The 224,631-nt window shown below is 41.0% G+C and overlaps 10 protein-coding genes across 18 annotated transcripts in view; 4 read left to right on the top strand and 6 right to left on the bottom strand.

Moving 5' to 3' along the window:
• Positions 1-926: 926 nt before the first annotated feature.
• On the bottom strand, positions 927-10,986 carry atxn1l (ataxin 1-like). The gene is made up of 3 exons (XM_072380553.1): positions 10,870-10,986; positions 7,997-9,165; positions 927-6,662 (listed from the first exon to the last, which is right to left on the bottom strand). The coding sequence occupies exons 2-3, from the start codon at positions 9,041-9,043 to the stop codon at positions 5,214-5,216; spliced, it is 2,496 nt and encodes an 831-aa protein (XP_072236654.1). The 5' UTR covers positions 9,044-9,165; positions 10,870-10,986; the 3' UTR covers positions 927-5,213.
• Positions 10,987-13,489: 2,503 nt separating this feature from the next.
• On the bottom strand, positions 13,490-29,939 carry mtmr10 (myotubularin related protein 10). 3 transcript variants are annotated; one of them, XM_072380551.1, is made up of 17 exons: positions 29,851-29,939; positions 29,386-29,673; positions 27,436-27,496; positions 24,905-25,041; positions 24,355-24,427; positions 22,990-23,132; positions 21,100-21,193; positions 20,772-20,919; positions 20,346-20,433; positions 20,058-20,146; positions 19,565-19,695; positions 19,325-19,394; positions 18,507-18,577; positions 18,220-18,392; positions 17,951-18,121; positions 17,235-17,417; positions 13,490-16,482 (listed from the first exon to the last, which is right to left on the bottom strand). In XM_072380551.1, exons 2-17 carry the CDS (start codon positions 29,440-29,442, stop codon positions 15,874-15,876), a joined length of 2,298 nt encoding a protein of 765 aa, XP_072236652.1. In that variant the 5' UTR covers positions 29,443-29,673; positions 29,851-29,939; the 3' UTR covers positions 13,490-15,873. The 3 variants fall into 3 exon arrangements, with proteins under 3 accessions (XP_072236652.1, XP_072236651.1, XP_072236653.1); XM_072380550.1 differs by having other exon boundaries at positions 29,386-29,939; XM_072380552.1 differs by having other exon boundaries at positions 13,490-16,479; positions 29,386-29,939.
• Positions 29,940-32,482: 2,543 nt separating this feature from the next.
• On the top strand, positions 32,483-82,786 carry myo1ea (myosin IEa). 2 transcript variants are annotated; one of them, XM_072380544.1, is made up of 29 exons: positions 32,483-32,804; positions 47,203-47,346; positions 48,341-48,430; positions 49,345-49,439; positions 54,462-54,549; positions 58,001-58,090; positions 58,932-59,063; positions 59,632-59,766; positions 60,010-60,142; positions 63,439-63,635; positions 63,727-63,807; positions 64,343-64,429; positions 64,531-64,614; positions 65,849-66,016; positions 66,873-66,958; positions 69,801-69,882; positions 70,141-70,247; positions 71,694-71,792; positions 71,969-72,113; positions 74,832-74,946; positions 75,031-75,200; positions 75,296-75,441; positions 77,699-77,845; positions 78,049-78,206; positions 78,362-78,451; positions 78,537-78,744; positions 79,579-79,614; positions 81,021-81,190; positions 81,280-82,786. In XM_072380544.1, exons 1-29 carry the CDS (start codon positions 32,802-32,804, stop codon positions 81,354-81,356), a joined length of 3,363 nt encoding a protein of 1,120 aa, XP_072236645.1. In that variant the 5' UTR covers positions 32,483-32,801; the 3' UTR covers positions 81,357-82,786. The 2 variants fall into 2 exon arrangements, with proteins under 2 accessions (XP_072236645.1, XP_072236646.1); XM_072380545.1 differs by lacking the exon at positions 79,579-79,614.
• Positions 82,787-84,698: 1,912 nt separating this feature from the next.
• Positions 84,699-110,684, bottom strand: rnf111 (ring finger protein 111). Of its 4 annotated transcripts, XM_072380548.1 has the most exons (16): positions 110,602-110,657; positions 109,352-109,432; positions 105,944-106,897; positions 100,833-100,965; positions 94,413-94,567; positions 92,926-93,120; positions 92,412-92,770; positions 91,920-92,166; positions 90,685-91,042; positions 90,487-90,612; positions 90,204-90,321; positions 89,529-89,609; positions 88,305-88,400; positions 87,940-88,026; positions 87,398-87,501; positions 84,699-86,406 (listed from the first exon to the last, which is right to left on the bottom strand). In XM_072380548.1, exons 3-16 carry the CDS (start codon positions 106,812-106,814, stop codon positions 86,289-86,291), a joined length of 3,048 nt encoding a protein of 1,015 aa, XP_072236649.1. In that variant the 5' UTR covers positions 106,815-106,897; positions 109,352-109,432; positions 110,602-110,657; the 3' UTR covers positions 84,699-86,288. The 4 variants fall into 4 exon arrangements, with proteins under 4 accessions (XP_072236649.1, XP_072236648.1, XP_072236647.1 ...); XM_072380547.1 differs by lacking the exon at positions 109,352-109,432 and having other exon boundaries at positions 110,207-110,684; XM_072380546.1 differs by lacking the exon at positions 109,352-109,432 and having other exon boundaries at positions 110,602-110,684.
• A 1,307-nt stretch (positions 110,685-111,991) lies between these two features.
• On the top strand, positions 111,992-123,466 carry sltm (SAFB-like, transcription modulator). Of its 2 annotated transcripts, none has more exons than XM_072380543.1 (20): positions 111,992-112,133; positions 113,822-113,909; positions 113,992-114,047; positions 114,654-114,681; positions 115,963-116,563; positions 117,183-117,226; positions 117,346-117,449; positions 117,556-117,705; positions 117,835-117,947; positions 118,046-118,206; positions 118,301-118,401; positions 118,500-118,556; positions 118,650-118,804; positions 118,937-119,132; positions 119,563-119,687; positions 119,865-120,038; positions 120,420-120,728; positions 120,823-120,961; positions 121,975-122,129; positions 122,221-123,466. In XM_072380543.1, exons 1-20 carry the CDS (start codon positions 111,999-112,001, stop codon positions 122,330-122,332), a joined length of 3,003 nt encoding a protein of 1,000 aa, XP_072236644.1. In that variant the 5' UTR covers positions 111,992-111,998; the 3' UTR covers positions 122,333-123,466. The 2 variants fall into 2 exon arrangements, with proteins under 2 accessions (XP_072236644.1, XP_072236643.1); XM_072380542.1 differs by having other exon boundaries at positions 117,343-117,449.
• A 1,412-nt stretch (positions 123,467-124,878) lies between these two features.
• Positions 124,879-148,982, bottom strand: mindy2 (MINDY lysine 48 deubiquitinase 2). Its single transcript, XM_072380538.1, has 9 exons — positions 147,972-148,982; positions 147,567-147,624; positions 145,419-145,483; positions 137,937-138,095; positions 136,608-136,710; positions 133,749-133,891; positions 132,508-132,681; positions 130,382-130,561; positions 124,879-129,776 (listed from the first exon to the last, which is right to left on the bottom strand). Exons 1-9 carry the CDS (start codon positions 148,881-148,883, stop codon positions 129,588-129,590), a joined length of 1,983 nt encoding a protein of 660 aa, XP_072236639.1. The 5' UTR covers positions 148,884-148,982; the 3' UTR covers positions 124,879-129,587.
• Positions 148,983-150,862: 1,880 nt separating this feature from the next.
• adam10a (ADAM metallopeptidase domain 10a) lies at positions 150,863-172,633 on the top strand. The gene is made up of 16 exons (XM_072380537.1): positions 150,863-151,147; positions 154,334-154,484; positions 160,839-160,957; positions 161,831-161,989; positions 163,650-163,750; positions 164,040-164,198; positions 164,857-164,949; positions 165,546-165,729; positions 167,832-167,995; positions 168,110-168,293; positions 168,393-168,543; positions 168,657-168,840; positions 168,964-169,075; positions 169,262-169,482; positions 169,601-169,727; positions 170,088-172,633. The coding sequence occupies exons 1-16, from the start codon at positions 151,096-151,098 to the stop codon at positions 170,186-170,188; spliced, it is 2,262 nt and encodes a 753-aa protein (XP_072236638.1). The 5' UTR covers positions 150,863-151,095; the 3' UTR covers positions 170,189-172,633.
• A 430-nt stretch (positions 172,634-173,063) lies between these two features.
• lipca (lipase, hepatic a) lies at positions 173,064-182,816 on the bottom strand. Of its 2 annotated transcripts, none has more exons than XM_072380539.1 (9): positions 182,509-182,816; positions 180,391-180,575; positions 179,892-180,071; positions 179,622-179,739; positions 178,768-179,001; positions 177,231-177,473; positions 175,563-175,677; positions 174,921-175,139; positions 173,064-173,686 (listed from the first exon to the last, which is right to left on the bottom strand). In XM_072380539.1, the coding sequence occupies exons 1-9, from the start codon at positions 182,588-182,590 to the stop codon at positions 173,572-173,574; spliced, it is 1,491 nt and encodes a 496-aa protein (XP_072236640.1). In that variant the 5' UTR covers positions 182,591-182,816; the 3' UTR covers positions 173,064-173,571. The 2 variants fall into 2 exon arrangements, with proteins under 2 accessions (XP_072236640.1, XP_072236642.1); XM_072380541.1 differs by having other exon boundaries at positions 180,391-180,572; positions 182,509-182,814.
• A 2,434-nt stretch (positions 182,817-185,250) lies between these two features.
• Positions 185,251-197,518, bottom strand: aqp9b (aquaporin 9b). The gene is made up of 6 exons (XM_072380536.1): positions 197,355-197,518; positions 196,419-196,545; positions 193,827-193,964; positions 193,065-193,183; positions 191,387-191,604; positions 185,251-187,166 (listed from the first exon to the last, which is right to left on the bottom strand). The coding sequence occupies exons 1-6, from the start codon at positions 197,454-197,456 to the stop codon at positions 187,004-187,006; spliced, it is 867 nt and encodes a 288-aa protein (XP_072236637.1). The 5' UTR covers positions 197,457-197,518; the 3' UTR covers positions 185,251-187,003.
• Positions 197,519-200,511: 2,993 nt separating this feature from the next.
• The window catches only part of aldh1a2 (aldehyde dehydrogenase 1 family, member A2), a 26,055-nt gene continuing 1,935 nt past the window's right edge, over positions 200,512-224,631 (top strand). The window contains exons 1-11 of the mRNA XM_072380535.1: positions 200,512-200,774; positions 208,383-208,487; positions 209,070-209,210; positions 209,621-209,750; positions 213,939-214,000; positions 214,658-214,786; positions 216,339-216,452; positions 221,110-221,212; positions 221,849-222,033; positions 222,162-222,326; positions 224,294-224,451. Coding sequence (XP_072236636.1) covers positions 200,658-200,774; positions 208,383-208,487; positions 209,070-209,210; positions 209,621-209,750; positions 213,939-214,000; positions 214,658-214,786; positions 216,339-216,452; positions 221,110-221,212; positions 221,849-222,033; positions 222,162-222,326; positions 224,294-224,451 — 1,409 coding nt within the window. The 5' untranslated portion in view covers positions 200,512-200,657. The remainder of the gene's footprint in view (positions 200,775-208,382; positions 208,488-209,069; positions 209,211-209,620; positions 209,751-213,938; positions 214,001-214,657; positions 214,787-216,338; positions 216,453-221,109; positions 221,213-221,848; positions 222,034-222,161; positions 222,327-224,293; positions 224,452-224,631) is intronic.

The raw sequence follows: 224,631 nt of genomic DNA, 5'->3' as shown, positions 1-224,631 counted from the left end.
GAAGTATCTATTGAGTGTGTTGTCCCTCAATTTTCCTCAGGGCATTTGAAGGGTCGTCCTATTCGCTGCTTCAGACAGAAGACTCCACAAGTCAAAAGTAAATTCAACGTGCCCAAAATGTTTGTTCAGTTCAAAATGTACCAAGTGCAATTGCTGTTAAATTGGTTTTCATTTTTAACTTTAATTAAACATAAATTTAATTCATACCTTTGAGTATCAGTTTCATTTTCCACCCGAATTAGTAAAACTTATTAAAAAAAAAAAAAAGACTGAATATGACAGAAAAGGTAATTTCATAAGGTAATGAGGTGTCAGTGAGATATTTCAGTGTCATGTACCCTGACATTCTAAATAAATTCGAGGTTTGTACAGTTGCTTTAGCCGGCGACACAAGCTTACGAGAGCCTCGTCCCATTTGTGAAACACGGAGGTGGCGGTATCATGGTTTGGGCCTATGTTGCAGCAGTTTGCGCGACACTCATCACCTTCGTGCTGAACTGAGACAAAAATAAAGTCGAGCAACAAAACGGTAAAACGTGCGGGTCGTTTGTCAAATGAATAAAGTGGAAGTTCAGACTTTCATCCGATAGAAATGCTGTGAAAGAACCTGAAGTGAGGCGATCGTTCCAAGAAAACTACGTCGCAGACTGTCAATTCTGCTCCGAATCTCTGCAAAAAGCGACAGAAGAAACTGCACACAGGTTGGATTATGGTTTATATTTGTATATATATTTATATATATATATATATATATTATATTGTTTACTTAACAAACATGATAAATGCAATGTCTCCAAGTTAGCATGTAACAATAAAAATACAATATCTTTGTGTCCTTAAAGTACATAGAATTAAAACAGCAAAACAACAACAAAAAAAAACAAAAAACAAAAACGCCCTAAGTAGTTCACAGAGAGGTACAAATATACAGTACAAATCTATTTTATTCAAAAAAAGGGTACAAATAAAAATGCAACAAAATAGAGATATTAATGCTTTGTTAAAGTCAGGTAGGTGGGGTATCCTAAGGGAGCACTTTGGGTCAACAACTCTAAGGCTTCTGATAGAGATCAATACATATTGGTACGGCCATACGATATTAAACCCCACTATACAAAGTTCATACAACCTGGATTATACTTGAGGATTGAATGTTACATTTACATAATTGCATATATTTTGCAGATTTAGGCATTTAAAAAAAAACAAAAAAACAAAACAGATGCTGTTTTTTTTTTTGTGTTGTTTTTAGGATAGTTACACGTCACATGGAAAGCTGTGTCACCTTGTGCAGAAAAAGATTACAATTTCAAATCGGAAAATACACAGACTTCCTTAAAACTTTTAACCATTCTCATTCTGCTGATCGGAATTGACATCAGCAACACAGACACACACACAAACACACACTCAAAAAGTCCTATTTTCACCTTTGCAGTTCAAAAATGGATTGACAGGACATAGTTTGCGCCAATGATGTCACTAGAAATAATATCAAACTCTCACATTACCACCAATGGAAAGCTATACGATTTGTGCAGCCCGTCTGTCTCCTTTTATCCAAACGCACCTTCTGTCGTTCAGAGACGTGTGGACTGAGCACAAAACACCAAACACAATCCATTCATTTAAAAAAAAAGAAAAAAAAAAAGAAGAAGAAGACAGATCTTGTGCAAAAAAACAACTAAACCCCCCCCCCCAGATCTGTGCATGTCTAATGTTGGTTGTGTGGAGTTAACGGTCCGCCCTCCACTGCAGACACACTCGGAATCGTCCTGTAAGAAAAGTGCTGAGAAAAGCCTCCGTTTCTTTTACTTTGACACACTGAAAACCCGCTAATCAAAAAGGCTAAGAGTAGAAAGAACATACTGGAAATAAAACTGGGAGCGAACAAAAAAAAAAAAAGAAAAAAAAAAGAAGAATGGACACCAAAAAGTTGCTCATTTCATGGGGGAATTCAATGTCGCTGTAATTTCTGCTAATCAACTCGAAAAATTCTGATTCGCTTGTGTACAACCTGAAAAGGGGAACACCAAGTCTTAACAGAAGCATTACTCCATTATTTCAGTTTCACACATTGTACAAAGCAAAACTTAAGGCATTATCAACAAGCATTATAATGGCTATCTACACGGAAAAAAAAAAAACAACCCAACAACTTCGATCTACAGAAACACAAAACCTAAGATTTCTCCATGATTTTGTGTGCTTTACATTTGAAAGTCTTCAATTTACCAACAGATTTCATTTCAAAAACACTGTGAAGGAGACATATAGTGCAATTACTTACAAGAGACCATAAGTGATGTGGCTAAAACTCATCAGACATCTTGGTTTAAGTAGAACGTTCCTGCATAACGTGGAAAAACGGCTCTCGAAGCGAAGGGCGAAAACAAAGGAGGCAGCACAGGATGGTCTTTCTGTGAGGTAAAGTCACAGGTGGCACTGCTCGCATCAAATGCTCCTTGACCTGAAGTACAACACTGAGGTGGCTGGCAAATGTGCCAAACTAACTAAAAGTTAAGAGTGACACTTGCTTTCGAGGAATTTGGCTCCGACTGTGTGGCATCATTGGAGGAATATTAAAAAGTTTACTATCGGTCGCTGACAACTGAGACACAGGAGGATCACTGAGCATAAAACGCACAACACTGCTTTTAAGGGTGTTTTCTAAGTCGAAATCCCAAAAACCAGACATCAGCATAGAACGAGCGCCACAGAACTGAGACTACTGCATAGAAAATGCCAATACTACTCAAAACGTTTTCAGTTCCAATACATATTGCTTACAGAATGAAAAAAAACAACGTGGTGAGCGCCTAATGACAAGATCGACAACTGCATTCAAAATGAGAAATTAGAAGAAAAAAAAACTACACCAGCAACTGCGCCACATGCGTGTTGATGAGATCGTTCCTCCTGCCTGTACCGACAGTACAGAGATACCTTCGGGATTTCCTTTTAAGTGATGGCATCGATTTAAAAACAACTAAAGAAAACAATCTACATACAATTCTACTGAAGATAACATAAGGACTCAGCAGTCTGAGACAATTCACCTGGGTGACCTCCAGAAGTTCCTCTGTTTTCTCACACAGCTCTTCCTTGCCGAGCCGCAGGGAACAAACAGGAGGCAGTAACTGCAGCTCTGGGACATGCTTGATTTTTTTCGAGCTGTGTATTGCGGTGCCTCGCACTCTCTTCCATTACTGCACCGAGAGAAGACTACAGTAGCGTGAGGAAGGCAGATCTTACAGCCACACGGGCCAAAAGGATTAGCTGCGGCCAACGGTGACTCTTTATGTGCATGAGAGAACTGTGGAAGCGTGTAAGTAAGTCAGACTGAGGAAAAACACAGACCTGTTTTAAAGCTTCTCGCAGTGAAACAACCAGAGAACGACGACCGCGTCAGCGGCTTTCTGAACGTGTCCGAAGACGGACAGCAGACCAGAGGCGAGTCCGACGATCTGCGGCAGAAAGAGGAGGAAACTGGCACCGAGTCATCTGCACTGTCTGATGGGAATGTCTGCATGAGGAATGTTGCTCGATTAGAAACCTTTGAATGATGTGTGGTCTAATTGCACTTATTTTCACTCACATCCTTTTAGATCCCCCCCCCCCTCCAAGATAAAAAAAAAAAACAATATTTATATGTCAGAAGGAAGAAACTGCAGCATTCGTCTTGGCTAATTTGTAAACAGTTAGAAATACAAGTCAGTTTTTTTCCCCCCTTTTGCCACAACACCACTTCAAACATATTCCCTTCATATAAAAAAAAAAAAACAACCAACAAACAGACAAACAAGTGATTCCTATTTTAAAGTCAGTGTGAAATCAGAGGGTGACATCTGTGCAGCACAAGACAATCTTAAGACCCACTGGATAAAAAGGTACCCAAGTACAAAAGCAAAGGACGACTTTTAAACAAAAAAAACATGAAGAAAATTCAGCTGACAATGACCACAACATAAGTAGCATCAGGCCTCTTCAGCACATGCACTTCAGTAAATTCATACACCATAAATTATGAGATGGAGAACCGATGATTTCTTTACAAATTTGCCAAAGCAAATGCTTGGCTTGTGTAGAACTGTAGGGACTATTGCTTTCATTTGGTAACGGAGAAAAGACCAACTCCAGCTTAGAGCAAAGCCTGACCGCGTCACTCCCTCGCTTTCCTTAAGGGAAACTACTAAACCCCCCCCCCCCCCCCCTTGGGTCTGAGGGGTTCAGGGGGGCCAGTGATGGAACGGGTTTCCCCACAGGTGGCTTTGGTGAGAACCAGCCAGCGCCTTCTTCGTTCATGACACCGTTCAAAACTGCAGGGAAGTTGGCCGGCCTGGTTGTGAAGGTTCTGAGGTACAGCGAGGAGGAAGGGAGGCGCTCCACAGGAAAATAAACTCTCCACGTGGAAAAACCAATTAAAACTCTAAATTATGTCTTCGCTAATGTTACTGGAATGCAAGATTTTGCTTATTATATAGAACAAGGCATCATTTCGATTTCGGACATTTCTGTTAGTGCATGCATTATGGCCTTCAAGCCGAAACCACGGAAGAAGAAATCGATTGCTGAACAAACTGATTGATTTATCATTATTTGATTGTAAGACAAGTGAGGAAAGGTCGCACTTGGCCTGAGGATCCCAGCCTTCGCAGACCGGCCTACAGAGAAGGAACGAGTGGAGGAAGCATCTCGGATGACAGCAGATGTTTTAGACTCCTTCTGGACCTTTTTTTTGGGTACATGCTTTTGATGGAAACAGGGTTTTTTTTGTTGTTTTTTTGGGAGTGTTGGAGACAAAAGATCACCGGCTGTGAGCTTTTCTATTCATCAGAGTAGGTGGCTTCACTGTTCTGCTACACACGTTTGTAGTCTGTGGACAAAGGAGGGAGGGAGGGAGGAGGAGAAAAGCAGTGTGGAAGGACTATGGCAGGCATTTTGTCAGCTACATACTTTCTCGTCAGCTTTTCCTGTCCCCGTCAGACCACAGCAGGCTGGGAAACTAAAGGTCTGTATCCGCTGACTGACAACCAAACCACAACTTCTCACCAGATAGACAATGATTATGTGTCTTTGTATATTTTAGGTGTGCAAAAACTCAAACATTCTGACGCTACATTCACACTCCTTTTTTCCCCCCCTCTTTCTCTCCTTGTCAGACTCATTCTTACTCGCGGCAGTCTCTCCAATCGTTGCTACCAAATGTGATGCTACTTCCCTGCATTAGAGCGCCCCTCGATGGACAGTTTGACCTCCTGGGGGATAAAAGAAGGCCTTGTGTGGCTGGAGGTGATTATCTGGGGACGCGGCCCTTCATCTCCTTTCATACTGAATCTTTGGAGGCCAGGTGAGGACCAGCGCCTCTGAGAGGCACCTAGTGCTGCTTGCATCGCTCCGATGCTGGCTTCTGCAAAAGCAGAACCCTCTGTGTGCAAGTGGTAACTGCTCTGACTCCTTGGGTGCTCTGACGAGGTCCTACTCGGTCTGATAGGTGATTCGGTGTGTCCAGCAACCCCCAAGTGAGTGGCTTCCTCCTTATCAACCGCGTCTCTGTCGCCGTCCCTCTGTCTCTCTCTGTAGATGCGGTCCATCCTGAGAGCCCGTGACTGTTGTGGAGCAGGAGGCCCCATGAGCTGGTAACCAGGTCCTGGTGTGGCATTGGTTTTGCTCAAAGTTCTAGATAAATTCTGCTGTTGATGCTGCTGTGAATTATGGTGCTGCGGTTGTTTCTGCTGCTGTGATTGAAGCTGCTGTTGCAGGGTGATGGACACGCACATGTCCCCGACTTGTAGATGATGGCAAGCCAAGCCATAGAGCTGGGCTGTACGTTCTGGGCTGCAAGACGACCACCCCTGACCAAACACAAAGAAGGGGTGCTCTGGGGGCACGTCGATGGTCACTTTGCTCTGCTGCTCCCCCACTGTGAAATGAAGTGATACAAGACCCGGTCTCTGCTGGCTGGCACGGATGTCCATCACCAAGCTGGAGTCAATCTTAAGCCCCCCACTCACCTCGGCACTTCGCACAAAATCCTGAGTTTGCAGGTCCTCCACACGCTTCAGCTCCCCAGTGGCCAGCTGAATAATTGCCCCCTTCATGAAGTGCGATGGGTTACAAGGAGCCGGGGCAGAACTGAGGCTTGACGCCATGGCCTGAGTCACATCTGCTGTAGGCTGGACCAGCTGCTGCAGAGGAAGCTGCGGTGGCTGCGGAGCTGTGGCCAGCTCCGCCCTTACGGGGAGGCACACTCTGGCTGAAGAATCGGAGGCTTTAAAGCTTGGGTTAGAGGAGGCTGTGGTGGCAGAGGCATGGCTGGCAGAAGTGTTGTTAGCCTGTCCTGGGCAGTGCTGCTGTGGTGCTTGGGCCTGATGCTGCGGATGATACTCGAGGGGAATAAGAACTTGTTGCCCATTGGAGAGCACGACAGCATGGCCTGGTTGCCCAGTTTGCTGCTGGAAACCAGTCCCTTTGTGATCACTGTAACTCGACGGCTGAGCAGAGTACACAGTCCTGTCAGACACTGCACCTATGCTCTCTCCGTGAACACCCCTGGCTCTCTGACCACCCTGAGAGAGATTCAGTGGAGCAAATGAGACTTCTTTCCGTACGACACTACTGCTTTGGCTTGAGGAAACCAAATGCCCAACCACCTGCTGCACCTGAAATTTGAAAGAAAGACATCAAGTGTTGAAAATAGAAGTTTTGTTTTATTTAAAGCAGCAAAAATATAACATGTAAGTAAGAAAATAAGTACCGTATTTTCTGTACAATAAGGCGCACCTAAAAGCCTTAAATATTCACAACAAACGGCCGTGCGCCATATAATCCGCTGCGCCTGGATTCCAAAACCTGTCACGGATACCGCCATTTTGAATTCATCGCGGGGAGCGCCGAGCATTCATCGGAGCATTAATCCCCCTCCCATCACTCACCGCTCTCCCTTCGCGCCGCTCACCGCCACGTTCACTTTCGCCGCGCCTCTTCGCTCTCGTACATTGGAAAAGAATGGCAACGGGCCACTTCCGTGGCTCGCTTTGCGTTGGGTGTGAATCCAGGGTCAGACGGATCCCAGCCATTCACTCTGAATGGGGCGAAGATTGTATGGAGCTCGTACTTAGCGATTGAATCGTGTCATCATTAATGCTTTTGTCCATGTCCCAGTCAGTGCCTGTTCTTCAGTGTGAGATGGGTGATGCAGACCGATGTGCACTTTATAAGTTTATAATTGTAAAAACGACAGATGATGTTGTCCTTCACCGTCGGACCTTTTCCCGCTGACACAGGAACTAATACATACACTACGTGTGCTGGCAGCGAGAAACCAATCAGAGAACATTAGGTAATACGTACTTCTAATCAGGTGCGCCTTATGTATGGGTTAAGTACAGAAATGGACCCCATAATTGAGGGTGCGCTTTATAATCAGGTGAGCCTTATAGTGCGCAAAATACAGTATGTGGATGTTAAAATAAGAAACTTTTCTAATCACAAGCCTAAAACTCTCCAGCACACAACGTCAATGACAACTCACTGAAAGAGCACAAATGTTATTCGAAAACTGCCATCAGGAGAAGGAGACATGACCGAACGATTGAAGCCGGCAAAACGAGCCTTTAACTATATTTAACTTCGAAATCCAAATTCAACGTATTCATTCAACATGCATTTCGTGTGGAAGCCAAGACGTGGAGCATCGCTGTGTACAGTTTTTTGGCTGCGAGTGATTGCCATTTCGGTCCGGACACGCAGAAAACAACAATGGAAGGACGTAGAGTTTAACAAAGCAGTGAAAAGACACAGCAATACTAGATATTTCATTTAGTGATGTCAACAGGATAAAGTCAGTCTAATTATTTTCAGTGTGAAGCTGTCATTTTGACCATATCTGTACCCCTGTAAATATGAACGTTTTAACAATATCTTAATACTTAATCAACAAGAGCATTCAGTTCAAACAAGTGGGACCCTTTAGTAATCCATCAGTGTGTCTTACCTCCAGATCACTGTCTGGAGTGCTGCGCTGACCAGGTGAGTTCCTGCCTTCCAGCCTCCGGTTTTGAAAGACTCTCTCTTGGCTGTGCTCCTGTGCAGCAGAGCTGGATGCTCCCTGTGGCAGATGTGCATTTCTGGCTGTGTAGGCAGAGTCCGGTGCGACCTCCCTGGTTCCATGCTCTTTATCCCCTCCATTCATTTCTGCTTCATTTTCCTGCTGGGAACTGTGGCAATCTCTGGTGGCAGAGGCAGCCCTGCTGCCCTGGGGGTGGTAGAAGAGAGGCATCCCTCGGGGGGTGAGCTCTGCTGCGGGTAGAACGCCAACAGTACCAAGGTGCTGCTGGGCAGCTTGCTCTGAGGGCAGCATCAGCGGGACGCCACTTGAAGCTGCAACTTTGGCAAAGGCATGAGCAGCTACCTGAGCCTGTGGAGGTGGGGAAACAACGCCTTCCTGTATCACAGATGAATAGGGAACTAGGTGGGATACAGCATGGGGCTGAGGGATGGTGCCTGAGGGGGAGATCAATGATCCTGGGATAAACCCAGGGGGTAGAGCGTAGGGCACAGCAGCATAAGGGGAGCCAACAAACTGGAGAGACGAATGAGGGATCTGTGCATAACCGAGAGGAGGATAAGAAAGGCCTGGATGCTGCAGGAGGGGAGAGTGTACAGTATAGGCTTGTGGAATGTGGCTTAACACTGGCTGAAGACTGGTAGGTGAGTAGGTAACAGATGGAACAGCCACTTTGTAAAGCATACTATACTGGTCAACGGGCACTGCTGATATGCTGTCTGTATTATCCACTCCGTAATGAAGCCCCTGTTGAGATCGCAGCCACTCTCCAGAGGGGGTCCCTCCATGACTGTCACTGTTGGCTGCAGAGTTCTGGACAGAAACCACATCATCATCTCCAATAGCACCTCCAGCAGTATTGCCACCACCTCCAGCAGCTCCACTTCCCCCTGTCCCTCCACTGTTGTTACTAATGGGGAGGTCCCTCTTCTTTGGAGGCAGGCACTCCTGGTTGCGCTCCTGAGCTGGTTTCATTGCAATCCTTTCACCAAGCGAGCCGCTTTACTGTACTGTACAGGAAGTGAAACATGCAAGCCAGTCAGCCCCCACAGGAACCAGTTCTGAAATTAGCTGGCTGACCTTGTCTGTATATTCACCTAAAAAAAAGGAAAAAAAGAAAAGGAAAAATAAAAAAAAAAAGACAAATGCATGATACAAAACAACACGTTTTAAGGTTATGCAAGCCAAACTAGATGATAATTAGATAGAACTTAAAATATAACTTGAGCTTTATTCTATAAGAGAATATTCTGGACCACAGATGAGAACCATTAAAATGTTCTATTGCACTGATCTGTTATAACAGAGACAGGAATAAACAGCAAAAGTTTATTTGTAGCAGAAAAAATTATCATAAATCTGCCCAAAGGCAAACTATAAGATGGCTGATTTATTTATTTTTTATAAGCAGGTTACTCATTGCTCTATTATATTTGTAATTTATTCATAGTTGTCTATAAGACTGTAAAACGAGAGTATCTGAAATCTGACTTATTGCTGATCTTTATTTTTGAACTTCTGTGTGCGGTTAGCATGTCAACTTTCTTTGACAGATGCAGAATATGCACAACGGTGCCGGTTTAACTGAGGGAAACATAATCAGTGGAGCATCACAATCCTGAATTCACACACTCTATTCCCTTAACCTCCAGCTTCATCTTCTTCCTGTGACAGCTCTCACATTTGGGAAAAAGAAAAAAAATTGCTTTCCACCTAACAGTACACAGAAGGCCAAACAGGCCCACCGAACACCACCCTTGGCCCCAAAGAATCACTGGCCTTTGGTCCATCACCTTTGTTGGAAGTCACTCAACAATTCATGTTAATCTATTACTCCATTACAGAGAGATAAACTTTTGTAAAACAATTACAATTAATCCAAAGTAACCATAAAGAGGGTCTAAACAACAAGACAGACTCATTACAAATTGGTTTAAGGAGGAAAAAAAAATCTTCCAACTGGTTCTCAACTTTCAGACAACAAACTATACTCAAAATGACAAGATAATAAAGGACGATAAAGGGAGACTTAAAATGACGTCCATCACATTTGTTCCTGTTTTGATTCCATTTCAATCCACCTCGAGTGCTTCTTGTTAGGATAGCAGGAGCTTTTCTTTACATGCAAGAGCACATAGAAACATACTTTCTACAAGTCTTTAATGAAACTAAAAGATAAATAAAGGCGTGTTAATAAACCAGCGATAATGCGAACAGAGATTTATTTTTAAGGTCTTCTTAAATCAGATATACTTATAAATTAAACAAGGTGGAGCCCCTTTCCTTTGATACCAGTCAATTATCCAGAAAGGAGTTTTAGCTAAGACAAGCACGGAAAACACGTTTCCTCCAAAGGGACCTCTGAAAAAAATAGCTGCTTTAATGAAAGAATAAAATATATTCAGCAACATGAGTTTTCCTCCAGTTACACTCCAAGTCAGTGTTTACCGTTAGCTTTCTGGCTGACTTGGCTAACGTTGGCTAGCTGCTTGGAGTTAGTTTCCCAGCAGACGCATATAAACGACAGTATGACACTTAGTACACCACCGCTTAATGCACCCGGTGCATCCATGTGGTAGAAGATATCAGATGAGGCTATGTGGTCACCATTATAATTGTTATATTTACCGGGCACTACTCTTAGCCCTAGCACCATAGATTCGTGCTAGTGAGCAGCTACACGGCTAGCACAGCTACATATAGCTATATGTGCCCAGCTCGACTTACGTCTGCTCACTTCTGTCAAGTATGTACAAGGCCCGTTAGATATGCCTCTGCATTGCCTCCTTATGTACACTTACCCCCAAATGTCATCGCGGACCGCCGTTTCTGTATGGAAAGAAATTAATGAAGTTGATATGCAGAGGGACAGTTAAAGAAATCAAGGCTAACGAGTCAAGCCCATTTCGAAGGCCAGCGGAGGCGCTCACCAATGACGTCACTACTTTTACTCAATTTCCTGTTTTTCTAAGCGAGCACGTTTGACCAACATGCACACACTAAAGAGCAGAGAACTAAGGTTAAAACTTTCTTTTGGATGAGATTTGCCAGTCTACTTACAAATGTAATTGACTTACCAGCAGAGTAAAAAAAAATAATTGAGTAGAAATTCTATGCCTAAGTAGGTGAATCGTCAAATTCTGTCACCATGGACCAAAACAGTTAGGGAGCTGCTTCTATGTGACATAAGGGAAACACAAGGCAACCAAAACAAGACACAGATCTGACATTGAGAGGAGAGGAGAAAAGAAGAGAGAGATGGTAAAGAGCTGCAACTGACAAGAAAATGACAAAGTAGGCTACACATAATACTACAAAACCAAAGTGGAAACTGGAATCTCTCCAAAGATAAGCAAACTGAGAGAAGTGTGGCAAAAAAAACAAACAAAAAAAAAAACTATGTGCACACATTAGATAAAAGTCAGAAGCAGTTGCTAAAGTATAAAACCACAAGCAGGGGCAACACAATTGTAAAAACCTGCACCCATACTAAATCTATCTGTAGGAAATGCATTTTTTTTTGATAACTATTAATACTGCAATGTAATTTCCCTTTCCCTTCACAGACACAAAATGAGCAGAGATATAAAAGATATTTCACAGATGTTGTAAGATATAAGTGGTGGTCATCAAATTTTGATAGATATAATAATGGAGTTATTTTCAAAGCCTTGAGGACTGTCAACCGTCCACAATTTTTCATATTTTCTAGGGTTATAGAATCCGAGGGGTTAACAAATGACAAATTTGTGGTCCTATAAATAGTACCACCATGTTTAGAATCAAGTGTGAAAGTAAGTGCAAAAAGTAGTTGAAACTCCTACTCAGTTTACAGGTACAGATTGGGAGAATGTGACTCACTTTTCTCGCCAATACTAGATAAATAAATTAAGTCATTTTTACCAATCCACATAGAATAAAATGAAACCAATAAAATAAAGCAAAATAAATAATTGGAGTTTGCTTAAATGCGTGAGATGCACATTATGAAGAGTCATGCAGCAGGGGGAGCTGGATGAATGGGCACTGGAGAGGTTTCCTGTCGAGCTGCATCACTGGATTCAGTTTTTACTGGTGGTTACAGAAACCTCTTCACTGACACAGACCAGCGTTTGATACAGGCAGCCTCTTCTCCTATGGCTACTAACATCGTGTAATTCAGTTGTAGTAAACGTGTGGTTTCAGAGAGGTCTTTAAGTCACAAAGGTTTCCTAGTTAATCTTTGCTCGAGTAAAAGAGGAAAAAACAAAAACCCAAAGTCATTTGCTCTGCGACGAGGTGGCGATCAATCATTACTGTACCCGTGCTGTAAGAGTTACATGACAGCTGTAGCTTTAAAACATCCGTTAAATCACATGTATGAGAGTGGTCGAAAAATCATCTGAAGCTGGAAGATCTCCAGCAGGCCTCTTTGTGTGAGACTTGCAGTGAAACTCAAGGAGACCAAAAAGAAAGACCTACTTATCATCAGAAAAATGTGGATTTCTCGACCTTTAAGTGAGGTGAAACTGTTCTGCCGAACTTATCCTTTACATCAGTCCAGTCAAAACAAATGAATGTTAGATTTACCCTTTGTACCGGCGTTCAGCTATTACTTCCACAACGAAACTTTACTCCAGCAGGTCAGACTTCATTTTACAACCAACAATTGTTGGCTTGTCATGGGCTACTGTGACGTTTGCAGGTTCCACTGACAGTCTGCCAACTTTACAGCCACTCAAGAGACACTCGTGTGGCATTTCGAGCTTTATCATTCTTTAAATATCCTCTTACCTTCTGCGCATTTTATCTATAGATACATTTCCACGCAGCAGCCGCAGCCTGATATGAAGTCTGAAAAAAAGCGTTGGCTTTTGTGTAGACTGCTGTCAGGAAAAGCCTTCCCAAAGCAGCATCCATGCAAACCTTTTTCTTCGTCTCAACAACGCCGACTGTGTTTTTTGGCCAAGACTCCCAAGATGTGACAGAGGCCCTTAACATCAGCACAACCTCAGATTACATCTTAATAACCGGAAACTTCAACAGCAATTTTTGTTTAAGATTTATTCTTCTTTTCTTTTTTTCTTTAAATGGCGATCGTTATCATTGGTTTTTAAAGTCAGAGAAGTGTAATGTTGGACTCCAAACATGCAAAGTTAAAAATAAATCTGAGCTGTGCATTTTTCCCCCGCAGCTTTCACAATTTGGTAAAAACATCTGGAGCTTCTACTTCTTCTGGCAGTATTCTTAACTCGCTGTTCGACACGTATAACATGGCAGGAGGCGACAGACGTACCCCAAAGCAACACTTCAGGTGAACTGAAATATTTCTGAGGTTGAAACGGAACATCTCAATGAAACAAATCTCGCTTAATATCCAGTGTAGTCGTACATTTTCCATTTTGAGCCCCATCTCGGCTAAAATAAAAACAAGAAAGCAGGTTCATTTGAAAACTAATGTATTGACTTGTTACTGGTATACATGGTTAAATCAAATTTTCTCTTGGGGGGGGGGGGGGGACCGTTTCAGTGCAGTTCTCCTCAATTTAACTGGATGCACAGAATTGGTGCAAAAAAAAAAAAAAAAAAAAAATCATCAGTTTTTAGTAAACATAAGCAAGTCAACAGATTTAGAATATAGTTACAAAAAACAGGTCAATCGTCCCAGAAAGGCCCCAGAGGAGGTGCAGCGGCCACCACACCCCTCTTGGAGAACATTTGCATAACTGAATAAATACATCTGCTGATCTTCAATATCAAACTGTGCCACAGAGGAAGCCAGTCATCATACAATTCCAGCAGAGTGCAACATTGGGAATTAGTGGGAGGGAGGGGGCGAAACACAGCATATAAATACATCTCCATAAAATATAAAGACTTGATCAAGGATAAAAGCTATTTAGTACCATTAATCAAAAATATTGAAAGATTTCAAGCATATACAGTATTTATAGTATTTGCAAAAATTATATTAAACAACTGCCTTAAAATAATCTATCCTATATTCTGGGTAAATTGTGCAATTAATAGCATTTGGGAGAGCAGGTTTGCGCTCACATTATACTCTATACTAAGAAACACCCGAACCGGTTATTACCAAAGACTTGTGAGATTGCCGTATGTTGCTGGGAACAGCTCAGTCTTAACACCCCCTTTCTAACCTAACAGATACAAAGTGTGGTAAGTGGTTTTTGTATGCAGTTTTATAAAGGGCGGGGTAATAAATGCTGACATGCACATTACACAGTGACGGTTTCTTACCAGCTTTAAAAAGGGCACTGGATGACTGATAAGCCTCCCCCAAATGTGTCTCCGACAGTTCCTTGTTCATTTAGCAGTAAAGAGTCGTGTTTATGGTGTCCATACAAGGGAAAAGAAATCTCTAACTGCCACATGAATAGCTTAGAAGCATCTTTGCACATGAAGCTCACCATTGTTCTTTCTGAAAGTACAGTAACTTCAACTTCTTGTTTCCCCATCACGACCATCATAATGATCTTAGATGCAGAACTATCAAGAAAAATCAAGGTAATATAAAAGATTTTAAACAGTGTATGCAGTTAATGCTGATAAGACTTTTCAACACGCAACGCCTGCTGTCTTATAATGTTGACACACACAAATTTTTTTTTTTTTTATGAGACTTAGTATTCAGATGCCTTATTGCTAATGTGCTGCCTCAAAAACCGTGTCATCCTCATCAGATCAGCCTGGAATCCAACTGACTACACCAGGATGTGGTTTGAGTCAAGGCATTCGTCCGTCCCTTAACTTTCAAATATTTACCCATTCAGCTACTGTTCACGTCTCTCCCTGGGGGCCTTACCAGAAGGCCCCCAGAGAAAAGTTCAATACAACCCCTTCAAAAAGAGAAGAGGAAATAACTACCAGAGTTCTCACGGCTCCGCTTCCCCTCATCATCTATTGCTGTGTTATACTACATATATATAAGGCCCTTATGACTGCTTCAAATATAGAGAACATCTGAAGAGTTAAACCCTGATATTACATCATTTGCTACTTACTGTAAAACTTACTTACTCCACATGAGCGTTAAGAATATAGATGCTTGTAGCCATCCGCAATAAGTCTGTGAAAGAAGAGATCCTATTACATTCAACCAGGCCAGATACAGTCCGTCTCAACCGCACGGTAAAATGCTCGTTAGCTGTGTTATTTCAAGTTCCTCTTTCTGAAATATCAATTTTTAAAAAAATAACACGTACAACATTACGATTTCGGTATCTTGGAAGGCAAAAAAACAAATGGGAGTTCCTGAAAATCAGTGTTCAATGAAGTGAATCACTGCAATAAGAAGAGGCGTTTCAAAAATGTCAAAGATGATTAATTCACTTCAGGGGAGAAGTCTTCCTGTACTGTAGCCGCACTAGCTGTAGCTTTAAAACATCCGTTAAATCACATGTACATTTACGAGAGAGTGGTCGAGAAAAATCATCTGAAGCTGGAAGATCTCCAGCAGCCCTCTTTGTGTGAGACTTGCAGTGAAACTCAAGGAGACCAAAAACAAAGACCTACTTCTCATCAGAAAAATGTGGATTTCTCGACCTTTAAGTATCAACTCACTGGTCAGTAAATGGACGATCTGTATTCTATAATGATTCAGACCTACAGATGATACTTTGAACTAGGAATTTCTGGCTTTTCTGAATTCAAACTCCAGCTTATAAATAATTTCAAAGATATGTCCAAAAAGTCAAATTCAAATTGCGAGTTTTTTATGTTGATATTTCGGAAAGAGGAAATCCAAAAAGAAAGAGGGTTAATTGTTATAAAATCTGTTAAAAGAGCCCTTAAACCCAACATCTTCAGACAGTGTCATTAGCAAGAGTCTCTGTCGAGAGCCAGATCCTCGCCCCATTCAGAAATTTACTAATAGGAGTTCCATGGAGACTTCGCCGGCACAGGTTTCCCACCGGGGTGAAAGGAAAGGAGGAAGTAAGGAAGTCTGGAGGTGTAGAGGGGTCATCTGGAGAACTGGCCTTAAAATACATTCTTCTTTGGTCTGAAGGAGGTCCACTTGGGCTTGGTAGTGGCGTGCTCCTGGGACTGGGTCCTTTGTACTGCCGGAGCTGGTTCTGTAGGATCTCGATTTCATCGACCAGCTGGGAGAGCTTGTGATAGGCAGTGATGGAGCCTCCTTTGGGAATGCAGGCCTCGGGAACCCAGCGTAGAAAGAAGAGCTTCCAGAGAGCTACGTGTGAGGGCATGAGCAGCGGAATCAGGAGGCCTTGCTGGTCAACGGGTCGAGAAAACCAGTCCCTGAAGAAACGCTCTGATGGGCTTTCATCTTTAACTGGTGAGAAATCGGGCTTTAGCTCCGAGGCCAAAGAGCCCCGCCGGGGAAACACGTCCTCTTCAACCTTCAGTCCGTTACGCTGCAGCGTGAGCATGCCTCGCACTGTGTAGGATTTCTGCTGGAGGAAGCACAAAGAATTATTCTAACCTGATATAAACTCATTCAGTCGCAGGCATCAGGGGAGAGGTGCAGGTCAACGGGTCATGCTCACAGGTCTCCAGACAGCTGAGATCCTAAAAGATCCAACTTTGGAATAAGTTGTTGGATGTAGTGGATGTTAGTCTGATGTAGTGAGGACTGATGAGTGGTGTGGCCTCAAAGGGACAAAGTACCTGCACAGTTGCACTAGTTCTAATTTGACCTTTAAAAAATTAATTAAGAAGAAATTAAGTGTTTTTTAAGTGAGGTTGACCTGGACTTTTAGATCGGGCACAGGAGGGGAATCGAGTTAAAAGCATGTCCACTGCGACACTGATGAGGAAATGGCCCCTTTCAGCTTGTTGGGCTCTTTCCAGTTAATTTGTCACACCAGGGACCAAAACAACTCAGCAGGCAGAAAATTTTTATTTTTTCTACCAAGTTGAAGGAGGAATTGGACCGCTTTACAGCTCTGTACATTTACGAGGTGCTGTACACATTATCGTCTTACAAATGGTGCTTGTTCTTTGTCTGTGTAGCGGCTCCTTTTGTTATCTCCGGGTCAAAGCTCAGTACAGGAACTGCTGAAGATGCAGAGTACCTGAACCAATTCGAGTAGGACTGAACACACACACGCATTTCATGTCGTACGATTTCACATCTAAACTTAAGCTGTTGACTTGTGATGGGATACCCCTGCTCATCCCCGGGCGTAAACAGCCTCTTTCATACCTTTGTGCGTCTGAAGGTTTTTACTTCTCCATTCTGAACACAGGCGGCTCCTTTGCCGACATACATGGGGTTGTTAAAGAGGGTTTGATCTTTGATTGAGAACTGCTGTGACCACTCCCAAACAGGAGGGAAAAACGCAGTCTGGTCTTCTCCCTGAGGGATGGCTTTGTTCTTGGCAAAGTCCTACAGAGGAAGGAGTAAAGAGAAGGTAATTACAAAACATATCATAACCACTCATATGCGCGGTAAAGAACAGATGAAACAAAAAAGAAGAGAGTTAAGCTTAAATGACTTAAATAGCTTTATGTTGTTATTTGATCTCAGTTATCTGGTTCACACAGGTGGAAAACTTTAAATGATACCACTAAAAATGGTTAAAAGAAATAGATAAATAACACTTCGTACAGTAACGACCATCACAGGAGTTCTCCAAACTTAGCGGCAGCTACTCTGACCGAGCAAATGTGGCGGCTGACTACATGACCTCAGTCTGTTCAGTGAGCAGCAGGAGGAACGAGGAGCAGCAGCACAGCTGACAAGGATGCGATTGTGACTGAGAGAGAGGAAAACACAGCCGTCCTGTTGCTTCCAGTTTAATAACAATAAGTCAAGTACAACCCGCAGCTCCTGAGCCACCATATCAAGCATTATCAAGCACCTCGAACCGTAAATACAGAAAACATAGCTAGAAACAAAGATGATGAAAGATTTCTCACGTTCAAGAATTGTGTGCGCTGTTTGGGAGAAGTGAAGAGGAAAGTACTGAAGAGCGGGTTCCACATGCTGTCACTCAGTATTGTCAGATAGGCCTCTGTGAACTCAAAAGCTGCTGGGTACTGGTTCATCATCTGCCACACGCAGTCCAGGAACAACGTGAACAGCGGGGACTTGATCCACACAAACGGAGACAAACACATGGCAATAAGCAAGGGAAGACTCAGAGAATTCACGAGGTCATCTCTATGACAAACCGGAGCACAAATACCTCCTCTTTGTCACTCTTCTTTAGGTGGTTGCATCGGTCCAAGAAGCGATGGCCAGCCATCACCCACTCCTTCTGCACCAAACTCTGGAAGCCGATCAGGCTGCGATAGTGAGGGTCCAACATGAGCTGCACCAACGACGACACGACACAGTTGAGATCTCTGTCCTCTTCCTCTGCGCAAGTGTCAAAACGAAGGAGGTCACAATTATTTCACTTTGCACAACGAAAGGATGGAAAACCACAGAATCCTGTGGCTCAATCAGTGAAGAAAAAGAGAGAGAATTTACCTTGAAGTATGACGGAGGCATTTTTTCCATCCAAGAGGTACACCATCTCTGCAGACTGTTTTAGGAAGGCCCTTGGGTCAAAGAAAGAACATAGATTTTAACTTGAGGACACATTTTCTCCATTTTACTATTCTTATATAACGTAGGTTTAGTTCCTCAACAGTTCAAGGCCTCCTTTGTTTTTTTAATGGATGACAGGGCTGAACTGCACCCACTTTGGTACCAAAGCTCATGGAGAAGATCAGGATCTCTTTCCTCTGTGCAGCCTCGCCACAACTGACATATACATGAAATCTAAACGGTTACATGTCCGATCACCTTTTATGTCGTCTGGGAGCAATTTTTCTGTAGGACATGAAGCATTTGCAGCTCCCAGCACATATTGTGGCTACATCTGGCAAAGCGTATGGCATTGTTTAGGATGGGAAACACGTGTTGCTATATACAGATGAATCCAAATGGACTCAAACATCAAGCTAAAAATGTCATTGTCGTGCTACACAACTGCTTTTTTTAAAAGTTTCAGCATCAGATATGTTATCTTTATAGCTCATGTTTTCAATCAATATGAAAGGGTTTATACGATAAGACAGTCACTGCATGTTGTTTTTGCTGGCTGACTCCGTTGGGTCATAATTACTGGCTTAGGGAGTCCAAAACAGTCTGTCACATCGGTCAGGAGCGATACAAAATGTTCGTGCAGGTTACATTCAGGAAGAACGAAGGCAACACAAACATCCGGATGACTTTGATGACATTTTAACGCGATACTTTGAAACATAAAAGGAGTTCGAAAGACTGTCGGCTTGTCTACGTACCGTATGTATTCCAGCCATCGGGAGTTTTCAATGGTGGAAAGCCACCTCTCCTCTGACTCCTCAAAATGATCTGCACAGTCAAACAAACACCGTTACATCTATAAAACCCTGCACACCCGTGTCAAAACATCCAAATTAATTCCACGACAAAGAAATGAACACTGCAAAACCAAGCTGAACACTTGCAATGTCAATTTTATTCATTTATTTATTCTTATTTTTTTAAACTAAAGGCCTTACCTAAGACACAGATCTGCCTGATTTTAACAAAGGCACTTTGGATGTCTTGGATATGAGGCAAGCACTTGTCAAGATCCGACTTGATGACCTCGCTGCACTGTGGGTGGCTTTTAGTTATGGCGGTGAAGATCCTACAACAACACAAAGCCGATGATGGTAAGAGATCCAGTTCATTACCAGAAACAGCTCAAGTATCGAAAATACACGTCTAGAGTTAAATCACATTACATTATACTTCAGTGGCTGCTGCAGCTGGCTTCGAGTGCTTAAGATTACAGACATAATGCCAACGACACATTTAATACCTCCGCAAAGGTAAGAGACAAGGACGGAGGAATGTAATCAGTGCCGTCTGTCTATCAGAAAGATGGAGCAAAAACTATCAAGCCCATTGTCAGAGAAACTTGTAGAAAGACTAGGAAAATGGCTCGAGTTACTGTGAATTAATGCGCTGACTCGGCAGATAATAAACTGACCGACAGAGTTTGATTACCTTTGATCAATCTTTTTCTGTTGCGATGGATCGAGTAAGCTGGCCGTGCGAACGAGAGCACTCCCATTAGAGTGGTTCCAGCACCACAGCTGCAAGGGGAAATATACACAAATTAAATCACCGAACAGTCTATATTCCCATATCAATTATATTGGCTCCAACTTGGAATTGGCAGTTAATGATGAGAGCCAACACCATCAGTGGTCCTTAAATGTGCCAATAAAATGACATTATAGGATTAATCACAACAAAAGCAAATATTTCATAAAGATAAGATAAGATACTCACGGGGATGCGCCCGTCAGTGAAGTATGAAGAGTACTGCTTTAGATCTAGATCTGCCAGAGAAACCGGGACCACAATGTGCTCTGGAAGACTAAGAGGGAGTTTAAAGAAAGACAGGTGTTACACATGAACCCAGTCCAACATCAGCTTTTACGTCATGAAAAACAACGCCAAGAGCAGACAAGGAACATTTAAAAGCACCTGCCTGATGTACGGTACAGAACTCGTTAGCACTTAGCTAACAGTCAAAGCCTTTCAACAGTGATAAGGAGGAAAATGTATCAGAGTGGTAACATTAAAGTGTCCTTTTTTTTTAACAAATACCTTCTTAAATTAGACAGAAGAAGAGTTTGTCGTCTAAGACTGTTTGAAAATGTGTCATATAGCTACGGCATGCTTTGCCAACAGCAAACAACGTGAGTTGGAGACCTTGCTGAGATGGCATAACCCTCATTGATGGAGCAAACCCTCCACTCTGAAGCCCCCGTTCTCTTGATCTCCCGATCCCAGTCAGACGGACGGTCAAAAATAGGGGTCCGCAATCCTCCTCTTGGAGTTGAGCCATTGACTCGCTCCCCTGAAAAAAAAAAAAAGGCCAACTTTGATTTTTTTTGTTCTGCATAACACAAATAAATGCAGAGAAACAAGTTTGACATTCAAACTTCTTAAGTTTGTAATTACAGAACAGATTACAGTTCCAAATAAAAAGGTTTGCCATTTGTAAACAATGAAAAAAGTTGCCAAGTTATTGGAGTACCTTTAGATTCATGGTATCGCCGTCCTTGATACTCAAAGCCAAACAACAGCTGAAGATCAGCTGGATGGGAATAGTGGGCGATAGCAAGGCAAACCTACGACAAAAATACAGAAAAGTGCCATCAGTACCACACCAGTAGTACAATTAAATGGTGGAATCAGTGTATTCATGGCAGCTTTGGTTTCAACAGAGCCACCCAGCTCCAGAAGCAATGTTCATTCAGAGTGCTAAAATAAACTCGGAGGCATGTGGTTTAATCATACCAACACAGACACAAGTGAAACCTGGAACAGCAAATGTCTGACAGGCAGCCGACTGCTCTGGTTTTACAGGACTGAATCTCTGTGGCTCCACTGGAGTCTAACAAAGCCGTCTATTCAGAAGTAAAGCTGTGAAAAACACCAGAGGACACAGAAAGTGTGTGTGCGTGTGTGTAGAAAAGGCCGCTGCCAGCACTGTAATTTCCTATGGCAACTATTGAAATTCAGTGTGTTAAAGAGGAAATAAAAAGACTGAGTCCAGTTTTAGGTTCACACTGTAATTACATACATGGCATCCATGAATAAACTCCAAGAAGAGCTAGAGAGGGCAGATGCATTCTATTTTAGTGTCCTATATATCAGAACAACGTATCATATTCTGTTATATGTTGTAGAGTGCACCAAATAAAGTGTTAACAACTTAATGTCCAACCTAAGCCTTATATAGCCACATGCGTTTCCTGTCCAGAACGGCAACATATACTTTGGGAAATGTGGCGCAGGCGTATACTGGGGGGGCTGCAAAAGCATCCCGACCGACCCGAAAATTGCTCCCAGTTTCACATAAGAGGAGACCAGACATGTAAGCGTTCAGATTCATGTGCAGGTCAGTGGCACTCTGCCAAGCCTGAGGGGGGATATACAACACCCTCAGGCTGTGGTGAGGCTGCACAGACTGGAGAGATCATGATCTCCTTCAACTGCTGAGTTAACAGTTTGGCATCCCAGCTTGCATGGCAGAGCATGACTGCAGGTGTGACATAATAATTATAATATAATAATAATAATAATAAAGTTTTCTTTCCGTCTATACGACTTTTTACGACTGTCATTATTCTTTCTTAAAGAAACACTGAACTTTCAGGTATGGCTACTATAAAGTTTACTGCCTAAACCCAACACCAGCATCAGAAATTAAACATCTGTTCGTCCAAGCTCTACGGAGCAGATGAGTCTGACTAAGACTGCCGGTTGTTCCAACAGTCAGGGTTCAGAGTCTGCTTCCTCCATGAATGGGGATTGTTCTCAATGTCCCTTTGTTGTTTGGCTAATGAACATGCTTCCTGAGAAGTTCGTCATTTCTTCTCACATGGACGGTGACACAGCTGCACATAAAAACGTGTCCCTAAGGTACGGGTCAGAGCAGTGACGGTGAATGTGTGTATGGAGTGAGTTCACACACCGTAGAAGAGAAAAGGAAAAGTTTGCTCATCAAAATCCAACAATTAAATGGGTGAGAGAAATGAAGAAACGGAGACTGTTACTTCTGTTTCGGTTATCATGAGGTGGTGTGACATAAAAAACAAAAAAAGGTTACGTTTTCTTGAGCTCTACGAATATTCGACCCCTTAAGACACTGATTTAGTTGAGTCAGCATTTGGTTTTCAATGGTGCAAAATATTTCCTTAAATCGTCAGAGTTGGACCCATATTGCCGTTTATTTCCTGAGACTGTGGTGAGATTATTACTACATTTTATGTATAAATCACTCAATCACCCAACATTTCTCAAGCGAAAGTCCTCACCATTAACTTCCTCATTATATTCACTCAAAGCAAATAAATAAAGCAGTCCAGTTATTTGAACTGAAATCAAAGAAGACTGGCAAATGCCTCTGGTTTACTCTCACCTTTTTAGCACTCTCAGGCCCGGCCTCATCAAAGCAGAACCTCACGATGCGCAAGTCTTTGCAGTACAGAATGAGCTCCGTTGGGTTGAACTTGAGCTTCTGGTTTAAGCCCAAAACTTTCTTCTTTCCTTTTGTATCATTAACTGAGAGGAGCACAGACAAAATAGGAAAAGTAAACGCGTGTGTACAGATTCATCATTCAACAAAAGCGAGCACTCTTCTGTATCAGCACCCTTGAGTATACTTTTACTACATATCATCCACAGGGACCTTTTGAATCAGTCTGGGGTTGGGCGACAACAACAGAACTGAACTGCAAGGTAATCCCAAAGAGAAGTTCTCTGCATTGAAGTAAAAGTGCCTTACAAAAGGCTCAATTTATTGTGGAACCAAACACCAACACAGAAAGTGAGTATCCTTTCACATGTGTCTAGCTGCACTTCCTCTGTCAAGCGCGGCGTGCCGTGTGACCTCGTCACTGGCATCTTCAAAATGTCTAATTCATCCGCACACGCTGGTTTTGTCTCTAATCTGAGACTCACTTAAAAAACTAAGCAGTCACACGCGACGGTGGCAACAGCAGATCGTTTCTTTTTTGTTCAGCATATTTATCTGAACCAGAGTTCAAAGATGAGAAGATAAACCTAATGGAAAATGAGACGCAGAGAGGAAGTGGAAAGACAACTGGGCCTGCAGCCTACCTCGGTAAGCTGCTCATGGTGCTGCTGAACCAGGAGGAAAACTATTGTTCAGAAAGCCTGAACTCATTTAAAGCATTATGATCTTTATTCTTGATGCAACCATATTTGTCCACCGTTGTTGCACAACTCAAACAGGTCGAAAACAAGCTGAGTGACACAGAACCTCATGCTTCATCACTGAAACACAACAAATGTTGTGCTGGCCGGTCGCCTTTGCAGTGTCAGCAGTCGGCATCAATGACATACAAAAAGGGAAACTAAGCCGGTCTGCACTGCCCTCGCTGTGACATCACGTTATCCGAATGCTGTCAGGGAAAAAAAAAACAGCAATCGACACCAGTCGCCAAAGCTATCAAAGATTAATGAGAAGAGGACTGGATCGATCTTTACTTCCAATTATAGATCACTCCTGTAAAATGACTGCATTAGGGTGGTGGAGGAGGTTTCTACTGAAACTGTTATTCAACCAAAGAAATAGGCGTAATGAGCTGTTTTTGCATCCTGAAATTAAAAAGAACAATTCAGCTTGATCAACGGGCTTTTCACACGTGGAGGTCAGCAAATTAATGTGTGCAGCGACAATAAGGAACCAGGAAAAATGGAAGAAAGTCTACAATCTGGGTTAAAAAAAACGTTACGCTATAAACACTGGCACCAGGTGTACCTGTTACGACTTGATCCAGACAGGTGAGGGGGATGTCATGCTCTCCAAGCAGCAGGTGGGACAACTGGGATTTCTACAGTGAAGGCAAAAAAAAAAGTAGGTCACCATCTTGCAGGCACCATCATTCCAATAACTCAGAAACAACTTGTGTCAAATCATTGTTGCTGTGGCGAGTTGAGCTCCTCAGACTGAGGAAGAAGCAAGTTCCATTTTATTATCGAGCCGACAATCAAGCACTGGTGGAAATGACGTGTTCTCTCACTTCTTGTGCGATACCACTGACAAAGAAGTTTTCCTTCCTCTTTGCCTAATGCACTTAAGGTCCAAACAAAACTTTGCGTATGCTGGTGGTGACATAGATTACACACAAAGAAGAGTGAAATGTCTAGTTCTGCCTTTTAATCTTTGGTAACGACTGCAAAACAAAGAATCTCTTATGACCATTTATATATATATATAAAAACATACATATTGTAATATAATTTAACCAGCTGTATTAAGACAGCCATATTTATCAGTTTGCTTACTACCAAGAAGTCCATACAAATACCTGCTTAAGTGGGGCATCTTGAGGAATGAAGGAGACCTTAAAGTTGGTGCATATCAACTTCCCCCACAGGTCATCCTGGCTGCTTTCAGTGCTGATGCATTTCCTCACAAAGTTCGCTTCGTTCACTACGATCTCTCCTGGGAACAACCAGATGAGAAAAAGCTGAGCATCAAACCTGGGGTCTGTTGTTATTCAAAGAGGCTTTCAGAAATTCAAGATAAGAATGCCACAGTACTGAAAACAACATCAGTACAAGCAGGGTGCAACTTATTTCGAGGCCTCCTGATGCCATGACTTGCTGAATACCTGAACCAAACCAAGTTTCTTCTTCGTGTATAAACTGGTGTATCTACCTAGGATTCTGCCGAATAGACTGTGATGTGTAAAAGTTTTAAGCCCTGCTGAAGACAGTTTGTCAGGTACAACAATACTCACCATACCTTGATACAAGTGACCCAAACACAACTTTAAAATGAATCCCGACATATTACTGTGGAGTCTTTTGGCACAAAACAATGTGTACATAAACGACTTGCAGAGAAAAGTTGCTTACTGGTGCCTTTTGTCAGCCCAGCGTCACCAGAAAAGATGCACAAACGCCAGTTAATCTGGAACTTTTTGGTCAATTTTTAATTTACCTGCAGGCACAGACCAACATGCCTCTGGAATTAACTGGATGAAACTACAATGAGTAACAAAGCGCTAAGTGATGACATGCCTCTATGCAGTCTCGTATCAAACCCGTCCCATGTTAAATAAATAGTTTTAATAGGTCCGTCCACCGCAAGGCGTTTGTAAATCTGCTGGAGCAGGAAGGACAGATCCATTCTGCCAGAGCAAACGACACATGTGCAGACAGAACCATATGGTTCCCAGGCTCGCCAGAGGGAAATTTCTACATGTCCTCACGTGCCTTTGCATCAAAATTAGTGACAGAAAAACAAGTACAACCCAGTCAAACAGATTTCTACTTCTCAAGTATGCATTTCTATGTTGTATTTCACATCAAGATTTCACAACTCTTTCCTTTTATCGGATGGGGAATTAAGCCCAGCAAAACATAACGGGCATGTTCACAGTATTGGGCAATCCCATCATGCAACAGGCAAACATCGTTTTCTTCATACAGTGTACAAGCAGATGTGCAACACAGCAGGAGTCATGTCACTTAGATGTTTTGTCTTTAATTGAAAATGCCGGAGTCGTGAAAAGATAAAAAAAAACCAAAGCTAAAAGCCTTAATGCTTCACACAAGATCCAAATATTTGTAAAAGGGGGTGAAACAGCATAAGCCTCCTTCACTTCTAACAGAAGCAGGTCACACTATGCTGTTTACTTCAGTTAACAGGCAGCTTTTAATATACCAGCAACATGACCTTTGCCCCTTCACATGATCACAAAAGGATCCGGCTGTAGTCAAGACTCCAGCTATAAAAAAGTAGCCCCACAAATTTCTACACGAAGAGAACGAGGACAGCAGGGTGGAGTCCTGCAGAAAGTAACTTCAAAGCTTTGCCTCGGAGGAGCCCAACAAGGCTTGACAGCTAAAAATGAGGAAGCTCTTCGTGAAAACCGGTTTGTCCGGCTGCCTCACAAATCTGTACGACAAAGAAGCAACAACCGTAAAATGACCTTAACCCCACGCGCCCGCAGATGTGGACGGTCAATTAAAACTGCACTAAAACAAGTTTTATTCAGGTCTCAGGCAGCGAGACAGAGGGTTTGCAAACTAAGAGCTCTTTGAAGAGAGACACCTAAGAAGCGTACAAAGGCGGAAAACTGACAACCAAAATAAATAACAGTTTGCTCTTTAAAAGGAGGACACACAGCAAGGCCAGAGACGGGGACCTTTAGGAGAATATGCGCAGCCTTGTTTGGATTAAAAACACTCACTCGTGGTTGCAAATGCAAACTTTATAAAAGTACGTAACACATCCTTATGCTTAATGTCACCGAGCCATTCCAGTTACTATAGATTAGTGAATGAATGAGACCAACTGCTTTAAAGAGATGTTTGTGATAGCCACACCCCGAGAGAGCTTCCTGTTTTAAACCATGTTTACCAAAAAAAAAAAAAGGAGACTTTTAAGATGAAGCAATAAATCTGGATACATGAGTAACAAGATCATTTATATTATACCCTATTATTAGCTATTCTGTGGCCTGAGCATCAGGCCTAATTGACATTTTCATTGTGAAATAAACTGTTTATTGGAATCAGTGAGAGGACGACTGAAGGGTTGGGGTTAATAATGAGGGTCTGGAACGTGGCTGAGGACACTTCTTTGCAGTTAAAGGCAAACGGGCCTTTTTGCCACGGTCTGCAGCATACTGAGTCATGTTTATGTGCAACGAGTGAACATACAGATAATGTTCTATGCAGACAAACGCCGTCTGTAATCTGATTGTTTACATAATGTTCTTGACATGTTAATATGCCAACATGTCGAGCCTGCCTTTGATCAAACAGCTGTTCGTAGCTCGGTTAAACGTGGGACCAAATCGTACGATAAGACAAGGAACAAACTCACCTGGAAGTAACTTGGGCTCCAACTTTTTAATTGGTGTTTCAATGGTTTTCGTCACATCAGTCTAGAATAAAAAACAAAAAAAACATCCGTTAGTTATGTGCTGACTCTTCAGATGGTTACTCAGTAACAGCAGGAAAGTGCCATTACAAAGTAAGGTTGTAGGACATTAACAGTTAAAAGTGTCCTTGTGTTGAAAGCAAAGCACAAAAATGCAAACTGCTTGTGACAGCGAAAAAAAGATTTAACTGTGGCGACCTCAGAATCTGACTGCAGTGAGATTTGTTTTGGAGAATTTATTCTGCATGAAACACTTAACCATAAACAACATAAGCCTAGTAGAGACAGTACATTTTGTAAGGCTCTGTTTACATAGATAAGTATCAAGCAAACATAGCAGCCACTAAATGTCCTTAAACGCATCTTTCAGCTCGACTGACAACCTGTTCAATTGGGCCAGCTGTGTGTTAACCCTTCAGTTCCCAGAGCTGACGTGAACCCGTGACTGTGAGGTTCAAGTGTTGCCTTTCAGCAGCTGTTGGCTGTAAGAGTTTTGGCAACAAGTGTTCTCATCATCGTTCCTTTTTATTACCAAGACCAGTATACATCCATGATGAAATCGTGCCGATTCCAAACTGTATACATTGAACGCCAATGTGCAAAAATATGTTATCAAGACACACAAAAAGAAAAACGCACTAACAAGACAACCCTCATCCCTAGCCAGACAAACAATGGTTTTATTTGGGTTGTTCCACCAGCGTCTGTCAACAAATCCTTTCTCTGTCTTGAGAACTCATACCTGCAGGCAAAACAGGGCAAATAGGACTGTCCTCACTCAAGGATTAATGCATTTTGAGCTTTTATCTCTCCAAATTGTCCAGGAATAAATGGGAAACTACTGTTTGATTTAATCTGACAATAACTATGAATATGGAAAGCAAAAATTATTTGATGAGATGCTTCGTTCTATGGCAGTTTTGCACAAAACCTATAAATCTGCGAAGGGTTTGGTGAGTCTGACAATGATCTCCTGGAATATGAAGAAGGTTGCATTTATATGCATGCTTCAGTAAATATTGATGCATCCATTTGCACTATTTACTTATAAGATTGCAACCAAGTGTGCAGCTCTAATGGTGGAAGAAGTATTCAGTTTGCGTGGTTAGGTACTTAATGCAGCTGTATAAAAAACACATGACGACAAGTGCAGCATATCAGAAAAACCTACTCGTGTAAAAAAACCCACACCAGCTGCAATTAAGTAAGAAATATTACAGTAAGTTTATTGATTATCACCGTCTCAGGTTATCAATACTACTATATCAGCGTTGGAGCTGCTTCTTTACGCACTTTTGCCCATAGAAAACACCAGATAAATCTGAGGGGTTATGAGATTATTAAAGGGAGTGAAAAGTGCAAAAACTAAATGATGATATATCAGTCTCGTTTCAGTGTTAAGATACCAAATATCCTTCTTTGTTGGTTCACTTTCTCCAGTTATTTTATTTTTGGGTGAGCATTTTGATCTCTTGATGTCAATTATTGACATGAAGTTAGTAGCAACTGCAGCATGTAATATGCCAGTTATATCATCAATTGTGCAACAACTTCACCATAACGAGAAGTAACGAAAGCTGTCAAAATAAGAGCAGTAGTGTGAAATGTAATGTAACGGAGAGGTAACGGGGTGGAAGTATAGATACGCTATTATTATAGAATATAGTCATTAATTATTTCACAATGATTATAATAGATTTAGTGAAGGACAAGTAGATTGAAATGGTCTTCAAGCTCAGTGTAAAATTAACCTGACACCACTGACAACTACTTAAACAACAGATCAGTTGCAGGTTAAAATGGTTTAAATCCTCTTTTTTAACACTGTATCCACAGCTTAAACCGTGAAGAATTTACTCCATTGTTACCCCTGATACGTAAATATAAACATACCTGCGCAGAAGGAAGGTAACACTTGAAGGTTGGTTTCGTGGCTTTGCCAGAAAACATCGTTTCTGTCCGCCCTGTAGCTGATGTTCATACAGTAAACGGGCGCCTAATCAGCGCTTCACTGCTGCCAGTGGGGAAAAAAAAAGAAATCCAAAAGAAAGCCTTCGGGAAACTTTTAGCCACCCCTTAGCTGGGTTAATCCAAGACGTCCGTCTGTTTTAATATTCATCGACACACTCTGGACGAGCGACGACACCCCTCCATTTCGATAAGCAGTCAGTAGCTCGGTGGCTGAAAAAAAAAGTTGACAGAAGTTAACGTTGGGACGTTAGCTCGCTTAGCTAGCTAGCATAAAGTACTAAATGAAGTTGATCAATGTTGTTCCCGCAGAGAGACAAAACTATTAAAAGAATACAGGTGTCGGTTAATGGTCTACATTTTCTTTACACCTGTTACTGCATTAGTTACCCCCAGTGACTTCCTCAAAGTCCAACTAATTCAGCCGACGCAGTAACCTGACGCTGCAAAGGACTTAACGGCCATGTTTATACAGAACCGAGGTCCCGCCCTACTTCCGGGCTCCACTGCTCAGCTCTCCACCGACACTTTCTGACACCAAGTTTGATTAGTTGACACAAAACGCAAGGGACTCTGCCCTTTTTATGAGTCACATTGGCATCTACAACCGTACGTGAATGTAAACATTGATCAACGTCTCATTTCAAAGATACCGCTAAATTAGTTAACGTTCATCAAGTACACCACCCAGGGACTACAACTCCCATGACGCACTGACAGGATTACCTTAGAACCTTGCGACCTTGTTTTCTTTCTTTTTTCTTACTGCATGTTTTCGTTGTAGCTTAACTTTATTACAAAGTGCGTGAAAAACTAAGTTAAACCTAAAACATAATCATGGAAGCTTTTCACTTCATCTCTCTGTTTACCTCTGCATATTCAAGCAACAGATCAGTCCAACAACTGGGCAAAATGTGCACACTTTTAGCTTTGATCTGAAGATATTCAGAAAGAAGGATTTGATAAATGCAGCTTGCTTCAAATTTATTTTGACATTTGACCAAAATGTTTGATTGTTTGGTGTGGGTTTGTCCATCATTATATCCTATTATTATTATATTACATTATATCATAACAGTTAAGCGGATGCTCAAAAAAGTTTTGAGATGATTTCAAGAAAAGATGCTTCTTTGAACGTGTAACATATATAAGAGGTTTTAGTCCAAGGAACCAACTGTTCTGTATAGGGTCTATATCTTGTACAGTGTTTTTTGTTTGTTTTTTATCAACACAACAGCTGACTCGGATGAAGTCCCAAATCGAGAACAGACTTAAGTAAAAAAAAGCCTTTAAATCAGGTTTAAGCCGTATTTACAGTCAGCAACTTGATCATCACTGTACAAAGTGGCACAACCAGCAGTCTGTGAGAGCGGCGATGGGCCATATGAAAGGGAGAGTGCTTGGAGGATTGAAGGGAAATGGACATTGACACTTCTTGAAGCAGTAACAAATAGTATTGCTTGCGGCCAGCAGACTAAACCGAGTTCTATATCACATTTGTAATTTCTATTCAGCTACACCCAACATCTATCTTTGCGTGCTTGTGTTATTGCGTTATATCTTAATTAATTTGGTGCAATGTCCTTAAATGTCCACGGGGTGGCGACAAAACACCATACTCACCACATCTGTACCTTTCAGTCAAATATCAAATCTTTAGGAATCAGATAAGAAAAAAAGCGAATCTGGAAAGAAACAATCACTTTTCCGATTGCATGTTAATGTATGACTTAAATCTGATTTCGACATGTACACATACAGACACACAAACACACAAACACACACACACACACACACCACACTGAAACATAGAGAGGCAGCCTAATAGATGGGTTACACCCAAACACTCGAACATCACCACCCAACATCATTTGAAGGCAAGCCTCTGCCTGGCTGAAGACAGACTTTAAGAGGTGGATACCAGTTTCACCTAAAAACATCAAAGAGATTTCCTAAAGTGCCATTTGAGGTGCATATTTACATGTCTGAAACACCAAATTGGGCTGTATTTTCTGTTGAGAACACACAGCTGAGCATTACTGCGGGAGCTGCTCAACAAAGGACCATTACAATTTAAAAATCCCCTGTCTGTGTAAGAAGCACCGGTCATTCTTTCAGATGAACGTTTAAAGGCTGCCCCATGTGTTATGTGTTAAATGTATTGAAATGGATTCTATAGAGAAGAAAGAAAGAAAGAAAGAAAGAAAGAAAGAAAGAAAGAAAGAAAGAAAGAAAGAAAGGGGAAAACAGCTCAACAGATTAAATGTAAGGCTTATCTAGAAAGCAAAGTTTATGATGGTCACAAACAAAAAGGGAAAAGTTTTGTAAGTAAAGGCTTTAAAACGACACAGTTTTGTTGTTTGCATTGATCTGCTGTTTTGTTTGATCTATTTGATCACTGAAACAGTTTTTTTCCCGTGGTTTTTTACCACTACTTCACCTGTGCATTTCCAAGCACTGCTACTTTGTCCTGATATGTCCAGTTAATCCCTTTAGTTACCAATGAATTTGCTGATTGAAATGACAGATGAGAACCCAGTCAGTGAAACAGGTTACGGTCAAATTAGAACAGGTAAAAGTAAAATAAGATTCCTGACTAATGAATGAAATGACTTTTGCTTGCAAGTTCACAGGATGTCACAAAAAACTATAACTGGTACAAAAGTTACTCCCTTTAATGCATGGGTATCACAACAGGCTATACTTGGACACTGGAATATTTAGTACTTGTTTGCATTTGATACTACTACTGTGGTGTTTTTACTTAAGCTTTAAAAAAAGAAAGTACATAATTCCTACACTGTAACAGCGCTTTGTACTTGAAAGATGTAATCTCACCTGACCATGTAATCTTAGACTGTTTCAGTGTGTGGAGGGTGACGCGTTTCTGCGGTGTGGCTGTGCTAAAGGAGCGCGCATGCCCAGTTGCTTCGGTCCCGGAATCTAATGAATATTTAAGCATATTCTGCACTCAGCGCCCTTTTGATTGGATGGTCTGGCTCGGTTTCCTGTGTTATGTTTCAGAGCTGATGTTTGAGGGCACTGCTCCTCTCGCAGCTCGCTGTTAGAGCACTGCTCCGCTTCTGTCAGTGTGGGACTAATTTCCGACTTCATTATGGAAAGAGGACACCGCTGAGAAGCCGCATCCATGCTGTCCGGGATTAGTCGGGAATATCATCTGTGAACTCGGATTTTCTCTTTTGTTTTTAAATTGAACCAGTGGACTTTAAAAAACAAAGAAAAGAAAAGAAAAAGGAAAAAGCTTGGCGAACTTAATTGAGGTTCGCACAAAGTGGATCGTGGGAATACAGAGAGGACTGCGACTGTCGTGAAGGCGGAGGATGGTGAGTGATGTTTACACTGGTTGATATATCCTGGCACCACTTGTTTGTCGTAGTTAGTCATTATAGACTGGATGGTTTCTCCAGAGCCGACATTACTGGAGAGGAAAGGAGGAAAGAGAGGAAAAATAAAAGAATAAAAACAAAAACAAATGCACAATTAATGTTATTGTCAAAGAAATCAGCAGTATAAATGATTTCAAGTTTGTCCTTTTGTACTTTTATCATCATTAAACCGACGATTAAATCAGACCTCCAAGTTTAGTTGAGGTTACAGATTTACAGATTGCTTTACTGTAGCCTTCATATGGAAAAATGATCAAACTTATCAGCTACTCTGTTAACCTGAGATTCATTCGTGTTGGTATGACCACACCATTAGAAACAGGCGTCTGCTTTTCTCTCCCTCCCTCCATCCTCTCAGTTTTTCTGACACTCACACACTTTTTATGGGCTCTGCTGAGTTTGAAAGTACTGAGCTGCTGCAAATGATTTGTCTGAGTGACACCCAGTGAAATCTAACGTCACGCCAGAGAAAGCATGAGTCCCGTGCATCGGTCCTCCCTTAAAAAACAGGTTAGGGAGCCTATGTCAGGTGGAGTGTGTACAGTATGTGCAACAGATGGTTGTGTGTCAGTACATCACCTAAAGACAGGTTTTTCCTGGTTGCTGAATGCCATCCCTGCAGCAGACACGCCTCGAGAAGGAGGCTGCATGGTCTCACCATTGTGTTTTGGCAACAAGTCTCTTCTGTGGAAGAATTCCCACATTGGCTGTTGAACCCAATGCAGCTGTGGAGCAGACTTTTAGCACATTGTTGCTTATCTTTGGTAATATGCATTCTCCAGTTTTGTTAGAAAAAAAATGTTTAACTTAAGGTGCTGTGAACTGGCTTAAGGACACAAAATATAAATTGTTAGAGCTCATATGAAGGCACATCCAATTCCTGGACATCCAGTGTCTCAACAGCACATTTCGAACTTTGGGAATTTCTTTAAACCTGTTGCTTTCCTCATGCAAGCGCAGACGGTGCATATTTATGTAGAACTGAAACCTGTTTCATTCTCCCACTTTAGATGTTATGTTGAACCTGAAGGTCAGGTTGCCCAGAGGAGAGACAATAGGACAAAGCTTGCTTAATACACAGTCAACCAAGCAGAGTTTTGCACTTGAACTGCAAATAAAAGCGAAAAAACAACAACAACAAATGAGAAATCTACATATTTCTGCAACATCATTACTTTAATACTGCTTTTGTGTGTTAGAATGGATGATCTGCAACAGAAAATACTTGTTAAAGGTACAGTGGGACATAACTTGACACTGGAACATTAAAAAACATGACATTTGAAGACTTTTAGAGGAAAAAGCTGTTGTTGGTTCCGTCTTTATTGAAAAAAAAAAAAGAGTTGAAGGAGACTAACAGCTCATTTAGACGATACAAGAGAGAGAAAATAGCCTGATTGTCATCACAAGTGTCTGGAACTGCAGACACCAGCATCGCTCATTGCTTCCTTTTCTGCCAGATGCTGAATAGCAAGTTGGTAAGACAGCAGATGGTTTGCATTAGTTTCTCCAACAGGGAGGCGCATACAAGCAACCCCTCTGCCTTCCCTCTTTAACCCAGAGCTTGCGCTCCACTTTCAAAACCATGACCGCTGTAAAGATTTGCTGTGGAATTCAAGCTTTGTCTCTGAAAACAGGACGAGCCCATTCTGCGGACCTGGGGAACTCGTTAGGCTTGTCGCTGCGGTTCAGAACGCTCACTCTCCTCTTGATCAACTCCATGCGTGTTCATTAACAGTCGCTTTGTTCTCACTGCTTTGCCATTTGTGATGACGGACTTCAAGAGTGTTTACTTTCTCATACGAGTGCTCGCTGTAAATTACAGATAGAAGCTCATAAATCGCTTCTGAATGTTTTAAACGAGTTGCAAATTCAACTCAGTCAGCATCCATCACGTTTGCTGACGGTTTCACTTTGTATCAGTGTGCACTGAGCAAACATGGAACATTTTCCTTAGTGTTTACCTAAACATCTGCCTGTATCAATTCATCTTTGGCTTTATTACAAATAGATGTGGTGTTTTTTTATATTGGGCTCCACATCTGCAAATCTAGCAATGAAACGTTCACATTACTCAAAAAAAAAAAACAACAAACTTTCTACACAATGGATGTCTCTCATTCAATAAATAACTTCACCGGAGAGGTGATGAGTGTTGTCTCTCAAGTGAAAGCATGTTTTTATGTTATTTTTGTCAGTAAGTTATGTAGTGAGGCCTCTAAGCGTATTCAGAACCTCGCAAGTGGTGAGATGACAGCCACTTATAGTGTTCTTTGTGTTTTCTTTCATTGTGGCTCACATTGTTTACCATGTCAGATTGTTCTAACCCTCTCATGCTCATGAGTCTCCCGTGGGCCGCCCTTTGGGCTCTGTATCTACTGTATGTCCATTTGAATGTGAAGAAGGGGCACCAGCTTAATCAGATCCCCCGAAGCTCCAGAGTGTTGAGTGTTCTGTTTTCTGGGAGATTGGTTGGACCGATGTTATGAAGGGATTTTAAATTTTTTTTAAAGGTCAGAAGAAGAGTACTAACTATTTGTTGTACCCTTGAGATATGGGCACGGGCAAAGTCATGTGTTGCATGAGCTCTGAAAAAGTCAAATCTCCATAGTGACCAGAGTGTGAAGACTCATGACTCCTGTAGGTGATCCTGTCGTTTTACTGTTTGCGCTAACTTTAACTTGCCATGATATTTGGAGCATTTATTCCTCGGCCTCACAGTAAAATGGAATAATTTTGATCTCCGCTCAGCACCGCTTCTTTTTCTTTTGAATAGTCCTATCTAAATGAACTCTGTTGTAGATGCTCTTATCTGTGTCAGCATTTGTTTTAATGACCCTCAACGGTTTGTTTATTTTGTGCTTATTTTCTTGCTCTTAGATCATGAACCGAGCAGTGTGCTGCCACAGCAGCTAATTTGCATGTATGACTTCCCTCGTTGTGGACAGGGAATGAAGTCACGCCGCTGCAGCTCTGCTCTGGTTATCTCTTTTGATAGTTTCCCATCGTCACACAGGAGCCGGTGTCCAGCCTCTTAGTTAATGACTGACCTTTAACTCTGTCCAGCAGAAACCTCGGTTGTCTCGACGCCGTCATTTGCAGTGGGTTTGTCTTACCAATTGCTGTCGTTAAACTTCACTTCCTCTCTGAGAATCTCCTATTCGTGAATTAAAATGTCATCCTTATCATAAAAGTCAGGTGTGGGATTTTCATGGCTGAACTTACAAGAAGCTGGATCCTCACACTGATCGATGCTTGTTGTAGTTGTAATGTCACCCTAACTGGACCATCCTGTACTAAGTCTGGCTGCGTTTTTATGATAATAGAAACGGAGATCTTTAAAAACACTATTTCCATGGCAAAAATGGATGTAGCCTTAGAAATACTTCCATTTCTGTTGCATTAATCTGGGATGTCTGTTGTTGAGAATTTTTTCCGACTTTACTCTGGTGCTCTTGGACTTTTCAGAAAAGATCCCGAAGAGGTTAAACAAAGGGCTTTTAGACTAAATGGGACCTTTGTTTGGTAACCCATCTTGAGCGAGTTAAAAAGAAGCCACAAGCGACACGAAATTCCTATGAGTGTATTTTCCAAATAAGTTGCAAATGTATATTTTTAGTTTGATATATGTGAGGGGAAATTCACAAAAATGAGGAACAGGAATTGAGTCAAAGCTTTATAAAGACTTTTTCGGCTGTTATATAAAGAAAATGAGCAAAATGACTGGAAACAAAGTCAAAATTAGCTGGTTTGAGTCTCTTCTGGCACGAGGGGGGATTGAGTCATTGTATTTCACCTAAGCTGCAGTTACGTGGAAGGACATTTTTGTCTGAAGTGCTCCAGCTTCAACTCGCCTGTTTACTTGAATGCTAAATGAATTGATCCAGTAAGGTTTTATGTAATCAGAGTTGTACCTTTTTGACAAAAGTGCAGGAAATCTTACAGTTCACCCCAAACCCCCATTCAGTCATGCAATTCGTTCAATGAAGACAGATGTCCAAACTTGACCTACATCAAGTCCTGGTGCCTTATTACTGCGTTTGCTGTTAATTAAGCACCAGTCTCAGCAGCATATCTTGCCATCTTGAAACAGGTGAGATATTTCGCAAGTATATTTATGGCTCACTAAGGGAAGAGTAGACTTTATAGGTACATCACAAACTGTGCTATCTTAAGATGACACTAAAACAATAATCTATTTCAGGGCTATTACAGAATTGGTCGGTTTAGATTCCCGATATTCAAATACTAGTAGCCTCCATAGTAACCAGCTGCATGAGCTGTTCAGTATTTAGCAAACAATAGGTTACAGGCTAACTTGTAACTACCTTTTAGAAATTCAATGTAACTCAAAGGCAAAATCAAGGTTTGACTTGGATATGATCAATTAAGAGCCAGGTTCCTCATATTAATGAAACAGGGTCACTGCAGAGTTAAATGGATTAAATTAAAGGAAAGGAGTGGGTCAAATGACCTTTATATCTCTACGATTTTCTACATCTTATTAATGTAGTGTATCAAATACATTTTTTCTGTATTTTTAATCAGGGAAACATGTTCAGTGTGTTTAGAGAAATGAACGAGGGCAGGTTGGTGCTCTGTTTTGAGCAGTCTGTGCACGATTTAGGCTGCTAAGTTATTCACTTCGCCCGTCTACATTATGACTGCGTACGCTTTTGTGTAGTTGATTGTCAGCATGATTAAACTTGGATATGGATGCGCCACACCCAGCAAGTCTGCAGTAGAGAACACTAATGGATCTTGTGACAGCCCTCAATACACAGTCCAAAGCACAGTTTCAGTTACGTAAATAACAGCTAACATGGGTCTGTTCTAGTTTTTGAACAATCGTCGTGTCAGAAAAGCATTGTTGTTCTTTGATGGGGGGGGGCACCTTGTCTGAGCTGAGTGACTTTTCACGCAGTAACATGAAGCTTTTCAGTCTGTTGCAACATGAACTGCACTCAATATCTGAACCGCTTTGCGAAGCATTCACAGAATTCCTGTGCTTTGGTGTGTTGTTCAGATATTTACTCACAGTTTTAAGTGTTTAGGTCTACAAAAAGTGGAAGCACCATATCTTTGATACAAAATTATTCATGTTCAGCTCTCTTTGAGACCTTGACTTTCTTTAATTTCTTATCACATGGTAGTTGTTTGATAAAGTGAGTTGCAACTGTAACTTCTGGAGGAGATTTCTGTCTATGCTCCATTATGAAGTGCTGAGGGTATTATCATGAAGTCAGAAATGAGCTGCGCCACACACAGAATCGAGGCCATGTTTGGCGATCTGCTGTAATAAATCTGTAAACAAGATTTCCCCACTAAATTATTAGATCATTTAAATTTGGTGAGTCTCCTGTTGTCTTTTCAGAAGCGAAGGATTCTTTAAAATGATTAATTGGTTGCAGGAATTGGCAGGCTCCACCGGGTTTTACGGCACCTTTGTTGTCGCACATGATTCACTGTGTCCATCGTCTCCTCCTTCTCACGTTTTAAATTAAAAGAGAATGAACCCAGTGTTTAAACCTATATTTCTCCGTACTGAGTTTCCAGGCGTAGATGTGCGGGTTGGGTTTTATTGATTGAAACTTGAGACCCTGCAGTGGTACCGGGCACGGCTATGAATTAGTTTCCACTGGAGATTGTTAATTTACTTCCAACCACTGCTGAGGCTGCTTTAAAAAGGCATGGCAGCAGTTTGCAACATGTCCCTTGTCTAGGATTTCAGCTGAGCTCCACCCTAAACCACACTGTCTTTGATATTATATTTTATTGGCAGCCTTTTGTATTCAAGAGACTGATTCAGTTTGAGATGTTTAAAATCAGCAGTTCTGAAGTTTCCATAGTTGTGCCAATAAGTCGTGCCAATTAAGAGTTCAGGCATTGTGTAGTTCAGTTAGAGAAGTGTTAAAGTTATACGGTATGTGTTAACGCTTGAATATTCTATCTTCTTTCTTTGTGAGGTGCTGTGTTTCAGCCCTGCCCTGCAGGCGCAGCATCCTACCGTGCAGCCAGTCGGTGCTCATGTTTCCAAGGCCCTACAGAATGAAATATTTCTTCTTCTTTTTCTTTCTTTTTTTTTTGTTCCTTGTGTGTGACCTGAGGCAGCTGAGATCTAGAACAGTGTAAGGTGTAAACACGAACACTCAGGGCAGGGCTGCTGGTTACATTTTTCATGGTGGTGCCCAAATGACTGCGGTCATCATTTGAGTTGTGAAAGTGTCACGAGAACTCGCAGTGAGGAAAGTATACAGTTAAAAAGAGGCGTTTTCCCTAAGCCTTTGATTTCATCGGGACTCATCATTACCAGGGAATGACAACAATTCCCAGATCAGAGCGGCTGGAATTGGCAATGCTTCATAAAAGCCTTGTGAACTCCAGTTAGGGTTACCGTGACGACTTGTAGCTGAAAGTGGAACGCCAGCCGTATTGAGAAATATTAAGTTATTATCTATTCTAACAGAAGTTATGCTGCAGTGTCAGCGATGTTGGTGTCTCTGCAGTTCACTGCAGCAGGATGAAGCGCAGAGACAGAATAGATTTTCAAGGTATGTGAGTCGTCCTGGTTTTAGGCTTGTTTTAGGCTTTAGTTGCTGTTTCTTATTTCATGTTGAAATTTCCCTCTCATATTTGTTCCTATTTGTTCATATTACTTCCTGCTCCTGTGTGTTTACCAGCTTAGTGATTGCCTGTTCCACCCTGTGTTGTTTCTGCGCTTCAAGATCCTTCTTTTCTAGTTTATTATCGCGCCACTTGTATAATAAATGAATTTCTGCGCTTAGTTGCAAAACAGAACTTTCATAAACCAAAAGCAAAAAAAGAATATATAAATAAAAGAAATCCCCAGAGGACATGAGATGTCACAGGCAGCATCTTAACTTAGTGTTACACTAAGTGTATTTGGAGTCTTTCTGGACCCTGTGTTACTTTGCTTAAAGAGCTTCATTTCTGATGAATAGCATTTAGCAGTCGTAAGGCAACAAAGCATTCCTGGAGGCAGCCATGTTTTTTTTTTGTATGTGCGTGTTTCCCTCTCTCTGTGTCAGAAGATCACTTTCACTGTGGGTGTTGTCTTTATTGCCATTTGAGATGGTTTTGTGTACCGGTAAATGTTAAATGCTTTTTTTTTTTGTCTTGCTCACTACTCAGTCCAAAGCAATCAAATATTGATTCTTAAGATGCTGCTCTTAGTTTACTGTGCAGTACTATTCCTTTAGTAGTATTCCTATTCCTGGTAACTAACTAATGATTCAAGATCTTCTGGAAAAGTCTTTTCTGATAATAAATGTTAAGCATATGAAGCTGGAAGCCGCTTATTTCTCTCTATGTTCAGTACAGTCCAACATTTCTCTTCAGTCTGTTGGCAGATAAAACAGCAGGTTGCCTCCTTTTTTCTCCTCTGTGAGTCCAAACAAAGGAAAAATATGCTTTTACATATTTGTTAGTTTGTTTATTTTGTAATGCGGCATCAGAACTTGGCTTTGACCTTGGCAGTGATTACACAAAATAACATTCTGAACAACCCTCAACAAGTTTTATTTTACAATAAGCAATGAAGCAGCAGTTTCTGCTCTGTGTGAATGAGACGGGATTTATTCCTAACTGAGACTTCAGCTTAATTCCAGCATCTTTGCAGCATCTTTTTTTTAGCACGTGTGTCTGAGTTGTACTCAGGAGGCTCAGTGTGACCTATCCCAACCCTCTGAATTTCAGACCAGATCAGACCCACGCTGCACACACGCTGCTTCTTCTGCTCAGTCTCTCATCTTTGTTTATCTTCTCCCTCTACCTTGGAGAGGCCTGTTGTCTCAGTCAGCAGTTTTATCGTCATCTGGCAGGATTTCACACAGTGAATGATCTTGAACAAAGTGCAAACGTAGGCGAAAGAGAGCAGGTGGAAATGCTGTTTAGAGCCGTACCCTCCAAACCTCTGTTTAAATTATACTTGAGATGTTTTGGAATCCCGACAGAGAGTCTGGAAAGAACATGATCAACCCATACGTTGAGTCTGAATAGGTGTCGGAGCTATTTCCTGATTTTTTTTAAAAAAATTTTTTTAATTAAAAAAAAAAATTGTATTTAAATATTTTTTGCTTTCTTTTTTTCTATTTCATATTTTTAGGCTGCGATGTGACTGTGTGACAACAGTGAGCAGTGACTTTATTCCATGTGCCGACACATTCTAGAAAACTTTGAAATCTGATGATTAGAGATTGAGTTGAAAGATGATGATTCTTAGATGATTGATATCTTTAATATACTGTAAATGAGGTCAGGGCAGCAACTAATGATCACTTTCACAGTGAGTCAATGTCTAGTCTGTTGATTAATTTCTTGAGTCACTCATTTGTATATAAGTGATATAGTTCATTTAAAAAAGAAACAGAAAAATTGTTATAAATGACTATCACTTTTTTGTGCAAAAAAGAAATGAGTAAAAGGAATTAAACAACCATTAACACCTTTGTCAAGTTAATTAAATAACTGACAGCTAATCATGCATCACTGCAGCTTTAATGAAGCCGTCGCTCAGTATGTTTTAGAGTTTTTCTAAGAATGAATGTAACTGCCTGCTTTAAATGAGTTATTCGTTGGCTGTAGAACAGCATTTTCCAGAAATATCCGAGCACGTCGGTGTTTGCTGCTCGCAGCTATAACTCATCACTGTGTAACAGTTATGTAAATGTGAAGCAGACTGAAGCTGACTCAGTGCTCATTGTGTTGGACTGTCCGTCACAAGCAAGTGAAACGTTTTTAGTTCGACTGCATCGAAATGAACTTTAAGGGAAACAATAAAAGTCCTCATGGTATACTTTGGAAAATGGTTGTCAGTAGGGTAAAAAAAAAAAAAAAAAAAAAAACATGCTTTGGAGTAAATGGGCTAAAACGTATAAAACCGCCAGTGTGGTGATTGAAGCCTACATGTTGGCTGCATCTACACACCACACTGTGAACTTGCATCGGGAAACTATTTTTGTGAACTGCCTCACATTTGGTGAGCTGAGCATCTCGAAGCAAACTTAGCTGCCATCAATAAGAGAGAGTTGCGAACTGCAAATGATGTTTGGAGTGACAGCACGACTCCACGCTGGTGTCTCTGATTTCAGAGGCTAGCTGGTTCTTTTCCACGTTTTGGACCAAAAATGTGGTCATTGAATATGCTCTCTGTGAAATATAAACATTATGTGTAAAGATTATCCAACGCTACAGTGGCCCCAAAGTGCATAACACTGCAATACTGAGCAAACAAAGCAAACCTCAGATAATGTATTTCACAAAATTCTGTCACCTCATCCCATTTTCATTTCATCCCAGTTCATTCCTCTCCTTGATTTATCTCCTTGCATATTAATCTTTCCTACCTGTGATGCAAGATTTGGAGGCGAGGACAGAAACTTGGAAGGAGGAGGCAAGCGGACAGGCATTTAACCAAAAAAACCACGTTTCACTTAAAACTAGCGTCGGTTATGTATGAAATGTTATAAAGCTACATCATCTGTTCATTGTTTTGTTGCAGGTTACCACTGAATGTGTCATCATTAGTCAGATAAACGTGTTTGCGTCTCAGTACATACTTTACAAAGTGGGATTTAATGCGTCTCACACCCACATTTGATGCTACCGATTGCAAAAAAAAAACTTATGCAAAGGATACACTGGTGCATCCTATCAAGGATCCTCCATTTTTGTTGTCTCTCTCTCACTTTTACAGTCTAAAAACCAAAATAAGGAGTCTTGTTGGGTTGATTGTCTCTTCTGAATAGCCCACAGTAAGTTCAGCTATCCCTAATTAGTGCTTTCTTTTTTAGCTGTTTACCAAAATCTGATAGTAATTTGGAAATAGACATAACATATTAATCACTACTCTGATCACCACTTTGTTTTTGTCAAAGCTGCGATAGTCAGTAAATTGTAATATTAAACTGTAGTATTTTGGAAACATGTTTTAAGGCAGCATTGACTCCAGAAATCAGGTCAGGCGAACAGCAGCCTCACTAATCTAATTTAATCTCCTCTGGACAAAGGTATAAGTCAAATCCAGAGAAAAGTTGGGTACATTTTACTCATTTGACATTTAATACTCTGAATTAGTCTGCTTTGTGGCAATAGAATGAATGAATTTCCCCCACTGGGGGATGAATAAAGTATTCTATTCTATAGAAAGGCTGCGCTCTTAAGTAAGATTTAGTCCCAGAGCTTTTCTTCATTAGAAATGCCTTTTCTAGTCTGATGACTAACCAGGTGACATGGTCCTATATAGAACCTTAAGCTGTTTGTGGTGCAAAACGGAGACTCCGTGCTTCATTTACATCTTTACATCTTTACATCTCACTTCTTTCTTGAGACATTTACTGCACACAGTAAACAACTGTAGTTTCTTTGTTCTTTAGAGGAGAGGACTCCTAGCACACGGTGGGCTGTATGTCATTCCCTTGTGTGGAAAAGGAAAAAAAGGAAGAACTGAGGGGAAAAGTGCCGCTTATGATACTGAATCAAACCCAGCCATTTCCTGTACGCAGAGCCAGAGCCGCTCAGCACTCTCCATATATGGTAATGGTATTTGCATGAGGGAAAAAGCCTGGGCTTATGGATCAGGAACGGTGTTGAAACTCCTTTTTATTAACTTCTCGGGAAAGATCTGGTTCTGTTTGGTTTTGGTTGATCTGATTTTACTCATTGAGCGGAAACCGATCAGCTCTCCTTCCTGACTGTTCTTGCAACTTTACACTTAATTACGTGTTGTTGTAATGTCATATAGGCCCACTTATAGCATGTGTTAGTCAAGTCAGATTGTATTTCTCTGTGTTGCTGAGCTTAGAGGGAAGTCTGTGGTTCCATGGTGATGATGTTGTTATGGCTACTATTGACTCCACATCGGGCCAGATGTCCCTTGTGTTTGTGCACGTGTAGGTGTGTGTGTGTGTGTGTGTGTTTGCGTGTGCACGTATCTGTATTTGCACTTTCAATCCACTGCCAGACTTACAGTAAATCTACTTTCTTTGACAATGAGCGAAAAACAGCATCAGAACACCTATAAAACAGAAAAAATGAGAAACATCCACCTAAGAAAATGCTGCAAAAAGTATGACATTTAATTTTGTGTAATTGTACATGTAAATACCTTTCCTGAATTCAATAGATTACATTGGTTTGTTGGTTAACCAGACAAATGATTACGATAGTCCTTAATGCGCCTGAGGGTTTCCTTAACTTATTTTTGTTCTTGATTTAGGTCTTCTTATTTTTCACTTTGCTGTGTGTTCGACTCTTGAACCAATGTGTCTGACTCCTTTCAAAAAGTATTATTATGGTTATATTGAAAGTAACCACAACATGAGTCATTATATCTTTTGAAATTGAACACATGAGGTAGTTGGATATGTAAGAAGAAAGTCCAGAATCCTCAAAAACATTTTGGATTTGGGAATTATGATTACTCCGGCTTCCTCCCACCATCCAAAAACATGCATGTTAGGTTAATTGGTGACTCTAAAATTGTCCTTAGGAGTGAGTGTGAGCGTGTGTGTGGTTGTTTGTCTCGTTTGTCTCAGTGTGGCCCTGTGATGTCCAGGGTGTACCCCGACTCTCGCCCATTGACCGCTGGGATAGGCTCCAGCGGTCTATACCCGGATTAAGCGGGTATAGAAAATGGATGGATGGATGGAATTTTGATTGCAACCATCTGCTACTTTCGGTGATCATAGTGGATTCAAACTGGTGCAGAAGTTTATTTTTACGGGAATAAAATAAGTAACTTTTTCAATAAGTGTCACTTATTCAAAACTCAGTAGAGAGCAAAACAAAATGCTGTGGGAATTCACCCTCCAACCAGCCTCTGTGCTTCAATAAGCTGAGGAGTCAGATTGTTTCAGGCACCTCCCGGATGTCTTTGTGTGTATATTTGCCGCCCTCTGTCCATGTGCAACTACTCCCACATTACAGTAAGTTAGATTGTTTTCTTAGTTCTCTTGCCTCAATCAAAAACACAGACAAAAGAGATGATACAGTCTAAAGAATATATACTCTGTACATCTCCAACTTATTGCCTCTCCCTTCTTGAGTCGGCACACCGTCATTCCAGACATGACAGAGAAGTTAAATATAGCCTGTTTGATTATTTTCACTTTGCGGTTAAACGGTTCGACATTGGCTTCCCTGTTGAGGAAAAGATTTATTTGTTCTATAAAGATCCAACTTTGATAAGCCTGTGGCAGTGAGATGAATTTCCTTGAATACAAAGAACATTGTGAGTGGAAAGAGCAGTGGATGAAATATTCTGGTTGAGCTGGTTCTGGACATTATTGGGGCTCAGTTCAGGGAAAGTAAACTCAGATCAGCGCATACCTATTCAGAAGGAGCGGCCTTACAATGTTGGATGGAATTCTGCTGCATATCCTCAGTAAGTTATTGGCTCTTCCTGCAGGATACTGACTTAAAACATAGCGAGGCCTCTTCTCTCGAAACTGATTCATGATAACAGGTACAATTAGTTTGAAATTCTCTCATAATATATGATGTCTTTGAAGGACAATTTGTGGTATTATCGCACTTGATATTTCACGTTGTTGATCCAGCTGAGCATATAGTAAAATCTTCCTTTACCTGTGTAGAAGCAACATTTAGAGTGAGGTTGATCATCTGGAAAAGCTGTTGCAACGTGCACATGTTGTACACCCCGACTGACAAACCTAAAAAGCAGTACCTGAAAACCCTAACCCTAACCCTTCTGGAGACTCAGCCAAGTAACAACATGCTGCCTCCCTCCTACAGGAAAATACCCACTGAATTAGACTGAAAAGCTGTTAACATTCCTCACCATCTCCCGTGTTTTAACCAAGTCTGTAAAGTGGTTTTAATTTTGCCGTTGTTAAGAATAAAGTCACCCTGGAGGATATTAAATGCTTTTGGCCCTCCTACTTGACTTAGTAATTTGGAGTTAATTACTGAAAACACAATGACTTTCCACCAGTTTATTTTTCCCTGTAGTGTTACTGTACGCTCCCTGTTTTCACCAGAGTTATGCCCAGTTATGTTTTCCTCTCATCTACTACAGAAGCACCTATGTTTGCTTGTTGTCGTTAACCCTCTCACATTGGATATAACATTTAAGTTCAGTTTAACCGTTACAGTTTGTTTGCCCTAAATTGGCAAAGACATGCACACAGAGCTGCAAAATATATTAATAGCATACCTTACTGAAATGTTTGTGAAAATGCTACTTGCTGATGTCCAGCACAGCTGGATGTGTGCAATGTTGCATTGTGGTCTCCGGAGAACCATTTGAAAGTGTGTTGTAACACAGAGTGTAAACCGATGCTGTCAGCTGTCCTCCTGTGATTCCATGAGCAACAACTCTTGGCTGAGAGGCAGTGGTTGTAACTGCACTATTGTGCAGTTCTTTCACTTATTAGCTTCGTCTGAATTCACATAAGAAAATCAATTTGGAGCTTTTTTTATGAATTGAAAGTATAGATAACGCTGTATGAGCACTTCTTATTGCTTAGTGCTTTTCTGTCACACACCGATGAACATATTGGAGGGAAAAAACTGATGACCGTACGGCTGGAAGTTGACCACTCTACCATCTGAGCGCCTATGAATGCAGATTAATGTAGTCAAAATAACATTTGTACACTCCCCTCTGCTCCAGATATTACCATATTTAGCTGTTGTTGTACCACTGCATGAATCATCTCTTTCCTTTGCTATATTGTTTTGTGTGCTGCTTTTCTTCTTCCTTCTTCACTTCCTCAATTAAGACAGAGGAAGCAAAGAGTTAACCTGTGTGTTGACTAATGTTCTGGATGTCCTCTGTGGCTTTGAGCGGTTCTCCATCGAGTCGAAAGAGACTCACTCCTCGCAGCACATTGTGATCCCCGTCCACAGTAGCCAGACCATGCTGACTCACAGCACATGATGAATGACCTCAGTTCTCCAGAGACCCACTCAGCTAAAAGAAAAACAGGGATGTAGGGAGGAACCAGATTTTTAGGATGTGGATAAAAGTTAAGTTCGAGCATCTTTAACACTTGGACAAACAACACAAAGCACTTGTGGGAATCTGAACGTGCACTATTTCAAAGTAAACACCGCTCACGATGTTCACCATCAGAAAATGTACACGCTTTGCTTTTCCCTTGGTTTTCAGTTTGTGGGATTAGCTCAACAGTTTGATAAAAACCACACCACCTCAGGTTCTGAGTGTGCTGAAAAGCAGCAACTGATGCATTGTAGCATCTGTGCGACCCTGATGTCAGACTCTAGATTCGTTCATCTCATTGTGTTTTTCTGAGTGAACTAACAATTGTACATTGTCTCTGTTTTGTTTCAGGGGAGTCGGGGGCACTACCGATACCACTGGCAGAGCCACAATGTCAAACACAGCGGAGTGGACGACATGGTGCTGCTCAGCAAGATCAACGAAGATGCCATTGTGGACAACCTCAAGAAGAGATACATGGATGACTACATCTTTGTATCCTTTACTCACATTTGCTGTTCACATGCCAGTGAGGAATAGCTGAGTCTGTCTCATCCCTGCTATTCCCAGAATAGCTGAATGGTCATTCGCTGTGATATATCAGCAATGAGTCAGTGTTGGAAGGTGCCAAATTCCCCCTGAGATTCTGCCATGAGCAAGGGGGGGAAAGGGCCTCTTTGCACATACCCTTACTCAGATCTCTAACTCCAGCTCCTTCAACAAAGTCAGACAAACTTTAGTTTGTCTCACTGTGGTGTAAAATATGGAAAGAAAAAAAAAAAAGGTGTGAGTAGTAGCGGATGGCATAATGGAGAAATCTGCAGTGTGTCTTAATCCAAACGTCGCTGCCGTCTGATTTCAAGCAGCCTTTTTGGATTGGATTTCAAATGATGTTCTGCGAGCAATCTTTTTGATGCAGTACATTGAACAAATGCTACGTTTAGATTTCTAAAGTGCAGCTGTGGCCACACACGTAAGCTGTTCATGATGTGCAATAAGATGAACGAATGAATAACCTCTTTGAGTGTTCTCAAAGCAGCTCATTGCATAAACCTCATCCCCACTCTGGCATTGCTCCGGATTATGAAGTTTAGTAAATGCTGGCAGTTTTAGGTTTGACGGCACTGAGTCAGGCCTTTGATTAGGGTCAATAAATAGCCGTAACTGGGAGGTCTCCCTGCCAAAGCCGTTGGTCACTGTGGGCCACCCACAATAGCAGCTTTATTTGCCTTGAGTGGCGTTTTGTCTTTGGGGCATGAAACCTCAGCACTACATGGAATGTCTATTTTCTGTCATTTGTAAGCGCTTATTTAACCTCAGGCCTGATCACCATGACTCCACTGCTGAACTGTCACACTCTCTTGACGTCACACAAGTCAAAGACGGAGTCATTTCACGTAGTTTTATTGTTGTGATGTATCGCTGCACTTTGGTTTGATTTAGTCTTTTCTAATTTGTCTGCATGATCCTTAACATATCATTTCAACAGACGTACATCGGCCCTGTGCTCATTTCGGTCAATCCTTTCAAGCAGATGCCGTATTTTGGAGACAAAGAAATTGAGATGTATCAGGGCGCAGTAAGTACATTTCATCAATGACACCACATAACCTGTAAACAAACCCCGCTTTGGAATCGCTGATGTGTTATTGAGGTTTAAGGTTTTAACTGTCTGAAAGGAAAAGGCTGATGTAGTTCAAGCTTTCCAGCTGGCTGTCGCAGATGTTACTGTCAGAAACTTGACTCAACCATTGAGCAGGCTTGGCAGCACCTTCACAGAGCAGCCTGTGCAAGTCTGCCTCCTCTATTGGCCGGCCTGCCGAGAGTGGGCTTGTCTGTTTAAGCCAGGGACAGACTGAAAAGCTTTTAAAACTCTGACAGACTGTGAGAACTCTCCGTCTCACTCATGCCAGTTTTAACAGTTGACTTTCTCAGATTGTGCACAAATACGCTGCATTTTTATCTGCACAGTTAGCCGGCACAAAGTAAAGGGGAAAGTTCCGATTTGTTTCCAAAATAGTTTGAATTGAGTATGAAAGCACAGGCTTGCAGGCTTTGTGAGCAACAGGTTTTGTCATTTTTGTGTATATCAGCACAGATTTTTTTCCCCCGAAGTGACTATGCTGCCATGCAGACATGCAGGTAGTTGTTTTTTTTTAAGGTTTTGCTTATTTCAGCAATATCTTGTTCAGCCTCGTCACCTACTGAAAACTGTTGAGCAGCTAAAATCCTTTTAAAGTCAGAGTTGGGAAAACACTTTCAAGACTGCTGTCGCTGGTCTCTTAAGTTCCCAAATACTGACTCCAGTTTAAAGAAGAGATGATATCATACTTTGATAATTAAGCCTTTGGCCCAATGTTTTTGAACTTGTTGCGAGCATCAAATTCAAATGATGCACAGGCTATCTCCAGAGTTGTTGTAATTTACTCACCTTGATTTTTCTTGTAAGATTCTGAACGTTGATTTTAACTGAAATCTTTTATCGACTCTCAGGCTCAGTATGAGAACCCTCCTCACATCTACGCTCTGGCAGATAACATGTACAGAAACATGATGATTGACCGTGAGAACCAATGTGTCATCATCAGGTAAGACTTTCAAAATGGGAATCCTTTCATTCTTTTCCTTCTTTCGGTATGTGACAGCCAAATTAGAGGCACCTTTTCCTGAAATTGTCTTTAGTTTGATGTGTAACACAGATTTACATTTTTGGCTCTTTAACCCCTTTATGTAGTTGTGGCAAATGTGCTGGGTGTGACAGAGTGAAAGAGAGAAAGGAGATGTGTGACATCACAAAGATGAACTGCTGTGTAAGTCGTGATAAAGGATGGGCGGGGAATAGGAGAACAGACTGAACAGGTTCCGCTACATTCTTTTAGAACAGCTGACTGATGGAGAACGCTGTGGGTCTTTGGTGTTTTTTTCCCACATATTGTTTTCAGTGTCAGTTAAATGTAAATTGAGGAAAATAAAATGTTAATGATACACAAGTGAGAAAAGAATGAAAATACAGCTGGATCTGGTCTGTGGTAACTCAGGATGTGAGATGAAAAAAATCAGCCGTTGTCGTATTTTTTTGTATTTATGAAGAACTTCCTGGTTTAAAGTGAACACCTGTGAGATTGTTGGCTCAGAATCACTGGCCTCCTAGATTTAAGAGTATTTTTAGGTTCATTTCAAGCCCTTTTTGTGTTTGTTGAAGAGTGTTTTTGAGCAAATGAGCTACAGAGAAGATGAGTGCTGTCATTATTGGGGCTTTATCCTTTGGTCCAGTCATCTGAGCAGTGTGGTCAGTATAGTGCTTACCTCATGATGAATGACACCTGCTTCAGCACTTTTTCCCATTGTTTGGACAGCCAGCAGTTGCTCATTCAGTTTCCAGTGTAAAGGTGCAGAGGTGGATTTTGTGATCTACTAAATCAGCAAACAAAAGCTGGCCCGTGGTTTTATGATTAACTCGGTCTCGATAAACACAGGCTGCTATGAACTGCTGGTCATGCAGCGTGGTCAGCAGTGACCTGGGTTGGCTTTGGCTCTTTCTCACAATTCCTGAGAAAATTTGTGGTTGAGGAAAAGGGAAATTCAGACTTTGAGGGTGGGGGGATATGGCAGTGTGTTGTTGGTTGAATCTTCTAATATTCAATTCTGTTTGAATAGACAGTAGTTTGTATTTAACAAGTTTGATTAGCTCTTTATTACGGCATGTGACTGATGTGACTTTCCACTAACATCTGGATCACATATCGAAAGGATGAACTGAAGCAGGTGATGATGTTATCATGTTATCAGCTCATGACATTTTACTAAAGTTCAACTAAAACTTGTTCTCATTTTGGCTCCAGCCGGCTCACATCTGTTCTCAGCTCAATTAAGACCAAGGTCAGAAATACGTGATCGCCCAGTTTGTTGGCACATTTACAGGAGCAAGCAGGCTTAAATCTCTTTCTTTTTTTTTTTTTTTGCAAAAAGCAGGCATATTCAGGCTGAGTTATTGCCAGGTTTCCTTTCGTTTTTATGATAACCCATGAGCTCATTTCCACATGTCTGTTCCTTTCCTTTTATATAGTAGGTGCCAAAAGAGAAAACTACATCAGTTGTAAAAAGACGGTGTGTTGAGAAGAAATAAGGAGATCCATATAATGTTTAGATGAAGCAGGTTGTCATAGAGTATTACACATAGCACCCACCACTATATCGGCTGTATTACCGCCATGTGAGTCAGTTTAGTTGTTGAACCATCATACATCTGACATACTGCTGACGTCTTTATGATTTAACAATGAAAATCTCCATCATAACTACACATTGGTCTGCGCATCAATTTACCTTTTTTTTTTTAAGGAATACATGTGTCTGAAACAGGCTGAACTAGAGCCCACATAAGATTAAAAGGACGTGACTCTCAAGCAGTTTCTGGTCTGAGTAAACTCACATGACTGGCTGGCATATCTCCAGATATGATATAATACTCCAGATATTCTCAGAGACGAAAGTAATTCCTGAAGATTTGCTCTCTCTATTTTCTTCTGTGGATGTTCTCTTCGTGTTTTTTTGTTGTTGTTGTTTTTTTTATCTTTGGTGTTTGTTTCTGCTTAGGAGAGCTACTTCCTCTGCTGAATTACAACTAACAAGCAGCTTAGGTGACACAACACAGCCTGGTTAAACTTTTAACCTTTTGAGACAAACATGTCTGAATTACATTTATTTTTGCAGCTTTTCAGATGATTCAGATTTGCTTTGCTAATGAATGGAAAGTCAGCATCTGTTTAGGCTAAGTCTTTGGAGTGAGACGTGGATGACCTTTTTGATCTTTCTTCATCTGTCAGCAGACTTTTGTGCAATGACTTTGACTCCAGCTGACTAAGTGATTGCTTTTTACTTTTGCATTAAGAGGCATCTAATGTTTTAATCATACTTGCAGGGTTCATTAGGTCCTTTGTATGGATGTAAGTTTAATTTTTTCCTTCCACTCCCAGGAAGTGAGCATAGTAATTGAACTGTTTTAGGCTCAAAGAACAATGTATTGAGTTAATGTATTGAGTTAATGTATTGAGTTGATGTATTGAGTTGATGTATTGAGTTGATGTATTGCGTAGCTTGACCTTCGGAGCAGTTTAGATATGGTGTTGTAACTAGAGTAAGACGATGTATTCCTACTGGCTTCGTAGGCATGTCAGCAGACACGAAACTTGAAAATGCACACGATGTAAAAGAAAACTTAAAGGTGAGATAAGGCAGTGGAATGATCACTTCTGCCTGAACCTGTCTCCAGACTTCACAGTATGTCTTTCTGTACACTGCATGTGTGTAGATTAGCATCTTTGAAATGTCAGATGACATCTTCACTTACTTTAACAATGCAGGCACAAATACATTGTATAAAGTCAGTCACTGTGTTTGTGGGTTGTTTCCATATTGTGCTCTAATATTTCTGAAAAGCTACTCTAAAACAGTGTAAACACAACTTCAAGTAAAACTTCAGGATGCTGCATGAGCTGATTTCTACTTCTTTTGGTAGATCCTTTGTGTTGAGTTATTTGAAGCTTCAAACTGTCAAGTAGATTCTGATCAGCCCCTGGATTTCAACAAGAACAATTAAATCTTGATAATCTTCTTGAACATACTGTACATACAACTGCAACTGGTTATGTGGGAATGCAGTGAACGCTTCATTAGATTTAAAACCACCAAAACTAGAACTCAGTTATGAGTGTGCATCTCTTGCGTAACTCAAGTTTGGGATTATTTAGGAAAGTTAAATACTCCCTTGCTCTGTATTGCTCTGTGTAACTTAGTGTCTTTGTTTGGTTAATAAATCTCTGCAAAAGTTAACAATGCTTTTAGTGTTTGGGCTCCACAACAATGAGACCTGCAGTATTGGGGCGCTCAAAATGGGAGAATGGAACTCATGCTGCAGCTTGAGCCTAAAATAGATGCTCAAAGAATAACATACAGGAAGAGAAACAATGCTCTCAGATGGAGATCGGGGGGGTTCTGAGATTAAAAGTAACACGGAAAGTTTGAATTTTCTTACAGTTTTTTTCTTTTTAACTGATTTGAATCTGCACTGAGGAAATGCAGACAATGCTTAAGGAGTTATATAGGGGGATGGGTACAACCATATAGAGACTGCTGTGTAATAGAGTCTCTCCCATGACTTCCTCTGGCAGCCTTTTAACAGTCTACAGCTGTGTTTCTCACAGCAGCTTCACTAACCTAACTCTACTTTAAGGCACAGGCAGAAAAAACAGACTGCACTATCATCTGCTGCCAAACCACATATATCAAAATAAGTATGACCCTGGCACTGTGAAAGGCAATGAGGGAAGTAGACAAGTGTAGTGAGGGGGGGGTATGTAAACAAAACAGAAGCATTGGTCTTATCACTGCAGAATTCATATACTCAAATATGCAAGGGACCATCACTCTTTTAGCATTTGAATTAAACTTTGCTTCTTGTTGAAGCACACATTACTTCTGATTACTTTAGACTGAAATGCAGCCTTTAACATTGAAATAGTAGTACGTAGTTTGGAATTTGCTCAGCAGACCCTCTCAGACAATCTCTGCCGTCGGTGGACTCCAATCAGGGACACAATAACCAGACCAAATGTTATTGCAAGTTGAGTGACTGACAAAGAAAGAGAGGGAGGACAGCCTGGACGTCAAGCAAAGTCAGCTTAGACCTAATGCTTATTCCTCAATCCAGCCAAATGGGGGTGAATGTTTGGGTGGTGGAGTGGATGGGATGAGACGTGAGGGTCATGAAACAGGAAATCTTCTTTTGTCTTTGCAAAGAAATGGCTCCATCAGGACTTAATGAACAGACCATTTTTAACGGTAAAATAGCTGCTATTGAAGGGAGAACCCATGATGTCATAGGTCTGTCTCCTTCAAAGGTGTCTGAATAGTGTTCGCTTTCCCCTGCTCCCAGCTCAGGGAGTGTTAGCTAATGGGACTTCCCTTGGACACAGTTTCCTGAGAGAACACCGGGCAATGCCACCACTACAGACAGCAAAAACTACACATGTCACTCAATCACCCGATTGAGTGACTCAATCACACTCTGTTAAAAAAGCATTAAATACCAAGAGTCCTATTTCTTGGCTAAAATAAGAGTAATTATTCATGTAACGCTTCTCGTATAAAAGTTGGAGCTTTGTTCCTGAATATAACATCAGTTGTTTGATTTTAATGCTGATGCACAGGACCTAAGTAAGTTTTTCATAAATTTGTCACCTGGATTGTACATAATACCATCTTGGAAGCTTAAAATGTACAATATAAGCAAGTTAATCTAAATTGTTATGAGTTTTTTGTAATATCAGGAAGGATTAAGCACAGAGGCCTTCTTTGATCACTCGTCACACCACAGCCAAATAAGAACTGTTGATGTATGAGACTGACAATAAAGTTGAATGAACTTTCACATGGTTGTTGGTTCTACATCCATGCCAAATAATTTGAATACCAGACAAGAACTAACGCCTGCACAAATCACTTAAGTTGATGTCTGAGCACATAGTCAGGTGTCACATGCTTTTACTGAAGGTGATCGGAGTGCATGTTTTGGAAATCACGTGTGCCAAGATTTGTTTTCTGTTTTTCAGTGGAGAAAGTGGAGCAGGGAAGACTGTGGCAGCCAAATATATCATGGGCTACATCTCAAGAGTGTCCGGGGGTGGATCCAGAGTGCAGGTGAGAAGAGCTGCTTTTACTCCTTCAGTAGTTTGGAAAATACATCAAATTTCTGTGATGCTAAACACTAAACTGCTTTGGAAATACTGGGTATTATATGCAGTCTTGCTTGAACTTGTCTTTATTTCTGCATGAATGGGTCCGAAACCAACATCAAATGTTCCCTAAAAGTAGATACAGACAATAACATAGATAAATAATATTTATTATATTAGGAAAGGTAGTAAAGATTTGGCCCCCATAAATCTGAAATTGTGACATTCAGAAAGCTATTCATGTTTGAAGGATAAACATACATTATTTTACAAGGTTATCCAACCTCCTCCCTCTGTATATCCACATAGTTTCAACTTCAGATGGTTTTTCATTATTCATCAGACATGGGAAGTTAAACTTTTGCTTTTTGCTCTGATATTAAGCTCAAATCTCACCCTTAATTATACAGTTTACTTCACTGAAGAAATAAATGTGCGCATTATACTCTACCAGTACTTTGTTGAAAGTTTTATACTCCAACAAGGATAGAAATTATAAATGGAGCAGTTTTATTCCAGCTAGTGGCTGTTATGTTCTGTGGTGCTTGTTTCAATAACTTGACCAAGTTCTACGCATGATTCACAGCTGTTCCTTAAAGGATAGGTCAGTGGTATTACAGCGATCCATGGTCAAATTACAAATGAGGGAAATGTATTTGGGAATAAAATTGCCAAAGAAGTGTGGCTATTTACTGTAATAACGTGCTCCATGGGTCATGAAGTGCTACAGATCTAATTCAGAGCTACAACAGACCGAACAGAGGAAGAGAGGGGTGGAATGGACTTAAGTTTTATAGATGAGACCTCTGCGTAACCTTTATCTGCACACAAAAACCTCATGGCTAATTGCAGACAGTAGGCATGAACAAGGTACATACAGAAACTGAGAGAATTTAATGCATTTCAACAGAAGAGACTGCAGAGCAGAGAATCCAAAAACAGTCCAAACAGAAATAGAAAATACTGGTAAATTCATGAATCCAAACAACTGATGGATCAGATATAAAAGGAACAAACTAGGAGGTAATCACACAGACAAAATCAACAATGATGAATTGTGAGCAAAGCGATTCAGGCAGAATATGTACTCAGAGACTAATGACAAATAAATAACAGCTAAGAGGCAATCAGCAACAGAGCCCAGATGTGACAGAAGGACAACATATAAAACAGGACCTAACAAGGGGCAAGGGCTAAAAAAATAAATCATGAAGTCAGGCTTATACTAATAAAACATAAAACAGGAACTTCACTAAATCAAGACGTATAAGAAAAACACCCAAAAAAAGAGAAAATCCAACAAAACCAGGAGATCTTAACAAATGCTCGACACCAAACCACAGATGTTAACACATGGTCTCCAGCAAATTGTTGATATTGTATTGCTGTTACTTTGCAGCTGTCTTAGGTTCACTATTGCTGCTGATTTTGGACTCATGAACATTAACATTAGACAATGTGAGTCAGATGTTTGGCTGTGTAGAAGTTACCCTGGGCCTCATTTGTGACCCTGCACACAATTACACACCTTAGCCATGGAGTAATCAATCAACCACTGCTGGGGAGGTACAAATGGTCCGAGATTTCCGTTGTTTTTAATCAGTCTGTCTGACTGTGAATTGGTTGGTTCAAAACACTTGAGATTTAGATTATTTTAACGTTTCCCACCTGACGAGCATAAAAAAACAACAACCGTTTTCTTAGGTCCTCAGTAGTCTTTGCTGATGCTGTCATACATTCACGGCACAGACTTATATATCTCCGGTCTGTAAATACAGTCAGGTGACCACTCACACCTGACTTTCACCTTCAAATGAACTCCTAGCCTTAAAGTATTTACATACTTCTGCTACTCGTACTATAGTGATGTAATATGGCCTCATTTAGAATAAATAAATGTGATATTTTGTCTCATTTGTTTAATTAGATTTTCATATCTACTTTTAAGACTTGTTTTAAATTCATACATAAATTCACAAAAGCTCAGACTTGCAAGCGTATAAGTATTTCTTCTCATGGCAGTTGTATTAAAAATCAAATAACCTGTTGCTACTTCAGTCCCCCACTGATCTCTCCCCCAGTCCCAATTGTTTTCTTACCATCCCGTCCTCTGTGCCCTAATATCAGCCCTTCAGCAGCCTCTTATTTGCCCAGCCCCCCTCAGCCATCTGGCAGCCCCAAAAACCAGCAGATGTACAGCTCCTAAGCTCGATAAAGATCTAAAGTTTGATGAGGAAATGCCTGCACCATGATTGCAGTGGGATTTTTGTATTTAATTCACCCAGAGCTGTTTGCACTGTTGCAAAATCGGGAAATCATTTTCAGACTCATCAACAGCAGAGCTTGTCCTGAAGAGTTAAATGCATTGAAATGCATTGAAAAAAATAGCCTTCTTTGTTTCAAATTTAACTAATATTTTTCTTCTGTACACTTTTTTAAAATTCCTTATTGCTTCTCATTCACATAACTCCTTTGCGCTTTGCCCAGATTGTTCAAGATAGAGCTGTCGGAACATCAGATTTTCATTACACGCAGTCATCACGGCTAAAAGCTTTAACAAGAGCGATATTATTACGAAATTAAAAGGAAACATGAAAATAGATGTATTGCTGCCGGACTAATTTCCCTCTGTCTTTTGAGTTTATGTCTTCCCTTTTAGGGAACCAAATTGCTCTCAGAGTCCGATTTAGGGAAATCTAAAGATCAAAAAGAAGAAGAAGAAAAAAAACTGCGTTTGATAATGTTTTGATTCAATCTACAGAGATTTAATCATGATATAATCATATGTGTACTATGGGGCCTTTACTAATATTTTAATCATGTAATATCCTGATCTTCATAGATTTTTTTTATAGCCCAACACCCTTAATTCAGGGTTCATTCTTTTGATCTGTTTGATAGTTGCAGGATGATATTTCATCGCCTGTCCGAGCATCTGCTTTCTCAAAAACAAATCATACACATTTATTTAGGAAAAAAGTTTTTATATTTCTTTATCTTTAGGCAGTGAGATATGAAGGAAGGCTGAGCTGGAAAGTGTGTCTTTGATGTCCTTAAGTGTAAATAAAAGTATTAATCTTTTGCTTTCATACAGGACTAAATGAAGGCACAAAGAAAAAACATTCCTCCTAACTTCTGTGAACAATAATAGAAGAGGGAATCTCTCTGTCTGCTCTAAAGATTTAAAGCTCATGTGTCTCTGACAAACACATGGCTCACAGGGAAAATAATGTCCTCCAGACTTTGTGTGTCTGCTGTCTGTAGATTTGTATTTTTGTGTGTGTGTGTGTGTTCTTGCGCATAGCCATGCTCATATCTGACTGGAAAGTTCCAGAGAAGTGCGCAGGGTGTGAGGCGTTATGGTGTCTCTACCTGCCGTGTGGTCAGTGTGTGATGTAGTATCTGTCTCCTCTTAGCACGTGAAAGAGATCATCCTGCAGTCCAACCCGCTGCTAGAGGCCTTTGGAAACGCCAAGACTGTGAGGAACAACAACTCCAGCAGATTTGTAAGGCCTCATTTCTCTGTCGGGCTCACCGCTTTCTATGAATCAGAGTTTCTCAGCTCGTAGTTGAAAGTAATTTACAGAAAAATGAAAAACTGGTGCTCCGAATTGAAAAGGTGGTTTTGAAAATCCTCCATGTATCTTGTTCTTGTGTCCTAAAATTAGAACAGAATTTAAAGATGCAATGTAGCTCCTCAGTTGTGTAAAACACAAAAAGGTAAATGCCTCACGGTCATGTGACCTTTAGGTCCAAGCTGAGATTTACAGTAACGGCTTCTTCTTTCTTTTTTCTTTTTTTTTCTGTTTTCATGAATGAGGCAGCAAACCTTAATGTGTGTCCTGGTTAACCAAAAGTGCTGTAAGGACACACTGTGCAGAAGTACACACATGAAAAACCACAGAGGAACGTCCTTTTCTGCTTAGCAAGGCTGGGAAAATCCGGGCAAACTAACTGTAGAAACTAGCTTTCACCAGAACGTTTCAGCCGGGATCACTGCTTCAATGTTAAGATCTGCATAGAAAGCAGTTTGTAAGAAGATGATTTACACCAGTTTTGGATAAAAATGCGTGGTTTGGCACAGATGGCCTAAGATCACAGTAAATAGTGTCTCTATTCAGTTATGGGCCTTTGCTTTCAGCTTGACTGAAACAGATAATACATCACAGGCTCGTCTGGAGTCCAGAGCAAGTGAAAAAGCAAGATCAGATTTATATATAAATGTACACTCAGACGCATGAGTCAGTAGCAACCAGGTGCCAGAATTTCAGACCATATAGCTGTGGTTTTTAAATCTTTGTTGCAGCCTGACATGTTGCTCAAAAAACACCTTCTTTGATCCAACAGGGAAAATACTTTGAGATCCAGTTCAGCTCTGGTGGTGAACCAGACGGGGGTAAAATCTCCAACTTCCTTCTGGAGAAATCGCGTGTCGTCATGAGAAATCCTGGAGAAAGGAGTTTCCATATATTCTATCAGGTGAGTGTTTTTTGGGACACATTTAGCTCGTGAAAAGGGAATGTCAGGACACGGTGGATTCAGTGTGCTGTTTGGCTGCGGAAAGAGGGTCGGTCTGTTTTTCTTGTGCATGCTCCGAGGTCCCTGGGAAAAAGCTTTAAGGTAATGCTGAACAGCCACAGTGGGGAGCACAAGTGTCTTCAAACATGGTGGAAAGTACAGGAAATGTGTTAAGAAGAAAAAAAAAATGATGCATAGGAGATATTTTTTATTTCCATGTTTTGAAGTTTCAGTATGAAGAAAAAAGCCTTTTTAAACTGTGATACCTTGTATGTTTTTGTTCTTGTTTGTGGGATGTTTCCTCAAATATTCCTGCAGAAAGCTTCTAGTTCAATGAGATTCTTATACTTTGTACCAAACAAAGAATGCTTAATCTTTAACTTGAACCTTTTGGTGATATCCGTTCACTAACTTAACTCTTCACAGAAACAGAAATTATGCGTAGGGGTGTTTTCCATTGCAACGTTTATAGGAAGGCACATCTGTAGGTGTTGCACACACAATTTGAGACTGACTATTTTCTCCACAGTTGATAGAAGGAGCTAGTGGAGAGCAGAAGAACAGCCTGGGAATCACCAGCCTGGATTACTACAGTTACCTCAATCAGTCAGGTTCCTACAAAGTGGACGACATCAATGACAAGAATGACTTCCAGGAGACAGTGGTACGATAATAACATTTCCACTGAACTCACACTGACACTCAAACCAGTGGCTCACAGACTTCTTTTTACATTCCTGTCCCTCCCTGGTCATCCTCTTTTGTTTTCTTTGCCAAGAATCTCCTCCTGTTGTTGTTTACCAGTGCGACCGCAACAGGAGTAATTAGAAGGCTCACAGGAGCGAGCCTGTAACCACACTGTAGCCCTGATTTAGCATGTTGTTTTTCTCCCCCTCTACCTCCACAGCATGCCATGGATGTGATTGGCATCGTCGCAGAGGACCGCTCCATGGTGCTTCAGATTGTGGCTGGAGTCCTGCACCTGGGAAATATCACTTTCAAGGAATCAGGCAACTACGCTGCTGTGGAGAGTGAAGAGTGTAAGTCGGCAGGAAGCAACGGGTTAAGATCACATGAAAACGTTTTTGACAGTGCCTATTTTTAGTTTAGTGCTTAACATTAGATAGACAAATAGACCATCTTGGGACATTTTTCTATGTTTTAGGGAAGTCAGAGTGGTTCATCTGCTGTCCAAAATGAATGTCTGCATAGCGTTACTTAGCCTTCCATCCGGTAAATGTTGAAATATTTAAATTTGGAACCCAGTTGTGGATGACAGTTGGCATTTGAAGAGTTGCGCTGTTAAAAGTCGCAGATACGTTTCTGTGGTTTTAACGATGGTAAAAGTGCTGGCACGGAATCACAGCATGAGTCTCTCCTCTCCTCTGTGTCCTCGGCTGGCCTTCTCAGGCTGGTTTTGGAGGATATTTCTCTCCTACCACTTTCTAAAGTTTTACTGTGTTAATTCAGGGGTGCAGCCAGCTGCCTGGAGTAATGCAGCCTGTGCTAGATTACCAGAAAATAAAAAGCTATTATTGCAGATCGGGACTTCGTTCGTCAGAGACTAAAACTGTTTGGAAAATACTTCTCCTTCTGTCTCCATTTCATTTTATTCTTCTTTCTTCTTCTCCTTTCTCCCCCCTTCTAATGCTGCATCTGTATTATGCAGATGAGAAGGCCAGTGCACAAAGCCGGGGTCTGTTCAATGCAGACGTAACAGCCGTACTTCATAATCTCTGCCTTTCCTGCTCCTTTTAGTCTCCCTTCCTGTGTGCTTTTACTGCTGTGTTAAACATACCGTATTCAGGCCCCAGCATAAAACCAACACTGGCATGCTCACTTTAAGGAGACCTATTATTCCCCTTTATAGCTGTTTATTTTTATTCTGAGAATCCCCTAGAGTAGCTTTGCATGATTACCAGTTCAGAACAATCATTTTTCATCTTATATCGGTCCTGTTTGTAGTCTTCTTTCACCGTCTGGAAAAAAGCTGTTTTATCTCCAATCTTTTTAAAGTTCCCATGAAACAGATCAAAACATGCTCCGTGAATTGTCAAAACTGGTTGGTTGGCTCCACTTTGGGTTGGGGTCCATCACTCTGTATCAGCACTGCTGAAATTCACTTATTTCAGTGGATGCAATAAACATCAGTATTGTTCAGTTTGTTAGTGGAATTTAGCTCAAGACATTGTATTATAACACTTGAAGCTTCAAACTGTAAACCTTTTGATTTACATTTTTACTTTTCTTGCTCTTGATATGAAATGGCAACGTGACAAAGTTAAACATACTTGAGTCCAATTGGTATTATGAGCTCACGGCATGAACATTTGCATACAGCAGGGTGTCTCTGTTTGAGTATTAGATTCATGAACTGCTTTCTGTGACATTAGAGCAGATGCTGTCAACAGCTGTTAAGAGATTTTTCTTTAACCGCTCCTCCTGTTAATTGTTAAATTACCAAGAAGATCTTAGTTTGAGATGCGCAAATTAGTGCATCATCTCAAAGCAATAACATCTTCATATTTAGGTCATTTAGGCCTTCATACTTTTTTACTCTGCAAAGCGTTGACTGAAGAACTCTCACGCCAGAGCTAAAACATGCAAATCTTTCTTTATTCAAATAGTTTTATGACGGCCGAGCCGACGGCTAGTGTGGGCTGACAGGGTCTTGTTTGAGCCACATCTCTAATTGGGGTGGAACAGCATGTTTTGTCAGACCTTTGTTCTGACAACACCTCATCCATAGCTCTTAGTATCCACTGCTGCTTTGACTAGCAAATCGTGGCCATAGTGTACAATCCATACCTTTCCTGCCAAACACAAAGGATGACTTTTCCTCAAGACTGAAGCAGGCGTATGGTCAGTCACACCCTAATATCCCAGAAGGGGAGCTACTGCAGTGGTATGATGCATTCCCAGACACAGTGAGTCTGCAGGCCTGAGAGCTATTTCCTTTTAGGGGAAGTGAGTCACTGTAATAAGGCAGGGAGGGGCTCTCCGGGGACAATATCAACGCCAGATCGTGGCACATAGTTAGACCAATGCTATTCTTCTTTTTTTAAATTCAGCTACAGTGTGATGCTCTGAATTCTCTGCACAGGTGGCTCCTTGTTTTTAGCTGTTTAGGCATGAAAGCCCCTAGCTTTTGTGTCCTAACATCACATAGATTTTGAGGATTTGTGAGACTTTGTTATTGATCGATAAGATTAAATGTGGTTAGAGTATTTATTTTAGTGGCAATGTAACAGGAAGCAACCTTACAAATAAGTGTGGTCCTCTGAGTTGATTTGCATGCTGGTTTTCATCGAAAATGTCTCTTTGCTTTTTCAAAGCAGGACCTGTCACTAGTGTATTTTTGCTCTTTCTTTAAGCTTATCAAATCGATGCAGTGTCTGCCAAGTATAAGATGAGAGAATTATCTTTGTTTATCTATTTTCTGTGAAACTTCTGTTGGTTGCCTTGACAGTTCAATCAATGAAATATCTGAAAATAGTAAGAAATACACATTACAATTTCCCAGTGCCCTTAATGACGCCATAGAACATCCTGTTTGTATCCGACCCAAATATCCAAACCTCAAAGAGATTAAATTCAACTTGACTTACAAAAGAGCATTGACTTTTAAGAGCATAAACTCAGCGTCAGATCTGGGGGAGATTTCAACATCATTAGATCAATCATTTAGATTAGTCAATTTCTCTCATAAATGTCACAAATGTTGCTGAGACTTGTTGCAAACAGAGTTTATACAAGTAATACAAGTAATTCCTTTGAGTAGTCTTCAGGAAGAGTTCTCCAAGCTTCTTGTAGGACATGCCAAACAATATGAAAAAGGTTCTTTGCTAAGTCGTTGGTTATGTGTCGACACAACAGTAATTGACTTCTTGAGTTAACTGTTGTTTTTTTTATGCTTGAATGATTCATGGGTCGGTGTTTAGTGGCCTAATAAAAAAAAAAAGCCCTGCATTTCTCTGAAAAAAGAAGGAAAATACACAATATGATTAATGCACAATGTGCTTTCCTTTGCAAGAAGCCAGGAGAACTTTTGTTCAATATTACTTTAAAAGATTGCAAGCAGGTTTGGCTGCTTGGAAGCAAAATATAAGAAATTAAGGGTGGCATAAGACTTTTGCTCAGTACTCAGTATCTAGCTGCTCTCTTCGTGAAATCTTGTGGTTCTTTGCTACTGCATACAGTTCATTCAGCTAAACAACTTTTTTGCCCTCTCATGCAAACCGGCAAACTTCACCTCACTGAGGAAGATAAACATTAGTGAAGTTATACCAACCTTCATTATTTGTTCACCCTCTCTTAATCTCCCCTGTCTTTTTAGTTTTAGCATTCCCTGCATTTCTTCTGGGAATTGACCAGAAGCGTCTGAAAGATAAGCTGACCAGCAGAAAGATGGACAGCAAGTGGGGGAACGCGGTGGAGTCTATTGACGTGACTTTGAACGTGGAGCAGGCGTGTTATACACGAGACGCCCTCTCCAAAGCCCTGCACGCACGTGTGTTTGACTACCTGGTCGAGGTATGAGTGCAATGTGCAGGATTGTCAAAAGTAGCAATCGCGGGAGCCCTGTGATTTATGTATTTTACTGAGGGTGCTTCTTTGATTTCAGTCCATCAACAAAGCCATGGTGAAGGATCATCAGGAGTTAAATGTTGGCGTGTTGGACATTTACGGATTTGAAATTTTCCAGGTACGTTTTTTTTTCTTTTTCTTTTTCTTGACACATGGCTACTGTGATTTTTCTCTGCAGTAGCGCATGAAATTGGATCAACTGGTATTAACATTGAGCATTTAAACAGATTCAACACAAGGGATAAGACTAATTTACAAAGGATGTGGATTAAGTCCCATCTACTGACTCAGACGGCAGCTTTCCTAATCTGATTACATTTTTGTTAGGTTCAATAAATAAGAGGTTGGTTAATGGTTGTTCTAATCTGTTCCAAAAGCTTTGTCTGTTATAGTTTGAAGGCTTTGTTTCTATGCAGGTCATTTTGGTGTCCATCAGTTGTTAGACAGGAAGATGCAGACTGCCGTCACTTAGGTTCAAGCTGCAGGTCCATTATATATGCTTTGAAACGCACAATATGGCCTTCCTCTAACATCAGCCAGCCTATGAGCTCCTGCACTACACAAAGTCTATTGAGCTTAGAGGATATCCTTACTCCTCTGAGTATAAAATTCAATTAGCGTATGCATTTTCTTAACTGTATTGTCTCCTTTAGAAAAATGGATTTGAACAATTCTGCATCAACTTTGTTAACGAGAAGCTCCAGCAGATTTTCATTGAGCTGACTCTAAAGGCGGAGCAGGTGATGTTTCTTTACTCCCCTCTTCACGGTGCATTTTTTTTCACTATTATTTCCCGACTTCAGCGGTTACTTTAATTTCTGAATCTTTTCATGTCTTGCAGGAGGAGTATGTGCAGGAGGGCATCAAGTGGACTCCAATAGATTACTTCAACAACAAGATCGTATGCGATCTCATCGAGAGCAAAGTAAATACACGATAAAGTATTGAACAAACGAGATAGTTCAGTTCTCACACCAGGAACTTTTTTTAAACAGAAATGTCTAAGCAGTATCTAATATTTAAGCAGTCGCACAGATTCAAGCTTAAAATGTTGAACATTCTCATCCATGCAAAGGTACAAACATACATACTATGATCCTAAATTATATATTATATATTATAAATATTAGGCTGTATGAACATGTGGTGGACAAAGTTTACTGTCTTTTTTAATGTTTTAGGATTAAATGTTAAATTAGGAACATGAATAGTAAATTATCATGTCAGCAATTGGGAAAAAAAAGGAAAAAATTCCATTTGAACTCTGGATCTGGTTATGAAATGTAGAGGAAAAAAAGTCCATGGTCAGAAGTGAGGTCCATCAAATTGATCTGGAATCAGTTAAGATCATAAAACATTTCTCTTATAGCAAACAAGCATCATTTTGAAACTGTAACCAGGAATAAAGTAGGGTGAGAACAGCTGTCTTTTATGTTTTATTGAAAACATTTGTTAGCTTGATTTCTTGATATTTATTTACAAAACCTTCCAAATTTCTCCTCCTGTACTGCGAGTTAGAGCTCGATATCCTCAGATCTGCCAATGTGCCTCTTAATTTGATTTATCAGTACTACTGAGAAGCCTAATCCATGAAATCCACTACAAGAGTTTTAAAACAAGCCTCCATCTGAGAGAGCCAGGCGATCAATGCCTGACAGTTCAGCTCTTTTCCTAATCCAGAGACAAGCTAACACGTGTCCTTTTAAAACTGTTTGCTAAGTCTGAGACACCATTGTGTTACCACTGTGCACTGTGAATCTTCTAATGGCTGCCAATGAAGCCACAAGAGGAAAGTGTCAAAGAGAGGCTGCACTGAACCAGCTCCGCTGTTTGAATGTTGCTTGTAGCCTGTTTGTAACGGCTTGCGCAGCTTTCACATTTCATTTAGATGCGTAGTTGGTGTCAAAAAGTTTCTTTTTCACTTTTGTGGTTTGTTAAATGTTTGAAACTGTGAAAAAAAAAAACTTTAAAGAACCAAAACCTTAAAGCTTTTTAGCTTAGTCCATGAAAACTGAGAAAACCAACACGTTTTTGTTTTTTTTCCCGCTGTTTTTTTGCTCAGTAATCTTTCGTTTCGGTGTACATCTCAGTTGTCGATCAAACCGAAAAATGTGAAAATAGATTTTCAGTCCTCACGGGTGTCTTCTCTGTGACCCCAGAATCCTCCCGGTGTAATGAGCATTCTGGACGACGTGTGCGCCACCATGCATGCAGTCGGTGAGGGAGCCGACCAGACCATGCTGCAGAAGCTCCGAGTCCAGATCAACACACATGAACACTTCAACAGCTGGAACCAGGGTTTCATCATCCATCACTATGCTGGCAAGGTCAGGTTGATTTGCGTCGCTTATGATTTTAGATGAACATCTGGTATCCTCTTCTTTTCTTTTCTTTTTTTTTTAAACTGAAGAATAATGGCATAATTCTCAGCACCTCCTTGTTCTTGTTCTCGCGTTGGTGTCAGCTGTAAAGAATATGTTAAGCATACAGTTCGAAGTAGGCAGCTGAAGGTTAACTTCTAGAAATAGATGGGTTTTTTTATGCTTTTGGAAAGGGAGCTGTTCCTCTGCACTTGTATGATCTGTCATAAATACCAGTTATGCAGCTGGTGCTTCGCTTCTGGATGTATGCGTCATTCTCTTTATCCTTTTAAGAATTCCACTTCAAAACAAACTCCCCACTGTCTGTTTATCGTTGCCCCTAACTCGTTATTTGAAAACAGCATAGAGTTAACAAACTTATACAGGCTTATCAGTTTTAGTTCATTCAGATGTTACTGTTCAACATGCTTTTTTATTTAGTTAATGTAGTTTTTGGTGGTCTGGGCCGAGGTTGTCCGGTGTCATTCTCCAGATGTGCGACGGCCTCAGCCTGGCACACATGCCGCAGGCTTAATGAGCCGTACTATAAAGGCTTGAGGGGCTCCCATGACTGCGCTCAAAACATTCCTTCTGTCTCAGCCTACAGTATAGCAGAAATAACATACACTTTTCGACCACTGCTGGTTTTATAAGGAGGCTAATCCTGGGAGGTGAAAAGCTTGAAACCCCTCATTTCAAGTCAGTGATTTAGGTCAGAATATCAGCTCCGATTTTTATTTTCACACAGGCATCATCTTCCATTTTTGCTTGAGGTTTTCAATGTTTTTGTTAAAGAAAATCCCTCTGCGTGCCTCTCCTGCAGGTGTCCTACGACGCCGAGGGATTCTGCGAGAGGAACCGAGACGTCCTTTTCACTGACCTCATTGAGTTGATGCAGAGCAGTGAGATGTAAGTAACTCTTATTTGCACATCACACGGATTTCTGCGGTGCACACTTGAGGGGAGTCTTCTTTTGTAATGCATATGGTTATAATTGCACACATCTGAATGAACGCTGCAGATGCTTCACTGCATCTAAAAAAGGTCGGGACGCAGCAGAAGTGTGCAGAGCTGGGTGATGTTGTGACCTCTGCCCTGAGTCACGTCTGGCTTCTGTCCCATTATGTGGCTTTTAGGATCTATCGAGTCTGGCCTTATGAGTGCAGGCTCCCTGGGGTGTTACATTGTCTGGTTTGGTCTCCCCTTGTTTTGGTTTTGTGGGCTTTTCTTAGTTAAAGTAGCCATCTGTGCAAGCAGCCTGTGTTGTCTGTGTAACCCCCCCCCAGACTTCCTTTGTGGGGTGCGCTTGGTGAGGCATAAAAGTAGGTTATGCCAAAATCCTATTAAGACATGTGCTTGAAAATGTACAGATTAGATAGCAATCGACTTAACATAAAGAATCATAAACATATACACACACACAGATAAGAGTCACACAAAAAAAGTATAAGAAGAGAAGAACCTTTGTTATTTTGAAAAGCCGGTCTGAATTGAGAAGAAAGGAGTGACCAGTGTCGTCAGCTGACTTTTATCTGTACAAACAACCTGCTGGTCCTTTCTTCTGTGTCCAAGTCTTCACTCAGAAGTTCAAAACCAAACAAATTGAGAGAAAGCCAGAAATAGAGTGGAATTAAAAAGATTATCAACATCAAAAAGCACTATGAAACAATAAAGTAACAATCACCAACAGTGGCTATTTAAGCAAACTGAAATGCTTAGCAGAAGGACGCTGTGAATGTACTGTACCTTAAATGGACCTTGAATGTGAACCCCTAACCTTTAAATGAAATGGTAATTTAAGACCTATTGCAGATGTTGTGAAAAAAAACCAACAAGAAATCCTTGTTAATTTTAATTAAGGACTGTGTGTAAAACTTTGGACTCATTCATTTTCGTGGGAAATCCCAAACTCCTTCATAAAAACTGGTGTAGCACTTCTTCACCATACAGTAAAGAGTGTCAAGAGTAAAGACGGAAATACTTAAGTATATTTATAAGGTGCCTCTTTCAGTCCATAACTGCAGACAGCTTGAAATGACAGTTAAAGACACACTCCATTCTTTTTACTTCAAAAATGTATTTGATAGCATACAAAATTCACCTTTATTGCTTACAATTGTAACTAAACTATTAGAACTAAAAGGTACAAATTGCCTTTTGATGGGGACTTGATATTATTTCTCTCTCCTCGTTTGAGAGAAGCTCGTGTAGGTGGAAACTTCACAAATATCAACTACATTCTGACCAGCAGTAAGAGCTCTGGGTGTTGTGGAGGTGATGATGAGAAAACCACATCCACATATTAAAGGTTTAGTGTGAGGCCAAGTTGCCTAAAGCCACATTAAGTTCACTAAAGTAGTATGACAAGAAGTGGAGAATTTTATGTGAACAATTTGAATGCAAATGTTTTAGCCTGGCTAAACATTTTGTCCTCTGTTTGTGTGTAATATATATAAAAACAGAATGCAGGGATTTGCTAATCCCCATAAGCAATTGTTTTTGGGGTTTTTTTAAGCTACAAGTTAAAAAAAAAAAAAATAAAGAAGAAAATAAAGTGAAGAAGGAGAAGAGTTTACCACTCTATGAAAGGCTCTGTGGCCAAACAGTGTCAGGTCACGGTTTCTGTATGCACAGTGAAGTTGTAAAGAATTTACAGTAAGTTATATTGTTATAGGATTTTGGGACAAGTCTCTGTACAAATTGGACCTGGCTAAAAGTTGTGGTCGTGATGCTCTGGCATACAGGCAGTACTGGATTCATAATGGAATGGGGTCAGAAAAACCTCTGAAAACCACCATTAGTGAACACAGCTCATCACTGCATCCACAAATTAAAACATATAAAAAAGACAGAAATGCAGCCACCTTTTCTGAAAGATAAACTGGGGTGGATAACTGCTCTTTGGTCTAATTTAAATCAAAGCTGAGAAAATAAATGACAATGACAAAAAAAAAAGATAGAATTTAACAGTTCACCTCCCAGTTCTCTGATGAGTTGCATTAGTGTATATGGCATGGTTAAGTTGTACATCTGTGAAGGTGCCATTAATGCTGGGTTAGGGTTAGAAGTTTCAGAGTCACATGCTGACATTCGGGTGGCCTCATTCTCTGGGAAGGCTTTGCAATATTTCAGAAAGAATATGCCAGAACCGCATTCTGTTCACATTACAGCAACTTGACTTACTTGTAGTAAAACCTCTGTAGTACAGCTAAAGTCTGTACCGAGCAGAATTTAGGAACCATTCAACTTTCAGAACGTCAGCTGTCAGCTGTCTCCTCTGCTCCTCACAGGGTGCTGATGAAAAAAATAAAAAAGGAGAGAAAGCACAGCAGTAACCTTTAAAATTGTAAAGGTTATATGTAAATAATATGATTTTAGAAACTTCATGGAGTGAATAGATTCTCTTTGACTGCAGTGAGGGAGTAAAAGTGGATGAAATGGTACTTTCAGGAGGAAAAGTGGATGAAATGGTACTTTCAGGAAACACACACCGATATACAGAGGTGGCCTTGCAAATATTTGCTACTCATTTGCACAAATGCAGTGTGCGCACACACACACACAAGCCTCTTGTTGTCCTAACCTCCCCCACCTCCGAACCTTCTCGAGTGTTTTAGGAATTTTTAACAGATGACCTCAGTCAAAGGTCCTTGGCTCTTTAATCATTAACTGCATTTTTGATTTCTGGCTGCCAGGGAACCGGTTGTTATGTGTCTGTCGGTCCTAATTCCTCATCTTTTTCTTCTCGCAGTGCCTTCATCAGAGCACTGTTTCCAGACAACCTCAATGCTGACAAGAAGGGTCGACCCACTACTGCAGGTAGCAAAATAAAGGTAAGTGTTCAATATTGTGTGTGTGTGTGTGTGTGTGTGTATATATATGTATCTTTTCCTCATCAGGGTTACTGTGAGGAAAGACTATTGAGATACTGTGTGTGTTGGCTGTTTAGTGGAGGGTCCCTCAGCGTTGCCTGTCAGAGAAAATACTCAATTGCAGCATTTTTGGTTTTCATGGCTGTAACATTACCATTGTCTGTCTCATCGTCATCTCTTCCCCCCAATCTTGATGTTTTCTCTAACTCCTTCCTTTAGAAACAAGCAAATGATCTTGTGAGTACGCTGATGAAATGTACTCCGCACTACATCCGCTGCATCAAACCAAACGAGACCAAGAAGCCCAAAGACTGGGAGGAGGGACGGTGAGTGACTCATTCACTGCATCCCCGGTCGTCTCAAAGCATAAGCAAACAAAAAGCTAACACAAGTGGCCTCCTTGCTGCTGGTTTATTAGAATTCAAAACATGCCCATCAGGTGGAATAGTATTCTGCCAAAATGAAATAAAAACCAGTAAGGGAATAGTCTTCAAGTACTTAGAGGTTTTTTTGTGCCGTTCAAGGTTAATTAAATACCATAATAGTGAGCGTAAACTTTTAAATTAAGTATTTTAGGTGTTCACAAGTGGACAAGAGCTGCCCAACAAGAGTGTCCCATCAACAAGTGTTACTGTTGTTGACACGTCAAGATACAGGAAATTATCACTGATGTATACATGTATAACAAATAGATTTACAATGATGACATCGTTCGGAACAAGTAAAGAGATTTAAAAAGTTTGCAGAAGAAAAAGTTTTTCCTCAGGGCAAAGAGCATTTAACAGCCAGAAAGTGAACACATGATCGATCATCTGTTGTTAGCATCAATCAGCCAATATCTTCTATTCTCTAAAACCCACTCACATTCACTCTGTTTCCAGAAACATGCATTTAGCAATTTGTAGCAATAAAAAAACGTTTTGATGAATGTTTGATTATGAATAAAATTAAAGATAACTGGTTGGAATATAACGGTTGCTGCTGGATGAGATCGGAGAAAACTGACAATAATAAGATTGTCAAACAACACTGAATGAGACAAAATGTGCAGACGAAGATTAATTGATTAAACGTTTGTCGTCTGTGATGAAAAAGATATGGTTGGGTGATTCCCAATTAAATGCAAAACCACTCTTATCTAGAATACATATTCCTTTGCCATCGCATGTATTTTACATTGGTGATTTTACTTTGTGCTGTCACAAACACCAGATATAATCACAAGATCATTGTTCTGAGTTTCTGTCTCTTCTGCCCATTTGAAGACTTGTGAGACTTGGTTTGAGAATCCCCCTCATTTGATGCCTTTGTTTGTCAGTTTCCCGCTCTTTTCCCCCCTGCCCACAGGCAGCCTTTGTGTACTACACGTTCACATACAGAGTGATCGTGCATTGTTCAGAGCGTATGACCTTCCTGTTGTGAGTGAAGCTCAGTGTGGTTCGTTAATTAGCACCGGAACCACTGTTTTCACAGGAAGTCTGAGTGTACAGAGCTGTGCTTAAGGTCTTTGTTCGAGGAAAAAGTCAGTAAAAGCAACTGTTTTGCATACAATGCCTCACAATTATCGCTTCCACCAGTGGAGTGGGAGCTTCATGTGCCATGGAAAGATTTCTGAGACAAAGCTGATAGATGAGAGACACGCAAGGCAAGATGAAAATGCAACAGAAATGGAGAAGAAAGACTGACAAGATGATGGACAATGTGACAAAAGGAACTCCCATCTGTACTGTTAATGGGATGTTGATTGTGGACACTTTTTGTTCTGTTTTCAGAGTGAAGCATCAGGTGGAGTATCTGGGTCTGAAGGAAAACATCAGGGTGAGGCGTGCTGGCTATGCCTACCGTAGAGTTTTCCGGAAGTTCCTCAACAGGTACTTGAGCTGCTCTGATTCTGACATCATAAAGCAGAATGAACGTGCTGTGGCAAAGAATAATATTGAACAAAGATTTATTTGTCTGTGTCCCCACAATATTCATTGATTCCACCATTAGTACATTTTTCATCCTTTTAGTGATGATGCTTGTAAGTGAAACTTCTGGTCCTCAGGTATGCCATCCTGACCAAAGAATCCTGGCCAACGTGGCGAGGAGACGAGAAGCAAGGCGTTCTTCATCTCTTACGGTCTGTCAACATGGACCAGGATCAGTTCCAGCTCGGCCGCACCAAGATCTTCGTAAAAGCCCCCGAGTCGGTACGTTTCACATCTGCATCCCTTTCACACTCTAAAATGGCATCACTGGAAAAAAAATTTATGGGATTATGGGCTACAAAGCAGAAACTTGCTGGTCTTTGTGCACCCAATACAGAACTCAAATCGCTCGTCAGAATATCTGCAGGCCTGTTTGTTCGCAGGGGGAAACTCAACTCCCCATTTATACTTTAAACACCATAAAAGGCAGTAATGTCCCAAATTATGCTTCGGTCCCTGTTGTAGGGGAGGAGACTGAACTCGACCCTTGCACCACGTCAGCACTGAGTCAACACTGCTCTGAAAATAAAACACAAGCTCAGGCTGTGGTTGCAGAGTTTGAAGGGGACATCGTAAAGACTTTTTCCAACATAACTACTTTTCTTCATGATTCTTATGAAAGCGCCACTTGTGTGAAGCCTGCGCTCTGACTCTAACATTTGTGCACATCAAGCATGAACAAGCGTGCACGTGCACTGACGCACAGATGTATGTTTAGAAGCCTACACACAGACATCTCAGTCTTAATTCAGGTCGTTCAGCTGATCCTGAATGCCTTTACTCATTTATCGCAGCCAAGAACTCCCCATCCCCCCACGCTGCCAACTAAGAGTCCGAGTCATTGAGGTGTGTAAATGAAATACAAATATCACACAGGGCAGACCGCTGAAATGAGCTGCCAGGCTTCTGAAAACAAGCCTCTGTCTGATAAGACACTGACACCAGCCAATTAGTTGTATGACTGAAGCCTTTTCTGTTGGATCTAATAAGTGAGGTTTGTTTGACGCCCCGCCAGATGTTGGAGGAGTTTCTCTCCGGAAGCGATGATGGATTCTCTGGCTTACTGTCTGCCAGACATCTTTCTGGACCGAGAAAGCCTAAACAGAGAGTTGTCATTTGCACGTGAATCGGTCCAAAGAAGTGTCATATACCTTTCAAACAACCTAATTAAGTTCGTGTTATCATGTAGTTATTCTGGTAGTGCTTAGCGCTTCAAAAAAGTTTTCAAGATGTAGAATATCACAAGAAATAATGAGTAATATACTTTTATTCACAAAACTGTTATTCAGAAGCAGTGTGCAAAGCTCTACTATGCACAATATAGCATTTCTAAGCTCATATAAAGACCCTTTTAAAAGTATTAATTATTGTACTTCCTAAATATTTTCCGATGACTGTGTTATTTACACCGGTTTACATGCTTTGTCTTTCGTTACCTACAGATACAACAGCCTCTGCTTGTGTGTTATCAGGAGGAGCGACAGTTATTATATCTGAGTCATTGTATCCAGAAGTTATAAACTTTTGATTAAACATTTTTCTAGCGCTTTTAGATGTTTGATCGAAGGGCTTGACTAAAGATCACAAAGTAAATCTATATTATTTAGTCATATCAGACAAAAAAAACCCCACCCTTAGCCACTATGTGGCGTCACACTTGCAGCCTGTGACTCATTGCATTTATTTGCTCGCAGTGTTTTTGGTTGAAGTTTCATCTAATGTGGTGTGTTTTGGGCTTGTTTGTGGTGTCATACGTCACACTGCGGCCTGTGGCCGGCCTCGTCAATGCCAGGCCTGTTACGGCACTGGACAGGATGTTTAGTCTGGCAGGCAGGGAGCGGGCAGAGAGTGTGATTGCGTGTCAGGGGGGTCCAGCAGGAAATTATAGACTTTTGTGAAGTCTGATGGTCTGTTGGCACATGATGTGCTGATGAGCTCATCGATTCTATAGAAACAGTATAGGCCAGAGGTTCTTGAACAAGGTGGGCATAGAACTACAACTGGATCCCCTACAACTGTCATCATAATTACGACATCATAAAGACTCTCTCTGTAGAACACCTATTGAGCACCATTCTTGTTCATAAAAAGACAGCAAATGACATAGCAAAGGAGTAAATTGAGGAGGAATGTGGGTTCGATATCTTTCTGGAGATTTAACCACAGAGCCATCTAAATTTGGAGATAGATAAAAAAGCAGGGTAAACTTTAAGGTGACGCTACACATTAACAAGTTGAGGGACATCATAGAGTCCTTGGGTCAGATCAACCACTTGTCCTTTTCAAAACAAGATAGTGACCGTTAGAAGGCCAAACTCAAGGATTCAACCCTGAGCCCAATGTCATTGTAAAGTGGTGGTAACTTTGGAGGATACTCACTTGATTTGTCTGAGTTTGAGTGCTGGAGTCTCATTGGAGAAGGATAGTTTCCATCAAAAAATCTGCTAAGGTTCATGTAGGCGCACCTAACTGTTTCGAGACCTTTAAGAAAGAAATGCATCCTCTATTCATTTAACTGTTTGTCTTTATTCTTTTCAGCTTTTTTTTCCCCCAATTATTCAGGCCCCAGTAGAATAAAAAGGATCATCATATCCACTTTATTCCTGCGCAAACCGAACCTTTTTTCTAAAGCTATTCAGAGCAGCAACCTGCACAACTTTATTGACTTAATTTCTGAACAGTTTGATTGCAACAGTCCAAGCAAACTGCTGTTCTTTCTGTCAGATAACTCTGACTTCTCAGTAGTTGGAAGGAAAACCTTTTGTCTCCACACTAAGAAGCAATCAGAATTATCTGCGAAGTTGACAGCAGACAACTGGCTTTGTGTGTTCACCTTTACTCCGGCATGTTCTACAGTTCTCTCTTTCATTTTTAGGTGTGTGTTTATACGGTGAGGTTTGCTCACTGGATGCAGTGCTGACACTCTGTTTTTCCTTATAGCTCTTTCTGCTGGAAGAGACAAGGGAACGCAAGTTTGATGGCTATGCTAGGACCATCCAGAAAGCCTGGAGGAAATATGTGGCCCGCAAGAAGTATGTTCAGATGAGGGAAGAAGGTGAGTGAGATGGCCGCTTCCCACTTTATTGTCCATCCGTGTCTGTCTTCATATCTCACTCGCCTTCTCTGGGTTTTTATTTAGCCTCTGATCTGCTGTTGAACCGAAAAGAGCGACGGCGACACAGCCTCAACAGAAACTTTGTAGGTGACTACATTGGTATGGATGACAGACCTGAGCTTCGGAAATTTCTGGGCAAGAGAGAAAAGATTGACTTTGCTGACAAAGTCACAAAATTTGATCGCCGGTTCAAGGTTTGTTTTCCTCGTTCTTTTTCTTTTATTTTCCCTCGACAACTGACAGAAAAACACGATGTATTTATTGTTGGGTTTTTTCCGTTCATGTTCAGGGAATTAAGAGAGACCTGATCCTGACACCTAAATCTGTGTACCTGATCGGAAGAGAAAAGATGAAAGAGGGGCCAGAGAAAGGTCAAGTGACTGAAGTTCTAAAGAGGCGGATTGATGTGGAGAAGATCTTGGCGGTGTCTCTCAGGTACATTTACCTCAAAGCGCTCGGTTCCCTCAGCTCCATAGCAAACAGGACCACTGTTTTCCCAAAGAAAATATTATAATAACACAGATCTTTTTCAGCTTTCAGCTTGTAGACTTGTATTTATGATGACGTTGGGAAATAACAGTGCATGTTTAGCACATTGTCATGGTTTAAATGGAGGCTCACACTAGTTGAAGAAGGCGCAGAAGTTCTTCAACACGCAGCCCTCTTACCTATGGTCCAATCATTAACGACCCCAACATGTGCCACACAAATACAATGCATATCAGCACATTTGGTGTTTACTCTATCTAGATTATTCAACTTTAAGCATTACTTCCTGCTGCCACAGTACACCACCTGCTTTCATTCCATTTTCTTTACGGTGTGTTAGTGTTATTATCAACGCCATAAGTTTCAGGTCAGGACACTACCGACGCGTGTCTTCGTCGGCAGCGGTGACGAGAGGGGCTGACCTTTCAGCCAATCAAATGGTTGCATATCTTACCTTGTTGCCATGCAGGTTACATTGAACATTGCGACAACACGGTTGTGTTGGTTGTGACTTGTCCCTATGGTCCCTGTGCAGACTTAGGCCCTTATGTATTATCACTTTTTTTTAAGATTAATTAGTTGAGGAGCACATCAGATTTTAGCCCCCTCACCAAACCTTACTGTTGCAACAAAAAGTCAAAAGTTTGAGTGTCCTGCTGGTATGCTGTAGTTTAACTGTGGGATGAGCACCTGAACTACGTGGGCCTTTTCTTATTCGTCTTCCTCTTGGCAGCCCTTAGAACCATAGATATGTCAAACCTCTTTGCAGCCATAGCTATGATTATTCAATTAGGACTGGATAGTGTAGTGGTATGATTGCCACCTTTTGTGTGGGAGCTCTGGGTTCAAATCCCCTGCATGAAAGGTACTGTTTCCAGTAGGGGTCCTTAGGCAAGACCCCCTTACCCTATCTGTAAGTCGCTTTGGATAAAAGCGTCTGCTACATGCATAAACATAATTACGGAAAGTTCAAAAATGAATTTTTCTCATTAGAGGGAATGGCAAGTTTTTAAAATATCTGAAATCTACACTTATTAATACCTGTAACTATTATTTTATAGATATTGGGAAAAAAACATGTAGACTCATTTCTATCTTACTGCAGTTACTGATTATGTGTGACCTGTCATATCTAGACAGTCACTTGTTGGCTTTAGTGAAAATGAAAATACATCTGCGGAAAATCTGGCATTTACAAAGTGAGGGGATGCGACCTAGAGTCAGAACTGCTGAGTAAGATGACGCCTAAGTGACACGTCTCACAAGACTAGATGCAGGCTCCGTGCATATATATCTATGTTTTACACCATCACAAAATTCAGGTGATCTTGTATTCCTAAGATCAAAATACAACTGCGTCCAGCTGCAGCATCCGAAGCTCCCCCTGCTCAAAGCTGATGCTCTACGTCATACATTTGTGTGAATGGCGGCAGACAGCAGTGTGCGATGAGGTTTTTTTTTTTTTCTAAAATTAGACAATGGATTTTGCTGATTCTAACATACAATCTGTAAACACTACACAGCAGGAAGTCGTGAATCTCCTTTCAAAGCCACAGTCTGGATTTCCAGTCCCACAAGTTCCCATGTTTCTGTAAAATACTCACAGGGGACTCTGAAAACATGTGTCGTGTGTTAAAGCTACCCATGCATGTGTGTGGAGATCTGATTGAAAACAGGTTGTGGCTGATACACAGTCCTAAACATTTTTACAAAAGAATGTAGATGTGTTTATTACAAGGAAAACAGCAAAATAAAAACAACTGAAAGGCTTGTGGTCCCTTTGTTGTTGATGAGAACCCTGTGAAACCTCTTTCCGAGGAAGAGGAGTCGGTGCGAGCATGTGGCTTTTGAGTCAGTGGGGTAATACGGACCAGGTGGTGCAATGAGCAAAAGCAGGAGTTGTAAAAAGCTCATCAGAGAAAAACTCCACCTCGCTAGGAGGAACAAAGTATCCTTGTGTGAGTTACGGCCACAAGCTGTCTTCCCTCCGCAAATGAGAGCTGCTTTGTGAGGCTCTTGATGCAAATGTGAAAGCTGACTCCCCATCTTAGTTTCCATGAAAACACCGGAGGAAGCAGAACAAAACAATTGCGCGAATGACCATTCTCTTTGTGAAGATTTGTTTCTGATCACATCTGCTGTTGTGGCTTTAAAATGTTGCGTTAGAGAAAAGCCTCACTCGGTGCTTTGTTCATTGTTTCAGCACGTTGCAGGATGACTTCATGATATTGCATGAGCAGGAGTATGACAGCCTGCTGGAGTGTGTCTTTAAGACGGAGTTCATCAGCTTGCTGGCCCGAAGGTTTGAGGAGAAAACTCAGAGGAAGCTACCACTCAAGTTTGGTAACACGTAAGTTAACGCACAGAGCTTAGTTCACAAAGATTTTTAACAATGGTAAAAAAAAAAAAAAAAAAAAAGTAAATCTGAATGAAAGCTTAAATAGTCTGAGACCAAAACACTTTTTGAGCAGGTTTTGTCTCAAATTAAAGTCCTAATAATTCTGAAGAGGATACAAATGGCATCAACAGCAAAGACTTTCTTGTCATTTTCAGACTGGAGATGAAGTTGAAGAAGGAGAACTGGGGCTTCCTGAGTGGGGGTGGCTCCAGGCAGGTGGTGTTTGTGCAGGGTCAGGGAGACGCGCCTGTCCTGAAGCCTTCGAGCAAATCTCTGCAGGTCAGCATCGGCCCCGGGCTTCCCAAGAATACACGTGAGTATTAACGGACCCGCAACACAGACCCATAGCAGTGACCTGCTCGTACAGTTAGTTAAGAAATGGAAGCCCAAATAAGTTTATTTAAGCTTTCATGCTTTCACATTTCATGTTTGTATTCTAATTATAATGTTTTCCTAAAACGATCTCAGGTCCAACCCGGAAGAGCTTCAGTCAGGGTCGCTCCAACGTGTCCAGAACCCATCAGAACATCCCATCGCGAGCAGCACCGGGGCCTCCAGGTGCACATCTCACACCACCTGAGCAGCTCGTCTTCTGTCCACGGGGCCCGTCTGTAACACGCAGTCATATCTTTTCTCTCTGCAGTTGCTCACCAGAACGGTGGCTTGAAAAACACCAACCACGTCGCCAATCAGAGGAATTCACAGCATCACAGCCAGAGGCATCCCTCCTCCAGCAATTCGACACGCCCCTTCCTGCCCAGCAACATCAACCAGCTGAAGGAGCGAGGAGGCGGCAGCCGGCGGCAGCCAGACATGGACTGTCTGAGGGTTCCTGATCAAGGAGCTGCAGGGTGAGACACTGGCACAAACTGACAAAAACCCTCTCAGTGCAGGTGGAGATGGGCACAGTAGCACACACACACAGGAATTCTGCGAGTGTTAAGTGAGGTTGAGTGGAGATGCTTGTACTTATCAGCTCATGTTGGTGCAGCTTTTTGGCATCCACTATATTGCAGCCTCAATCTCTCTCACACATGAAGATTGTTTTTAGTTTTCTCCTGACCTGGGTAGTTGATTTGGCAGCTTTAGCTCTCTTTTCTTGTTAAAACTGCAGCTGCCAAATGAAAATCTCCCAGAGTCACACTGGACATAGAAAATGAAAAGTGCATGCATGAGAGACGAAAGGCTGAGTTGACATTTTTAAATCACCTGCTCTCAAGAGGGCTAAAGGTGACGACAGCAGGGCAATTATCTTCCTTTTTAAAATGGTACTGAAAGCATTTTACTGACATTATAAAGTTTGACACAAGGAGGAAATGTTGATTATGTAACTAATACAAAGCCTGGCCTGCTTTTCTGTGTCTTTATGCATTTAAAGGTATAGCTCAACTGTCAAATCATCTATCAATTAATGGATAACAAATGCAGTTGATGCCCTTAAACCTATTAGGACCCAACAATGACATTCATAGATTCCTTTTGGATGTAGTATTTTCATAATTTTGTCTGCTCATTATAGAAGGAATTATAGTCTTAGACACGCAGCCTAATTTCATTAAGGGATCATTCTTTCACTTTACATGCAGTTAGAAACTTGTAATGAAAATGCCACCACATCCACACACTAATACTGATGCTTGTGTTTCTGTAATTTGACATAATTTGGCTAATTTATTCTTTTGTAGTTCTGGAGACAGACCGACAGCTTCAAATGGAGGAATGTGAGTTGGAGTGTTTGCAGTGCTTTGGGTGGTGGTTCAGGACTAGAAAAGCTTTCAGCAGCAGGACACACTGATGCATCCTCTCTTGTACATCTTTAGTCCAAATTCCAGACCATAGTGGGCTACTATTTTTTGCTGCTTAGTTTCCTGGATATCAAAAGGGGTTTTCTTTTTCTAGTTCCCTCTCAGTGTGGTGGATTTTTCTTTCTGTTATGAAAGTGTCCCCGTAGCGAAAGAAGCCCTCCTGTGCGAGTTCATTTTAAGTCGAACCCTGTTTTCAGCTACACAGATGTCACATACAGTAGTATCCATGCTCAGTCAGTACATGCATTGTTTTTATATACTGCTCGCACATACTAACTACATAGCTTACACTAAGCTCATGCCATCAGGTACTCTGGAGTATCTGAACCTCATCTGGCTGAGGAGTTCCATTTCATACATTTGTAATGAGGTTAGGGACTCATTTAAAAGACTGACTCTGGATCAGTACTTTCTGCTCCACTTTAAAATCTGTTAAGTTTCAGTTCTTCTATGCAGGCCAAGCAAGAGCATGTACAAGATCACCCTCTAGTGGATGACTTATGAACAGCTGCATGAATGCATCTGCATCAATCCTTGGGCACTGTCTGAAAATATGAAAAACCACTCAGGGTGTTTACATCTAAACTCCACAACAAGAAAAAAAAACCTTACTATTGAAATTAGAGTTGTAAGGTTGGACCGTATGTTCATGTGCTGTAACAAGATGGTGATTATGGATGCACGTGTAAAGAGTCGTGCAACATTTGGGTCGAAACCATCATACCATCAACAAAAAAAGGTTCAAAATGAGAAGAGAATGGCTTCAAGTTCCTAAACATATCTCAAAAACCACAATGGACTACCTCAAGAGGTGCAAGCTGCAGGTTTAATCATGAATCCAATAGTGCTCGGATCTGATTGCCACCAAAACTCTAGAAACTAGAAAACTAGAAATAGAGAGTTTCAAAGGGAGAATGGATGAAAATTCACTAACCAAGAACTGAATTTTTTTTTTAAAGCATTTATAAGCTGTGATGCTTGTCAAAGGGACTGTTACTAAATACTGACTGTGCAGGTTGCTTAAACTTTGGCTTTGTGCTCTTTTCCAGTGTTGTTTTTTGTGAAGCAGTAAAAGATCAGACATTTAAAAACAAACAATAAAAAAAAGACCTGGCTTCAGATATAGAATGTCTCATCTTCAACTTTTTCGCTCTTTGTGAATGAGCCCACCCTTTACCTGCTGGGCTCCTCACAGTAATTCTGACCCAGATCGCTCAAACATTTGCATGCAGCTGTACTCTGAATCTTTCAGTCAGTGTCCTTCTGCAGGCAGCTCATCTTGACACTTGTGTGGTTTCTCTTTATGTCTCATGATACCTCAGGGCCCACAGACCATCAGCCAAGAGGCCTCCACCAGGAGGGGGACGACCCAAGCCTGCACCCAAACCCAAACCCCAGGTGCCCCAGTGCAAAGCTCTGTATGCCTACGATGCTCAGGACACAGATGAGCTCAGCTTCAATGCCAATGACATTATCGACATAATCAAAGAGGGTAAGTGCGTGAAAAGACGGCTTGTTTTCTTTTCTTTTCTTTTTCCTCCTTTTCTGTGGTTTACTGATGGAGTCGTATTTGTTGAGCAGATGCATCTGGATGGTGGACGGGACGACTTCGTGGAAAGCAGGGACTTTTCCCCAACAACTACGTCACCAAGATCTAGAAGCTGCCAGTTTGCAGCGAAAGGGCGACAAGCCTGCGGCATCCCTGCTGACCTTCTCAGAGAATGGGGCGGAGCCTACAGAGAGAAGCACTGTGAGACACTTCCTCCACTACTGCCTTATATTAACGAATGTAACTGTCGGTTACGCCACCAGACCAAACGACCATCGGGCCTGAAATGAGGCTGTTCTCTGAAGACAAAGACTGGTTGACCCCAGGGTCTGTTTTCCTCCACAGTCCCTTTTGAGTACTGAACAAAACTATTTATTGTATTTATAGCTTCCTGTTTTTCTTACTGTCATTATTATCTCGCTGAGGATTTGAGCGCAAACATTTTTGAAGCGTTGGAATGAAATCTGCTAAATCTTTGGGACCAGGCTGTGATTTTTATTCTCGATATGTTGCTTTTAGATGAAGGTTTGATTGTTGAAGGAAACATGGTTGTCTCGGTGTCAAAACTGAAGTGACTGTTTTACAAGGAATATTTATTTGAATGCAAAACATTAACTCCAGGAACAGACTCACTGAATCACAGCGCTGTGATTTTTTTTTTTTTTTTTGGAAAAAAAAAAACGTGATTTTTAAATGCCAAAGCAATGTACATTTTCCCGCACTTGCATTGCAAGTAAAGTGGTGAATCACTTGGAAAAACCTCCTTTATTTTTATTTTGTTGTTCTTCTATCACACCAGTATCTTGTAGACGAGCAGTAGAAGCCACGTATTCTGTAACCTGAGCGTGCTGTCTGTGGTGTATTAGCACTTTATTGGTACAGGTACTACCTTGGACACAGACACCTTAACGCGTTCTTGCCACAGCCAGTAAGTCGAGTCTATGGAAGACAGATTGCCATGCTAGCAATAAGCCTAATTTGTGAGGAGAATCATTTGTTTACATGAAATGATAACAAACAGGCATTTTGGAGTTTATCTGATTCTGTATATGTGTTCATATGTAGGAATATGGCTGTTTAGGGTCAAATTTAAATGAATTATTTTTCTTTTTTTGTGTTTTATCTTGGAAGTATGCTTTTTCACCTCTGCTTTCTAAGCTCACTTTTCATTTCAACTGCACCTACATCACAGTAACGGCTATCACAAAAGAGGGTGGATGGATTTAAGTACAAAAGTTGTGTTTGGTGAAAGACTTTTTTTTTTTTCTTTTCTCGAGCACCACAAAAAAATCCCTTTTGCTTCTGCTCCACTGTTGCTGCACATCTTTTGTACTGCTGTTGCAGTACTTACACATTCCTTGGTTATTTTTTTTTAATCACATAACCGCATTATGCTATAGTTAGTAAAAAAAAAAACCCCGCTGGGACTTCTGTCACTGAACTGCATCATTGAATATAGTTTGGTCTTGGATGGCTCCACACGTCCTTGTGCAATACACATCAATAGAAGAGTCTTTTAATAAAGCATGTAATACTGCATCTGCAACTACTTTGTTCTGTTTTATCGTCAGAGAGCACATTTAAATGTTTCTGCTTATATTCACAAAATTGGAACAACCAGTTGAGACCACAAGCTCGATGTTTATTCAGGTGTCAGGTAATGGGGACGCAAAGATGTTGACACCGATTTTAAAAATAACAATTTGGCTGTTGGTCTTTAGTCGATGTGGTTTGTTTTTAGAATTTATTTTCTCTTAAATGATGGGGAAATAGTGAAGTATGCATTATAAAAAAATAACTGCACTGTTTAAAAGCATTTCAGGTCACACTATTTTTGAATGAGTACAAATTAGTTTGTTTAAATGTATAAAAAAAAAAAATTGTTTGAGGAAAAAAACAGTTTTAGCACCTTCTAGCTTGGCATACCGACAGCAGCTCAATGACTCCCAAGTGCTTACACAACCCAGCGAAACGGTTTTGTGCTCAACAAAATTAAATGTCAGTTTGAAGGGAAACATCTGAAAAAATGTCAGGCTCAGACGTCACTTAATCTTATCCCTTTTTGCTGATTGGCTGAAATCAGCCAACAACCCGACGGATATCGACCAAACTTGTATCTGTGCCTGGCCTTGTTGTTAATATATTTGATCTAGGTTGTTTATGACATTTTATACCAAAAAATAAATACAATTTAGGTCAGGCTACGATAGCAAATCTTAACATCTCCTCTCTACACAGACCCAATGCTGCTCAGGTCCTTTCAATCAGCATCAGTTTAATGTAGTTATCGCCTAAACCTAACCACTGGTATTTTGGTTTAGTTCACATGCTACTTTATCTGAATGAAAAGAACAACCTGTGGGCATTAGTTTATTTAGATAGAGGGTCAAATGAAAACAACTAACACTTCCCCTTCACAGAAAACCTTCATTACCACTTTGGTGCTGGACAAACCTCTTCTCTTGGTGCTTTATGTCCATCTTGTGGCTGCAGTAAAAACTGCACCTGACTTTTTCCCTCAACTGTTGGGAGTTGCGCCCGTGCTTTTCTCAATCCGTCTCTTGAACACAGTTACCGTGTTGACTGTCAGTCTTTATTCCATCTGAGAAATCTGAATTCCTTGAATGTTTAAGTGTGCATAGCTGAAGTGTAAATAGCCACAGCTTCAGTGAAAATCTTTGTGGTTTTCAATATCTCTCACCACATCCTCCTTCATCAACATCCGCCTGTGCTGGGACCACATCGTGCATTTTATCTGCTCCATCCACAAAGACGGGATAGAAAAAAATCACCTTCGCTGCTGTGATTATTACACCAACCAGTAAAGTATCCGAGAGGCACATTTCCTGGTAATTTCATATTTTTATGGGTTCTCAAAACTACTCCCAGGAAGCAGCATCTTTCTTAGCCATGACAACAAAGGATGGAGGTGATTTAATAAACAGTATAATCCCTAATGCTTGCCTCGTGATTCAGATTTTTCCTCATGCACAAATCTGTCTTTTTAATGTTATTTTTTTCTTTTTTTACATGGCTTAATCAAGATTTAATATAGGAACACTATATTACCATAAACATGTTTATGTACCAGCCTTTGGGACCAAACCCCCTCAAAGCAGGTCCTTTTAGGGGAAAACACAGATTAATGAGGATGTCAAAAACTGATGCATCTTTGGGAAAAAAAGAAGCTATAACTGCTTTTAAAATGTACACCAGCTTCAAATTAGCACATAGCATAAATGGTGGCCAAGTAACAAAAAACATCTGCGATTTCTGTGAAATAAATGCGCAACAGTGACAGCGAATGCGTTTTTCTTGTCCTATTGAGAAAAAAATGGGTATCTTTAGGTCGAAATCACACAGTGTGAAAACATCAGCTGTCACAGCAGCGAGAATCAAAGATCTGCATTCAAACAACAGTGAAAGAGGACACCAAGCAAAGGACTCCATCAAGAGTTATCCAAGTTTATTAATATTATTTTTCAAAACTAATATAAATCCCACAGAATATGATCCTGGTGCCTTTAAGTCAATGAATGCATGGATACCTGCTTTAAGTACTGCATTTCAACACTCAATTCAAAATATCTTACTTTTCTTTTTCTCATATTCGTCAGAGTGGAAATACATGGCCTCAGCGTGCTGTCAGATTCACGACTATTTCTCCTGCCTTTTTCTCTCTTGTGCAAGTCTATGCGAGTGAGTTAGTCAACAGCATTAGTGTTTTACTTTTCCGCAGCGCCCAAAAAAATGGACGCCGCTGCTCAACTACAGAGAGACAAAAAGGGGAGGGTGGGTAAAATGGTCTGAAGTGCGAGAACAAACAGTAAATATCTATCTCGACTTGAGCTGTGCATTTCCCTCTGAACACGCACACACAAAACACACGGGAGAATAAAAAGTCAACGCCGATGCCAGTATCAAATTAACATGGATCCCAGTTTGCAGGCTCGTATGAAATCTCTTAAACACATGTAGGCCTGAGATCGTCTCACAGAAACCCAGTGAAGCATCGAAGGCCCGTCTGCAGAGAGGAGGAACCCCCAACAAAATGAAGAAAAGATTCACAGCAGTTCCCGACTATCGCTCAGTATTGAAAGAACAGTCCAGAGAGGGAGGCAACATTCTTTTTCTTGCTCTCTAAAAATACATCGAATGGTGATGATAAGATAACGGTTGTCGTAGTCAAATGAAGGTGCAGGAGGTGGTGTAATCGTGGCAAAGCATGTGCATATTCTGGGAATGAGGTGAACAACGGAGTTTATTTCCACTCTAGAAATACTGGGTGTGCACTAATACAGCAGCTGATCTGTTAACATATTTTCCTAGTTAGGAATGTCTTGATTTACTTTTTTTTTAAAAAAAAAAAAAAAGAAAAAAAGAAAAAAAAAGAAAAAAAAAAAAAAAAAAAAAGAACATCTTTCACTAACAATCCACATCTTCTAAACATAAACTAATCAATACAATGATTGGTAAGATGAATCCTGCAATGTTTAATTTTTTCTTTTTTCCTTAAAAAAAAAACAAACCCAAAAAACCGGAGGTTGACATTCTATTCTAGTAAAGCAAGGCATTAGGTTTACAGAAATGCACCTTTACTAGAGCAGCTACCCTCACCTGCAACTCGTCGGGCCGTGTTAGGCCCACGTTATATGTGCAAAGAAATGCATTGCAAGGAAACATGCAGAGAAACAAAACAAGAAATGACACTTGAGGAAACAATCAAAAGCTACATAAAAGCTTTATAAATACAATAAAATCTTAAACCCTTAATGGAGAGAATTCTAGCCGCTGTAGTATTACGTGAGAGCTGGCACTCTAGGCTCAATGCTTTTTTTTTTTTTTTTTTTTTTTGTCAGATGTTGTTTTATTTACTTATTTATTCTGTTTTTTTTTTTTTTTTTTTTTTTCATTTTCTCGTAGTAGAGCTGCGCAGGTAATTCATGCCATCTTTGGTTGACTGCAGTACTGGAGAGAAAAATGAATACGATCTCAAAATAAATTCTGAACAAACAAAAAGGGGGGTGTTAGAAAAACAGCATCAACTCTCGGCAGACAGCTGCGCCTCGATGTCCACTCTGCAGATGGGGCACTTCTTATTGGTGAGGAGCCACTGATCCACGCACAGCTGATGGAAGAGGTGCATACACGGCAGGCGTCTGGGCGGAGAACACAGGGGAGAGGGGAGAGGGTGAAGCAAAACTTTCAAGGGCCGAAACCGTGTCACCGCATTTCCTCAAACAGCAACAGGCGCCTTCTCGTGAATCAGGCCGGTAAGACAGGCGGGACTTTCTGCCCTGATCGATCTGTGAGATTTGTCATATTTTGGTTAAAAGCCTCGTTTGGACCCGCTCCTTTTAGCCCTGCTACGTCACTGTATTGAGAAGATATTATCATCTAATAATTCTTGTATAGAGCTGTTACACTTGAGCTTCTCTGCACCACTCTGTACCATCACCCTGAAGACACCTGATGGCATAAGAGACATACTGTGGCAAACACCGTGATCCACAATTTCTTTGAGGAGTCTTCAAACATCTGCGCTTTTCGTGATATCCAGCTTTCAGTCGCTCCTGTTCGCTAAACGCTCTGCCACTAAAGACACTCAGATTCATTCATTAGATCCTGAAAACTTCCTCCAGATTTTACACTTTGAGCGTAAGACGAGCTTTTACTCTTACAAGATAATAAAGTTGTGAAGTCAGGGTGATTTAAACTGTGAGGAAAGGAGGAGATGGACATTTATCTAAACTATTTAAAAAAAAAATGTTGCATGTCTAAAGTCCTGTTTTGCTTTTACTCGACAACCGTGCAGTTTTCATGCAAATACAATTAACCTTCATGCCAACAGAGGGCAGAAACTCTCTTTAAAAACCTGAGCGAGAGCCAAAAAGCAGCTCAATGAGGATGCTAATGTAAAGCTGCTGGGCTTTTGCTGCTGATTATTAGAATACCTTAGCAGGGTTTTTTTTTTTTTGGTTGGTTGGTTGTTTTTTTTTCTCTTCAGAAAATACAAGAAACGCTGACGACATGTTGGCAATGGGAAACAACAGCGTCTGTCTGACTCACAGCGATGCCACATGAAAGCACAATCCTACAAATTCAAACCTGAAAAACAAGCGAGCCAAACACCAGGGAGGAGACATTTACCTGACGTCCTCCCCCTCCTCCAGTATCGACAGACAGATGGTGCATTTTTCCTCTGTGTCCTCATCGGCCCCCTCGTCTTCGTCTTGCTTTCCGTGCAGCTTTCTCTGTTTGCGACAAACGTTGGAAAACATGACTTCTGATTGGCAGCAGCAGCATCAATTAGCTCCACAGGCTCATTACAGATGGTTAATGATCCTATCAAATCAAAACTGCTCAACTAAACCACTATGCTGTCGAGTATATAGAATTGGGTTTGTTTGAAACTCTGACATTAACCTAAAAGAAGTGACTATCATTAGAACAAACATTTCAACAAAACAAAGTTAAAGTTTGGGGACAGAGAGAATGGTCATTTTGTCCTGAAACAGAAAAAAAAAAAAAAAAGAAAAAAAGAACTTTCTATCTGTTGCCTCAACACTAAACAAAGTCATTCAAATCAAAGTTATTAGCCAAATTCCCTGGCCCCCCAAGAATAACACTAATATCTAAAGTACATGTGAGCAGAGACATGTTTCCAAATTGATTTGTTCGTTATTTCTCACCGATTCTGGGGCTGCGTGCATATTTTTCCCAATAGATGCCCAAGCTTCAGGGGTTAACTGTTGGTCAATGTCTCTCTCCAACACCTTCTGTATTGGGTGGCAGGGTGTTAGATTGCTTATTTAGATACATTTGGAAACCTCTACGGAAACTTTTCCTCAACAATATCTTCACAGCTGCAACCTCTGGTAAAAGACACTACAGTGCGTTCTAAATGTTGGAAAATCATCAGACGTTTGAAATGAGCACAAAAGACCAATGCACACTCTGTCCCAGAATACGCTGTAACAAACATGCACAACCACACACATCATCCTCAAAACCCAGTAAACAGTATAGTGACGTGCACACTCCGACCGGCTCTTACTTTTTTGTACTTGTGTGGGTAGGTGCACCTCTCTATGGTTCCCTGAGAGGCTCCTCGGTTCACAGTCCCCAGTCTTTCCTCTAAATGCAGCAGGTCCTGAGGAGCAGTACAGAAAAACTCTATTTGAGACGCCAAAACTCTGTGCCGACAAAGCTTTTTGTTGCAGATCTTGAGACTTTTCTCTTTTTGAAATCAACTAAAGCTCGGCTATTCCTTAAATAATGCCCAAGCTACCAGTGGTTGATTGAATAAGTCTCTTAGTTAGCTGCTCTGCCGCCCAGAACTCAGGGGTCTCACCAACCTCGCTTTTTATTAATGGCCAGAGTGCACTTAGTACCCCGTTTTTTCAAAGCGGTTCTCGTGCTGCTTCAGGGTTTGTGGTGGAGCCAGTTCTGAGCTGGTCCAACAAAGAACCAGTTAAGCCACCACAGATCCGCATCATTACATCACTTACAATACATATTTGTTCCTCCTTTCAGAGTTTGTAAGTTTCTGTTGAGGACCACAGAGCAGGGAGACTGTTTATCTTCACATAGCGCAGCGTTTGTCTTCTTCCCTGCAAACCAAAGTCTTCATATCACCACTTCGGTTGTCCAGTGCTGCATCAAAGAAAGGTTTGTTCTTTTTGAATGCTGCTCTCTTCAATGCCGATCAACGTTTCCAAAGCTCTCACAGCGCTACAAACACGATTTATAAAAGCACGATTTTCGAGAGGGGTCCATAAACGCCAACTGGTGATATCAAAACAGCAGCACATTCAGCTGAAAACAGCCGCTGGGACATAAGCTGGGAGACATAAGCTGTTGTTTGCTCTGGCCCAGCAAAGACTCGGTGCTTGTGTAGCAGCAGTGTTTTGGGGCTGGAGCTGGTGGTTTGGCAGCTGAACCAGAAAGAACTGGCTCAAGGTAGTTCACTGTCTCCGAACCAGCACTGGAACCACTTTGGTGGAAAAAACCCTCGAAGTGAACAGTGGTTGTCTGGCTCTGCAGGATGTTAAACTAGATCACCTCTTTTTTTTTCTCTCTCTTCTTCTCAGCAGTGTTCATTCAATTCTACCGTGTAGCAATAGTATTGTGACTAAATCAAAAATCATTAAAGAGCAGCCATGAGACCAGGCATTATTAAGTTGGCGCTAATGGCAGCAGTGATGAAGGAAGGAGCTGCACATATATTATATCACCCAGGTCCAAAACAGAGTTTGGAACAAACTGAAGCACAACTCACCTCGTAGGTTCTTCCAAAGCCAGTCATTCTAGATGAGATGTACCTAATGTGCGGGTAGGTCACTTCAGAAATGCCAGTGTGCTATGAGGAAGAAAGCAGTGTATGCACAAAATATTAGTCAGCTCTGGAAAAATGACTTACAGTAAAGTTTGAATACAGCGTCTTGTCCCAGAGGAAAAAAAAGTGCACATCCTCTCAGACTTTAACCACTTTAAAAACTTTTTTTTTTTTTTAAATGCCTATTGTTGAAAATTTTTCTGGTCAAGATCTGCTGATGGCACTTCTAAAACTCCGGCTGACTCTTAACAAAGCTATTCAAAGTAAAAACAAATAACAAGGGGTTTCTGTAAATGTGCTCGGGACAAATATGCAGTGAAGGTCACAGACGTATCCATCATACAGACTAATGAATTCCACACCAACATCACAAAACGTCCAGCTAAATATGCGCTGGATGTGACTCAAGGATTCTTTATGTGTCGAGTATGCACTTGAAATGCTTGATGAGCTCTATTAATTGCTCATGAATTATTCATGTGATTCACGGAACCATCCTTGAAATAACTAATGCTATAAATAAGAGGGCAACACAATTAATCTCAGACGGACTTCTTATGAAGATTATCCGTCCTCACGTATGCTAATTGGTGCGTGTGTGCTGAGGCTTTCTCTCACTATAAAGGGGATGGGGAAGTGGTGCAGTCTCGGGGGAGGGTGGTAGTGGGGCAGGTGGGAGTGCAGGTGCCCTGAAGTGTACGGTGCCACAGGTACTCCAGTCTCAATGCCAAGCTCCCTGTTGACAAACAGTGAAGAGTCATTATTACATAAACGCTTGCTTTATTAAAAAAAAAGATAGAATTGCTGTCAAATTAAATATCGATAATACAAGATATGAAGCTGGAGAGTAATAAAGACTAAAACCAACCAACTGCCAAGCCTCATTGCTGCTGATACTGACCATGCTGTCCTCTGCTCAGGCTGGCGAGGATGGGAAGACATAGTTTGTGGCACATGGATATGGTGTCCGTGGCCGTAATTGGGGTGCATTCTGTGAGGGTGGGGAGGCGGACGCTCGTGTGCTCGCCTGCATTAGAAAGAAGACAAGTTCCGTAAAGAGAAGCCTACAAATTCTGCAACTCAAAAATGCAATACGTACGTAGGGTGCTGCATCATCCTCCGCCTCTGAACCTCCATCCTCTGCAGCATCTCGTGCTGATGGAGCCTCTGCACCGAAGGCCCCAGAGCCGGCATATGGTGCGACAGGGTCTGGTGGTCTGTAGGAAGGTGTGGGGCCAGTGGGGCACTTGAAGTAGAGAGGTGGTGGGTAGACAGCGGAGGGGGAGGGGCGGGAGGCACAGCATGACCCGAAGGGTGGGATGGCAGTGAGGTATGAAAGGTGTGGGGAATGAGAAATTCGCTTTGCGGCGGGGGCTGAGGTGTAAGTTGGGGGTTCCCGTGGGAATGAGGGCAGGCGGAGGAGGGCTGATGATGCAGCGAACGTGTTAGAGAGCCATCTGGAATTCAAAGACAGAGAAAACTCTGTAAATCATCTTCGACAAACAACAAAAAATAAGACCGAGTAAAAATCCCTATTTTTGCTCCTGTGAAAACACCCAACAAATGCACAGGTCTGTCAGTCCCTTCCAGCGATAACTCAGACATAAGTCATCGTTGGCATTTTTCAGTTTCATTCAAAAGAACCTGCAGGGCTCATGTTTGTTGTAATCAACAAATATGTCAGTCCGTCGACTCGTTGATGCGCAACTGTTGGTCCAAATACTTTATGGGACAGAAGTAAGGACACAGTCACAATGTTGCTGAAAGGAACCTTTTTTTCTACTTTATACAGCTTCATTACTCATGAAGTTACAGATGGTGTATTTTTTTTTTTGTTTGTTGACATAAACATTATTAAAACAAGCTTTTTGTATTCGAGTTCACTATAATGAGTCCACACTTAATACATATACATCTACTATTTTGTTTCATGACTTTTTGGTGTTAACTCTTTTGCCAACTTTTGGAGCAAAGCAGTGAAATGAGGAGAAGTGACAGACAAAAGGGACGAGCGCAGAGACACCAGCAGGCACCGACTCTTGCTACACCAGGGAGCCTCATCACACCACTTCACTTTCCATACTGAAATATTCTGAGTAGCAATTAACTTCCTCTGCCTGGTGCAGTTCCCTCAGCACTTGGCAAATTAACCATTAGTCTCAGTTAATTACTATTAGCATCAGGTTTCAGGAATGAAACCCTTACGATTTTCACCCGTGTTACCGCAAATGGGCGAATCATCATCACCGAGCTTCCAGATGCCGAGAAGTTTGATTTAGAAGAACTGTGAGGAATTGTCTGTTTTTCTGTACTACTGAACGGCGGTTTACTCACAAGATGGATGCATGTAATGTCTGCAGGGCTGGGGCTGTGTTTGTGGCTGAGCCACCAAGGAGGAGCTGAATGAGTCCACCACAGCTGGCTGGCTGGGCCCAGGGGTGGCATGTGAAACATAAGTAGGAGGCCGTGAGGTGGAGCCTGGGCAGCACGGGTCAAAGGCTGATGTGCTGCCATGGAAACTAGCCCCGCTGTTTCCACCACTCCGAATGCCGCTGTTGCTCAGGTCCACTGGCAGAGTTTGCTGTGGGAGGAGAGCAGAAATGTAAAAGGAAAATGTGGAATAAACTTCGAAAATCGGTTTTCCTTCAATGTCACAATGAACAATGAAATCAGATTTTTGCAAAACCTTTGTGCCTCCCGTTTCTCCAGATTCAGAGTAAACACCAAATCAAAACTACGTCCATTTCAATGTGTTTTTGCTAACTCAAATGATCAAGTCAGAATCTTTCAGATTGTGGGTGCGAACAACATGAGGCGCAGCCACACCTGGTCGTGGTAGTGGGCTGCATTGCTGCTACTGTTGTTGCTGCTGCCGGGGGCAGGCAGCGCAGTGGGGCGCTCCACAGGGCAGCTCGGCTCTTGAAAGGGCACAGTGCCCGGAGGCTGCGGAGCAGGGTGATGGACATGGTGGAGAAAGTGGTGAGTGGTGCTGTGGCTGTGCTGAGAGCCGCTGGTCTGCTGAGAGGACGACGCCTGCAAGCAGCTCGAATGGGAGTGGCTCAGGGACAGGTGACCAGGGGAGGGGCCTCCGCACGGGGAGTGCTGCTGACAGCAGGATGGGAGTCTGGGCATGGCTGTTCCTGTGTTTTCTCCTGCTGCACCTGACAAACCTGCTCTGCTGTCATCTGGTGAGAGTAAGTAGGAAGAAAAAAAAAAGCCAGACCAAGTGGCGGGTTAGCATTTGAAAGGGCACACAAGGCAGAATCTCTGACTCAAGCTGCCGCTTAGCATTAGTTGAAATAAAAGTCTACAGGAGCCGGTTTTAGTGCTAACATCTCACCCTCGGTGGCTGTGCGAGCAGAGCCACTTGGCCTCTGTGTGTGCATACTTTCAGGTATTGAACCTGAGCAGCTTGTGGAAGGGCCTGGGGCATCATTGAGCTCTGAGGTAGAGGCATGATGGGAGGATGATGAAGATGACGACCTGACTGTGTGAGGGTGAACGCTGCCAGAGGTCGTTGGCACAACTGAGAGATCTGAGGAGGAAAAAAATAAAAAAATTATGTGAAAGTTTATACTTCTACCTGAAGCTACAGGTATCAATTCACAAGAAGAATTCACATTAAAAAGTAGGGAGGCCAAAATAATAGTTTGCTTTCATTCTGCCCGAGTTTCTGATGAAAATAGAAAATACTCATAACAGGTAGAGGGGTCTGTGTTTGGTGTTTACATCTATTTCAATTCTATCCATTCCTTCTATCTAAAAAAAAAAAATCATACTTAAAAGCTTGTGATTTTAGTAGAAAAAGTACCGAAATGTACTAGTTCTGCTCCCTAAAACTAGGTGTCTCCTACGAATACAGTCTCAGTTCATACTGCCTCCTTTGTTTTAAAACTCGACACCGTCTGAAAAAGAACAATCTTAGCATGTGTGCGATTGTCTGCAGAGGCTTAGTAGTTTAGAAGTAAACCTTATTAACAGCAGTGCGTGTGCTCCGTCTGCTTTTCATATTCACAAATCAATTGTCTCTCTTTCTCCTAAGACATGCAAATACTTGGCGATCCACCACTTGGTTCTACATCATGAGCGTGAGCTCGGACCCGAGAAAAAATCCCCAATGGTTACAAAGCATTCCACTTTTGCATAATATGAATAACTTGTATCATGTAAATAGACAAAAAAGTATGGTACCGGTTGTTGTGAATGTGGGTTTATGTGCAACAATTGAACTGTTTTTTTGTTTGTTTCCTCTTTCCTAATCAGGCATAATCACAAACCATTTATACTTCACCTGCAAAGATTTTAGGTTTTTGATAAAAGCACATTTATTTCATCCCTCTTTTACACAAAGGCCTCAAGTCTAAATCAAAAACAAATGCTCACACATGAGCGTGTGGATTAACTTGAAGCTCTGCAACATCTTAACAATCAAATCCATGGTGAGAAGTGAGCAAATCAAAGGCACATGTGCTACTTTGCATGTTTTACTTTTTGAAGTTATGTTGCCAAGACCGATTGTTCTGAAAAGTCTGAGAATCTGTAAACTTGACCGCTTTGCTTTTTCACACGTCTGCATTTGCCAGAATTGGTACTTTTTTCTTTTTTTTTTTGCTTTAACTACTCTTTCTTCAGAATACGTTGCTCAACATTTCTACAACACAGGCAAAATACTACTTACCGTGACTTTTATAGATGTTCAGCAGTTTGCTTAAAGAGCAAATTATTCATACGGCTGAGATGAGTCAGATAACTGGGGCCTAAGTTAAGTTATCCCACATGAATTCGCACGCACTGAGTTGGAGTTGTTTTTTCTTGATTCATATTTACCATCCTCATCAACAGTGAGGTCCACCACCTCCCCAGCATTCTGCCGCAGTGGTTGGATGACTGTGGAGAGTCTGTGACGTCCACGTGGCTCCTGGAGACGATTCTGGGAGCAACTACTGGTCCAAATCCTGCTGAGACCCCCCACTGAGCGCGACCTGTAGAAAACACAGACACAAAGGAACACCTGTTACGCACAACTTTAGCGTAAGACCACCAGGAATATTCTCACATCTCCATGATACAATTTTTGCTTTAACAGAACCCGACACTCCAAGTTCAATGACTGCACAGCTGCATGAACAGAAATACACCGGTGAACAATTCTGACAAAAGCATGTGGACCTGTTGTTACTACAAAGTGAGTTTCTATATTAAGTCCCACTCCAGCCTTTATCAACCCCCTGAAAAACACATCTGTGTAAATTTAAAAGTTTTTGCAATAAAGTAAAGAGTATGACTCTATGCCTTTCTCCTCATTCAATGGCTGGAGATCTACGATTATGCAAATCTGGCACCGCCTGCATCTCCACCTGCCAGCAGCAGAAGAAGATGTCTTCTCAGATAACTTCAGCTCTGTTTATGTTGTGCTCTGCTTAGCACTTCTAATATTCTGGTACTTCAGCAGTAAATATTTGAACCAGAGAGTGATTCTCAAGCAGCGGAAGCTAAATTATTCAGGGTCGCATGCGAGTGGAAGTATCAGAATGATAATGTATTCACTTTCTATCACTTTCATCGGTATTAGAAACGCACCGCTCGCCAGCCAGCTGGCTCCCAGAGAGCTGAGCCGCAGCTCCTCGCTTGAACCCGCCTTTACGAGCTTTTTACACAACCTGTTCTACCTTCCGTCCCGACTCTTTTCATTTCCATTCGATTGGTTCCTTGCAGCACACGCAGAACGCTTTACTCAGCAAGTTCTCAGGAGTGATTCCTCCGATACTTTGAACGTATGGGCCTCACCTTTCTTGTATGTCCTGCTCTGCAAATTCAAAACGGAAATTCTCAACCACAGCACTGACGGCTGATTTAACGACTAAAAAAAAAAAACGTGGTGGAAATATTAACAAGTTTTAAATCTTTTTAGCAGCGTCTGACTTTAAGTGTGTGGTAGAGCACTTAAGACCAAGTGTAGACAAACACAAGCTGACAGAAAAGGCATTATTACATATTATTACATAGGCAAACATGCTTCAACACATTAAAAACATCTTAGAGATTCAAATAAGACCTTCACATTTCTCACATTAATGCCCATTTTCAGCTATCATTAAAACAAATGTGTCACCAGCCTTCGTCTGTGAGAAAGCTCATTATGCCATTAAGAAGTCATTAATCAAAACCATCTCATATATATATATATATATATATATATATATATATATATATATATATAAGCTATTTCCATGTGCCTTTCCATTCCCTGCATATCACTCAAATGCTCTGCCCCTCTCCTGCCCTGCTGCTGGCCCTTTTTCTTGTCTTTTTTTAATTTTCTCTCTCCAAGGCTCCCGTCGCTCTGCTCCTTGGCCTCTGAGACGGGAGTGAAAAGCAAGGGAATAGCCACATTTCCCCCTACGGTGCCGTATAGCCAGGTTATCAGGGGGAGGAGGAATAAGCACAAGGGACGAGAGAGAAGCGGCTGCACGGGAGTGCCGTAAAGCTGGATGCCATGGAGCTTTGTAGCTTGGGGATTTCACTGTAGCTTAATGAGAGCTCTTACAAAATACACAGCAGGGCTGGGAAAATGAGTGTACATCTGAGCTCCAAAAGCAGAGCCTAGTTACCCGCCGCTTTGATGTGTCAAATGAGATTATAATCTAGCTCAGTGATTCTTAATGATTAGCACGCAGAAATAGAAATAGAGTTTTAGCAATTTGATCAAATCATTTCTTTGGGAAATCCTCCTTCTCCATGTGTTTGTTCAGGTTTTCTACGTCAGATGACTTGGATGCTTTAAGTTGACTTTTAGGATCAACGATAAATACGTTTTTCTGTCTTGTGGCGGACCGGCAGCCAGCCAGGATAATTCCGTGCAATACACAAGTGTTTTATCAGTAAAGTTGTTGGCAAAATGAATAAAAAGACGTGTGGGATTACATCAAGAAACAAAGGACACTAATATAGTTATAGTTATAAATCCACTAAAGAGCTGTGGCAAGTTCCCAGAGACGCTCAGAATGATCACCATGAAAATCTTTGGCGAGTTTCTACTGACCGAAGTGTAAACAAAGGGTGACCACTCCAAATAATGTTTTTCTTTATTTTATTCTTTATAATTCCCTGTTCTCACACCTTACATGTAGCATTTAGAGGCTGTAGCTCAGGAGGAAGAGCACCACCTATCGCCCACCAATCGGAAGGTCGGTGGTTCGACTCCGGCTTCCCCCGGCTCCAGCTACATGTCAAAGTGTCCTTGAACCCCACACATTCATAACCCCACACATTCATACATTGCTTATGAAGACTTATGAGTGTGGGTGAATGGCATGTAGTGTTAGAGGCGCTTTGAGGCGTTAGAAAAGCGCTATGCAAGTACAGTCATCTTAATCATCTTCATAATGCATAACACTCAATTAAGAGTTAGCTTTCATCGCATTCCCCAGATTGGGTAATGAAGGAAACGCCTTCCTCGCTGCTGTTTGCGATAAGGGGGATTCCCATATGCTCGCACAGGCTGCTTCCAGTTGAGTTTCCTGTGAGATATGCTGCACAATGCAAGTGGAATGAAGAGGAAGCTTATTAACTTTTACATTTCACAAACAGAAAAGGCAAACTTTTGCCCAATGTGCAACCATAAACACCAACACCCTACAACTCTCACAGCAGTGAGGGCGGCATTTAGAAAGAGACGGGGGGAGGAGGAGGAGGAGGAGGAGGAGGGGGTCCTAATTGGCCTGCCTCCTCTGCTCAGGTTTGATCCCAAGGAGCATGACTTGACACTAGGGATGAGTTGCTAATTAAGCAGACCTGGGATTATTTTGTAAATATCTGTTTACCACTGTGAGCCCCTGAGGACGGGGGGGCGGCAGCGAAGAAGGAAAACAGTACATTGTAAATATGATCACTATGGGAATGGGCAGCTTGACAAAGCTGTGGTTGTGCCAAGCTAAAGTGATGTGAGCCATATACTCCCGGGACGAGAGGGGAGCTAAGGGCTGTGTCCTGCGGTAATGTGGAGTAAACTGCTGGGACTGATGCTAGGGACAGCTAAGGCTGGGAGTTTGGGAGTTAAAGGGGAGGAGAGGGCAGGAATAGCACCGAATCATGAGTGGTAAACAATTTGAGGCATAAAGCTTTCCATGGACAAAAGTATTGGGCTTGTCTTGATCATTTAGAATTTCTAATGCTTCCTGAAATCCTAACGACAAAAAAAATGTGCATGTTCTATACTAATGAACATCCTAATGACAGTCGAGCATTTTTGTGACCTGACTATTGTTCACTATTGTGAACCAACTGCAACTCTCGATCATCACCAAAGCAGAGGATTCGTGTTCTATTGCATCGCTTTGGAGGTTTGTGATTTGTTGAGAGCTGCGTTAACAAATAAACAACAGGCAGCAGTTCAAATGTAATAAGATAATCACGCCGAATGAGTGTGAGGCACGGGCCTGGGGTAAAATGGTTTGCCTTCCCTTTGGTGAAAATGAGTTTGGTTTTGGTTCCCACAGCACTCCGGCAAGTTTAAACCTAACTGCCTAATTTTGTTTGAGGTGGCAGTTAAAAGAAGCTGTCGAAATCCTGTCCAAACAGGCGAAGCCTGCCTTCCTGCAGTCCCTGACGGAGCAAGAAAACATGACTGCAATACTGAAATGTACAAATCCCTGCAATGCATTGGCGTTTATAATAGTAAATACTGAATGTATGTTTCCCACCAATGCTGTAATAAACACACACTGGCAAACTGGACCACTGACAGTGAACAAAGATCCCCCCCCCCTGCTCCACAGCAGCCCCACCCTCCCCCCGTCTGCTCATCTCTACATTCTCCAGTCCAGCAACACAGGACATCTTTGAAAGTGAAGAAAACAGCCTGATTAGACAAACCGTGAGTGTCCAAGCTTGAAGTAATAGTTTCCATGAAGAGTTTTCAGATCTTTCTGATGAAGTGGTACAAAGCAGGGAGCAGGAAGATGTGCGGTTACGGGAGGGGTACAAGAAGAAAACAAAAAACGAGACAGATGGAGGTTAGCACAGAGGCAGGATTGTGATCTGAGCTGCAGAACTGCCTCCATGAGGAATTAGCAGAGTATTGAGACAGGAAGTCACATTGCAAGAATGGGGAAATAAATTTCTCAGCGGAGGTGGCTGCAGAGGAAGACAATGGGATACATCATCTGTAAACGTATTGTTCTCACTCTGTTAATAGTTTGCAGCTCCACTCTCAAATCCTCCACTCTTCATCGTCTGCATAGCCTTTTTTTTTTTTGTAAATATTCTTAAAGCCGTGGCCAAACCAATCGCATTAAATGAACATATCAGCCTCGGCTGGGAAGTACAAAAACTGAAGTGGTTGTTGAGTTTTTTAACAAAGTCTCACGGCAGTTCTTGAAATAGTCAAAAATGGGAACCTTCGGATCGTTTTTCCGGTCACCAGTTATTAATTTTCCTTGTGTACGAGCACACGATGGGAGTGCTTTTTCCTTTTAGTTTTTAGTTTTAACAGCTTTTCTAGAAATTAGAACCCAAGGAGGTTGGAGAGGTGGCAGAGGAATAATACACAATACATTTTTACACTTCCTTTCAGATTATTCCACACAAACAAAAAATATCAAGAACAAAGATGCTTTCAGGAAAAAATGTCCACGATTCATTGATTTCTGAAAGTAAAATAATCTTTTCTTCCTGCAGTATTTGGATGTTAGTTTGTTTTTTTTATTTTGTGAGAAAAATGACTTATTTTAAACCATTTTGGTCGATAGTAAAAAAGTAAAATAGTAAATGGTTATAGTTGGTAACAAAGAACATTGAGTCAGGCCATTAGTTGGACAAACAGTATGCGTGAAGTCTCTTGAAACATTTAAACAGCAAGAGCACCAAGCAGATCTTCTGTTCCGAATGATGTGGTTTCACGGCTATAAACAAGCTGGCATGCTGGCTTCTGTGGGAAATAGAAGCTAAACAAATCCCCTGAAGCACTATGCTCCACCCTCCCCTACAACTGATCTTTAAACATAAGCAATGACCAGCCAGCATCGAGTCGTTTTCCTAGCTCATCAACAAAGGCATTGCCTACTTGCACACAACTGCACAACCAAAAAGAAAAAGGAGGGTAAAGCACCAGGTTACCAGTCACACAAAAGTTAACGAGAAAAAGGCTTTTTTCTGAGCCTGGCTCCAGGATCCCACTGACCCGAGTGTTCACGAGAGAAATTGCTCTCGACAGTTGTGACAATCAATAATGCATCTGACACTTTTTAATTTGGTCGAAGGTTGAATTATAGATCTGCAAACCAACTCCGCCATCAATCTTCTGTTCTACTATTTCTGCCCGACTGCAGACCAAAGCTGAGATGGATTTGATTTGGACCGAGAGCTTTACAGGGGAAAAAAAAAGGATCCGATGATGATAAAAGTTGCGTTTTGCTCAGTTAAGGGACGTCACGACACCAAAGGTCCACTGGTTGGCAAGCATCCAACTGTTGTAGGGGCGTTAAAAAAAGGTCCAATAATTCCTCTGTGATTTGGAATAGTTTTTTCCCTTGAAACGCACGTCCCTGGACGAAAGCCTCCCGCCATTATGAGCTATCATTACATCATATTTAAACAATTTAACCTTAGCCTTTACCATTCCTTGTGGAGCACCGCTGGAGAAGATTGCAGTTTGCAGCATCAGAAATGTCATCATTACAACATGTTGTTAATATAATGTTAACGACTGAACCTCAAATTTCCTTGTTTCAAACGTCACATCCGTCAAAGCACCAGCCGCCAGCAGTCTGCTTACGTTAGTTACGGCCCAGCATCACGAGCTCTTACCTTCATTTTAGATTATCGAACCATTTCAAATCTGGTCGGGAAGCCTTTCTGCAAAAAGACTAATTACTAATAACTGTTAATTGTCAAAGGACAGATAATATAATTGCACTTCTGCAAAGCAAATGCAGTTACATCTGAAGCTGCAGAACCTCAAACAGCACGAAAACGGTGTTGGAAGCAAATCTGTACAAGTAAAGAACGCATCAGAGTAAATGCTATCAGATGAAGCTGCTTGAAGTCAAGCTGGGAGGATACTGAGCAGACTGGTGATTAAAGTCACGGCTGTGCTGCACTGAACAATATCTGAATTATTTGATTACTTTATCGATCACCTTACACTAAAATGTATATCAGAGTGTATTCTATTGCAATAAAACTGTATGATTTTGGTTTTTCCTCTTTCTTTCCCATATTGCTCGGTGAAAAGACTGAAATGCCAACCTGAACCCGTCTCCGACGGTGACGATCTCAACTTCACTGTCCGTGGAAGTGACGTTGATCTCTTCGCTTGCAGGGACAGCGGGTCCTGGAGCTGGAGACGCCTCGATCACCACCACGTCCTCATCCAGAGCACCTGAGGACACCGGTGGAAGTTTTTACAGTGCAGGTGCAAAGAAGACAATCACAATAAAACAAAAGCAAACACGTTCTAAATTTTGATTAAGATTCTCACACTTATTCAGCCGGAAATCCCATAAATTTTAGGTCTACAGTTTGATTCACACCCAAAGAAAACTTGTGGATACTGCATAATTTGCTCAGGTTGTTACTGGGCACAGCAGATAGTCCATCAATGCTGAGCTGTTTGCACTGAGACGGGCTTTTTTTCTTCATCTTTCCCAAATCTGGCCTGTGATCGGTTCCTGATAGATATCACGGCTATTCAACTTGGACCCAAAACCATGGGAGCTCTCTAAGGCCTGTTCACAAAGAATGGAAGCAATAAGCAGAAAATAAGATTTGTCTGCAGCACACTTGATGCTTTAACCGACGTTCACAGCTCAAACACAAACACAATTCATTTTAATCCATCTGTTCCTTTATTTTTTCATATATATATATAATTCAGGATTATGTGATTTGGTGCCGTTTCACATTTCAATCAGAAAATGGCCACATGTATGAAATGGAGACCCCTCTAGGGGCTCTACATGTGCAATGATTCCTTCGGAATGAATCCAAAGAGTCACAAAAACTGCTAAAACACATCATTTTCCTCAGCTCTCCTAATGGAGACAGTGTCTGCAGTACGGGGGGGGGGGGATAAATCTACAGCTTTTGTCCCCGCTCGTTCTCACTCATTTTCTTTGCTCATTTCTCAGTCACATTTCCAGCCTTAATCAGATTTTCTGGACCATAATTCATGCAGATAGTTCAGGTGTTTAAGAAGTGAAGAAGTAGTTTTCCTGTAAATCTAACTGTTATAGAAAATGGATGCTTGCCATTTTAGATAAAGGAAGCAACAGCCTGGAAACACAGATATTCGTTTCCATGCTCACGTTTCTTCTTCTTCTTTTTCTCCTCCATACTTATCCAGATTTAAGTGCCATAAATCCAGTTCCATACCTTCCCATACGTTGTAGGAACCCTGGAGGAGCACGGTAGCTTCAACTCTAGCGTAGGTCCCAGTGCTTAACGTTTCTAATTATTGTCACAATCTCTCAGAGTAAAGTGAGAGTTGCTGACTCATGCGTTGGCCGTATGACTCAAACTCCTTCCGTGTGATTGAGCGTTCCGTGTAAATCTCGTGCTGTTTGTCGCGGCTGTCTATACAACACCGTCATCTCCGTGTTCTCAGAGATAACACTCAAATATATGTGTTAATTACATCAACCTAAGTTCACCTAAGATTGGGCTTAAAAAAAGAAAAAAAAAAGATTATAAAACAACTAAAACAGGACAGTAACCGGTACCTTTATGATGTCGTTCTCTGACAAAGTTCATGTGAGCTTTATAAGCTTCTGTTTCAGTGCACATCACTAAGTGAGTTGCTCATGAAGCCCATTTTTCTCTCCTCTGTGACTTCTATCCCAACTGTCTCCTGAGAGCTGCTGCTTAGCACCCTCTGCGAGTCTTGCTGTCTGGCTTTTCGTGCACTTCATAAACAACACCACCTCTCAAGTTGGTGGAGAGCTCGAACCGATACGTGCCCCTGGTTTGGTTGGGCAAACAAGACTTGGTGCTATTATTCCTGACACGACTGCGTCGTAAGTCTGCCGTCATCAAGACCTAATCCAACATGTCCTAATGTTACCAAATGTGAATTTATATAAAGTCACGCTGTAGAATTTTGTTTTATCCGAAGCAAAAATCCATGTTATTGCTTTTACATTTGGATATCTTCCAATAAACTCACATCAGATGTTAAACTTAACGGTTTCCTGACTACATCTCACACACACACACACACACACACACACACACTCCGACACTGGATGTTCAGATGACAGGTTTCATCACTCGCTTCTTTGCTTTCCCCCTGCTGTAAACAAATACCTAGTTTTCCCTCTGAGACCTACTGTTTCTATGAGGAGGCTGCTGCTGCTGCTTAACAGTGTCTTGAGTTTTCTCCCACCTGCCTCCAACCATAGAGGGACAACAAATAACTTTCCATCCTCCCTTTGGGCAGCAGAAGCATTACTGAGGCTAAATGGGTGCATAAGAGAAAGCGTGTGCCAAGGTAAAGGTGGGCCTTTTATTATTATTATCATTATTACTTTTTTTGTTTTTGCTTTGAAGGAGAGCAGAGAGTTATGGCTTGAATTTAAACCTGTTGTTCCAGCAGGTTCAGAGGGCAGCAGTTTCCACTGACATATTCCAGGTGTGGGGCCCTGAAAGAGGAGGGGAGCGGCTCTTCCTTTACTGGTGATGCCTAATATTCTTATTTACGCTGCAACTGTACACACTTTTTTTTTAGAAGGTCACAAGCTACATTAAAGTGTGCAATCTTTTTTTTTTTTAATAAGTCCCTCTATACATAGTACTGGTGCACATCAAAGCACTAGAATAAAATCCTCTCATTCAGAAAGAAAGCCTGAAGACTCTTGATCCTGCTCGAGCGAGCAGACATTAATTGGGTTTTCAGTTTGCTCAGGTTTGTCCGCTTTAGCAACGCCGTGCCCAGATAAAGTGCATTTCCATTTCGACTTCACATGAGGGAATGGCGGCCCTGCCGGTCCCTCTCAGCGGTAGAGCCGACCGGCTCCTCTGATCCGCCGCTTCAGTTTAGAGGCGAGGTGCTAAAAATGATCGTAAAACCTCAGGTTAAACCTTCAAGTTTAGTGCAGCACTTTGGGAACCTTTACACTCAATCCATTAGTTTCACTCCTATTTCTGCTTGATGTCAGGCTGTTTACTGGCCATTTTCAGTCATGGCAAACAGAGCCGGATTGTGGTTACCACCTGGCTCCCGGGTCAGTGACCAACACACCTGCACCATGTCAGTACCGCTAAGTCACTCTTGAACGCTGTTGTGAAAGAAACACTCATAAGTGAGGGAGTTTACAGCAGATCAAATCCTGATTACACAGTAAGGTGATCTGGAAAACAACAGTGTTTGCCTACTGAGTTCACTGAAGAAGACAAAAACATCCCTTGATGAAGCTGGATGACACGTGTTGACCTCTTCTCCAGCACCCGCCATTTCTATTTTTCCCTCTGCTTTTTAGTGCGTGTTAATTCCGCATTGCATCAACGTACTTTCATTAAAATATGTAAATCCATGCAGGATTGTGTTTTTTTCCCGCAGCATCAGAGATGATTGTGTCTGTGAGATTTAGACGTTACAACTTCTTACATTACCGCGATGGAACCTCTGTGTGCTTTTCTTTCTTTTCCTTATTCAAAAACAAGACGATGAAGCTCTTGTAAACTCCTGTTGCTTAAATAACGGTTTTAAAAAGGCCCGAATGTAGAAATCTTTCATCTGGCAGGGTATTGATGAATAGAATTTAAATTAAGTTAATCGCAGCCAGTTGATTGCTCTATGATCAAAAATGTCATTTCAGTTGCACAAAATGAGTCTAAACGTATCAATTTCAACGCCACTTTGACCTGTGATGTCTGTGTGAGTGAAAGAACCAGGTTTAACTCGGTCTACTTGGTATACTTTGAGTGGCTTTCGTGCACAAAGTGAAGAAGATTTCGGGAATTTACAAGGTGTACCTGAAATGCACCACGAATTGCCAGTTACAGTTACACTTAAGGGTTATATATAGCAGAGTTTATACGGTCTGACATAGCTGCAGTATAAAGTTCAGAGTAAGAAATGTTAGAGGGGCCCGACTGTGTGCAGCGGGTTGAAAACAAAGAGAAACGGTGAAAGGCTGAGGTGTGCAGCTCCAAAAGTAAAAAAGAATTGTAGCATGCTGCCGTAGATAAATGAATGCTGCTTTGCTGGACTTAAGGTGCAGAAGGTTCTCTCATATACCAAAACATTAAAATCAATTGGTACTCTGTAGTATTGATATCGTTTGGTCGGTGCTATTAAAAGTACCGTGGTCGATACCCCACCCTAGTGATGAAAAAACCTACAAAATCTGCTTAAATCTGCATTCAGAACCGCGTCAATTGACTCTGCAGGAGTCGCAGTTATTATATTATGTACATGTGACATTATTGTGGTCATTAACTTGTGTTTCCCTGTTCCAACAGGTATCCTTTGAATGGTGTTATGTTGTTTTTTCCCCCTCTTTTCTGTCTTCTCAAACCCCAGCTGGTCGAGGCAGATGGCCACCCTTCCTGAGTCTGGTTCTGCCAGAGGTTTCTTCCTGTTAAAAGGGAGTCGTTCCTTTCCACAGTCGCCTCAGGCTCGCTCAGGACAGGAGATTGGACTGAAGAAGAGTTTCGGTGCAATCTGTTGGTTTCCTTAGCAAGGATATTGTTTTTGAATTGGCTCTATAATGAATGAATTGGATTATTTTGAAATCAATTAATCGGATGTCATTGGATTATGATTACAATGTATTGAATTCCAACTGGCTTGAATTGAACTATATTATTCAAGTGCCTTGAGATGACATTTGTTGTAATTTAGCGCTATATAAATAAAACTGGATTGAAATTTTATCGGTTCCAGATCAAATTGTCTTGAATAAGACAGAAACGCCTGGCTGCACCGACGACGCTGCGCTCAGGCTAGAAGAGAGGCGCAGCTCACTTTTCCTTTGCAGAAACACGTTTGCTGGCAGCTCACTCTCAGTCCCACTGAACGGGCTGATGTCGGTCTCCAGTCAAACTAATAAACTTGCTTAATCACCACAGAAAGTCATTCTTATCACAAAACTGTGGTCCAACACAGCCTGAAGGATACAGCGTAACCCAAAGCTTCGTTCTCTCACTTATAGGTTTGTTCTTCTCAAAGTAGCAGAAGTTAGGTGGATCATTACTGAAAACACTGAAGCACTGAGGGTAAACATGCAACTAGAGACAATGAGAAAATTATGAATCAGATTATTTCCACCAGTTTCAAGGCGCCGCTTCTGGTGGAAAAACAATACAATTATATATATGTGATACATAAAATGCAAAACAAAATGTAGTTCTGCAATTACCTGTGGCTACAGCAGCACTGTTGGGCTGGCTACTGGTGCTGCTGACATCGACGTATAGCTCATCCTCTGCCTCGGTAGAAGAAGGGGATGACGAGTCACTGCTGAGCTCTTCACTGGAACTACTGGTGCTATGGAGCAGAGCATATTTCCTCAGTTCTATCACCTCACGTTTCTCCCTCTGCAGTTGTATGCGCTTCTTTTGCTTTGGAGTCCGCTGAGCTCCTCCGGGAGCTGTTTTCACAAAGCGTTTCCTATGCAGAGGCCGCCGGTTGCTCAGACAAGGCCGCTTCAGCAGCACAGGCTCAGCCTCAGCTCGCACCCACTTATGAGAGCGATTCCCCCGAGTTCGACCCAAATTAGGGTGGAGGCCAACCCCAGTGGCTGCGCCGGTTGTCAGGGCAGCAGCCTTGTGTTGGCCTCCTGTTGCCTCCCCCTCGTCATCTGAGCTGAGAGTGTCCGAGTCCCCGAATCGCAGGCTAGATGAAGGGGAGGAGGCACAGTCACTAAAAGAGGACTCGTGGTTATGTTCATCCTCACTAGGATGCTGTAAAAGTTCTACTCTTGGACGTTGAGGTGCCAGTGAACTCTCACTGATGTGGCCCTCCTTCAACGAGCAGTCAGACGGCCCTGCCTGTTGGCCTTTTCTTTTTCTGCGGCCAGGGAGGCTCCGTTCCGAGTCTCTGTGCGTTCCTGTGTCCCTCAGGGCCCGATGCCTGGATTCGCACAGGGTTTCAAAGTCGCTGCTCGCCTTTCCAATAACCTCCACATTGTTAGCGAAGTTCTTGGCTCCTTCCATGGACTCCGGGTTCACCAGTGGCTCCTTCAGATGTTCCTGTCTGCTGGTGGGCTCAGAGGACACCTCACTCTTCATGGTGGCAGGTCAGTCCTCACGGGGCAAACACCAAGCGCACTCACATTAATTCCTAAGCTTCTGACAACTGCATCTCTCAAAACCTAGAGAAGAGCAGAAAGATAAAGTGTTAAAGATGCAAAATCCTCTCAGAAAAGGGGAAAAAAAAAGAAGCAAAAGAAGCTATTCTGACATGCAATAAGCTAAGAATATTTTGCTTTTATCAATTCATGAAATGCAATGCTGAAAACTGTGAGATGTCCCAATAAGAAGCCAAATGCACGGTCAAATATCTGCGATCGGCCAAATTACAGTTACCCAACATCAACATTTCACTGATCAAACAACAGGACAGATGACAAATATCAACACATCCAGAGCAATACTTTCTCTGTTCAATATCTGTCGTTCTGTTTCTTCATACAAATTGAGACAAAGTGACTCAAGGTGGCTGATTAAAGACATAAAGCAAATATCCACAGGCTGAATCAAAAGTAATGGATGACTCAGTCCTGATTTGTTTGCTTCATTGTTAATTCTGGGCAACGCATGAATCAGCTCAAATCAAAATGGGATAACAAAGGAATGGGGATATCCAGGGGATCATCCACCATAAAAGCAATTCCCATGTATGTGTCATGGCTTCGGCGCAGTTTGGGCTATATTTGGATGCAGTCACTCACAAGAACCTCCAACGAGAAAACTAGTCTAAAACACTGCTGCAGCAGGAGTTTTGCAGTTCAGTCCGGTCTCCCAGAGCAACACCAAATCCCATCATTTCTGGAATCCATGCTAGTTTGTCGACATGCTAACATATTTATCTCTGAAACTCTGTGTGCTTCCACAAAGCGCATGGCTGACGACGTGTTTTGCCAACCAGCAGTGGTGTTTACACTGGCAGTGATGACAATACTGGGAACTTGTGTTTCCAACTGGCAAGAAAATGGAACAAGTTTCAGAGCAAACTGTTGACAGTACAACTGTGAATTCCTTCTGATTAAATTAATCTATTCAATTACTGCAGATGACCTGAAGTTATATAATTATATATAATTTATATATAGATGATAGATAAATCGATCAAACGCCACAGATCCCTTGAATAATACCATTCTTATGATCAACAAGACATTGTTGTGTGTTAGGAAGCAGTTTCAGTGTTTTGTCATGATAGAAAATGTGACTAGTTATTTCATCTGCTTAAGTGACAGATCTGGCTTTATGTACCTGTTACTAATCCATTAAAGTGACAGTGCAGAAGTGTGTGAAAACTGTGAGCCCTTTTGAAGCACCCCGAGCTTTCTTCTGCCCATTCGCAAGCCTGAAACTGGTCAGAAACGCCTGAGGGCTGAGATACCGCAATTCAGAAGTCTGGTTTTGATTTAAGGTGCAAAAGTCACGCGCCAATAACTGCATATCATTGCACATTTACCATAATGAATAAAGTTCAAATGAAAATTGGGCTTTTGCCACAAAAAAAAAAAAAAAAAAAATTGGGCTTTATTATGGCTAAGAGGAAAAGCCATCCATCAGATAAACTCGTACATTTTCATTTGTTAACACACACCTTTTCTCGTCAGCAGGGCACAAATTCGCCGCCACGGCAGTGCATGTGCATGGCTCGGACTATGACTTGTTTTTACAACTGTAGGGGGACCCAAAGAGCAAAAAAACTGCTAGTATTACTTTAAAACGGCACTGTGATGTGCTCAAGTACTGATGCAGCACTTGAGCGTGGACACCCCAGCTGCATTTTCCTGACAAGATGAAAATACATGAAAATATCTCCAAGCAGGGAAAATAAAAATCAAAGATTTATCTTTCCAAAAGAAGAGATCGACATTTTGTAGGTGTCTCTACAACTTTATCTACAACTTTAGTCCTGTTATTAACAATGGGCATTTCAGATATGCTGGGAATGCACTGTGGTTTTCAGCAAACAGTCACATAACTTTAGTGCTTTGCACTCTGTCTGTCTGTCTGTCTGAAGTGAGATCCCCCACAGTGACCACACTTCTTGATAGGATATAGTGTGAATACAAAATCGCACCGCAACTATTACAGAAATTGATTTCAGGACATATAGTCCCAGCACCAACTGCGTTTCCATCCAGAAATACAAGTGAACCAGTGCTTTGCTCGTCCCATCCTAACTGTCTGTTGAGAAATGGGGAGTTTTCTGCTGAAATCTGTTTTGAAACTGTAGAGAGTACGTTAATATCCAACAGCAATTCAATCTGCATCAAACATAACATCGGCGAAGCCTGCATGGCAAACATTATGAGGATCCAGCTCTCGCATTTAAGAAATGAAACAACACTTATTTCACTGCAGGAGCTGAGTCACATGCAAGTGCATTTCTACTTTAAAACAGAGGCTGCAGCTTTGAAAACCACTACACCAAATCTCTGGCACTGTTTCCATAAACATGTAACACAACAATACTCCTGACCGCGTTTGCTGCAGGGTATTGGACTGCATTAGTATGTAGATTTGTGCATGATGTTAATGTATTTTGTAGTGAGTTTCCATTTGTTAGCAGAGGGGAAATAACTCACCAGGCAATGTCACTGCTTGCCTCTTTCACAGCCCCTTTCATAACAGCGTGCTTGTTGTCACTTGACATAAAGATGTGAGCTCTGAGGAAAGAGGGATGCTCGGGTTCATGTTGCAAGGGGGTGATCTGATCAACAATGTATCAAAACTGCAGATTAAGTGAACCTATAACTAACAGGTCCAACATGGTTTGTGTGTGTGTGTTATATGGACTTCTGTGTTAAGTGAGAGTCCTTCAGTTGCCACAGAGGAAGCTGCGCAATGACATGCATGAAGTCAGGGGCCTCAGAGGACAGCCCTGAAGGAAAAAAATTCCAAAGCATCAAGGCGGAATAATAATAATATCAGTGCAGATTTCTGATAAGGACGATCAGATACTTATAAGCCAGAGACAGGGCTGCTCCAATCAAATTGAAAACTCGGGATTGGTAATACGAGGAAACATGTACGGTATACCAGAAATGGCAACAAGATGTACGACTGAGCTCTACCGATACCTCTGTGCTCTGTGAAACGACTACCAACCAGTCTGATTAGGGAAGCTAAAATACAGCTACGTAGATTAAATTGGGTTGACAGGATCGAGTTTGAAACTGACGCTAGGCATAGTTTCTACAACGCTTAACAATCACAATAAGCCCAGCTGCTGTCGGTCGGTCTGTCTGTCTGTGTCCCACAAACGCTGCAGAAGTGACTCAGGCCGACCAAAGTAGGATGAATAGAAAAGAGTTCAAATATAAATATGCGTTGTTACCAATATATTTGAACACTGTTTCGTTAAGAGGAGAAATCATAGTAGATAGCTTGCCATGGAGCCGGACAAATTATCCCAACAGAAGACAACAAAGAACACGTACCTGGGTCTAAGTCCTTATTTCAAAATGTGTCACCGTCCTTTTTGTATGGTGAGACGTTAAATCCCGAGGAAAACTGTGGCAAATGTTGAAATCGAACAGTCATCTAAATGTTAACCCAAACTGCAACTGGACAGGCCTACGCAGAAATCGCGAACCGAGGTAGGTCGTGGCTGGGATTGTGAAACTGACAACACAGTCCCGAGCTGAGCCGAGAGACAAAATCGAAGGCAGTGGGCCCTGGGTAGCGACGAGCTAAGCTAAGGCTAGCTCCACTTCACTTATCAAACACTCAATTAGACTCATCCATTTTAACTCGCTAAGGAATCCTATATACATTTGAAAGACAATATAATCTCTCTATCATATATCTATTCAACAAGATAGAAATGTCTCACTATTTGCCCTCGACGAAGTTCCCATTCCTGCCTTCCGAGCCATCCACTGTTGTTTACCCAGCAGGTCGTCTGTGGCTGGCTGCTGCTACAACACCGTCGTTACTCTGAATGCCGCACGGGGGCGCCAAATCCCCATCAGCCATCATCTATTTTACGACACTTTGCGACAGCTTCACTTAATCTCATTTCGAAGCAGTTCTGTGGATAAAAACGCCCTTTGACGAGATGTGTATATCTTTATATTATTTTGTGTCGTTGAGATGACTTAAGTGAGTCATTTTTGCAGGTAGTTTATTTTATTATTGATGGTAATGTAAGTTCGCGTTTGAATGCTTTGAATGCATTACCACCCAAAATCCTTTATTCCATATACAATTGCGCCCTCTAGTGAATGTAGGTCAAATATATGATTTTTTAAAAAAGTGATAACGTGCACGTCAATGATATGAGAGAGCCAGCAAACAGCGGAAAGGACATCATTTCTGTTTGTCACAGATGAAAAAAAAGCCTAAATAAATACACTTATTGTATTATTGTTATTTGTATTTAGCTGTTTGTTATTCTATTATAATGAAATATTACAAGCCAGTTTCCTGCACCAACTTTTCAGAAATGTTGTGTTTGAATATGTTAGGCTAAAGAAGCATTAGTAAACTGAATATGTGCTAATGTGGATAAGCTTTCAGGAAATATGTCTGAACATTCAATAAAGCCATATTCAAAATCTCGTTACTCTTTGTTGACATGTTAGAAAAAAAAGACAATCCTCATTTGGGTTTTGAACATCACTTTGTGTCACTTTATAAATGGGAGAAAGTTTAACAGCCAAGAAAAACTATAATGATTTTGTATGGAAGAATAAAATGCTGAATAAATCAGACTATGGACGACATATGAAGATAATTTTTTTAATTGATGAAATAGAAATTAACATAATAGAAATAGCGCTGGAAAGCTTGGCGCGTGTATGAGCGATTCAAGTGGAGATTTTGGGCTCAAAGTTTGAAGAAAAACAAAGTTTGAGCAAATTAACTTGTTATTGTATAAAATCCTGTTTCTGTGCAAGCCTCCACAGTGGACTACAGACACCACAATGCACATAATTAGTACATGAACACGTTACAGTGGAGAGTTTGTTATTGTTTTTTAGTGACACCAAAATAAATCAGCAAGTATTGTGGTCATTTGAGATAATCTAATGTGTTTTTAGAGTCATGAGGCGTTTTTATAAAATGCATCTCAGTTTGACAAGTTTTTATATTTGTTCACTCACTGGCTCATTAGCCCCAACAGTAGATGGCGTTGACATATTTGATCACGAAAAATAAAGACAACAAAGAAGAAGCTGGACAAGCTAAACGATCTGCGCGCGCACTATTCAATAATTTTGAGGTAAAATGGCGTCGGGTGCCATTTCAACGGATTCCAAGAAGATATCAGAATTAAGGGTTGTTGATCTTAAATCCGAACTGAAACGGCGGAATTTGGACACCACTGGTGTAAAAAGCGTTCTCCTTTCAAGACTAAAACAGGTAATCGATACGACGTTCATATTTGCTGAAATTTGCTGAATGAGCTGGGTAGATGATGCAGAAATGCTAGCGCTAATGCTAGCTAATGTTGTGACGGGTTTCCTGTTAGCCTGCTAATCACTTTTAACTGCAAAATAACCGGCGACTCGGTTTCTTTCGTTTTCTTTTTTGCATTGAAACAACCATTTTGGCTAATAATTTCGTTTGCACGTGCACATTTATAGGAAAACAATTAGCGTTTCGTGCAGTCCCAAATGAGCATGGACTGAAGGTAACACTGTTACAGGCACCATTGGAGATTACATATTCGTCTTGAATCTTGGGAGTATCAAACAGAAAGGAGAGGCGCCTGCATACAATCTGTGCCTCTACAACAAAATCTGAATGTGACTTTCTGAACTACGTCAGCAATGTGACATGTTTAGGGGTAGACTAAATGGTGCAAATTTTTAGAGTAACAGATGGGGTAGATTACACGTGATTGACCTCAGCTGTTGGTCCATACAAATTAACTTAAAGGCGGTGAAAGGGGATGGTTGTGTGAACCTTTTCTTCCGATTGATTTTCGCCATGCAGTGTGTGACAGCAAAGGTATGATTTGTAGAAGTTTAGTCTTTATTAAATGTTTGCAGTTAAGTCGACACAGGGGCAGTAGAGGGAATATCGCACGACTTGACTGACAGTAATAACCGTTATTTCGTGCTGATTAAAGGTTATGTACACTGTACCCCTCAATTTAACCTCCAGCCTGGTATATAATTTTCTACTCTGTTCAGTTTGCATGGTCTGCCCTTTTATAATGCTCATGTAACCTAAACAATTCGACATCAGTCTTTTTTTTCTTGGGTTATTAGAATATGTTTGCTCCACTGATATGCATATAATGAAAGGACCAGAAGGGAAACATTCAAAATAATTAAATCTAAATGCATATTGTTGGGAGCTAAATTTGTCCAAACTGCTTTCAAATCATACAGGGAAAAACTATAAACATTTTTGCCTTTTTGATGTTTGTTTAAAATATGCATCTCATACTCCTGTGACATCACTTCAGCATACATACTCCAATTGGTCAGGTTGTTGTGGAGGAGAGAAAAAAATGCCTATGATGTGTAACTTTTTTTTAGATTAAAGGGTTGTTGTGAGAGAAATTACTGCAAAAAGAAGGTGAGTGAGACTGCATTGTTGTCTTAGGGGCATCACTTCACGGCCAATACTGGCTACGGTTAAAAACAGAATAACTGCACATAAGTATAGTGCACCCCGGGGTCAAACCCTGCATATCTGTCCAAATGTGCACTCAGTTTGTTAGAGAACAGAGCTGTAACACAAATCGTCGGCAGTATAGCACCACAGGCTTTGGTTGATAAACTCACTGACCTGCACTGGTGCTATGACTCGATAGAGTTGGTGTCAAAATTAGAAATTAATTGTGTAATCACAATTGTTTGAGATAACTGTGATCATGATTGCACAATTGTCTTCATTTACTTGTTTGAAAACAGCTGGTTGAACCTGTTTGTTGTTTTTCACCATTTAATAGAGTTGACTCCCTTTTGAATGAAGAAGACTGAAGGCTGAAACAGGCTTAGCCCAAATTCAGTGTGACTGTATTTATTAAAAAGTCATTGTACTATCTCGCAAGCTGTGTTAACAAGTTTCCTTTTGTGTTGTTAAAATACTTTAAGGCCATTGAGGATGAAGGTGGCGACCCAGAAGACATTCAAATCCAGCTTTCAACGGACGCATCAACTAGGAAAAGTGGAAAAGCTAAAGGTAATGAAGTCAGGGTGGATTGTCAGGACTATGCTTTGTCATTTTTGTGTATTTTTGGTTGTTTGACGATTTAATGTTTCAGGGAAGAAAGTGGATTCTGATCAGGACACCACATTGGAGGAAGATATGTTTTCCAAGGTAGCTGTAAAACTCAGAATATATATTTGTTTCCTTTTGCCAAAGTATCTTGATGATAGGGGAAGATATCTTCACTATAACAATCTTGTTGTATATATGTAGACAATTATTTCCCATTTATCAGTGTGCTGTGATGAAAGCTCTTTCAGTTACTTGTTTAAATCCAAGGCAAACCTGGATTTTTGTAACGGTTTGAGCCTAAAAAGACCACCTTACTATCTGTGCATTTCAACAAACATCGCACTGGCTGCCGGGGAAAAGTTAAACATGTTTATGACGAAAAGCAGTTAAGATGCTTAGAAGACTTAAACTTTGAATTTTTTGTGTATTTTAGACCCGATCTCATCGATCATGATAGCAGAACACACAGCCACAAACTTGATACACAATGAAACGTCAGACTTACTAAAATTCTAAGATGTGAAAAGCCTGGCTGTATGTATCAAAACCCATCCTTTGGGTTTTATGTGAACATTTTACCAAAGATAAAAATTTAAAGCCTGTGTCTTTAAACCTCAACACAAGGCTGTCTTGATATAGATGATTTAGATTTAGATTTGTACGCATGAACAAAAATTTCCACTCACTTTCTTTTTTTTTCTGTAGGAAACCGAGGAGTATGAATCAGAAAAGGGTATGTATGTTGGCACACTAATGCCTGATGTCAACATAAGGTTTTAGTTTCTTCCTTTTATTTATTTTTTTTGTGCAGCTTACATGTATGACAAACATCTGGTGTAATACACACACTATTATGGTATTTTGTGGATCTGCTAGCTACTGCCCCCTATAGGTAACAATATGCAAGGAGTAAACAGGCATTTCTCAATAACTGCTCGGGTTTATTTTTGGGTCACTCACTCGCACGCACAGAAATCACGGGATTGGCCTTGATTTTTAGGTGACCAATTCCTTGGCACTTAAAAGGAAAAACTCTGTTTGGCTCTATGGATTTCCATATTCTCTGGCACTCAACTCTCCTCATTCTCCGAGTTCATGAAGAATGAAAGATCACAACCTGACATTTTATGTCTCATCAGTTGGAAGAGGCAACAGCCTAAAGGTTTGAGGATGCTTGGACTTTCCTGTTGATGCTGTGATTGACGCCATGATTGGACAGACATGTGAATGACACGTGCACTGGGAAGATCTTTATCACGTCACCCCTTTTGCCAATGGAGTCAGGCACCTTTTCATATGCCTCGTCAAGGTGAAACAGTCATTGACTGGGGTTGGGATTTGGTTTGATTCAAGGACTGCAACACTCTTCAGCACTTTGTACTGATGCCCAGGCTGTTAGTCCAGAGGTAACAATGCTCAAGAAAAAATTGTGACTACCCAGCTCACTGCAGCTCCAACATGAGTGCAGAGAAGAGATCATGGTGTGTTTACACAGTCTGCTTTACCCAAAGGGACTCAGGTTTTGTATTCCATGTATTGACGACTGGACACATTAGTTTATTTTGTTGGCGACTTGTTTGGGATCTGAAGTCTGCTAAGACACTGACATTGATGAAGGAATCTGACTGGTTGTGGACTGATCAGCTGCAGATGTGTTTTGCATATAGAAGAAAATGAATGACAAACTGATGGATTCTTTCCCTCCTAATTTGGACGTTTTCAAAGGATCTGGAGAGCTGCTACACATTGCAAGAAGCATCTGGAATTGCACATTCCTTATGCACGATGGCAGAAGTACTTACCGTGCCTACAGAAATGAGGAGCACTGAAACACCCCCCCTCCCCCATTTTCCATGAAGATTGTGTGTTTTGTGTCTTCCTGTGGTGTCTCCGCCCTCGATGACCATTAACACTAAATGTGCTTTATATCCTACTTTATAGGTCAAGTAACATGCCACATGTCAATGTTAAAAGTTGTGTTTTTGCCATGTTTATCCCTTATTAAATCCCTCAGATGTAACTGATACAGATGATGGTACTCGTGAAAATTCTAAGCCTACACCCTGTGAGGACAGCAGTGCTCACTCTGAGGCTGAACCAGAGTCAGAAGCTGTGACGGCTGAGGTTGATTCAGAGCCTGAGCCAGAGGTTGATGCAGAGGAGGAGCCAGATGCAGAGGAGGAGCCAGAGGCAGATGAGGACGCAGACCCAGAGGTGGTGACCGAAGTGGGTGAGATGGATGCTGAAGCCATGAGTACCTCTAAAGAAGCTGAGGACGATCACCTATCCGTCTCAATCCCAAATGAAGATGCCATCACCCTAGAAGTTGATGGTGACGACCTCCTGGAAACAGGTAAACATGTGAAACTTCCAGATCCAGAGGCAGAGAAGGCCACAGATGAGCCAGACACCTCTGCTGAGACGAGCCCAGATGATGACATGAAGGAGGAAGAGATGGAAGGCCACATAGATGGTAAGACGGACGATGAATCCAGAGGTGAAGCCACGAAGAAAGACGGCAGAGACGCACTGAAGAAAGCTGAAACCGGAGATAAAGAAAAGGATTCTGGGAAGAAAGGCCCCTCCACTACTGGGGCATCAGGTCAAGCAAAGAGGTTTGTCTTTCTATGTCAGTTCTTTGATACTACTACCAAGTCCAGCTCACTAAGAACGCAACATTGTGGGTAGCCTCAAGATTTTTTTATTTTTTGCCATAAGGGAAATGTTCACTGATGTACCTAATCCTCCAATTTACTACTCTGATTTATTTCTCTCAAGTTGGTTAAATTGTGGCGTTAACCCGGAGCTGAGAAAACAACTCTTATTTTGTTACTTTGAACTTTCCGGCAGTTTTAAAGCCTTTTCCAGATTCTACACAAGGCAGTGTAAAACAGCATTAGACTCCATGATGATTTTTTTCCCCCCTTCCTTTTGGTCAAATGATTCGCTGAAGTTGAACAAACCTCTGAAGATTTCATTGGTCCAGGGAACAAATTGGCTGACAACTTGACCCATCTCACCACTGGAAAAACAATGAAGCCTTTGAGACATTGGTTCAGATCCACGCCTTGCCTAAAGGATTTTGTTTTGTTGTTTTGGTTGTTTGTTTTTTTCCCCCACAACAGTACAAAACACGTTGTTTTAATCCTATTAGATGTGCGTCTGTCTCTTTGCATCATGGTTTTATGTACCTTCACTTATATCCTGTTTGCTGTGGCAACATTTGCTTTGTAGCTCTTCCAGGGACAGGGATGGAAAAGCGGCAAAAGATGAAAAGGGTAAGATGTAAAAATGTTAGAAATATGAAACCTTGGAAAGCACTTGTCTCAGTTCAATCAACTCGAGGGTGCTTTTGTTCTAACGATCCCGATTCCTACTGAATCCGTTTTACCAGCAGCTGTCAGCAGCAACAGCAGCTCTTCTCGCAACATATGGGTGAGCGGCCTGTCTTCAAACACCAAAGCTGCAGATCTAAAGAACTTGTTTGGCAAATACGGAAAGGTAAAGAATGTGTGCAGTTGTTTAATTTGAATGTATGTTTAAGAAAAGATAAATGTGTATATATTACAGCAACTTTATTGTCCGTGTCGTACAATATTTGCAACAGGTTTTAAGTGCCAAGGTGGTTACAAATGCTCGTAGTCCTGGTTCAAAATGTTACGGCTTGGTGACGATGTCTTCGAGCACAGAGGTGACGCGATGCATCTCCCACCTTGACTGCACAGAGCTCCACGGACAGCAGATATATGTTGAAAGGGTAAGTAAGAGTGCAAATGATGCAATGTTTTTGAGGACACTTTTGATTGGTCCAGTGTGACCTTGTGTATTGACGGACGAAATTGCTGCGTCTTTGCATGGCCTTATTTTTACTTGTATTGTTTCTTAGGCCAAAAATGATCCCTTCAAAAAGGAGCCCTCAAAGAAGGAAGCAGAGGACAAAGCGGGTTCCAGCAAGTCGACTGATAAACGCAATTCCACTGGAGCGAAACAGACAAACAAGTAGGTGACTGAAAAGGTTCAAATGTTAAACCTTCGTCCTTTTTTAAGCCCGTTTTTTAATTCCCGTTCAACGTTTTTCTGCTCCATTTTACAAATAGAGCACAGCCATCTTTCAAAAAAGAAGAAAAGAAATTTGATAAATTGTCAGAAAAGGACAAAGATTTATCCAAGAAACAAGAAGCCAAAAGTGGAAGATCCGAGTCGGTTTCATCCAACTCTGGACAAGAATCTTTGAAGAAAGATGAAAGAAGGCATTTTCGTAAGTTGCCATTCTTTACTCAATAATTAGAAAGTCATATTTTATTGAACACACTTTTATTGTGCGCTCCATCTGGATATTTCTTCTTTTATAGGGACAAAGAGCCCAGGAAAGATGATGATGGCAGATCACGCCAAGGGAGATCCAAATTTTGGCAGACCAAGACCTTTCAGAAGGGGACGGTATTTTGACAAAGTATGACTGTAAATTTGTGTTGTTTTTTTTGTTTGTTTTTTATTTTAAAAGAGGATTTTAAATGTCATCCTGTTTTCTGCCCCCCCCTCAAAATGCAGCCCTTTGTCAATGCCAACTTTCAGAGGCGGCCAAAATGGTTGATTCCTCCTGAAGAGGTAGGCAACCATTTTCACTTTGAACATACTGCGTTTTACTTTTAAGACACTTCAAATACTTAACCTTAAACTTCCGTTTGTCCCCTTTTTTAGTTGGAGATGATGAGAGAGAAGCAGCGAAATTTTCCAAACAAAGGGGAAGAAAAAGACATCTTGCCCTTTGAGAAGCTTAAAGAGCAGAAGGAGCTGAGAATGCGTGAGCGCATGGCTCGCTTGGAGCGCGTCCGGAGAGCTGTGGAGTTGCGCAGGTATCCTGATGCTCTGCATTATTCACACATTTAGTGGACTCTAAATGAAAAGGGTCACGTGTTTGTTCTCCTACAGTCCTGAGACTAATGATGTGTGTATTTTTTGTTTATTTATTTATTTTTTGTCCGTAGGCGCCGTGAAATTGCAGAACAAGAACGCCGGGAACGCGAGCGGGTCCGCCTGCTGCGGGAGCGTGAAGAACGGGAAAACGTGCTCCGGGAGCGCCTACTGCGGGAGCGCCAGAGACTGGAGATGGAGAGACAAAAGCTGGAAAGGGAGCGTCTGGAGAGGGAGAGGCTTGAAAGAGAGAGAATCCGTATTGAGCAGGTATGAATGAAATTATTCTGCATCTACTTAGCTATGTTTGTTGCATTTTATCTGCAGGGTATTGATTTGTGATTTTCTCTGTGGAGACATTAGTAGCAGCTGGCTTTGGAAGGCCTCCTGTAACATTAAGTAGCCTGTTCAGGTCCCCACAGCTGCTAAACTATAAGGTCACGCTCAGAAAAGGATGGTAACATAAAATAAAAGGCAACGTTGGAAAAGAGGGGTGTATTTAGGCATCAGACTTTAAAACTACAAAGACCAATGTCAGAATGTGTGTCATAGGGCTGAGAATGATAGACAGCTGAACAGGATTGTTCTTTTTCTCCATAGAAGTTCAGAAGGGTTGTAAAGCCATATTGGTTTTCTCACTACCTGAAAGCATAAAACAATATCCCTGATAATTTTTATTTTTTAATATCTGCTCCTATAGGAAAGGCGTAAAGAGGCAGAGCGTATGGCCCGTGAACGCGAGGAGCTTCGGAGGCAACAGGAGCAGCTTCGTTTTGAGCAAGAGAAGAGAAACAATCTCAAGAGAGGCCGTGAGGTGGAACACGGGTTTGTTGGATTTTATTTTTTTCTCTCAGCAGCTGTGTTGTGAGGAGACTATTTTTAATGCTATAAGCAAACATGACGATGGTGAAATAGATCTCTTTTTAAATGATATACCAAAGCATAGACGACCATTAATGATGCGCCTAAGTCACGAGGAAATGTCTCTGCTCAATCTTTTAGCCGGAGGGATGAACCCTTTTGGAATAGCAGCAAGAAGATGCAGCCTGAGTCTGAGGTCCGTTTGAACCAAGGCTCCAACTACAACCGGCAGCAGAACCGCTTTACAAACTTCACTCCCCGCGAGAGGGGTCGTTTTCCAGATGCTGCTGCCCAGCAGCCCAACACATACGACAGGTACACCTTTACACTCTGTGGCGCGGGTGCTGGAAGTAGTTATTAATGCACTTCCACCCTAAAAGAAAAATGTAATGACTTCTATAAAACATAACCAAAAAACGTAATGTTTTGATTGCTTCTTACTTTTGGAAATTGTAGTTTTAAATGCGTGATCTGAACCATATTTGGTCCTCGATTATTTTCTTCACGAGAGGAGTGGCGGTTCTGAACCTGATGTTGGTCTCACCAAACACCAGAATTTAGTTTTCCAAGTGAAGTCTGACCCTAACAAAAAGTTTTTGCTCCCCCACCTGAATTAAATCCGGCACCCTTGGTTTGTGTCATTCTCTTTGTTCAAGTTTGATCTTTTGAGTCTAATTTTGGTCCTTTTGTTTCAAGACGTAACCGGTTTGTCGGTGAACCAGAGGTAAAGAAGAGTCGGCCTGCTCCACACAGAGAGAGCTCAGGCTTTGACCGCTACCCCAAGAACTTTGACACTGTCCGCAGAGCTGAACCGCCTCCTCCCCGCGCCGAAGTACGGGACACCGACCGCCGGGACAGAGACGACAGGCGTCCAGCGCCCATGCATGATCGGCCCGTCGGAGCGCGGGCTACAATGCCCGCCATGTCGCACAACCGCACGCAAAGGGATGGGGGGCATGGATGGAAGAATGATGGGGGGATAAACTCCAACAAAGGAGATATACGGTAGGAAAACAGAAAAAAAAACTTTCATGGAGAAACATTGTTAGACTGCTGTTGAAAGCTAAAGTGTATGAAATGTCTTTTCTGGGTTTTGTAGCGGACCAATGCGAATGCGTGCAGAGCGACCGGGCAGAGACGGTCCGGGTCATGCGCTTAGAGGAGGTCCTTCAGTCAGCCGTGGAAGGAGCAGCTTTAATGATCGAAGTGAAGGAAGATCTATGGCCATGAATGATCAGGTCAGCTCACCCAGGAATATAGTTTGTTTTTGACTTTGTGGCTTCTCATGCTGCATATATTGTAGATATGATAGAGCTCAAAACATTACAGGTATTTGCTGCTCTCACAGCAGACCTGGCGTTGTCATTTTCAGTCATTCGACTCCTGATCTCGGGTACCTCCAGATTAGCTTTGCACTCTTCATAGCTCCAAATAATTTGAGTCCAGAACGAGGGAGAGCTTTCTTTTGGGGGAGTTGTGAGTAACTGTGTTTCTGAGCAGCTTTAGAGGGGGAAGGGGTGGTGTTCAGTTGTCATGTGCATAAATTCATTAATACAAAGTACTGTTAGTTGCCTTTTACTCAGATGGTTGCTAAAATCCACTCATACATCTAATACCAACACAACAGACGCTTGAAACGGTTTCATTCACCTCTTGTGGTTCACTTGTGTGTCTCTGTGGTGATGAAGCAGCCTCTAATTCCAGCTTGTGTAGCCACAAAGCATCGTACTGGTTTTCAGTCATAAAACTGGTGTCTGTAAAGCATCACCGAACCGCTTCACGACAGTGTTGCTGGTTTGGAAAATTGCTTTAAGTCGGTCTTTGGAGAAGCTGAAAAGGATGAACTTGTCCTCGCAACCAAAAACACATTTTCTCGATGACCTCCCTGAAGCAAATAGAAAGCATCATGCTCTGACAAGTACTGACGGATCACTTGTTCCTTGCGTTGCGATAACTTCCGCTTTTTAAATGCTTGCGTTGGATAACGTGCGCACTCTGGGCTGTCTGGAGAATTTCAGCATGTAAGGAAATCCTGCCCATCACTTATTTTGCTGTATAAGTTAATAAAACAAACCATACAAATTCCCTGTATGTGAAAATATTCAAATGTTTATCCACACCCCCCCTTCTTAATTTTTTTTTTTCAAAGCTTAGGGTGTTTATGGTGATGATGTAGCTAATTTATCACAATTAGTTTGATTTCACTCCATCAGATTTTTACTCCATAACTCAAACAACTCTGTCTCTGCAGCCGTTCAGCTCCGGCCGACAGGTCGTGGTGGAGCGCCACAGCAGAGAGCAGGGACTGAGGAAGGAGTGGCACGGTGCTTCAAGCTCTCAGGGAAGGGGCTTCCCTGATAATCGCAGGATGGGAGACTCTCGGGGCGGCATGATATCTCCTTCAAGGTATAGAAAAATCGACCAAGTAATGAGGAGAAAATTGAATGGTGTGCCTTGCTCGCAGCCACCTTAGACGTGACCTTTTGTCTCTCTGCAGTCACTCCTCATCAGGAATAAGCAGAATTGTACAGATCACTAATAACTCCATTCCCAGTGGTGGCACAGTTGGTGGATTCAAGACCTTCAAAGGAACGCCACGGCCTTTCTAACAGCATCCACATTCTGCCCCTTTAAAGCATCTGAAAATTTGAAGACTTTTTTTCCTTATTTTTATTTTTTAGAATATCAACTGGATTTGTTTTTTGGTTTTGTTTTGGTTTTTTTTTGGCACTTTTGTGGCCATGAGGTTGACAACACTATTTTATTATGTGTAGATGAAGTGTTTACCTCAGTGTGGGGTTTAAACAACCCTGTGCACAAGTTTTAATATTTAGGAAGAACCTGTACAGCTCGAAGTCTTTGTAACAAGTTTTCAAGTGATGAAGTCTCTTGTGTTGTCTGTAACTCAATAGCATAGTGTTAAACTCTGCTTCCCTGTGTAATATGTCTTTTTCCTTATGTGTATTATAGAGTTCAACATGACATGGATGATTTGGGTTGTTTTGCCCTGGAAACGTTACTTTTCCCGTTTGTTTTTGGAAGTCATACTTTGTGTGGATATCCTATTTTGTAGAGATTAGTTGAATTTGCTTAAACACAACATAAAAAAACAACCAGAAGCTGTATAGAAACCCTGCATCGCAGCAGATGACTTCTGGTAGGACACAAACTGAGCTGTGTTCAGGCCTTTAATGCTTGGCATTCAGTGGAGCCACATGTGCTGAAAAGGAGCATAAGTCGTAGTTTTACAGTTGCTCGTCATTATTCCAGTCATTCTGGGCACGTGACGGACTATAAATATCAGTCGGTTCTTGGCTTACGGTGATGTTTTACTTTATTTATTTTTTTTGTAAGGCCCAGGTTGTTGGGGAACCTTTCTTGGATCATTCAACCTTGTCATACAAGCACAAAGTACTTCTGTCGCAGCATGTAGAATGTTTGAATGTGAACCGTGTGACACACACACACACACGATGTGAAATCTGCCCTTTGAGTGGACGCCGTACTGTAGGCTGACCAGCCGTCACTCGGCCTCCACTTTGACTATCAGGAGGTACTTCTGTAATGTCTCATAAGTCATTTCAGTGCTATTTATTTTCATTAATTTTAAAAAGCTTCTTGGTCCTTGCATTTGAAACACACTTCCAGAACTGTTATGTATGTATTTAGACTCACTTCATATAATCCCTTACCAGCGCCCACTGTAATTTGAAACTTGATTAAACGACAGAAATGTCACTTGGTGTGAGTTTGTGCTAATTGTTCAGCTATGGGTGCGGCGACTTGTTTGCAAGCGGCAGGATGAAACCTCGCTGTTTCAGGGAAAATGCAACATATGTATGTACAACATTTAAAAATGCAGCTTTCTTTAGGAACATTTTGGGTGATGAGCCAATCTTAGAGCTGCTGCCACTAGATTTAGTTTTTTCAGTATTCTTCTACAACACAGTCAGAGCTTGTGATCCGGTTCAGCAGGCGTACAGCGGTGGAAGTTTTCCAGCACTCGGGGAGCTCAAAAATGAAAATGACCTTTTTGGAAGGACGTTGTCAGATCAACTCCGTCCTCTGGTTTGCATTATTAACAGCCAGACAAGCGAAGCCTTCTGTCAGAGCCACGAAACGTCTGACATCTGAAAGATTAGCTTTTTAAAAAGAAAACTTGGCTGCAGGGAAATAAGAGCAAAGATAAAATAATTTTAGTTTCTGCTAAATTTAAGTCAAAACCTCAGCTGCAAACTGTCTCCTCGTGCTCTCCAGTTCCTGTGTGGACTCTGACATTTGCAGTCATCTGTGGTGTCTGACACCTGCATCTGTGACCAGATGTTCTGAAAACTTCTCCAGGTCAGTCAGATTCAACGTGCATCGAATAGTTGCCTCAAGATTTTGAGAGTAGCTCACATTCAACTTGTTCCTTCAAGACAGAACAATAAAGGAAACTTTTGTGTTTTCAAAGTGAAGAAAAATCAATAAAAGATGCTGGAATGTTTCTCAGGGACAACAACAACAAACCAACTATTGATCGTAGTCTTTTATTAACCAGGTAACTTCTACTCAGGTTGAACGTCCCTCGTCTATAAGGCATTTTGTTATATATATATATATATATCTCACCATATACAATATGTGACTGTAATGTGAAAGGCTACATACATTATTTGGTCATTTAAGTAATTAAAAGATGAACAACGAAATCAACACAAATGAGTAACCTCCCATATTCACAAACACGTTCCTTTCGCTTGTTTATGTGAAATCTAAACAGGCCGTACAATGGAAATTATATTCTTTGGGGGGGGGTTGATAACATTTTTATTGTGCCTAACATTTCATTCCACACTTACACATGCTTCACAAAGTAAAATCTGGGAGTTTGATATTGCATTAAAGAAAAGAGCTCCCTTTAGATTGTTCAGCACTCTGGATGTGTCTCATACAACAAGAATGAACGCTTCCCTCTGCTACATGAACACTCGAGTCTTTTAAAGCACTGTCCCCCCCCCCTCCCCTGTGTAGTTCACACCCATCACCCTTCTATAAGAGCATCATGTAGTTTAATGATGGACCAGACTGGAAAAAGTACTACCTAAATTAGGAGTACACCTACATCTTTTTTTTTTTTATAAGTGTGTGTGCGCTGATGGAATAGAGTACCAGATTTTTACCTTCTACAACATTTTGCCTTTATATTAAAAAAAAATGCATATTTCAAACAGTTCAGCTGGCATCAATCTGTCCGCTCTTGTGACTTGAAATCTCTTCGTTATCTCGACATTTTGTACTGGTAGCCTTCAGACTGGTATAGGTGTACCACTAACCTGAGTAGTATATTAAGTTGCAGCAAGTTCTATTGAGTTGGTACACTTCTGAACAAAGAAACTCTTTCGTCTGAAGCCAAAAACATCGAAAGCAGCCCTTTCATACTTGAACAAACTTTATATATTTCTCAGCTGGCTTGAGAGCTACTGATGCCAACACGATTATGATTTTGGCCAGTATTCAGTGCCGTTTTTCTCTTTCTTGCCCTCTTTTTTTTTTTTTAAAAGGTACCCAAAAACAATAGCGCCCTTGCACGATTTATGTTCTGTAGAAAATGAGGTATGTTTCTTTTCTGTTAGTGCATATCAATGTAACAGTGCAAAACCAATTACAACAACTACATGTTCCAACGATCACCTTGTCAAAATACTAATTTACAGCATTTACCCCACCATCACTTTCACAAGGCATACAAGAAACCACTTTGAGACACCGAACACACACAATATCCTTCTGATCAGGGCGTCATAGGAACTCACGGTGAAGCAAACACGTTACAACAAAAAAAAAATTAAAAGTCAGGTTCTGTAATAATGACTGGGAATAGCGAGCTAATGCACAGTAGTACATTTGAAATAATAAAAAGATGTAAGTGGCATGTCACTCCACACTCTTTTTCACTCATACAAGCACAAACCAACATAAAATCAGTCCAAACTTCCCTGCATTTAGCGTCATTATTAAACTTCTACTGGAATGTTTAATCATTATCAATTCAAAAGAGCAGAAACATGAAAAACAAAAGAAAAAGGAGAAATCACAATGATGTCTGAACGCCTCCCCTCTGTCGTCTTGCTTCTACTTTTTGATTTTACGTTGCGATTTTGGAGGGAAAAAGAAAAAAAAAATGCTATTAAGTTGATGAAAAGTGCGATAAATTAACAATATTCCATAATGCTGTCCTTAGAGGTCTTCATTTTGTATCAAGGGCAGCCAGTTAATAGTTTTTTAGTGTGCAGTCCAAAAGTTAGGGTCTTAAATAACATAGAGTTAGGTTATTCAAAGTGTCAGAGTTGTGTGTGTGTGTGTGTATACATGTACAGATACTTAAAAGTTGTGACTGCAGGCCAAGGAACTGTGCCGTTAAAAAGCATACACACGAAGAGTTGTCCCTTCAAAAAAGGCCTGAGAGTAGTTCTGATGTGGAAAATGTATGGATTGTCTCAACCTGGTAATTTACCTGTTTCCTTATGTCCTATAAAACATGTTGAAATGTTGTAAGGCTTTATATATATATATGTATATATACACACTATGTTGCCAAAAGTATTCACTCACCCATCCAAATAATTAAATTCAGGGGTTTCAATCACTTTCATGGCCACAGGTGTTTAAATTCAAGCACCGAGGCATGCAGACTGCTTCTACTAACATCTGTGAAAGAATGCGTCGCTCTGGAGTGATGAATCACGCTTCTCCATCTGGCAATCTGATGGATGAGTCTGGGTTTGGCGGTTGCCTGGACAACGGTACTTGTCTGACCGTGTTGTGCCAAGAGTAAAGTTTGGTGGAGGCGGATTATGGTGTGGGTTTTTTCCTTCTTCCAGGAGCTGGGCCCCTTAGTTCCATTGAGAGGAACTCTGAATGCTTCAGCATACCAAGAGATTTTGGACAATTTCATGCTCCCAACTTTGTGGAAACAGTTTTGGGATGGTCCCTTCCTGTTCCAACATGACTGCGGACCACAAAGCAAGGTCCATAAAGACATGGATGAGCCAGTTTGGTGTGGAAGAACTTGACTGGCCTACACAGAGTCCTGACCTAACACCTTTGGGATGAATTAGAGCAGACTGTGAGCCTTCTGTCCAACATCAGTGTCTGACCTCACAAATGTGCTTCTGAAAGAAGGGTCAAACCTCCCATAAACACACTCCTAACCCTTGAGGAAAGCTTTCCCAGAAAAGTTGAAGCTGTCATAGCAGCAAAGGGTGGGCCGACGTCATATTAAACCCTATGGATTACGAATGGGACGCCACTTAAGTTCATATGTGTGTAAAGGCAGACGAGCGAATACTTTTGGCAATATAGTGTATACATAGATATATATGTCTATATATACACAAAACACAGCCTTGTTGGGGCCAAACAAACTCGGAGTTTAACCTCCTTTCATTACACAAAACCCATGAGAACGGTTCCCCACACAGTAGGTAGCCTGCTGCCTCCCTGCGATCCTCCTGTCCTGACAGCGAATTTGATTCCACTGAAGGAAGTCATTGAGACAACTTTACAAACACTGCAAAGACCTTCTGTGTTGGCTGCCTGCAACAGACAGCAACAGAGGGCTTGAGTCAAGGCATCCAAATGGAATGTATAGATAAAAAGTGTCTCAGGAGGCAGTCCCATGGTACAACAATGGCACAAACCACTAGCTAAATACATTATAAGAAAGCAGTAGGTAAATATGTACACGGTGTGTTTGCATGCTCGGTGCTGCAGTGAAATGCACACAAGCTAAAAGGTGATACAGAGGTCAGACTGTACATTCTGTAACTCCCTGCACAGCTCCATTTTACAACTTCCACGTTTGGCTCTTATTTTTCTTCTCATAAACAGATTAATCCGGCCCTTTCTGACGATGACAGCAGAACTTGTGTAAAGTTTGACAGAGAAAGGGCCAGAAAAGGTGAATTTGACTTCAACTACAGCAGGGAGCAATGCAGATGCACAGAACTCATCAGTTTCTTTGTAACTGCGGCAAAAACGTCCTATCTCGATCGTCAGGTCACAAATTTGGTTTTTAATGCAAGTTTGTGGAGTATCTATGCCCACAAATGTTAAATGAGCTTCCCTCATTTAGAGAAATACCACATGGGCAGTACAGACCTCTGGGGATCTTTTTCCTGTCAAAGCCAGGCTGGAGAGGAGCTATAAACAAGTGACAAACTACAGGAGAAACAGTGCACCATGGCATTGTAACAAGTCTGCAAGACTGGAAAGATTGAGCACCATTCTCCCAAATTAGAATCTTTCATTTGGTGTTTTGATGATGATCGTGGAGAGCACTGCCCAACCTGCTGCACTAAAACCTTCATATTCCTATCAAAGCATTCAGCGGCCATGATGTGAGGGGTGCCACTGTCATCCAACAGTGAAAGTGACCACGCCCATCGTCTTAGAACAAAGGTGACCACTCAGAACAACTTTGTGCTGAATTGTATCCCGCTGCACACGGGGTTCAGGGGCTCTGTATTTTCTCTTGAACTTGTCGCCTGCCTGCACATCCAGGTGAGACAAGCTAACGATAGTCTGTGCGCGCACACATCTGCGTCTTTCCCCAAGAAGCTGCCAGAAGAGCCGGTGAGAGTAAGAAGGGCCTTTTCAACTACCATTCACTGCCATCAAACACAATTCTAATCTGCAAAAGCTAGCTGTGTAACAGAAACATCAGATACAGCCAAAAAAAACAAAAACAAAAAAAAACAAACAAGAAAAACCCTAACAGAGTTTTCATGAAGCAGAATAACATAAAAGACATTACATGTCCAGAATTTGGAGCTTAACTACGACAGCGTTGAAAGAATATGGCATTTTCCAGACTGAAACAGGTTACATCAGTAATGCTCAGTAAATGAGACAGCGCACACCAATACATCACATAGCACACTGCACACCGTACATATGAAAACCAGCACGCATTCACATTCAGGCGGAGCAGGAAAAAACACACAAAAAAAAAAACAAAACACAAAACACTGCCATACTCCGGTAAGGCAAATCTGAACAGGGCAAGCTGTGATTAGGTTTGTATCGTAGCTACAGTGTGTGGCAGCTGTCTGGCATCGATTACCCTCAGTATATTAGTGTTTCAGATGGGACACAAGTGGTGTTGCACTGATTTCCAAGAGGCAAGAAAATGAAAAATCCCTTTTCGGCATACAGGAAGCGAAACAAAAACATAAAATCTTTCCCAAAAGCTACCTGTTATACTGACTAATAAATAAAATGTGAATCTTGGCATCAACAGCTGACAAAAAATAATAAAAAATTAAACCAAAAAGTGGGTTTTTCTCACTATGTTTTGTAAATATCGATGCATTCAAAAAAAAAAAAAAAAAAGCTTATAAGCTGCATGAGTAAAACATGAATGAAATGTAACATTATTTGGAAAAGAACACTGTGAGAGGGTGACACTTTGTTTCTTTAAGTTATCTCCTTTTCTATAAAATACACCAACCCCCGGATGAATTTGACCCCACATATATAATAATAATAATAATAATAATAATAATATAGTGCACTGTGCAACTTGTAACAAAGTTTGGCCGACTCTATGAAAGGTAATGGGTAGTAGTTGTTATTGTAGTGTCCCTTCCTCTGATGTTCAGGTTCCAGGAGGATAGAGGATAGCAGGCACCAGTGGTTTGGGAACAGCCAATCCTCTGTTAGTAACGTCTCTCCTCAGTCATCTCCTTCCCTTGTTTTGTCATCAAGTAGGTGCTGCACGTCGTGTGTCCAGTACGCGGAGAAACAAATGCTGTCTCCTTCCACACAGATAAGCAAATGCACAGAACACTAACACGCACTCACACGCACACACGCTGTATGTTACAAAATAACACACTTGTCTTTATCTTTCGATTCTTTCTTGGCTTTGCGCTCCCCGCCTGACGACTGCTTTCCAGGGCTGGGTGTGGCTCCGGCTGCCGCTGCAGTCCCGGCACCGGCTGCTGCTCCACCTGCTCCTGCACCTCCTCCGTCCACCTCGCCTCCCTCGACAGGCTCCTGCTGGCCCTGCTGCACAAACGGGTGCATAAAAGTACAAATTTAGACGTGTGCCACAACCCTGCTTAAAAAGAACTTGGAACGCAATGCAAAATGTAAATAAATATACAATTTTCTAACTATTCCAACCCTATATTTTAATTGAAGATAGCATGAAGACGGAATATAAGTAATGTCAAGTGTTAAAACTGATAAAAGAAGTCCAACACTGACTACGGAGTCATGCTGCAGCAATGGATGCAGAAAGTGACCAACCCTGACAAAGAAGGCATCTGGAGGGCAGCGTGTGTCGCTCCAAAACCTGTGAAAGTCTTGAAACCTTTCTATTATGAACTGTAAATGATTAACTACCCCAGTTCTTTGTCATTTTCAAGTTGAGGAGCATGGTTTACTTGCTCAGACAGCCTTTCACAGAGTGGTGAGTCCCTTCCACTTCTGTTTTTCTCTATTCTTAATATCACACAACACCCTGTCCTGACTGTGTTTAAATATTTAGCTTTCCCTTCACATCATCAGCTTTATAATCCAAAGTCTCTTTCCACCATCTCGCCAGACACTTTATTAGATGCTCAACATTTCCCAAACGCATAGTTTTCCTCCCTCCCTCCCTCCCGAACCTGTGCTGCCGCTGCCGCCTGCTCCTGTTCTTGCTCCTGGTAGTACTGGGAAGCTCGTCGGTCTTCCTCCTCCTGGAGCTTTTTTGCCAGCTCGAGGTCACTGATGCCTTCAGGGAGTTGCTCCCACTGCAGGTCTTGGCTTTGCTGCTCCTGTTGCAGTGACAGTGCCATCAAATAGTCCTGATAACGACACACACACACACAGAGAGCTGGTGATTTGCATTGAGATTATGCAATTAAAATTCCTTTTGTTACTGCTCTTGATTGTGCATCTTTGTAGTATATTCTGTAACTTGTAAGTGCAAAGACCCAATTTGCCCGTGGTTGTGAATGCAAAATCTCCAAATCAAACTGAATTCATCATGAGTGAGTAAAATGCCTAGAAAATAAATCATTTTCTTACAAAAGCCATCTTTTTAGCTGGTTGGACCTAAGCGAGTGAGATACATTGCCCTCCAGTTCTTATCTGGTCTGTGTGTGGGAGCAAGGCAGGCTATTTGTCAGTGAGCCGTGTGTTTGTTTCACTCTGACCAACTAACAGGAAGAGCGCAGCCAAACCGGTACAAATGCCTCAGAGACAAACACCTGTGCATAAGGGTCCACGTGGTACCGCAGTGAAGCGTGAATACGAACAGAGGAAAGTATGGCGCCGCCCTGCCCTGTGATTCACAGGCTGCAGGGTCTGCGATTGCTATTAAGAGCTGTGACACAGCCGTTATTTTGGAACTTTCCCTCATTTCTTTCAGCTTGGGAGGACGCCAACTTTTCTTTTTTAGGTCTTTCTGTATTCATTCAAACAAACAAACAAAAAAAAAGGCTTTAAAACTGCGTCCTTCGGGAAGCCATTCAGATCTGCAGTGGAGTTCTACCTCACATTCCCACCTCAGAGTAAAAATATCCAGCCTCCACATTTCTTTTTATCTCCACCCAACTCCCGATGATGCTGCATTCGCTGTATCTTCAGAAGTGGGAAGTCGAAACACTTTCACTTTGAGCGTATACAGTTCACTTCACTTGGGGCCAGGAATACACTTGCTTTTTAGTCACACGTTCACATAAGCAACTTGCTCTGTTGTGGGCGTAATCGCTCACATGCTTGTCTGTGAACTACCGGAGGATTTCATATATCGGGGCACACCGGATGACTCAGGCTGGTTGAAAACATGCCATCGGCACCGGCCCCACTCCTGCCAGCTACTTTCACAAGCATATCTGTCCCTGTGCAGTGGCAAAGAAACATCGAAAAAGTACTTTCTCTACCAACTTGTCTTCAAAACTTTGTCATTTTTACGAGGCACCAATGGTAAACACGTGTGTTCATAATTAAAAGCATATTTCTTGCCTAAGAAAAGAATTTATGAATAATGCTGTGCCAGTAACTTTGCCTCATGTTTGCTACTCCAACACCCCAGTCAGAAGTTGGAAATTTGAATTTAATCTTTGTCACTGAATGCAGAAATTAACCGTATCCATAATTTCAAATATAAAACAGCAACATCAGTAAAACTTTGTCCATATAAACAATGGTTCTTAATGTTAGCCTCTAAAAACACAAAGGAATGGACCGACAGTGAAGACCAGTGATCTTTGACATGATACATTAACTGACCAGCTAGTCATTAGATCACTGTAATCTGTCCCGTAGCGTTCTGACATCCACAAGTAGATTGTGCCAACAAACGGAATGAGTACAAACTCTACTCGACCAAATTTCAGACAAGGCCGTGGGTTGCAGTGAGTGGGTCATTCCACAGCCTGGGACCAGCCAGTTTAAATGAAGGTGTAACGTTCATGGTAGAAAAAGGAGTTGCTGTGGTGTCTTTCTGTGGCGTTTTCACTAAAACAGACATTTCATTAATACAGCAGGAAAATGTGTCAGCTTGTTAAAAGCCAACATCACGTGTCACCTTGAACAATTCTTGTGTTTCCTGTGAATTAATGGAATGTGCTTTTCTTTTTTTTTACGTCTCTCTTCCACAATATTTGGTCTTATTTCTGGAAAGCAACTTAAATTGATCTCAATATCCGTGGCACGCCGATGAAAACCCAAATCTTTTTGCGCTCATCGAGGTTTGGGTTCAATCCTTTCTGGTTCTGCAAGCCTTGGCCATCACCAGTGCACAGACCTGGTCTATCTGATCCTGCTGGCCGCGGTACACGGTCTCTGGATCGGAGGGAGGTCGCAACCGGAACTCGGAATCACAGAAGTTTCCATCTCCATCGACGTTGTGCAGACTCTCCCACACGACCTTCTCCTCCGTCAAGAAACCCTGGTCTGTGACCAGAAGGTACAGCTGGCCCTAGAAAACCACAGCATTTACATTACTTACACATAGCTTCCTTATTCCCATGCTATATATACTGGTTCTACTGTTTGAACACACAGTCTGCACAAAAACGGCATGTTTTACTCTATGTACGTGCTCACAGAAAAGAGGACAGGAGGTTGTTGTGATGCTTTGTGCGAGGGTTATGGGATGCACACACAGCTTTGCTTTAATTGGCAACAAGAGTGTATGATTTAAAATGAGAGCTGGCAGACTCACTTCCCCTCCTGTAGATAACAGGAAAGGTCTGTTCCGCCTTCAGTTAAATGTCAAGCCAGCGGTGGACAGGGGTTGTCAAAGATAGGACACGGGCCTTTTTTGGTGCTAAGAACGGGGGATGTGACTGTATACCCGTTACATTTAAAAACAGAGCTTTCTTCAGTATGAAGAACATGTTATGGCAAGTCAAAGTAACGACTGCTGTCAGAAAACAGTGAGAGGGAAGAGAAGGTTTGAGATCACTGGCAAGTGAAAAACTCCCCCCCAAAACACAACCCAGACATTTCCTTTAGTTCACACACTACGTGTCAAGTTTCCTCAATCAACAAGCTGGTCTGATTTTCATTCCAAAGCGACGTCACTCGTCGAGTTTCCATCCTCGGCTTAGGCTCGACCTCTGAGGCCTGCTAGACCGATAAAGCCACATTCGCTTGGCGATGTTCTGTAATCAGCTGTACTGAGGAGCGTGCGTCTTACATTTACCAGCTTGTGGAGAAACTGACGAGCAGGCGATTCGGTAGGGGTGAGAGAGGAGCCACTGTGCTTAAACCTACAGATATTTTGACCGAAGCCTGTCTCGTACATTTCAAAAACAGCTCAGGAAACGGGCATAATATGCCACATTTTGAGGCATCAGTAAAGGTTTTTGTATGCAACTATTTGACCTTTGTCACTGAAAGGGAAGAACAGACGACACCATGTGATAGCCATTTTATGCTGTTACAATATGCATCATAAACTCTTTACACAAAGCTCCACAGTAATTCATGACTGACGCCAACAGTTGGAGCAAACATGCTGCGGATACTTTTCATCTTTACCTTGAATTTGATCATGGTGCTGAAGTGGTTATTCCTGAAAAAGACACAGAGCTCTCCCTCCTGTACAGTGGATGTCAGCTCACATAAGCCATGGTAAGTCAGCTGAGTGGCTGTGCTGTTCAGGAACTGCTCTGCTACAATACCTGAGACACGAAAAAGGGAGTGAGAAACACGCGAAGCCGAGTACTTTTAATATGTTTCTGAATGAACACATTTTCATCGCCACGTTACGATTGTTCTGTAACTGGCTGCCAAACTGAATGTTACACTCTTGCTGCGAAACGCATTTACTCACAGGCACAAATAAAGTTACCTGAGCCTGAAATGTGGACTTTTATTTTACAGACCGTTGTAAAACCGATTGTAAAGCAGTGTAATATCATAACACAGAAACAATTCATTATTAGTAGTATTTATTTAATTGGTCAGAACGTTTAGAGACTGGGTTGTGAAAAAACCCATAATATTTCAATATTAAAAAAACATGAAGGTGATCAATAAAACTAAGAGATTTTTTTTGTCATCCACCCATGAAAAAAATAATGGGTGGCATCTGCATTACAGGACTCCTCGAATAAATCTCTGGGCTTATAAAAGCATAGCTACAATGGAGAAGAGCGACTGTCTCATATTAATGTATCATCAACCAAGGCCTTAATGTGTTGACTTGGCAGCAGCTCAGAGCTGAACAAGAACATCTTTGGTTGAGAGGCTGCAGACATCTGGTAAGACAACTGTGAGCTGCAGAAGTAGGTCATTTGATGTAGAGTTGTCACGATACCAAAAGAAGTAACCACGATACTATACCAGACAAAGTATCACGGTTCCGGGTATTATTGCGATACTGCAGCCTTTTTTTACTATTATTATTTTTATGAACTGCAATGTATTTGTACATGTTATAAATACTTATTGATTACGTATGCACCTCCAAATCCGAGACTATGGTTCTCAGCCGGAAAAGGGTGGAACGCTCTCTCCGGGTCGGGAATGAGATCCTTCCCCAAGTGGAGGAGTTCAAGTATCTCGGGGTCTTGTTCACGAGTGAGGGACGAATGGAGCGGGAGATTGACGGGCGGATCGGTGCGGCGTCTGCAGTGTTGCGGGCTCTGCGCCGACCCGTCGTTGTGAAGAGGGAGCTGAGCCAGAAGGCGAAGCTCTCTACTTACTGGTCAATCTACGTTCCCATCCTCACCTAAGGTCACGAGTTGTGGGTAGTGACCGAAAGAACAAGATCGCGAATACAAGCGGCCGAAATGGGTTTCCTCCGCAGGGTGTCTGGGCTCTCCCTTAGAGATAGGGTGAGAAGCTCAGTCATCCGGGAGGGGCTCGGAGTAGAACCGCTGCTCCTCCACATTGAGAGGAGTCAGATGAGGTGGCTCGGGCATCTGGTTAGGATGCCCCCTGGGCGCCTCCCTGGGGAGGTGTTCCGGGCACGTCCCACTGGGAGGAGACCCCGGGGAAGACCCAGGACACGCTGGAGAGACTATGTCTCTCGGCTGGCCTGGGAACGCCTCGGGGTCCCCCCGGAAGAGCTGGAGGAAGTGGCCGGGAACAGAGACGTCTGGGTTTCTCTACTCAAGCTGCTGCCCCCGCGACCCGACCCCCGGATAAGCGGCAGATGATGGATGGATGGATGATTACGTATGTTGTTATGTGCATGATAAACATAATACTAATATAAATAATGGACTTAGGATAACAAATCCACTGTCTTTTAAAAAAATCTATTTGACTATAATGTTTCTTCTCCAACATAATAAACCATAGAGGACAAAATACAATAAACAGGAACTGATTCCCTGTGAAAACTATATTTTTATGTATTTTCTAGGTGCTTTAACATCTTTTAACTCTTCATTCTTCAGTCTGTGCACGGAGCATATAGCCTAATATTAGCCAATTAGAAAATAAACAGGAAATACTAACCTGGTATTGACTTATAAATCTGGGTGATGACACTGCAGGTGTTGGATTGTTGGATGTGTTGCCTCTTTGGGCTCCTATAGCTTGGTGGCAGCGCCTGCGCAGTGGACGGCCATCTCTATCGCTTTACCGTCTGTGCCTTGTTAAAACCCAAAATAGTTCCAAATGTGGCTTTTGGAGTAGACTCGCCACTCAGGCCCGGTGCTTCTGCCATGGTTAGCGTGTGAGTGTGTTGTCTCGTGTTTGTAACCGCTATGCGCGCGTCTGGGCGAGACAGAACTTTAGTTATGAAGCGAATTTCTATCGAAGCGGAGCGGTCTACATGGAGTTCGTTCTGGCCGTCAGAAACACACGAACAGCCAATCAGCTAACAGATGGGCGGACCCAGCGTGCGGAAACAGCCTATTATATCCCGGAGGCCACCGGTAACAGGTAAACAGCCAATCATGCAGCAGTTGTGTTGTTCAGTTGCAGTGGTTTCCTTGTGGGTTTGTTTACAAGGGAGTAGCAAGCGGTGAGAAGCCGGGAGGAGAGTCGAGGCGGCCGCTATGTAGTGGAAACTGGCACCGTTAGTATTGTAATCCACGGTAGTACCGTCGTGTAGAATTTCTAGTATAGTAGGAACCGTAATGATTTGGCACCGTGGGTATCGTGCAACTCTAATTTGATGTATAGTCACACGTGTGAGCCGGTTTTATTCAAACTCGAAAGGTGGTTCTATGCATCAAGTATTTAAACTGGACAGTCCCATACAGTTTGTCACGCAATTATTGTGCCATGGACTAAAAAGAGAATTTTAACACCTCTTTATTTTTCAGCAAAGAGCACCACTTTGCCTCATTTTTTCCACATCTGAGGGGCGAAAGAGAAGAGATAGAAGATGCGAGAGCAATCAGACAGGTCAGTGAGGAGGAGTGAAGAGAAAGCGCTCACCTTCCCCTGCCAGCACGCTGTTGTCAGACTGTTTGCAGGATATTATCTTCTCTACCAGCTGGTTGTAGCTGCAGTTGCCCACTGCCTTGACAATGTCATGCATCTGCAAACAAAGATAAAAACTGTGGGACAGAAGATTCAACAAAAGCTTGGGTGCCGACTTAATAAAAGCAACAGAATGTCTTCGTGTTTCACTGGATTTTGTTAACTTCTGTACAAAGTTTTCCAGAGAGATGATTTATACCAAACTTGCCAGATATTAATCCAATCGCACATCCATGGGAAGTGCAGTAGCCTATCTGACCTACAGAAGCATACCCACGACCCACAAGATTATGCTATCAACATCCCAGCACCAAACACCATGGGACACTCGTTTCAAGGGATTAAAACTGTTGCTGTGGCACGAGAAGAATCTAAACAATATCAGAGACAAATTCCAGGCCTCTAATAAGACATTTCTAAACGTTGTAGATAAAAGCAGATTAGATGCTGGCTAGCTCAGGAAATTGCAGGAAAAATGTGCCAATTACACTGGTCATGACCAGAGTCAGGATATTTTACCAAAGCTGGGAATATCAGAAGGGAAGTCTTCTTTGAGAGCATCATACACAAGAATCCACTAGTATATATCTACAAAAGGCCCTGGTGGTTGAAATGTATTTGCTGTGAATCCTTCGACAGGTTTTCTGGTAAATGTTTTAATGTTAATTAGGTCATTAAAACCTGATGCTCCATCGTGCAACGTTTGGATTAGAAAAAATGTAAAGTTGCTGCCCTGTACTGCAACTATATACTCTTTCAAAGTACTCATCTACAGTATTCACACCCTCCCTTTTCTCAGTTATTTGTTGATTCCCTGCTTTATTGGTCGACTCATATTTTGGTTTCACAGCTTTGATTTTGGATTTTCAATGCTCTTTACAAATCTAATCTAATCTACTGTAATCTAATCTAATCTAATCTCCAGATCTGGAAAATGCATGAAGGCAGCTGGAATTTGGACATAGAAAAAAGCTGACATGTCACACTATAAAACTACTTAGTGCTGTGCTACTTTTTGTCATAAGCTCCGACTAAGACGAGGCAGGAAAAAAAGGCTCCGTATGTATGATTCATGTCAGTGTGAAGCATTTGTCTTGCAGCATTAGCATCATCAGTAAGGTACCCATCAGTCTATTGTGGTATCATGTCACACCAGTCCCAGATAGCTAATACAGACTTGACTTACAATATCTCTGTATTCACGGATGTGCTAACAATAGGCAAGAACAAGAATAGAATGACCTGAGTTTCAAGGAGTTCTGGAGAAAATGAGATCCATCTCACCTGGGGGTCAACAAGCCAGCCGTGGTAAAGGGGGATGTCAAGCAGATCAAACACAATGCATTCTGGGGTGTACTCAAACACTCGCACTCCAGTGAACTTCACGTTTACATCCAGGCCCGTCTGCAGCTTGTGCAACACTGCCATGGCATCACTCATGTTCTAGAAAACACAAAGGACAGACTCTCGTTAAACTCTATGGAAACAGAGCAGCAGAGTGAGACAAACAAATGAAATGTTGCAAAAGACTTGTGTTCATATATCTTTAAGGATGTTACGGCGCCATGAGAGCCACAGTGAGCAGGCTTACATAACGAGCCGAGTTAAGCTATGATTACAGCTCAACTTGCCCATTTAATTGGACCAACGTCCTTGCCACAGAATATATGCATGGGAGCAGAATTACATTTTTGACTGAAGTATATCCAACGCTGCAATGCAACGGACCGTGTGAGAAAACATTCAAGACACTGCGCCGCTTCCTTCTCTGTGGGAGATCACCGTGCATTTATGTACAGCTGAATTCACAGCACAGGCTATGTCTTTAAATCACTTCAACAGCGATTTCGTCTGATGACGCAGCAGTTGTAAAAAAATTTAATTATTATTATTATTTTTTTTTAAAAATCAGGATTTTATTAGAGCAGAGTGACAGTCTGAAAATGGTTTACGTGACCGTGGGTTGAAACGTAGTCTTATAATTAGCAAAACAGACAAAAATGTGGGACAGAGAGCCGCTTCATTGGAAGTTTGGCTGTATTAATATACACTCAGTCATGTAGAAATGCTTATATGCTAAAAGAAGTCTTATGTATGTACAAAAAACTATATTCACCACATGTCAAGCCTCCATCAGCTTGTCCCAGAGTCATCGGCTTTCTAAAATTCCCAAAGTTGTAATTCTAAAGGTTTGAAAAGAAGGCAATTAAATTCAATATCTTAGTGAAGACGTTTCACTTCTCATCCGAAAGGACCATGACCTGATGACACCAATAAAATCTGCACCAATAAGCCGCGTTGTCTTCGTGTTAACTGCATTCAGTAGATATTGTTTACTGTCAACAAACCCCACAAATTGCAGGGCATTAACAACTATTAAATTAGAAACAAACCTGAGGAAATCATCCTGGAAACCTGTCGGGATGGGTGGGTCTGTTTGCCAACATGGTCAAGCTGAAGAATAGTAGTTTCACCAAAAACATCTTTTTTTTGTTTGTTTGTTTCCTTTTCTTCGTTGAGTCTTCAACATTAAGTTGGATAATTCCCACACTATGCAGCAAACAACAAAATTTCCATCCTGCAGCTTAGATTAAGTAACACCCGTTAGGCAGGCAATAAATACTTGAGAAATGATAAAGTCAGTGAAAGTGGATGTTTAACATATTTTTTCTAGCTTTTGGTTGCTTACTGAACTCGGTAAGTTCTACTTTAAATAGCTTCAACTCTCTTCAGACATCTTTACACCCCGGTAATGGGAGATGATTCACTGTAGCGGAGACCATGCACTGACATCACCTTTTCATACGATACCCCCTCTGCCATCGCCTCTCAGTGGCAGAACAAACCCACAATAGCTGCTGTGAACTGACTGAGCTTTGATACCAGAGGTAGGAAAAAAAAAAAAGAAGCTTGAAACGTAAAGCATGAAAGAAAAAAGAAAAAGCCTGAGGCATAAAGACGCATTGGGGAAGGTTACTGTCTTATCGAAAAATATTTAGTGAGAACCCAGCTGCAAAAATCACAAAATTAACCTGGAACTAGGCCTCTTTATGAGCAGCGGCTACCATTTATAAGCCGCTTCTTGATGGTAGACATTGGCAGATGTATTTAGTTATTATTCTGTTTAATCTAGAAAGCTGTGTACTTGGTAATGCTGCATTAATCACTGGAAAACATTGTTTCATCTCGCTTCTTGGGTCCCCCTGAATGCCTTAAAAATGTCTTAACCGGTTCCAATGTAAGGCTTCATTTTAAAAGTGGTGTTTTTTTCCCGGAAAACTTAAAACTATCAACTAAAGCCTTTTATTTCTCTACTTCTGAAGAAACAAGAAACATGAAGATCATGTGTGGGGTTCCCCATGGGTCAATTTTAGGTCCAATTCTTTTTAATTTGTACATGCTTCCCCTCGGGGATGTCATCGGGAGGCACGGCATCAGCTTTCATAACTATGCTGACGATACGCAACTGTACAGTCTCCTGATGACAGAGGGCCAATTGATGCCCTTTTTAATGCATTTTGATGCATTTTAGATATCGAGTCATGGATGGCAGCGAACTTCCTACAGCTCAACCAGGACAAAACTGAGGTTTTAGTCACTGGTCCTGAAGGCCAGAGAGAGAAAATTTTAACAAAATTACAAAATTTTAAACCATCTAAAACTGTAAAAAAGTCTGGGCGTGATTTTTGACTCCGAGCTTAGTTTTATTCCACATATCAAAAACATACCGAAGAGAGGTTTTTACCATCTTAAGAATATAGCCAGAATCCGCCCGTTTCTCTCTCAGGCCAGCACGGAGGTGCTGATGCATGCTTTTATCTTTTGTCGTTTAGATTACTGTAATGCTCTGCTCTTCCAAAAAAAAAAAAAAAAAAAAAAGAGCATTTTTAATCTTCAGCTACTTCAGAATTCAGCCGCACGAGTGCTGACAAGTACCAGAGGGCGGGAGCACATTACACCAGTTTTAAAATCGCTCCATTGGCACCCTGTACGTTTCAGGATCAATTTCAAGGTTCTTTTACTCGTTTTTAGATGTCTTAACGGTCTTGGGCCTTCTAATTTATCAGACTTACTTTTATCATATCAACCCTCACGGACCCTGAGGTCTTCCAGCACTGGCCTTTTAACAATACCACGTGTTCGATCTAAAACACAAGGGAAGGCGGCTTTTAGTTCTTATGGCCCCCGATTGTGGAACAGCCTGCCGGAGAACCTCAGGGCCGCAGAGACTGTTGATGTTTTTAAAAAGAGGCTCAAGACTCACCTTTTTAAATCAGGCCTTTATTTGATTTTATTGATTTTCTTTATTCCTTTTAATCAATATTTATCATATTTAATTTTTGTTCTATATTATTTTAATTATATGTTTTAAACTCCATATTTTAGTTAGACGTTTTAACTTCATCTATGTTTTAGTTAGACATTTTAACTATATGAGCCAAAAAGCTTTTATCTATTTTGTTCATTTTATACCCTTTTATATTATTTAACTGTTTTAGTCACAGTTAACAGTTTTTAGCTCCAGTGTTTCCTCATGGGGGCCTACCACACTGGGAGCTGCTTATGGTCCACTGACAGGGGTGCTGTTCTGTGGACTGTTCTGGCCGGGGTGGCTGGAGGACTCTCCACCTTGGTGTGGGGCCTCTTGTCTGTTCGTCTCCGTGTCTCTCTGGGTATTTATGGGGGTGGGAGGGTTGGTGTGTTTTATCACTGTTGTTTTTAGCCTCTGTGAGGCACTTTGTGTTTGAAATTATGTATGAAATTAAGTATGAAAAGTGCCATATAAATAAAATTTGATTTGATTTGATTAAATAAACACAATTTGAGAGGTTAAACTCTCAGGTTTTATCCATTCATTTTTTTTTAGGTAAATGTGTTGCATCAAGTCTGAATGGGTGAATGTGCATCACTTCTGAGAACCACCGTCAACGAAAGAAGCTTCTGCAGCCATCTCCGGGCCTGAGAGGGAATATCTGGCTGGTATGAAAGCATACCAGCATCCATTACGGTATGGGCATGCATTAGTGTACGTGGCAACTTGAACACCAGTTCACTCGGTGCCATTGAAGCTGGACGATGTGTACAGATTTTGGAGCAAATACATGTTGCCATCTCCAAACCACCTCGTTTAGTTCAGCGAGATGATGGAAAACCCTATTCTGCATTTCAAAGCACCACTCAGAAGCTCCAAAGTAAGAATCTGGGTGCAAAACCTGACCTATTATGAAACAAAACTACCAAAAAAAAAGAGCCCAACCTTTTGAGCAGCTAAAAATCCTACTTCAAGCGAGACCGCGGAAACATTCGCCTTCGAAACCACAACAATTGCAAAACAACTTGCAGTGTTGTTAAAGCAGAGTTGGTGATGGAACTCAGCTTTGCAAGGCAGCATCGAGTTCAAAATGAGGCTATGTTTAAAGGAATGAATGCATAGAAGATAAATCTCATTTTTTCTTCTTTCTTCATTTGATATCATTTGGGTTTAAATGATCTGCAAACTAGTGCATACGGTGTTTATTCAAGTAGCAAGCCTGTTACATTCATTTGTGTGGGTTCATTTTCAAGAGAAAAGTCTCTCGTTACATCTGCATGTAAAATGTAAAAAGAAAAATACACGTGTAGACGTTTCTTCATTAATCAATGCCTGAATTACAGAACAGACTGAGCCGTTCCCTGTATCACTAACATCAATCCTGTCATCGTAAGAGAGCATCTAATTAGAAAGCCAGCTTCTATGAACATCAGAGAGGACATAGGACTTTGCATGCATAAACAATCCACACAAAGAAAATGACTAATTCTTGCATTTAGCCTCAGAGCAATGTTTCCCAGCTGGCTCTAAACCTCTGCTGCCGTTTCACTCCGACATCAACACGGGCCTCCCAGCTGAGCCCTGAGTGTACAGTTATCAGGGACTTCCATTTGATTCAGACTCTCCGCATCACACAAGAAACCTCTGAGCGAAGCCAACGAGCGATTTATTTGCTATTTACTGACTTTAAACAGAGGTGTACAATTCAGTATCATAGGTCAGCGATTTCCATTGCATTGCACTGTACAAAATGTACGAATGCTGCTTAAAAATATCTAAACGTTATGTAATTATTAAAAAAACAAGTCTAAGCCACTTAGATGAGACACTATAGAAATGAGTAACAGGAGTGTTCATAAATGTGAAGGGTTCTTGGATTATAAAAGGTGGATTTGGAATGCATTTCCCATCTGGAGATAGACATTATATTGCATTGTAAATACTGCAAACAGTTTTATTAGATATTTAATATCACTTGGCTTGCCTCTTCCCATTTGTCAAGCGGTCTTAAACACCACTGAAGTGAATAAGAATATTTTACTTCCTATGATTTATTGCTGATCCTGACACATAACACGCACATTGCCGACTCGATTTTCCTGTTTACAGTGGAGACCCTAAGCGTCCCCTGCGCAAATGAGCAGCCCCAGCGTTGGCGACGAGAGGCGAGGTGAAAAGCCTGCAGCTGGCTCATCCAAGTGTGTGGATTAGGGTGCTCGTGAAGAGCAGCGATGGCAGGATTAGCAGGGCTGTGTAATGGACCGCATCTCGTCACTTTAGGAGCGGAGAGCTCCAACAGGAAGATCAAATGATTAGCACTGCGTCACTTTCATTCATCGAGCTCAGAGTTGGATGCACTTCAAGAGTGTGACATTCGCACAGCACTCTGCCACTCTGTTGGGACTTTTCCCCTACGTTTGTCCATTAGAATTGAAATAACTGGAGTTGAAAGTCCAACTTTGAACTTGATATTCAAAATAAATAAAAAAAAAGAACAAGTTGTTTCAGACGCTGCCGTCTGAAAATAAACGTCTCCATCAATCAACAGTTGAAGTCTGCTTGAAAAATGCATTTCGCAGTTGATTTTTATGCCACTGCCACGAAAAAAAAAGATGATACAGAACGCAGCCGTTAGCTGTTTGCCAAGAGCACGCTTCTGGGCTGAACAGCAGCCGTCAGTGCGATTCTACGTTTCTTATGTTTGTCAGCCTCAGTTTGAATTCACAGGGAGGACAGAAAAACAGTGAATATACCGCAGCTCAAAGCACAGTCTGCACTGTTACTTTGCTTAGAAATGGACCTGACGGACTCAGCTGAATTATTTTGATTGACATTTACTTGTGTCATTGTGTTTTTGTCCAAGTAAAAAAAGTATATATGCATCAAGCAGACACGTAGAAATGTATTCATTCATAATCACACGAGCCTTAGTTACAGAAATACATAACATCAGAGAGTAAAGCTTTTTTTTTTTTAAACCCAGGGTGAAACTCTATGTGCTTTATGTTATTAAACAGCTGTGAACAATTTGGCCCCAAAACAGCGACCAAAGCCAAAATTAGAGCGACACATTTCTTAAACACAACAGCTCATTTCTTCCGGTGGTTAACCAGTCTTTCAGGATGAATCGCCTTGTTAAGCCGGGTCCGCCGAGACAAAAGCAGAGCAAAGCTAAACTCAGTACTACACATTTCCTCAGCTCCTCTGAGTAAATATTTAACAAAAGCCAAAAGAGCATCCAGGCAGCTGCTATTTTAATCCAAATGCCCTCCTGTGACAGACTGAGTAGTTTTTTTTCCAGCTGAATTTATAAATAGAAACACTTGTGTCATGTCTGTAATACCATTCAGTCCCAGAAAATACACCTGCACTTCATGACAGTCCTATAAGAACTGAAAACATTCCCTGCCTATGTAATAAGAAGGGGAGCCATTTGTTTGACAGAGACGTTAGGGTTTTCCAGAGGCCTCCCATGGTCATCTCCAAGTTCTGTGTGACCCAAGCACAGCCGGACATGACGACAGCCACATGTGAAACAGCTCCCAGGCCGGTGTCTTGGATTAGACCATAATAATAATAAGGCAACGCAACCTCTAACCACTCCCTTACTCCAACTCCCCGTGCTGAGGACACCGCTGATTCACTTAGGAGGTTGTATTTCAGCTCCACTTAAATTTAGAGAGCCCGTTCCAACGAGCTTATAAGAGGAAACTGCACATTATTTTTTTTGCTCCACTCCAACTGAAGGATAAGTGTGGTTTGAAATCACTCACAGATGTGCTGCCACGCAAGAATGGAAGAGGCAGGGCCCCTCCCACACTGAAAGCAGGCAGTGGAGATGGGAGGAAGCGAGAAACTGGAGCTCCATCTCCAAGAGCCTTTCATGGTAAGCCACACACACACAGCGCCTCGGTAATAGCCGGGAGCTGAACTCAGCCATGCGTCTCCAAGCATTCGCCGCCATGCGAAACAACATAATCTGACACTCCTGACCCCTGTTGTTCCCTGTCCCTCGCAAGACTCGTCTTATATAAGCCATAGAGCGGTGGGAGAAGGCTAAGCTGCAGTTTCGTGTTGTTTGCAATTAACTCATTGCTTATTTCCATATTACGGAACATTCGCTGACCTGTGCCACCTCCATGCAAATGCGCAAACCCGCTGGAGCGTGCGCACGCAGCCACACCGACGGTGTTTCCGCAGGACGTCGGCCACGTAAGGACAGTGAGAACAGCTGGGTTATTTTGAGCGCGTCAGTGGAATGAAACAAAGTGAGAACTTGTGCTAAACTTGCACAATTATGATCTTGACACATAGCAGGGGGGGAGAGAGGAGAGTGAGCTCATCCCAGAAGCCCTGCGCTCTCAGTGCACCACAACGAGCCAGCAGCTCACCGATTCACACACACACACACACACGTAGGCAAAAACAAAGTGCTGTCATTAGAAAGGCCTTACCTGCTCATAGTTTAGCCGCTGAGCCTCCGATATCTCCTTAGGTTTGGTTTCAAGAATGTAGTCACCTGCGGAGGAAACAAAGGGAAATGTTGAGTCACACTGGAATGACAACGCAAGGCCTTTGCGACCTTGATTGTCATTAAAGATCTCGAGTCTACTGCAGTTTAAGCGTCTGTGCAGATCCTGCCACAGGTTTTGAAATGTCTCCAATACTCATTGGCATGTTTTGCATTGGGCAGCTGTTTCTCAAGAAAAGGCTATGCCAGCTAAGTAACGATAAGGTGCATCTCGCAGAACGGGCTGCAGCGGAGGGCACAGCCCGGCCGTTGATTGGCTCCTGCTGAGCGGGCCTGATGGCACCACAAACACGCTGCTTACCAACCACTGGCAAAGCAAAACACACTCCAAGTCCTGACAAAACACGCCTTGGAGATATTTTCCCCTGGGCGAGCCATGAACACAGCTGGCTTTGAGACATCGGGGCACAGCATTGCTTTTTGGCCATTTTGTGAATGGTGGACGGCCCTTTTCAACTTTTCCAAGTACGGCATCGCAGCTGTCCTCTTTCTTTCATAAGCCTTGTGCAAATATTTCACTAAATGTTTCGCAGAGGATCGTTAATTCATTTGGAACTGACAAGAGCATCTCACTGCACTGTCAACACAAAACCTTTCCAGAGAATTACTCAGACGAATACCATCAGCCGCCTGTCATCCACATAAGTAAAGCATCTACACATGAGAACAAAACTATTCTCATGAGAATAAAACTATTCTCATGTGTCTCGCTGAAGTAAATAAGAGAAAAGACTTTTTTCGCATTCTTCCCGGAGATTAATGATTCTTCATCGTAACCACTAATCTAGAAAGAGTGCTTCTTTTCATGGGCTTGCTGGGAGAGATTAACTGTCATTCCCCAGCTTTCACTTTCAACAAAAGACCTTTGATTTCACAAGATGTGTGGACCAGCCAACAGACTCCTTTTACCTGAATATAAAGATTTCACTGCAAGGCAAAACTTCTTCCAATAGGAGGCCAGCCAGCTTAGTGTTATTACTACTGTGTGTTCAAAACAGGGAACCCCCACTATCGCCACCTGGGTCCCTTGTGCTATTAGTGAACCACTGACTCACCAACCACTGGTCCTCCCTCAGTATCTGTATCTGCTTCTTTACATACATCTGCCTCACTTGCAACGCTACGCGGTCTACCACCGAGTTGCTGAATGACAACCACTACCCCTTTCAAACACCACTTCTGAGCGTCGTCACACTTCTGGCCTTTGCCTCAGTGTGTGATGACAAAAGAGGAGTCGAGATGAGGTTAGAAGCATTCCAGAGGCCTCCGAACACCACAAGAGCCCTTGTCTGCGTGTTGTAATTACATGCAAAGCACAAGGACTTATCCTCCCTATTACCAAACAAATGGACACATTTGGAATGGAGAGCACTCGCTGCACAGATGGAGCTCCACGATTACATCATTTTTTTTAAAGCGTGATTTATAAAGACAGGCCATGTGAGTCAACGGAGACACACAAGTTAAAAATCAATCAGAAAAGTACACATACAGTCCTGGGATCAGGCATTGTAGTAGTTCCCAAACTCCTGTGGCTACCGAAGGCGCTGAGAGAGTTCAGAGGACTGCTGCTAATCAGACACTACACTTTGATAATGAAGGGTGACTTTAGTTAAGAAGGGGAGGACACAGCCAGCGAGAAGCGATGGCTCCTATTTCCTCTGCTGCAGCAGAAGATTGGATCATGGGGGATTCCCCAGTTCTTCCTCTGTTGACTCTGGAATATATATATAGATATATCTGACCTTTAAGTATGCACCCGCTCATTGGAGAGGACACAAAACGCAAGAATGTTCACCGGGATGTTGAAACCCAACGACAGCGGCTTTATGCGAAACCATGAGTACCAGTGCGGACTCCAGTTCCATTTCTGCACAAAAACTACTCGACTTACTGCAGCGAGTTGTTTTGATATTTCGTTTGCAACAAAACAGCACATCATTGTGGATGTGCCAAACAGAGGGGGTCCAGTTTTAAATCGGGCCATGTGGCTAAACAGAATAAAGGTGAGGTTCTTTGAGCAATGATGTGGCCTCCACTTGCCCTTGTGTGAGAGCTGTGAAACCCTTACCAAGATACTCCATCAGTTGCTCAGCAGTTATAATTTCCATCATAGGTGGCATCTTAACCTGCAAGAGACATAAACACGCCCACTGGTCATTAAAGTGTGACACATTTAGGAGGGTAAACCCTCCAACACAAAGACAAATCTCAATACTTTGTGCTATGGTGCAGAACACCTTATATCCACCATCAAGCATGTGTGGACATGTTGAAATAAAATCTCATCGCTGGCGGTGAAATGACCACATAATACATGAACATGTCTTGATCGATTTAAATTAGCGTTTAAACTTACAAGGCATTCATAAGTTCAGTTAAGTCTCGCAACAGTATTTGTCTCCGTCGTCATTGCGTAAAATAAGCGCTGGAAAACTAAATTATGATCAAGCCTCTATGCAATCAGACCATTTACCTTCCATGCAAGCAGGAGGACATTCATGATTGCCAGTAATGGACAGGGGCCGTTCTCATTCTGAGTGATGATCGGCGTGTTCTCCTCCCTCCATTTGATCCACTTAATGTGGTATATGGACTGTCCGGCGGCCCGGTCTTTAGCGCACGAAGTCTTTGTCCCATCAGCCCCATACTCACTCTGCAAGGCCAGAGCCAGTCCCTTGTCCTCCAGCCCCTCGCTATTCAGGTCGGAGCTGGGGCACGAGTTGAGGTTGGAGAAGGACTCGAGTGAATCTATGCTTCGGGATTCTCCACCGAGGCTGGCATCGGGGTCACTCCCACTCGGCAATCCCTCCGATAAGGTGGCATCACCGGACAGACCCGACTTGACGTCTGCTGTGATTGACTTGTCTGGACACAGATGAGTCGGTTTGTCAAGTTTTGTCGGCTTACTTTCTCCGAAAGCTGAAACCCCAGCTCGTGCATCTGTGCTCCCCGTAGCTGGAGGTGAGGACTGGCCGTCGCTGTTGTTGTTTACTAACTTTGAGGCACCACCCTGGGCGTCTTCTGCTGCCAACACCGAGTCATGTCCCATCCCGTTACTGATTTGATTCACAGACTCCGACAACAACCCGCTCGCATCGGTGTCTTTCTTCTGATCCTCCTGCACTGGGAGGACTTCAATAACTTCTGGCACGGCAGACTTCCCAGCACTGGAAACAACATTAACGGTGCTTGGAGCACTCACATCTGAGGTGCTGATACTACAACTAACGTTAACCAAAGTACTGAGAGGCGTCTCACTATTCTTGCATTTGTCGGCTGCTCCTTTCACGCCACCCACCGTCGTAACGTCACCCATTTCTCCCGCAATCGTGGCACACAAAGAGCTCCCGTCAATGTCTCGATGCAGGTTTGCATTTTTCTCCATTTCGATATTCACGCTGTCGACAGATTTTAGCTAAATTGTAGCGGTAGCTTCAGTCCCAAAGACGCCATGACAACTCTGCGAGTGACGTCATCAGCGTGAACTGCTTTCAGGCCGAGCAAGGGGGCGGTAGAAAACCAACGGCCCGGTAGTGATGCATTTGCGTTAGCTCGTATTCTGTAGAATCCAAACGTCTCTTGCATATATAAAAGCGTCTTATAACACAAACTGCTACATATATAAATATTTTTGCATTACCATAAGATTTAAATATCATTTCAATGTTTATCTGGTATTTATTTACCCATTAAAATCAAATCATACTTTTTTATTTTCCCACCTTCGCTATGGCGTTTCCAAGCTGACAAATGACACAAGTTGCAATGTTTACAAATCATTAACAAGTCTTTAGAAGTGTTGTTACTATAGCTATTTGTTACTGTTATCTAATAAACATCTATCTTTGAAGGTAAAGCCATCTCTACACAGCCGTGGTTTGAGTAGGTTGCACTTTGTGTTTAAGATACATGTTTAAGTCGCACAATTTACGAGGATACTAGAATGCGTCATGACAGGAAACTGCCGTGGTGGTGACCATCTTGCGTACCAGTGCACGCGCATTTGTGAGGCTATAATTGTGTCACGTAAAAGAGCTCAAGTTCCTGCCGCTATGAATAATGAGAGGCTTTAGTTGGTAGGCTTTTTATCATTACTGGTTTTAAACACTTTTGGTTGTACAATCATATACAAAATTCACCCATCTTTTTTCCTTGGTAATAATCATGATAATAATATTAATAATAATATGATTAATACAGCGTATGATTAATACGTACGCAGTGACTTTTTATAGCCACTAGGCGGCAGCAAATACTGTACCAAGTACGTGTCGTTCCTTAGTTATAGCACTTAATTTACAGAATTTACTCAGAGATTCTGACAGTGCTATGACTGCACAGAGGAGATGCCTACATATAGATAGCGTCCCTTACCACACAACAGTTAGTAATAATTTCAACTGAGGTATTTCAAAAATAATCTGCTGGTGCGAGAGTTTTGCAAAAGAAAATAAAAGAAAACATTAATAGAAATAGCAGAGACATTCATGATCAGTCCTACTTTAGCCAAAAAACGATTCAAAGAAACGGAGGCTGTCGTCATAACTGTGGTTTACAGAGGATTTTAGGTTTTTTAAGGTTTGTTGAACTCACGCTGCTGTCTGCTCAGTGCTTTGCGGGAACTTTCATATATGAATATGTCACCTTTCCCCCTTGTTTATTAACTAGATATTAACACACAGGACATTAACTTTCTTGTTTGTCTTTCTCTGTCTCCTGTCGATTGCAGAATATGTAATGTCTGTGTTATGATTTGAAACTTTATTACATCGCTGATCTAATTAAATGAATAACTAAATGATGCACAGTGAAGTTAGAATATTTGCGTCTACTGAGGCCACTTTAACATATTTACCTTTACCTTGCAATGAAAACCTGTCTGGTCTGAAGATAGATGAGTTTCTTGGATGAAACAGATAAGTGACGTTTGAAAAAATACACTTTGAAATAATGTCAAGTAAAAAGTTAGAAGTATTAATTGCTTTAGTTTATTTATTATTTCTGTAGCTCTTCCTCTACTTTTTTTTTTTTTTTTTTTGCTTTGATAAAAATACAGTACAGTACTTTTGTGGACAATATCAGGATATTCACTTCCAGTCAAAAGAGGTGAAACGACACCTTCAGTTGGTACATCCGGAAGTTGTGATTCGCGGAAGTAAAGAACTTGCAAATTGATGAATAAACACTGGCCCCAAACGACATCTCACTACATGTTTTCAGGCTGTCGGCAGAGACATTTACCACACAATCTCCTGCTGTCCTTGTGTAAAGCTGACGGAGGTTACTCAGGTTTTTTTTTTTGTTGTTGTTGCGTTTATTGATCAAAATAGGGACTAAATGGGTGTGTCTAATCTCTCTTGGCAAAACACACCGGAAGGGAGGAGGACGTGCCTGTCTGTCGGTGTATCTGTCTGTCTGAGAGTGTGTCTGTATGTGTGGCTGGAGACAGACAGATCCCCGGTGTGTTTGTGATGGGAGCCAAGCTAACTAGGAAGGGCGACGACCGAAGCTTTAACTGAAAGTAAACGAAAACAGAAGCAGTCAGAGGTGCCGCTGGGTCGCTCAGCTAGTTTACTGGCGTTAACGAGGATTCCGATATGAAATTTGTCAAACTAATTTTGATGTTTTGCTGCCTTCGAGATATTACAGGTAAGTTTTCCACTGGCTCACAGGGAAAAGGAAAGTGTTGAGCGAACGCGCTAATCGGGTCCTACAGTTGTACTCTTGCAGTCTAACTTGCTAGCTGTGCGGCTAACGCTACTGGTGACAGTAGTGTTGGCCGGGGCTAACTGTGTCCATTCGTCACTGTTTCGACCCAGGCCAGGTTAGCAAGCCCGCATTGGCCTGGGTGTCAGGTTGTATTAATTACGTCTGGGAAACGCAGGTTGAACTGACATTTTTCTGGGTGAAAAACTGTCCTCACAGTCCTAACGTCTGTAAACGGGAATTTGATTGGCGCTCATGTAACTAATGCCGTAAAAAGTACGGGAGCGCTCAGTGTAGTTAAAATAATATGGAAATCTTTGAACTAAGCTTACATGTCGATGAAGCAGTTTTTGTCTTTTTCAGCCACTATCTCTGTAGTGTTAGAAGCGCTTTGAGTGGTCAGTTAGATTAGAAAAGCGCTATACAAGTACAGTCCATTTACCTCGTTTGACAGCTTGTGTGTTTGCCCAAAACATACTCTGCTCGGGCTTAACTGTACAAAATCCTGAAACAACTATCCTCACCAACGGAAAGCTTTCGTGGTCAACTAACGTTAACAACAACAACAAAAAAAAAGTCTACAAAGCTGTCAACATTTTTCAGTTCATTGCGTTATTTGTAGCATTTATTTGGGCGTTACATTAGTTCTACAAAAGTACTTACCTACTAGTTGTTGTGAGATAACCACTTACTTTGTCTTGAGCATATTCACAATCTTATTTCCACTGACTACTGATATAGAAGTGGCGATCAAACATCTTTTCTGGTTACTTTGACTGTTTTGAAGGAGGCAAAAGCTTGCTGTAGCGCATACACATTCATATACCACAGTCATACCGCTTAAAGAGAAATAGATGCTCGGGAGTTACCTGGAAACGGTGTCATCACATTTTTCTCTCCAGCTCTACCTTTCACAATACTTTCATTACTGTCTGGGGCAGATCTATGTTGCGGATAAGGCTGCCCCCAAAGTGTTGAAGCTGAAATGCAGAACCCAGCTGTGCACATCCCTGAGTGGAGCTGGTTGAGATGAAAGGCAGGTTGAACACGGCAGAAAACTAGCTTCTGCCTTTGTTTTCTTACCCTCTAACATTTCACAGAGCCTTACTGCTGGTTTCATTGACCATAAATAAGCAGGATTATAGATAAATGATCATGTTTAGCTTCTCTTTGTAGCCTCTCTAAAGCATCTGCTCATCGCTTAATCCCTTTTCAGAATCGTGTTTTTGAGAGTTCGGCCTCATTTGTTGACGCCATCCTTCAGGAATAAATTGTTCTTAACATTGAAACACTTGTTGCATCTCTACATGGTGTGAAATGTGGAGCCTTTGGTGAATGCCGTTATACGGCTTGTTTCATGGTGCTCATAAATGATCGTTTTGATTTCCAAGTCTTCACTGAACCAGTTGAGCTCAAGGCAGAGTGCAGCAATATCATTCAAGATGTCATATTAGTGTTGATATATGACTGAATCTGATCTGCCTTTTATATTTATTCAGTCGTGAGACCCGGAGCCATTCAGAAAACATGACTCAGAAAACAACTTGACAATATTTGGTCAGATCTTACGCTCACAGGTTTCACCTCACCCTCTAAATGCTTTTGATCTCCCACTTTGTAATGTACAGTGTTAAAGACACGCATTTAAGTTGCCCTGAGCAGGTAAATCATCTGGCAACTAATCTGCCATCGCCCAGCTTGCCTGGTAATATGATGCTCAGAAAAGTCGTGATCCGTGCCGTTACCACTTCCTCGCTTCATGTCAGCAGATTCTTCTGTCAAGACCTTGAGCTTCACAGGAGCTTCACTCGAGGCTGAAAGAGGTTGCACTGCAGTAACGATGATTTCTCTTTTTGCGGTGAACCTCAGGTATAGATTTCAGTATTTTTTTTCAAAAACAGATATTCTCGTATTAGCATCCTGGTTATTATCAGTGGCCCTGATAATAGCACTGTACTGTATTTACAAATAACAAACTTCTCTGTAGTTTCTATGCTTTTTTTTAAAAAAATTTAAGATTTAGAGAATCTTTCAGATGCTTAAAATATTGTTGAGATGCCAGTTGTAGAAGGCAGCTGTATGTAGACACGTTGGCTTTGCGCTTTCATAACGTTATATTTTTTTGATGTTCACACTTCCTCTTCCTCTTGAGAGGGCCTGTTTTGGCAATCTGAGCTGGAAGTGTTTGTTTCTGTACAAAAAAAAACAACTTATTCCCTGAATAATTAGAGCCTCGCTCTCTCATCCTATTATTTTCATTTCTGAAAACGAGCTCGAGCAGCTGATTGTTGGGATATTATCTATGCGCATTCATGAACAAGTTGGTGCTAGCCTGGGACGGCCTCTCCCTGTTCGGGGAGTCGTGACTCCCACTACATGGAAGTTCGACAGTAATGAACATAACATCGGTGACGAAACACTGTTAATGGAATCATGTTTCAGCTTTGTTTTCACTTCATAGCTCAGCTTGGTTGATCAGGTCTTTCCTCAGCGTTTCGACGTTCCTTTGGAATGTAGATTGCCATTTAAGCCTCCTGCGGTCCCTCGGCTCCCACAGTGATACGCAGCACTACTGAAACAGAACCTCGGTCACCTGATGTGCACCATGTGCTCCTCACTTGTGCTTCTAGCTGAGCACTTTCTTTGTTATTTTTTTTTTTTTAAAAAGAACAAAGAAAATGGTTCGTATGAGAGCTGGCTGAATTAGCTCTTTGTGGTCAGTAAGCTGAAAAAGCCTGTTAAGCAAGTCAAGTGAATGACAGCTTGTGCTGTAATTGGCCACTGCTGTTGAGATGCCCCCTCTGTTTTCCCAACATAGGTTGTTTTTTTTTACTTGGGCACCTACTTCACAGTCGGATAGGCCCGGGTAAGAGTGGAAAATTGGAATTGTGGCTACATTGCATTTGGTGATTCGATTTCAGGTTCTTTTGTTATCACACCGAATGCTCTCGTTGTTATTAATGAAAATTAGGTCGTTATGGTTACTGTGAACTTCTGTGGACCTATTTTGCACAGATAAGCAAGTCAAAGTTAAACCATCAGGGACTCAAAGTAAAACACTGAAGCAAATGCAGCAGATGTTTGTTGTGAAGGGATGATTGATATGTCATTGAACTCTCTTTCTTTCAGGTCAGTTTGGGAACCGCTTGAACAAATATATTCGCCACTATGAAGGTTTGTCATATGACACAGAGGCTCTGCATAGCAGTCACCAGAGAGCCAAAAGGGCGCTCTCTCCTCATGACATGGCCGTGCATCTGGATTTCCATGCACACGGAAGGTCAGTTAAGCACAAATGCTCACAACTCTCCTCACTTATTCTTTCTGTCTGTCAACAAATCCTCCTAATCTGCTGCTGGGAATTTGTGCCCAGCTCCATTCATTCCAGACTTCCCTTTCCTGGGATAAAAAGAGAGAGTTGCACACAAATCAATGCCTTGGAAAGTTATGAAAAATGGCGCTCTCTGCTCTTGTGCTGCATTCAGTGTACCTTGGAAACGGTGTGTTAAAACTAGAAATTGTATCGTTTTATCGGCTCCCTCCTGGTTTGCTTTTTTTTTTGCTTTGCCATTAACAACAATTCCTCATCAGCAGTTGCATATTTCCCTCTGTAGATGATTGAATTCTCTGTAAACTGTTTGTCCAATCTTTCATGAGAGCATAAATAGACACAATATGTGTGTCGTGTCGCGCCCCAATTACATTTGTTTCAAACGTATTTGGTTTTTACAGATTTAAGCAGGCTTCCCGGGGGTCTAACAGTAGCAACATACTGGTAATTTAAGACAAAACCAGACTAACCACATTCTTGCAAGCTAAAGTTACATGTTTTTCTGTTTCTTTTTGATGGTGGCGTCACCGTCTGTGCATTACTGATGATTGTGCTTCAGAATTTTATATAAATGTATGTATGTGTATATATACTGTAAATATCCAGGATTATTCAGGACTAGCCCAACTTCTGAATGCAAACCCGTTTGTTTTCTGTGCAGAAACACATAATGTTTAAATTTGTATCAGCTGAGCTGTTGTTTTGTATGCTGAACATACTTCTTTTTGTAAAGATCTTTGCCACTATTTGACTGAAGCCTTATTTACATCCTTTTTTGGTCTTTCCCCGGTCATCCAAATGTGTGCATCCACGTGCAAATGCACACTACGGTTACTTATGTGAGTAACTTCATGTTTCAGTTGTAGAAGCAACAAATTGTTACTCTTCACTGCCCAGTGAACACAAAGTACCGTTAGCCTAAGCTGATGGTTTGTAAATAGTTTTTGAAATGATAGAACCTTTAGCATGGGGAAAATGATCTTGTGTCGGACACATTTCAGTGTTTTCAGATGGAAAATGAGAGTATTGAGACTTTTTTTTTCCGTATAACGCTGCAAAAAAGATGTGAAACTGTCTCACTTGACATCCTGTTAAGCACATTCTTGTCGAGCCTGAAGTTAGATACTGTTCAGCCCTGATATCTTGTCTCTGTGAGATTGGTTGCATATGTTTACTTCAGATGACTAAGTAAAACACCATAGATGCCACAAATAACCAAGATGAAGATCGAAATCCTCTGAAGGTCTTTAGGGAGTTCACTAACATGCTACATATCCTGTGGCTTGTCTTAACTTACCAACAGCAGAAGTTACTTTGGAAAAGCTTTTTTTTTTCAAGTTTAACTTGATTTAGCTTCTTGTGGTCCAAGTGTGGGGCTTGAGTTGTGGTTTGCACCGTCGCCTCACAGGAACAGGGCTCCTGGTTAGAATCCCGGCTGGGGCCTTTCTCTGTGGACTTTGCATGTTCTCCCTGTGTATGGGTGGGTTCTCTCTGGGAACTCTGGTGTCCTCCCAGAATCCAAAAACATGCAAGTCATGTTAACTGGCTCTAAATTAACCCAAGGAATGAGCATGAGAGTGCATGGCTGTTATTCTCACTTGTCTGCGTGGCCCTGGATGTACACCACTGGGATGGGCTCCTCCGAACGGATTCCTTTTACATTTGCCGTGGTTCCATCATCTTTTCGTGCCGTTTCCTGTCGTAGTTTGCCTTGGAGAAAGAGCACATTGCAGAGAGATATGTACAAATTGGATAAATCTTTTTTTAGTTTACCGTATCGGTAGACTTTTCCTTCGGCGTAAATTTAAAGCACAATCTACCACAAAGGTCATTGTCAGTAAGCAAGTGTTAATCTGATCTGTCTGTAGACAGATTTTTATCAGCACTGTGGCATGTGAGGTTCAGATCAAAATGAGGACAGACTTTGAAGATGAGTGTGGTCTGACCGGTAAATAGAGTAGTTTACAGGTGATTTGTTGAAATCAAAATATATACTGATGTATCGGCCACTCAGAGATCTTCTCGTGGGTTGGGAGGACCCATCCCGGCTGACGTAATCCCAGCACAACATCGCCTCTGTGAATAGTAAAGAAAAGATCACAGGGAGGTGTTACAACAGTTCCTGTTGCTGCAGATATAACAGGGCTGTCATTTTTATTGATGCAGGCTCATCATAGGCTGCAGACAAAAAGCTGAGCAATAAAGTTCCCTGAGATGTGAAAGGGATACCACAGTATCACATGCTCAGGTGTAGGCCATCATGAAGAAGTTTGTATTGTCTTCAAACAAAAGTCGCATGTGTGATGGATACACTGTCAAGCTTTTTTGTTGTTGTTCTTTGGGGTTTACATTGAAAGCATTCTAGATTGCATGAATTTAGTGATGTTAAAGTTAGCTTTAAGGTAGACGGAGACAAGACTACGGACATAGGACTTGGATCTCACTTCCTGCCTGTATTCATTAACTTTTACGAGCCAAGTGCAAACAAGGACAAACAGTCTTCCCTCTGTGAACATGCAAAACGGGGCCGTCTGGTCCGATAGATTTTTGTTGTTGGAAGAGAAAAGCTTTCTTGTGTGTATCTGCTCACATGAGTGTTTGTGGCCCGATCAGGTGACGGAGCAAAGCAGAGCACGGGGTCCCCTCCAGGGAGGTTTTTTTTTTTTCTTTCTTTTCTTTTCTTTCCCCAAAGAGACGTGCCAATGAAGAAGTTAGGCCAACACGCCACTGATAGAAGTGACCTTTCGTTTCAGAAGAATAAAACGTCATTTGTGAGATGATATTTTCTCTTTAGTGAAAATATGTGGCCAGCAGAAGCTCTCAGCTGTTTCCAGATGCTCCAGCTCACACAACGGGACTTGCTATGTCCTTTAATGTCTTAATTGAATTAGTATTATTTGTTTGATCGGTCGCACATGCATACGTAAACATTCAGAGAACACTGAAATTACATACTGTGGCCTAATGATTAATGATTAGGCCACAGTATGGACTAATCTGTGGCCTAATGCCACATACCGTGATCACAAAAATGTCTCGCAGCTTATTCGGATCACTGCAAGCCTGAGTGGTTATTGCAGCGGTGCAGGTTCAGCGGTAGTTTAGATGTACATGTTATCATAAGCTTTAGGTGCCTGGTTATAATGTCAAGTTCTTGTATATATCCTTTATTTGCTTTGTGGTGTCTGAACTAGCATGCGATTTAAACAAATGTTCTCCTCTGAGATAAAACCGGACGTTGCTTGTTATGGTTTTTTTGTTTTCTTTCTTTCTAAAATCCTTATCTGTGTTTGCTTTCACCTCTACCCTCCCTACACACACACACACAGAGAAAAGGGAAAGATACACACCCTGGTAGAATTTGCAGCGGCACAGCTGCCTGTTACACTAAATGCTTCGAGCATACTGTAGTATTATGTATACCGGAAATTCTAAACAAGCTGTGAGATGTATTTAATAAACCATATTTCAAATACTTCTCATCTACATGTGCCCCCTTTTATAGAACAACCAGTTCTGTGTGTGTGTGTGTGTCCGGTCCACTTGTTGTGCAAAGTGTATGATGTCAGATGTCCGAGTCAGTTACTTTGTACAGTGTTCTGTATTTTGAGATGTGTCTGAATGATTTAGCAATCGGCCGCTTCTGTAAGAGGAAAAAAGAAATGTAGCACTAACTAAGGAGTTTGTTTTTCCATTTATTTTCTGTCTTAGACTGTGGGACATCATGCATTGAAAGCTACTAAGTACATTTCAGCACGCAGCCACTAGGATTGAGTGTGCAGGACTGTGCAGTTGCCGGTTTTGGATATACCTTTAAATGAGAAGGCGTGTCTGAACGTTGTACTACAGTTTGAACATGACTCCGTAAAATCAAATGGAAACCAGAACTTGGGAATATTTGCAGGGTAATATTAAAGACAGTTCTGTTTTCTGTTAAGATGCACTTACTGTGTTTTATTTTTTTATTTTTAGAAGGATGGTGACAGTGGAAAACGGAGTCATTAATGACAGATTTTCAGCCTGTGCTTCTTTCTTCACCCTATGGGTCTATCCTTAATATTTAGCCTTCCTAACGTTTGCTGAGGAAATTGTTCTTGCTTTCCGTCACTGACGGAGCATTTAAAATGCTTTGCCGCTCTCTGATAAAGCTGATGAATTTTCTGAGAGCGTCAGATACGTCATCTGCAGGTGTGAACAGTTGTTTTCTGGGTTGAATGAATGTTTTATGGGACAGAGAATAAGTTTTGATGTCGTATTGATTGTTGAAGGGGCCATTAAGTCAGGAGTGGCCAGGAACTATTAGGGGTGTGCCTGGGGTTATTGACAACTGTAGGAATTTATGCTTCAAACCACACACCATAATGGAGTATTTATTCTCCACTTTTTTCACATTCTGTTGTTTAGTCTTTGTCTGTTTGTTCACATCTTCTTTTTTTTTCTTTGGCCATCTCTGCTGCACTTGAAATGATGGTTTGAGCACTATGTTTTAGACAGTAAGGCTGATTGAAATTATTTTTAAAAAGCATTAGAGGGTACACCATGTTTTTATTCCTGAACTAAATGGAAAAAATCAGAGTAAAACAGGATAGATCCAAAACGTTATTTAGTCCCATAAGCACAGACGTTAAGCTACACCATTAGCAGCTGTCCATGTGTTAATATAGCAACGGCTCAATAAATGGACTCGCTTTAAGAGTCTCTAAATGAGTGGGAAATGACGGAGGAAAATCTGAATGCTGGCTCAGGTCGAAAAGTCATCCTGCAGAGGGAAGTCCTGGAGTGCGTCTGACCCTCAGAATATTATTTACCTTGTAACGCTGCCAGTTTCCCAAATGGATTTCACACTGTCGTTCCTCAACGTATTCATCTGCTTTCAATTTAAAAAAAAATAAAAAAAAAAATGTCGAGAGAGTGCCTTGGAATTTTTAACAGACAATGAAGATTATTCTACTTCATCCTGTGAACACCTGAAATGAAATGACGTTGAGTCCCCGAAGCACCCACCCACCCACCCACCCACCCACACACCCACACACCCACACACCCACCCACCCACCCACACACCCACCCACCCACCCACCCACACACCCACCCACACACCCACCCACCCACACACGCACACAAACAGTTCACTGAGTTGGATGCTCACCACTGTTGTACGCATTCCTCACTTTTTGTCCCCCTTAATGTACCTTGATATGCAAAACATTAGTCCTTTCATGTTTTAGAATCATTAGCCTCTTTTATCCTTTTCAAGCCAAGACTGATGTGCTGTCCCTGCATCATGACGTGTGAAGGTACAGCAGCAAGGGAGGCAACATGGGCCCGCCTTGTGTGTGCTTACATCGCAGCTGGCATTGCAGAACTTGCCAGTAGCCAACGATGCTGTCACCGCTCAGCTGATTCCACTGGCTTTATGAGAGTAGGGACTTACAGCCCTGTATTGATTCCTTTTCTGTTTTTTTTTTCCCACTTAAAAGGCCCTCCCAATATGTGAAAGAGGTTACTGTAAATATTACTCAGTTCCCAATTTTGTTATGTCCCGTTTGGGTTAAAAAGAGTGCAAAGCTCTGTTGCCTTAAGGTGACCTCAGTTTTGACTTGCAGGCTATGATCTGTTACAAACTGGAGGAATGAAGAACATGTGCACTTGAAGAGATTTTTAAAGGTCAGCAGAGAAAAAAGGATTGTGATACTTTTTGTCCCCCATGTTGTGCAAACAGAATGGAAATCAATGTAGTCTATGAGGCAGTTATGAGTCATATAGTTATGTGGCGGAAGCTGTACACCTTAAAACTTAATCATGCGATGACTTGTGGTTTCTGGTTAAAGGCAGTATTCCTTGCAACTAATTACAACATCGCCTTTGATGTCTGGAAAAAAAATTTCCTTTCTGTCGCTGCGATCACTCTTAATACCAACAGGAGGAATGAAGAAAAATTGCATCGTGGCTGTGCACGAATGTTCACGAGTTTTCCTTCTGACATAATTGCTACTCTGAGTCACTTAGCATAGCAGAACTGAACAACAGCCAGCACAGCAGAGCAGCGAAGCCTGGTGCAAAATGAGTATGAGATGCTGCTTTCTCAGCTAAATTCTACCTCTGATCTCTGCTTTCCACTGTGTGTGGCTGTTCAAACAGAAACTCTGTGGTGAAAAACATCGACACTGCCTGGAATGAGAGTTTCAGTGTGAAACTGTCAGGACTGTGTCTCGCAATGCTCCTGACTATACATGTTAGTTTAATGTTTATTGTGTATTCAAGCTGCTTAATGTCTCCTGTTTTGTTTTTTTTTCTCTTTAGGCATTTTAACTTGAGGATGAAGAGGGATACAACTCTGTTTTCTCCTGATCTCATCATTGAAGTATCAGGGCAGGAGGAACCCGTGGATACATCACACATTTACAGTGGGGAGGTTTTTGGTAAGATTAAATCCTCACGCCACGTCCTTGGCGCAGCTTATTTTTTGGCCCGTATCTCTACTATACTGCACTTACGTAGTTGTTTCCTTTTTATTAACTCAGCATCATCTCTCGATTGACTTCCCTTACGCTGCAGTATTTCTGTATCTCAGCGGCTTAAAATGCTGCTTTGGCTCAATAAAAAAGCAAATCGCAGTTCATGGGATCTGTTTTATCTTCCAACTCATTGCCTTCCTCACTGGGGTTGCTTCACATCTTCATTTATTTTCCGCCTTAAAAATGAGGGAAATGGAGACATTTATATTACTGTATTTTTCTGGGACAGTGGTGTTTGAGCTGATATTAGAGACCTTTTAAGTAGACAATGTAAGTACAACCCATTTAGAAACATAATAATGCTATGAATTATAGATAAGTGTTACTAATATCATCTCAGAAAATGCTTTGCTGGGGAGTGTCTGTATCTTATCCTTCAATCTTAAGATTTTCTGGTTCGATCCCCAACTTCTTCCGTTTGCATGTCAAAGTGTCCTCGGAGAAGATGCTGAACCCCTCGTTGTCATTTGTCGCTTTGAATAAAAAAAGATCTGCTAAAGTTATGTGATATAATGTAATATTAAACTAACTAAGAGGTTAGTTTTGTTTAAAGACTCTGATTCTTGAACCATTCCATGTGTACCTGTAAATAACAACTATAACTTAAATGTCTATCTGTCAAACGAATCATTTCTCCTTTTCTGAGGCCTTTCGTTGTATCTTCAGAGGTGAATGAAATGACTTGATTTGAAATGGTTGTTTTTTTTCTGGAGTTATGGCTGCTGCGCGTCATGTTATGTTCACTTCTTCTCCCCCTGCACCTCCTCCGTTTGTCAGGTGAAAAGGGCACGTTGGCCCATGGCTCTGTGGTTGAGGGACGCTTTGAGGGCTTCATTAAAACCCAACAAGGAACATACTATGTAGAACCTTCAGAGAGGTATCTGCAGGACAAGGATGTGCCCTTCCACTCTGTCATCTATCACGAGGAAGACATCGGTAAGTGTGCTTCTTTTAGAGAATGCAAGTGTGACATCATTTATAAGGAGACAAAAAAAGTGATTTCTGAGGCTTTATGTTTGAGTCTTTATATGTGTGTGTTTGTGTGTAATAATGTTTTAATTACATAGTTTGTTAAGCAAAAAGCTAAGACTATTGTTACTTCCTAACTTCCTACTTCCAACAATTGTTCAGAATTTGGACTAAATTGAAAGCTGAAAGGCAAAAATGTTAACTATGGGTAAAACATTATTCTAGTATTCTGAGGAATAACTCTGTAATGTGAGGATAACTGCTAAACAGGTCATAGTATAATATGTCATGACTGGAGGAAAGGTTATGTATGAGAGAATTTGGCATGGGATCCCTGGTCAGATTCAGAGGTTGGGAATCAAGAAAATGTTCGTTATTTCCTCAAAAGCCAACAACTCCGAAAGGTTTGGAAAAAAATCTTTTGATTGTCAGAAAGCTGTGGCTGTCAACAAACACAGTAAAGTAAACACTGCATGAGTGATTGTCATAATTCTAAATTGACACTTAAAATAACAGCACTTGTCACGTGCATTTGTGGATGTATCGCTCTGTTTGCAAAGACTCTGTGTTTCTAGTTTTCTTTAAGACACCCTTATGAGAGATTTTAGGGGATTTTTCAGGCGATTGTACCGGTAGTTAACATTTACTCACATAATCCTGAGAATAAAGCTGCATTGTGAAATGTACCCTACATCTTACTGCCTTCTGCCGTGTCTCCTTGATGTTTTTGATGTTTTTGATCAGCAAACAAAGTCGGTCGTTTTTGACTCTCAGTCTTGGCTTTGTTCTCTCACTTCCGTCCTTTTGATTAGCTCTTGAATGAAACAGCATTCCCTTTGGGGACAAAGACGGCCTTTTCTCAAAAACATCAAAAACGCTTTGTCAGGGGCTGAATGTGTCATTTCACAGTGCGTTGAGTCAGCTTATCTGGTTTAGTCATCACAGATTTTTTTTCAGTGTGTCTGACAGCTTTAACACATTCAGACTGGGGTGTTGCATCACTGTTTATGCGATCAACAGTTCCGAAATCGAAGTTGCTCAGAAGTGACCCACTAGTTTAAGAATGCGTGAGTATAACCAGCTTCATCAGAGTAGAATGATTTTTATAGTGACGTTCAAGTGATCTCATTGGCTCCTGACCATTAGGAGTCTTTATTACTTGTAAAGACTCCATCCCACTGAAAGTTTTGATTTTTACTTTTAAATATGAGCGACAAATCAATTTTTGAGCAGCTGCTAGGCTGCTACACAGTTTGATACATTTTGATGGATATATGCATAAAAACAGGAAACTTCTTTCCCTTTTTTGTGCACATGTAGTGTCAGTGAATGAACACTTAATTACTTGATTGGACTGGAAAAAGGCACAACGCAAATGGAAACGGGTCATTGCTGAGATCTTTCTCTGCTCCAATGAAAAGTTGGCAGAAAGGAGGAGAGGGAGATGACACTGATTTGCTACTTTGGGTTAGCTGAAAGAGATGAGCTCCATCACTCGCAATCTTTTATTGAGTGCAGCTACTTTTGCACCCAACTCACACAGACTCGCGTCCCCTCGGCTCACCGCACATGATCCTCTATGCACCATAAGCTTTTTAGTCATTCTCTCATCTCATCTATCCGGTAGATTATCCTCATAAGTATGGCTCAGAGGGTGGCTGTGCTGACCACTCTGTGTTTGAGAGGATGAGGAAGTACCAGACGTCTGCAGTTCAGGAGCCAGACATTGTGAGTACCAGCATTATATCAACCCACCTCCCACTCCTTAACACTCATAATTAAGCAAACGGATGACATTAAAAGATCCCATGTCATTTCAAGCTTTCCTAATACTGATTGAAAGAGCATGTACACACCTTTTTGATACAGCAGTGTAGAGCAGAAAGTGTGTTCATCTACTCATTGATCCACTTTAACAGAGACTTTTCAAACAAGTTGTAATGGTTTGCTGAATAAGAGGGGGAAAAAAGGACTTGCTGTAATCAGAAACTGATCTAACCATCCTTGTTTTGTTCAGAGGGGGCACAGTATGTTGGAGGATGACCACCTTGACGGTCCAGTCATTCTGAGGAGGAAGAGGGCAGCAGGGAAAGAGAAAAACACCTGCCAGCTCTTCATCCAAACGGACCACCTCTTCTTCAAATACTATGTCTCAAGAGATGCTGTCATTGCACAGGTACACGGACAAGGAAACAGAATACGAATCAGCAGCTCTCTCATTCTTATAGGCTCTGCAAATGCAGGCATCACGGGTAAAGGTATAGCTAACCTGTGCCAGACTACCGAATAAAAAAAATCTTTGCTGAGATGGCAGACGTGACAGCCTGACTCTGAATCAGCAGAAAAAATGATGAATTAACACCTGTAGCATTCTTGGGCATACAGTTTAATGTAAAGAAATAGGATCAAATTGTTGCTAAAAGCCAGAGATATCATGGTCATCAGTTCAGTTAGTCTTCCTTGACAAAACCATTTCTACATCACCAGCAATGGAACCAGACCTCTGACAGTTTGGTTGGAAATTGAAGTATTTTGTATTTGTAGCAGAAAAAACTTTTTTCTTTCCACAAACTTGTATTCCTCAGCTTCTACATCCAATCATAATGTAAAGAAGGCTTCTTACTGCTATTGTCGCAGTAAGACCCCCTAAGTTTGCCTTTTATTTGCCCTACTTTTCTTTGTTTTGTGAAAACCCCAATTTTTGTCATTTAATTGTGTAAATAAGAGACTATGAGACTATTTATCATACTGTGCTGTTATTTTGTTGGTTTGTTTTTGGTTTCCCACCGCTTTACATGCCTTACTACGAATCTAAGCAATTCCATTCTCCACAGATCTCCAGTCATGTAAAGGCTATCAACTCCATTTACCAGGGCACAGACTTCATGGGCATACGGAACATCAGCTTCATGGTTAAAAGGATCAGGGTGAGTTCAATCCCTCAAAGAGAGTATTGAGCCCAGGGTGAAGGCAAGATACTATCAACTGCATCTAACGTGTGCTGTGGTGCAGAGTCAGTGTAAGAAGCAACTGACCTGAAAGACCAGACCTGAAGCTTAGTCTTAAAAGCCAAACAGGTGTCTGAATCCCACAGCCAAACAGGGATCTGGCGCTCCACAGGAGTGAAAATCCTGGGAATAACCAGCAGAACAGAGCTCTGAGAGCACACTTCTTGTGGGGTGATTTGGAATGATGAAATCTTTTCAGTTAGTATGGAGTCTGGCCATTAAGGGCTTTGTGTGCGATAAGAGGAGCTTTAAACTCCAATGGAGAGAGGCTAAGCTAGGAGAAATGTGATCTTTCTTATTTCAGGAGTTTTGGATGAACTGAAAGGCATTACAGTTGTCCAGCCTAGAGGTGACGAAGGCGTGGACCGTTGCACTACCGTTTAGAATGGCTTTGAGACAGGATTCTTCTAATTTTGGAGCTAATCGGCAGATGAAAGAAGGACGCTCTAGAGAATTAACATTTGAATGAAAAATCGAATCCTGGTCAAAAATGACATCTTCCTTCTTTCCTCCAGGTGAATACCACTGCCGAGGAAAGGGACACGTCTAATCCGTTTCGCTTTGCCAACATTGGAGTTGAGAAGTTTTTGGAGCTTAACTCGGAGCAGAACCATGATGACTACTGCCTGGCCTACGTCTTCACTGACAGGGACTTTGATGATGGTGTGCTTGGCTTGGCTTGGGTTGGAGCTCCCTCAGGTTCGTAGCAGACACTTATAGTTATGGTCCAAAGCATTTATAGATACTACGCACATTTACATGAGTCTTGAATAAACTAAATTATTGTTAGACTTTTAAGATGCATGTAAACGCATTTGTCTGACTGAAATGTTACCCAGATAATTGGGGATCAAATCTGTCTTACGTGTTTACGCTCAACTAGAGTCAGATGGGCCTCGACGCTCTTTACATGCTCCAAAGACTCACCTTTTTGGATCTTTTTATAAAACAGTAAAACCGAAGTGTTTAATAATACAATCGAATTTCCATTAAAGTTAATCACATCAGTAATTGCGACGGGGTCACAGGCCACAGCTTCAGACATAATTTGATTCCCCTTGTGCCCGTTTGCTGGGATAAGGAAGGTGTTCAAATGAAATGGCCAAATTGAGCTGTAACTGTAGCTCGATTCAGCTCTATATGTAACGGTGCCAGCTGTCTGCTGAGGTATAAATGTAGGCCACCATTTCTAAATGCCGTTGAGCATCGCAAAGGACATTGATGATGTTCGCTGTTATTTGCAACCGTGTCAGAACAGATGTTACCAGAGATGCAGTTTCGTGGTTATTTGGGGGATATTTTAGCACGTGCAAAAAAAAAAGCAAACCGGTTCTGAAATGAGCGCGCTCTGAACTGGCATAAGCAGGTGAGCTGAGCACAAGATCCTGATTCAAGTTGATTGAAAAAGAGCAACGGAACCCTGGCAATGACCTCATTTAGCCCAGTCAGAAAGAAAATGCACAAAAAAGAGAGTATCCTAAACCTTAAGAATTGTTTGAAAATAGCTGCCATTGTAATCAAAAACATTGATTTCTCAGCTTGTAATGAAACCAAACTGATAGCATAAAGAGATATGAACGTTAAAGCTTCAGCGTTCATGGGAAATTGTTCACATGTTTATGAATAGAAAAGAAACTAGAACTGCCTGCAGTCCCCCGGCTGCTCCTCTCTGTGCCAGCCGGTTACCAGACTCTAGGCATTCGCGGCTCCTGTACCCGCCGCATGCTTCCACCCTTAATAACAGTAATTGTGTGTCTTGAAAATCTTTGTGACATCAGGTGTGACTGGTAGAAGAATTACACTCCTCCAGTCCTCCTGACAACTGGCTGCATTGTGGAGATGTTAGCGTTTTCCCTGTCAGCGTTTTGTGTCTCGGTTTTACTTCTGTCTCTGAGCAGTGAAGTCACACTTGTGTAAGGGAAGGTTCAGATGCTAGTCAGAGTTATAAAGAGTGTAACAAACTGCCAAACTCTGCTCATTGGTGTGAATAGTTAACTGAATTTAAGCTGATATTTCATTTGATAAACAATGCTCTACACATAATGGTATTGCCTCTGTTATTAGGAAATCTTTCAGTATTTGAGAAAACCTGAAGTGCTAGTTTTATAATATGTCAGGATTCATGCTGTAATATTCCTACATGAGTCATAATAACACAAGCTTTTTCTACGTTTTTAGAAATGGGTCATGGTAGGCCCATCTTCCCAACCCTTTTTAATAAGCCTGGATGTTATTTCAACATGAGGAATCCCACAGTAAACCCAGTCAATAACAGCAAATTAGCAAAGCTGTGAGCTAAGAGTTGGAATAGAACCGATTGAGTGTAAGAGATGGATAAGGCGCTGTGTGGGCATTATTTATTGTGTGTGGTTTATTTTCTTTTTTTTTTTTTTGTTGTTTTGCTGCGACATAAGAGATTTCAATGGAAGAGCTACACAAACACCCATATCTATGCATTATACAAGCTAAAAGAATATGTGAGTCATAAAATCTGCAGTCATGTCCACTCACACATAATGGACGCGTAGTTTATTACTTGATGTGCTTTGGTTTCATGTTTCCATGTTGCTGGAAGCTGATGCCTAACGATTGGATTTATAGATTACGGGGAAAGCAGCAGCACTGCAGGCCTGCTCATCACTGAGTGGGATTGTGTTATTTCCTGCTTTGTTGTGTGTTTAAGTTTTGTTTTTGCCATTTTTTATTTTTTATTTTCTAAATGTACATGCTTTAGTCCTTTTTAGAAACCACAATAACCCGCGAAGATGATTGTTCTAATATGATGCATAACCTTGCCACAGGAAGCTCAGGGGGTATCTGTGAAAAGAGCAAACTGTACTCTGATGGGAAAAAGAAGTCTCTCAACACTGGTATCATCACCGTGCAGAACTATGCTTCCCATGTCCCACCCAAGGTGTCGCACATCACCTTTGCGCATGAAGTTGGGCACAACTTTGGCTCCCCTGTGAGTATTATGATTTAAAACAGTGGTATTTGCCACTAATCTACTTTGTCTTGCTAAGCGGTTCAAGGTATTATACAGAGCACTCACTACCTTCTCGTGTCTACCATTTTACAGCACGACTCTGGGATTGAATGCACCCCTGGAGAGTCCAGGCAGCAGCAGTCAAAGGAGCGGGGAAACTACATCATGTATGCCAGAGCCACATCGGGGGACAAGCTAAACAACAACCGGTTCTCCATCTGCAGCATCCGCAACATAACTGCTGTTCTGACAAAGAAGAGAGACTACTGTTTTGTTGGTAAATTCCTAATTGTGAGCATATATGTAGCTCCTCTGTGTGTGCGTGTGACAGGGTTAGAAATAATGTTTTCACTCCGCTGTGTGTGTGTGTTCACAGAGTCTGGTCAGCCAATCTGTGGTAATGGACTTGTGGAAGATGGAGAGCAGTGTGACTGCGGCTATAGCGACCAGTGCAAAGACCCCTGCTGTTACAACGCCAATGAAGAGGAGGGCAAAAAATGCAAACTTAAACCAGGCAAAATCTGCAGGTCGGACATTATTCTGTGCCGTCTTATTTTGATGGAACTACTGAGCACCAAACTGTGACGTTAATGGCCTTTTTAAAATAACGATTGCACATTTGTAATTCTTTCTCTCGCAGTCCCAGCCAAGGCCCTTGCTGCACACCAGAGTGTGCTTTTAAGGGCACAGATGCAATATGCAGACCAGAGTCAGAGTGTGCTCTGGATGGCCTCTGCAACGGACTCACTGCTTTGTGTCCAACTTCAGAACCAAAGGAAAACCTCACCTCTTGCCATTCAGAAACACAAGTTTGCCTTAATGGGGTAGGCTAATTTTTTTTTTCCCACGTTGCTGTTTGGTGTCTGATCTTACTAGACAGTTTTTTTTTTTGTTTGTTGGTTTGTTTTTAAAGATTTATGGTTTTTTCTTCTGCTTGCTTTTGATAGGTCTGCTCTGGTTCTATTTGTGAGAAGTATGGGCTTGAGGTATGTACCTGTGTTAGCCAAGACGAGAAAGACGAGGCAGCTGAGCTGTGCCACGTGTGCTGCATGGAAAAAAGTGAGTGATAGATTCTACTGGTCACAGCCATCACAGACCAAAGTAATGTGCAATCATAGCATTTTCTGGCCTGAGTACTTGTCCTCAGGTCATTAAAATTATAATTTGTTAATTTTTCCGACCAGTGCCTTAGATTTAGTTTTTTTTCCCTCTAATTTGAGAGCTAATTTCTTCTTTTCCCACCAGAAAACCCCAGCACCTGCAGCAGCACAGGCTCAGACAAATGGGCTGATTATTTCAACAAGAAAGTGACAACGCTGCAGCCCGGCTCCCCCTGCAACGACTTTAAGGGATACTGCGATGTGTTCATGAGGTGTCGCTTAGTGGATGCTGATGGGCCTTTGGCAAGGCTAAAGAAAGCCATCTTCAATCCAGAGCTCTATGAGAATATCGCCGAGTGGATTGTGGTGAGTGGCAATGTAGATTTATTTCCAACGGCTTTTTGTTGGAAGCAACAACAAAGCTTTGCCCACACAATGAAAAATATATTTTTGTTAAATATCTTCTGTATTTTCTGCTCTTCAGGCTCACTGGTGGGCTGTGCTGTTGATGGGCATCGCTCTTATTATGCTCATGGCAGGCTTCATCAAGATCTGCAGTGTCCACACCCCCAGCAGCAACCCCAAACTCGCCCCAGCCAGACCTCTACCAGGTACAGAGCATAGACCAGCGGTCAACAGCACAGCCAAATGAATGTTTTATGCCACTTCAGACATTTGAATAGAACTTTAAAAAGTAAAATACTGTAGAGAAAGACTTTTTTGATTTATTCCACCAAATATTTAAATATAAATTTAGTAAATAACACCTCAACTATTATACTTTAGGAGGGCTGTGGGCTGGAGATGCTTATTTTTAATTTCACATACGACGACGGTGTATTCTTCAGTGCAGCATTCGGGGAGGGACCACTGCAAGAACTGTGTTACGATTAAGGCTGCAGCAACGCTCCGACTTTATCATTTACGTGCCTCTTTCGTTTGATAACAATTTTTTTCTTTGTATCCTACAGGCACGATGAAGAGGAGAAGACCGCAACAGGCAGGTCAACAGGGCCAGCGCAACACCCGACAGAACAGAGAGAACTATCAAATGGGACAGCTGAGACACTGAGACGCTGCTCTGTTTCTTGCCTTGGTTCCTAGTGCCTGAAAGAGGAGCACTTCACTCCAAAGATGTACCTTTACCACTCACTGCAAACTTCAAAGAACTTCAAAAGATTTTAATGGACAAAGCCCAAAGTTTTTTGAGGAGGGCAAACAGCCACTCAGCACCTCTGCTCTAAGAGCCAGACTAACAGTTGTTCAAATAGCTTTTATAGGAGACAAATGATTTTTTTTTTCCTTCCATGGAGGGTCGGGGGGAGAAATTCACTGATCTCTGATTTGTGGTCTTAAGCTTATAGCTTTTTTTGAATGCTTTTTTTTTTTTTTTTTTTATTTCCTTAGCAGAATGGAAGAGAGTGAAGCAGCTTTGTTTTAGCGTTGCCTTCCTCTGTCCTCCATCTGTGCAACCTTTTTTCTTCCCTGCTCGTCTTCTCCGAAATGCCACCGTCGTCGGCACCACAGCAGGACCGCAAGTCATGTGGCTTTTTGCTGCCAATCAAACAGAATTGAGACATTGTGTTCCAGGAGATCTTGTGCTTTGCCATTTGTGATCAGATTGTTTAAAATCAAAGTACCCTCAAAACACAAAAGCTTTTCATTTCTTAGGCGTACATGTTCTTAATTGCACAGATGTTGCAGAGTTTATTTCTTTGTTCCAAATGAAATTTATTTTCTGAATGATTAAGCAGATTTAGCATTTTAATTCATGTTCTCAGGATCAATAAAAAAAAAAAAAAAGCAAATAAGTGTAAAGATGGCTGCATGCGTAATTGAGGGGGCAGGTTGTGTGAAAGGAGTGCAGATACATGACCTTAATATAGAGTCAGCAGTTATCAGGTAGAGGGCAAGTATTGTAATAGGATTTTACAGTTGTGCTAGTATACAGGCAAGTACTAGCTACAGGCAAGTATTTAGTCTTTGGCTGATGTAAATGGTGAGGAAATAGCTTTTTTTATCAACCTGATTGTATCATTCTTTCTACGTCTCTGGATTTCACTTTTTCCCATCATTTGTTAAAGGAAAGGCCCAAAATGAAACCACTCTGTAACACCTCGATCCCCTCAGCCTCTGTAACTAGATAAAGGACCTGACCGGTTTGAATGTGATTGTAGAATTTGCTTGCAGTTCAGATTATTTAGTATATCTGGAGGAACAGAATCGCTTTGGAAAGAAAGCAGAGACTCTTAACTTCAGTGTGACCTTTTTGTCAGAGCGCACAATCGCTATGCGTCAGCCATGCAGCGCTGTTCTGTCTCTTTAATTTCCTTAGTGCTTGGGGTTTTTGTCCAGGAAACTTTATTACCTCCTGGTTTAAGTGAATGCATTAAAATGTGCCTATGCAGAGCTACATGACTGAAGTTGGTGTTCTAGTATCTGTGATGTTTTTGGCCCAAGGTGGCATCAGATGACTGTTTCCCTCAGCACTGACATCCTGTCTGAAAAGGAAACAGAAAGAAAGGACACGGCAACAGCCAACACATGGTAATTAAAAATACATTTTTGTCTTCTACTCCACAAATTGTTTAATAATTGTGGATTTATTTTTTTTTTAAATGTAATTTCCAGCACTTGAGTTGTTTTAAGTCCGGGTCCTTTCAGGTCAACTTCACTGACAGACCACAGAATACTCTGAGTCGAGTTACTGGTAAAATGTAGACGTGTGTATTTATTCACACACATTCAGTTATTTTAGGGGTAAGTATCACTAGTGCGAATGAGTTACACGGAGACCAGCTGGGAGCTGGGGCACAGTTTTCTCCTTAAGGTGCCAGGATGTTATAGATCAGGTTCTATGCAGAGTTTCGCAGAGCTCAACAGCGAATAAGTCGGCCTCTTTACTGAGAAATGCCTTCAGCGTGTCCTCTTGGAACCAACGCACGGAAAATTCTGTCCATGTGCTGCAGCAAAGTTTCTGGGCTGACAAAAATGCAATTTTCTGTTGCTTCTTATTGATTTTGTTTGTCTTTTGGTGCTACTGGTAGTGCTTTTTTTTTCTTGTTGGTTTCTTTGGTGGTCAGCGATTTAAGTATATTTCTAATTATTTTAAAGCTTTTATTTGTGTGTGTGTGTGTGTGCTTCCTTTGCTTTGCCGAATCATCTTTATCTTGTTTGTTGACAAAGTTTAACGTAGAAAGTAGTCGCTGGGGTGATACTGTGGGGAAATTTCTTTGTTTCACATGTGCTGTCGTGTTGAGAAAATGTGCACTGATGGTGATTTAAGCAGATAATCCAAAATGCTAAAGTTTCAGTACTGCTGTCTGATTTTAATGGCTCGTCTTTTTCTACAGTGTTCTCAATTGTGTTGTTTTTTTTTTTGTTGTTTTTTTTTTATTGATTTCTTTGTTTGTTTCATTTCCCTTCCTGTTTACTTTGAAATTTTTACAAAGATGTTATGCAAAGATATGATTTCTTTTGAACTACTTGAAATGCGTCAATAAACCAGAATGGATTCGACATTTTTTTTTCCACCTTTTTGTTCGTAACGACTTTGATGATTTCAGTCCATGTGCAGCTTTAAAGTGACCAGAAGGTGGCGCTGTTGTCTCTCCTGTTTCATCAGGACAGTGTTCGACTGACACGGGAGTCAAACGTTACATTAAAATACCGTCATTTTAGCAGCCACTCTTATCCAAAGTGAGCAACACAGTGGAGGGCAACGTGGGGTTTAGTGTCCTGCCCAGTGGTTCCTGAAATGTAAAGGAGGCAAAAATTTAAATTCCACTTAAAGGATGACTCATAATTAAAGAAAGGAAGTCACTGATCTGGCTGCTGTGGTGGCCGAACCTGTTAGATTCACTTTGGGTTTTAATCGGTGTGTCGGATCATTAATGCGTCATGTATTAACCTCCATGCATGCACAGGAAAAAAGTGAGACCACACGATAGAATAGAAAACAGATTTTACATTCAGTGCTCAGGTGTGAGTATGATCAGCAGGTGTGTTTCTATGCTCTTTTGTTTTTATAATGGTTGTAGGTCTTTCACATACTTAACAGGTTTCATCTTTTGGATTTAACGTCACCTGAGTGGATAAACCTCTGACTTTGTCTCTGGTTAATGTTTGATTTGGGAACTTTCAGCCATTTAGACTTTAGACTGTGGGAAGAAAAGTAAATCTAGGCTGTTTGCCAAATGCAAAAAATAGCTTGTCAATAATTTCTTCACAAAGTCGAATACATCTGTTTAATATTAGCTCAGTTCCAATCGTTGGTTGTTTTGTAGCCTTATCAATAAACTGAGTTATACAACTCTTCTTGTACTGATGTCATATAATCACTCATTTTCTAATTAACCCTCTCGATCCACACAGCCTCGTCTTAAGGACGGGAGATTTAATCCAGCTGGGATCTTCCAGGTTTGCTGAAATAACTAAGTAACCTAAAAAAGTCCATTAGCTGTGCTTCCTCCTGCGTTGTTTTGGCACGTCGTCTTTGCAGCGCACAAACACTTTATCCTGAGACACTTCAAGATGCTGCCCATCATTTTTCATGGCACAGAACGATGTCCTGGAGAAAGAAGGGAAAAAAAGCAAAACAATTTAGTTGACCTGGAGTTATTAAACAGTGTCCAGATCCTGTGTGTGAGGAAACAGTCCACTTGATGGCAGTAAAAGCCTTCAGGAGTGGCAGCAAAGCCATACTGCAGCCTGAACGTGTAATAGAAAAGCTGAACGTGAGGGTTTATTCAAATGATAAATGTGACCACTATCATCAACTCCTTTTAGGACATTTTTCTCATGAAGAATTAAGCTTCTCATACTTCAGCTGCTTGTGTGCACTCCTTGTAATAGAGTGTATTTACTCACATAGACGACTGTAAGAACAGGTTTCAGGCACTATTATTCATTTATCTTAAAGTATATCCTTTTTTTAAATTGATCATAATTTGAAGACAAAAAGCTCACAGAAGGAAACCTCTCACAAGGTTAGCTGGCAGGAGATGAGCTGTGAGAGAAGTCTTCTAGAAGGAAAACGATGGAGGGGTTTTTCACCAACTGGTGAAAGACTGTACTTGCAAATAATCAAACAGTTAAAGAAAAACTTCAAAGCATGTTAATCAAGTGAAAAACTGTTCTGTGGTCTGAAGAGTCAAAACTTAAATTACTCTTGAAAGAACCCACCCGGCTTCTTGTCAGTAGAAAGTTTAAAAGGCAGCATCAGTGATGGTATGAAAGTGCTTTACTGCACACGGCACAGATAACTTGCACATCTGAGAAAGGCATCATCAGTGTCGACTACATATACAGGTTTTGTAGCAAAATGTGTTGCCATCCAAATTACTTAAGAGAAAACCCTTGCATACTTCTCAAAGACGATGCCAAACCAGCTTTTGCACACGTTACACAGCACTGTAGTGAAAGAGTTTAATTAACCTGCCGGTAATCCAGACTGCCAACCACTGACAACATCTGGAGCGCTGTGAAACCATAATACACAAAGGAATTCAAACTTTTTAGCAGCTGAAATATTATATCAAGCAAAATGGGAATCAACAAATCAACTTTTCAAAAAGAAATAGGGTTATAGAAACAGCCTCTGATGACACAACAAAAAGCTGACAACCTCATTATTAAATTATAAAATGGTATAATGTAGAGGAGTCAAACCAGTTGAGGTAATTAACATTTTCAAGTCTAATTACTGGTTAAGTTTTTACCCATAAAATTATAAATGATACATGATAATTCCATATATATAATGCAATGCAATGGAGTGTTTTTTTTTAAACAACAAGCTGTACCTCTCCTGCGTCTCCCCTGCTTTGACTGTGACACTGCCCAAAGTCAGCCGAGGTTTTCTCCCCTCGCCACCCCAAGGAATGATGGTCTGCACCCGGTTCCACATGTTCTTCCACAGAGCCGGTCCCTCCCAGTGTAATTTGAGCAACATCAGGTCCCCCAAGTCTTTGTCCAGTGTGATCAGGAAGGTGACGGTTGTGTTACCTGAAATATTTTCATTGCTGGTGCAGAGGGAATGAGGGAAGAAACAAAAACAAGCGTCAGATATGTTGGGAAATAAGTCCTGACATTTGACTTTTTTTTTTTCTAATTAGAATTTTTTATTAGAAAGCTAAATCCTGCTGTTGTTATGATCCACAGCTAAAGCAGGACAGCAGATGAGATTCCCCTGCTTGTACTGGTTTGCCTCAGGCTCTCTGATCACAAAACATGAAAATAACACACTTGTCAGGGAATGGTGTCTAGTTTAAATAATTTATCCCATCTTCTCTATTTATAGTTTTCTTTCATGCAGCAGCTTGAGTTGGTTCCATGTGTGTCAGTTGCTCTCTTTAACTTGGATAAGCTGGATATTTGCATGTATCAAAGACTGGGTTTCAGACGCGATGCGATGTGAGCCCGATGGGGGGTGGGACAGTACTCACATCGTGATGGCGACGTCTCCACTCTCCTCTTTTGTTCCGGTGAGGGAGATGGTGAGAGAGGGCTCACTCTTTTCCATCTGATTGATGAACTGGATCCTGAACTGATAATGATACACTGCAAACAAAGAAGAGGGGATGATTACAGACAGAATACCTATCCAACACCTTCTTTAATTTCTGTTTATCTAAACTTTTGTCTGCCTGATATATGATTATATTCAGCGGTTTTGGGAAAACTTGAATCTCATTGAATTTTGATGAGCTCTGATAGACAAACAGCACATTACAACACACCATGTCACATGTTTTTTGTAAAATCACATCTTAATCGCCAATTCACATGCCCAATAACTTCTACCTAAAGTAAAGGTGCTTAAAGGACATTCAAATGGACTGTGACTTCTCATAAACTGCAACGTATGTGGTGTTTCCATCACAATCATCTCACCGCCTGCCAGTGGTAGAGAGAGGGAGTCTGAGTGTGGAAACCCCCAATTTTCTTAAGTAAATGGTCAAAAGCATCAACAGACAAGAACAAAAGTACTTATTATGCAGTCATGCCCTGTTCAGTAAAATCAACTACAATATACAACAATTATGACTAAATTCATTGAAACGTCGATTTCCACTTTTCTAAAGCAATCCTACAAAAGAAATTGGTGCTGCAGAATGGATGACTTGAGGGCAGTGTTTGCAGAACTGACCAACTCATCAGTGGTGAAGGAGACTCTTTTTCTTCTTAAAATACCAGTACCGAAGTTTAAAAAGTTGCAGTAAAAAGTCCTTCAAGCCTTGTTTATGTAAAGCAATACAAGTAACAAAAGCAAAAGGTACTTACAGTTTAAAAGTAAAATATTTGATTACACACCAAAATAGGCTTTTTTATCAAATCAAATCTTTATATGCTAAAGTACTATATAATAACTACTGATCCATTAACGTTCAAGCAGCATTTATATTTTGTAACTCTGAGATAGAACAGATTTGACTCTTTTTGTTTTTTCTCAGATGGCTGTATAACAAATCATGGACTCTGTGGTTGCAGCCAGTGGGAAACAGGTTCCCTTGAAATATACTTAAGTACAGTACTTGACTCATACAGATATAACTGATTTTGCTAAAAACTGGTTTCTTTCTCTGAAAAGAGAAGTAATCAAGCCACTGTTAAAAAAAACCTTCCTCTTTAGATAAAATCGTTGAAAAAGCTGTTGACTCTTGACCTTCAACAACAGTTTTAACATCTTGCAGCCATCCACTCAAACACAGACAAGTCATACTTTGCTGGATCTCTATATTTGATAGAGCTATATTTTTATAGTCATTCACAGCACATCTAACCATAGACTGTAAAACTGGGCGGGACTCTCTGCTTCAGCACTAAACTAGCTCAAATCCTATTTAAAAGACAGAGAACACCTTGAGAATACCTCCATATATACAAGACAAACTCCAAGAAAGCTGCAAGTCTTTTCCAACTTGTCCTTTTTTTAAAATCAAATCCTAAGACTTTCCTATTTGCAAACCAATTGAATCAATTGAATTAAACAGAAGGACATTTTGTTTTAAAGCATTATATGTTCTCTGTAAAGCACTTTGAATCACATTCCACTTTTGACTGTTGCTGTGTATAAATCTTAAGCCCATATGGTTAAAAGGACAGCTACATACGTTTGAAAGGCATCCGGGATCGTGTTTTCAGGTAGAGCCTCTTGCTTCTGCCTGTGCGAACCTTCTTGATATCATAGCCCAGCGTATTGCAGCGATTCTTCCGACAGTCCAGACAGACACCTTTGACAAAAGCGTTGTTGTCGCTGCACCTGTAAGCCATGCTCTGCTTGTCTTTATTCAGTAGAGAGTCAATGAACAGATGGACGGATCGCTCGTGAGCACATTTCACTGTTTGTTGAAAGCCTGTGGGAATACAGAAAAAATATGGTGGAAATTTAAACACTTTTTTAAACTGAGTTACTTAATCACAATGCCTGACCATTATATGTGTATTTAGTTCTTTATCACTAATCCTGTTTTCTATCAGCTTGTCTTTCTATCAGATCTCCTCATTATATGTGCCACTGCTCTTCTCTAAATGCCTTTTCTCTGAGTAGGCTCATGTAGCCTGGAGGCAAATCAGCTCACAGGGATGGACAGAGCACAGGATGCCACATGTTGCCAATTAACTCCTGAAGATGACAGATGCTTTAATGTGGTTATCACTGTCATATTATCCAAACATGTTTTCAATTGAGAGACACCACAATTCCCAGAGCTACTTCTGTGGGACAGAGGGGAATCAAATGCATCTGCATGAACACAGAAAGAGAAACTGTCAACTGTCAAGTGAAAGATGAACTGGAGCCCAAGATGTAGCTTTCAAACTGAGGGGGAAGACCAATTAGAGAAAAAAAAATGTTATGATAAAGCTCGCAAAGAGGCAAACCAGAAAGCCTTGAAGCAGCAGAACACACAGCTCTGATCTGAGTTGGGTTGTAGATGGTAGAATGAGATACCACTGTGTATGGAATCATTATTACACACATTTAATACACGAAAAAGTTGGTTTTGTTCAGGATTTGTTGGTGACAATTTGTCTCAGTAAATACATAATGTTATTTGTGTTTTATTACTTTATCTTTAATGTGGCACCTAAGAACCCTCTTATAACGTACGCAGTCTTCAAATATCACAGTCCTGCACCATAAAAAAAGGTAATTTATGGGACCACTGTTCCTCGTCTCCTGCTAACAGCTAAATAGTTTAAGCAGAACCTGTAAAAGTGTTATTAAACTGAACAGACAGGCATTTAAAAGTACTTGCTTTGTGGATAGCTGTTGACTGTAGATAGTGGCAGCTAACCCAGAATTCTTCAACACATGTTGAGGAACTGGTCGTGTGCTAAAGTCTGTCAAAATGCATACATATAGCATGGGTATATATATATATATATATATATATATATATATATACAGTATACAGGATATTTTCACTGTCCTCAGAGCATAAACCCTTGCAAAAATGTTTTTGTTGTATGACTTTTGCTTCTAAAAGAGCAGTTTGCTCGATAAAACACTTCCCCATGGAATATGTGATGAATTGGAGCCTTGAAAGGTAAGCTTGCGGCTGTTTATCTCTTGCTCTCCAGAGAATAGTACCAACACATGTGTGTTTTCATCCTAATTTTCTAAGGTGTTGCAGTGTGTCATCATACCGTGGAGCCCGTACTCGCTTATATGTTCATAAATATTTTGCAAGTCACATCCTGGCTGGAAGTCTCCTCCGTTGGGGTAAAAGTCATAATGTGCCACAGCTTGCTTGATGCCAACACTGAGGCCCAAACGCTCGTGGGTGAAGGTGTGGATGGCATCCACAAACTCTGCATCGTCAGGAGAAAGTCTGTCTGTGGGAGACATGCCTTCAAACAGCGGCCCTGCTGGATCGAGACCTGGGGAGATACAGTAATACAGTGATACAGGTTTAAAAAAATGGGCATATGTATATATATATTTACATATACATATATATATATATATATATATATGGATCCAGAGGAGACTGACAATCTGGGAGAGGTTTAACTCTCATCTTAACATCTTATCTTACAGATGAATAAATCCCAAACAGAAATCCATGCGTTGCCCTCAGAGTTTTTCTCAGTGGTAAAGCCCTCCCTGTCTTTACTTCTGAAAGACGCAGCCACTCTGGGATGCTCTTTTTAAACCCAGCATGCTACTGACCTTTTTCCAATTAACCTGATTAGTTTTGAGATGTTCCACCAGGTGTTATTTTAAGCTTTACAGAACATTTCTTGTCTTTTCTTGCTGACATCAAAATTCAAAAGGAGGAGAGAAACAGAAACTGTTTCGCTTTTCAATATCATCATTTGATGTGTTCACTTTTTATTGCTTTCAATTAAACTAAAGCTCTGGATGATGCAAGTCATTACTCTCTGTTTTAATCTCATGATTTACACAGCATCGCAACTTTTTATACATAGGGGTGAATGTTTATTTTGGCCACTGAAGTCAAAATGTGTTTCTGATGAACAGTTGTGGAAAAACTTACCAGTGATTCTTCCAATCTTCTCCGAGCCTTCCAGATGGCTTCCAGCAAATCCAGAGATGTGAGCGCCAAGGCTGTATCCAATCAGATGAGCTTTTCTAACTGGATACTGGTACTCTTCCTGTTAGAGATGGATTACATGTGAATAATTTTATAAATGTGGGGCATGCTAAGTTATATGACGAGTCTTGAAAAGGAAAGTTAGCTCCACTGAAAAGATTTTCTTCATTTCATGCATGAAAATTAGATGTTTCCCATTGGAAAATGTCTCACCTGAAGTGACTGCAGCAGGTAAGCTATGTCTTTCCCAACGGTGCGGGTGCTCTGTACTGCTATGGGATAGTGCTGATGAGCCAGGGACAGCCAGTCGGTAATCACCACATTTATATCTACAAGATTAGTCTTGAGAGTTGAGGCCAGCCTGAGCACCCAGCTTTCCATCATACCATCCACCTTGAAAAGAACAAAAAGAAATGCATTTCTGTTTGAAAAACCGATGTGTTGCTATGGACACCATATTTGGCTGATCCTGTTCAGTGAGATTTGTAGATTTAAAGAGTCTGCAAGAAAACAAGTACACAAAACGTAATTGTGTGTAAAAAACCTTGAATAAATAAATAACTTCGTCAGTGTCTGATTTTAGCAAATCTGATCATTTTTCATTGTGTTTCTGGCCTTTGAACACGTTTCCTTGTCCTGTAGTCGAGTCCCATGTTTTCTGTTCAGTGGCTGAAATCAGTGAAGTGTAAAAGAGAGCGGGAGTTGACCTTACCGACCACCCGTGAGTGATGATGATGAGGGGATTACTGCTGTTGAAGCCACAGGAGGTGAGAGTGTGCAGCTGCAGAGGGTCCAGTGTGCAGGTGTCCTCACCTCTCAATAACAGCCTGAACACTGAACTGCTGACATATGGCTCTCTCAGAATCAGGACACCTTTCTCCTCTGTGTCCATTACTCCTCAGAGATCAGAACAGCACAAGAGTTATCTGTTTGTTCTCCTTGATTTCTCTGCTTTTCAGAGCATTTACATGATATGTTTACTTTGAGGTAAATAATTACAAGGAATAGCCTACATGGAAAGTCTCTATATTTGTCCCCTTTAGACCAGGGGAACTGTTTTAATTAATACGCTGGTAGGATAATCCAAAGGTAAATGGAGAGAAGTCAAAACGATCTCTTCCTGTTTCTTTCACATTTGGATTGTAAATAGACTAAAACCCATTCATAAGTATTTTGATTTGTCTCCAGATTATAAAGAGGTCTTTGACAAACACACGATTCCTCCATCAAGTCTATTCTGATAAGTCTTGGCCAGAACTTTCACAAACTTTTTTAATATAAACTCCTCCGCTCCAGCCAAGTCTGCAACCACAAAGAATACGGAGCCTCGCCCAATAGAATCTGTCATTACATTTTCTAGTCTTCTAATAACAATAGCAGAATTCAAAGAGCCTTGGCAGCCAGTGTTACCATCACATTAGCTGTGGTTTCTGAAATAAACTCTATGGTAAAACCACAGATTGGGCAGTGGAAGTCGCAAAAATAGTCCTACAGCAAATATTAGTCTTCCATCTGTCTGCTTTTAAAGCAGCACATTGTTTTTGGCTGATCTCTTCACTATAACAGTGGTTTATCCACATCCAAGATTGAGACATATTTAAAAAAGAAACACAGTTCAAACATTTGCAGTTTACAAATATTTTGAAGAGATTTGCACATTTTGACATTCACAAAATCTGCATACAAAGCATAGTTTGTGTGTTATTTGCTGTGAGCGACTGTGAACCACTTTATGTATCTTATGTTAATCATCAAAACACAGAGACAACCAATTAAATATGACAAGTCATTGAGGTAAACAGATTACAGAAGGGAGAGGGAAGCTTATGTTGAGATGACGAGAAAATGCTGTGAAACCACTAGACTGGGATTTGAGAAAAAATATTTGGGAGAATATTGATAACAGATTGTCTCATTTCCTTTATTGTTGGCAAGGGTAAAAATTCCACTGAGAAGGGATGCCAAACATATTTTTCAAACTAGAAAACAGCATTCAGTGTCTCATATCTTTTCCGAGATTCTGAATGTTTGAGACCATATGAAAAGCAGCTATTTTTGACACATAGAAGTAACATAAAAAGTTTGAAATTGAACAAGATTTGACCAATTACTCCAACACAGGTCCAACACGGGTAACCAAAAGTGAAGAAATCATGACATGTCTTTAAAAAAAACAAAAAACACCGCTGACTTGATTAAATCTTTTCATATTGATCAGTCCTGACTGAACCCCTCAGCAGTGTGTTACAGCTGAACCGTGCAGCTCGGTTAAACTTTACAATCACATGCTGGGCAGGTGAGCTTTGTTCAAACCCACAGAGGTTGTTTTAAGTTCAAGTGGGCGATCAGATTCAAGATGAGGTGGATTGCATAGTTTCAGATTAGATACTTTCAGATAATGTGTGCAGAAGCCTGAACTGCATACGTTGGATATTTCTTGAAAGTCTTGACATAAATATTTTGCAGTGTTTAAGATGAGGAACAAGCTATGTTGTCATTTTAGATGACAATTCAAATAAACTTCTGACAGAACATCAAGTTTTAAAAACTAAAGGTGTCAGCTTTTACAATGCACTTTGTTGTCCTCTGCTTGGTGTCAGTTCATGTTCTAATGAGTCTAACACGAACGGACAGCAATGGGTAAAAGTGTATGAAAAGTGTACTTGACCATGATTAAATCAGTCTAAATATCGGAAAGGTCAGCCTGTCAGCTGTTCAACATTCTGTATTTATCTTCAGTTTGTAGGTTTTTCACTAATATAGGGAGTTAAACTAAGGCAACAAATGTATGTTGTCAGGACTTTTAGAGACCATTTGACATGTTACTTACCTGCTCTGCTTCCTTTGATTTTCTTCCCCTCACTGAGGTGATATGCTAAGAGCAAACACCACAAGATTTTGACAACAGACATGACACCACAAAGACACTGGTAATCCCTTTGAACCAGACTTCAGGCCTGCAGTGAGATGAATGCAGCAAGACTTTGGAGGCGAGATCCTTTTGGAGTAGAAGCTCTCTTAAAGAAGCTTCATTGCTGTCCTAATTTAAAATGAGGTCATTTTACTGTCCTGATCAGACAGAAAAGGTAAGACTGGAGAAATGGTGTATGGATCAGGGGGTTTCAGTCCTCACCTGATTGGCTGGGAGTCAGTGCAAGTAAATCGAACTTATTGTGAAAGAGCAGAGGTGTGGGTAGGGAGGAGATGTGGCAAAACATGCAGATAGTGGCTGAAGAGAAGACCCTGTATACTTCTTAAGTTTGCTTAAAAGAACAAGAAACACTTCTTTATTTCTACTACATGTTTCAGAATGACAATGTTCCTTCTTTGGACAAACACCCAGGGGAGTAAATCAAACATTAGATGCGGAATTTTCCCATATTACTGCAACTCATGTTTGAACAGATAAAGTCTAGCACTCTATGTACCTGGTGCACTCTGAAGATCATGTGGTTGGAATTGGCACATTACCCAGCACAGGTCAAAAAACTCCCAGAACATTAGATGGTTTCAATGTATCTCTAATCTCATGTTTTTTTTTTCTTAAAACCCAATAAAGCATCTAAATCATTCAGAATTTTATTCTTCATAAAGAAATTTGAATGTCTGCATAAATGTATTCTGTCATGATTTTTTAAAATATTAAATTATCAAAAAAATACATTTGAAACACATTTCAATAGTAAATGAAACCCCTTTCTTTTTAACAATAAATGTAGCTGAAATGCACCTTTACCTTTTCCCTGCACTGATTTCAACTATCAGTCTGACTGAGGTCAACGGTGTGCGTGACCTCAGTACACAAACAGGGTTAATGATCACATAATGGTCACGAAACCCTTGGTGTACACAGAATAAAGTCTGTTTTCTCATCTACTTAATATAAAGATATAAAGTTTAAAAAAAGTATATTTTCTTCCTTTTTTAAAAAACAAAATCCCGTCACACTAATGATAAATCACTTCTTTGCTGGGCTCAGACTATCTGCCTTAAGCAGTGATTTTCATCTAAATAGTGAGCATAATGATTTTAACATGTGCTGCATGGTTGAATAGTCACATCAGACTTCGTCATATTTTGTTGTCTTTGTATTTGCCAGTACAAACGTTAGAAATCCGCTCATGTGGGGTTGCAACTCATGGCAACAGAAGGGGATTTTGATTTAGGGGTTTCAATCTTCTTTAAAAAGAAAAAAGAAAATAAAAACCACACACACATGGAAATACTCTGATACAACTGAATATTCCATGAACAGTGAACAAACTCAAATTATTCTATGAGGGTTTGATCTAAATACAGACAATGACTGAACGTACTATCTTCCATTTAACTTTAAATCAATCAGAATTCATTTCATAGTGGGATTAGTACACTGTACTTTTCAGTATTAGACTGATTTAAGCTAAAAAGTGGGTAAATGGTCCTCACATGGCAGGAGCTGAATAACGCTGTGATTGTGAACTACAAACACGTTCTGTTAACCATTGATTCCAAGTTCCTAGTCTGCCAGTTTAGTGATGTCACATCTGTTGGTGAACAGTTTTGAATAGCTAAATAGACAACTCCATCTGCTTTTCAAAGTACTGTGTGTTTGTCTGGGTCCATTCGCTCTGTTTCAGCAGTTAACCTCTGTCTTTACAATAAAAAGGGGGCATCGCAAATCAGTTTGGGAATGATGAGGGTTTGAGGCTGACTTGACGGCAAAAATGCATAAACTGCAGGTTTAGGATGGAAAACTGAAGACATTCTGTCATATAAGCAAGAGGCTCTTGTACAGTAGCTTGTTGCGGTGCATAATGGTGTGGAATCAAAGCGAGGATGCTCTCTGGGGAAGAGGAACCACTGAACTGCAAAAATGTCTTATCCATTCTCCATGAAGTTACATAAGCTTTCTCACATGCCCTGTTCTAGATTTCTAATGTGTCTTTGCTTTTTCTGCCTGTATGATCGTCTGATGGTTGTACAGTTTATTTGAAGAATTAATGCCTGCACTCTGTTCATAACTCCATGTTTGAGTGTTTGGATATCTTTGGGAGAGCCTATTTTAGGTTTAGACCTTTACCCACTACCAGATATCCGCAAAGAGCTGTTGGCGACTTGTTTTTAAGGTTAAAGTATGGTTTAGGTCAATATTAGGAGACGAGCAGTGTATGGGTCCTCAAGGTAAGTGTTTACAGTTATCCAGTGAGAATAGATTAAACTAATTGATAGAGGTGTTATGGTGAGTTTTTTTTCTAATAAAATGAGAAATGGTGTTCAATTCTATTTTCTTACATTTCTTTTTGCAGCTGAAAAACATGTGGATTCATCCCTTCTAAGTTCTTTCTTATATTGTCACTCTAGATTTTTACGTATAGTGTGAAAATAAAGTCGTCATTCAAGTGGGAAAATTTTTTTTTAATTGTGCACACTTACAAGAAATACAGAGAATTTTCACAGTAAATCACTTGTTCACACATCACATATTTCTGTATTTCAAAATATTGTGCAACAACAATCGCTGATACTTTTTGAAATAATGGTAAACAATATCCAAATAATCAGATCATCAAATAAGAAAAAACATGCATTACTTAATGCTGAGATTGAAATTTAAAAGGAACAAAAACTGTTTAGACGTATCTTTGTAGGAAACTACAATTAAAAAGAACTGCCAAAACCAAAAGCCAGCAAGATTGTGAAGTATGTCCTGCCACTCAAGACAAAAGTAACAAAGTCAAAGTGTGGGGTAGGGAAAAAAAAGGGCTGATACAGTGCACACTACTATTATTCTAATCCAAACAGAGGCCACATGCAGCACAGGGTTTCCGACCGTCACGCTACACAATTAACTGATTTTGGTTAAAGCAGAACAACAAATGCTCAGTACAAAAAACTTTCTTTTTTTTTCAGTTTCACAAAAGTAAAACAAGCAACTCTTAATTTAAGTGATTGTCGTGTTGCTAAACAAGTGTCTCGTGCATCACATGACTACCCTGCTGGTGTAATATGGCGTTCAGTACACTTCAATTTGATCTCACAATAGAAACCCTCAGATGACAACGAATATCAACATTTACATCAGCACTAATCCACATGCTTCAATTTTCCTGTGACAGTCGTGCCGACAGTGTTTGATCTGTTCTTCCAGCTGAGTTAAAAGTTCATCCATTAATTTTGTATACCTGCTTAATCAAGTTCAGGGTTGCGTGGGCGGCTGGAGCCTATCCCAGCTGCCATTGGGCGAGAGGCAGGGTACAGCCTGGACAGGTCGCCAGTCCATCACAGGGCCACACAGAGACAAACAACCATCCACGCTCACACTCACTCCGAGGGACAATTTAGAGTCACAAATTAACCTAACATGCATGTTTTTGGACAATGGGAGGAAGCTGGCGTACATGAGGAGAATCTACTTTAACAAAAAAAAATTAAAATTTACTGAGTCCATACACCAAGCAATTACATTACAAAGGTTGGCTGGAAACAAAATCAACAGCCTTTCCCCAGAAAACTGACATATACTATATATGAATATATCCTGTGTAAAGTTTATTGCTCTCCAATACATAGGGCGTGTGCACTGACAGTTACCCAGTTTTAAGAAAATACCTTTGTGCATCACTAAAAACATGGACAACGTGTAAAAGTAAGCAATACCAGTGTAATCATTTAAGGCTGGAATGTCTATATATGATTAATAAGTTAACTATGACATTTCAAACAAAATAAAGCAACCAATCATATGTTTTTACATGCATGCAAACGATTAAGTGAAACAATATAAGGAAGTCCTTCCAAAAGACAAATCATTACATTGGCTAAAAACATAATAAATTACTACTTTTGTTCATTCAATTAACAGTTTCTTGACTGTGTCTTATTTGTAAGGTAGACTGTTGTAAAAATAAAAATGCTGCACGGCAACTTGGCAAACAATTCTAACAAGAGAAGATGATTTCAGTTAGGAAATGGAATATTGCAAAGAAAGCTCCATAGCTATAATGCAGCGAAGACTCTGCATTCAAGGTTCAAGTCCAAGAGCGCATTCCCTTTGAAGTTAAAAGAGAATGTATTTTTCAACACATTTAATACTTTATGACATGAAAGAGCCCCTGACTGATAAAACCTGAAAATCTTGAATACATCTGACTTTCTACAAAAGAGACTTTAAAGGCTTCACATATGGATGTATCTGTAAAAAAAATTAAATAGTTCAGTTAGGTACCAAACATGCTTTGTGCAAAACTGTAGAATTTGCAAAAATTGTAGAAATGCATCAAACTGCCTTTCAACACCAAATGTTTTTGCTTTGATTATATGCTCTGATACCCTTATTGTAGATTTTAACTCATAGCAATGATTTCATATTTGTCCTGGACGTTGGTGTTCTCCCGTCTGTCAGGCTCAGGTTGGTGCAAGTCAATGAAGAAAAAGTAAATCCCTGCTCCAACCGCTCCACCCACCATGGGTCCTGCCACAGGGATCCACCACCAACAGTCTCCAGCTCTGCAGAGAGGTCATGTAAGTCTAAATAACTATGACAAAAAACTGTTGGATATCATGCATCAGCAGTACTGATATTCGAACAGTATCCTACCCAATGATACATTACCTTTGCCACAGTGGGCAACTCCTGATCAGCACGACTTGTAAAAAGAGTTTGTGGCTCTGACAGAACAGTTCATAAGCACACAAATTTAATTTAAAATTCTTTTCTTTTTTCCTCTTCTTCGTGTTTTTAATACCAAATGAGCAGCTTGTGACTATTACAGTACTGATTGGCTGTTTCAGTCTGCTTTCAATGGGGATTTAAAGGGAGAGTTTAACATTTCTATTCACTAGAACCAGCACCTGATAATATTACCTCAGTACAAAGAATAGACTGGACAAAGACCCAACCTGGCTCTGTCGGTTTGATACAGAAAAAGTAGCGTAAGTTGTCTGTTTAAATAGAGGTGTAATGACTAAGACAAGCTGATCAAATCCTTTCCTATTGCCAGAAGTAATGTGTTTACTCTTGGTGCTGCCAGGGCATTGACCAACACAGTACTGGAGTTATATTCAGTAACTACTGCCTCCCAGGGGGACAAGCGAGCTACAACAACATGAAGAAATTAAACTTTATCCTTCAGGCTCTGTTGAATAACAGTTTTTGATAAGCACGTCCATGTAAAATACTGTACTAGCTTTGTTTATTAATACTGACTGCCTGAGAGTGAGCCATGAACTGTCTTGCTGACCTGTAAGATCGATTAACCATTTTCTTGTTGTTTCCACTCATGCAGCCCCTTGAGCAGCACCCCCATTGAAAATAAGTCTGTGTACCTGGATGCTTTTTTCCCATCAGTGCTGACTGGAGTCATAATAGGTAAATATCCACAACTACTGTAGTCATTTGACATTAGAGGGAAGACTGATTAAACAATATATAATTGCAACCAAAAGCCAGATGTTAGCATGTTTCTTGAGCATGGTGAAAAATGAATAATTCTGATTCTGCCAAATTTTAATTCTTTCAACGGATCCGGCACCCGTCTCTTTTTCTTAGTTTGATTTTCAAACTCTTGCACTGACATGTAAATTAAATGGTGAGTCAGTTGCGTTGGAGCTTTCAGAAGTTTAGTTATGACTTGGTAATTGATGTGAACACACAAGTCTAAAACTTCTGATGTGGCACAAATTCAGTTAAATGAAAGACACAACAGAGTTGAAATATGGGAAGAGTAGGATCCAGCCTGGTCTTACTCAAGTTGTACACGGTTATCCCAGATTACAGTAAAGTCCTAAGAAGCTCTATTTATTAGGTCATGTGTCCGGATTTTCACTCTGACTCCTATCAGAATGCTTGTTTACCAAACCAATGAGGGATTATTGCAAGTCATTGTGGCCACACAGGCAAGTGAACAAGTCGATGCACAAAAGTAAATCAACACTTGAACGGGTCGTATTTATCTTCTGTTGGCATACAAGAAGAGGACTGGAGGAGGGAGCCGTCTGGATTACTGACTTTAATCCACACCCACAGCTAAGATGATCAGGCCAGGAGTCTCTCACTAGGTCACATTGAAGTTGTGTGCATGTGCTGAAAAGAAATGTAATGTCCAGAAACACTCAGCCTTCCGTGAGGGTCTTTTAACATGGTGCTGTATTTGTTTTAATCAGATATGTAAAAGATTATGCCAGATTTTGCATTTATTTGATGATAAGATCCTGGTAGTACTAAGAGCTTACATATGCATTAAAGTAATCTTTTTAAATTTGTGAAGTCACGCTTTATGAGCCGTCTGGCTATAGTTGAAGCTGTGGTATGGACACAGACAGCATCAGAAACTCTGTATTTCACATACCAAGTCTTTAGATTTCCTCCAACCACTTCATACTGTGTTATTTTCAAGCTAAATCAAGAATGCTGCTTTTAAAAATCCTCAGTTGTATTGACAAGTCTTTTAACTCAGGCCTGTGCTTATGTGGCCTTTCTAAAGGCGCCATTATTATTCAAGCAGTGTTTTGTTCTTAGTTTGACAACCATAACAGCCATTCTCAATGCCTTTGAGCAATGACATGCACAGACGCTTCCAGGGGCAGGGGTTAAAAAGATTGGTCCAGTGGAGGGTCAAGGATGACGGGCACTGAGGGCAAAGGCGCAAACAGCACGTATTTACCAACGATCAAAACAGAGAGCCTGACAAGAACGACCAGAAGAATTTCTTCCAACCCTCCATGAAACACACTTCTTTGCTTCCGTTGAATTAAAGCCTAAATCAAGATGGTGGGAAGCAGAATCCAGATTTCTGTCCAGGTCATAAACCTGCAAACCATTATTTAGCCTTTAACAGATAACTGAGGCCCAATAAAAGTCTATTGAGATCACCTAAACTTGTTTCTATAATTTGGAAATTTTAGTAGCGTTTAAGGCTGCTGTTGAGAACTATTAGTTCTATATGTAGCACAATAGCTTTGCTTGCACTCTATTCAAAGTGTCAGTGAGAAGTTTGCAACCTTCAGACTGAAAAGTGCAATTTTATTACCTACAGTATCCCCGATTGACTGTCATACTACTGTTAGGTAAACCGTTTTATTTCTATCTTTTTTTTGGTGGTTGTATACCTCACTGAGGTTTACTTTGATATTCTGGGTGTTACGTTGTCAGATGGTGCTTGAGCTGTCGGCTGACTTTTCTTGCAAGCAACCAAAGACGGATCACATATTGCTCAACGCAGAATTTTAAGGTATTTGTCCCATCTGACAACAACCTTGGCTTTGAGAAAAAGTTCTTAATGAGTAGCCTTCGAGGTCAGGCCATACAGTTTGCTGAGTCACCGTTATCATTGTGTTGAGTAACTGATTATTTGAACAACTGCATCAACAGCATTAAGGACCAAAATTTAGTTATGGTTGTAAATTGTGAGATGTAGTTTTCTAGGCTGTTTTCTATCAGGCATGAAAGGAATTCCAATGCATGAATAGTCTAATGTGTTAGATGTAACCATGTAGATTTCGGGTAACTTTCTAAGCATGTATTTCATATATATGTAAACCTGACCATGTACATTATTTCTATCCTGACCATATGATTTCAACTCTTAACTCTAAAACCCTAGGATGAGAGTGAAAGAGGGAGAAATGGTGAGTGGGAGGGATGTAGAAAATCATTTGTTGAAAATGTTTAGTAGGAAGGCCCATGGAGTAGCACACATTTTCTTCTAGAAGCATTCGAGGTAAGATCCTCACTAGTCAGACATGGACAGGACATCATCGAGTAGGAATAGGTACAAAGTTGGGAGTCAGTGTGCTGACGAAGAACATCAAGGTGCTGATTAGTCAAAACTTAACCGGCATTTGTGTCAGGAACACAGTAACTAAAACATGGGAAATAAGAAATGTTTCAACTTGTATTTTGTAGCTGCAATATTTTGCATTGTGAGCAGACATAGCTATTTCACATTCTGTTTTAAGATCAGGCTTTGGGGAAAAACACTTTGAGAACTGAGGCTTTAAAGGATAAGTGCATGTTGCTAATGGATGGCTCCACATGGATGTCCATGTAACAGTGCATCCTCAGTCATGTACTGGTAGAGCATGTGAAATAAAGCGAATATAGCTCCATGACACTACTAATGGTGGAAACCCTTGAAAAGAGCCTTTAATCAAGCAAAGTCAATTTATTTCAACCTTAGACTGTATTCTGAAAGAGGTTACACATGAACACATTAATCATTAGATAAGAGGACTAATTGAGACATGTGATCATGAGCAAAATTAAGACAAAAAGAGAATTAGAACCAACTGTGATGTCAGGGGGAGAGACTGGGGAGTATATGATGGAACATACAAAGTGCTGAATATTTCATATTTATATGCACAGTAACTCTCCCTGTTCACTCAAAATGCGGGAAAGACTCACATTGTGTCTGAAAAATTTATTCAGATTGTGGCGAGAACTAAGATGGTACTAGATGTGCTGCTCTTCATGTGGGATGAGACAGAGCAACCACTTGGTTCAACATGGAATTCCTTATTATGCAGCCAATGTGTTTTGGCACTGGTGGCTGTAAAAGCTGCACCAGATGATGGACCTCAGGAAAACACAGATCATGTACATTTTTTGCTATTTTCTCATTAATCTTTGTGTTAATAATCCAAACACAGCTATGGATGTTTGACACTCAAACACAACTTCACAGGCATTAACTGGAGTCTTTTTGTTTCTAAATCAGTAAAATTACCTGAACACTTCCATGCCCCATCCAGCTACAGCCGTGAAGATCCGCGGGCCAAGGTCTCGTGCCGGGTTTATCGGATAGCCACAGTTCAGACCCATGGACACTCCTATGGCCATGATGATCAGGCCGATGCACAGGGGCTCCATGCCCTTTGGGGCGCCAATATTCTTCCTGTCCGTGATGGCCAGGATGCACAGAATCAGTGCACCAGTTGCAATTACCTTGAAAACAGACGCAACAGACAGGTTGCATCAGTTGCATTCCTGCTCGAGATATTTCTTTGCAGAGGTAAAACTTGAGGCAGAGGAAAGTTTTCAGTGTTGTTTGCATGTGTCTGTGTTTGCCTGTCTATCAGCAAAATAACCAAGCTGAATTTCACAAACTTAGGTGGAGCACAAGAATGTGAATGTGTGTAAGAATGTGAGATGTTTTGATATGGATCCAGTTCCTCTTCATTAAAATGGTAAAATTAACACTGGTCTGCAGAAGGAGGAGGATAAGCTTTTAAACTGCTCTTTCTGTTTGCTGTACCTGCTGTATTTGTTTGTGAGAGGATGTTTTTGAGTCCCCTGACCTGCTGCAGTGACCTCTGCCCTGTGTTTTCTTTAAGCTTATTAAGGGGCTTCCCCTTTCCCCTGGTTTCAGACTATGTAAAACTGCTTTACTGTCCTACCCAATATGCCTGTATATTGAAAAAGAAAAAGCAAGGAGACACAAAATAATGCAATTTTCCTATTTGAAATCTGTTTAATTTACTTAATTTTGACTAACTGAAAAATTCAAACAGACCATACTCTATTTACTTTACAGATTTCTAAAATAAACTGATCTTTTTTGGCCACCAGGATCTTATTTGAAACAGAGTCAACAAATAAACACAATGCTAGTTTTCATCTCTAACACAAATTCTATTGAATGTATATCATAATTGTGTTATTGTGTTAACCCCCCTCACAGCTTTCACATAATTGTTTTACATGTTCTTCTAATTTCATATGCATCCAGAACAGATGGTAGTTATTCTCAGCATCAAAGCAGAATTGTTCATACATCCGCAAAGAATGTATACGTGTACTCATTCCCACTTTAATGCCCATGACTGCACTAAATTCAGGCTAATGTGGATCATCGTATGCTCTAGTGACTTCCATTTACACAAACGTTCTTGTTGGACTATATTTGCTATCTCACTTGCATCCATAATTCAATGTAAAGAAGAGGCCAAAAATGTACACGATATTTTAAAATATGCTTAAGAATCAGTATTATCAGGCACTTTGTATGGTTTGTAAATATACATTTAAGGGTGTATTTGTCTTCATAGGTCAATTAAACAATTGGTCAACTATTTTAATACATTTTAATGATATATCTATTGCTCAGGTGTCGCCATGTTTTATTTATTCTTTTTTTTCACCTGCTTTTTTCCATTTTTCATTATGTGTTTCTGTAATGTTTGGATGTCGTAATGCAATGTTGTGACGCACTGAAATACAAATCTTACTCTCAAAAAGCAATGAAATATCTTCTCATCTGAGTGTGTAAGTGCAGCCCACTCAACACAAACCTCTATCCTCACTGTAAGCTTTGTCTTTGTTTTTCAGTCCTTTTAAAGGAGTTACATGTTTGCGAGTCAATCATCTTGAAATCGCAGAAATAAATAACAGGTTTTGAACCTCACCTGATCAACAAACCCATTGAGTACTGAGAGATGTTCTGCAGGATAAGATGCAAAAATGTTGGCCGTGGCATTTGCACCAGTGACTGCTAATTCTCCTTTAGTGTAGTCCATCAAAGCATCTGCAGAAAAATAAATGTAGTTAAAGAAACATTATGGGGAAATTATATATTTGTATCTCCTGTACTAGCAAATTAAATGAAATATAATATGGAGTGAAGTATTAGTTTCATAGTTCTATCAAATACCAGCTCATTCTCACAAGAAAACGTGTGATAAGTATGTTTGACCACAAGTCCAAAATGTATTAATATTGTAAAGAAAAAGTGATGTTTTTCATTGCCTATTGTGTTGTATAAGAATGTATAGAACCAACGTGACAAGTCAGCCCCTAATCCTGTATTTATTTTGCCAAATTTTAACCAACAATGACTGACAGTAAAGTTGATCAGCAGAAAGTCTTTGGGTTTGAGTTACCAAAGTTATGCAATACTATATTTGTTATAGTTTGATGTAATATAAAATGTAGGCATGCTACAGTTTGCAAAGGAAGATCTAGAGGTGTTTTTAACATTTTGTCTAATTTAACCATTTCCAAGGATCTTAGACGGTTTAAGAATATGCAAAAAAATAGGCTTAGTTTCAAAAGGCAAACACAGGGATGTGATGGTTTCGCATTCCCAAAAAGTATGTTTATTTGACCTTTTTTTAAATTGTAAACTGCTCTATTTTACGCTTCAGACTAACGTAGCTGTTTACACCCACCATAATACAACCCAAACACAGCACAGGATCCAGCGAAAGCCCCGAGGAATTGTGCCACCACATACACAGGGAACTTCTTTAGAGGCAGCTTCCCCAGAATCACCATGGCCAGAGAGACTGCAGGGTTCACATGGGCTCCTGGGACAGTTAAACAAAAGCATGAACAACATCAAGCGACATCAAGAGCACAATGAAAAGTTCAGAATTTCGATGTAAGAGTAAAACAACAAAAATATAAAATATAAAAATGTTTGTGCTTTTATGACTCAGACCACAAAGTTCCCAAAGGCCTGTCCAACAGTCCTACATCTCCGAACAGTCAGTTTCTAATTACTTCTGTCTAGAAAGGTTCACATGTGAGAAGCGAATTATTTGCATCTTTGTTTGAGATGTGACTTAAAAGGGATGAAATATTTGTGTCACAAAAAAATACCATTCCCTCTTCTCTATACGGTATAACAGACAATCAAAGTTTTCAAGTTCGAAATGGATGGTTGTAATAGCTTCACTTTTTTCACTCATACGGTGGAAATCTCCAAATCGTGTACTCAAACTTTAATATGTAAAATTTAATATGTAAAATTTAATATGTAAAATTTAATATGTAAAATTTAATATGTAAAATTTATCAAGTTCTCTTCCAATAATGATCAAATGATTGACTCTAACTAGAATGCAAAACATTTGTGATCGAGAGCCCTGAAAGATTATTTAGCATTTTAAGAGATTCTGTGGTCTTTTTTTTCCAGTGTGCCTTGTATTCATACAGTTTTCTGAATGCTTTCATATTATGGATACAGTGTTTGTGTGCCTTCAGATCTGTTTTCCTACGCTCTGCATTGTCCCAAAGAGGCGTTTTGGACACATTCCAGCCAATTGTTCCTGGGCTGCGATGGCAGTGTGGGGTCATTTGTTTAACACTTCGGGATCTTGGCTTTGACCTCGATGTGGTAACACCACTGGGGGTATCAGCCATGCGCCCATTGTTAATCTCCCCATTCTGTTCACAAACACTGACCACGACAACCAGCCAGACCTGCCTGTCTGAATTGCGTCTGACATAATCTGCCTGAATCTGCTTAAGGCACACGTAGACTGCAGGTCATTAGAGTGACCATGATGTGTCATACTTACGGTACACTGTCATCTAAAATCTGAGACTACAAAGTGAAAACAATTGTGTTTTCTTCTCCTTTGGGGCCGCTCTGCCAGGGAAGCCCAGAGAGCCAGGCTTGTCACACCTGACCCCCCTCATCTCCAGAGACCCATGCCCCTGTAAAGCTCATTAGTCCAATACCTATGATCATCTTCAGAGATGTCGTTGGACAGAAGCTTCCCACTGAGCTGTGGACCCCAGGGCTGAATGGCCCAGTCATGCAGCAAAAGCTCTCCATATATTAACCTCTCTGTCCTCTGGCTTTTCTACTACTCTTCTGAAGCTTTGCAACTCTTCTTATCAGGCATGTAGATCGAGTTAAGAAACAGAACAAATATCTTTAATAGCAAAATGATAAATCTTAACGTGAAGATTTTTAATGAAAATTGCTAAATCTCTTCAGTTTCTTCACACAGCCATGTTTGCAGAGCAGATTAACCAATCAGGTAGCAGTACTCAGTTTTAGAAGGGCTGGCCAACCACTGGACAGAATAAGGTTGCACCCTCCTCTTTCACACATGATTAAATATTCCTTTCATCTGTTATCATGCCATCAAATGCCACATTTCATCTTTTTTTCCTTCTCCATGGGAGTACAAAGGAGTAGCAGCTATATAACAACTCTGCACAAAGCCACCTTCACATGCTGACTACCTTCATTAATGATTAACAGGCACTCACCATTTTTATCTAAGAAAGTCCACGAGATACACAGTGGCATGTTACAACTTTTCAGCTCCTCGTAGCTCTGCACAGTGTAACAATGCAAGTCGATAGCAGAGGTGGGGAGCAGAGAGCAGAGACAGAGTGCACCTGACCTAAGACTGCATCTCCAACAAAGAAGCACTTTTGAGATGACTTTTGTCACCAGCTTGTGTTTGGCGAGCTGGAAGAAGATCCTGCAGACTGAAATGTTGCTAAACCAAAAAAAGACGATGAACATATCTTTACGTGAACCTGAAAGTGTGCAGGCGTTTTTTTTTTTCTTGTCTTGTCATACATATTTGACCTGATGTGCATTTTTTGTTTATTTTAGACTAAGAACCAAAGAACAGAGTAAACAAAAGATCTAATTAGAAAACAATTTGATGACAAATTGGCATTCGTGTCAACATGCTTGCAGGCAGAACTGAAACACTTTGTGGACTAATTAAGTGACAAAGAAATTAACCAGCAACAAATTCAATGATTAGATTATTTCAAAGAAAAATGCTAAAATATACATTTAGATGAACCTTCCCATTTTTTTTAGCATGCCTGTCATGTCGGTCTCTATTACTACAAACTCAACGTAAAACATTCTGGCTTTTCAAAGACCAAGCAAAGGAATGAAATTGTGAAAATAATGTATGAGATAACTGAGAATGAAAGAATTCTTTGTCTTGAGGCTTGCAAAAGTAGGATGAATGCCAGCTGCACATGTGTGCCACTTTTACCTGACACTCCCCCTGCCATGTAGACAGCCATCATGACTCCCAGAGTGAAACCAACGTGGATGGTCAGAGGCTCCCCGAGAGCCCCTTTACTCAGCACTGTCTGGGCCACTGAACCGCATCCAAAGAGCTGGGACACAGACAGGAACAAAAACACAAAGGGTGGAGGTAGAAAGGCTCATTGTTTTTAGTTATTCCAATTATACCCGCCATTAACACTAGCCTTCTTGTCCACAAACAGCCTCTGACTGCCACAGACAATTTGTCCAAGCTGGAGCTCAAAACAGTGATTAATCCCCCACTTGTTAAGTGAAAGGCACAACTAATTTGGGGGGGCGGTAGTGTTGAGACGAGAGCAGTCATCCAAAAATAAAAGAGTTGCTGTGGAACCTGCATCTTTTCTCTGAAGCGCCATCGAAGGCATCAAAGCAGACTCTTATAGGTGACAGGTGGAGCTCAGGGGCTGACAGGTGGAGGCGAGGACACTCCAGACTAGGAGCACATAATGACTGTAAAGCAGGCGACTCTTTCAGTGGATGACAGGAAAACACAGAGTAAGGGAAGCATACTATTCTGTACTATAAAGTGATCCAGTTATTCAATTTAATCCTTTGTTTATACTTTCATAAACTCAGTAAATGTTTCGCTTCAAATATCTGTAATTATTTCAAATATATATATATATTAACAGAGGACACATGGATTGTGGGGAATAGAAAGTAGTCCCACACTGGATCAGGCTCATCTTATTATAATCTCAACAGTCTGTCAGGAGTAAATAACAAGCGAGTACATAAGAGAGAAATATTCTTATTCTATTTGTTAATAGAGACATTTGAGAGACAGCAGTCACTTGATTTGACACCTTATGTACATACTGGTTCACAACTTTAAAGCGGATGTCTAAACTGGATGACAGGTGCAGAGGGAGGTACTCACTATCAGGACAAATATCCCCAGAAATTCAGCAAGGAACTCCTTAAAGATGTCCCGCCTCAGGCCAAATTTCTCCTTCATCTTCCTCCTGCTTTCATTTTCCATTTTTTTTCTTTTTTTTTTTACCCTGCGTCTCCTTGATGTCTTCTCCCGACCACAACAAACAGCTAACAGCTATGATGGAATCCGTGTGTAGCTGCCGGTGCAGGTTGTCGCCTCCCACTCGGTGCGCTCACACCGTGCTCCGCTCGGCAGGCTGACGGACGCGTTAAGCTCTCTGCGTCCGTTTCCCTGCATAACCACAAGGGGTCTACTTTTATTACAATAAGGTCTCCGCGTACCGCACCGCCATCCAGGCGTGCTAGTTGCTGAAAAAAAACATGAGCGATCGCGTTCACATTTCAGAGTTTTCACATGATGTAATAAAGTCCACAATAAACTCTTTAAATTAATATCTCTCGAACTGAAAAGCCAGTGATTAAAATCCATCTGTGTCAGGGTGAGAAACGCTGTGATCAGACAGGAAATCCAGGCATCACAGAGCGCTTTTTCTTTCCTCTATTACTAAATTTGCAAAGTGAAGTAGAGGTAATTGATGGCAGCCGAGTGATGAAAAGGGATTTCACTTGGCATGTAAACAATTAAAGCCACAAAGACAAATGAACAGATCATATGCCACAGAAAAGCAAGCTGGTGCATGTAAAAGGTGAAAGTCATTAAACGGTCCCAATTTCTTCTGTTAATGCTGAGATTAAGCACACAGTTTGAACTATTTGCACTCCACAGTGATATTTCCAAAATGATTAAAATACATAGAGCCTATTCATTTTCGTTAAAACATTTTAACGTCCTTTTGGAGGGATTTTATCTTTAACTTTTAAACAGACAGCGGTGCAAGCCTCCTTATTTGCTTCTCCTGTTAACACAGACTGTGCTACAGTGTTCATATTTTGCAATTAACAAGGGGTTTATATATAACCAGAGTGTGTGCAACAACCACGTTTAATCAATATGTCTTTATTTCATTTGAAATAACAAAAACTATACACGATAAAAAAAAGTTAAAAAAAATCTCAGCAAACTGGGAAATATACTTTACTGAAGACTTAGAAAAACATATAGACCACAGAAGTCCTAATTGAAAAGTGATCTCGCGTGAGATATACAGGGATTAAGATATGATCAGTGGGACAAATAAGTTTTTACCGTTTTACAGTTTTTAAGTTTTAAAAAAAATGTTTTATCCGTGTTGGGCCATACAGATGCAGCTATGTAACAACCTGTAAGTGTTTTAAGAAAAGAAAAACGTCAGAGGAGCTGCATCATTTCCTCTCAGTGCAGATTTGATTTTGATTTTTTGATTTTTTATTTTTTTTTTATAATAAAGCATCAATAAAAATATAAGATTCACCAACTCTTCAGTTGTACCCACGTCCTCCTCACGCTGCCAACTGTTTAAAAAAAACTCTTTGCGGGACCAGAGTTCCTGAATTTTCGGGGACATTCACACTTTTCGTGATCTCATTTTACAACGTTTCTCAATCGTCTTTTTTTTTTCTCGCGACGTACGCGCTTGCAAACTCACACAAAGTATTTCTTACCATCTTCGCCGTGTTTCCACTTGCTTTCAATCTTCACAGGTTATCATCAACACCTCCAGAGGCATTGCAACCCGATGAATATTGAGATCGTCGTGTGTGTGAGACCCGGCCGCGTCCGAGGCTCGCTCCTTCCAACAGAGGGAGCTCCATGAATACATTTGAAGCGCCGCTAAAGTTTTGTCACACCGTCTCCCCGGTGTGTCTTATCTTCCGTTTGCTGTGCTTTGTGAAAAGGTGAGACGACGGGCTGTGGATGGGATGTTTTGAATCCATTAATCAATGTCACCGATGCAGGCGCGTCCTCTTTGATGTGAAACAGACACTTTGAGAGTGTCGCGCATGCTGTGAAAAAAGGTTGATGTGCTGATGGAGAAAAAGCATCCTCCGGGGGTTTGCAAATGATGGTCTTGAATCTGTCTCTCGACTCCTTTGTCTTGTCAAGGAGCTCATGTTATGAAATCTGGAATTTAAACGTTACTTAACGAGGTGCCTCTCCGAGGAACGTGGTGGCTTTAAAAGTTCATTTCATGTTGAATGTCTCCAATTTTTGAATAACATAGCTGCCAATGCATGACCCACTAATACAAATAACCTCTTTATTTACTATTAAACTGCCCCTAGCTGGGTGATGTCACTGAGATTGGATTATAATCATTTGTAGTGTGGACTTGTTACGTGAGCGTATTTGCCTCAATTTCTTCAGTCTTCCGAGACAGGGCCGTTCGCAGCCTTTTCGGTGGATGTTTATTGGAGGGTTTAAAGGAGGCGCTGCACGGAATTATCACCTGCAGGACAAATCTGTGCTAACAACACCCCAGCAAATAGCAGCAATCCCTGTAGTCCACATTTACATAACATCTCAGGCCGTGGGGAGGTTGTGTTAGGCAAATAAGCCCTCAGGGTGATAGCGAGCTGAAAGGGAGTGTGACGCCTTTACGTCACACTTATAGGAAATGGTTAATGATGGTGTAAGATTTCCCTTTTTGATAAGTTTGTATGAGAGGTGAAAAAGCAACCTTTTATCTAAACTGAACCAAAGTGAATGAAGGGCTCAGAAAGTTTGAACCTGGAACAAAGCGAACTCCATCTGCTGAGCAAGATCTTTCCACCAACTCCTGAAGCTGCTAAATGAACCTCGCAGAGATTACTTTGCAAAACAAATAGCAGCCTATAGGCTTCATTAGAACATTGGGCCTCAGAAGTCTGTTTCCCCAAAGGATACATTTCTAAATCCTTCTACAAAATGCGTAATTTAAAACTGGCCTGATGTTAATATGCTGGATTGTTATTACTAGGTCTGCTGAGTGAACATAACCCAGTACTTAAGACAATCAGCTCCAGACTACTGTGGTAATTCGCCGCAGGGAGTTTAAGCGTGATATTTGTGTATGTAAAACTATGAATAACTATGTAAAAGCGTCAACTGTTGGTGAGTGAAAGCAACTGAAGAAACTGAGTGCACCGGGAGTGTGAGGTGGGTGGGGTGGAAGTGTTCCTCCTTCTTAACACGCATGGCTGAGGTCGTTTATGTAAATGCTTGAATTTAATTTTCAAAAGGACAGCCCTTTCCTCTGCCCAATGAAAATGAACCGCGGCCGACACCTGGCTATAAACCCAGGAAGGAACCCAAAACCCCAATCAGAAATCTGCTGAAAAAACCCTGAGAGGCGCAGCACGCAGACAGACGAGCGGAGAGACGGCCGTGATGACTTCCAGTAAGATCGAGATCCCCGGAGAGGTGAAGAGCGACCCCGCTGCTCTCATGGCATCCCTCCAGCTGATGCCCTCACCGGTGCCCAACCCGGAGATCAAGTACACAAAGGTTTGTAAATCTCCACACTCCGCAGCCGACGGATCACAGTTCACTTTCCGACTGCATGCGAAGGTCTGCACTGAAAACCTGTCAGAGCTATCCTGAGTTTGTGCGTCAGCTCCCACGGCACGCGGACAAACTTCTACCCGACAGGACATTTAAACTTAAAACTCAGCTTTTAGCTCAGCTGATCTGCTTCAGATCAGCCACGGTGACGAGTGCACGGTGTAGTCGTATGACTTTTAGTACTTTTTTCCTTGACTTTTTCCCCTCTTTTTTTTTTCTTTTTTTTTTTTTAGCGTTCGCACGTGCTCAGTGCAGATCATCATTATATCATCAATAACGCCTGCGAAGTATTTTAAGTCAGCAAACTAAGTGCAAGCCTTAACAGACAGAGCACCTTTATGGAGAATAAAGTTGTTTCTCTGTTCACTTAAAAAACACACACTTTATTTGTTAACCTAAATAAAACGCTCTCCAGGATTTTCACTTTTTTTTTTTTTACGTAACACCACCGTTGCACAGATCTGGTAAAACGATAAAGTCTAATAATTGATGCTTCTAATTGAAGGTGTTTAATAACGTTTAATGTTTAAAGGGTGTGTCCGCGTTTTAATAAACGCGGCGAGTGAAGTGCTGGTGAAAATTACAACAATGAGTCACGTGGTCTCACTGTTAATGTTATTTTATGTTTATTACACATTGCAGCTTTGGTGAACACACAGGCCGACGTAATTTCAGGTTATTGCGTGGGAAACCAATTCATAAAATGCCATTTTTATAGGTCTATAAAGAAAGTAACTCAAAGGTCACTTATAAAACTGCCCGATTAAAACTGTAAAATTGGAATGAAAACTTTGTCTGTCTTTCATTTTATTCCCATTATGATTGCATGTGCTTTTATTATACTTAGTCATTTCATTTACTGTGATTGCAGTGGATCTCATTAATAGTTGGCCTGAGTAGGAGGGGAAAAAAGGGGAAATATAACCAAAATCCTCCCTGCCTGCTCTTTGAGTATTTGATTTTAATGACATTAGTGATGACAACCCACTCAGGTTTGTCAGGTCCAAAAAATTCTCAAGTCTTATGATTTGAATCAGGCATTGTCTCATTATTACACAACACAACGCTGGTTTAGTGGATAAATTGTTTGGGATTAAAATGCATGTTGTCAGAGATGTGTTCTCAGGGTTGGACTGTTCTGCAGGCAGAAGTGTGTGGGTGGAAGAAAAGAGATTCAGAAACAGCTGGAGAAAGAAAAATGAGTCAAATAAAATACTTTATTTGATTCATGGTATAAATCATAATGAAAATAGAATAAAAATCCTACAACCCATAGGGACGCACTAAAGCATCAAGGAGAGCAGCAGTTTATGTATTAGTATGGAAATTCTTCAAAAGAAAAAGAGAAACATGAAAAAAAAGGTCATGAAAATGTCTTTGTTTCTTTAATGATCACATTTTTTTTTATTTGTTTTATTTTAGCCATTATTTAACCAGGTCAGCCCCATTGAGACACAATGATTTCTTTCCCAAGGGAAGCCTGAACTGCCCTTACTTATTTTTTTTTCACTCAGTGCAAACCCTGAAATGCACCTTGAAGTAAATTCTCTTCTTCGGTTTTTGATCATGTCCTTCCGTCTCAGCCTCTTTAAATGAACTTTAGTTTGAGGTCTGATCATCAGTCAGGATACAGCCTCATGCAGTTTGTTGCCACCAAAACGGTCCTCTAGCTGCAGAACAAGTGTTTTTATGATTGCAAGATGAAAGGGCACATCTCATAAAGATCATATTAATGGTAGTGTGGTGGAAGTTCATTCACTGCTATAATTGCTCTGTGTTAACATGTAACTGTGTTTTAAGTGCAAAGGGCACGCTGCTGTTGCACTGCATAGAGGATGGTGCATGTTGTATGGGCTCTGGTGGTGGAAGCGTTTCATTCTCTCACCCTGCAGAGTGTTAGTTAAAAGAGTGGAAACAACGGTGTACATGAGGAAATTTAGGGAGCGACTTGGTGAATTAACCCCCAGGAATTTGGATCATCCAGTCTCTGTTGGCTTGGTGGACATAGGGGGCAGAAGGGCCCTGATTTATGGGCACCCCTGGCGTGGGCTCTCCTCACACCCTGTTCCTTTTCTCCACCCTGCTGACTGCACGGGAAACAGCCTGCATTGTTCGCTGATACCGGCTTTTTTTTAATGCAGATATCATTTTTACGTTGGTATCCACAGTATATATCCATCTTTTTTTGCAATATAAAAGTAACATTGAGCTTTTTATAACGCAGTAAGAATTTTAAAGTGTTGTCATTTTCCATATCAATGAGACGGTGACTTTTTTGTTGTAATGCAAGGAATACATGAGATGACCCTTCAGACAGAGATACCGCTGATACATAATCATGTCTTGACACACGTCCTTCTACAGCAGGGAAAGATTAAAAAAGCGATTATTGCATTTGAGGCTTTGCCCCTTGTCCTTTTTACTGGCTCATGAACTGCTCACCTTTCAAAGACACGTTGTGTATAATTTCTCTATTCTAAAGAAAATGAGATCTGCCATTAGTTGATGATAATTTGAAGTCTTAGTACAAACTCTCTATTGTAGCCACGACGATTAGAAGGAGTGTTTTCTCCCTGTCCCCTACCCCCACATTTCTGTCACGAGAAGGATCCAACAGCTGGGTTAGAAGACAGAAACAGTTTAAAGGTTGATAGGACAACAAAGGAAGCCATAAATATTAGAGCGATGATAGCTATTTATTGATGTTTTTCACTTGTGGCAGGAGTGAAGAAGAGAGAGTTGTATGAATAATTCAGGAGAAAGTTCTGCTCTTTTTTAGCAGGTGATACTTCTGGCCTTTGTGGTTTTTCACACTGTTCAGTGATAATGAGTTGTTAAACCAAACACTCACTGGGATGAATTTAACAATAGTGGAAATGAGACGCAGGACTTTGCTGCTTTTTTCTTTTGAGAACACAGTCTCTTAGTCTTTTTATTCTTTTTATTTCGGCTCGTGCTAAAAGTTGGCTCACGCTGTGTCTTTGATTTTTTTTTTTTTAATAGTAGCACGTTTTGTAAACTTTTTTAAACAGCCAGAATGTTCCACAAAAGTTAATGTAAAGCTTCCATTTTACTTGCTTGATTGATGAAAATGTTTGTTTAAAAGAAAACTGTACTGGTTTTATTGTAGTTCTAATGGGATAATAACACCGAGAGAACTCACAGGCACTAGATTGAAGGCTCAGATTTGGTGGCCTTGTTCACTGTGTGAGTTACAGATCTCTTAATCTAATCAAAAGTTATACATTTTCTTTGTTGCTTTGCTCATGGTGGCAATAGTGCACTTTCACCATAGGAACCCATGCAGATTATCTCTGCTGAGGACCTGTGTATTTGTAAAGCAGTCTATGCAGAGACATCCTCTCAGTTTGGATGAAGAGGAGGCTCCATCAATCTGTCACTGATTGAGATAGTACAGATGGAGGCTTGGGGCTCCCCAATGTTAGGTGCTGTCCACCGGGGTGTAAATTATGACCCTGTCTCACTGTGTGGGTTAGTGGCCCTGCCTCGCCAGAGCCTGACCTGCAGTCCTGGTGTTTTTCACTTCAAAACCACCATCTTACTGCGATCAAGATCAAACAGAACCAAAGTTAGAGGATACTGTGCAACTAAATGATTTATCACAACGAGCACAGCAAGAACCCCTCCCTCCCTTCTTTGCCTCTGCTTACACAACCTCCTTGTTCGCACACACATGGCCACATACTCTCTAGCACACATCTCTTTGATTGTGACAGGGAAAGTGTGCACCGCCATTAATGTGTCCGTTGGTGTGAAATGCCTACTTGTGCAGCAAGTGTAAATTATCATCTTAGCAGACACGTCAACATCGTGTCCCCTGTCTCTTAATCACTGTTTAAGGAAGAGCAGTGACAGCGAGGTTACCCCGTTAACTCCCCATACTTTCAATGTTCAGCCCTCCTGACAAAGAACGTGTAAATCCATTCGGTGTCATTGTAAAGAACAGTTGGCTTCATAAATCTGTTGGAGTAGGCTCTTTCTCCAGCGACCACTAAGACCCGGCAGAGACAGAAATGCTTTCCTTGGTGTTTATTTGTCTGTGAAAAAGCATGACATTTCTTTACAAATCACTTCCCCTTCGTCTGGTGACCTCCTGACTAAAACTATGTAAAAATGTCCTTTAAACACTCCCTTGACCTGAGGTTTGAAGAATGGTAAATACACAGGAAACTCGTCAAACCTCAACGTCAGTATTTAGTGGAGAAGTCAGTTTTCACTGTTGATCCTTGAAAATGAAAGTGGAGTTTTTCTCTGTCTTCTATTTGGGTTGTAGCTTAAGTTCTGGTATATTTAGTGAAGTAAATATTAGATCTGCTGAAAGGATTCAGAAACCTTGGTTAACAGCCACAAAAATCAATTTTGGGATATTCAAAACCATAAATAGAGCTGAAAAGGAAGCAGTTTGAATTTAATTTCTCACATAACTTTGGAGGAGAGATGAGCAGCTTTAACCCGTCGCCCACACATACTGACGAGACAAAGATGTTTGCCAGTCAGTGACAGCGAGGTCGCCCTTTCCAAAATGCAAAAGAGCGGGGTGGCATTGTCTGTGGGTGTGTGACTGAAAAACATGAAGGCTCCATGGTGTCAGACATGTGGAGAGGAGTAGGAGAAAAAACACCAGCTGCTCACCACTTTCACATACTCTCCTCACTTGCAACAGTAGTAATTATTAGACTTTTGAAACCAATCCAGAGGCAGAAAGGAAATAGAGGTCCTGCGATAGGGGAGGATATGAAACTTCCTGCACAGACAAGTGTTGCAGGTGCCTGTAGGATTCGTCTGGCTGTGGAATCTGTGTATAAACACACACGTATATAAACCCTCACACACACACAGACACGCACACACACACACACACACACACAAAGACACACACACTTTTAATCCTGCCCCCATCGTCCTGCTTTAGAAAATAAGAGGAGGCCCTTACAAATTCCTTCAGCCATTAGCATCTGAGCTGTGAGAAGAAGCAAAGAGCCAAACAGATGTTTTGTTGGCAACAAAAAAGTAGTTTGGCATCTCCTACTTCCTATTACAATACACTCTGAAAAAATTAATGGTCACAAATATCACGCAATGTTTAGCTAATAAGAACGATAGTCTCCTTTTATTTTATTATAGTTTTTCTAAAAGTTTTTGTTGGGCGGTGGGGGGGGACTCAGGAAGCAATTCACTGCTGATCTGAAATGTGTAACGAACAAAAAGAAAGCCATTTTAACATCTTATCTCATCTTTTCACTAAACCCGTGGCGAAGCACACGCTGGATGATGTGACTGACACACAGAAAAGCATGGGAGCTGCTAAATGTTTGCAGCTGCCCTGTGACCCATGCACAAAGTCTTGACCTATATGCTTACTGCTTGGCTCTCATCGACATCAGGCCTCCTCATTTCGAGAGAGGCATCAGATATCACAGCTTAACGTCAGTGTTAATGCCTGCTCAAATGAATGAAACAGCTACAAAAAAAAAGAGAGAGAGATCATTCATAACTTTTTCACACCTGAAATTTAAAAGAATATGTAGAATAAGTGAAAAAATGGCTCACTTGTAAGAGAAGAAGATTGTGTTGTGCAGTTTCTGGACACCGTGTTACTTCTAAGTTCTGAGTGAAAGCACAGACTTTCATAAACACGAAACTTTCATGTGAAGCGATAGTAATGACCCCGCAGGGAATGGGAAAGAAAACATAATTTGTCATTTGAAAATGTGGACCCTTGCACTTGTTTTTTCATCCTTGCGTTCTTTGCCCGTTGTCCAAATGATCCTAAAAGCAATTTTAAGAAACCTTGAGAGTTGATTTACAACTCTGGCCTGTCATCTTAATCAAGTCTCTCAATGGAACGAGACAAAAGTCTAACACCAGCCTGAGCCCAGCGAGAGGGCCGAGCCAAGCGGCGGCTGACAGTTGTCCTTTTTTGGCCGTGATTTAGGTGGGGCCTGCTTCACTGTTCTCGTGCTTCATCCCTTCTCCTTTTAGCAGCATCTAGTGAGAAGGGGTTACGCCATGCATAAAGCTACCCATGGTCTGCATTCTTGCTCGGACTGTTGAGACTGTCAGGGGGCTCCCCTGATTTAGGGCAACCCACTTCAGTGGCCCCTATAAATTTAAAAACTAATTCAGTGCTCTGCAGGACTTTTTGTTTTCGTAGCGGGCCCTTTGCTCCTTATCGTTACTGACAATTTTATGAAGTGCTCCTAATGAGCAGCAGATTAAAAGCGGCCTCTGATGGAGGGCGCCTGAGATTACATAGGCTGGTAGGGAGAGAAGTCACTACGTGCCAGTTTGGGGGTGATGAGTGCAGAGGAAATAAAGAGGAATCCATCTGTGGAGTGGTACGGAAAGATACTGAACATTTTGAATATCTGAATGCGAGTTAATCCAACGCAGTCCATATTACGAGCCAGTGAGCTGTGGGAATGATAAGGAGGGAGGCCGAGTGATTTGTGGCTCCAACAGTTTTTAGACACCTTGGCATTTTCTTTTATACCAGCCTGTGAGTAAACAGAGCTAACAGTTTACAGACAATTACATAGTACTTAGAGCTCGGTGTTTATGGAGGTAAACATGTTGGAGAGTTTAGGGAGGCTGAAGCCAGTGGGATACTTGAACCCTGCTCTCTGGTTTGCTCTCAGTGCAGAGTAGAAGGATGGTAAGAGCATATGTATACACAGTGGGATTTGTGCCAGCAGATGTTCTTCTTGCACTCTATCTATCAGACAGACTGACAGCCATTAAAAACAGTGTGTGAGCAGTCCGCCTAATGAATCTAAACATGTCAGTGAGGAAGAGGATTCTTCATTGCCATCTTAACAGACACACCTTGCATTTTGTTCCATCTTTCATCAGTGCACGAAGTCTTTCTGTGGCATAATTTGAAGTTTTGTAATAGTGTAAACATTTATTTTTCTGTTGCCCTTGATAGAAGCTGAATAGGCTCTGTTTTGAATCCCAGGCGGTTGTTTAACGGAAGACTTGCTTTAACGCATCACAGAAACCAAGCGCAGCACGTGTTTTATGATCTCGTAAACGAGCAGAGATGTTGTGAAACGTGTGTCTTTGTCCTTGGGGGTGGGGAGGTGGGTGGGGGTATGGTGCCTGATAGGGATTTATCCCCCCCACCCCACCGCAACGTACACACACACACCTACCCACCCCCCTTTGTCTGGATGGTGGAGCACTCCCCAGAGAGCAATGCTGGACAGGCAGGAATCTCTGTCCAGATTTCCAGAGATTCTCCCATATCGCTTACACAAGAGCCTGGACATACTGGGCCTACTGCCTGAGATTTGTTAGTCTTTCACCCTCTACATGTCTGTCACTACAGGCCAAAATGGTGTAATGAAGGAATTACTTAAGGTGGCATGAATATTTAGCAATAAAAACACAAATCACTATCTCCTAATTTCACTCAGTATTTGCAAATGATGTGTTAGTAGTTGAATTAATTCAGTTTTCAACAACATACAGTATGTATGATTCTAATAATCTTTGGATATGACTACAAAGGGAAACTTTTCTTGGCAGATTTTCATCAACAATGAGTGGCAGGACTCTGTCAGTGGGAAGGTCTTTCCTGTCTACAACCCGGCTACTGGAGAGCAGATCTGTGAGGTCCAGGAGGCAGATAAGGTAAATACTCCACACAGAAGGTTTCAGTGTTGGAAGAAACTTTCACAGAATTTGAAATAACAAATAATCTAAATATTTTATTACAGTCCACAACTCACACTTCAATATCTTATGTGCTGTCAGTAAAACTATAACTAATGTACTGAAAGTACATTTTGTAATTATTATGTAAATTTATCCTGGTTAGTTTGATGTTAGCATGATTTTGCATCATGATTATGGCATTATGCTTTTGTAAGAACACACACATATATAAACTCTCACACACACAACCTTAATTGTGCCCCATGCTAGATAAAAAATGGCCTAAACTGCCAGATTAAATGTACCTCAATATTTTTGTCCATTGGATAGTTTAGTAAAATGCAGAATTATTTTTTAAAATCTTTTTATCAATACAACTTAAAACCGTGTTCTCTACAGCAGAAGTGTGGACCGAGGCTTCTTTATTTAGTCAATATTCACACAGTTGTGCTCCGTAGTAAACATATACTCATCCTGCTGCTGTGGAGAAACAGTTTCCATTAGTATAGGGCACAGCAGCACAGTGACGATTATTTGAAATCTTTCTTTATCTTGAAGGCTGACGTTGATAAAGCGGTGCAGGCCGCTAGCCTGGCCTTTTCTTTGGGCTCTGTTTGGCGGAAAATGGATGCATCTGAGAGAGGACGACTGCTGGCCAAACTGGCTGACCTGGTGGAGAGGGACAGTGTGTATCTAGCAGTAAGTGGATGAATGCTCTGAACTTTTAATTGATATGAGCGAGATTTATTTGAGTTTCAGTCTAACAGTCTTTCTGAAGATTCAGTCCTCACTGCACTGAATTTATTCTATGAGCATTCTTCATGTCTGACTTTATGTTTTTATATAATTTTATCCCGATTAACATTTTTGTTTCCCAACTATTCTGATTTGATGGCTTCTGCAAAGCTCTCTTGGTCTCCTTCGTGTTTGAAAATACAAATATTTGCTTTGCTTTAAAGAGAACTGTGGAGCTGTATTTGTAGTTTAATGTTATCTTGGTGTCACATTTCACCCATGGGTGAGTGTAAAGGATGGAACAGTTTGGAATTATGTGAAGATCACAAGGTTATATCACATTTTTCTCAAACATCTCCCTCATCTCTCTTCAGACTATTGAGTCGCTGAACAGTGGGAAGCCTTTCCTGCCTACCCTGTTTGTCGACCTCCAAGGAACTATAAAGACTCTGAGATACTTTGCTGGATATGCAGACAAGATCCACGGCAACACCATTCCAATGGGTAAGAGCCCCTTTTGAGTACTACATCCGACTTTATCACCAAATTAGTGATGAGACACATTTGTCATTTCAGAGATAAATGTGGACCTTATGTTGAGATAAAGTTATCAGAAATTAATTTAGAAGTTAAGCTAAATATGAATAAATATCAAATACCAAAAGTTGTTCGCATAATTTGATTTTCAATTTAGTTTTTTTTCTGTCACGTATTCAACTTGACGCGTCAGTTCAGTCAACATATACATACCGAACATGCGTTAACAGATTTTTTTCATGGCCTCTTGGGTGCAGCAGAATCATAACACTGATATATTTAAAGGTGAAACATTGCAGATAAATCCATTTTTTTCACAGTTTTTTACTTTCACTTTTTATGCAAATCAATAAATAGCTGATCAGATAAAATACTTACTTTCACATTTAAGCGTGAGATATCATAAAACTTGCATCACAGAAAAAGGTTCAACTGACTAATCTTCATTGACTGATTTAGATCAGAATTGAAAATGTTTTTGTTTCTGGTGATTTAAAACATTTTCTGATTTACGGAGGGATGAAACAGGATAGGCAAAATCCTCACGGAAAAAAAAAATCTAAATTTAATGTGTCAACAAAATGAAGCAAGAATATAAAACATGTTTTTTGAATGTTAGACTGGTGTCCTTAAAATACAATCAGTGCACTTTTCCAAGAGGTTAATGTAATGAGAGTATAATGAATTTCAGGATATGGAACGCTTTAATGCTACTAACAAAAAAAAAAGAAAAAAAGAAAGCAAACCTTATGTAAGAGTGAATTGTCAAGTCAGATACAGAAACTTTAGTCATGATTAAGTGTGAAGGGTGAATCCCACAGTCTCACTGGCTGAGGAAAGAAACTGATCCTAAGTCAGTTGGTACAACACTTCTGTATCACTTTCCCGACGATAGCATGGTGAGCCAGCTGTGGCTGAGATGAGTTTTTTTCTTTTAGTATCTTTGTTTTTAGGCCCTGTGCAGATGCTTCACCTAAGTGATCTCACTGATGCTTGGTAGATGGGCATTAAAAAATGCCTTTGGCAGTTATCTATCCTTCCTCTATCTAGCTAACCAAACATGCCAGTCTGTTATGTTTCCAGCTGGGAAGTACCTTTTGCAGTAGAGTTTAGCGCTATAAAGTTTCCTTTAGGAAGTAAAGTTGTTTCTAACATTTCTTAGGCTTTCCCAGGGCTGAGATGTGATGACCATGACATGTTCTTTCTAAAATGAATTACCAACAACCCAAAACTATTCCCCTCCTCAACTTCAGTCCCACTGGTGGTGAATGTTTATGTATCTGTTGCCATTGTTTTTCTAAAATCAACGTTTGGGTACATGAATTTGTGGATGTGGAGTTGCACACACTTCAAGACTGTTGACTTGATATGAATTTTTTATGACTATTTCCAATCTGACCAATGATGGTGGTGTGAGGATATTTGAAATGATATTTCAAAGAACTTGCATTACCCAATTTAATTATATTCATGTGAGTAATCATATGGGATGTTACATCATGACATCTGTTTCTAAGAGCCAGTATTACAGTCTGCTCGTTTAGAGGACCATCATTTTATTTCAAGGGCCTATTTGACGTTTGAAAACATATTACTTTTCCCATATTTTACTCATAGCTGCAGCAGCTTTTGTCACCTGTTTACCTGTCTCAAACACTGTTTTAGTTTCTGTCTCTTTAAGGACCCCCTCCTAAAATTCCCATTCTGCTCTGATTGGGATCGGCTGTTCGATCCAAAATAGCGGACTGCATGCCCGCTGGTCATTCTTTATTTGAGGAGTGCCAAACTATCCATTAGGCAGTCATTATGCAAATAGATTTCCCGTGATGTCATTACGTGAAAGAGGAGAAACCTTTAAGACAAATGAGGTGTTTCAGGCAGTTAAGTAGCAATGTCTTCTTTGGGAAGATGTAAATTCCTTTGGTTTGATAACTCTTTGGACTCTTTGTCTGTACAGAAATCTTACTGTAAAAAGCAGAATGAAACTTAGGAAAAATCATTGTTTAAATGTCAAACATCTACTCCAATTTACCTGTTTTGTTTTCTGTTACATAGATATTACAAGCTTGTCAGCGACTGGTTAGCTTGTTGTCACATCCAAGAATGCCAACTACTTTGAGTCAAATAATTATTAATCGAGTCTTTCCACTGTTTTGGAGCTGGGGAAGTAGCAATGAGTGAGTGAATCAGACCAAGAAATCAGACCAAGAAAGTTATAGGTTGGAATAAACCTCAAAAGAAAAAAACACAAAGAACAGAGTGACATAAAAATGCTGCTCAGGACAGCAGGAGATTTTTCTCTGTCAAAAAAAGAACTTGATTATTTTCATCAAAGCATAGGAAACAATATTTAAATGGTGCAATTTTAAGATTTACGTAATTGTATTGGCACAAAAAAACTTTGCATAATTTCATAAATATACACAACCCATATATGGTGCCGTCTAGTACTATGTGGTATACTGATGGTTTGTGAAGAGCAGACAAGTTATGTAAGTTGTGTTTTGTATGTTAAACCATGTTGTTTTCCTAAACCTTAATCAAACTTGCTTTGGTACGAAGATAATAAATACAAGCGACAGAATTTATCACAAAGTGAAACAGTGATATTGCAGCTACAAGAAGAAAAGAGAAGCTTCCTGCCAGAGCTGAGCTCACTTCTGTATTAAAAAAAAAGTATAAATGGACACATAAGGCATTGTACGTAATCGCTGTTTCCTAAATCAGTGAAATGCCTTGATACTGTATATTACTTACAAAAATACTTGGCTTTGTAAAACCTATAAAGCTTTGTAGGAAAATAAGTCATGCTATACTTTCAGGGTTTGTAAATGTGAGCAGCTCTTTTTACACCCCACATTGTCATTCTATCAGTTGTTAGTAATAGAAAACTTGATCCGCTTTTACAAAGTTTTTGTATGGGGTTTTACAGAAACAGCACGATTACACTCAGCAAAGGAAGGTAACTAATTGGGGAACAATCCAAACACTTGTTATCCATTCATTGTTCATAGGTGGGTGCCGCCATTATCGCCCCTCTGACACAGTTAAATTTGGGGGTGTAAAAGGGGAAAGTTGGCTGTCTGTTTCAACAGGAAGAAAAAAAAAAGAATGAAAGAGGACATGGGAAACCTCCTGATACCACTGTATTGTCCCTCTCAAAGCTTCTCTTGTACACTGCTGCCAAACCAGCCACAGTGTGCATTTTCCCAGGGTTTTGCTTTAAGCTTTATTCCTCTTGTAGACTTTCAGTGGAAATAAACAGGGATATTCCTGCAGTCTGTATGATGTAAGGAATCATGTCAGGATGAGGGGCAATACATCTACATTCAACAACCCCCCCTGTTTGTCTTGCACGTTAAACTGAGATTGTGGTATTAAATTTGTATCACAGACAGTGTGACATGAATAGGGACTGTCATTATGTAGAGCACCTTTGGCTACACAGTTTGGTATCGTTTACATTGCTCATTCCAAATTGAAATCTAAGTCATTTGCAGGCGTCATAGTTTCACATAAGCCTGGCAGATACTCGAGTTTCTCCGGAAAATCTCATGTCTTTATAGATTCAGTGTGCAAACAGTGACAGTTTTAAAAGACTTTGGAATTAAGGAAAACGGTCAGCATATGGGAACCTTTACTGCAGTTTTGTGTCCATTGCTGTGCTTCTGCTGTTTCCCACTGAAAATGATTATTTGGCTTGTCATTTTCCTCTGATCATTTGAGTCCAAATGCAACATTAGGCAATCATCAGCTGACCACTGTTGTAATAAATTCATACACACATTTCGCAATATGAATTGTTTTTGTGGCGAGTGAACAAGCATGGCACACCCTCAGTAACGACCTCCTTTTACTCAAGTAATGCAAGAGGAATGAGCAAACCTTTCCAGCACGACACCCATCTCTATGACCTAAAACAGTTACACACATGTCTGTGCTGTTGGAGGCTCGAAACGTAATCTCTCACCAGCTTTAAGGAAGCAGGAATGTTGCGTGTGGATTCATTTACAAATTAACATGTTGAGTCAACAACAGCGAGGGCGTCAGGTGGTGACATTTTTCATGTGTTTGAGTTATTTTTCAAGCTTCACAGCAGAAGCTGGAAATCAGTAACCTCTTTTTTTTTTTATCTGTGTGTGTGTTTCTCCACAGATGGACAGTATCTGACATTTACCAGATACGAGCCCATTGGAGTCTGTGGACAGATTGTCCCTGTGAGTATGAGCCTTTCTTCAAGTGACACACACACATTGGACTTTAAATTTTAAAGAAAAAAGATGCTAAGGGTAATTTGGCTGAGTTTGAAAGAGAAACTGGCCTGTCTATTGGATTACATTCTACATTTTCCGGTAATTCCCTGACAATCATTGTTTATTTGGGTAAATCCTGCTGGTAAGCCCCAAAAATGACTATGCCAGTGAGTTTGAGTAATGAGGAATGAGAAGTGAGAAGCACAAGAGTGAGGGGAGGGATTTAGCATGGTAGGTTTGAGGGAGGGGGAATGATGAGAAAAGAGAAAAAGATCAAGGAGAAAGAGACTCTGTTGATTGTGCAAGAGTGCAGAAAGCGTGTGGTTTTGCGTTGAGCCCCATGGGCTCCTGTGTAAAGCAGAAATAACACAGGCCTGCGTGTTGTACAGTGATATGGGTCTATTGCACATGTGTTGCAATTTCCCGACTTTCTCAGAATGCTGTGGGAAGAGAAAACACTGTACAAGTGCCGAGAACATTTTCTCACTTGACTATGTTTAGACAGAGTGAAAATGAGAGTGAGTGACTTAAGAGTGATGAGTTATTGAACTTGACTGGTGACCACCCAGTGTGTCAGTTGCATGATTTTCTAGCTTGTGTGTGTGTGTTTGCTGTGCACAGTGGAACTTCCCTCTGATGATGACAGCATGGAAGCTGGGCCCTGCACTCGCATGTGGAAACACTGTCGTCCTGAAACCAGCTGAGCAGACGCCGCTCACCTGCCTCTACATAGCAGCTCTTATCAAGGAGGTAAATTTCTCTACCAACTGCAGACATTTTATTTGGAAACTCAAATGTTGGTACTTGACAAACTGAATCAGATCATTTGCAGGTGTTACTTTGTCACGAACAAAATGTTCACTATAAATTTGGCTTATACTTCATTTGGACATTGTTAGTGTAGCTTCAAAGCGACACAAAACAAATGTTAAACAAAGTGTCTCTGGTGCATTTTATCAGTCTGTATAGCTGATTTTAAATCCTGATTTTCACAAACACACATGTTTACATATTCATTCTCTCCTTATGTGCAAAACTCCAGCCACCCCCCCTTCAGAATGTGTCTTACGTCTGATAAGAAATCTGGACTTTTGCAATGGATTTCTGAGAAAGACTGTACTTTCTGCCAGGAACTCGGCTAAATGAAGTAGCAAACAGGCTGACAGAGTAGCTTGACAGTCAAACATTTTGAAGTGACCATTCATTCTCATATTTAGCAATCCTTGTATTGCAATGATGGGAATGCTTAACTGATGGCACATTGACTCCAGAACTTTCAACACACAGTAGCACATAATTCTTGGAGACTAAAATATGCAGTCAGAGTTTTAAAGGGTATCAAGGCGTCTTACTCAGATTACTCTGTCTACTCTCACTTATGCTTCTACTGTTTCTTCCTGCAACAACTCACCTTCCACAAGATGTTAGCGCAAGATTCTTGTTACGTAAAACACATGTCCATCTCTATTGGAATCCTACCAATGTTTTGTCAGAATCTGTAACATAAAACCTCATACATTAAACCATTGTGTGAATATTGTGCCATTCGTAGACCTCTATACACTATCCCACTGTAGGACGGGCTTGTATCAAACTAGTTTAGTATAACACTGAACACTACAGTTGAACCACCAAGAGACTGAACATACGGAGGACAGTTTGTAGGAATGAGTCAAGGTCGTGACAGTGTAAGCCATGAGGAATACTCAAAGAGCTCCACTTAAAGGTATTTGAACAGTGATATGATTGCTTAGCTTCGAGGAAAGTAAATCTACAAGGTTGCTTGTAATTTTCACTTCTAACTTGAATATCAGTGTAATGCAAATGCTGACACATCACAAAAGAGTGCTGACAGGCGGGACAAAGGATATAAAGTATCATCACATAATGTCATATGTAGACTTCAGCCAAGACAGTTGAGTCAACATAAAATATGATTGAAAACATTTAGAAATGTGCAGTCAATTTGAATCTAAACTCGTGGTATATGTGTAGCGGTGCAGCTGTCCACAATGTGAGTAACTTAAACAGGACAGGAACAACACACCATCACACCCTGATCTAATGAAAAGCAGTAATGTTGTACAAATTTAAGTGTCCACATCCTCCCTTTTCCCCCCGTGTCTTCCCTTGCTGCACCTCTTTTTGGAGACTATCTGTCTATGGTCATCTCCTTTTTGATGTTCTCTCTGCTTGAAGGAACGTTGGGTTGGGTCCGGATTCCCTCCACACTGCCTACAGTTATGCTTGGCTCTGCTGTCATCTCTGTTAAAACTTGTTTCCTCTCATATTGTTTTGACAGGCCGGGTTTCCACCGGGAGTCATCAATATTTTGCCAGGATATGGGCCAACAGCAGGAGCTGCAATTGCTTCGCACATGGGCATAGACAAAGTGGCTTTCACAGGATCAACTGAGGTACCTTTTTTCTCTTCTGAAGTGGCTCAGGTCAGCAGCTGCTTACTGCACTCTTTTGTCACTGAGCACAAGTGACACAGTGACCAACATGTGCAGAGCATAAGAGGAGGCTGTGTAATTAGGGGATGTTGTGTGCCTGTACTGGATTCTAAATGACAAACAAATGTGCTCTTACATAAGCTGCATACCCTGTCATTACTCCTCATGACAAGGCTCTGATTTTATCTCACACACATGTGCATATTTGCGTTGTCAAGAGTATACAAACATGTCTCTCTGAAAAACACTGCCTGTTCTCTGTTTTCCTTGAACTGTCTCCGCAATATTAATGTACATCAACAGCACTTTTCGGTTAATTTAATATCAGGATCCAGACTGGATAAAGTTTTGTAGATTTGCAGTACAGGCAAGCAGTACATGTGAAGCTTAAGGACATACCATGTTAGGTGTTGAGTGTTGTGGCCTGAACACATTCCTGAGGCTGAAGGAAAAAGCAGAGTGACAGCAGATCCCTTCTCTACAGATCATTTATAAACATCGCTCATCTCCACCAGACTACCTCCTCTGTTAAAACCATCTGCAGCAAAACTGATGGAGAATTTATTTTATGAGTTGGCCTGCCTGTATTTCACAAGTACCTTTGGTTTCTCTCGTGTTTCTTTTGATACTGGTGTTGTCTTAGAGCTAGTGTTCTTGTGTGTGCAGTGAGCAAGATCAGATAAGGCCACACAGGTACAGACATAATGGATTACTGTCAGGAGGCACAAAGACACAGCAACAAAACCAACATACAATAGCACAATAACAGATTTGTGTTAAAAACCAGAATGTGTCATATTTGTATACTGCAATTTGGTTTCCATTACTGATAGAAGTGAATGAAGCAGGTTTTACGCCATGCTTTTGTGAAGGCTCAGAAAACAATAGTGTTGGTCACTCAGTCTGTCGTTAGTTACTCAAAAAACAATTTGACAGACTGTGGTGATCCACTGTGTTTTCTTCCAAAGCCACCATGATGCACATGTTTTTGTTTCTTAATGAAATGTCTGATCAAGATTTATGCTGATAACCTTTAATTTGCTGTACGCATTTATGTCTCCATCAGTTATTTTTGCAAACAGTTGCAAGCAACACATATAAATTCAACTTAGCAAAATGTGGCGTGACAGCATCCTAACCACAAACATAGCAGAACCACATGTCTGGAAAAAAAAATCACGAGTTTCAGACAGGAGCCCTTTTCAAACAGCAGTTGCACCATATTGGTGCAAAAAAGTGCATTCTCGTTAGGCCACTGCTGTTCCCCTTTGGTAATTCACACAGATCAAACAGAAACACCTCAGTGCTGAGTATGTGCTCAGACACAACAAGCCATTATCATGGAATCAGCTGAGTGAAGGCAGCAGAGTCAGCCCCCTCAGAGTGAAGGATTTGGTTGTTTTTTAACACAGATTGATAGACGCGCTCTCCCCTCAAAGAAAACAAAACAGAGGCTTCAGGGAAGATGTTACGTGGTAAAAGTGGCTAAGAGTTAGCTTGAGCCATTGGGGTTCTATAACAACAGATTTCATAACAAGGAGAGGACAAAGTGCCCATGAAGTGGATCTTTCTCCACTTTGACTTCTGTCTTTCTTTAAAAGCAGGACAAAGCTAAAGGACCAACAACAGCACAACACAACCAAGAGCACCTCATACACAAGAACATTCCACACAATACTGAGACTGCCCCCAAGCAGCAGCAAAATGCAACACAATGTAGATATTTCATTGCAAAGGCCAAAGCATAGTGAAAGCAGAACCACATTCAAACCCTTACACACATACAGTACGCCATTTCGACTCTATGGCTATCTCTCAGCTGGCAGGACACCAATGCACAACAAGGACCATCATCCGAGAATTAATGAAAAAAACGATGGTGAAGACAGTAGCCAGAATGGCCAGCTATCAGTAACCTGAATAATTACCAAAAAGACCAGTAAGGTACTTTTTAAACGCCCTTAATATTGAAATAATAAACATTTACTGAAAAGCAATGCCCTAGTGATGACAAGAATATTTGGAGCTGGCACATAGCTGCTGGCATTGCAGTTTAGCAAACTTATTGAAACTTTTGCTGCATTGAATTCGGGAACAATGACTAGGTTCCTTAACCCTATCTAAAGCTTAAAGAAGCGTACAAAATAAATGCAAAGGACTTCTTATGATATTCAAAAATGTCTCATTTGTACCATAGTTGGTTTTCATTTTCTTCTGACTAGTCAACCACACATCTGTAAACTGTAAAAAAGGAACCAAGCAAACATGGTTTCATGTCTGACTTCTCATCATTTCGACCGTTTATTGAAATCGCAAACATTCTAAAACACATATGAGAACTCAGTGATAAAATGTGATCTCACTGGTCTCAGTATAGTCTTATCATTTAGAAAATTTAAAAATAAAACGAAATTAGAGCTGTTAGAGATTGCTGTAGGTCTTTATACAGTACTGTATGATTCAAATATCGACAGTTATTATTAGGAAACATATTAGACTAAGAAAAAAAATTCCAAGTGCCCCCCATAAGTGTCCCCTCTAACAATGGAACAGTCTTTGTTTTAATAATCTCATCCTGATTGAAGGTTTCCTTTCAGAGTGACCCTGTTTCTTTTTTTACTAGCATTCCCTGTTGTTTCATCTTATCTGGAGTCAATTACTAAGCGAACAAGGCAGTTTTGTCAGACATTGCCAATGCCCAGACAGTGAGTCAGTGAACTACAGCAGCAATGATGGGGAATTCAGGGAAGCACAGCATCTCTTCATGGAGAGGAGGCTAGTGGAATAGTTACAGGTGGATTTTAGGACCACAACTCATCCTCTTACTGAATCACATGTTTATGACTCCACACAGAGGAGTCTAGCAGCACAGCATGTTTCCTTTATCCCTGAATAAACACATGCAAACAACCCCCTTAGTCAGCCACTTTGGGTTTCTGATCAAAGACAGACAAAATGCAACAGAAACAATGCGGCCAAGCCAAGAATTGCACTGTTTTTATATAGCTTCAGGGGCAGCCACAGCACAGCAGCTGATTCTTTTTAATTGATACAGACTCTTCAAAGATGCTGAAAGAAGATAAGTCTGTTCCATGTAAGGGGTGGGGACGTTTTTGTTTGACAGTAAGAGGGGATTTTTCCACTTTATCTTCTGGTTCTCTTGGAAAATGAGGCAGGGTGTATGAGTAACAGGAAGATGAGTACTGGTTTATGAGGGAGGAGTGGGGGTTTCACAGGCTTCTTTAACTGATATTTCCCTCAGGACAGGAAAATCACCATCGTACCATGATTCTCTAACTTTCCAGAGGGTGAAATAATGTCTTTTGAATATACATCTAAACATTTCTAGAAAATATTTTTTTTCTTGTGTGGAGTTTGATCCCACTCACAAGTCAGTACAAAGTCTTATCTTATCAAGACTGGAAACTGTGGGAAAAGCTTTAATAAAATCTGTTCATGTTTTTACAAAAACAGAATGGATGCTATACACTGCTGTGTAATGCTATGAATGTAAAACATAGGCTAAAGACATATTATATATACAATACAATATTCTCTATGCAACACTGGGCTGGCTGCAGCCTCATATCTAATTTGACATCAGTTTTTCCAACCCTTGACAAAGGAGACAATTATCTGTATTTTCCTTAATGGTTATCTATTCCCATAAAGGACACTCCCAGTTGTTTTGCATGTTTTAGGCTATCAAAAGATTTGAAGCCTGCTTTACATTATAACTTGCCATTTGACAAACTCTGTGCATGTGTATTATTCAACTGCTTCCATTACTGTTGGTTTCCAGTCATAGCTTCATGGTGTGAAAACCTTGTGGGGACCCTTTAAACTTGCTTGGGCAGCTTAACATAAGTCTGAAGTCTGAAGCAAATAGCAAATAAATCATAAATCAATTTATATATAATTTATTAATTTTAATCGTGTATCTTAAACCTGTTGGAAACCTGTGCAGACGGTCAGTGACGTATTACACAATACGTTTGAGTCTGAATGAACATCTGATATCGTACAGAATGCATCTGAAAGTAGTAAAACTAATAACTACATGACTTCTGCTTGTAAAACTAAAGCGTCGTGCCTGAAAATGGCTTCCACATGTGATTCTCATCAACAAATCAGGAATGTTGGTCAAATGTATTATTTATTGTTTTTCATTTTGGTTATATGATATCATCACTCTTGATAAGGAGTGAAGTGGAAATAGGGATAATAGGAAGATAAGGAAAAGCCACAGGCAAATCCCCTGTCGTTTTCCATATGAGCACACAGGACCCGTTCATACCAAACAAAACGTCTCACAGTTGGTTGGATCACAGGACACCACCCACACACCTTGTGGTTACCTCTTCCTGCCCTTCACTGCATATCAGATGCTGTTCCAGGCTGAAACATCATTTTGTTTTCCTGTTGCTGTCTCCAAAAACCTGTAATGGATATTCATTCTGTGTGTTTGCAGAACTCATGTTTCAGCTGGCCTACCAGTGCATTCCTTGTTTGGAGCTAAGCAACCTCTTTAAGATATTTAATGGCTCCAGCTGATTTACTGATCTGGCTGCAGGCCTGTATCTCTTTGAGTAAACCTCAGATTTGTTTCCTCTGCTAGGTCGGCAAACTGATCCAAGAGGCAGCGGGGAAGAGTAACCTGAAGAGAGTAACGCTGGAGCTGGGAGGAAAGAATCCCAACATCATATTTGCTGATGCGGATTGTAAGTTTTTGAGGGATATTTAGTTTTTTACTTTGGTTCTTCGTTACCATAATTTGCTGATCTGCAACTGTCGGTATTGTTTTAGCTACTTATTCTTAGGGCCTTCATTCTTCGAATTAAAAACATCCTCAGACTCAAATCCCACAAATGGTCATAGCTTACTTTTGCAATGAAAACCTCTGGATGGATGGGTTTCATATAAATTCTAAGTGGTTCACCAAAATGGGGGTGCAGAGGCTTTCAAATGCTTTCAACAGGCGTGAGAGGGGCTCACTGAGGCCTGTAAATCAGGAGAATGGACCCTGACTCAGTCGGGTGCCTCAGCCGAGACCCATAAATCACAGGGGTCCGTTAACCCTTTGTGTGCAACAGCAGGATCCCATCTCTCAGGTGTCAGGTATCAGATTAGCAGCGAATAGCTTCAATAACGCTACACACACATAACTCTTCCCGATCACATGAACTTTTCTGTATTTGTTTTAGTCTAAATCAATGATGGATTATAAATGAGCTCACCTTAGAAATACCAGTTTAAACTTTTTCGTTTAATAAATAGCTTTGTGGTTATAAATTATCTAAATGAATAAACTGCTTTATCTGACTGTATTGATTAACTAAAATCTGCTTTTTCCTCAGTTGATCTGGCTGTGGAACAGGCACACCAGGGTGTGTTTTTCAATGCAGGTCAATGCTGCACAGCAGGCTCTCGCATCTATGTTGAGGAGCCCATATACGAGGAGTTTGTCCGCAGGAGTGTGGAGCGAGCCAAAAGGAGGATAGTTGGCAGTCCATTTGACCCCACAACTGAGCAGGGTCCACAGGTGAGCTAAACAGATCATTTAAGCAGGGGTATGCTTAGCTTTTTTTTTCTAGTTGCTGTATCTTTTTGATCACTTTCGTGTTGTCTGTTATTCGTGTATTTTTCATGTTTTGCTGTTTATCTCAACAGATCAGCCGGGAGCAGCAGAATCGCGTGTTGGAGTTCATCCAGAGTGGCATCAGCGAAGGAGCCAAGCTGGAGTGTGGAGGCAAAGCTCTGGGCTTGAAGGGGTTCTTTATTGAGCCCACTGTTTTCTCAAATGTGAAGGATGACATGCGCATTGCCAGAGAGGAGGTATGATGATGAAGCCATTTCACATGTTGTTCCTTCACTACTAATGGCATACCCCTGTAAGAGAGGGTGGTGGCTTTTATAACCGTGATTCTAGGTGAAGATAATAAGTCAAAGTTCTAATAATATCAAAGTACAATCAACTTAATATCAGAAAATACAACTGTCATTGTGCAGAATTAATCTTGAGTCACAGAAGGCCTATATTATAGTATTGTAATCTTAATATTGAGACATTAACACAGTATCAGAGGAGGCACCAGCCTGTGACCAAACAATCTACAGATCTAAACCCCGTAGGTGTCCTGCTCTGCCACCATTTTGTAATCCTGCTTTAGCATCTTTAGTGTCTCCCAACATTGCTTCCTGCTGTGGATAATGTTGAGCTCTCTCAACCTCACTTATATGTCGGTATACATGGTGTTGTTTTGCATAGCCAAATCTAACTCATGCCATTATTCTTCTTAACAAATAAATGTCAAAGTGGAGGCAAACAAACAGGAATAATGTTTAGAGTAACAAAATAAGCAGTGTAAAAGGGTCAAATCACAAATATTTCACATCAGAAACCATTTTGTCTCCGCTCGAACTCAGATTAGCTCCCTGATGTTTCGTTGCCACATATGTGTGTTTATATGATGAATCCGTTCATTCCTATGGAATCCCCATAATCTCAGATAGTTGTGTGAAAGTCCACCGTCCGTCTTATACCCATCCAGGATTTGCCCGGGTACACTGAAATACTTTAACTTTTGCTGTGGATTTTGGAGAAACCACACTGTGTGCCAGGAAGTTTGAAAAATAAAGTAGCAGAAAGGCTAACAAGCTACTAACCTTACAGTCAAACTTATCACTGAGCTTTGAACACAGTCAAGTGAAAAGTCCACAGTCGTATTTATCCAGTATTGGTAATGAAATAAAAGGAAGTTGTGAGACGTGCATGTATACCGGTTCATATATGTTTTACAATCAGATCAACCTCCTTAAACTTACTTCTCTCCTTGTATTATGACTGTCATTCTGTCCTGGCAATTTGGCAATTCCCATTCCATTGAGGTAAGTTTGTCCATGTGGAAAAAAAAAAAGAAGCATTACCTTACACTGAAACTAGGGGGCATAGTCCGTATGTCCGAATTACAGACCAGACACAAACGAGACCTGATTGCTGGAAGAGGTTCCTGCAGATGTCCAGCAAAAGTCGGTGTTTGAGATGGAGCTAATTTTAGCCACATGATTTTTTCTATTACGGTCTTTAAAGATGGATTTGAATTTAGTTGATTTAGTTTTATATGAACTTCAGAAAAAACAGCTTCAAAACCTGTCAAATACATGTAAAAACCTCCATAAAACAACGGCGAAGAAGTTGAAAACATGTGGAGGAGTGTGGGCTAAATGGGCTACAAACAAAAATATATAACTTTCACTCCACGTTTGTTCAACTTTTCACTTTTGACGAAGAATTTTGAAAAATAAATGGGATAAATATATATAATAATAATAATAATAATAAAAATATATATAACTGACATTTTACCCAAATAGATATTTTAAATTTAGGGGGGAAAAAAGGTAATTTACTTGCAAGTTAATGCAAGAAAAATATAGGAATGGATACAAAAAAGAATTTATCAATTAAATGTAGAAATACATAAAAAAAGCTCATAATTGATTCATATTCTTTTCTTTACTTCCATACGTTTCATTATTATTTCTTCTATATTTCTTCATTTATATTGATGCTTTTTACAAATATGCTCTTTAAATGGGCACTAATCTTGAATTGGAACTCAACCTTTAAAGTGCCTTGAGATGACTTTTATTGTGAATTGGCACCATATACATAAAACTGAGTTGAATAGAACTTGAATGACCTGGTTCCATAAATACAGTCTTTAAGTTTACATGTTCTGCTGTTTTCCTCCAGAAGTTCTGATGTCAGATATCAATCCCTGTATTCTACTTCTTTGCAGATTTTTGGACCAGTCCAGCAGATCATGAAGTTCAAAACTATCGAAGAAGTGATAGAAAGAGCCAACAACTCAGATTATGGCTTGGTTGCTGCTGTGTTCACCAACGACATCAACAAAGCCATGGCTATATCCACAGCCATGCAGGCCGGCACTGTCTGGTGAGTTCAGCCTGCTGTGTTTTTTTGTCAGCTGCAATCTGTAAGATTTTTCATGTGGAATATATCAAACATTTCAGTCGTCCAGAAACCGTAGACTGGCAACGTGCCTCCTAACCATCATTAAACACATTACAAGAAGTTTTCCTTCCTTTTTTTCTCACTTTGTTCCCACAACTCAAG

The sequence above is a fragment of the Leuresthes tenuis genome, unplaced genomic scaffold, assembly GCF_036924035.1.
Source record: "Leuresthes tenuis unplaced genomic scaffold, fLeuTen1.0.hap1 SCAF_2, whole genome shotgun sequence".
Classification (NCBI taxonomy): Eukaryota; Metazoa; Chordata; class Actinopteri; order Atheriniformes; family Atherinopsidae; genus Leuresthes; species Leuresthes tenuis.
Note: the sequence above shows the minus strand (reverse complement) of the source record. Positions and strands in the feature narration are given on the sequence as shown.

Bases quoted from the DNA above. Each gene is read 5' to 3' on its own strand.
- lipca (XM_072380539.1), bottom strand. From the start codon at position 182,590: ATGTCTGTTGTCAAAATCTTGTGGTGTTTGCTCTTAGCATATCACCTC. The intron at 177,474-178,767 runs GTATGATGACAC...GTATTCCCACAG, and splicing joins AAGCGAGTACGGGCTCCACG to GCTTTCAACAAACAGTGAAA. The intron at 175,140-175,562 runs GTGAGTACTGTC...CCTCTGCACCAG, and splicing joins GGAGACGTCGCCATCACGAT to CAATGAAAATATTTCAGGTA.
- atxn1l (XM_072380553.1), bottom strand. From the start codon at position 9,043: ATGAAACCAGCTCAGGAGCGCAACCAGGAGTGCCTGCCTCCAAAGAAG. The intron at 6,663-7,996 runs GTAAGACACACT...TTCAAATTTCAG, and splicing joins CTCCAGACAGTGATCTGGAG to GTGCAGCAGGTGGTTGGGCA.
- myo1ea (XM_072380544.1), top strand. The intron at 49,440-54,461 runs GTAAGACTTTCA...TCTGTTTTTCAG, and splicing joins AACCAATGTGTCATCATCAG to TGGAGAAAGTGGAGCAGGGA. The intron at 66,017-66,872 runs GTCAGGTTGATT...CCTCTCCTGCAG, and splicing joins TCCATCACTATGCTGGCAAG to GTGTCCTACGACGCCGAGGG.
- mtmr10 (XM_072380550.1), bottom strand. From the start codon at position 29,442: ATGTTTTCTGGCAAAGCCACGAAACCAACCTTCAAGTGTTACCTTCCT. The intron at 19,395-19,564 runs GTAAGGCCTTTA...TTGACTGTGCAG, and splicing joins CAGGCAGATCTGTGTCTTAG to ATCATTTTGAGGAGTCAGAG. The intron at 18,122-18,219 runs GTATTTGTGCTC...GTGTGGATCAAG, and splicing joins AGAAGAGTGACAAAGAGGAG to TCCCCGCTGTTCACGTTGTT.
- sltm (XM_072380542.1), top strand. From the start codon at position 111,999: ATGGCGTCGGGTGCCATTTCAACGGATTCCAAGAAGATATCAGAATTA. The intron at 113,910-113,991 runs GTAATGAAGTCA...TTAATGTTTCAG, and splicing joins GAAAAGTGGAAAAGCTAAAG to GGAAGAAAGTGGATTCTGAT. The intron at 118,207-118,300 runs GTAAGTTGCCAT...CTTCTTTTATAG, and splicing joins AGATGAAAGAAGGCATTTTC to GGACAAAGAGCCCAGGAAAG.
- mindy2 (XM_072380538.1), bottom strand. From the start codon at position 148,883: ATGGAGAAAAATGCAAACCTGCATCGAGACATTGACGGGAGCTCTTTG. The intron at 138,096-145,418 runs GTAAGGCCTTTC...TGTGTTTTCTAG, and splicing joins AGCGGCTAAACTATGAGCAG to AACATGAGTGATGCCATGGC. The intron at 130,562-132,507 runs GTCTGTGCACTG...TGTCGTTATCAG, and splicing joins AGCAGGATCAGATAGACCAG to GACTATTTGATGGCACTGTC.
- rnf111 (XM_072380547.1), bottom strand. From the start codon at position 106,814: ATGAAGAGTGAGGTGTCCTCTGAGCCCACCAGCAGACAGGAACATCTG. The intron at 93,121-94,412 runs GTAAATATGAAT...TTTCCTCCTCAG, and splicing joins CCTCACTGTTGATGAGGATG to ATCTCTCAGTTGTGCCAACG. The intron at 90,322-90,486 runs GTCAGTATCAGC...GTTTGTCAACAG, and splicing joins CCTGAGCAGAGGACAGCATG to GGAGCTTGGCATTGAGACTG.
- adam10a (XM_072380537.1), top strand. From the start codon at position 151,096: ATGAAATTTGTCAAACTAATTTTGATGTTTTGCTGCCTTCGAGATATT. The intron at 161,990-163,649 runs GTAAGTGTGCTT...TCTATCCGGTAG, and splicing joins CTATCACGAGGAAGACATCG to ATTATCCTCATAAGTATGGC. The intron at 168,544-168,656 runs GTCGGACATTAT...TTTCTCTCGCAG, and splicing joins AAACCAGGCAAAATCTGCAG to TCCCAGCCAAGGCCCTTGCT.
- aqp9b (XM_072380536.1), bottom strand. From the start codon at position 197,456: ATGGAAAATGAAAGCAGGAGGAAGATGAAGGAGAAATTTGGCCTGAGG. The intron at 191,605-193,064 runs GTGAGGTTCAAA...TCTGTTTTCAAG, and splicing joins TCAATGGGTTTGTTGATCAG to GTAATTGCAACTGGTGCACT. The intron at 187,167-191,386 runs GTAATTTTACTG...ACCTCTCTGCAG, and splicing joins TGGGGCATGGAAGTGTTCAG to AGCTGGAGACTGTTGGTGGT.